The 288,358-nt window shown below is 34.4% G+C and overlaps 19 protein-coding genes and 2 pseudogenes across 21 annotated transcripts; 14 read left to right on the top strand and 7 right to left on the bottom strand.

The window, feature by feature from the left end:
* Nucleotides 1-12,032: 12,032 nt before the first annotated feature.
* On the bottom strand, nucleotides 12,033-13,198 carry LOC110715918. Its single transcript, XM_021894537.1, has 3 exons — nucleotides 13,099-13,198; nucleotides 12,548-13,053; nucleotides 12,033-12,434 (listed from the first exon to the last, which is right to left on the bottom strand). Exons 1-3 carry the CDS (start codon nucleotides 13,196-13,198, stop codon nucleotides 12,033-12,035), a joined length of 1,008 nt encoding a protein of 335 aa, XP_021750229.1.
* A 12,969-nt stretch (nucleotides 13,199-26,167) lies between these two features.
* On the top strand, nucleotides 26,168-28,651 carry LOC110715805 (putative GDP-L-fucose synthase 2). Its single transcript, XM_021894420.1, has 3 exons — nucleotides 26,168-26,417; nucleotides 27,256-27,366; nucleotides 27,467-28,651. Exons 2-3 carry the CDS (start codon nucleotides 27,348-27,350, stop codon nucleotides 28,414-28,416), a joined length of 969 nt encoding a protein of 322 aa, XP_021750112.1. The 5' UTR covers nucleotides 26,168-26,417; nucleotides 27,256-27,347; the 3' UTR covers nucleotides 28,417-28,651.
* A 30,520-nt stretch (nucleotides 28,652-59,171) lies between these two features.
* Nucleotides 59,172-62,824, top strand: LOC110715812 (probable peroxygenase 4). The gene is made up of 7 exons (XM_021894426.1): nucleotides 59,172-59,393; nucleotides 59,523-59,615; nucleotides 59,729-59,814; nucleotides 61,391-61,485; nucleotides 61,870-61,995; nucleotides 62,111-62,260; nucleotides 62,404-62,824. The coding sequence occupies exons 1-7, from the start codon at nucleotides 59,354-59,356 to the stop codon at nucleotides 62,423-62,425; spliced, it is 612 nt and encodes a 203-aa protein (XP_021750118.1). The 5' UTR covers nucleotides 59,172-59,353; the 3' UTR covers nucleotides 62,426-62,824.
* A 2,339-nt stretch (nucleotides 62,825-65,163) lies between these two features.
* Nucleotides 65,164-69,420, top strand: LOC110715917 (annotated as a pseudogene).
* Nucleotides 69,421-78,409: 8,989 nt separating this feature from the next.
* LOC110715961 (probable peroxygenase 5) lies at nucleotides 78,410-83,026 on the top strand. The gene is made up of 7 exons (XM_021894578.1): nucleotides 78,410-79,050; nucleotides 79,167-79,259; nucleotides 79,367-79,452; nucleotides 80,842-80,936; nucleotides 81,304-81,429; nucleotides 81,800-81,955; nucleotides 82,767-83,026. The coding sequence occupies exons 1-7, from the start codon at nucleotides 79,014-79,016 to the stop codon at nucleotides 82,786-82,788; spliced, it is 615 nt and encodes a 204-aa protein (XP_021750270.1). The 5' UTR covers nucleotides 78,410-79,013; the 3' UTR covers nucleotides 82,789-83,026.
* Nucleotides 83,027-84,191: 1,165 nt separating this feature from the next.
* On the top strand, nucleotides 84,192-84,977 carry LOC110715916. The gene has a single exon (XM_021894536.1). The coding sequence runs from the start codon at nucleotides 84,192-84,194 to the stop codon at nucleotides 84,975-84,977; it is 786 nt and encodes a 261-aa protein (XP_021750228.1).
* A 7,044-nt stretch (nucleotides 84,978-92,021) lies between these two features.
* On the top strand, nucleotides 92,022-92,489 carry LOC110715915 (uncharacterized mitochondrial protein AtMg00810-like). The gene has a single exon (XM_021894534.1). It carries the CDS (start codon nucleotides 92,022-92,024, stop codon nucleotides 92,487-92,489), a length of 468 nt encoding a protein of 155 aa, XP_021750226.1.
* Nucleotides 92,490-95,464: 2,975 nt separating this feature from the next.
* Nucleotides 95,465-100,356, top strand: LOC110715953 (probable peroxygenase 5). The gene is made up of 6 exons (XM_021894567.1): nucleotides 95,465-95,704; nucleotides 96,091-96,183; nucleotides 96,369-96,451; nucleotides 96,983-97,077; nucleotides 97,620-97,745; nucleotides 99,957-100,356. Exons 1-6 carry the CDS (start codon nucleotides 95,668-95,670, stop codon nucleotides 100,096-100,098), a joined length of 576 nt encoding a protein of 191 aa, XP_021750259.1. The 5' UTR covers nucleotides 95,465-95,667; the 3' UTR covers nucleotides 100,099-100,356.
* Nucleotides 100,357-109,396: 9,040 nt separating this feature from the next.
* Nucleotides 109,397-112,078, top strand: LOC110715792 (gamma-glutamyl peptidase 5-like). Its single transcript, XM_021894404.1, has 3 exons — nucleotides 109,397-110,167; nucleotides 111,279-111,620; nucleotides 111,776-112,078. Exons 1-3 carry the CDS (start codon nucleotides 109,832-109,834, stop codon nucleotides 111,905-111,907), a joined length of 810 nt encoding a protein of 269 aa, XP_021750096.1. The 5' UTR covers nucleotides 109,397-109,831; the 3' UTR covers nucleotides 111,908-112,078.
* A 3,712-nt stretch (nucleotides 112,079-115,790) lies between these two features.
* On the bottom strand, nucleotides 115,791-128,402 carry LOC110715831 (histone-lysine N-methyltransferase ASHR3-like). Its single transcript, XM_021894446.1, has 11 exons — nucleotides 127,438-128,402; nucleotides 125,987-126,133; nucleotides 125,239-125,397; nucleotides 122,619-122,645; nucleotides 122,086-122,203; nucleotides 121,632-121,725; nucleotides 120,148-120,241; nucleotides 119,873-119,951; nucleotides 117,732-117,903; nucleotides 116,687-116,767; nucleotides 115,791-116,451 (listed from the first exon to the last, which is right to left on the bottom strand). Exons 1-11 carry the CDS (start codon nucleotides 127,828-127,830, stop codon nucleotides 116,265-116,267), a joined length of 1,551 nt encoding a protein of 516 aa, XP_021750138.1. The 5' UTR covers nucleotides 127,831-128,402; the 3' UTR covers nucleotides 115,791-116,264.
* A 22,780-nt stretch (nucleotides 128,403-151,182) lies between these two features.
* LOC110715802 (AP2-like ethylene-responsive transcription factor At1g79700) lies at nucleotides 151,183-157,937 on the bottom strand. The gene is made up of 8 exons (XM_021894417.1): nucleotides 157,517-157,937; nucleotides 157,245-157,327; nucleotides 157,070-157,078; nucleotides 153,792-153,880; nucleotides 153,631-153,704; nucleotides 153,443-153,493; nucleotides 153,024-153,100; nucleotides 151,183-152,393 (listed from the first exon to the last, which is right to left on the bottom strand). Exons 1-8 carry the CDS (start codon nucleotides 157,696-157,698, stop codon nucleotides 151,873-151,875), a joined length of 1,086 nt encoding a protein of 361 aa, XP_021750109.1. The 5' UTR covers nucleotides 157,699-157,937; the 3' UTR covers nucleotides 151,183-151,872.
* A 10,163-nt stretch (nucleotides 157,938-168,100) lies between these two features.
* Nucleotides 168,101-173,180, top strand: LOC110715859 (heptahelical transmembrane protein 2-like). The gene is made up of 4 exons (XM_021894480.1): nucleotides 168,101-168,858; nucleotides 169,008-169,100; nucleotides 170,897-170,972; nucleotides 172,119-173,180. The coding sequence occupies exons 1-4, from the start codon at nucleotides 168,608-168,610 to the stop codon at nucleotides 172,788-172,790; spliced, it is 1,092 nt and encodes a 363-aa protein (XP_021750172.1). The 5' UTR covers nucleotides 168,101-168,607; the 3' UTR covers nucleotides 172,791-173,180.
* A 12,771-nt stretch (nucleotides 173,181-185,951) lies between these two features.
* Nucleotides 185,952-190,501, top strand: LOC110715755 (heptahelical transmembrane protein 2-like). Its single transcript, XM_021894363.1, has 4 exons — nucleotides 185,952-186,492; nucleotides 186,589-186,681; nucleotides 188,496-188,571; nucleotides 189,473-190,501. Exons 1-4 carry the CDS (start codon nucleotides 186,266-186,268, stop codon nucleotides 190,142-190,144), a joined length of 1,068 nt encoding a protein of 355 aa, XP_021750055.1. The 5' UTR covers nucleotides 185,952-186,265; the 3' UTR covers nucleotides 190,145-190,501.
* A 58-nt stretch (nucleotides 190,502-190,559) lies between these two features.
* On the bottom strand, nucleotides 190,560-214,987 carry LOC110715754 (protein TSS-like). The gene is made up of 23 exons (XM_021894362.1): nucleotides 214,528-214,987; nucleotides 214,009-214,070; nucleotides 213,759-213,851; nucleotides 203,035-203,107; nucleotides 202,705-202,944; nucleotides 200,390-200,454; nucleotides 200,137-200,268; nucleotides 200,011-200,052; nucleotides 199,426-199,935; nucleotides 199,162-199,319; nucleotides 198,538-199,057; nucleotides 198,317-198,379; nucleotides 198,126-198,227; nucleotides 196,963-197,283; nucleotides 196,581-196,673; nucleotides 196,400-196,501; nucleotides 196,210-196,314; nucleotides 195,538-195,671; nucleotides 194,374-194,557; nucleotides 194,129-194,260; nucleotides 193,940-194,052; nucleotides 193,317-193,398; nucleotides 190,560-193,234 (listed from the first exon to the last, which is right to left on the bottom strand). The coding sequence occupies exons 1-23, from the start codon at nucleotides 214,595-214,597 to the stop codon at nucleotides 191,087-191,089; spliced, it is 5,544 nt and encodes a 1,847-aa protein (XP_021750054.1). The 5' UTR covers nucleotides 214,598-214,987; the 3' UTR covers nucleotides 190,560-191,086.
* A 2,372-nt stretch (nucleotides 214,988-217,359) lies between these two features.
* Nucleotides 217,360-221,609, top strand: LOC110715733 (nuclear pore complex protein NUP43-like). Its single transcript, XM_021894339.1, has 5 exons — nucleotides 217,360-218,111; nucleotides 219,565-219,634; nucleotides 220,526-220,760; nucleotides 221,243-221,316; nucleotides 221,419-221,609. Exons 1-5 carry the CDS (start codon nucleotides 217,459-217,461, stop codon nucleotides 221,470-221,472), a joined length of 1,086 nt encoding a protein of 361 aa, XP_021750031.1. The 5' UTR covers nucleotides 217,360-217,458; the 3' UTR covers nucleotides 221,473-221,609.
* A 1,568-nt stretch (nucleotides 221,610-223,177) lies between these two features.
* LOC110715734 (50S ribosomal protein L35, chloroplastic-like) lies at nucleotides 223,178-225,715 on the top strand. The gene is made up of 3 exons (XM_021894340.1): nucleotides 223,178-223,563; nucleotides 223,771-223,887; nucleotides 225,368-225,715. The coding sequence occupies exons 1-3, from the start codon at nucleotides 223,285-223,287 to the stop codon at nucleotides 225,440-225,442; spliced, it is 471 nt and encodes a 156-aa protein (XP_021750032.1). The 5' UTR covers nucleotides 223,178-223,284; the 3' UTR covers nucleotides 225,443-225,715.
* A 3,101-nt stretch (nucleotides 225,716-228,816) lies between these two features.
* Nucleotides 228,817-236,010, top strand: LOC110715725. Its single transcript, XM_021894331.1, has 6 exons — nucleotides 228,817-229,206; nucleotides 231,807-232,082; nucleotides 232,170-232,343; nucleotides 232,471-232,577; nucleotides 234,036-234,367; nucleotides 235,117-236,010. The coding sequence occupies exons 1-6, from the start codon at nucleotides 229,033-229,035 to the stop codon at nucleotides 235,683-235,685; spliced, it is 1,632 nt and encodes a 543-aa protein (XP_021750023.1). The 5' UTR covers nucleotides 228,817-229,032; the 3' UTR covers nucleotides 235,686-236,010.
* Nucleotides 236,011-236,316: 306 nt separating this feature from the next.
* On the bottom strand, nucleotides 236,317-238,940 carry LOC110715960. Of its 3 annotated transcripts, none has more exons than XM_021894575.1 (4): nucleotides 238,848-238,940; nucleotides 237,775-238,214; nucleotides 237,060-237,485; nucleotides 236,317-236,736 (listed from the first exon to the last, which is right to left on the bottom strand). In XM_021894575.1, the coding sequence occupies exons 2-4, from the start codon at nucleotides 238,088-238,090 to the stop codon at nucleotides 236,501-236,503; spliced, it is 978 nt and encodes a 325-aa protein (XP_021750267.1). In that variant the 5' UTR covers nucleotides 238,091-238,214; nucleotides 238,848-238,940; the 3' UTR covers nucleotides 236,317-236,500. The 3 variants fall into 3 exon arrangements, with proteins under 3 accessions (XP_021750267.1, XP_021750269.1, XP_021750268.1); XM_021894577.1 differs by having other exon boundaries at nucleotides 237,060-237,482; XM_021894576.1 differs by having other exon boundaries at nucleotides 237,775-238,198; nucleotides 238,848-238,935.
* Nucleotides 238,941-248,177: 9,237 nt separating this feature from the next.
* On the bottom strand, nucleotides 248,178-258,414 carry LOC110715821 (autophagy-related protein 11-like). The gene is made up of 5 exons (XM_021894435.1): nucleotides 256,401-258,414; nucleotides 250,704-252,297; nucleotides 250,164-250,384; nucleotides 249,802-250,015; nucleotides 248,178-248,846 (listed from the first exon to the last, which is right to left on the bottom strand). The coding sequence occupies exons 1-5, from the start codon at nucleotides 257,342-257,344 to the stop codon at nucleotides 248,445-248,447; spliced, it is 3,375 nt and encodes a 1,124-aa protein (XP_021750127.1). The 5' UTR covers nucleotides 257,345-258,414; the 3' UTR covers nucleotides 248,178-248,444.
* A 14,202-nt stretch (nucleotides 258,415-272,616) lies between these two features.
* On the top strand, nucleotides 272,617-280,821 carry LOC110715706 (annotated as a pseudogene).
* A 238-nt stretch (nucleotides 280,822-281,059) lies between these two features.
* LOC110715705 (subtilisin-like protease SBT1.9) lies at nucleotides 281,060-283,831 on the bottom strand. Its single transcript, XM_021894301.1, has one exon. The coding sequence runs from the start codon at nucleotides 283,785-283,787 to the stop codon at nucleotides 281,451-281,453; it is 2,337 nt and encodes a 778-aa protein (XP_021749993.1). The 5' UTR covers nucleotides 283,788-283,831; the 3' UTR covers nucleotides 281,060-281,450.
* Nucleotides 283,832-288,358: the final 4,527 nt, after the last annotated feature.

The raw sequence follows: 288,358 nt of genomic DNA, 5'->3' as shown, positions 1-288,358 counted from the left end.
ACCCTAGGTTATAAAATTTACAAAATCTGAAAATTATGACATTTATAAAATCTGAAATTATAAAGTTTAATCATAAAAATACAACTTGATACTAATTAAATTAATTTCAAACAATAAAATCAAAACCCATAAATCAATAATTATAATCACAAAAATTAATAAAACTAAGGAGAAAGAAAATAAGACTAACATTTTTGTGTGGGGAATTTTTGGGGATTCATGGGGTATTTATAGGAGAGAATTGTAGGGTAAATAGGAAGATTGAGCCTCATAAAAATAATGGGTCGATTAAGTAAACAAATGGGTTAGGCTTGTGTGACTGGACATAAATTGTAGAATAAAGGTGCATAAAATAATTTGTTCAAATAATTTTCGACCCAGATTAATAATTTAAAACTTTTGAAAATAAATTATGAAAAATAACAAATAAATATTATAAATAAAATAAATTTTCATTTATAAAATATTTAAAAATACGGGGGATTACAACTGTAGTAGTACGAGTGAATCCAAGTATGGAACTTGGGTTGGGTAGGATAGGATTCTACTATGTAGCAAGTTTAATTTGGAACTTGTGAGTAAAGGTCTGTTTTATAATAGGTTTGTTACTTGGTGTTTGCTAGTGAATTGGTTTGGTTTGGAAATCCCTTAGAAGGATCGAGGTTTTACTTCCAGTTGGGACCTGGAAGGTTTCCTCGTAAAATCCTGTGTGCATTGCAAAGTTCCGTTATATTCTGTTTTATATTTTGCAAAAGTAGTCACTAGGAACTCACCTACAATTCACTCCCCCCCCCCCTCTTGTAGTGTTCGTTTCAACTAACATGTTGGATTAAAGAGAGTAAAAAACCATGATTTTTTGAAATTGACCAGTTTATTCCACAAGGAGGTTGTGGCCTACAACATTTGCCCACAAGTGAGTCGTGGGGTAGACCTTTGATATCTATTTTATAAGAAAAATCAGCTTACTCTACAAATAGGTTGTGGCCAACAACGATTGCCCACAAGTGGATTGTGGAGCAGACTTTTTCATGTCTACATACATTCACCCTTTGGCATTCTTCCTTCATCTCTTATTAGATTCTCTTGTAGCCTCCCATTAATTGGATGTTTATGGTGATTTAATCACCCTTTGATGTCAAGATGCATCCTATTGAAACTCCATCCTTGCTTGTAAATTTAGTTTGGTTATCTTCTTCTTGGATGTACATCATACACAAAACTAAATAAACACATGTGTTCTTTAGGCATAAGTTTACTCTGACTCCACCTCTTACTCTAAAGTGTCTTAGAGTGAGAGTGGTGTGTAACCTTAAGAAACATACTCGCGATACAATGTGCACCCCGGTTGCGCCGGAATTCATTTTCAAAGTCAATGACAAAGTCACGCCACACCATCTTCTTTTTAATCAAACAACTAGTGAGTAGTCCGGGCGTTGCCCTGAGATACTAACTCTGTAATTGTGCAAGTGCTAATTTTAATTTTAAGAGCATTAAATAGTTTGTATGTAGTACGTATATTCAATACATTTATAGTATAATATTATTTAGTGAAACATTAAAGCATAGTCAACAATTCGCCTAGATGGTTAAACAATAAAATTTCTTCAAAGAGGTCAATAGTTCGAACCTAGTGAGGGGGTCTACGTGGCATAGAGACGTTTTTAAGAACGTCTTTTAATATATTAGTATATATAGATTACATTATTCATTCTATTATTTGTAGCCTTTGAAATACTTATTTTTACAACATACTGTATTGTTTTGTTATATCTTTTAGATGATTGTGGATATAGAGTGATTGAAACTTATAGATTTTAATATTATTACTCTGTATTACACAAATTAAAAGAATCAATAAATTGAATTGACCACAAATATCAATTCCACAATGTTTTTCTCTAAATTATTTGAATGTTTAAAAAGTCATATTTTTTGTAAATCGCAGATTACCATTATAGTCCTAAAAAACTATACCGTTTGTACTCTTATTCTACTATACCATCGTTTTTTTCACTCCCTATTAAGAGTCCAATGTACGTAATATATTTCATTTTTTTTCTTGTCATATCTCTTCGTAAAGTGTCGAACAAAATCAGCCAGTTGAACAATACTGCAAATAACACACACACACACAAATTTTTAAAAAAAAAATCATATAAATAATTGAAAACTAAGAGGAATGACATCTAATCATGGAATGTAAGCTATATTTCAACAAATGATCAACTTGTGTAAAAAGACATATTAACACTACACACACCGTTGATTGATAAGATAGAAAATTAAACGATAACAAACCTTACTAGTAGTATATAAAAATTATTAGGGAAGGCAGATTACAATTTTCATAGTACAACCTATATAATAGTTATAAATCTACATATAAGCATTTTTTTTTTAAAGGAGATAAGTATAGCATATAGATTTAAATAAATACTATACAAACTAATGATGTATAAAAACAAATGTTCTTACAAAAAAGATGTTAAGAAAGTCATGCCATTTCAGAATTACCCTTCTTTACTCGAACAATACTATAGAAAATTATGCACTACTATTTTACTAAGAGCGGATGAGCGATTATTGTAACAAATTTTTGGTATTTCTGACCACACAACCAAAATAGCAAAGTGTTTTATTTTATAATGATAGGGTAAGTGTCAAAGTACTAATATGAAAGTTTTGATTTGATTATAATATTAAAAAAAAAAAGTGTAATTCAGCCATTAATTTCATAATAAAGGCATTAAATATTTAACAGTTATAATATGAGGCAATTCAACAGTTTTTTGTAATAACTATTTTAATGATTCCAATACTTCAATTGAGTCCAAATAATTAGAATACTAATTAAAAAAAACATTTTGCATTGCTTCATTTTATAACTGCTAAGTAAATGTTTTAATGTTGAATACATAAATCACTATAATTGACAATTATGGTAGCATTAATAATGCCGGTTACAAACTTTATGGGAGTTTTTTTTTTTTTTTTGGGTTCGAATGGCATGGAGATGACATGGAGAAATATAACAAAAAAAAATGACACATGGCGGATTGACACTCCTTACCTTTGAGTTTTAATAATAACTAGCCTTCTGGCCCGTGCAATGTATGGGTTATTCCTATAAAATTGTATTGAGAGGTAAGTGAGGAAATATCAGTAAGTCATTATAGGGTATAATATGTAATCGGAAACATGATTAAAGAAATTAAAATTTTGGAACTTTAATCGAAAAAGAGGCTTAAATAGAAGGTGAAAGTGCTAAAATTAAAGAGAGAATAGGAAAAGGTTGAATTAAAGGGGAGAGAAGAAGACGAAGGGATGGAGTGTGTATGAAAAATAAAATATAAGTTTAATGAAAAAATTAAAAAAAAAATGGTGTAATAAAAAATTAATAGTGTAAGATGACATGTGGCACTATGGTTGGAGAAATGTAATAGAATGGATGTGTCTTTCTTAATTTCTTGATTATAGTTTTTAAATACTAACTAAGTATAGATATTGATTAATTAAGGACATTAGTATGGTAAAAGTTGTGTTGCTTTTATTAATTACATGCATTTTGTCAAATTTAAATCGAATAATAGAGGTTGATTATATATGCACGGAACTCCGTTCTTATTAGTTGATGATCCCTTAGCCTTGGCTATACTTTCAAAATGACCTATAATTAAGATCATTAATATAATTTTTAATTTTATCAATTGGTTTAATTTTTGGTGTTTAGAGAGCTATAAAGGCGAGTGATGAGAATCGATCCCAAAATCAAGTAGAACCTGGAGGAAAGGTTTAACCACTTAAGCCATCTCTCACCCTCTATGACTATGAGTAAATACAATTGTGCATGGAAGCTAAAATGATCCGAAATTGTTTTATATGGTTATAAAAGAAGTCCTACACTAATTAACAATCCTCCTTGGCAACGGTGGAAGAGTGCTCTCCATATGCGAGACCACATCTTTGGCACGCCCATAATGTATAAATATAGCACTTGTTGACATGATTGCATCTATTGAAGCACGCTCATAACTAAACACACAAAATTAGGTAGATGATGTCTAAGCAAATTAGGTGAATTCCAACCTCGGGTCAAATTAAATTGGATTTAGGGTTCAAATGAGATCATAACTTATAACTATGTATCCCTTAATTAGAATCCACTTAAATTATTTGAACTCATGGATAGTACCATCTGTATGTAGAAAATTTTAATGTGTTAGAACTACTTAATTCAGCTGTACGTACCATGTTGGACTTTGTTAGTTTTATTCATGTGAACTTATTGAAATATATCGTGAGTTCATTTAACCACATGAATATGAAAAATTCCTATTATGTGTTCTTTTCATCTGTTTATCATCATGCTCTTTAATCTCCCATCCTTTATAGGAATGAATTTAGGCTCCATAATGCTTCCATATATATAGGGCCACAAGCCTTATCATAAATTGGTTTATAGAAATAAAACGCATTATAAACTTTTAATTTAGAATCATCTCGTACCCTTATCATAAATTGGTTTAAAAAGGAACCTCTTTTCAATTTTATTTTTTTTTTTAATTTCTTGTTTCATTTGGTTCAGTCTTTGGGCTAATCTGAATTTCCAAATTCGGATTCAATTTTGGATGGTTAGGTTTCATTCTCTTTCCAATTGTTGTTGTGGGTGATAAACTCACGGTCCTTCCTACTCAGTACAGTCCCAATCACTACTGCATCAACGTCCAATTGATACTCCTTTCAACTTGTAAATTGTCTACTCTCCTACATAGTGTAGCACATCTGCCATGCCCACTTATATATTGGTGAAATTACAAAAATCGATTTTGACACTCATAGCATTGTGTAACAAATAATAAGATTTAAGTAAGAAGAAATTAGGAGATCAAGGTTGATACTATATTATAGTCTATCATATCATGCATGTAACTCGAAAATAGTGGGCAAAAAGTAATGTCCATTCTCCACCATAACCAAGAAATTTCCTAATCTCTACTTATATAGTAGTATTTGTGCATATAATGATTCATATCATGTCTCTCTAAACCTATTCACATGACTACTGCGCAGAATTGTAAAATTATACTGTGCTCTCCATTATTGAATCTACAAATATCGAGATACATACTCCTAAATTATTTTTTTATTACAAAATCTTTTCACCACTCATGCATATCAAATCTCATGCATGCAAACTGTAAGATTGTGAAACTCCGTGATCACTATTTTATTGATCAATATTTGTAGTACTCCATCGTTAAGTATCAACCTCTATCTATGGTGATGAGAGTGATACAGCTCATGTGGTTAAAGCTTTCCTCCCGGTTATAGAAGATCCTAAAATCGATTTTCACCCCTACCTTGTGGCTCTCTCAACACCCAAAAAAAAAATGATTTTACACAAAACTACTTCGGTAAACAACGAGAAAGGGGGATAATTAAAAACATTCCCACAATTTTCAAAAGTTCTTCCTGTATATTTCTTTGGGCACGATTTAAGGGCATGTTCTCATTGACTGAACTGAGCTGAACTGAACTGAATTGAACTGAAATGAATATTTTATAAGAGAAGGAAATTAGGAGTTGAACTGAACTGAACTGAGCTGAGCTGAACTGAACTAAACTGAGTTGAATTTCAACGTATGAGAACAGACCCTAAGTGTACATTTTTATATGTTAATATCTATAACTATACAATTGTATGCTAGTAATTAAAGATAAATGCTTGATACTTTTTAATTCGAATCTATATCAAAAGACCTAATATGATCAATTTTTTTCTTTTATATTGAAAAGAAGTTACAAGAATCTCTTTACTTGTGAATAGTCCAAGATTTCAAATGAGAACGGAGGGAGAGTATAACAATTTTGATAGAATTCACACTATAATCTTCCTGTCTTTATGATTCACTAAATTAGTTCACTAAATAAATTTTCTATCTAGATAATGCAATTGCCCTAATTTGCATCTCGTACATGGTGTGCATTAGATTGATGCATGATATTGTTGTTATGAAATACAAGTAGTTTGTGTCAAAAAAGAAATACAAGTAGTTGGTGTTGTACATTGTTTGTGCACAACAATAGTCAATGAAACAATATAAAATGAGAAAGTAATGAAGAAGATAACCGAAATACACAAAAATTTCATTATGTGGTTCAATTAATAAAACCTAGTCAACAAATACAAGAATAGAGAGTTTTTTATAACTCTAATGGAGAAAGGAAGATAAAAAAAAAATAATGAGCATATGAATGACTTATTTAACCTAAGCTACATTTCAATTATTCCTTTATAATTTATACTCTGTACCCGTCATACGTAAAAAAACTTGAGAAACCCTTTAATTGCTCCACAAGTAACACATTAATAGCCACCTTGACTAATTTTTATCTTGACCATTAGTCAAACAAAACTTCGAACGATAGAGAAAAGTACACGTGGCAAAAATCAAGGAAGCAAGCACCCGAACTCACCGGTCACCACTCACCAATGGGTGCTTGGCCAGTTGGCCTCCTTGCGCGGGCGCTCCATGCTCAAAAGCTTTATTCATTTATTTTGTATGAATACACTCTTTCGTTAGTTAATCGCTAAAAGTTTTTTATTATCATCTATTACCACTTACTAAAGTCTAAAACATTACGGTACATTTTTACAATTGGTCGAAAATAATACAAGTGACGAACCTTGGACACCTACTTGTGTCATCAGCCATGAGGCCAAAGAGCAAGAAAGGCTACAAAATAATGAATACTAGTAGTTGTAGTTTCTACTTTAAATAATTATACTCGAAATACTTTTTCCCATTTTAGTGCATCAATCATTTGATTATGTTAAAGAAAAGAGGAACAAAGTAAATCTTTAGGCATTCCTTTTTACCAGTTATAACATCATTTCCGGCACGCCGTTGATTAGATTATAATGTGGCTTTAAAGCATTACTATACTGATTCTCTTCGCAACCAACACCTTCTCCGTGGTCTTTTCTTGCCACACAAATATTCACACTTTTGTCGTTTCTCGTCCTCGTTACTCCTCCTTCTGTTTTCTTTTATTGTTCCTACTTTGACCTTTTTTTTTTGTCTCGTAGAAGATTTCACATTAGGTGCAAGAAAAAAGAATTTTTTTTGTTTATTTTATTTTGTTTTCGGTTTTCAGTGTTTTGAAAACCAAAACAACTGAAAACCAAAAACAAGAAATAAAAAAAAATATGTTTTGTCTAATTTTTGATTCATTATATGATATATATCATATGATTTTGAAAAACAAAAAATCAAAAAACAGAAAATTACAGCGATGTCAAACGAACCTTTAGTTTTTTCCTTGTATTATTAGTGGATACAAATAATCTTTAGGCTCACAAATTAAATGGGGTAAATTTGGACAAATAAAGAATATCCACTTATAATACTTCTAATTCACGTCAGGTCTAATCGGGTTTAACTTAGATTAATCGGGTTTAACTTAGATTTATGATTGTTTCAAAAAAAAAAACTTAGATTTATGATATGTGAAGTTGAGTCAATTACATCATTTTAGCTCAAATCAAATATAATTATGGCTTGTTTGGGAACACAAATTTCATTTGAAAATCTGGAATTGGCCCAAATAACATGTTTGGCAAAACAAGAATTTTAATTTTGGATTTGGGCCAAATTCCAACTCATCTAAAAATAAGACAAAAATCAGAATTTCCAAATGACACCTCAAACCAAGTCATTTCAAATTATAATCTAACCTTCCACACTTCTTTCTCTTCGACAACCTCATCATCCATGGTTTCTCTCTCCTAACTTTTGGTTGTATTTTTCTCTCTCCTCTTCTATTTCTGACTACCCTTCAGACGCCTCCACCACCGTCACCACCGTCGACTCCCCCAAAACACATCATTATTTGAACAATTGTGATACAAATCTTGTTGTTTACAAGATTATTTTGCTCGATTGAAGCAAGATTCAGGTTTCATAAAGCTGTAGTTTCATCTAAATTAAGCTACGTTTTCATTAATTTGGAAGGTAAATTCATGATTTTCATTCTAATAATCAAATTTGGGGAAAAAATTAGGGTTTACAATCTTAAGTAAAAGCTTTGATTATGGATTCGCACAAAACAATCAAACTGGAATTTCATACGGAGTAATAATAAAAGTAGAACGTTGTTATTAAAATTAAATAGCATAATTTTTTATTTATTTATTTTTTTTTTTGAAGAAATTGACGATATTTTGAAATCCAAAAATTGAAATTCTACTATTTCCCAAACAAAATATTTTGGAATTGAATTATAAGAATTCAAATTCTAAAATTGAAATCTTTCATTTGAAATGAATTGTGTATATCCAAACACAACCTTAGGTTAATTCGATCAGATTTATGATATGTGAAGTTGAGTGAATGACGAGCTAGATTAAAAATATTGGAGTGTCACATCATGTGGTTAACGAATACAGTTTGTATTATTTCACCATGATTTACTCCATAGGAATATACACTTATATTATCGTACATGTTGGGCTTAGATCGGATCAAATCAAATTGTATATTTAAATACGTCATTGTATAACAAACTTTCAATCTTCAAAGAGTTGTACTACTTAACCTCTGAATTGTACCATTATGTTGAGATATACTTATAAACTTACTTCGTAGTTAATCAGTAAGGTTTATCATGTTTATGTCAAGGTAATAAGGTGATTAAGGTCTAGTTTAAGATGACTTTGGTTTGGGTCATCAATAACTTGGCCATATTTGCATTGGTTTGGCACACTTAAATGTAGCCAATTTCAAATTCACTATGGCTTTTTTTAATTTGGCCTCTCACATTGTCAATTTAAATCATTATATTCTTGAGAAAATCAAATAAAATGGAAAGTAATTTAACTCTCGCTATTTATATGTATTAATTTTGACAGGTCTAATTTTCACATTTAATTCGTCTTGTTATATTATTACGGAGTATCATTTTTTTTCTTTTCTTTTCTTTTGGAATATAGAGGAGATAATTCAAAAAACTTGAAAAAGAAGCCTAGTTGGAAACAAAGGCTAAAACTTGATAAGTGATATTACTCTTTCATCACCAACATAATTGGTCCCCCTATATGAGCCTAGAGGGAATGCCTTGCCTAGTATTTACGTAACACACTTCACACATAAGAGTATGTTTATGCATTGGTCCCAAATCAAAGTTATAAATTTCATTTTTTTTGGAGTTGTATAATGAGGCTTAATTTGATGAAGGATAACGATCGAATGAACTTTTCTATCTTAACGGTAATTTTGTCCAAAAATAATGATAGATAAATTAGTAAAGATTTCAAACAAACATAGTATTTTGGGACGCGCAGTAAAGAATACATGCATTATATTATGAGACGGAAGAAGTATATATGTATGATTTAAAGAATCAAATTGAAGTTTTTTTCTCATTGTTTTAGACTTTTTTATACCTAAAACCTAAACCCTATTATGATTATGCATGAGATTTTTAGCAAGAGATGCAAATTTAGGAAAAAAAAATAAAGAAAGAAAAAAATATTTTTTAAAAAAACAAACAAACAAAAAAACCTATTAAGAAGATGAATAATAGTGGTCCACATACATGCACAAGAAGATTGCTGGCTTATTTTTGTTTGAAAATCATTAGGCATGGAACTGATACAAGTGTGAAGCGTGAATGTGATTGTTTTCTAGTCTTTTGCTCTTGTCTATTAACTCTATTTGAGATGTTTGTCTATGTAGTAGGTATTGAATTGGTAGGATTAGGATAAGAAATCATTAGGAAACTAGCTAGTTGTTAGATTTTAATTAAAAATTGTATCCCTCAATAAATAGGAAAAAAAAAATTAAAAATTACGTCCATTTTTCTTGTTATTACATTAAAGGTGATATATATTCACCTAATTTACACTTATTAATTTACTTATATATTCGAATGTAATTAAACTTATTTAAATTTATTGGATACGGCTTAAAACTTTATACAAATATGAACTTATGTAGCTAGTATATGTGCAAATTTTTAATTTGACTATTTTAACCCTTATCGTAACTACTTATTTGAGCTTATAGAGTTATAGCTATAATTAAATGGAAATAAAGGTTAATTCAATGTTCCTGATCTTACAAGATTCATGGTCCTGGGATGGAGATTGGTATGATATGGCGCGAGTGCAGTAAGTAGTGCATTAGTGTTGGGTAAATATAAATTGGATCAAAGTCATCAAACAATATGACAGTAAGCATAAGAACAACTAAGAGCACTCAGAGCACCATTATTGGTGAACAAAAAAAAAATGGTTCATGGGTCACTATCACCATTTCTCTCTCATCCACATCAACCCAACAAACCATTTACAATATTCACTCTTAACAATAAACACTAAACAATGGTTCATCATCAATACTCCCTACCCCACCTTATTTTATTTTTGTAAATATAATCTTTTTGTTTCATAATTATAATTTATTAACCGATGTCAATGTAATTAATTGACGTATTTAATATTTTAATCGTGATTACTAATTAAGAAATTATCGCGTTTTTTTATCAGCTTTTTAAAAAATTAATTCTTGTGATTAATATTTTTTAAACAACAACGCAGCTAATTTTAATTAACATAAAAAAAAAGGAGGTACAAATCGTGATTACAGTTCTACAACTATAATCTAGTACATTTTATTTAAAAAAAAAACACAACTACACATCGTTTTGTAAGATGTCACATCGTGATTACACATCGTTTTGTAATAATAATAATAATAACAATAATAATAATAGAAATAATAATAATAACGATAATAATAATAATAACAACGATGATAATAATAATAATAATAACAACGATAATAATAATAATAATAACGATAATAATAATAATAATAACGATAATAATAAAAATAATAATAATAATAATAACGATAATAATAAAAACAATAATAATAATAATATTAATAATAATATTAATGATAATAATTAAAAATAATAATAACAATAATAATATTAATATTGGTATAAATAATAATAATAATAATATTGGTAATTATAGAGGGGATTTTTGAAGAGAAAAATATAGTAGAAAAAAATGAATTTTGAAAGTTGAAAAAAATATATCAATATGGGTGTCTATTTATAGAGGGGAAAAAAATAGAGTCGTTGGTAATTTTTTTTTTTTTTTTTGATTTGTATTTTGTAAAATATATCCGTTGCAAAATTACAACGGATATATTTAAAACAGTGCACACGTGTCAAGCAGCGGCTGGGCCAAGTGGCGCGCTCCCAGCCGCTGAATTCTATTTTTTTTTCTGAGCTTCAACAGCAAAACGACGTCGTTTTGCACCATGAAACAGCAAAACGACGTCGTTTTGCTATAATACCAGTCCAAAATATTGGTGGGGCCCACAGCGAATTAATTCATGGAAATGCTTGCTCCTGCAATCGAACCCATGACCACTCAACATGAACCATTAAAGGTTTGCCATTAAGCCACCACTTTATTTGTTTATTCATTGTGAACAATTAAATAGTTCACCCTTAAAGATGCCCTCACACTAGTGAGCAAAAAAAAAATGTTCATCCTCTCTCTAGCCACTTTCTCTCTCTACAAACCCATGAGCATTTTTGGTGAGCAAATTCTATCCCACTAGTGAGCAAAAAAAAAATTGTTCATCATTCTCTCTTCTACTTTTTCACATACCCCACCAACATTTCACTCTCTTACACATCACCATACTATTATATAATATATTTTGTTTAATGAAGTTTTAGTGCTACTAATTACAACTATACTATTTTTTTAATTTTTTTTCCTTCAAAAAAAAAATTAATAATATTGAAAATTAACGATTACATTTAATACGATTACATTTAATACATACTACAAGATAATTAACGATTAGTACAAACCAAGACTACATTCAATCTTTAACGTACCATTACATTAGACTAGATTAAATTGTTATCATACGATAATTGAATTTTTAATCATTAGTAGAACCATATTTTTGCCAAATGTGTTCCACTAAATCTGCTTTTAATTAAACATGAGTGTCTCTATCGCGTAGAGACATTCTTCTCTGGACATACGTTTCGAAATCAACGTTAAGAGGTCGGCCAACATTGAATTCAAAAGGCTCGTTGTTGTTAACTGTAGCACTTGTAGTTGGTCTTGTAATTTGCGGACGATCTTGTTCATAGTACCTTCTTAAAACTTCGGCCCGAGTGTAGTTGTGTCGTTCATCTTCGACAATCATATTGTGCACAATGATACAAGCTTTCATTATGTCACACAAAATGTCTTCATCATACGCAAGGGAAGGTTGTCGTAGAATGGCAAACCTAGCCTGTAAAACCCCAAAAGCTCGTTCAACGTCCTTCCGAGCCGCACCTTGTTTATCAGCAAATAATTTATCCTTCTGAAGTTGAGGAAGTGTTATTACCTTGAATAAAAGTAGCCCATTTTGGGTAAATGTCGTCTGCTAAGTAATACCCCAAGTTGTATTTGGTTATTCACGGAAAACTGAATTTGGGTAAATGCCTCCCGTTCTCTAACCTCGGTGCACGCCTTTATCTGTTCACTAATGCTCAAAATTGCACTATCGGAAGCAACTGCTTTGCCCTTACGCTTAGCCTTTGTTTTTTTGACACCGTCAGGTCGTGGTAGGCCTCCTGACATAAATCCGTCACTCGCATCCCTAGACCTTTTCCCACTTCCACTACTATCTTCCTCATCATCAGCACCACAACCTTTTCTTTCCTCCTTTGATAGACCCCATTTTAATTTTATCCTCCACTTCAGGTCTTCATTAACCAGATCCACTCCATGCAAAAATGCAAAATTATGTTGTGGATTAGAGGAGAGATAAAACAACTTGGAAGCATTTTTAATTCGATCAGCTTCGTTGTAACCACTTCCACTTTCAGGAAGTTTGCCAGCCTCCTCATAGCAACTAGTCCACTGTAGCAAATCAGCTGCCATTCTTCTCCAATGTGTCTCCAAACTCTTCATAGGTCTTGGCGGGAGTATATGCGGCTTCTCCGCTTGAACTTTACAGTAGGCTGCATGAACTTTTCACCAAAGATCGGATGCCTTTTGGTTCGTACCACGAAGCGCATCATCACTTATTTTTAGGTATAACCCAATTAGAGCTTCATCCTCAGCAACCGACCAAATGCGACTCGCTTTAGCGAGTGGTTGTGTCATTTTAGATGAACTACTACAAGAGGGGGGGGTGAATGGTAGTAGGTTCCAATCGCGGAACTTATGCGGAAATTAAAAACAAAACGTAAAGGAACTTAAAGCACACAACAAGTTTTACGAGGAAACCATCCAGTGCCTAACTGGAAGTAAAACCTCGGCCCTATTGGGACTTATAAACAAATTCCACTATAATAGGCAACTCTCCTAGTATAACCTATTACACAGACCTTTGCTTTGCAAGTTCCGCCACGGACACTTGACTCTATGATAGGACACTTCCTACCAGACCTAAGACACTTCTCAGGACCCTTTTTCTCCCTTTACCCAGGAAACTTCCTAGGTGACCCAAGACACTTCTCAGGTTCCTTTCACTCACTGTGCACTCACAGCTACCACTCGAATTTTACCAGATTTCAAACTCATACACAAGCGTGAATTTAAGAGAATTCACAATCTCACCCCAAAATACAAAACACTCAAAACCCTTTTCCCATTACAAGATCTCATCGAATATCCCTAAATACATATCTATGAATAAAGAGATAAAACTAATATGTTGAACACTCAAGATCTGTCTGGAACTCACTAGACGTATTGTAACCAAAAACCTGATAGGAACTTTGACCAGGAGGACTGACTTAGCTTCGTGGTGAAGGATAAAACCATTAAGCACGACCACTACACTTCGTCAGCCTCAACTTTGAATGAATGCATATGAGCATATTTATAGTACACTCGAATTATTCATTTCATCTTGAAAAAGATAGATTTTCTGAAAAGATAAGTTTAAAAGATATTTTCTAAAAATCAGTTTTCCGAAAATATATCTTTTTGTTAAGAATAAAAACTGTCAATAATAATAAGATAAACTTAGCATAAAATCAGATTTTATTCAAAACTTATCTTTTTGTTTAAAATACTTTTTAAACAATCTTATCTTTTTCCAAAAGGGATTTATTAGAAGATAAATATCTTTATTCAGTAAAACCAAATCCCTAAAAGATATGCACGTATAAGGTAAATATATATATCATTAAAACCGACTTTTAACGACGTTCATACTTAAGTTCCTATTAGGTTCCTGAACTCTGACAGTCTCTGAGTTCCTGACAAGTCAGTTACTCTAATTTCATTGACTGTTTGGAATTCACCTTGGTTCTATATAGACTTGTTCCAGACCGACTTTTATGTCCAACATACTTACATGAATCCTAGAGCAATATACTTCTATTTCTCTGTCTTCATGTTGCTTCTCTGAAACTCTTGTTCTGGAATCCTGTAGTCTTGATATATTCTGGATCTTAGGGTTTTCCCCAGCATTACACCGAAACCAGGTCGTTACAACCCGTTTTGAAGTTCTTGTTAAGAAACTTCTGGAAGTTCCATTCCTGGAACTCTTCTTCTAAATTTACTTGTATCCTCATGGATCCTCTAAAGTTCCTCTGTTTCAATTCCTACTTCAGCCCTCAACGCTTACTGAACCTGCAAACATCACAACACTAGAAAATCCTTATTAAATGGAAGTTTGCTCAATTCTTAACATCATCATCAAAACCTCATAAGGATCAACAAGTTGTCCCTTTTTGATGATGACGAACTGAGCAAACTTCTGAGAATAACAAAGTAAAACAGAAGGTTAGTTTTTTATTTATAAAAACAATAAAGAAAACTAAACTAAATTAAAAGACTCCTACACATACATAACCTATATATGTATAGGATACTTACCTTATGAAGCTAACATATGTAAACACATGTTTACATAGTTACCTTCATGGTCCCTTAGCCATCATCATGCTTATCAACCATAACACTTATCGTTGTTCTTGTTCCTCTATTGCTTATCCTATATTGCTCAAGTTCCTTACATATATACCTGTCATTACTCAGGTTCCTTGTATCCTGTTCCAAGCATAATTTGCTTTTTCTATGCACAACTTAACATACACGTTAGATAGATAATCATCATTAGTTTATAATCATCAAAACCTAATTGCTCAACAATTTCCCCCTTTTTGATGATGACAAACTATTGATGCTCATCACATATTAAAGGATAATCGTTGTACATTTATTCCCCCTTAGTTTTTCAAGGAAATAACATTTAAACAAGTTAAGAACATACACAAGAACTTAATAGTTAGGAACTTAGCAATACACATCATTTATCAATATATAAATACTTTCAACAATCATGATGTAATAACTTTAGACTTAATTACTGCATACCATAAGCATCATACATATTCTTCCCCCTTTTGTCATTATCAAAAAGGGTATTGTTCCACACGTTTGTTTTTCGTAAATTATATGCACTTAAAGTCATATGTCACACCTACCACCATATAATAAGTAAGTATATACTAGTTAAACACTTGTTGTTCCTAAAAGCCTCAAGGTACTCACTTTTCAAACACGGATACCATTTCCACACTAACTTCCAACTCACAATCCAAAGGCCCAACTTCAAAACCCTTAATTGAACTTGACAAATAAGAAGTTAAAATTCAAGTAAAGATCAGAGCTAAAAAGTTAGAAATGGATTGCATGAATAGACCAATTAAAGCGCAAGCTTAAAGGATATATAAAGAAGCATATGGAACAAAATAAGTAGAGGGAACGTGAAGTGGAATTTGTGCTCTTCGTTTAGACCTTTTGAGATGAGAACCGCCACATTGTACTTCATCTCAAACTCTTGAATCTCCTATTGAACACAACACATATTCATCTTTCCAATTGATAACCAAGTTCCCTTACCTTAACCACCAACTTCTTTGAGGAACATTCTCCATGCTGGAACTTAAATAGATTTCAGTTTCATCATAATCAAGTTCCTTCATCGTTTATTATTGTTTCTTCACTAGCTCACCAAGTATACGAGTACACGACATCAACATAGTCAACATTCTTCATATATAGATATCTAGGAAATTAAATATTTGACCACCCTTTTTCCTTTTCTTTCTCTTTTTTTTTTTTTCAAAGGGTGTCATTACACAAATTTTGCATGATTTCCTAGTATAACACATTTTAAATTAATGAAGAGAATATTTACTCATACACTTGAGTTCCACAACCAGATCTGAACCATTTTGAATTCTTGGTTCCTACCTTATTCCCCCTGAGTCCCTTACCATTCTTCTTCCTTTTCAAGTACTTACTTCTTTCTTTTTCTTCAACTTCCCCCTCAACATGTAATCACCCTTTTTCACGTTTCATTGAACCATAAAAAGATGGTGAACAAACTTAGAGCACATGGGAATTAAGAATAAAAAGTAAAAGTGTGTGAATGGAAAGAGGAAATTGAATTGGGTTAATAAGAATCTTCGATTTTCTAAATATGGGACAATTAAAGTATATGCAACACGGACACACAACTTAGAGTTGTAGAATAATGTTGCGATCGAAGATATATGGCGTAGATGCTTGAAAGTTGGCTAAAAGATAGGTTAGTTCCCTCTGAAATTTAAACAAGTGAGTTACAAACGGTCTGGGAACTTACCTGTCTTGTTCCATCAAAGTTTCTTCCATTGTTCCTTTGACAACTTAGGAACTTCGTGTTTGACAGCACCCATAGTTCTATTATGAGACCTCTAATACTCTTAGGCAAGTGAGTATGTCTTTTACAACACAAGAACTAAGTGTGACACATAAAAAATAAGCGCATATTCTTTACTTTAAGTATAACATAGGAACCCCAGCTTGACATAACTTATGGGAAAAAAATACTTTATACTCGTGTTATGTTTCATCAAGTCTTGTTCCATTAAGCAATAAACAAGAATATGACAAATCAAGACAAGACCATAAGAGAATCAATTCACAAATTCACATATTGCATTCATACCAAAAAAATATCAATTCAATTCATCTAATGCCGACATGTGAAAAGGAACTTATATCTTATGTAGTCTCTTACCAGTAAAAATATAACTTTAAAGCATTGGTTGAGTATGATGGCTTACCTTGGAGTTCTTGAAGTGGTTGTTATGTTCCTTGATGATCTCGAATCTAATATGAACTTCCACTTCTAACTCAAGTTCCATTGTCAGTGGTTAATCTTACAAATATATTTTCTTATCATAAATTAGCAAAAACCAATTCACAATGGCTCGTTAGTAGTACCAGAGATATATCAATGTAAACAAGTACTAATAATAACTCAGTTAATCTTGAAAACAAAAATTGATACTTTTAAAACTCAATTTTCAAGAAGGAACTTGGATAGGATTCTATCCTAGAGTATGTTCCACATAGACGTCTACAAAAATCAAGACATACATGACATCCATGTGGTACAACTCTAATCCCATATAAACAGCAAGAACAAATATTATTCAATTTGCTTCAAGTCTAGCTACACACGCAACAAGTTCCTTAAAGACAATACATACCTTTGTATTGGTTGTTTCTTTTAAGAACCAACCTGGCCTTGTTCCATTCACGTGCCTTACTCAACAAGCTTTTGCCAGAACACCTTTTTTAATCTCCGACCCTTTTTAGGTGTTCTAGAATAGGTTCAGGATGTGACATGCATCTTCTTCTTTTTAAGCTTATTAAGTTCCTGCTGCACATCTAACCTGATAACAACCAATTACATGTTTACATCAACCTTAAAAACAGACTTATCTTTTATACAACTATGAGTTATAAAGTCCATCCTTTTCGATTGATATCTCGGGCTCTTCTCAGATCCTTGGTTGTTGAGGTTTTCCCTTTGGTTATATATATGCATGAAAAACACTTTAGTTCCATAGTTTGTTGAGATATTGCTGGTCGGAACAAATATTATCTTAGCTCTGGAACTTTGTTGGAACTTGCTTTCTTGTATTGAGTTCATTGACCTTTGTTGCATGAGTTTGAACTTAACATCTCAAAGTTCCTCAACATATGTAGCTAGCCCTTGCTGTTATCCTTAGTGACATATTTCTTTATTAGGAACTCCGTTAGTTCTTCAAGAACACATGAGTTCATCTTTTATAACCTGTTTGATGGGAACAAACCTGTCAGTCTCAAAATATGTTCATTTATTGCACATTAACCATGATAGTGTAGACTCTTTATGTTTTACTAGTCTAGGCGTTTATGGATAAATCGCCTTGGAACTTATATCATCAAACATCCCTAAGTGGAACATAGGGTGTCTTGTTCATCAAAGATCTATTGCTTCAGTGTTGATGATGTAGCAAGAGACATTGAAAACTATTCCAAAGAACCTGCAAAGACCATTAGCATATAACTTTGTTTTCTCCGTGTCTTTCATGATTCAAAGTTGGAAACTTGTTGTCAATCCTGTGTTCCTGCAACAAACATCAACAATTACTGGAACTAGGTTCCATTTTTAGATCTATACCTTCATAAATGATGAACGCTTAGCCACATACCCTGTGATAGAAAAGACTTTCAACAAACAGTTCATCATCTCTTCTGTTAAGAAAATTAACCAAGTATTCATTTGCTTTCATTACTTATAAACAAGACATATCTTTCAATTAGTCTCTACATATCACATGGTAAACATATTCATATCACTAAGATCCAATGGATTAGTGTTGCTTACCATATACCTGATGTTGAAAGAGAATGTAACATGTGTTTGATTCTCATGCTTCTCGATCTTAACCTGTTTGGAACTTACATATACATATACCTATTATCGAGTTCCTACTAGGTTTATCAAGCATGAAAAGGTTTACATGTTCACAGTTTGAAGCATAGAAGTATCTCATCTTCAATAAAACCTAGAAATGTCAGGTTGTTGTTAGGAATCACCTTGAGATCCACAAATGATGTGTTCCCTTTTTGATTCCCTTCATATGTGACATTTCCACTCTTTATTGATGATGTCTTATTGAAGCCATGAAACAACTAGAGTTACAAGCAATTGAAAACCAGAATGTGCATTAAAAACTCGACAAGAAAGATATTCACAATGGGATAGGAACTTGACTTACTAACTTCCTGTTCTGTAGAAATTTTACCTTTCGTGTTAGTATTATAAGTCAAAGTTCTTCCATTGTAGGTTTATAGAAAGAGATACCTTGATTTGGCTATCATCATCTCTTTTGGAACCTCGCTGTCGAGATAATGCGAGTTCCCTCCTATTATAAACCTTCGACTCTTCCATGTTCCTTTTGACATAAAGTTGGAACATGTCCTTCTGGTCCTTTAGACCATTGTATCTTGGGTAGAGGAACGTGTTGATTAAATCTCAAATTCTTCAACACCTTGTCAAAGTCCCTCATATTATCATTCAAAAGATATAACATGAAAGTTCACAACCCAAGAGATTCCTTTGTGCCTTTAAAATGTCAGTAGGTTAGTCAAAAGAGGTAGATAAAACCTAAAGCATAAAAGTGTTAAAACATAAAGTTCCTGTAAGAATACTCCCTTTTAGATGTCGTTCCATCAACGAAATGATGAATTTCTAACACGAAGTCAAATATAATCATCTTAGCTCATCATCCTTCATAAGAGTCTGCTACAGGAATTAATGCTTTGTTCCAAGGAACTTTGAATAATAAGAACTTAACTGGAACTTGAACAAGAATCTTTACAGGAACGTATACGCTAACTCCTATAGCACCTTGATATAGAAGCTTTGTTATTCCTGTATCCCTAATTCGTTTTATCATTCCAAGTTTACCAAGTTCCAACCAATTTAAGCACTGAGCTCCTAATGGAACAAACTTTTGCGCACCAATTTGTCTCAATGGACAAACCTACAAAACAATCATTAATAACTTGCACAAAGCTAGAAGAGAAGTTAGTTTGTCATGATATACATTATAAACATCCAAACAACTTCTCTTTTCATCCATTCACAAATAACCTTCATAATATTAGGGAATTGAATTTCAATAGGACTTTGTGAAGGATTAATACATACTAAAAGCACATGACCAATATTTACAGAGAGATGTATAGGCGACTTACACACTTATCCACTGTCGCTTCACCTACTACAAACCTCTTATAAAGGCTTTCTAGTGAGAGGAATTTGCACATAATTGCTTATATACAAACAACCAAAGATCATCATTATTAATAAGTTGTCTCCACTCACTTAGCCTGCAAAATCGGTCATCTTTTGGCTTTGGTTACCCAATTTATATTAGGTACCTTCATGTTAGTAATAGACATCAATAATCCATAATTAAAACAACTACGGTTAAACCAACTATCTTTACTAACAATAAACACCATGTGTCTACATAATAAATATTCAGAAAAACACATACACATGATAAGGTCATTCTTTGGAAAATATTCAAAATATACGTTCATTACCTTGCCCAAAGAATTAAGTTTCCATACAGGGATAATCCAGGTTCCAAGAGACCAAATATGCATAATTCTACATAATACGTTCCTTGAACTATTTCCAGTCAACCGATTCTTTAAAAATAAATCAATTTGTAAATCTGACAAATACTTTTCACTCTATAAATCAAATTTGAGGTTACACAAAATTGATTTGCAAACTTTCAAAACAAAATCCAAAATTTAACTAGAAATACTACAAGGAACTTGTACACATAATGTCATGCATATAATCAAGACTTCAAAGACGAGACACTTACCTCAAAGATGTTCATCTTTGAATCACATCTGCTTCACAAGCAGACTTTGGTCTTCACGTGGTATTTGGAACGTTCTAGGGTTGAGTTCCATTCACTGCATTCCTTGTAGATATCCATCCTAGCCTGGAACTTGCTCCTCGGGGTTACCCGGTTTATCAAGAGCACCTGCTCTGATACCAATTGTCATTTTAGATGAACTACTACAAGAGGGGGGGGTGGGTGAATGGTAGTAGGTTCCAATCGCGGAACTTATGCGGAAATTAAAAACAAAACGTAAAGGAACTTAAAGCACACAACAAGTTTTACGAGGAAACCATCCAGTGCCTAACTGGAAGTAAAACCTCGGCCCTATTGGGACTTATAAACAAATTCCACTATAATAGGCAACTCTCCTAGTATAACCTATTACACAGACCTTTGCTTTGCAAGTTCCGCCACGGACACTTGACTCTATGATAGGACACTTCCTACCAGACCTAAGACACTTCTCAGGACCCTTTTTCTCCCTTTACCCAGGAAACTTCCTAGGTGACCCAAGACACTTCTCAGGTTCCTTTCACTCACTGTGCACTCACAGCTACCACTCGAATTTTACCAGATTTCAAACTCATACACAAGCGTGAATTTAAGAGAATTCACAATCTCACCCCAAAATACAAAACACTCAAAACCCTTTTCCCATTACAAGATCTCATCGAATATCCCTAAATACATATCTATGAATAAAGAGATAAAACTAATATGTTGAACACTCAAGATCTGTCTGGAACTCACTAGACGTATTGTAACCAAAAACCTGATAGGAACTTTGACCAGGAGGACTGACTTAGCTTCGTGGTGAAGGATAAAACCATTAAGCACGACCACTACACTTCGTCAGCCTCAACTTTGAATGAATGCATATGAGCATATTTATAGTACACTCGAATTATTCATTTCATCTTGAAAAAGATAGATTTTCTGAAAAGATAAGTTTAAAAGATATTTTCTAAAAATCAGTTTTCCGAAAATATATCTTTTTGTTAAGAATAAAAACTGTCAATAATAATAAGATAAACTTAGCATAAAATCAGATTTTATTCAAAACTTATCTTTTTGTTTAAAATACTTTTTAAACAATCTTATCTTTTTCCAAAAGGGATTTATTAGAAGATAAATATCTTTATTCAGTAAAACCAAATCCCTAAAAGATATGCACGTATAAGGTAAATATATATATCATTAAAACCGACTTTTAACGACGTTCATACTTAAGTTCCTATTAGGTTCCTGAACTCTGACAGTCTCTGAGTTCCTGACAAGTCAGTTACTCTAATTTCATTGACTGTTTGGAATTCACCTTGGTTCTATATAGACTTGTTCCAGACCGACTTTTATGTCCAACATACTTACATGAATCCTAGAGCAATATACTTCTATTTCTCTGTCTTCATGTTGCTTCTCTGAAACTCTTGTTCTGGAATCCTGTAGTCTTGATATATTCTGGATCTTAGGGTTTTCCCCAGCATTACACCGAAACCAGGTCGTTACAACCCGTTTTGAAGTTCTTGTTAAGAAACTTCTGGAAGTTCCATTTCTGGAACTCTTCTTCTAAATTTACTTGTATCCTCATGGATCCTCTAAAGTTCCTCTGTTTCAATTCCTACTTCAGCCCTCAACGCTTACTGAACCTGCAAACATCACAACACTAGAAAATCCTTATTAAATGGAAGTTTGCTCAATTCTTAACATCATCATCAAAACCTCATAAGGATCAACAAGTTGTCCCTTTTTTATGATGACGAACTGAGCAAACTTCTGAGAATAACAAAGTAAAACAGAAGGTTAGTTTTTTATTTATAAAAACAATAAAGAAAACTAAACTAAATTAAAAGACTCCTACACATACATAACCTATATATGTATAGGATACTTACCTTATGAAGCTAACATATGTAAACACATGTTTACATAGTTACCTTCATGGTCCCTTAGCCATCATCATGCTTATCAACCATAACACTTATCGTTGTTCTTGTTCCTCTATTGCTTATCCTATATTGCTCAAGTTCCTTACATATATACCTGTCATTACTCAGGTTCCTTGTATCCTGTTCCAAGCATAATTTGCTTTTTCTATGCACAACTTAACATACACGTTAGATAGATAATCATCATTAGTTTATAATCATCAAAACCTAATTGCTCAACAGGTTGATTGATCGGATTCCTTGGAGGTGGTGGAGGGTATTGTGGTGTCTCCGGAACAACTTCTTCTTGGCTCACATCGTACTCAGAGTTGCTCCCTTCAGTAACGGGAGGAGTTTGTTGCTCAGTATAAGTGTTTTCATTAAGAATGTGTGGAGGTATTTGTTGATGAACAGAATTTTGCGAAGACGGGTTTCCTAATCTTTGTAGGATTAATTGAAAATTGGGACTATTGATGAAATCATCACCTAAATCAGAAAATTGTTGAGCAAGTTGATAATAATTAGGATTGTTGGGATCCATTAGATTGTATAAATTTTTTTTTGAGGCAATTAGATTGTATAATAATATTTTTTTTGTTTTTGACAAGGATTGTATAATAAATTAAATAACAACAATAATAAATAATTAAAAAACACCGATATTATAATTACAATATCGTTAATAACGTTTTAAAAAATATTAGAGTACTTAAAAAGTAATTAAAAATAATTAAAAAAAATAACCTTTTTGAACTTTATATTAAAAAATATAAAAATAATATTACTAGAATTGGGAGTAAAAATAATATATAGTGTTTTTGTGATTTTTGAAAGTGTACCAAAATATGTCAAAATGGATCTCTATTTATAGAGGAAAAAAATTATAGCCGTTTATGAATTTTTTTATTTTTTTTAATTTAAAAATTGGCCAAAATAGCCGTTTAAGTTAAGTACCGTTTTAAAACGGTCAAATTTTCTCATTGGGTAAGGATGCTAACAGGGACACGTGTCAGCCTCTTGATGGCTCGACTGACGCGCCCTGTCAGTAAGTGGGAATTAGCTTGTTTTTGCTTCCCAGACTTTACAAAGATACGTTTTGGGTATGGTCCCTTTTGTGGGCTTCCCAAAACGAGGCGTATTGCGTGTGTTTAAAGCAAAATAATTTCGCCAGTTTGGAGAGTTGATGGGCCCCACATATTTACTGTTCATCCTCAAATTTGCTCATAGGATGAGCAAAATCAATTATGCTCATGAGCATTTTTCCATTTGCTCATTGATGGGGAAGCTATTTTTACAATTTTGCTCACCATTTTTGCTCATGAGCAAAATTCTCCTCACTGATGGGAGTGCTCTAAGGCACGGCGACTAGTTCTCTTAAGAACAAATTTACAACCTCCGTTAATTATTATGTGCAACAAAGGAATATTTTATGTCTCACAAATAATACCCCTTTATTACACATAATAATTAACGGAGGTAGTACTTCTCCTTAAGTATTGTGTTTTATGGGAAAATTTGCAAATTGCAGCCATTTAAAGTTCGTATTTTGCAAATTGCAGCCATTTAAATTTTTTTTTGCAAATTGCAGCCCAAAATTTCGTATAAATTGTAAATTGCACCCCGATTCAATTTTTTCATCGGTTTACATGTTGAAAAATCTTCGGTTAAGGTTTTAGGGGTCATTTTAGCCCTTAGGGGCCCGAATTGAGCTTGGAATCAGCAAAAATAACGTAAGTGTCTCATATTTACAGTTTCCCACAAATCGATACATTTTTGTTACGCAAAACGAAATACTTACGTTATTTTTTTGCTAATTCCGAACTCAATTCGGGCCCCTAAGAGCTACAATGACCCCTTAAACCTTAGCTGAAGATTTTTCAACATGTAAACCGCTGAAAAAATTAAATCGGGCTACAATTTACAATTTATACGAACTTTTGGGCTGCAATTTGCAAAAAAAAAATTAAATGGCTGCAATTTGCAAAATACGAACTTTAAATGGCTGCAATTTGCAAAAATCACTTAGCAGGATAGTTTACTGTTTTTATAAGATCAAATTAAGGATTGAACATATTTACTTGTGCCTTGGGGCTTGGGCTGAGGTCCCTTTTTTTAAAAAAAAAACTTTTCGGATGTTTTGGGCGAAAGGAATTGGGCCTTGAGGTACAACAATGTGATGCATGCTTTGCTTAGGAACTTGGAGACTTTTTTATGAAACTGCATGAGTAGTTCACTATCTCACTAGTCATATAGTTCTTCGACTTGCAGACTTGAGCTGATCAAAATGGCTTGATTAGGCTCTTTGTAAGCTAGTCGAGAATATGTTTTATACTCTTATCACATGAGAGGCTATTGGGCTTGAAGTGTAGATGTAGCATGGGATCTCCGCATACCATGCGCAAAATATTCTACTTGAAAGTAGGGGGTGGATGAGATTTGAAACCTTGACTTTTTTGTCACGCTGGTTCTGATACCATATTAAAGGTTCATCTCAACCAAAAGCTTAAACTGATGGTTGAGGACTTAAGGCGTAGGAATATGTTTTATACTACTGACCCCTAAAGAAGCATTGGAGTAACCGAGTAACTCTATTGTGGTATTGTACATTCATGCTTGTAGCATACATATGGTGTGGAATCGTTATTCGAGGGCTGGCTAGTTGTTTAGTCCATGACCTCCATGTTATTAGACTAGAATGTGTAGAATGCTATGTGATACAACAAAATAAGTACCTAATTGTCCAACTAGGTTGTATAAGAACACAGTTTGATATGCTTCAATTAATGAATTTTGTTTTCTGATGATTACGGTGAAATTGTATAACATTTGTCACTTCCACCGGTGACACTGCATTGCAGACTTTGCAGTATGCTTGCCAGGATGCAATTAGAGGAATTGTTCAAGACTATGAAGAAGCGCTCAAAGCAATATAGTAGCACAAAGACAGCCACCGAGAAAGTTGTTGAGGCTTGAAGAGGATGCATCCATTGCAGAGGTAGAAGATGGTGATAAATTATTGCATGTTATGTTACTCGAACTCTTCATTTTGTTTAAATATAAATCTTATGGTCTGATTTGATATGACATCTTGATTACACTAACCTTATCCGTATTTGTGAGCTAACATATGAGATATATATATACACACCAAAAAAAAAAAATCATTTGGGATCAAAGTTAAGTTGGTATGACAACTTGATTTCACTAATTTTATCCTTATTTGTGTACATAAAATTGAGAGAAGAAGAAGAAAAAAAAAAAAACAATTACTCCGTATCATTTTGTTACATTTGCTTAATGTGCATGTTTTTCATATACTTGTACTTAACAATTGACAAAGTAAGTAAGTAACCCAACGCAATCTGAATCATATAGTGTTAACCTGAAAACGACGATGACCTAATTAACATCCAATTGGCCCTGACCGGCTAAGAGCATAGGAGGGACCGAGGGAGTACAAGTTAGTAGTTACTTTTGCACGATAGGTCGCCGTTTAAAGCCCTTGTTCATAAATAAACAATTAAAATATCAATCACAGTTCATCAAGCTCCGAAAAAGAATATCCAATTTCATTCTATACAAAATTAAATTGTGATAATTCCCATTTATAGGAATTTCACAGAAGCATCACCACCCAATCAGGCAATCAGCAAGAACTCAGAAGCCGCACCCGCTATCACCGACACATAGGTAAAGAATTGTACTCTGAAAACCCTTCTTTCTCTCTCTTCTTGTTGCTAAATTTTGCTTGAATCTGTAGAAACCCAGATTTAAAATCTTGATTATAATGTAATTTTATGTAATTCCCACAAAATTTGGAAGTGAAAGTAAAATCTGGGTCTTTGAGACATAATGTCGAACAGGTAATGTGCACATTGTATTAGATGTTTTAGATCAATGGGGTCTGATCTATTCTCCAAAAGGGTAGGTTTTTGTCATCATGATTTCTCTATTCTTTTCTATGATCTGCTAGTAATATGAATTATTGTTTTTTGGGTGGATTGATGAAATTAGATTACTTAAATGGTTGAGTAGTCTGAATGCAGATCAAATGTGATGAAATGTAGTGATTTGAAATATAATTGTTTGGGTAGATTGATGAAACTATCAAATGGGATGAATAGAAGTCAATATTGAATGCAAAATTGCTGTCAAATGGGATGAATAGAAGTGAATATTGAATGCAAACATGTTGTTTATTAGTATTGTAATTATTAAGAAGTGGGAAATGAACACTGTGAAATCTTCTTCCATGGTTGCAATTTGCAAACAAAGGTTTTGACTTGGGACCAAAATCTTCATTTTGGGTTGAGATTACAAGATTTTATCATGTAGGTTCTTCGATATCATAGGCGATTTTCATTAGTGTTTGTGCAATTGTTAGTAAAAAGATTTCTTATGACATAACATTATTATTTTTCCCTGTGTTTTAACATCAACTATAGATTACAGTAACATTGATTTGTGCCGCCTGAAAATTGAAATGTCTGGATCTTCCACTGATAAACTGATTGTTGGGTGTCTGCAGATTTGGAAGTTGCCCTTTTATGCATTAAACATTATCTAAATCAGAGTTGAAGCTCTATCTGTGGTTGCTTCGATTCTGCCTCTTCCGTAATCATGGTTGACACCAATGCTGGTAATTTCACGCTTCATCCTTTCCTCCTTGATCTCTCATATTTTCTGTATGATTTGAATGATTTGATCTATATCGTCTTATTATCTTGATTTTGTTTCAGGTTCCTTCTTCTCTGAAAAATCGGCGAAGATTTTTGTAGCAGGTCATCGAGGGTTAGTGGGATCTGCCATAGTTCGCAAGCTGCAATCATTTGGATTCTCCAACCTTGTTCTCCAGACACATTCTGAACTTGACCTTACTGTCCAATCTGCTGTTGATACTTTTTTCGCTTCTGAGAAGCCTAAATATGTTATACTTGCTGCTGCTAAAGTTGGGGGAATCCATGCTAATAACACTTACCCTGCCGATTTCATTGCCATTAACCTTCAGATTCAAACCAATGTCATCCACTCATCTTTCACCCATGGTGTCGAAAAACTCCTCTTTCTTGGCTCCTCCTGCATTTACCCTAAGTTTGCTCCTCAACCAATCACGGAATCTGCACTTTTAACTGGTCCTTTGGAACCCACCAATGAGTGGTATGCCATTGCTAAAATTGCAGGAATCAAGATGTGCCAAGCTTATCGAATTCAACATAATTGGGATGCAGTTTCTGGTATGCCCACTAATTTATATGGCCCTAACGACAATTTCCATCCTGAGAATTCCCATGTTTTGCCTGCGTTGATTCGGAGGTTTCATGAGGCGAAGGTGAGGGGTGATAAGGAGGTGGTTGTGTGGGGAAGTGGGTCTCCTTTGAGGGAGTTCTTGCATGTCGATGATCTTGCTGATGCTGTAGTGTTTATGATGGACAAGTATAGTGGGTTGAGCCACTTGAATGTCGGGAGTGGCAAGGAGGTGAGTATTAAGGAGTTGGCTGAGCTTGTGAAGGAGGTGGTTGGATTTGAAGGGGAGCTTGTTTGGGATAAGACTAAGCCTGATGGAACCCCAAGGAAGCTTATGGACAGCTCAAAGTTGATGGAATTGGGTTGGGAACCCAAAATTTCTCTTAAAGATGGTCTTGTAGATACTTACAAATGGTATCTGGAGAATTACGCTGCCAAGCATTAATGCTTGCATTACTCAGGTGAAGACTGTTCCCCAGCTTGGCAGATATTAGTTGCTTGTTTTGATACTGTTAATTTGTATCCATTACATGATAAAGCTATTTGTAGTACCTTTTTTGTTTAAAATTGTACCATTTCATATCATAAGTATTCTGAAAACCTTAATCTTATAAATGAATTATGTGACCATCCTTTTTTGAGCTAATTGCCATATTGATCAAACTGTTTCATTGAAAAAGGATTCTTTTCTGTTTATGCTTATGTCTTTTCTTTCTCCATTGAATAGATTTTGGCTTGAAGTTTTTTAGTTGATTTTGACTTGTAGTTCACTAAATTTGATGCAAGGTAACCTACTTGTGCAAACTTTTTCTTGTTTGTTGATGTAGAACTATAAATGTTAATGTTGAAATCATTACAAACATGGGGATGCAGATTTATGATTATGATGTTGTGCATTGTAAGGTGCCATAGTAATCGGTTATTTCATCTCATATTAATTAAAGAGTACCTGTTTAAAGGTCTCATGGGTTGGTTATTTGTTAGCTTCATAGTCTTGTTAGATGTTGTGTCAATCCTACTAAGTAATTTAGCTATTTTGGTGCATAGTAGAATTCTCAGGCACGTAGAAGAATATGAGCAAATGGCTAAGTAGTGAAGGCATGGGATGGCACATATATGTAGTAGACTAGTAGTATTAGTGTTGTGTACAAATGAGAACTCATAACCTCTTTTATAGGCTAGTTGTTCCTAATCTTCCTATACAAAGACCTTCTACCTAGAGCCTTTCTAGGCAAAATGATAGACAATCTTGCGAGAATTTTTTTTCAAATTATTACTGTTATTAAAAGGTTACACAAAAGTATCTTCACTAACCCCCAATAACGTCTGTTATGGAATTAAGTTCCTCTAGAGGTTTCCACAAAAACATCTTGAGGAACTACAGAAATGATAATAACACCTGTATCTGATTACCTATTTGGATTCACTATGCCCCAAATTCCGGATAGAAAATGCCACAAAAGCCTAAATTTCAAAACTATGCAAGTATTTGTTCCTAATTTCCTATGTTTCTGCAGTCCATGATAATCAAATGAGTGTTGTTACAGACTTATGGGTGAAATGGCTGCTTAGAGGCAGCTTGGGGTTGCCCGCATGAGCTGAGATTGACATTGATGTCTTTTGTTATAATCTAAAGATTTAGCCTTGAGGTGGTGGCTGCTACCTCATAATTTGATGACAAGATAGTTGCTTCCTAAATTGGTGCATTGTTTCAGGAGTTTATACACTGCAAGTACAGGTAGAGACAGGGACAAGGATTTCTGTGATTAGTTCTTTGATTGATAAACAAGAATTTTTTGGGTAAGGTTGTCTGGATACAATAATGCAGGTACTCTAATGTGAAAATTATTGCTGGTGTCAAGTGACTAGTCTATGAATTTCTGCAGGATAATGGGGATGAGGAATCAATTGTCTACATTTCTGCGTCCTTTCAAGTTATTCTGTTTAATTTTGTGAAGTATATATTTACAAGATTGCAAACGATTGGTAGAATGTCCAAGTTCTCGGTCTTCCCACTTCTTGTTAAGCTAGTTCAGTGTTTCCTAAAAAATGCAGTTTACAGGTGTAACTGGTTTAAGGTGTTGGGGTTGAATTTAAGTTTCATTGTGTACTTCCATGTTTCTACCTGACTGTTTTGTTGAAAAGAAGGCAATGGGAGTGTATCTTTAGACCGAAGAAGGCTCGGCAAAGGCCTTGCCCGATTGCGCCTGCTGTTGGTTTAATTGTTAACTTGCTTTATTTTTGGTTATGTGCTACAGAACAGTACTTACCAGAGTTACCACTTCGTATTTCGTATTACGCGAGTATTTTGGTGATATAGACTGGGCAAAGGATGCCTCCATTTCATAGTGTAGATTCATTTCCTCCCAGAAATAGGCCTGCTTATGCTAACATAATTCAAAAGAATTGAACTGGATCATCCTCCAGGATATCCAAGTGTGATCCTTAAGAGTCTAAGAGATCTGTTTCAATTCTCGACTAATTATTGAATGTACTTCGAGAACGATTAAACTAAACTAAGTCGGACACCCCTTGGAGCTGATCGAATTGGCCCAGGCTGGCTCCATTTAAGGTGGGTGTGGGCTGAGAATGCTTGGTAGTCAGGGAATCTAGCTCAAGAGTCTAGTTTGGCCATAGATTCGTTTGGCTTGGCATGAATAATGCGGATTCAGGCAGAAATTTTAAGGCTGATGCCTGGACCCATAATGAGCCTGGACCATTAAAACAGAAGCTTTAGATTGGGAAATATGGGAAAATTTGAGGCATTATGGCTATATTTAGTTCATCAAGTCATCATGAAGTTTAGAATATCATTTCTAATGTCTATATTGCTTTGGATTCTGCTAATTTTTTACATGAAACATGTTGGAAAATTTTTTACACCCCTTTTTTATTTTTATTTTTATTTTTGAAGTTTTGTAGTTTGACAACCACAAAACTGTTTGATTGACTCTTTGGAAGGTATAACAAGATGCAAGTGAAGTAGACAATTAGTTGGGTTATAAAAGATGCATGTGGAGGAATTTTGAACTTGTTGTATCAAAAAATTACTAAAAGAAAATATAGTAGAGTTAATAGTACGTTTAAAATTTAAATATTATACTGCGTATGTAGTATGTTAGGGTAAAGAAAAATGTAGTAAATTGTTAAAATAAAAGTGTAACACTAAAAAAAATACTACCTAGTACCTACGGATTAACATTATTTTTTTTTTTATTTTTTTTTTTTTTGACAATAGCAACTGATTAACAATTGTAACAATTAAAAGAAATAGGCATTCTTATATGTATACAATTCCACATAAAGTTTTTTTACATAAGGATATTTTTTGGCTCATTCTCATTTTAAGATTTTGAAATTAGCAAAAGGTTAACCAGAGCATATGTAGAACTTTCAATTGAAAAATAGTGGAAATAATTTACTGATAGATGTTTTTTTACTTGTATTAGCAAATTGTACAAGCTCAGTTAACTTTCTAATGAGTTGCCAATCACTCTAATTTCGATTTTTAATATGAAGAATAGAATAATGGGTTATTCGTGATAAATAATGGATTATTCTTATATATTAAGTCTGATTCCAAGCAAATTCAAGTGATTTTTAGGGAATACTGCCATTGAATAGTCTCAATACTTATTTTGTCAAAACTTATCTGGCTTTATTTTGTCTAGAAAAGAGACATATTTGTTGAACCATAAAACCCCTTTATAAATCAAATTAAAGGCCTATTTAATTCAGCTTATATTCAATTCAGTTTAGCTGCATCAGTTCATTTTAGCTCTTAATTTCCTTCTCTCATAAAGTATTCATTTCAGCCCTATTCAGTTCAGTTCAATTCAATAAATATTAACAAGCCCTAAGCCAATATCAGATCTATTGTCAATTAATTTATTACGTAAAAAATAATTTTTAAGCCATGTTAGGTTACGACTTACAAGAAGGTTTAATAACTTGTTTATTTGTTAAAAGCATTATACTCCTTAATAAAAACAACTTATGATACCTACATTAACCTTAAAGTATGATAAAGGTGGTCTAACCCTAGCAATTAGGAGTAATATACTAGTCATAGCATATAATTTTATACCCTATATAAATTAGGATTTAGGAGTGATCTCTAACTTAAAAAATAAATTAATCATGAGATTATGATAAACTAAAGGGGAGTACTACTGTACTAGACTACTATAGTGTCCATTGTCCAACATCAAAACAAATATCGAGCCAAGTGAGACACTTGAAAGGACCCCACTAAAAATAAAAATTGAACAGTAGCACTATCACTAAAGATTTTTAAGTAAGTGCCAAAATACTTGTAATTATTTTGACATCAAAGGAAGAAGGAAAGAAAGATAGGTTTCACGTGCACAGAAAAAACCGAAATATAGGAGCAACCCAATGTCCAACAGTTCCTGCTTTGTGCTTTGATTTGATAGGACACTTCTATGGCTGCTCCCTCCACATTTTTTCTTGTCCTTCTTTTTGTTCTTATTTTCATGCCTAATTCTGTACAGACGTAAACGGAATTTGATCTCATGTCTTTCGGTAAAAATCAGTTAGAGTACGAATTAAGGGTCATGATTTACTAAACTGAACTGATTAAAGCTGAACTGAAATAGTTGGAGCTGAACTGAGCTGAAATTAAGCTAAAGAGAATAGGTCATAATCTTGTTTTTGTGTCTTGCTAATTGTATTATTACTCTATAAGTAATACTATACTCCGTATATACTTAAAATTGCTCTACATTGGGTTCCGACTTACGGAGTACTGTATGAGGGAGTAGAGTATATACGGAGTATAGTAAAATTTGGAACCCAATGTAGAGTAATTTTTAAAATTAAATAGAAATTGCATGTGGTCTAATTGGAAAAGACTCTCCTCTCTGATATTATATTTTTTTTAACCATTTACTGACTAGTGACGAGTCATTGCCATCAATGTACGGAGTACTATTGCTACCAAATTTCAAAGACATTATGAGAAACCAATCAATGCAACATACATAAAAGCCAAAGGTTATAAATTATTTTTAAAAATAATTAGGAAAAATATCTAACAATGTGCATAATAATAATAATAATACGATCGGGTTCGCTATAACTAGAGAGGTGGGGCTCAAATTGTATCTCGGCTCCCTACTAATTTTTTGTAAATTGATTGGATTTATAGGTTTTAATGATAATCATAATAATAATAATAATGGCAATTAAAAGAAAAAATGTATAACCGAATATTACTTAAACAATGTGCATATGTAAGATGTAACAATATAAATGTAACTAGTTCCAATGAACAAGAAAAGATACAAGAATGGTAAAAAAGACTAAAAGCCAAATAGAAAAATGACAATGGTTTTTTAGACTATGCTGCTCCACTGCTCAGAACATTGGACTCTGAATCCAACATTTTGAATCAACCATTTTTCAAACATACCTTTTTAAACCATACTTAATTAATTTTAATTAATAATTCAATTTTTAATAATGAGATATTAAGAGTGTATGACCGATACATAAAACGTTAATGTTAATAACACTGATCGCCGTATGATTGTCATAGATTTCTCTACAAGAGATATGGTGTAATCCCTTTGGTTGTGAATAACTAAAGTACTAAACCGTATTGTAATTAAGAAAATGGGTAATACTAATTTGCTAAATGAAGCTCAAATTAAGTGCAAAAAATGTTATGAAATCGGATCAAGAAAAAGGTACAGAAGTAGATAAAGGAAAATAGAAAAACACAGCAAATAATTATATCCAAATGATTAAAATAATTAAAAACAAGGGAAAAAAATAAAATTGAAAAAAAAAGGTGGGAAATTTTACTAACAAATCATAGATTGAGCCGTCCCGCCAATATCACAACAAACACCAACCAGTAAATCAGCTATCCGCCATTAACATGGTGATGAGAGAGAAACAGGGACAAAAGAAGCTTAAGCTTATAGCGGTTACAACAAATGGGTTTTTCATAAACATGATTTTTACACAAAACCCATTTTACAAAATTCTTAAAGATTGCTTCTTTTTTCTTCATTGTAATCATCTTCATTCTTCAAAATGAACAAAATCCAAGCTTTTCCTTCTTCAAATTGTATATATATCTGCCCTTTTTTATTAGCCAAATCTTGTTTTTCTCTCTCCACCATTTACTATCAACAACCCCAAAAACAATTAGAAATTACCATTATTGGGTTTTTTGGAATTGGTAAAATGGTAAAGTTTAGATCTTGAGAATTTGATTCAAGATTTAAAGTGCAAATTTGATGCATTTTGTAGTGAAAATGGGGGTGTGAAACAAGGGAGAAGAGGCAGAGGAAGGGAGAAAATTGGGTGTAAAAAAGAAGTTAAGTTTTTATAAAATGAATGAAAGAGTAAAAAAAGTTGTACAAGAAAAGTCATTTATTTCTTGCTTTGTTGGAGAGGAAGGGCTTTCATGGGATTATCTTGTTCTCATGTCTTTTGTCTTGGAAAACTAAAAACTAGTCTCAAAAAAGAGAAGTGAATATTTAATGCCCTCTCCAATGTGAGGGGAGTTAATTGTTATTGTTGAATTGGATTATTTTAATGGATTTTGCTAATGAACGTCCTCGGGGTGTTGAATAAGTATTTAAAATTTTATCTAAAGTGGTATTAATTTGAAAAAGCATGATAAAATCACGCGTCGATTGGTGTAATTAATGTTAATTTTAATTTAATTTTTCAACTTTTACCTAGCTTATTCAACGCCCCCGGAGCATTCGTTAGCATTTTCCTATTTTAATTTACTATCACATCATATCATATACTAAGAAAATTAGATTAGGGTAAATGAGTTTTGACCAGGAGATTATAAAACCTTACAGTAAAAGTTTTCTTAATCATATTAATCAATAATATGTGTGGTGTAGCTAGAGAAATGTACATTTTACCGCATAAGGTTTAACTCAATTGGTAAATTTCTTGTATGGGATGGTGCCGATGTCGATATGATTGGACAGAACTAGGCCAAGTCATCACATTTTTACCAATTCTGTTATCGGTCTTCTGTCCATAGCTATCTATTGCCTTGGTCATATGGAGAACTACTTTCGACCACGTGGACACCCATCGCTCACTTGACATACTTGCCACCTAAACCAATACGTGGCACCGACTTGGTTATCTTTCTATAAATACCAAGCATAATTCGTTTTTAAGATACTCTCTCTCTCTCTCTCTCTCTCTCTCTCTCTCTATATATATATATATATATATATATATATCTTTAGCATCGGACCAGTTATCCCCAAATAGTCCTCCGAATTAACTAATCTACGTTGATTGTGCAGCTATCCAATTGGATGATGAACATTTACCGACCCCAGACATCAGTCACCAAAGCTCACACAAAACAATTTTTATTTCACTTACTAGAAATCTGATGTTTAAACATTGTCTTTTTAATGATATTGGATAGTTTTTTTTTTTTTTTTTTTTTTTAAATCTCAAGTGAGTGAATTGAAACATTCATTGTGGACTAATATGGATGGCCACATGGATTAGGTGATAGGATTTTCTTACCTATTTAATGAATAGGTAAATACAAATCTATCACTACTCAGGAGTTAGGACATGTACTAATTTTAGCCTATAATAAGCCTTTTGGGTGTAATTCAATCTCACCATTAATAACCAAGCAAATATAGTGTTGGATGGAAAACTCACCTTGTAACTTTGATGCCACATGTTTGAGTCTAATAATTACATTTGCTTGGGGGGGTGAGGGGAGTAGGGGGGATTTCCTTACCCCCCACCCCCTTCCCTATCATGGTAAACGGGTGATGGACTGACTAAATTTGTGAGAGGTGCTGATCAGTAGGGTATTTCACCTTAAAAAACTCATCATTAATACATTTGGTAGGACATACATTTATTTCATCATCTACCTTTATTAAAAGCCATTTTTTATTTCACTAGATGGTTACAATTGATGTTTTGATTAATTGATTGTATTTGTTGTTTGCATAATTATTTAGGGTATGTTCTCATTGACTGAACTGAACTGAGATGAAATGAAATGAAATGAAATGAATATTTTATAAGAAAAGGAAATTAGGAGCTGAACTGAACTGAACTGAGCTGAAATGAACTGAACTCAACTGAATTTCAACGTATGAGAACATGCCCTTAGTACGAGTAAAGTTAACTGTAACTTTAAAATTGTCAATTGGCTAAAACAAATTCGCAATTAATCCCGTCAAAGCTAATGAGTGCTTCTAGGACATTGGATAAGAGAACTAAAAGTGTAAATATTGTTAGAACAATGTAAATAAACATTTATTACACTAATTTACGCTTAATTTTGATATGAATTTCAAACTTTGAGTACTATTTCAAGTTATCTAATAATTCAAGGACGCTCATTAGCAGAGTCTATATAAAATAGCTTAATTTTTCACCCTTGTACTACGTTACTATTAGCCTAGTAATTTACTATGTACTGGTATGAATTAGTGGTTTTAGCTCAGTTAGTTTGTGAAAAATTGTTTTATTTTACTAAACGAAATACAAAGTACAGTAGTTATTTATGTAGTCAATGTTCTACGAGTAATTATTTTCGTATCCAAATTCTCTTTACTACGGGTATGTTCTCTTCAGCTTAATTACAATTCAGTTTCTAATTTCCTTCTCTCGTAAAATATTCATTTCAGTTCAATTCAGCTCGCTTCAGTAAATCAGAACATACCCTAAATTACCACATTTATATACTACGGGGTGCATACTTTGTACTGTATGTTTTATAATATTAGATGTGTTTGTTAATATTCAAAATTGAGGGGGTTTTTTTTTTTTCTAAATTACCATGTTCTCACATTCTCACCCTTATATCAACATGAGGATAATAAGGACAGTGTGCTAACTGTAATAGTAGATGAATATATAATGCACAATTAATTTTAACAACAACAACAACAAAAAAAAACGGAGTACATAGCTAGTAAAGTACAGTACTAAAAAGTCTAGTGCGCGTATAATTAATGTTTGATGGAAGGTAGTTCAATACTTTCTACGTGACAAAATTCTATACTTCCCCACCAGGCATCCGCTAGATTTGCGCAAGCAATCTATGTCCTCTTTCTTTTAAGATTTTACCATTTTGCCCCTATATTTCCTTCTAATCTCATTTATACTCACTTCTTCTTTACTCCCTCCGTGTTTTTTTAAGTGTTACACTTCCCATTTCCGGACGTCTTTTTCTAAGTGTTACACTTCCTTTTTTGACAAAAAGTTACATTAAAATGTTATATCTCTATCTTCTCATGGTCCCCACTCAAACCTACTACTCCCTCTATTTCAATTTGTTAGTCCCATATACTATTTTGGACGTTTCAAAAAAATCTACCCATATTGAATGTATTCTACTTTTAACTTAGTTTTTATTTCCTATTTTATACATATTAAATTATGATTGGTTAAATTAATGATTGTGCATTGATGACATGAGTCTAAGGAAAGAAATTATTCCCTTGAATTATGCAATTATACTTGACATTTTCCTAAAAAAAAAAAATTAAATAAGGAAAAACTATTTATGAATTGTTTTTTACTTTAATGTTAGATTCCAAATATTCTTCTTTACTTATTTTATGTGATAGATTCCATATGGGACTATCATATTGAAACGGAGGGAGTAATACTTTTTTTATTATATATTTCCTATCACATTCATTACTTTTCAATAAACTATTAACTCTACTATTTTTCTTTTACAATTTTTTAATACTCCAATTACCCCACTTACCTTGTATTTTATTTAAGTCACTTAAATTACCTAAAACTATGTGTCGATCAAAGTGTAACACTTATAAAAACACGAAGGGAGTAACAAAAAGTATTTCCTCCATTTGTTATTAATAGTCTCTTATGGCCAATTTTTAAGCCCAAAATGATAGTCTCATTTGTTTTTTTTCAAGCACCATTAATATGAGTATTAATTTTTTTTACCAAAATTCACTATGATTTGCAACAATATTTGTGCAAATTTAACTTTTTCATATAAATTTTTATTTTTGAGCATGTACTTTTATTACATGTTCTTTCCACTTTTTTACATAACAAATATAAATTACCTTTTTAATATGTTTAGGGCATGTTCTCATTGACTGAACTGAACTGAATTGAGCTGAACTGAACTGAAATGAATATTTTATAAGAGAAGGAAATTAGGAGCTCAACTGAACTGAATTGAACAAAGCTAAATTGAACTGAACTCAACTGAACTGAATTTCAAAGTAAGAGAATAGTACTCATTTTTTATATTTATTAAATTCTCGTAAAATTGTTCTTAAAATACTACTCCGGATTAGGGCATGTTCCGATTGACTGAACTCGGTTGAACTGAACTGAACTGAGCTGAACTGAACTGAACTGAACTGAACTGAACTGAGCTGAACTGAACTGAACTGAACTTATTAACTAGTGATTTTTAACTACGGATTAGTGATCTTTGATTATTTATTGATTATTTATTACTATACATATGTGTATATACAAATGTACATATTATTATTATTATTATTATTATTATTAATTATTGATGATTATTATTATTATTTATTGATTATTATTATTAGTATTATTATTTCAATTATTATTGTTATTATTATTATTATTATTGTTAATATTATTATTATTATTATTATTGTTGTTGTTGTTGTTGTCGTCGTCGTCGTCGTTGTAATAAGAGATTAAAAGAATGAAATTTGGCTTTATATCATTAGACGTAAATTAAGAGTTGAACTGAGCTGAACTGAACTGAGCTGAGCTGAGCTGAATTGAACTAAACTAAATTTCAACGGAAAAGAACAGACCCTTACTCTATAAGGGGAGGGACTTAGGGACAGAGTAATAAATACAGGTTTCGTTTTCCTTTCTAAATGCTGACGTGTTAATTAAATAAATGTAGAGATCTGAGTTTTCCCCTGACCCAAAAAAAGGGAGAAAAAGGAAGTTAAGTTTTCATCAAAAACGAGGTGTTTTCATCGAGAAGATAACCCATGTAGTTACACCTCCTATTCATTTGCAAAGTTATACGGAGTAGATTTATTACTCGTACATAACACAAATGGGTGCTTATTGGCCTAACATTCGTTGGTGGATTCAAGGTTTTAGTGTCTCCATTTCTTTCTCTTTCTTCACACTTCTTAATTAATCTATATTTCTACGCCATTATAACCAAGAATAATGGGATTGCACATCTTATAACATTAAAAGTTTGGTAATGATGGCTTAGGTACTATTCCTTTGAGCTTCTAAGCAGTGCTGAACAAGAGTTAGCAGAACAGAACAAAGCAGAGTATAGTACAACAGATATTATTATTATTATTGAAAAATAATAAAAAAAAAAACCTACAAAGTCAATCGATTTACAAAAAAACTAGTGGGGAGTTGAGATACAATCTGGGCCCCCACCCCTCTAGCTATTGCAAACCGGATCGGGTTGAGAATGTGAGCTGTTGCACGAACACCAATATCTTGAAAACAGGCGAACGTCTGAACTAGCTCCAGTAACGCAACAATATCCATCTCTAATTCCCCCACTGAAGAAAAAGAGAAAGGAAGAAAACTATAGTCAATAGCCCTGCAACGCGCCCCATACTTATCCCGCTTCTGTTGTGCCGCAACCGACACAACACGACCAGAAACGATGCCTGACAACCCAGATTGAGTCAAAGGAGAAGACCTTATTATCAAAGCCATTATCACAAAAATAAAGCAACACATCTGCTGATCGAAGAGCCCCTTAGTTGTTTTTATTTATTTATTTATTTATTTTTTATTATTATTATTATTATTATTATTATTATTATTATTATCTTGCATTTGTTTTGTTTACCTTATTTTCACTAGTTACGTACATGTTTAACAAATAAATTTATATATGATAAATAAGAGTTAATAAGTTCAAATAATCATCAATAACTACACTAAAAACAAAAACCAGGAATGTCAGATGTCATCTTCTGGTTAAAAATTTTCCCGCCCATTTTACTTTCTATTTTTACACAGGTTCTTTAATGAAATTATTTTATAAATCCAAAATATCTTTCTTCCAATTAAAATTCTTAACAATAATAATATTCCTTATAAATCCAACTACATATACATAGTATTTTAGATTATTTTTTTTAAAAAAATGAACGTATATTACGTAAATATTACAAGTATTAAACTATACTGATCTATATTATCATAGTTTTCGATAATATTGCAAAGTAATAATTTTTTTTTCCTTCCAATTTTGTTACTTTTTGCAATAATGTTTCATTCAATTAAAAATAAAATTATTTTGTTAACACACATACATATATATTTCTACTCTTAAAAGTCATATCAATAATAATACAACATGCGCGGGTACCATGCTTAAAATTTTAATTTTAAAATAAAACCTAAAGACCCTAGAAAAAAAAATCAGGTCTAAGTGTCACTAATCTTGACATTGGCAACCTAAGTATAAAATTAGAGTTATATTTATTTTTGTTTTAGTATTATAAGTATATTTTTTATAAAATTCACTACAATAACTCTTTGTAAAATTTAATAACTTAGGGCCTGTTCACTTCATCTTAATTTCAGTTCAGTTCAGCTCCTAATTTTCTTTTCTCATAAAATATTCATTTCAGGTCCAATCAGTTTATCAGTTTAGTAAATATGAACAGATATACCCTTAAACTAGTATTTTATAAGGGCTAATAAGTTCGGTTAATACTCTCTTCGCTCCTAAATGATTTTTCCAATTGTGAAAAAAATACGGATTTAAGAAAGGGAAAGAAAAAGTATTTAAAGCATATGTAAAAACTAAATTGATGTTGTTAGGTTTTGATGATAGATAACAAATGATGATTATCTAACTAATATGTGTATTGAGATGAGCATGAACAAGCCATGAAGCATAAAGAATGTTGATTGCAAATTAGATCATTATTGAAGATTACAAAGTATGAATCGTGCTTGAGTTCCTCAGGGGAACACAAGAAGAAGAGTTCCTCAGGGAAACATAAGAAGAAGAGTTCCTCAGGGGAACACAAGAAGAAGAGTTCCTCAGGGGAACACAAGAAGAAGAGTTCCTCAAAGGGAACATAAAGAGAAGAAGAGTTCCTCAGGGGGAACACAAAAAGAAGAGTTCCTCAGGGGGAACACAAAAAGAAGAGTTCCTCAGGGGGAACACAAAAAGAAGAGTCTAAATGTTCAAACGTTCTTTTAGACTTTATATGCAGCTCCTAAGAAGCACTAGAAGTTGGTTCTTCGACGAAGGGAACAAGCAGTAGTTCCTCAATGGAACAAACAAAGAGAAGTTCCTTTGAAGGAACTAGAAGCTTTGGAGTAGAACCTTCATCAGAAAAACATGAAAACGACAGAAAAATAGGAGTATATTTTTCTAAGAATCATGTAAGTATGTTGGACAAGAGAAATTGTTTGGAACAAGCCTAATTAACTAAATTGGAGCTTTAGTCTAGAAGGAACTGAGTCTGACAGCTTGGAAGGAACTAGGTGACCAGTCAGTGCCTTATGGGTCAGTTAAAGAAAAATAAGTAACGTTCTTTTAATGAATGAGTTTATATTTAGTTATTTTTCTTTAAAAAGATAAAGTTTTTAAATGTGATAAAATTAGTCTTCGAAATTTTTTTTTACTGTTTTTGGAAAATAAATCTTTGATATTATTTTACAAAAAGATTTTATTTTGTTTTTGGAAAATAAATATCTTAAATATTATTTTACAAAAATATCTTTTTCATCAAATAAGATTTTAACTGCTTACTTTATCTTCTCTCCAAGAAATCAGTTTTCCTGATTTTACTCCACGTTCAACGTAGTGCATAAGACTTTGACTACCACGTTATCACGTTTCTCTACTGCCCAAGTAATTGGCAGTTACCTAAAAATAAGGGAACCGATTGTTAGTGGAGGATTTAGTGGGAGTAGTGGTTAAGTCTTATGCATGCTATAAAAGGAGAGTTAAGTTTTAGTTTCAATTTGTCTGACTTTAGTGAGTCATTCCAAATTAGCGTATATCTCAAGTGGAAGAGCAGCAGAAAAGAATTATATTTTCTCTCCACGTTTTTGAGTCAGTTCCTCTAGGTTCCAAGTTCCTTACATATATCAAATTTTCCAACATATTAGTTTTATACATTATATCTTTTATAAGTATGTATTTGAGATTTGTTCAAGGGTTTGAATGAACTCTTGTAATGGGGAATTAATAAGGGTTTGAGTGAACTCTTGTATTGGGGTGAGAACTTGAGTGAGTTCTTTGTATTGAGAGAAAGAGAAAGCTTTGAGTGAAGCTTGAGAGAAAGAGAAAGAAATAGGCTTTGAGTGAAGTCTTAAGTTAGAGAGAGAGTTAAAGTGATCAACTGATTGAGGGATTAGTTGATTGGGGAACTCAGGTTCATTGAGGAACTCGATAGAGGCTTAAGTTCCTTATAGGTTGTAACAGAGTCGTCGGCCTATTTTAGTGGAATGTTTTGAGTCAAAATCCCTTAGGGTCGAGGTTTTTCACTTCCTATTTGGCCTAGGAAGTTTTCCTTGTAAAATCTCTCTTGCACTATTTCTCTACTTTCGTTTAGTTTCTTTTATTTCCGCAAAAAGTGACTAGAAACCTCCATATTACAATTCACCCCCCCTTCTTGTAGTATATCATCTAAATAACAATTGACAATAAAGTAAATAGATAAATACATAGGAAATGTAAATTGACAATAAAGTTAAGAGAAGAAATATTTCTTATTTTTTCTCTTATTTTTTCCAAGGACCAATGAATTTAAAATATAAAGGGGAGTAATCCATGTGGTTTATTGACAACCAATAGAATTGGAGAATAAAATTACCCATAAAGGGCATAAACGTTAAAAATGGGAAGATCACTTGGTGACGAAGGTCGTGGTATATTTATAATTGGTTTAAAATACGTACTTCTGTTCCACAAATATTACATTATGATGACTTTTTACGATTACCTCGCGTAACTTTTTTTATCGTTAACCTGTTCAGCTTTCAATAAATTACTGTAACCTAATTTTTAATTTAATTTTCTATTTAGTAAACTGTAAAAAAATCTTATTATCCTTGGTAAATTAGAATTTTTTAATATTAAATTAATTATAACATTAATGATAATATTTAATTATAGGTTTTTGTTAAAAAAAACATTGATTTTAGAAATATTTTTTTAAAATCACTAATTCCCCTCACCGGCCAGCCACCTCCCCCTCGCCCCCACCTATGCTAACGCCAAACCCTTTCCCTTGTTGGTGTTAGGCCACCCCTACCGCGCTTCTCCTTCCACCTGAACCACCACCCCCTTCCTCGAAACCAGCTCCCTCAGTCCTAAAACCCCCCTCCCCGAAAAATCCCTTAAGTTCTCAATCTCTACTCTCCAAACAAAATCAACTCATGGGCAGCTCATAATTATTTGCTCAAAGTATTATGGCTCAAAATCTCCCCAATTTGTCCCTCTAATACTGTAACACCCCCAAATTACTCTCTAATATTTACAATAATAATCCAACTTTAGGGAGTAACATGGGAGTATTACCGCCACGTGATTACGTAAGGCTTAATAGTGTTTTGCAGTGGAAAATAGTACTTAGATTTCATTAATAATAATAGTAATAATAATAGTTTGATACACTTTCAAAGTAGCTACACCACTAATACTATGTATACTAAATTAAACTAGGTGATCATCGCCCATCATTCCCAATGCAACATATAGTTCAAGTTGTCCGATCGCCATCACCTATCTTGATCTTTGCAAAACAAACACGGGGTTCCTAGTTACGAACCGGAAATACCTCGGTGCAACGCAAGGAACGAGATGGCGGTAAGGTGGTGGCCAAATGGTGGTAATAGGGTGGCGGCGAGGAGGTGCTCGTGAGGAGCTCAAGACTACAAAATGAAAGCTTAAGAAGGAGGTGAAAATAGAGGAGAAAGGAGAAGGAAAGTAAGAAGAGAAGTAGAAGGTGTGATGGAATAACTCATGTTTTATGGCTATATATAGACCCAAATCAGGCACTATTCCAACCGATTTCATAAATGCTACCAACCCAATTAATGCGGCCAACCTAATAAATGCTGCTGGCCTAATAAATGCAGCTGACCCAATAAATGCTGTTGACCCAATAAATGCAGCCGGCCTAATAAATGTTGTGGATATGAGTAGTAAGGGTTGACCTTGATTACGGGAGGAGGAATAGTTTGGTACTTGGTAGTTTGACTCGGAAGTAAAATACTGAAGGCTGAAATTTCGACAACTTTGAGTTGACTCGCGTAATAAAATTATATTTTTGTAAAATCATATATGGACTTAAATAAATATTTTTTTGTATAATAAAAAATTTCGGAAAAATCCATAATTAATAATTAGTAAATGGCTTAAAAATACGGGGTATTACAAAAACACTAATTTCTTCCGCGTGATTTCGCTTCAATGATTTCACAATTTTCCGATGATGATTTGCTGATTAATTTTTGCATTTTCCTTTGAATTGTTACGTTGTAGTTAGGGTTTCGAGATAATGAAGGTTGAAAATCATGGGTTTCTTTAATTTTTGAAGATTTAGGGTTTGATTTCGCTCGAGGTTGATTTCGCTTGATTTAGGGTTTGAAAGCAGCGTTTCAGGGTGTGGGAAGGAAAGGGGGTCGATTCGGGTTTAGAGTGCCACAAGGGCGGTTAATGAGAATGAATTCCAGGGTCTATCTCTTGGAACTAGGGGTGTCCATAATTCGGATAAAAACCGAAATCCAATCCAATTCAAACCGAATTATGAATTCGGATCGGATCCAAACTTTAAATCGGATTGAGATTTTTTGGAAATTCGGATTTTCGGATTGGATCGGATTTACCCTAATTGGATCCAATCCAAACCGAAAACCGAATTGTAAAATTAAGCTTGTATAAATATGGATTTCTTTATTTTTTGAAGTTTAGCTCAAATACTTACTACTACAAAAAATAAATTAGGGAGACTTTGTATTAATTAATTAATGACTTGACGTTGAACTATTTATTTTACTCATTTTTTTAAAGACTTTTATTTGTATTAAAGCTTTATTTTTATAATTGTATTAGGAGCTAAAAAATAATGTATTATAATTCGGATTTTCGGATCGTATCCAATTAACCGAATTTTAATTCGGATTGGATCGGATTGGATCAAGAGAGAAATTCGGATCGGATCGGATTGAAAAATTGAAAACCGAATTATATTTCGGATTGGATCGGATTTGGACTAAATCCAAACCGAAAACCGAACGGACACCCCTATGTGGAACTAGGATTACCACTTGAGTTATCCTTTACTCTCAATATATAAATGTTTATTAAGGTGAGAAACCTAGTTTTCCTCATAAAATATGGATATTATTCATCCTTTTCTTATGGCTTGTGACACACATTATTGTCTCTCGATATTTAATAAAAGCGGTCAATTCTCACTAGATATACAAATTAATACATGCTCTTAAAAAGAGGTTGAGATATTTTAATGAGTATGTATGTGAATCATGTTTTTTGTAAATAAAAAGGTAATAGTACAACTCTTACACACAAAAAAAATTAAAAAAAAAAATAAAAATAAAATGTCGTAAGTATTAATGCACACAATAAATTTTATACATCTATACTTAATATTTAAAAAAAAAACTCAAACTTGAAAAGACAGAGGTCACAATTGTATTACACTTCCCAATCTTCTTCTCATTTCAATCTATTTCACGTGTCACATGTTTTCTTACATTATACTTCTATTTACTTGACTATTTCATTACACTATCTTATCTTCCACCTCCCCCTTAAATCCAACCTTCTCATTTGCCTTTACGACCCCTTCATTATCAGTAGCCTTTTTTGAATTTAACTCTCAATGTTTAAATTTCTTTAATCATGTTTTCGATTACACATTACACTAGGCCATAATGATTGATTGGTATTTTCACCCTCACCTAATTCTTTTTAGCAAAAAATACCTCCATCAAATTCGCATGCATATTCAAATTCAAAAATACAAAAAAAAAAAAGCTCGTTCGTCGTACAGGCCAAAACTTATTTATTTAGAAAGGGGGGTGTTAGGTGTTGTTATTTTGGACTTATCAGTCCATTTAAATCAATTATACAAGTGTGGGAGAATACAAGGGAAAGAAATTCGAAAGCTCACAAAGCAAAGTCTACAATGAGGTTCCATCTTAAAATCAATAAGCAATAGGAGGAGTAGCCCGATAATGTTATAAACTAAAAATCCTTTTTTTTTTTCCCAATGTGAGACAAACACTATTACACTTAAGGGTGTTCCTCGGTCCACCTAGATCGGACCGATGATCTAAAATTTTAATTTCAAGAACCAAACTGAAGCTAGGTTCAGATTTGGATTGGACTGATTTAATTTTTTTTTTAAGAAAATTTTCAAAATTTAAAATAATTTGATGAAAAACTTGAAAAAAAGTAATGGAAATCAATTATTTAACGTCTTTTTTTGTAAGGTTAGTACAATAGAACTCATACGATTAAAGTTTTCTAAACTTATTAATAATACTCCCTCTGTGTATTTTTTTAATGCAATAGTTTGACTTTTGCACCATTCACATACCATGTTTCACTCATTTTTTTTGCTATTATAAAATAAATAAATGTTGTTATAAAATATATCATTAGATTAGTCACAATGTCTACTTTCATAATATAATTTTGTTACGGAGTATAACTTTTACTAATAAACAATTAAATATATTAATTGTCCAAGTTATGTCTTGTTATATGTGCCGGTCAAACTGATGCAATTAAAAAAAAAACAGAGGAAGTAGTAATAATCATTACTAAAGGTTTTGTGTATAATTTTAAGCAAATAACCGGTTTGATGCAAAAAGTTGGTCTGGTCCAAGACCAATTTTTAAAGGGCCGAGTTTAGGACCAAATCGAAAAATAAATTTAATTTCTCGACCTGAAGATTAGACCAGTTGATTCGATATGATCCGGTTGAGGGTCGGTTCAATCCGATCCGATCTATTTACTAGTCTAGACCAGTTTTTGCACCTAGCAAAATTAAATCAATTTATCTTTCACGTTAATTCAATTCAATATAACTCAATTTAATTCTTTTCAATTCGACCTAATTCAGTTTAAAAATAACATAAATCAATTTAAGGGTGAGTTTATTGGCGAGTCTTGAGTGGAGTCTTAACTCAAGACTCACATACAAGACTATATAATTTTTGCAATAAAGTGGTGTAAGATTATGGGGAGTCTTGAGATGAGTTTTGGATTCTAAAACTCATCTTAAGACTCTACAAATTTACAAAAGGCAATCTGATTTTTTTTTGTTGGCCAATAAAGAGCTGTCAACTCATCAGCTCAAAAAAGTTTTTGATTTTTATAAAATAAATAGATATATAAATAGTGAATCTGGAGTGAGTCTTGGAATAATGTGTTAAAAATGGAGGAAGTTTGGTATGAGTCTTATAATTAAAAAATAATTTAACCTTAGTAAAAAGCTGACATGATAGAGTCTAAATTAAGAGTGTCCGTGTGGGGATAAACTTACCTTAATTCACCCTAATACAGTAAGAGTAATGTTTTATTTTATTTTTCGGCTAATAACTTTAACACCAGTCGTGTAGTCATAGAAGTCCATGTAATAAATGATTGCTCAATAACTAATGGTGTCCCAAATACAGTGGAAGAAAAAAAGTCTAATGACATTGGAGCACAACTTTTTTTTTTTTTTTTTTTTACAGTATTTTATTTTTTTTAAAGAAAAGAGAGAAAGAAAGAAAAGTGGTCATGTTTTAAATAGGAGGGAAAAAACAGCAAGCGACAGAGCTTTCTGACAAAATATGTCAGAGAAAAACTGAACAAGAGAGAGAATTCACTTTTTATTTTTCCTCTGGAAGAAAGAGAAATCGAAGAGGGGTAAAATTGTAAAAGAGCAGAGTAAAATCCTGAAATTAGAAAAGGATAGCTCAAAGTGGAAGGCATGCATCCTCTTTTGCTCTGCCCTTTTCTTAGTCTAACGCTTCTTCCTTCACCCTCTCATAGTCTCATTCCACAAATCATATCTAAATTAAGCAAATAATAATAATAATAATAAAATGGAGTACTTTGTATTTTGAATAATCGATAATGAGAAAGAAAATACAATATAATGAGGCGTCAATTTAGGTCGTAAGTTGGGTTTGAGTCGGTTTCAGTTCGGTCATTTAGGTCCTTTTCTTTTCAGCTTAATTTCACTTCAGCTCCAATCATTTCCATTCATTTTCTGATTTCCTTCTCTCATAAACAATTCAATTCAGCTCAATTCAATTCACTTTTGTTTTGTTCAACTCCAATCAGTTCAGTTCGGTTCAGTTCGGTTGAAATAAATATTTTATGAGAGAGGGAAATTAGGAATTGAATTGAACTAACTAAACTGATTAGAGCTGAACTAAACTAAACCCCTGATTGAAGCTGAACTGATTTGAGCTAAACTGAACTGCAATTAAGTAAATGTGAACATACCCTTAGTTTAGTTTTTTTTCCCCCTCTCAATATTTTTAGGTATACCATTTTAATTGGATATGTATGCGACATGAAACTTTGACCTAGCTATACTATCTTAAGTATCTTTAATTATTAGCACCTCTATAGATCAAAGTGTAGTAGATGGATAGTGAAAAAAGTCTAATTAGAACACTTAGAAGAATATAGGGAGGGTAATTATTGTTCCATACAAATTGAATTTAGATCAGGTCACTTTGGATTAGATTGGGTTGTTTCGGTTCGCTTTATCCTATACTACCTAATTTGGCCATTTGTAGAGTTGACTAGAACAATTAGACATTTTAAAAAGTGATGATAGCTAGTAAAATATCACATGGATTATTTTGGTAGATAATTTTTATAAAATATACTTCCTCCGTTTTTATTTTATTGCACCATTAGGACTTTTACACTATTCACTTAATCTTATTTGACCATCATTTGTGATTTATACATTAGCAATTGTATAGTCATGTGGGATCTATTTAGATTCGTATCAAACTCTACTTTTCAAATATCAAATTTTTATAATTTTTACAAAAGTATAATTGAAGATATTGATAGTTAAAGTAATGCATTGACAATCGTGAAATCCCTTATGGTGCAATAAAAAAAGAAGAGAGGAAGTATATAATTTACTTTGTACAACATTTGTATATCTACCATTTGTACAAGTATGATGTATATGGAATACAGAAACAATTTAGTGTGTAGTCTTAAGTTAAATAGTCCCCTTGTAGGGTATATTCACTTCAGCTTAATTTCAGTTCAGTTCAGTTCAGTTCAGTTATGTTCAGTTTAGTTTAGTTTCAATCAGTTCAGTTCAGCTCCTAATTTCCTTCTCTCATAAAATATTCATTTCAGCTCTATTTAGTTCAGTCTAGTTCAGTTCAGCTCCAATCAGTTCATTTCAGCTCAACTCATTTCAATAAGGGTTTGTTCTCTTCAGCTTACTTTTAGTTTAGTTTAGTTCAGTTCAGTTTCAATAAACTCAATTCAGTCAATCAGAACAGACCTTAAATGTGAACAGGCTATAGACCCGTAGTCTCGAGTATTTTGGGGGTTAGCCTCCATTTTGGACCGTTGAAAAAAATATTTAAAAAATCCAATTTAATGAATTACGCATAAAAATAAAAATCCAAGAGGTATTAAACTCAAATAATTAAGCTTAAATAATACGGAGTACTTTATTTGTTAATTTATTTTATACATATAGATGACCTATTTGATGTTTTTCATTGTTCACACAAGTTAGGCCCTATTCACATTTACTAAATTGAATTGAGTTGAAATGAATATTTTATGAGAGAAGAAAATTAAGAGCTGAACTGAACTGAACTGATTGGAGTTGAGCTGAACTAAACTGAACTGAATTGAAATTAGGCTGAAGTGAAGATGCCCTTACTTTGACTATATCATCTTTATTTGTTGTTTATACATAAGTTAAATATAATACATGATTGATATCTTGTTAATTAGATTCATCTCAATACATGTACTTGAATAATAAAGGTTATTAAGATATTAATAGCTATGTGTATGACATTGCATGTTTTCTACTAATTGGTTGTTGTTGGTGTAGTGGTGATTGGGGCTACATTTGGTAGAAAGGACCGCGTGTTCAATGACTTCAATCTCCAACAACAACAATTGAAAGGGGACTGAAACCTATCCACCAAGAACTGATTCTTGAATCTGAATTAGCCTAAAAGATGAACCGCGCGTGGAACACCAAAAAAAGTGACCATAAAAATAAAAATAATAGTGATGCATAAATGCGTAATATTTTGTACTTATGTGCGATACAATATAATTATTTGTAACATCAATGAAAATTTTACAGTAGTCGTTTGAAATATGACTATCATAAATTCATAATGTTTTAATAATTATACAATTTATAATTGGCATATTTTTTTCAAGTAATTAATTATATTACTTTAGTAATGGTATTAAATAGTATTATCAACATTTTTTTTAATTTATCGAATTTTTAGTTTCATTTATGTAATTTTTATTCTTATTTTATAGTTTCTCAAAATATATTTATTTTATGTTGGACTAAAATTTTTTAAATTTATATTTACATTGTAAATATTATAAGATTGATTGTGGCCTTTTTATAATGTGAAAAAATAATTCGATCATATTATATATCACTAAAAAAATATCGTTGTCATTTTTCAAATGACCGTTAACGGTAGAAGTCCTTGTGATACTAATTATGTGGTGACAATCTTTCATTGAGCCTCCAATTCTTTTAATTAATTAGTTAATGCACTAATCAACTTAATTAATTTATAAGTTATCACCATTTCCATTATGAGCAAACTACTCGTACATGATAACATAAGAAAAGGAAAGGATAGCATGCATGCTCTTCTAGTCTTCTTACAGGATTACACAGTACTGCACGATGAGAAACATCGTTTTCTTGAGATTTTTTCAGATTTTATCTACAATTATTCCCCCTTATTTTTCTTTTTTGATATTCTCTAATTTCATACATACATTACTTAATATGTTCACTATTACATTGAAATTTTAGATCTAATACACTTTGATTTATGATTGATTTATATTGTTATTTTATGCATCGTTTGATTTTCTTTAATACCTGGTACGATGGTATCAATTATATCCCTCAATACACAAAACAAAAATTAAGACATTATTAAATCCCTCAATCAAATTTACTCCGTAATTTTTTATAAGTATCTGTATTAATTAGGAAAAAAAAACATGGAGTAAATGTTAAAAGTTTTTTTTAAAATGTTTTTTTATGTTTTTTTTTCTTTAAAATTAAAGGCTTATGAAGGTTCTCATTAAATGCATGCATGAGTTTAATTAAAGTAATTATATACAGAGTACTCAATGTTCTTGAACTAAAAGTGTGTTTTGTTATAGCTTATTTCGATTGATTAGATATATGTATTTCAACAAAATAAATTTCAAATAATTTAAAGCACAAATAAATTTCAATAAGTTCAAAACATACATAAGTTTTTGTTTTTTGATAAAACAAAACACACACATACGTTGATCATATCAGTCAATTAAATCACAAGTTCATGCATAAAAGGTAAGTTTAGATGTTACATTAAAAAAGTAAAAGGAATAAACCATAAACACAAATAATAAGTAAATATTGTCGTAAATAGATGTTTTTGTTCCTCGTATTTTTTTTTATTTTTTATTTTACAAAGTGAATTTTGAGGATCGGATATCAATCAGTTTATTTGTTATGATTGTTATTAGGGTAAATCATTTTTCAATTCATTTATGTATTGCATTTTGGGACGAAATATTACTTAGTATTTATCAAACCCCAAAAAATTATTCTATAGTAATTTAAGATTGAATATTTAAATTAAGTTTACTTTATTTGCCAAGTCTAATGTTTGAGATCAAGGACTCGAGGTGGAAGTAATTACGGAGTAGTTAAAAAGGGTGTACGTTAACATCAAAAGGCCAAAATGAGTAAGAACTTTTCATAGGATAGAAGAGACTTGAGAGAGAGGTGCAATAAAAATGCTATTTGTACCACTTTGGAAGTTTATGACATGATGACATGCATTATACATGCTATACAAAGAGGAAGAAGACAAGGAAGATAATGTACATTTGATAGCAAAGATTGTGTCTTAATTGTTAAAAGTTGCAAAGGAAGATGCTGGGGTTGTTTGGCAATCGGCGGTTGGCGGTTGACTTATTTGTTTGGCTTGTTTGACTAGCTGGAAGTATTAGCTGTATGGGTTGGCTTTTTAAGTTATTGTGTTAAGCTGGCTGTTTTCAAAAGTGTTTGGTAAAATTATTAATGATTGTTAGCTGTTTATTAGTGATAAAGTGGGCCAACAAGCCAAAAGCCAATAAAAAAGCTACTCTTATTAGCTTTTGACTTTTGGCGGAAAAACTAGCTTAAAAGCCAACAAAAAAGCCAACTACCAAACATATTTTTTGGCTGTTTGACCAAACTTAAAAGCCAAAAGCCAAAAGCTTGGCAAAAAACCAATTGCCAAACAACCCCCTTATGTTCAAAAGAAACCTTTTATTTTTATTTTTATTTTTATAGTAGTAGTATTTTTATAGTAGTAGTATAAATAATAACCAAATAATATAAAAGTAACAAAAAAAAAAAAAGGCTAAAGTGAATGTTCACTTTTTTTCATCTCTCTTTTTCTGCTTTTTAATTTTCAATTTCTATTATCCTTTTTATGTTTTTTTTTAAAAAATAAAATAAAATAAATATTAGTCATTAGTTTGGTCATATGATAATATGATATGCTTGAAAAACTTTATTTTAATTTCAGAATTTTACAGTTTGTCGATATAATAGAGCAAAGGTTATAACTTTTCCTGATGAATGGCAAAAGAAGCCGTTATTTTTTCACTTTACTCAACTTTTTTTGTTCTTAAATTTTCTTATCTCCAGAAAAAGCAAAGTGTATATATCCCATTTTTGCAAATGAATTGGGGAATCCATAGGGGGCAATGCATACATGTTTTTACTTTTGTACCCTAACATAACAATTAAAATTGGCAGCTCAGCTCAATCACCTTTCTCTCAGCATAGCGATCCTAGGTAGAGGTACAAGATACACGAGTTTTAGCTACTTGTATAAAACGATTGTAGACTTCGTTACTTAAAAATTTTGTACAACACAATCGATATTATATGATATTGATGTATAAGTGATTTTGTAGTTTTAAAAAAAAAGATGTATGAGCAATTTTTTGATAGTGTATTAATTGATACAAAATCTAATCATAATACGATAATCTTAGTATTCGTTTGGTTACAACTACATAATTTGAACATATAAGTAAAAGATACAATATATAAAAGAGTAGGGAGATTTGTAATAAGGACGTGTATAAATATATTGTGGGTAACATGTAACAATTTTTATAACATAAAAAACTATTAAGTGTAAAATGTACAATATTTCTATGAGTTCCCCCCCCCCCTCTCTTATCTTAAGCCAACTATGTTATTTATACAAAGGGGTAAAAAAGCAGGTAACCATACATAAACACGTACTTAATATATACGAGTATTTAAGAGTGATGTCAATTTAAGTATGCAAGAAAAATCATGTTGATCAATGTCTCCTTATATATATGTAACGTATATGAAGATCACATATATGATATCTATTCGGAAGAAAACCGTGTAATAGTTTAGTTCACCAACCAAAAAATGACTCAAGTTGGGTTTTTTTTTATTTTTTTATTTTTTATTAATTAATTAATTAATTTATTTATTTATTTTCGTGTTTAGAGAGTCAAAAGAGCGGGAGTAAAAATCGATTCTAAAATCTTCTGAAACTTGGAGAAAAGCTCTGACCACTTCAGCTATCTCTAACTTTCATCCTTTTTTTTTTTTGGCTTGTGAAATTTTTTTTTTGTTCTAACTTGCTTCTCATTTTTTCTTAAAAAAACAAAAACTGTACTCCGTATTACTCAAGGCCCAATGCACAAAATGTTGAAATGAAGTGATATTGAGTTTAAAATAAAGCTAATCCATGGGCCACAGTCCATTTCATGAATGCGGATACAAGACCTAATCTAAGAATTCAATATTTGTCCGCTAAAAACCATTTGACTTGATTGTTGATACACAAAGGTTTTATTTTATGATTAAGACATGACGTCCAACTGTCTAAATCTAACTGATTATATGCGTGATTGAACATTTGAAGAAACATGAAAATGATATGTTTACCTCTTAACAAACTCTCATATTATCTTTAGTACCATACTACGAGTAGTATACACTAGCTTGATTGTAAAGCAACATCCTATCATATAAATTTTAACGTGCAAGTATTGAACACTAGGACAACAAGATTTTGAGTTGTTTGGGCAATACTAGTTGTTTTAGTAACCGTAAGCTGTGGAGATTAACTGCCAATTACGTTGTAGAATTATTAAAGGTGGTTGTCAAATTGAATGAACGATCATAAGTGTTTGGTACAAAATACATACTATTATGCTAAAACAGTACTCGTAATGTAAATTTAAAAAACACTAAAAGTTGTTGTAGAACACTTAAGATCACATTTATTGGAGGTAGTGACAAACAATGTATTGAATACCTCAATCAATAAGCCAATAATTTGGTAGTTAAGATAATACATCAAGAGACAATTTGGCAATAAAACCAACTTCGGCTACAATTAGGTCAAAAAATCGAACAGAGGTTTCTCAGTTGACAAAATCAAATGCAAATATATAATGAAAAAGAGTATGATAATGATCATGTATAATTTGTTAAATAGCTAGTCGCAATCATCACATTAAAGTGATAATAAATTTCTTTCTCCTTTCAAATTTTTTCAATGTGTATAGGTCTTTGACGTGTTTGTGATTGAAGCTTCTTTGTAAATGAAGTGAGTAAAGTGTTCTCCAAAAAAAAAAAAAAAAAAAAAAAAAAAGTGAGTAAAGGAGGGAAGATGAATATAAAAGGAAAAGTATGAAAATAGAAATAACTAATATTAAGTCCAAAATGTAAAAGGGTCTAAGGGTAATAACAATTCTCCATATTAAGTATGGTAGCTCATTAAGCTAGATTGACATTGTAACTTGTATGTTTTGTTGGCTCTAAAATACTAGTTAAATGATCAATTTAATAAAAAAATTAAAGTAGACGATTGAGGCTAAAATTAATATATTATATACTCTATCAAACAAACACAATCCAAATTTTATTTGAAGTCCAGTTATCATCCAAGTAATTTTTTTTATAAATAATAATAACAATAATAATAATAATAATAATAATAATAATAATAATAATAATAATAATAATAATAATAATAATAATAAATCATTGTTGTTACCAAATTGTCATGACTCTTGAGCAACTTTTATCATCTAAAAATTGTCGCTTATTTACAATTTTTTCTACCAACTTTATCAATTATCCCTCTTAGCTTTTTAGTCTTTCATCATTGGGCTTAATCTCCCCCCCCCCCAAAAAAAATAAAAAAAAAATAAAAATAAATCATTGGGTTTAAATTATTGGTGGTAGTGATACAATGCAAAAGGGCTTATTTTCTCATTGTCTTGGGAGTATAGAACTGAATTTTGCTATACTAACATAATTGTTTTAGTCGTTTAGTTATCATCTCCCAAACAATAATTAGGAGGGAAAAGGAACCAATCCATTCAAAATCGAACCCTAAATCCAGATTAATCTAAAAGATGAACCAAAAGATGAAGTTATTTGTATTTTGTTTTATTCAGTTTTTAGTTTTTACACCGTGTTTTTTTTTACCCAAATTATGCGCACATCTCGGTTAATCATAATGACAATTTTTAATGTCCTATTATTACACTGAGCGTTTATTTTGACATGAGGGGCTACATTTGAGGAAATTAGTTGATTAAAAAAACATCTTAATACAAAAATAATTGAGAAAAGATCTCTCATAGCCAAATTATAACAGAAGTTTAAATTTAAGAGCAAAATTGATGAGATTTTTTCTCTTCATGTTCATTTCTAACAAGAGATCTTAAAATTAAGAAAGAAAAAACTAATTTAACGCAAATAAACTTTATTTCTTCCAGCTTTCGTAGCTATCTTAGCTTGAAGTTCTAATTTAATATCCGAGTCTAGTAACCGGGAGAAACCTTAATTAAGGGTTTCCGCAAGAGATTTGTGATTGTGTTGGTCACGTTGCATTTGCGTGCTTCAAACGTCAAAATAAAAGGAAAATCAATATGTCACGGCGTAGTAAAATTGAGTTTTATGGTACGTGTTTTCTATCTTTTTACCATTCTTTGATTTGGGGTAGTTATGAGAGTAAGGGATTCTTTAACTTGTTAGAGCTTTTCTTCCGATTTGGGGCGAGATCATATCAATTCTCACCCCACTCTTGTGGCTATTTAAACACACACAAAAAAAAATAAAAAATAATTATTGATGTTGATAATAACTATTTCTTATGAATGTTACGACTTACCAAATTATTGGTCTTACTCGTGAAAATGTTGATGCACAAACAATAGCACAACGTGTTATTTCAAAAACAATTATCGATCAAATAGCTTGTATTAGAGATTTTAGCTAGTTAAACTTCCTTAGATCGAAGCTTATTTTTGTGATTTTAATTTATAACATGCAATGGGAATGGGATTTCTAACTAGAATTTGGAGAGCCAATAATATTGTGGAGCAAATGCCAATTTACATAAATGTGTGGTTGACAGGCTTAATTATTATTGTTTTAATCATTTTCATGGCTAATCCTCAAGGGTAATCCTAAATTTAACAATTCAATTAGATATGCAACATGTTTATGATGCTTAATATGATATACTTCGTATTAAAGGATCTGAATTTGAATCATGTCGGTTTAATTGGTTAATAACTTAAAATGTACAACTCCTTATCCAAGGTAATTTATACTACGTACAATTTAGTCAATATATATAGACTTAATTAAGCAATAACTTCCTTTCATAAACCCTAGATATAATTTATATAGGCCAATTCGTTGTCGTCGTAATTAAAACATACTTATAAGTGCTTTGTAAACTAACACATAACAACCTGTTGAAGATAACCACAGTAAATAACTCTTTTATTATATGATTATACTTGTTATATTATAACTCTTGATCAATATATACAAGCCTTTAAATAGGCATATTGATAACTTCAAGTTAAGCTAATGAGTAGTTAATAGCCTAGAGATAATTACAAAGGTAGCTAAAAGTTATCTACAGCTAACAAACTAATAACAAAGTGATATAATTATGAGATATAACAACATTTAATTTGACTAAGCTAGCTAAATTGCATGATAACTACTATTTACTTTAATAATTATCATCACCATAATGTAACTAATCTCTCCACTCGTTATACACAGTGTTTACTTGTACAGTTATACCCCATCTTTATCTTTTGCGCTATTATTGTCTATACGTGCATTCATATGTACAGACGTAAATATCTTTAATATTTGAGAACTACACATTTGAGGCGAATAAGATTCCATAATTATGATTTTCCTTTTATTGATATTTAAGAAATTAGTATGAAATACCATTTGTAATGGAAGGTATAAAAATTCTAAATGATAAAATGTAGTATAAGAGAGTATGTTTTTCCAAGCTCTATTGAGCATCATGCTAGTAATTATATTATTTCGACACTAGATCCATGTAATATTATTAGGGTTAAGCTAGACTTAAGAGTGGTGAATGAGGTAGAGGCAATTTGTCAGAGGCAGGGTTACGTTGTTTTAACTAATTGCGCTATATGGTAGACTGGTAGGCATTAGGCAATGAAAACAAATATTTACTGAAAGAGTCATGTCTTGCTAGTTGCAAAGGTTGTGGTATGAAAATTGAAGTAACATTCATGTATAGACACACACAATCCAAATTTGAAGTCAACAAAATTATTGACTTTAAAGGAAAAGGTGAGAACTTATCAAGTTGCTAGTTCAGCTAAAAAAAAAACCCTAGCACATTCATGTATACTACAATTAAATTCTTAACCATTTTCTTGTAAGTGTTTTCTTGAATATTTCTACCTTTTCATTTAACTTATAATCATCAAACTACTTAAAAATTCCTTGTTAAGTTGTTATTATATGCATTTGATATTTATTTTTTGTTTTATATATATATATATATTATCTTGTGTATTACAACTACTCTTTATATACATTTATTTTCATACTTATAACATAGTTGATGATTGGCTTAAATCATTAATAACCATCATTCTTACCTCATCATGTTTTTATACCGAGTAATGTCGGTTGAGAGGGTGATAGATGTGGCATAATGGTTAAGCTAGGCTAATTGAGTGATGACGTGGCATAATGAGAAGTTGAGTAGGATGTGGCATACTAAAAAGGGTCTACGTTTTCTCAAAAAAAAAAAAAAAAAAGGGTAAACATGACACATATACATTTTTAAGAATACGTTTTAATACATTAGTATAGAAAGATTCTTTGGCACCATAAAGAAATCAGGATCAGATACCTTAAGAGCACCTTTTAATAGATTAATATAATACGTAGAAAGATTGTATGTACCTATATTAGTATATAGGTCTGTATGATACAACCAATTATGTTTCTTTGTTTACATGCAAATACCCCATCACCCATGGTGGATATGATTTTTATCCCCGTCCCCTTACCACCCGTCAAATCGAGACCCATCCTTGCCCCACTAACATCCCATTCTTAATGATACAACCAATTCTATTTCTTTGTTCACATGCAAATCCCGTGTGCAAGGAGTACCTCGAAAAACTAAATATCCTCATATGATCATATCATTTTGTATTATTATTTCCTCTAACACAAAAGTAACCGAATGAACAATTAAGTGACGTCCCATCTCAAATATACAATATCTCATCCCATAACAAAACAAAACAATAAATGCCTTATTCATGAAGAAAGAAGAAACCTCCCATTTCTAAATTCTAACAGGATCAACGACAAAAGCAACAATTGAAGGATTACTTTAGATTGAAAGCGTGGCAATCAAACTTCGCTTACAGCTCACAAAAGCAGTTATATAAACGTTACATAATGTAAAAGCAACGTGTAATTTCATACATAAAGCAAGTTTAAAAGGCATGACAGATTATTTGTTACATACTTATATAGTTATTATATATATATATAAATAACATACCGTATTTCCTTCACTTTCATATATTCTTAACTTTACTAATTTATTGTTTATTTAACCACCTTTCTAAACATTCCTTCAATATTATCTTTTTTTTGCAACTTTCAAACGACATAAATCACCGTAAAACGTAGAAGAAAATAAACCACTAAATTTGCATCTAATTCCTTTGTTAAATCATGGATGCTTCAAGTGGAATTACTACTAATCAAACTGAAGGTAAGTTATTTTTCGATTATAATTCAAACAGGAAGAAGTTTTAGAAACAGAGGGAGTACTGTTGCTAATCATGCTTGTATATTTGCGGGTTTTTCATGGATTAGTAAAGTTTGTTATGTGATTATGCAGTTGAAGGAGCAGGAGATAATGTGCTTGCTAAACATGTAGCCTTCTTTGATAGGAATCATGATGGTGTTATTTATCCATGGGAAACTTTCCAAGGTTTGTCAAATTTACTTATTTTTTTGATGAATTTGAGTTGGGTTTTTGTTTGATTTAATGGGTTTTTGGTTAATTTTGTTAAAATTTAATGGGATTTATTGTTATTGTTGTAGGATTTCGTGCCATTGGAAGTGGGTTTCTGTTATCCACAGTAGCAGCCTTCTTCATCAACATGGGCCTAAGTGGCAAAACCCGCCCTGTATGTCACTATTGCATGATTTGCATCCCTTAATTGAAACTCGGTTTTTTTTTTATTTTTTATTTTTTTTTAATGAGGTTTGCTTTTTTTTTTTTTTTTTTTTTTTTGAGAAACTAATGAGGTTCACTTCAATACATTCGCTTTCAAAATAATTAACACAATGTATGTCGTTGTTTTCTGTTTTTGCTTTACAAATGCCATCGTTTTCTTGCTCTTTATGTTTTCTCTAGTTTTCTTTTACTTTCACTTTCAATTTCACTTTCTCGATTTTATTTGTTTGTACATTTTATAGAAGACATCCATTATATAACGAAATTTGTGTGTATAATTTGCATATTTTACAAAAAGGACACAAACTTGTTAATTTTTGGAATATGGATTTTTTTTTTCCTTCCAATTTTGTGGTGTGTGTGTATGCTAATAAATAGTCTTTTGTTTTCCAATATTCACCACATATTGGTTATGAAATATCTAAAATTCTAAAGACATTATTGGTTTTTTTTTTTGTTTAAATAATAATAAAAAAAAAAAAAGAAAAGTTAAAAATCAAATAAAAGAAGACAATATAAAGTGGGTTGATGGGCCAGGGTGGGACGAACAATCAATACCAATTCAAGAAAAATGGACCGAATCGTGCAAGGCCTAGTGTTTTGCTATTCTTTAAAAAGTTTTATGTAGTGTGTATTCTTTTGTAAATCAATATGGTGCACAAATAATTGGGGAAATAGAAAAGAGAAAGTAATGAAAGCATTTCATAAAAGTAAAGAACAAATTAGCTTAGATAAGATGAGATAAGTTCAGATAAGATAAGATAAGTTCAGATAAGATAAGATAAGTTCAGATTAATTGTGATAAGGGTTAATCAGGGCTGCTCAAGTTTAATTTATAACTATAATAAGTTCTAGTTAATAAGGGCTAATAAGTTCAACAAAGTTAAGAGAAGATCAGATAATTTCAAATAAGACATCAAATTAATTATTTTTCAATTAATTTAAATTCATCAATCACTTGTTTTCTTTTACTTACAAGACAACAACAAGACAAGCATTTTTAGTTGGTGAGTAAGGAAGGTAATTGCATGACCTTATCAAATTAATTCTAACACATTTTTTAGGGTTGTATATAGGCTTTAAATACTTTTTTTTTTTTTTATTAAAAAGTGACTAAAACGGTACTTGTATTATTTACAAATCAATGGTTATTGGCATTTGATTTACATGAGGTCCATGAGTATTATATATGGGTATGTATGCAACAAACTAAAACCCGCTTTACGACTTGCATAATGTATATCCAAGCAATTTTGCAAAAATAAGTATTTATCGCGTATTATTGAGAGAAGGGTCCCTAAGTACCATTTATACACTTGTAAAATGAAAATAAAATAAAATAAGTATTAATCTATTAAGCTAGGAGAGTTTCCATCTATGAATTGGAACACTTGCAAAATGAGACTAAAAATTATATGAAACATATTAGCATGCAATGGTTGTATTTTTCACATGTTAAATACTACAAATTTCAAGAAATTAAAATTTGACATCTGATTTTATTTGTATTTTTGGCGTGAATATAGGGGAAATTTCCTAATTTGCTCTTCCCAATAGAGATAAAGAATATCACCAAAGCCAAACATGGGAGTGATACCGATGTCTACGACACACAAGGAAGGTATGTTGTTAACTTTAACTTAACTTCTACGTTTGTCTTTCATGAACCTTAGCTTATTCACCATCCAATGAAGACTAAACTACATTTGTTATCTTTGAGTTGCGACGAAACCTTATCATAAAATTTGTTTCTAATCAACATATATATTGATTTAATGTTGTAATTGATCTTGACCTTTACATAACCCGTTGAGTGACATTCAAATTTACAGTAAGTAGTATTACGTTTATTACTTTCATTAAAGGGGCGCATGGTAGAATATTGTAAAGGCAAACGTGTAACATTGAAATGATCAAACAAAAGGAACATTTAAATGTGTCATACCTTTCTTATGCTAGTAGCTATGTTTTGTACTTATGATCATTTAATTTTTTGTAATGGAAGGTTTGTAGAATCGAAGTTTGAAGATATCTTTAAGCAGCATGCTCATACATGTGCGAATGCTCTTACTTCTGATGAACTTAATGAAATGCTCAAGGCAAACAGAGAACCTAAAGATTATGGAGGATGGTTAGCAACACTCACTTTCGTAAATTTAATTTCATATTAATGTGCACATGTATCAACATATGTTAAATGGTTCAAACTAGATATATAATTGTCGAATTCTTTCTTTTTTTCACAGGATTGCTGCCTATTCTGAATGGAAGATTCTATATTATCTGTGCAAGGACAAGAATGGTTATTTGCCAAAACAAACCATTCGAGGAGTGTACGATGGAAGCTTATTCGAGCAGATGGAGAAGGATGCACAATCTAAGAAACACAAACAAGGGTAAACTTTCAAGAAGCTAGTTGGAATTATTGAAGCATATATATATATATATACGTATTATGTGATTCAAATATATCAATTGTAAAGTATTTTAAACTAGTAAATAATTCTGATTATTTTCCTTCCTTTCTTCTCTTCTCAAGTGTTCATGGAGGAGATAAATAAGTTAATTGCAGTTGATCTTCACTGTCAGCATCAAATCGTTGTTGTGGCTATGTATCTAATAGTTGGGTTTGAATTTATACATTGTTGTTCATTGTAGTGATTGTGTGATATTGATTGTAATTTTATGTACATTGTTATTACAGTTTACAAGGTTGTATTATGTCACATATTTGTGTTTGTGTGTGTCGGGGGTGAATATTACTACCAAGCTAGCCTTGGTCTCGTGATAGGAATGCGAGCTTGTGAATTTTAAGGTCACGAGTTTGATTTCTAGTTGACTTTGGGAAAGAAACGGTATTTTCTTTCCTATGTCATGATTGTCATCTACTCTTTAAGCTAGATGTACTATTGGTTTTGATTTGTAGCACCTTACAATTGGGCCTAGGGCCAAATTTGATTGATTTTTGGGGGTTTAATTTAGGTAAATTTTCATAATATTATCATACCAGTTATCATTAAGTTTTAAATAAGTATTTCCTATGATTAATTAATTACTTGTTTGTTATGCGTTTTCACTCTACACCACAACGTCTCAAATTAGTGTTTCTGGACAGTTTCATATTGACGATCAAACTATGTTAGCATTAAAGATGCACGTCAACAAGACCTACGTCCACGGGGTAAGGGATAATATATTCTTATTAGATTAATAGATTTCAGGGAGGATAAACAAGAGAGATAACAAAAGGAGATACAACACTTTCCATCTCACACAAAATCTCTCAATGGAGTACCATAACGACTTGAATTGGCTGGGCTAATCAATCAATATTTAGCATTTCTAGTTGTCCACCCAACGGTTCCTTATGTAACATAAGGAAAGCCTAAAAAAATCCTAAATTATTCCCTAAGTATACTCAAATAGCCGTCAAAGAAAAGATATAATTTTAGAAATTATCCCATAATGATAAATTATCCTAAAAGAATCAAATTACCAAGCTATAGCTCGGAAGCTAGCTCAAGCATGCCACAAGTCCTCATAGGGCCGAGCTATAGCTTGCTTGTCGCAATTTTCCAACTTCGTCAGGTTTTGTACGTAAAACAACCATAACTTTCTCGTTTCTTATTGGAATTGGGCATATTACCTATCGTAGGAAAGATCTTGAAACAAGCTATCACCTCCAACTTAAATCACCTCAAGATCACTTTGTATTGAGAGATACGAGCGTTTGAAGTTAACCCTTTGCCATTGCACTAGATTTCAAGTCAACAATTAACAAGTATAATGTTTTGTTTCTCTTTAAGTTCTCTTTTTGATAACTAGCGTTTCAGTACTCAGTAGGTCACCCACTAGAGACAGAATTCTTGAATATCATACCCAAAAGTATAGCTTAAGATAGTTTTAATTGAACCATGGACCAGCCAATGCATTTTAATTTGTCATTGATCTTATTGAGATTTATTTATAATTATAATTATTTTGTAATGAGGTGCTTTGTATTAGGAATAATCTACTTATATCTGCATTAAAGCATGTTAATTAATCTAAAATAAACTAATTTGGTTGATAATGCCATGCCATTATGCCAACTTGAACGTTGAATAATAGTGAGTGTTGTGACATTAGTATGCACGTTGTTACTTTTTATCTGTTTAGTTCAAAAGCTGTTGTTGTGAGTTGTATCAAAGGTTTAAGAATCTCCAAAATTATTCCAACGACCCACTTATATAAAGCAATTGAACTCGTGTTTACCTGCTCGAATCATACTTTATTTTCATGTTGAGTAACCTTTCTCAATTTGGATAATTGGATCCTTATTACACGTAGTAATACTATAACAAATCTATATCTATACTTAGGGTCTGTTCACATTTACTTAATTTCAGTTCAGTTCAGTTCAGCTCTAATCAGTTCAGTTCAGTTCAGTTCAGTTCAGCTCCAATCAGTTCAGTTCAGTTCAGTTCAGCTCTTAATTTTTCTCTCTCATAAAATATTCATTTCAGCTCAGTTCAGTTCAGTTAAGCTTCAATCAGTTCAGTTCAGTGCAGCTCAGTTCAGTAAATGTGAACAAACCCTTAGTATTTTAAAAACACAAACCACAAATTTTTCACATGACACATGTCATCACAAGTCGCTCATTACCCCATATGCCACATGTAACCTTCCTTAATATTTGTGTTTAAGTCTTTATGCATTATATAACTTACAAATTCAAGTTAGAAAATGAAATGTTTTATTTCCACCATAATTAGTACACATTACATAAACATTATTACATATGAATTATAATAAAAACGTCTTCTCCTAGACTAAAAATGTAACTTAAACTAATATATCGTTTCATATTCCACAATATAGTCAATATTCATGTGTATAAGGACATACGGTATACCTAACCAAATTCCTTTGTCTTGTTTCACAGTTCTACTCTAACTTTTTTTTTTTTTTTTTTCTTTTAAGTTTTAGTAATGAAACAACTACGGAGTACTTTGTATATTATATATCAAAAGTTTCAACTTTTAAAAAGCATACCTCTATGTGAAAATAATTAACCTGGCCAAAAGGCTAGTTAAATGTGAGAAATTTTCTACTGATATGATGAGTTTTATTAGGTTACTTTCTATATACAAAGTACGATTACCAAGTATTTAATCAAGAACCAACCAATTAACATTGCCATACGTATTGCCTTTTCTCATTAGCAAACTCTCCTTCAATTCTCTTCCAACGTTTCCGGCCTCCATTACCAAAGTATTAGAGCAAGCATCTAATTACTTGGATAACATGGATGTTACAAATGGATTTATTAATCAAAATAAAAGGTATGTATGTGTTCGTTTCAAATAAATATTACTACTAATCATACTTAACTAATGCCTTTTTCTTACGATATTTTTTATAATTATTGAATTTCGTTAAATTGATAATGAAGTTGAAGGAACAGGAGAAAATGTGCTTGCTAAACATGTAGCATTATATTCTTTGATAGGAATCATGATGGTGTGATTTATCCATGGGAAACTTTCCAAGGTTAAATTTTGACTAACTTTGCTTAATTTTGGTCAATTTGAGTTGGATTTTTGGTTACCTTAAATAAGGTTTTGGTATAACTAGTTTTAAAATGAATGAAATTTGTTGTAGGATTTCGTGCCATTGGAAGTGGTCTTCTGTTATCCACCATTGCAGCCTTCTTCATCAACATGGGCCTTAGTAGAAAAACTCGCTCGGTATGTCTGTCGCATACTTGCATTGCATCCCATAACTACGATTTTACGTGGTATTATTTCTATTTCGCAAAATTTATTTAAGCTCGTGTCCATCACTTAGGGGTGTATCCGATTATGATTGTTATGTAAGTAGAATGGATAATCTTTTTTCGAATATAATGTGAATATTAGCATGTTTTATACTTGAGTTAACTATTAATGAAAAATTGTGAATTAAAGGCGGCATATCATATCATATCATATCACTAATAAATAAAGCCGGTCTTACAGCCAGGTTACAAGACAACAATACTGGACATTTAAGTTTTTCGTCAAATAGGATCTAAATAATTGAATTTTAGATAGATTTTTTAAGATTAAAATGTTGTATAGAGCTTGATTATCGATACACTACTAAGATTTCATGTATACATAATTAATCATAACTTTTAATAAAATTTTAATAACTCGGTTCTATATCCATCATAAAATTCGCTTTAAAAAGCTCTTTAAAATAAGATCCATTTATAATATGCTTCCTCCGTTTCTATTTAGTTGACGCGTTTGATTTAGGCACATATATTAAGGAGAGGAGAGAGAGAGTGAGATAGAATGAAAAAGCAAGTGTGGTAGCTTGTAAATGCAAGGTAAAAAATTTACCCCAAAGGAAAACGTGTCAACTAAAAAAAACTTCCTAAAAAGGAATACGTGTCAACTAAAAAGAAACGGAAGTTGTATATAGTTAAGGTTTTGTGTGAATCTGTTTCACGTCAATTCGGTTTATAATCATACTCCCATCCCATCCCCTTACCACTATCACTACCAAGCCCTTGCCGGCGACCTTCTCCCTCCCAACCCCCGATGCCGATGACCCTCCCCTACCTTTTTTGGCTTTTCAAACTTATCGTCACTCTGACTTCTAAAACAGAACATTTGAAGTTGCCCCAGAAAAAGCTTTGATTATCTCAAACCCCCATTACTCTCTAAATACAACAAGATTTCAAAAACCCTAATTCTCCGTGTTCTTCATTCATCAATTTATCATAATTTTATCAAAATGACAACCTCCTACAATCATAAAGGGGAATCAAACGATTATGAAGAAACCCAATTCACAGACCCACCAACTTTCTCTCTCTTGTTCTTCCGAATCTTACACGGTGTGTTTTGTCATCGTAAAAATCGTTGGTGTGCAGTACACTGGACGAATTAGAGGTCGAGAAATGGAGGGTCTGTTCTTTGGCAAAACTATATATAACCTAATATTTGATATGTATAACCTAATTTCTGACAATTATAATATAATTTCTGATATTTATAATCTAATATCTGACCATTATAATCAAATTTTTGACAATTAAAACCTAATACCGGACACTTATAATATAATATCTGACAAGTATAGTGCGAATTCGGCAAAATGTAGCTGTAAAGGTAGTTGTTAGCTATGATGGTGGTTGTTACCTGTATGTGTAGCTGTTAGCTGTCAACTAGCTGTTAGCTATGAAATAAATAATTAAGTACGAGTGTTTGGTAAACTAGCTGTTAGCTGTAAAGTTCTAAAAAAATAGAAGAAAATTTCAACAGCTACTTAACTTTTCACAAAAGCTACTTCAACCACTAAATTCTACCCCCACCACTACATTCTCAAACACTCATAATTTTTTTTAAGTAGTGGTTTGAATAAGTCAAACCACTAAAAGCTACTCAAAAGCTAGTGTCGAACACGCCCATAATCTAATATCTTACCATTATTATCTAATTTCTGACACTTATAATCTAATATCTAACTATTATTATCTAATTTCTGACAATTAAATTTTTTTCCCTCATTTTTATTTTTTCCCCTGTTTGTATGACCAGCCTCACGCGAGTATGTTCTACACAATACTTTGTGTATATACGTATAAAGTAATGGAGAAGTAGTAAAAATAAGTTTTAGGGCCTGTTCTCATTGACTGAACTCAACTGAACTGAACTAAACTGAACTGAGCTGAGCTGAGCTGAACTGAACTGAACTGAATATTTTATAAGAGAAGGAGATTATGAGCTGAACTGAACTGAACTGAAGTGAAATGAATATTTTATAAGAGAAGGAAATTAGGAGCCGAACTGAACTGAATTTCAACGTATGAGAACAGTTAATCGATAAAAATACTTTTAGTTTAATTTATAAGTATGATATCGTACGTCTAAATATCCTGCATTTATCTAAAGAGATTATTTGACCTTATTTAACATTCAAGCCAAAAGATTTATCCTAAAATTCAATAAACAACCTCAATATCGCTCTGGACACAAAACTAATATAAATATATAGACGGAATTTAATTTCAAGTCTATATCATAACTTTAGCTAACTAAGCTAAGTAACTAATCATCGACTTTTTGACATAAACAACCATTCGCTTTAATAAAGTTGCCCGAACATGAATTCATGATAGTTAGACACAATCTTGGGTAGGCTGATGGGCCCAGTGGAATAGAATAGTCCAATAAAATAATTGAATATTTGGGCCAGTACAATCTCGGGTAAGCTAATGGGTTAGTGTTTAACCACTTCACAAAAAAAAAAAAAAAACCATCTAATTTAATGCATAATTTATTTTGTTAAATGTAGCGTATATACTTTGGATAATGACGTGACATTGTGACATGACGCATATACTTTGAAGAGTGCCACATAACACCCTTTCTTTGAAGGGAACGAGTTTTAATACAATGTACGTATACAGTACTCCGAATATATTAAAGCTCCTTTAATATAGTGCATGTTTCAAATATATATCTTGACATTTTATTTTCTATGTATTGTTGGAAATGATAAATTTTGGGACTAAGACTTTGTTGTTGTGGTTAATACAGGGCAATTTTTCTTCTTTGCTCTTCCGTATAGAGATAGAGAACATAGCCAAAGCCAAACATGGGAGTGCTTCCGGTGTCTATGACTCACAAGGAAGGTACATAGTAAACTCGACTCCTACAATTGTCTTTCATGACCTTATTGCCTTTATTGTGACTTATGCATGATACTAAGGGTCTGTTCTGATTGACTGAACTGAGCAGAATTGAACTGAACTGAGGGCCTGTTCTATTCAGCTTATTTTCAGTTCAGTTCTTAATTTCCTTCTCTCATAAAATATTTAGTTTAATTTAGTCAATCAGAACAGACCCTAAAATGTGTCATCCCTTTTTTATATAACAAATAGGAAGTACAAATACATTTTGTGTTTGGGCTTATGATCCTTTTATTTATTTAACTAAAGGTTTGTAGAATCGAAGTTTGAAGATATCTTTAAGAAGCATGCTTGCACAAATTCGAATGCTCTCACTTCCGAAGAACTTAGTAAAATGCTCAAGGCAAATAGAGAACCAAAGGACTTTGGAGGATGTTTAGCAACAACTTCTTTTATTTCATATATATGTACATATCGACTTATGTTTTATCGTTCAAACTAGATAATTAATTATTGTTGTGTTCTATCAATTTTTATTATAAGGATTGGAGCCTATTAGAATGGAAGATTATACACTATCTTTGCAAGGACGAGAATGGCTTCTTACAAAAAGATACGCTTCGAGGAGCATTCGATGGAAGCTTGTTTGAGAAGATGGAGATGGAGGCTAAGAGACGTCAAGGTCATAAACAAGGGTAATATTTCAAAGAAGCTACTTGGGAATATATCTACATCGTGTGTGATCCAAATGTATGAAATGTAATGCATTTTCAATTAGTTAATATGGGCCGACCAACTAACCGGCCGGGAGGATTATATCACCAAATCTAATCTCACTTTTTCGAGCTTGTGATTTTGAGGTTACATGTTTGATATTGACCATGTTTGGTAATTGGCTTTTTAATGACTTTTTGGTTAGTTTTTGACTTTTTAAGGTGGTTAAACAGCCAAAAAATGTGTTTCGTAATTGGCTTTTTAGTCAGCGAAAAAGCTGGCTTTTAAGCCAAAATGAAAAAGTTGCTTTGAGTAGCTTTTTTGTTGGCTTTTGACTTGTTGGCCCAACAAATTATCTAATAAACAACCAACCAACAATTAATTTACCAAACACTTTTATAAACAACCAGCTTAAACAACCAATTTCAAAAGCCATTATAAACAGCCAAACATTCCAACTGGTCAAATAAGCCAAGTGAACCAGCCAACAACCAACCACCAACAACCATTTGCCAAACAAGGCCATTGTGTTGTGCTTTGTGAAAAGGAGCGATATATTTTTTTTCCTAGGTCCGCTTTTAAGCTAGACTAGACTATCAATTTTGATTTGTCTAGGTGTCCTTGCATTTGGGCCTAGGCCATTTGCATGAAATAATTATGTTGGTGTCTAATTTAGGTACATTTTCAAAATAAAAATATTTCAAAATCATTAAAATCTAAACAACTTCTTTGTATTTGTGTTTCTCATTTTCCGTTTTCATGCAATCCAAACAACTACAGTAATATATTATTATAAAAAAAATAGGCAGTAATGTATTATTATAACTAAATTAGGCAATATTCTTTAGTATATCTTTATGACAGGGGATTCTTGAAACTTATTGATGCAAGCTCATCTTAAGAAATTATTAATCTCATTGATTGAATTGATCCTAATAAGTTTTGTTCACTATTAGATTTTTGTCGTCAGGTGCTGTTTATTAGGAATACTCTTCATAAATCATGCAAATAATTCAGGAATAATTTAATTTTTCTTTGATATTGCCATCTGCAACGGTGACTAATTTAACGACTTTAGTTTGTCATCGTCATTGTTTATTACCAAAAGTTCAAAACCTCAACATTATATTAGTCCAATCTATTCATTATTACTCCCTCGATTTCTTTATGTATGTACACAATTAAACTAGGAAATCAAAGTTAAATGGAAGTATTAAACTAGGAAATCAAAGTTAAATGGAAGTATTAAACTAGGATATCAAAGTTTAATGGAAGAATTAAACCAATACAACTATACGAGTATATATTCATGTTGATATGCTTAAATAAATGGGTCAAAATACCTAAAACAATAACTTCATACTTTGTTTGTGTTGAATAATTTTGAGAATTGGAGACAAATTTCAAGTAAATAATTAAATTACTTAGGCTATGGTGTTGTAATTTAATTAGTAAAGATTATTAAAGCAATTATATTGAAAGAATATCAAGAGCTCACGAAAAAGAGTAAGTAAATCTGCAGCCCCTGTTGTTCGCCCGGCCAGCCGCCCGATCGTGGTGGTGCTCGCCCGATCGGGCGCGAGGGTGAACTGGAAAACGTCTTCTTCGCCGCCCGATCGGGCGCGAGAAGGGAACAAAAACTGACGAAAATAATTTCTGCAATTTGGGGCAGCCGCCCGATCGGGCGCGAGAAGACACTTGAAGTTGACGATGAATTCCGCCCGATCGGGCAGCAGCGGGCCCGATTGGGCGCGTGTCTGAGAGGAGGTTGAGACTAACGGTTTCGTCAGTTTTGCAACAATTTTAGTCAGTTATTTTTGTGACTCTTGGCTGATGTTTTGCTTTAATATATATATATATATATATATATATATATATATATATATATATATATATATATATATATATATATATATATATATATATATATATATATATGTTTTGAAACATATGTTGAGAGATAGGATTGAGAAAAATAATCAGTTTTTATTTTTCTTGTAAACCTTTTGCAATTTTCATTTATCATCATCATAATTACACAAGCTTTATACATTGAATTGTAATCATCCTACTTGTGATTGCAATTGTTTCTTCGTTGTATCTCCTAAGTAAATTTCCGTGAAACCCGGTTGTAGTATAGGGTCGGAATTATACTTTTGGGAAAGTGATTCCGTTCACGCCTCGAAGTTTTTCTGTTCTAAATGTTTGCTATTTTTGTGACCCTTGTTCATACACAAATTCCCCAACAATCCAAAAGTATAATTGACAAAGATGGCAAATGTTAAGGAATTGATGGCCAACATTCAAAAGTTGGACAAATTCGAGGGTGTTGATTTTCGAAGGTGGAAGAGGAAGATGCATTTCTTCTTGACTACAGTTGGGGTGGCTTATGTTCTTGCTACTCCGAAACCCGAGGAGAAGGAGGAGGAAACAATTGATGAAGCAAGGAAACGCAACAAGTGGGAGAATGACAATTATATTTGTTGTGGCCATATTCTCAACGGTATGTCTGATGAACTCTTTGATATCTACAGTTTAATGATTCTGCTAAGTATCTATGGGATGATTTAGAGGCTAAATATATGGCTGAAGATGCTTCTAGCAAGAAGTTTCTTGTTAGTAAATTTAATAATTATAAAATTATTGATAGTAGGCCTATTATGGAGCAATTTCATGAGATACAAAGAATATTAGGAAGTCTTAGACTGCATAACATAGTTCTTGATGAGACCTTTGTAGTGTCATCTATAATATAAAAATTACCTTTTTCTTGGAAAGACTTTAAAAGTGGTTTAAAGCATAGGAAGGATGATGTTAACCTTGAGAGTTTGGCTTCTCACATTCGGATTGAGGGAGAAATCCGGGTGTAAGAGGGAAATAAGGGGAAATCCTAGTTCTACTACGGTAAATGTAGTGGAGGATGTCAAACAAAATGTAAGAAAAAGGGGTAATGACTCAAACAAAAATAAAGGCAAGAAGCCTAAGTTAAGCGGTGATGGTTCAAAGTCACGTGCTTGTTGGGTTTGTGGAAAACCCGGTCACTTCAAGAAAGATTGCACAATCAAGAAGAAAAGGATGAGCAACAAGAAGGCTCAAGATGGGAATGGCAATGCTAGCCAATCCCAAGACAAACAAGGTAAATCTTGTGCACAAATTTCATCTAATTCATTTATGAATTATATGTGTATGATTTCTGAAATCAATTGTGTACAGGCTGATTGTTCGTGGTATATCGATTCGAGAGCATCGAGGCACGTGTGCAAGGATAGATCATTGTTCAAGACCTTCTTGGAGGTTGATGATGGAGAAATTCTCTATATGGGCAATGACTCTACAGCTAAGGTGCTTGGCAAAGGACAAGTGGAGCTAGTCTTTAGTTCTGGAAAATCTCTTATTTTAAGAGATGTGTTGTATTCTCCCGAACTTAGGAGGAATCTTGTATCCGGTACGAAATTGTATTGATTAGGTTTTAAGATGGTGTTTGAGTCAGATAAATTTATTTTGTCTAAAGGAGGTCAATTTGTAGGACTTGGTTATATGTGTAATGGTATGTTTAAATTAAGTATTTCAAATACTTTGAATGATGTTGTGTATGTTGTTAATGATAATTCTTCTCTATGGCATTTGCGACTTGGTCATGTTAATTATAAAAAGTTGTATTTTATGTCAAAGCATGATATGATACCTGTGTTTGATCCAAGAATAGAGAAGTGTAGAACATGCATGTTAACCAAAATCACAAGAAAACCATTTCCTCAAGTTGTTGAGAAAAATAATTCATTGCTTGAATTAGTGCATAGTGACTTGTGTGATTTTCATAACACACCTTCTTTAGGGAATAAGAAATATTTGGTAACTTTTATTGATGATTATTCAAGGTTTTGTTACATTTATTTATTATTCTCTAAAGATGAAGCCCTTGATAAATTTAAAATTTACAAAAGTGAAGTAGAGTTGCAAACCAATGAAAAGATTAAAAAGCTAAGAACTGATAAAGGAGGTGAATACTATGATCCAAGTTATTTCCAATCTTTAGGTTTAGTACATGAAACTACCGCGGCATATACACCACAACAAAATGGTGTAGCGGAAAGGAAGAATAGGACACTAGAAGAAATGGTAAATTCTATGTTGTCATATTCAGGTTTAAGTGATGGATTTTGGGGTGAAGTTGTTTTAACGGCTTGTTACGTGTTAAATCGTGTTCCCATGAAAGGGAAAGATGTAACCCCATATGAGCTATGGTATAAAAGGAAACCAAACTTGAGTCATCTCAAAGTTTGGGGTTGTAGGGCAATTGTAAAAGTGTCGGAGCCTAAACGTAAAAAATAAGGTGAAAGAGGAGTTGAATGCATTTTTATAGGATATGCGGATCATAGCAAATCCTATAGGTTCTATGTAATAGAACAAAATGACTTTTGGTCGGTTCACACCACCATTGAGTCATGGGATGCATTGTTTGATGAAAATCGATTTTCTTCAATTCCTAGGCCAAAGGACATAACTCCAAGTGCCAATGCTCAAAGTATTGATCAAATTGTCATTGATCAAGAGGTGGATGACCAAACTCATTTAGAGGAGGCATCTACATCATCATCACAACCTAGGAGAAGTAAGAGGGCAAGGAAAGAAAAATCTTTTGGCCCGGACTTTCATGTGTACTTAGTTGAAGGATCAAGGGAATCTGTTTCAACACAATTTCCATACATTTTTAATGTGGAAGATGATCCTTTGACCTATGATGAGGCTATGAGGTCTCGTGATGCTCCATTTTGGAAGGAAGCTATAAATGATGAGATGGAATCCATCATGGGAAACAATACTTGGGTTTTAGCTCCTTTACCACCAAAATGTAAACCAATTGGGTGCAAATGGATCTTCAAAAGGAAATTGAGGATTGATGGAACGGTTGAAAAGTTCAAAGCCCGGTTAGTGGCACAAGGTTTTACACAAAAACCTGGTATCGATTATTTCGATACATATGCACCTGTTGCTAGAATCTCAACTATAAGATTGTTGATAGCACTTACGGCTATCCACAATCTTGTGATCCATCAAATGGATGTCAAGACAGCATTCTTGAATGGAGATCTAGAGGAATACGTTTACATGCGACAACCGGAAGGGTTTGTTGTGGAAGGTCAGGAAGAAAAGGTTTGCAAGTTGATTAAGTCTTTGTATGGGCTAAAGCAAGCACCTAAGCAATGGCATCGAAAATTTGATGAGGTTGTGTTGTCTAATGGTTTTAAGTTGAACAATTCAGACAAGTGTATTTATAACAAATTTGATGACAATGGTCAAGGTGTCATAATTTGTCTATATGTAGATGACATGTTGATCTTTGGAACTGATTTGTCACAAGTTGAAAAGACAAAGTCATTCCTTAGTTCAAAGTTTTCAATGAAAGACATGGGGGAAGCGGATGTCATCTTGGGCATAAGGATAAAGAGAGAAAAAGGAAAGTTGATCTTGTCACAATCTCATTACATTGAGAAAGTGCTCAAGAAATTCAATGTGAGTGAATACACTACATCTCTTTATTCAACACCTATGGATCCTAGCATAAAGTTGATACCTAATGAAGGTTATGCGATTTCACAACTTGAATATGCTAAAGTAATAGGTTGTTTGATGTATGCCATGACAAGTACTAGACCTGATATTGCTTATGCAGTTGGTCAACTGAGCAGGTTCACTAGCAAGCCTAGTATGCTACATTGGCAAGAGGTTCGACGCTTGTTGAAGTACTTGAAGAAAACCAAGGAATTTGGTTTGTCTTATAGTGGATATCCTTCGGTTGTAGAAGGGTATTCGGATGCAAGTTGGATCTCTAACAAAGATCATTCCTCCACAAGTGGATGGGTTTTTCGATATGGGGGAGGTGCCATTTCATGGGCTTCAAAGAAACAAACTTGCATCGCGGACTCCACAATGACATCGGAGTTCATTGCTTTGCATTCGGCTGGTAAAGAAGCCGAATGGTTGAAGGATCTCATGTTTGAGATACCTTTATTGCCAAAACCGATATCACCAATAGTGATACATTGTGATAACAATGCTACCTTGGCAAGGGCTTATAGTCAAGTTTATAATGGTAAGTCAAGGCACATTGGAGTACGACATAGTTACATCCAAGGACTTATCAAGGATAGTGTGATCACTATTGATTATGTTCGAACGGATCTAAATCTCGCCGACTGTTTTACAAAGGCATTGGCTAGAGATGTTAACAGTAGGATGGCAATCGGTTTAGGATTGGAACCCTAAATAATCACAATTAGGAGAATCTCAACTTAACGCCCAATAAGACGTTGGGTCTTAAGTTCAATGAGATTAATTCTCTTAATTGTTGATTGGGAACTTGTTTATTCATCCAAGGTAAAGTTCCGGTTTTTCTGTGATGGAAAGTGGTTGTTTTTAAACTTAATAGAATTCCTGATAAAAGTGCTTTGGTCACAGGAGCATGTTGGAACTCTACCTATATAAGTACGAGGTTTAGCCGCTTCAAAAGCTATTAGGGGTGTAGCTTTGATGTACTTATGAATAGATATGGACACATGGCTTATTGTGTCAAGCTAATATGTATTTAAGTAATTAATCTTGTGTGTGTAATATCTTCAAGTTTCCAAATGTGTTGTTTTTGGTTCAAACGTTTTACGATACCAAATCGATACGGATTCTTGAATTGTATATTGCACTAAGTGGGAGTTCAAGTCTATGTACGCTTTCATTTATGCATGAGATTGTTTTGTGATGATGATGTTAATTTGCAACAAGTCTAGTTTAATTCTCAAAATGGGGGAGGATTGTTGATGAGTCTATTTTATATATATTTTTATTCCCCGTCCCACGGTCATATTTGTGCTTATTTTAGCTCTGTGGAGCTATTTATACGTTTTCTAGTGTTTTTGTAGATTTGGTATTATTTTGCAGGAATTTGCAGATTTATGATAATTCCTAAGCTTATTAAGCCACTATGAAGACATTAGAGTCGTATCGTATTTTATAACCGTATATTTGAAGCTTAAAGTCGAGCTAACTAATTTGATTCGAGGATTTAAGGCTTGGTTCGTCAGAGTTCTAATTTTATTACAAGTCCAATACCGGATATCAAGACAAAGGATATTGGGTCAATTCGTATGAAGCCCAATTTATAACCCAAGAAGCATACTTGTTGCTGCCAACTCAGGCGAAATTGACGGGCCCGATCGGATTGACTAAGGGCCCCATCGGGCGAGTGTTTGTTGCATTAAGTCGGTTTGGCGGTTTGCTATATAAACCGAAGTTCGAAACAACCAGGGGTAGTTTTTTAGATTTTTTTTCTTTGTTTTCTTTTACGGAGATTTTAGGATAGTTTTAGGAGAAAAACTTGTAATTGTTTTCTTGAGTATTAGTTGACTTTAGGATTAGTTCACACAGCTTTCTTTTCTTTTTCTTTCTTATTTTTAAGCTTTGATTATTAGCTCTGAAGTTTTGTGCTGGGAATTAAGATTATTACGTTCTTATTAGTTATTACGTTCCTTCAAGTTGCTCATTGAATGTTTTTATTTAAGCTTAATTATTATTGCTTTTGTTTCATTCATACTAGTTTTATTATTATTGTTTTGAGTATGTTTGTTTTAATTGCCTTTATTAGTTTAGTTTCTATCATGTGTGAGTAGTTTTATTCTAGGGTTTATGGGGATCCATAAATAATATGAAGGGGTAATTTATTGTTGTTAATTGTTAATGCTAGATTAATTTCCTATTGATTGATTTAATGCTCTGTGACTATTAGACCTTATCTTTTATGCATGAGTTTGACAATATTGATTCGAGATTCGACAGATGAGAATTGATGTTTAGGTCTAGTTTCAATAGGCAGGTTAATTTATAAATGGTTAGGTCGAGATTCGAAAGATGAGATTTAATACCGGTAAATTAATTGTGTGATTATAATACGTAGCGAAAGCCCTTTATAATCTGATTAGTATATGCATTGATGAATGATTATTATATTCTACCCTGGAATATTATTATTGGTGAACCTATGCCCTGGATCCTTTTTTATATTATTTTCTCCTTATTCTTGATCTCCGTAATTTAGTTTATCATTCAAATATAAATATTGGTTACCTCATAATCTAGATTATAATAGTTAATTAGGAATAGAAAGATTTATTTCTCTGTGGATTCGACCCTACTTCCCTATCTACATTAGTTAGAGGATTTAGGAATTACTTTTGATTTGGGGATACGACTTTACCCTGTCAATTGTTGAATAATTTTGAGAATTGGAGACAAATTTCAAGTAAATAATTAAATTACTTAGGCTATGGGTTCTAATTTAATTAGTAAAGATTATTAAAGCAATTATATTGAAAGAATATCAAGAGCTCACGAAAAAGAGTAAGTAAATCTGCAGCCCTGTTGTTCGCCCGGCCAGCCGCCTGATCGTGGTGGTGCTCGCCCGATCGGGCGCGAGGGTGAACTGGAAAACGTCTTCTTCGCCGCCCAATCGGGCGCGAGAAGGGAACAAAAACTGACGGAAATAATTTCTGCAATTTGGGGCAGCCGCCCGATCGGGCGCGAGAAGACACTTGAAGTTGACGATGAATTTCGCCCGATCGGGCAGCAGCGGGCCCGATCGGGCGCGTGTCTGAGAGGAGGTTGAGACTGACGGTTTCGTCAGTTTTGCAACAATTTTAGTCAGTTATTTTTGTGACTCTTGGCTGATGTTTTGCTTTAATATATATATATATATATATATATATATATATATATATATATATATATGTTTTGAAACATATGTTGAGAGATAGGATTGAGAAAAATAATCAGTTTTTATTTTTCTTGTAAACCTTTTGCAATTTTCATTTATCATCATCATAATTACACAAGCTTTATACATTGAATTGTAATCATCCTACTTGTGATTGCAATTGTTTCTTCGTTGTATCTCCTAAGTAAATTTCCGTGAAACCCGGTTGTAGTATAGGGTCGGAATTATACTTTTGGGAAAGTGATTTCGTTCACGCCTCGAAGTTTTTCCGTTCTAATTGTTTGCTATTTTTGTGACCCTTGTTCATACACAAATTCCCCAACAGTTTGGAGTTCTACTAAACTAGCACCTTTTTCAAGTCAATCAACCCAACTACACAAATCAAAGTTTGAGTAGAAAGGATATGTAAGAAAACTGGCCCTTCTAACTCTCAAGCATATGTGGATGGTGGGTCTCGAATTAGTGACTTTAACCTTGTTTGGTAAGAACTTTTTAGAAAGATATTAGCTTATTGAGGTCTATTAGAGATTTAAACATTCTAAAAAAGTTCAAGTGTTTGATAAACAACTTATTAAAAGATCATTTTAAACTCAAATAATTTTTTTTAAAAAAAAACAAAAGTCATAGTAATTGCTTTTGAATATTTAGCTTTATTAATAACAGTTAACAATTAAAGTCTATCCGTCAAACCCTTTTATACAACCAGCTAATACAACTAATTATATGAATTAGCTACAAACTAATTACCAAACAGGGTCCATGTGAGCTCTTGAATTCCAATGATATAAAGTAGTACATTCCCACGTACCACTAAAGTATTATACAAGTCTCCCCCCCCCCCCAAAAAAAAAAAAAAAAAAAAAAAAAAACCATCACTAATAAATAAATATGGGAGTACCATAAATACTGTTTTCTCTCATTCACATTCTCTTTATTTGTATCCTATAGTTTCCTCCATTCCTAAAGTGAAAAATAACTCATTGAATTAGCGTCAAATAACTTGTATAACATGGAAGCTTCAAATGGAATTACCAATCATAATGAAGGTATGTATGTATAAAGTAGTTCATTTACAATAATTTTCACTAATAATTATACTCAATTAATGCATTTTTATTTGGGTTTTTTGAATAATTAAATTTGTTATTATGTGATTATGTAGTTGAAGGAACAGGAGAAAATGTGCTTATGAAACATGCTGCTTTCTTTGATAGAAATCATGATGGTTTTGTTTATCCTTGGGAAACCTTCAATGGTTAGATTATAAACCAAGTATCTCCTTAAACTTTTTGATTAATTTTTGTTATTACATTTTAAGGAATTTTGGTTTAATGATGATATGGGGTATACATACTGTTGTAGGAATGCGTGCCATTGGATGCGGGTTGTTTATATCCACCGCTGCCGCCATCGTCGTAAACATGAGCCTCAGCCAGAAAACTCGCCCGGTATCTCTCTCATAACTCTAGTCAACTATGGAGTATAGATCTTACACCGCAATACCACGTGTTATCGCTTATTAATCACATTTTCGTAATTTTGTGACTTTTCAAATTAGTTATAGTGTATTATATGTATTATGTAGTATTTCTAATTTCCTTTACTTGTAGAGTCTATTTCTATTACTACTTCTTTTTTTTTTTTTTTTTTTTTTTTTTTTTTTTTTTTTTTTTTTTAAAAAAAAAAACCAAAATCTATTATTATTTCATACAAGGTGGTTTCGATGTATAATTAATCAAATTTTACCCATCTTGTTATCAATAGGGGTATATGATGAATTTTTATAACAACTCATTGGTATATGACGAATTTGAAAAATTTAATGAGTATTTATTTTAATAAATAAACAAAATACTCAGGGTACATGGTGAAAAAACCGTTTAATGTTATCCGTTACACATTATTTGCAACGATTTGACATCAAGTAGAGAGGGAAAATGTCTAATCATTGTAAATAATATGTAACGTATGTAGTATTTCAAAAAAATTAAAAAAAAAAATTTTATTTTGAAAATCTATAAGACTCACTTTAATACAAAGTATTCAGTGTATATATTTGCTCAACTTTGATGAGAATGGTCCTATTATGTTTAGCCTTGGTTTCTTTACCGATATATATGCGGCCACCACTAGCTAATATTTTCATTTGTGTAATATTCCAACAATATGAAATTACACATTTTAAAGCATATTTCATATGTTAAATATTTATAACAGTATAAGTGCAAAAATAATAAAAAGTTAATATTGTAAAAATATTTTATAAGACGAATCTAATAAGATCATACATGATTATATTTACTTAATGTATAAATCAAATTAAACAAGAGTGTTGAATAGTGCAATAGTCCATTGTTGCAATATTATTGAAACGGAGGAAGTCAAGTATAATATTAGATCAATCAATATTGATTAATCGATGTGTAATTAACACATGCAAATAATTTAGTGATTTGTTTGAGTAGAAATGTCGGTACACCATACATGAAAGCGCCAAAGCGTGTTGTGACTTGTGAGTTGTATCATGCATGATTTGTTTCAAAGTATTTTGTAGCATACCAATCATCCTTTAATTTAGAGTCTGTTTACATTTAGTTAATTTCAATTTAGTTTAATTTAGCTCCAATCAGTTTAGTTTAGTTCAATTCAGTTCAGTTCAATTCAGCTCAGTTCAGTAAATGTGAATATACCCTTAATGTTCAAATATATATTTCAATTCTATCCTCTATTCGTTATGTAATTATAAGTACATTTCATCAAAAATATACAATGATAAGTATAATTTCGAAAATTAATTTAGACGGTTTAATCTCTATGTAATTGTTGGCTTGTATCAGGGGAAATTTCCTTCTTTGCTTTTTCCTATAGAGGTAAAGAATATAGCCAAAGCCAAACATGGGAGTGATACTGGTGTATATGATACACAAGGAAGGTATGCCTAAAAAAATCAACTTTTCTTGGCTGTTTTGTTGCATCATTATTTTTTAAGTTAGATAGTTGACAATAATATTACGTAGTAATTGAGATGGTAACGAGGAGACTGCCTACTTGCCTAGAGGTGACTCCATATTAAAATCAATTGTTGATAATTTTTCAATCAGGAAAAACTCCCCCTCGCTCTACTCCTCTAGGTTATAACGTGATATTTTTTTTTCGTCTTTCTTCAATATGGGGCAACTTATATGTAGACAATAATACGGAGTATTGAGTTTTGACATGTATTAAGACCAAAATAGAAAATAGCTCCATTTCTCACAATAAATAAGTTTGTGTTGATCTTTTTTGTGTTTTATTCAAAGGTTTGTAGAATCGAAGTTTGAAGATATATTTAAAACGCATGCAAGGGAAAATTCAAGTGCTCTCACTTCTAAAGAACTTAGTGAAATGCTGAAGGCAAACAGAGAATCAAAGAACATTGGAGGATGGTTAGCAACATTTCTTAAACTTCTCTGCTCTTAAATTTTGTATAGAATTGAAATCATATTATGTTCGTTCTTTATTGTTCTATTCATTTTTTATTTTCATGGGCTCGTTATATTATATTCTTCTTTATTGTTATATATTATATAAATTTTCTCTTTTGAACTAGTATCTTGGAGTCTTGATGTGGCCAATTAATAATTATATTCCACGTGTGATTGTGAATGGTCTACTAGTACGTCCTTCCTCTTTTCCTTGGTCTTAGATAAATGGGTAGAACAAAATAAAAAAATTTGTACGAATACACCTGATATATTTTATCATTTTATGGTTCGGATTAGAATAAAAGTAATTCCGTGTTTTAAATTTTTGAAGGTTTGGGGCCTTTGTAGAATGGAAGATTTTGTTTTCGCTATGCAAGGACAAGGATGGGTTGATGCAAAAAGATAAAGTTAGAGGAGTATATGATGGAAGCATATTTGAGAAGTTGGAGATGGATAGACAATCATCTTCTAAGAAACATAAACAAGGGTAAAACTTCAAGAAATCATTTGTGTGATTCAATATACAAGTATATATTAAAAAAAAAATGTAAAGAGCTTTCAATAATTAGTTTATGAGGAGGCCCAGGTTAATAACTGTGCGAAACTTGAGATGTTTATAACAGGGCATTTTCGTACAATCAACTTCAAAAGTAAGGGTTAAAAAGTCTAATGCAAAATTGATACTTAACTGTTGTTATGTTTGCCGTTACCTTGCTTTGCTTAATCATGATTACTTGCTGTCACACCTACCCAAACACATCACGTGTCTTCTTCTTCTTCTTCAACTTTCCATTGAATTTCTCTCTCCTCCCTCACAATAAGTACCCACCATTGCACCATGAAACACGAGCAAGTAAAGCACAACCAGCACCTCCTTTGAAAAGGGAAGGAAGGCCAGAAGCAAGTAGTCCGTCATTAAAATTCCAAGCTAAAGGTGCATATCCACAACTAACATACACCAACCTTAACCCATCTTTTCCGGCGGCCATTTAACGAAAACCCTAAGAATACAGGAGAAATTAAGGGTATGGTTAACCCTAAAGGATAGGCGTTTTTCGTTTTCTTGTGCTTTCCCTCCTCCATTGAAGTTGCTAGATTGAGAAATTGAAATTCTATGATCAACGACTAATACTAAATTTAGTGTACTTTATTATTGTTTAATGGCTACGCAAAGATTCCAATGCAATTTTATTACAAAAATGCCATGTTATAAACTTGGTTTGTTTCGCACAGTTATAAACTTGTATTTCCTCTTAGTTTATTCTGATTTTTTTTTTTCTTTTTCTTCTCTTCTCTAGTGTTCACGGAGGAGATAAATAAGTTAGCAATGCAGTTTGATCTTCAAGTGGTGGACACCAATTCATAGTTGTTATGTATCTAATAGTTGGTTTTGAATTTATACAATGCTCCTTTTAATAATTATGTGACGCTTGTAATTTTATGTACTCGTACATTATTACAAGGATTTATGATGTCACGTCTTCATTATATTTGTATGGGCAAGGGACGGACATATAAGACCAAGTTATTCTTAAATCGATCTTATTATACAGTATTTAGCATGATAGAAATTTCAGCTTCTGACTTTTAAGCAGCCCAACTATCCATGGCCCATAATCCCCAGCCCATGATTTAAATTATAACATATATACTATCTCTTGTTCAATTTACTCACAACAAAGGAATATTTTATGTCTCACAAATAATATCCCTTTGTTGCGAGTAAATTGGAGACCGGAGGTAGTATATGCATTCTAAATTATCATAAATACACACTGCATGCATGGCATTAAGAAAACTTCCTAGGGTCTCATAGTTAGATACTAACAAATACGGAGTATATAACAATGATAATTTTGTAAATAATGACATCTTGAGAGTATTACTGAGAGGTAATATAGTACTATTGGACATTTTCAGTAGAACTACATATGATTTTAGTAATACAAATGACACTATGAGTAGTACAAATAGACCTTTTAGTAGTACAAAAGGTTGTTATTTAATTTTGCTTGTGTCTAACGATGACGTATAAGGACTTTCTCTTCTCATTACGCCCTCTATTTCTTTTACCTTCTTACTACATCCATGGTTATTGACTTGAGCTTGGAGGCTCTGTCTAAGGGACCCTCTCAGCCTCTCATCAAGGCTTGGAGATCACTTTGCAGGTTACCTGACGACTTGACGAGGGGGCGACCTAACATCATCATGACATAGAAACAATAACTGATTTCGACCATCAAAAAAAGAAAAAATATATATAAAAGGGAACTTCATGACCATTTTTTTTTTAACATTCTCATGTTCTTTTTAATTTAAAAGAAGTTAAAAATGTATGTAAAGCCGTAAAGGAAGTAAAGAATCCACATATTAAGAATTGTTAGATAATATGCTTATATTATCTCGTAAATATTCTGTAAAATATATCTTGTGTATTTTAGGTTATTCTCATGATTAGGTTGTAAACCCTATATATATTGATTTAATGAGAAAGCCTCCTCCAAGGAGAATTACACTATTCTACATGGTATCAGATTCCTCTTAGGGTTTTTCTTTCTTTCCTTTCTCTAAACCCTTATTCGATCTCTTGGACCTCCATAGCCGTGCCTCTTCACCTACCCGTACATTCTGCCCCTCATGGTCGGTGACGATCTTACCCCTCCTCCACCTCCCAAAAACACCCCCTCCACCCGGCGTTCGTCGTCAACAACATCAAAGCACTCATGCCCGTGACCCTTGATCACGCGGACGCTCAATATGCTACGTGGGTTGAGATTTTCCAAATCCATGCTTGTGCCTACAATGATACTGATCATATTGATGCAAATGTTAAGCGTCCAACGGATGTTGATGATGCAACGTGGAAGAGATTGGATGCAATTGTTAAACAATGGATATATAGCACTATTTCCAAAGACCTTGTTAACACTATCATGAAATCGGGTGCTACGGCTCAAGAATTATGGACCCAACTCGAAGAATCGTTTCATGATAATAAGCATACTAGGGCAGTGTATTTGGAGGAACAACTTTCCACCACAAAACTTGAACAATTTGCTAACATGTCGGATTATTGTCAGCAAATCAAAGTTCTTGCGGATCAACTTGCTAACGTTGATTGTCCGGTCTCCGATCGAAAGATGGTTATGCAACTTATTTCGGGTCTCACCAAAGGCGAATACGACACCGTGGAAGCCATCATCTCCCAAACTGAACCCACATCAAGCTTCAACAAAGCACGCTCCATGTTTCTCCTCGAAGAAACTCGGCAAAAGAAACAAGAAGAATCGGGCCAACAAGCTTTGGTGGCCCAATCCAGTCAAGCCCAGTCCAATACTATCGGGTCACAACCTAGTTCCCAGCAACCGGCGGCCGATCAGCGTGGTGGTGGTACAAGCCGTGGAAGGGGGCGTGGTCGTGGAACCAATAACAAGCCTAAAGGCCGTGGAAAGGGTCGGGGGAATAATAACAATACCCAACAACAACAACAATCTGGCCCACAGTGGTAGGCCCAACAACAACAAGCACCCCAATGGGGTGGGCAATTTGTTTGGCAGCAGCTTCCAAACGGGCAGTGGGCTTCACCACCCTGCCCGTTTCCTACCAGTCCGGCCTAGCAGCAGCAATACCGCGGGTCCAGTCCCTCTATATTGGGCCTGCGGCCTCCTCAGCAACAAGCTTATTATGCTCAGCCCAGTTATGGTCAACTAATGACTCCCACGAAATTGGGCCAAGCCTACAGCTCCATGAGTCTTTAGCCCGCTGAGAATGGATGGTACATGGATACGGGGGCCTCTTCTCACATGACTCGTGATTCGGGTAAACTTTCTAATTTGTTTAATTTTAGCATTCCTCAATTTATTTTAGTTGGTGATGGCAAACGCATTCCGGTTAATGGTTATGGCAATTCCACTACCCCTACACCTAATCCACCTTTCAATCTCAAGAATGTCCTTTTTGTCCCTAACATAATTAAAAATTTAATTTCTGTTAGAAAATTCACTTATGGCAATTCTGTGTCTGTTGAGTTTGACCCTCTTGGTTTTTCTTTGAAGGACCTTCTTTCGGGGACAATTCTAGCGAGGTGCAATAGTGTGGGGGACCTATATCCTTTCTCATCAGTTTCCGCATCAAATGACAATAGGCATCTATCTCTAGCTGCAATCTCTCCTTCAACCTGGCATCATAGACTTGGACACCCCGACGATCCTGTTTTTGATTTTCTTAGGAAAAACAATTTTATTCGTTGTAATAAGAGAAATAGTTCTCAATTTTGCTATTCTTGTCTTTTAGGAAAACATGTACGGCTTCCTTTTAAGCCCTCTACTTCTATTATTTTTTCCCCTTTTGATATTATTCATATGGATTTATGGACATCTCCTATTTCTAGCAAATTGGGTCAAAAATTTTATTCAGTCTTACTTGATGATTTCTCTCATTTTCTTTGGGTGTTTCCTATTAAATATAAGTCCCAAGTCTATGATATATTAATTAATTTCCGAGCATATATTCGAACTCAATTCGAAAGGGACATTAAAACTTTTCAAAGTGACAATGGTCATGAAATTGATAATTCACCTTTTCGAAAATTTTGTGTGAATAATGACATAGTTTTTCGATTCTCTTGCTCAAATACCTCTTCTCAAAATGGCAAAGCCGAAAGAATCATTCCCACAATTAATAATATGTCTCATACTCTTCTTTTTCATGCCTCTCTCCCACCGTCTTTTTGGGTTTATTCCGTGTCTATGGTTGTCTACATACTTAATATTCTCCCTTCCACAACCATACAAAATAAAACCCCCACTGTAGACACCTAAAAATGTCTCCCCAAAACCAAACTCGATGATAAATAACCTTTCACCGCCTCTATTGGTCGGGTTTAGTATTTAATCCCGAGAGTGCTTAAAAAATCGTATTTTATTAAATTCATACCTTTGAAAGGTCCATGGATTAGTCTTGATGTTTGGTAAAAGCATAGTTTTAATTAATTTTAAGCCCAAACCTTTTTATTCTATTATTTATTTTTGGCCCAAATATTTTATTTCATTATTTTCTTATTTTAGCCTGAATAATAAAAGTCAGGAAAAAGCCCGAAATTATCAATCGGCACTTAAAAAGCCGAAAGAAATTAGGGTTAAAAATGAATTTAGACGGAAAAATGGACTGGAACTGACCGTGTCACGGGAACCATTCCCGTCTGACGGTGGGACTTCCCGTGACACGGGAGGTCTGTCGTGACACGGGAAGTTCCGTGTCCTTTCCGCGTAAACCCTTAACGCGTTTTCCGTTCCGTTTTTTGAAAATTTCCCGCGTCACTCCAAAACTGTACCGTGTCACGGGAATGTGTACCGTCTGACGGTACTGTCTAACCGTGTCACGGTACAGTCTGACCGTGTCACGGGATACTTTTTTAGGGTTTTTATCATTTTAGGGTTCCGTGTGCTCCCTCAGCACATTTCCCTATAAATACCCCCTCATTTCTGATGTACGGGGCAACCAGAATTTTATTATTCTTATTTTCTCTCCTCTATGCTATTAGTCTAAACACTAGCCTACCCTTTTCACTTCAAAATTCCTTCTTCAAGCACTCAAAGGAGTCCATATTTTACTCGAGGTTCTGTCCTTAAGCCAAGGCGTGAAAGGTAGAATCGTTTGAGGGTTTGGCCCCAAAATCAACTTTAGCTTTATTTAATTTAATTTAATTATTGTTTTATTATTTCCTTGAAGTTACTAACTCGTTTATTATTTTGTAGTTGCAAGCAAACAGATTCAAAGTAAGGATCATGCTCTTTTATTGTTATTATTATTTTTCTAACAATTTTATGTTGTTGGGATTGTGATTAAATTGGTATTAATGTTGATTCTATTATTGTTTTTATTATGATCACCATATTGCATGTTTAAAGGGAATATGTAATTGAAAATCACGACTAATAAGATAATTTGGACGACCGGTTTAGGATCCTTTTTAATCTTATTATAAATTGAAGTGATCACCAAATTTTAGAATTATGTGTGCATTAATCTTAAACCAATTTAGCTAAATAATAGTTTGGAGCAAATTGAATTATTGTTTGTATGCCTTTGAGATCACAGGAATGCTTTTCAATATAAGAATCGAGTAGAGGCCAATACGGGCGAATGTGACTCCATGACTCACTTCGTACCATCATCCCCGATCCTCCTTTCGTGGTTCCGAACCATATGGAGTTAGTAATCTCATGGATTATGAATCGGGTGTAACCTTCACGGGTCAATCGTTGTTGCCTTCGTTGTCCCTTATTCTTGGTTGCCTTTTATGATCCGTGAACGGTTTACAAGTTCCTTAAAAACTTGTTGGCGGCTCCCTACTTTATTTGTCCCTAATTGTAATGTCAATTCCCATTTCCTATGAGTGCCAAGCATATTCACAACATGCTTTTTAACGTAGGCGCACTTCGAGCGACGCCTACACCCACCGAGGTTCTTTATCGTAGGTGCCCCACTTATGATCATCTTCGCACTTTTGGTTGTCTTTGCTACCCTAATCTTAGTGCTACGGCTCTTAATAAGCTCGCCCCTCGGTCCACCCCATGTGTCTTCTTGGGGTTCCCTTCCAATCATCGTGGTTATTTGTGCTATGATTTATCTTCCAATAAAATAATCATTTTCCGTCATGTGACATTTGTTGAAGATCATTTCCCTTTCTCTAACATTCAACAATTTAAACCAAGTGATTATGAGTTTTTGGATTATAGTGACAATTCCAATTTGTTGCTAAAACATTACTGCCAAATGCCACAAACCACAAACTCCACTCAAACACAAGGCCCAAGTCCATATCTCACTAATCCCACAAACCCCATAATACCAAACGCTGCCGTGGACTTACTGTAATACCCCATATTTTTATACGTATTTTATTTAATGTATATACACTTTATACGTATTTTATTTAATATATATATTTTATAAGGGTATTTAAATAACTCTAGCATTTTAATTATGATGTTTTAATTATTTATCCCATGTAAATTTGGAATATTTTACAAAAGGAAAAGTCGTTTAATTAATTAATTAATAGAAGTTGGGGTTTTATTTTAGGAAATTATGATTTTTAACAAGTTTTAGTAGGGAATGGATTAGGAAAAACTAAAGGAGGAAAGTTAGGGTAAAAAGGGGAGATAGAGAAGGGGGGTATAAATATCCCTCTTATGGGGCAAATCAACTTTGCCCAGAGTGGAGAAGACCCAAGGTAAACTTCTCTCTCTTCTCCTTATTTTTCTTTCTTTTTCTTTTCCCCTTCCCCTTATTTTTTTTTTCGGCTGCCCCTTTTCCCCCACCACTGCCAGCCGCCGGCAGCTGGTAGCCGCCACTGCCAGCAGCGCATGTCGTCGGCAGCAGGTGGCCACCGCCGCTGCCAGCAGCCGGTGGCTGCCGTTTTTCTCCCCCCTCTTTTTACCTCTTTTTCGAGTATAATAATAATAATAATAAAAAAAAAACTTAGCTTTCTTATTTTAATTTAATCTATGCTTAGATCTAATTATAAATTATGTGTTTGGAGGTTTAATTTTGATGTTTGGTTATTGTAATTGTGGGAATTAATTTTCAGATTTGGTTTTTAATTAAAAAGCCCCAATTTTTGAAACCCTAGGTTCTTGTTTCATGATTAATTGAAAGATTATGATGTATAATAGGGTAGGCCTTTGTTTTAAGTGTTTTAAAACCAAATTACAGCAAGTTTTAAGTATAATAAAGTGCTGGAATTTTATGTAGAACACTTGATATTGGGTTTCTTGAAGAAATTTTAATTACCCATTAATTGGGACTTAATTTATGGTGTTTTAAATATAATTTCAGCTTATTCTAATTAATTTATGAAGGGTTTTAAAATAGTATATATTGCTGGAAATTTGTTTAGAGTGGATATTAATACTCTATTATGGATTTAATGTGTAGGAGACTTTGAAGTAAGCGATTTCTACTAGTTGTGGCAGTTTTAATAACGTACTCAAGGTACGTACGCGTACTTAGCATAATTTGGTGATGTAGAATCATGCTAGGTTTGTTTGTAATTGATTATAAGTAGAATCATGCTAAGGTTTATGTATGGAATTGTGAGTTTATGGTGTTTGTGATTGAATGGTAAAGCATGAATTATTTGTGATGGTTTATGGATTGGAAAATTGTATTTTTGGTATGTTGTGTTTGAACCACATTTTTATTTATGGCATGTTAGAAGGCATGATTAATTAAACTACATGTTTAATTAGGTTTGGATTATTGAAAAGGAATTTTATTATGGTTCAAATAATTTTTATTGATGCTTTAAGCATGAGGAAGGAGCTATATAAGTGTCTAGGTACACAAGGAATAAATTGTATGTTGGTGCCTTTGTGCACTTAAGGTGTTTTTAACACCGAGGGATTGGATTTTTGGCGCATTATGTGTTTAAGATGTCTTCGACACTGAGGTAGAATTAAAAAAGGTTCAACATTAAATAGTATGTGGTCACTAATTATTCAAGAATTAAATTGGTATGTTTGTTTGATTGAATAATTATTGTTGATTGATTTATTATGCTTTGAGAGTCATCACCAAGTCTAATAATATGTAAATAACGTAAAGTGAAAGAGATTACACACCAAAACTCTTGGAACGTATATACCTTGAGTATGAACAATGGGGGGGGTTATGGGGTTTTATATTTAACCATAACTTCCAATGGAGTACAGGACGCTGTATATTCCTTTTTATTATTTATTATGCGCAGGAATTCCGCCACCTTGTGTGGTTTTTCGCTGGCACGGTTAGCTCCCGTGCCAGTTAACCTCAAATTTATTTGGGGGAGGTTAATAGGTGGAAACCCGTTCGATGCGTAATCAATGCAAAATGAATTAATTAGGGTCTAGTCATTGTATTGTGTTGATTGGTATTTGTGGACAGGTGCAATGAGGTAGGTGTGTGTTGATAGGTGAAAGCATGTTTAGTGTGGCTATTTTACGCTTATGTACTCAACTTTGCTGATTGTGTGTGTTTGTGGTTTGGCCATGTCTTTACCTTGGCCCTATGATGACCCATTTTTAATGGAGAGTAGTGGAAGCAAGTAGAGATAAACTTTTCAGGTATTGAAGCATGATCATGATGGGGCATGAGTGAAGAGTGAATCCTATTAGTTTTCATTAGATTACAATGTGTCTTATGCTTTATTTATTTATGATATATTATGTGTGGACTAACATAAAGGTTTGATTTGGGAACGGTTTTTGAATAAGGGCCTTTGATGGTCCCAAGTTGTAATTTGAATTTATTTGACTTGTTCGTTTGGTTTTAAACTTTATTCTTGTTTGGTTGACTTTGGGTTGACTTGTTTAATCGGTTTTAAATTTTTAGTCTTCCGCTGTGTATCTTTGATAATTGCCTTAGCCGTTTTCACGGTGGCGGTAATGTCTTAGTTATTCCTAAATCGCATTTTTAAAAGAGTAGAATGAGTATTTAAAGAAAGGAATTTCTAGGGTGTTACACTTAAGTCCACTCCGCAAGTGGGTTGCGGCTCACCATCTCCAACCGCAGGCCCCTTGCGGAGCCCACTGTCCAGCCCCCATTTTTTCTCTCCTAGCCCACCTAACTCCCCTGTTTCACCATCAATCCATTTCGGCTCTCTTCCCTCCCCAACCCGGTCCAACAAACTCCACAAACTCAGCCCAATTCTCAACCTTCACACTCCATGGCCACTCGTGCTAAGTGTGGAATATTCAAGCCTAATCCAAAATATCAAGCTCATGTGACAATTCCCGACATTTCACCTTTGCCTAAAAATCCGAAAATTGCCATGCTTGATCATAATTGGAATGCCGCCATGAAACAGGAATTTAATGCTCTTACTAAACAGAACACTTGGGATCTTGTTCCAAGACCGGAAGGGGTGAATATTATTCGATGTATGTGGTTATTTAAGCACAAATACAGGGAAAATGGTGATTTGGAGAGACATAAAGCAAGACTTGTTGTGAATGGCAAGTCTCAACAGGTTGGTGTGGATTGTGATGAGACATTTAGTCCCGTGGTGAAACCGGCGACTATTCGTACTGTTTTGAGTATTGCTTTGGGTAGGGACTGGCCTATTCACCAATTGGATGTTAAAAATGCGTTTCTTCATGGTGACTTGAAAGAGACTGTATATATGCATCAACCCCCGGGATTTATAAATATTAAAGCTCCCACACATGTTTGCCGGCTTAACAGATCTCTCTATGGTCTTAAACAAGCCCCTCGGGCTTGGTATCAAAGATTTGCTAACTATCTTTTGCAGATTGGTTTTGTTTGCAGCAAAAGTGATAATTCCCTCTTTATTTTGCGATATGGTGCTAATGTTGCATATCTCTTGCTATATGTTGATGACATTGTTCTTACAGCTTCCTCCGAACAACTCAAGTGTGATATTATTGCTCTACTCAAGTCCGAATTCTCCATGACTGATCTGGGGAGTTGAGGTATTTTTTGGGGGTCTCTGTAACCAGAACAAAGGACTCCAGAGTAAGTATGCAGAGGATATTATTCACAGGAAAAAAATGGACAATTGCAAGCCGGTTGTCACTCCAATCGACACTAAGTCGAAACTTAGTGCTCATGATGGTGAGCCAATGAAGGATCCATCTCTTTACAGGAGCCTTGCAGGTGCTTTACAGTACCTTACTTTTACCAGACCTGATATTGCTTATGCTGTCCAGCAGATTTGTCTGTTTATGCATGCTCCCAGGGAACCTCATTTTAACGCTCTTAAGCGTATTATCAGATATATTAAAGGCACTTATGATCATGGCCTACATTTATATCGTTCTGCACCTACGAGACTTATTTCATACACAGATGCCGATTGGGCAGGCTGCCTGGACACTCGACGATCCACTTCAGGGTATTGTGTTTATTTATGTGATAATCCGGTCTCTTGGTCCGCAAAACGACAAGCTACATTGTCCAAATCAAGTGCCGAAGCAGAATATAGAGGTGTCGCTAATGTTGTTTCTAAATTATGTTGACTCCGGAATCTACTTCTTGAGTTACATTGCCCTATTCGACGGGCATCCTTGGTTTATTGTGATAATATCTCCGCCATTTACTTATCTTCTAATCTGGTACAACACCAACTTACCAAACACATTGAGATGGACATTCATTTTGTACGCGATAAAGTCGCTCTTGGTGAGATCAAGGTCTTACACGTTCCGTCTTCATCTCAATATGCAGATATTTTCACAAAGGGGTTACCTCGCCAACTATTTCTAGATTTCAGAGACAGTCTCAGCATTCGACCTCCTCCCGCTTCGACTGCGGGGGTGTGTTAGATAATATGCTTACATTAACTCGTAAATATTCTGTAAAATATATCTTGTGTATTTTAGGTTATTCTCATGATTAGGTTGTAAACCCTATATATATTGATTTAATGAGAAAGCCTCCTCCAAGGAGAATTACACTATTCTACAAGAATGACGTTTGTAACAAGAACATGATGTATTGATGTTCATGAACTCATGGTGCATGTGAGTCTATGATTCGAATCGAAATTGTATTACTCGTATATTATTGGATGTCTTAGTATCGCGCATCAAAGATTAATAAAGACGAATGCTATACCGTTTTAATAGCGTGTGTAAACATTTCATAAAGATGAATTTCATACTAAGGGCTTGTTCTGATACAATTATTTTCAGTTCATTTCAGTTCAGCTCTAATAAGTTCAGTTTAATTCAACTCAGTTCAGTCAATCATAACAGGCCCTAAATATATGTGTTAGTTTAATTTTTTATTGCATCGATCTTAAACTTTGATGTAGTTTACTCATTTGTATATACATGGAGCTATCCGTAATTTTTAGTTTGATTACACATGATATAAGGGATCATTTGAGGTGCTATTTTATAGTTTTGTAAAAAATCTAAATTGATAAACAATTTCGCTGAAAAATAGCTTAATAAGACTTTTCTATTCACATAATTGGATCTAAATTTTTCTGATCTAATTTGTTATGAAGTGATGTTCAAATTTTGACAAGCTCTTAATTTATTATATGAGATGTCATTATATTTGTTTAATATGCACTTTTTAGAAATATAAATTAATAATAATTTTTTAAATAACAAAAATAATGATATTTAACAATAATTAATAATTTTTTTTAAAAAAAAAAATAGGATTTGATCCACGTATCTAATTTTTTCTTAAATAAGTTGATATTAACTTGAATAAGTCGAGCTAAAGAATGTTAACACATGGTTATGATGGTGCTAAAGAATGTAAACATGATCGAAGACATTGTCATATCAAATTGTTAATGCCATTACATTGTCCTTGAACTTATTGTCCAAGGTATCCTTTATTTTAATTTTGTAAAATAGAAGCTCTATAAAAATATGAAATAATACAGAATTTTAATCAATACTCGTATTGCTTAAAGATGCCAACTGGAACGTTGACTAGCGACATTACTACGTGTTACGTGCATTGTCATTGCTCACTTATTCAGCATCTAAAATTGTTGTTGTGAGTTGTTTCCAAAAATATACTTTTTTTAATTGTAACGTATCCATCAAATAGTCACAGCAAATCTTGATTATGCTTCTTAAAATCAATTAATTATCAAATAGTTTTCCTGAAAGCGTAGTTTACTTCTACGATTAGCTCTTCGCAATTCCAATTTAGAATATATATTTTGTAGCCTGCTAACTTGGGAACAAAAATCTTTCCCAAAAAGGCGGTAGCTAGCTAGGTCATTTCTCCGATTGACTGTCCAATATGCATAATAGGTGTATCTGTTGAATTTCATTGTATCCCGCTTGTAAATGTCCCGTATTGAAAAAAAAAGAAGAGATGATTCCACTTTATAACGTAGAAGAGTTTTTCCTAATATTGCCAATTGATTTTAATATAGAATCTTCTTAGCCTCGTTTGTGGATTGAACTTTTCTCATTCTCGTCTGAGTTGCCCATTTCGTATTATCTCAAAATTTTAACATGGTACCAGAGCTTGTGGATCTCTTCTAAATTAAGTTGGTCATTGAATCAACCAAACTCTCCTTCTCCATATTCGGATTGCCTAATATTGTCGTAATCTTAAGATCCTAATGAGGAAATAATGAGATGGAAAAAATCTTAACATGTTAGAATGATTTTTTTTTTCCCATGTTTGATGCGACGTATAAGCAACTTTCTTATGTTAGCTAGGTAAGCGGATAATATTGTCGTCTCTAGATAATTCCTAATTGCATTATTGCACAAATCCATTTGACTTTTCTTTCCTTTTGGAGAAAAATTAAGTATTACTCGTATGAAGTATTGAAGACATGTAAATATGTTATCTAAATATTTCTATAATTTTGTAACTTTCTTGTACGAAGTATAATAGATAGTTGGATGCTAAAATTGCAAATGATAAGTCTTCCATATTTATAAACACGCTCTATATAGAAAATATATAAATAAAAGTTGCTATATATAATCGAACGTATCTTTTGGCAGCTGAAAATATGAAAAGTTACATCAATTATCCCTTGTGTGAGTATGTCATAGAGAGGCAAGAGAGGGCGCCACCAAAGGTAAACAATTTGAACAAAATTCAATTTCAAGTCTTGAGACCAACATAACTAATAGAATATACGTAGTATATACAAATCTATCTTGAACTTTAATTTAACCACCAACTTAAACCTTTTGGGTTTTCTATAATAATAACCAATTAAAATAGATAACATCCTCCATATATTAAGTTCTTTACGTGCACATAAAAATCTATGTTGAAATCTTCATTTGACAAGCAATTTGAAAGTTAAACTACTTTTTTTTTAATTCGAAATAATCTTACTAAATTGGACTTTTAGTTTATTATCAACATAGAGAAGTCGCAAGAACAAATATATATATATATATATATATATATATATATATATATATATATATATATATATATATATATATATATATATATATATATATTATTTAACAGTTTAGAGTATATGATTTTAAAATTAATGCACAAATTATTGCATCGATAGAAAGCTGGTTATTTAAGAAGCAACACCCCATCACAAATTCTCAACGCCATAAAAGTATTATTATTTCTTTCTCTCATTCACAAATTTTTCTTTCCCAAATTTTCCTCCATTTCAAACTGATTGAAGAAAGAACTCATTGAGTTTGATCACCATTTTACTTGTATAACATGGATGCTTCAAGTAGTATTACTAATCAAAATGAAGGTATGTACAATTAACTTTCAATAGAGATGCTACTTGTGTTATATATGCTCGTTCCAAATTATTCGTCCATTTTCTTAATTTAGGGTGTCCCAATTTGTTAAAAAGTAAAATAAAATAAAAGTGTCTCAATTTACTCGTTTCAATTTTTAATGTGAAAGTAAAATTTATTTCTTTACATATTTTCATGAGTTGGGTCCCACGATCATATACGGAATACTCAAGTTTTTCTCTATATATTTAAACTTGCATAAAATTATGTGTAAATGGTCATGGACGAGTAAATTGAGATGATAAATACTATTACAGTATTGTCTATATTTAATTAACGTATTATTATTGTGTTTTTATGAATGACTCCATATTAAATTTGCTATGTGGTCATGTAGTTGAAGGAACAGGAGAAAACGTGCTTGCTAAACATGCTGCTTTCTTCGATAGGAATCATGATGGTGTTATTTATCCATGGGAGACCTTCAAAGGTTATATCATAATTCATAAACCATATATTTCTCCTAAACTTTAATTAATTTTTCATATTTATATTTTAAGGGTTTTTGGTTCAATTGTAAACCAAATAATTCCTCTAAATATATTATTTGATTTTTTTTTTTTTTTTTAATCTCAAGAATTTTTGGTAAACTTATTGAGTGTGTACATGTTGTAGGATTGCGTGCCATTGGATGTGGGCTATTTATATCCATCGCCACAACCTTTGTCACCTTGACCATCAGTCCCAAAACTCGCCCGGTACCTCTTTGAATCTTTAAAATTTTTGTATAATTAGTCATATATCAATATTTACCATGATGTTATGATATAGGCTCTGTTTGTTTTGATGGAAAATATTTTTTTATAAAAATTAATTATTTAAAAAATAATTTTTATGGAATAGTGATTGTGCATGAAATGGGTTAACTTTGTTTGATTGATTATAAGATAACTTTTGGAATAAAAATATGGAAGTAAAAATGAAGGGAAGGATAGAGGAGAGAAAATAGATAAGTAAATAATGAGTAAAAAGAAATGTGACATACTTTTTTTACCAATGAAAAATGGTTTTTCTTTTTTAAAACTTCGTACATACATAGTAACTTTTACCAATAAGAAAATTGTTTTTTACCATTTAACAAAACAAACAAAGAAAATTCAAATGTTTGTTTGTTTTTTTTTTTTTTTTTTTTTTTTTTTTTTTTTTTTTTTTTGTTTTTATGAATCAGTATATTATTGAACAATGATTTTTGACAATTTATTTTCTATTTATTTTTGGCATGGGTACAGGGGAAATTCCCTTCTTTGCTTTTTCCAATTGAAATAAAGAACATAGCCAAGGGCAAACATGGGAGTGATACTGGTACTTATGACACACAAGGAAGGTATGTTTCATACTCTTATTGCATCATTTTTTTAATTTTAATTCGAAAATCGGAACCATCTATTACCCTTAAAAAAATCATCCCTTGTGGAGTAGTGCTAGTGTATTTGTGTATGCCAAGATACAACTTATTAATGAAACTTGTTTATAGTCAAAATTAGTTATTCTATAGATCTCGCCAATGTCTTGGGTTATTGCATAAATAACAACAGTCAGCTCATGCGTGAAAGACATTCATGTTTGAATTCCTTTATTATCAATAAACTTAAGTGAATATTTCTAAAATTGTCACTAAATGAGGGAGTGTCACTGTCACATGGCTGATGAACATACTACGACAAAAACTCAAAATATTTTAGAACTTATTGCCTTCCTATGGGGTGCATACACTGTAAAGTTTTGAAAAACAAGCATGTAACGCTTATTGAAACACTAGCTAGAAAATACATGTCCATCATCTATACCACAATATACAATATACTTTCTCCATCATCGTTTATTAAAACTATTGTGTGTGTTGACCATTTGCATAATAATTCATAGGTTTGTAGAATCGAAGTTTGAAGACATCTTTAGGAAGCATGCTCGCTCAAATACAAATGCTCTCACCTCTAAAGAACTTAGTGATATGCTCAAGGCAAACAGAGAACCTAAGGACTTAACAGGAAGGTTAGCATTGCTTCTTAACCACTGGCGGATCTACATTGGAACCCGGGGGGCACGTGCTATCCCCGGGAAAGAGAGGGAAAAAAAACTATATGAAAAAACCTTCCTCCTAAATACTTGATAACTAGTAAACAATGCATATATTACATGAATATTGAATTTGCTTCAGCGATACAAATCAGGTAATTAAAGTTTCCTTTGAGGTGCCCTAGAGTCAGCGGTTCGATTCTCTCCCCATGCACTTTGTTTTTTTTTTTTTCCTTTTTTTTCTTTAATTACAAAGTAAGTAATTAAAGCTTCCATATTTTCGCTCTCAATATTTTGCTCATTTTTTTCTCATTTTTATTTTTATTTTGACAACAAACACTTTCTTTTTGGTTTATTATAAATCTATATTTTTTAATTTTTTTTGAAAAAAAATCACTAACAATGCTTTTTTTTTTCCACCCCAAATAATTTTCCTCTTTCTTGACATTTAAATAGATAAGATAAAATTGATTTACAGGCTCCAGCAAATTTTGATTCTTTTCCAAATTACTTTTTACTTCCTTGACATTCATTTTAAAATACATTACATAAAAATAACTTCCATTAAGTTTTGTTCAACAATAATAATAGTATGAAATATATATAAATATATATAGATTATTTGTCCGTGAAGAAAATTAGTAATATCTGATAAATTGACTAATTTTATTTTATTGTAATATGAAATATATATTTTGATAGCTATTATGTTGTACATGCATAATTTTATCCGCAATAATAACTCATAGCAAAATGTATAGATAGTTGAATTTTAACTTGATGTGTTATCACCATCTTAATTATGCAAAATCACAATTATGCAAAAACTTTAAATTGATGTGTTATTACCATCATAATTAAATTTAGTTTGAGTTTCATGTTCATAGGTATATATTGGTTAATTCGTCCCTTTAATTTTTCTACTATGCGGGTTTAGTGCTACCCCTATTCCGAAATCCTGGATCCGCCACTGTTCTTAACTCTTCTAGTCTTCTTGTATGTTCTATCGAATTTTGATTTTTTTTTTCTTCTTATTATGTTACTATGCCACTTTCTTATTTCATTTCAAAGATAATTAATTTTTCTCTTTCACGCGACCTCTATGTTATCTTAGTTTTACTCTATCCTTAAAAAAAATAACAAAATACACGTTTTTTCCCGAATTTTTATACTTGTTGTAATTGAATAGAACAAAATAAATGTATGGAAGCACCCGATATACTTCGTATGTTTTATGTTTCATGTTTAGATTATAACTAGTTTAAGTCCTGTGCAATGGACGGTTTTTACTTAACCTAATTTTTAATTACAATATTAATTTAACAAAAACTTGAAATAGATACTTGAATTTCTTTAATAATAATAATAATAATAATAATAATAATAATAATAATAAAGAAAAAACAAAACTTGAGTTTAATATTATATCGATGTCAAAAGTTATTGATCATTAAACATTTTTTTTAAAAAACACAAATTTAATAATTATAGGATTTTACATAAGAATTAAATTATATGTTAATTATAACCTGTAGAATGTACTTTTTTTAGAGGAACACGTGTAATGTACATACCTCAACGTCCCAATTTTGTTGGCATATTTTGACCGGCACAATGTTTTATAGCTTACTTTGACCGATATAATGTTTTATACAAATTTAATTGACTATTTTTTTTTTGATAGTAATCAAGGTTTTTTATTTTTATTTTTTATTTTTATTTATTGAATTGTAGTGTTATTATCATAAATAAATCAACAAATATATACTTCGTAATAAAAGTTAAAGAGTCAATCCAGGTTGGAGCAACAAAAAAAAATAAAAAAATAAAAAATCCAAAGAAAAAAATATGATACAAAATGATATGGAGTAGTACATTATTATTGTAATATATTATATGTTTGTTTATTTTAGTAAAAAAATACCTATTATAAAATAATGAAAATTAGGTTAAAATATTATTAATTTATTATCATTGAATGCATATAGAATATACTTTGTATATAATATAGTTGCCAAATTGAAGGATAAATATTCTAATATATATAAATTAATATTCACGAAGATTTGTAAAAAGAAAGGAAAGTTAAAAATGGCGGGAAAAATTTTAATCAGAACATGACAAGTGTCATGTTAGATTCACCTTTAGTATTATGTTATTGATTGATCTTGCCTTTTATTTTTACAGGATTGGTGCCTTTGTAGAATGGAAAGTATTGTTTTCTCTATGCAAGGACAAGGATGGGTTGTTACAAAAAGATGTAGTAAGAGGAGTATATGATGGAAGCTTATTTGAGAAGTTGGAAATGGAGAGAAAATCTTCTAAATAAGATTCACAAACAAAGCTAGCTAGCTTAGTTGGACTATGTCATATACATAGTGTGATTAAACATATACTATGAATCATTTTTTAACTTATGTAAATCACTAAATCATCATTATTTTTACTTCTCTTTTCCAAGTAATTATGGAGGGGGTCAATTTGTTTGTTATTGTTGATCTTCATCATTGGGTTGCACCAATTTGATATTGTTTTGTATTTAACATGTGGGTTTGAATTTACTAGTTATACATTGTTGTTCATTCTAGCTTAGCGTGTAATTACTGTGTGATGTTTACTTTTAATTTGAACATATATTACATTATTACGTATGTATTGTAAGATCGAATGTTTGTGTGCATGGGGTTAAATTACTTCGTCAATGTAATGAAGGCTACTCGGTTAGTGGTACAACGGTTACTCGGTCAATGTTATAAGGGTTACTCGATTAGTATTGTAAGGGCTACTTGTCTGTATTAGATTGGTTACTTTGTTCTTTTGTAGGTGGCACATATGTGGTCAGCCGCACATAAAAATGAGCTAATTAAACAATATAATTACCAGTTCACCACGTAATGGGGGATGATTTCTTGACGTACAATGTAATTAAGGAAGACTTCAACGTGGTAGTGTTACTGTTCTGGATGTAATCCGACAACTCGTATCCAAGATCCGTGAAAATCCTATCGTCCAGCAAAGCACCTACACAAGAAATAAGGATTAGCTAACCCTGGGGTAAAGATGAGGATAACAACTCTGATGACAAAGTCCGAAAGTGTTTAAGAAGAAGAGAAGGTATTAATAGAGAGAGAGAGTAATAAATACCCTTTTAATAGAGGAACCATGTGACTGCATGCCATGCAAATCAAGGACGAAGCCACAGGGGGGGCCTAGTGGAGGCCCGGCCCACCGCGGCCTAACTTTGTGGGTTAGAATTTAACTCTTGGCCCCTACAAGATTTTGGATATAGACTAAACATTTCACAATTAAATAGTGGTATAGCGTTTGGCATAACGGTGCTTTGCCTTCATGTTTTAACTTTCAAACCCTGTGACACTAAGTTCGATCCTCATTATCATTAACTTTTCAATTTATTTTTTTAAAAACCTTGCTGAGATGCTGCTTGGTGGCAGGCTGTTAGGAATGGCAACGGATCGGATTCGGGTCGGATGGGGCTCCACCCGCATCCACCCGAATTAATCATCCGCTCCACCCGATCCACCCGTCACCCGCAAAACCCATCACCCGCATCCGATCCATCTGTCATCCGCGGATGAAACGGGTGGATCGGATGCTTAACGGGTGATAATTATAATCCTACTCAAACTATAAAATCTAATACGTTAGAATAAAAAAAACAAAAACTTTTAGCCAATTTTAAACTTAAAAGTAAACCATTAATTAAATTTTTATTCCAAACTATAGCAATAAAAATAATCATGAACTTACTTTTTTTTTTTAACAGAATCATGAACTTATTTCGGTACTACATAATTAGGAATTGAGGGAGGTTTTATATTTTTAAAAATAAAATTAAAGAATTTTTAGATTTTTTTTTAGAAATATATAGTACATACATAGTGTAGTATATACTAGTATATAAGAAAATTGGGAATTTTTTTTATATATATACGGATGGACTGCGGATCGGGTGATAAACGGATGACGGATCGGGTGACGGATGAAACGGAGCCCCACCCGAATCCGACCCGATCCGTAACCCGCTTCATCCGTCACCCGCCCTTCATCCATTTAATGCAGATTTTCGTCCATTTATTTATTTCGGGTGGATCGGATTTGCGGATATCCATTTAGAATTGTCATCCCTACAGGTTGTAAGCCTGTAAACTAGATTCTTTCTTATTTGACAAAGTAAAAAAAAGAGGCCCAAGTAAACTAGCAGATTAATTAATATATATTTTATAATTATACAACAATTCTAATCATTTTTTGACTGTTAAGGACTATTTGCTTACATTACATTAAATTTTACATTTACTAAACTTTGAGTGTGATCCTAAACTACTACTACATCTTGCCTTGAAAAAAAAATAATAAAAACAAACTATTAGTAAACAAATGTATAATTATCATCCCAATAAGTGCAAGAAAAAAAATAATACTCCGTAATATCTATTATAGACTATAATCAAGTTAACATACTAACCGGCCCCCATAACTTTATAATTCTGGCTTCGCCCCTAATGCAAATTACATATATACTAGGTGTTGGTCGCCTGACGCCACGTGTTGTTCTCAGGACGATCGTTGCCTATGTCGATATGGGGCAATACCGACATGGTCTTTATGACTCAAAATAGGAATCTGTATGTTCTATAAAAGCGGTTGATATCGGCATACGTTTACCCATTATCGGTATCTCCCCATACAATTACGTTTCAACCTCATACAAATATGATTAACCTAAGCTCGGGAAGGTGTTTGAGAATACTCACTTTGATACTTAAGCTAATACTTCGTATTTGAAAGGGAACAAAGATACTCTGTATAATCATTTTTGAGGAATGTGCATAAATAAACAAATTGAAAGTACCTTGGGATTTCCCCTTCGAAAGTTATAAGTACTTGCTTATTTTGCTGGCTGGAGTTGGACCTAATGGGCTTCTTTTGGAGTTTTGGGGAGCATGTTAAAAGTTTAGGTTGGGCCTAAATTCACTTAGATTGGCCTAACAATTTGTTAATTTGTGTTGGACTGTTGGACATATAAGAACTTAGATCCTTACATACCTAAATAGCAAAGTTTGTTTTTTTCTTTTTTGACGAGAAATAGCAAAGTTATTTAGACAACCAAATACTCATTCCATTTCACTTTAGTTGCAACAGTTTTTATTTTCGGCCGTTTCATATTAGTTACAACACTACTACATTTGAACACTACTATATGTTAATAAACATAGCATATAGAGTTGTCAATTCGGGTAAACGGGTCGGGTTTGGGTCAGGTAAGAGTGGGTCGGGTCAATTCGGGACGGGTAAATTAGATTAATTTAATAACCTATGCGAGTCGTGTTTGGCTTAGGTCATGCTTGAGTCGGGTCACGTCGGATCATACTTCTTATCGGTTTCAGGTCGGGTTACATTCGGGTCGAGTGAACAATAGGTCGGGTTTAATTCGGGTTAAAACGGGTTAGGGTAACTCTTGGGTTCAAGCCAGGTTCGGTTCAAGTCAATAATTTGCGGGTTAGAATCAGGTCGGGTCATTTTCGAATTTGTGTCGGGTTCGGTTCAAGTCAATAACTTACGGATTATAATCAGGTTGGGTCATTTTCAAGTCGGGTCATTCTCGACAAGTCGGGTTCGGTTCAAGTCAATAATTTGCAGGTTATAATCAGGTTAGGTCATTTCCAAGTCAAATCATTCTCAGATTCAAGTCGGTTATGTTTAAGTAAATAATTTGCAGGTTACAATCAAGTTAGGTCATTTCCAAGTCAGGTCATATTCGGGTTCAACTAACTATAAATAGATAATTATCATTTTTATCAAGCTAATTATTTCCTTTGACTATAATATATATGGCAATATACTAGGGAACTATAGTCTATAATTTAGGAAGATAATTATCTCCTTTTACCATATAACAAATATATACTATATTTAACTCTTAATTTGAGGATGATGCTCCTTTCTTTTGTTGGCCTGGGCCGACTTGGTATCCCAAGACAAAATGTTTTCATCAACAATAATAAAGTGGTCTAAATTGCATTTGAGGTGATTTGCAATCGGGTCAAGAACAATTTTGGTTGAATTTAGGTCGGGTCAATAACAAGTCGTTTTAATTTCGAGTCGAGTTAGTAACAGATCGGGTTGAATTTTTGGGTTGGGTAAGTAATAGGTATAGTAAAATTCGGGTCGGGTCAATAACAAGTCGGGTTGAATTTGGATCAGGTCAATAACAAGTTGGGTTGATTTCGAGTCGGGTTTGTAACAGGTTGGGTTAAATTCAGGTCCGGTTAGGAACAGATTGGGTTGAATTCAGGTCAGGTTAGTAACAAGTCGGGTTGAAATCGGGTTTTGACGGTTTAAAAAGGGTTTGAGTCAATTTCGGCTCAAATCGGGTTCGGTGCAAGTTAATTAAATTGGCCGTTGTAAACCGATAAATCGGTGCAAGTTATAAACCGGTAAATTGGCAGTTTAAAAGAAAATTGAATGGTTCCAAACACCCAATTGGACTCCCGGAGGATATTACGGATCATGGTAACATTTCAGCACTTTTTATTTCCGGGCGAAGAAAAAGTCAAAAATAAAGGCTAATATCCACGTTTTTTGAGAAATTTTGGAGGTTTCGGAGCACAGGGTTGAAAACTCTTAAAATTATATGAGATACATCTCGGGGTCATATAATGCCGTTTGGAACTATATATGATCATTATTTGTTGTCATAAATGTTCGTGGTAGGCTTGAATTAATGAAATCGGTGCAAGTTGTAAACCGGTAAATTGGTCGTTTAAAGGAAAATTGGAGGGTTCCACCCATTCAATTGAACTCCCGGAAAATATTAGGGATCATGGTAAACATTTCGGCAATTTTTATTTCCAGGCGAAAAAAAAAATCTCAAAATTGAAGGCTAATATCCAAGCTTTTTGAGAAATTTTGGAGGTTTCGGGGCCCGGTATAGAAAACACAATCGGACTCTCGGAGGGTATTAGGGACCATGGTAATTATTTCGGAAATTTTTATTTAAGGGCGAAAAAAAGTCAAAAAATTCAAAAAAATTAAGGCTAATATCCACACTTTTTGAGAAATTTTGGAATCTTCGGGGCCCGATGTCTAAAAGTCTTGAAATTCTAGGGAATACATCTCAGGGTCATATAATGTCGTTTGGAACCATATATGATCATTATTTGTTGTCATAAATGTTCGTTGTAGGATTAAGTTAATGAAATCGGTGCAAGTAGTAAACTGGTAAATTGGCCGTTTAGAGGCAAATTGGTGGTTCCACCCACCCAATTGGTCTACTGGAGGGTATTAGGGACCATGGTAAACATTTCAGAAATTTTTATTTACGGGCGAAAAAAAGTCAAAAAATTCCAAAATTGAAGACTGATATCCATGCATTTTGTAAAATTTTGAAGGTCTCGGGACTCGGTGTCGAAAAGTCTTGAAATTCCAACGCATATATATTTGTGTCATATAATGTCGTTTGTAACCATATATGATCATTATATGTTTTCATAAATGTTCGTGGTAGGCTTGAATTAATGAAATCGGTATAAGTTGTAAATCGGTAAATTGGTCGTTTAAAGGCAAATTGGATGGTTCCACCTACCCAATTGAACTCTGGGAGGGTATTTTGGACTATGGTAAACATTTCGATAATTTTTTATTTACGGGTGAAAAAAATCAAAAAAAATAAAAAATAAAAAATAAAAGGCGAATTATCCACGCTTTTAGAGAAATTTGGTGTCTTCGAGGCCCGCTGTCTAAAATTCTTGAAATTCTAGGATCTCGGGGTCATATAATGTCGTTTTGAACCATGTATGATTATAATTTGTTTTCAAAAATGTTCGTGGTTGGCTTGAGTTAATGAAATTGGTGCAAGTTGTAAACTGGTAAATTGGTTGTTTAAAGGAAAATTGGGTGGCTCTACCCACTCAATTGGACTCCCGGAGAGTATTAGAGACTATGGTAAACATTTCTGCAATTTTTATTTCCGTCTAAAAAAAGTCAAAAAATTCTAAAATTGAAGTCTAATATCTATGTTTTTTTAGAAATTTTGAAAGTTTCGGGGCCCAGTGTCGAAAAGAAATGAGATTTTAGGGGATACATCTGGGGGTCATATAATTTCGTTTGGAACCATAAATGATCATTATATGTTGTCATAAATGTTCGTGGTAGGGTTGAGTTAATGAAACCGATGCAAATTGCAAACCGGTACATTTGCCGTTTAATGGCAAATTGGATGGTTCCACCCGCCCAATTGGACTCGTGAAAGGTATTAAGGACCATGGTAAACATTTCGGGAATTTTTATTTCCGGGCGAAAAAAGTCAAAAAGTTTCAAAATTGACGGCTAATATCCATGCTTTTTGAGAAATTTTAAAGATTTCGGGGCCTGGTGTCGAAAAGGCTTGAGATTTAAGGGGATACTTCTCAAAGTCATATAATGTCGTTTGGAACCATATATGATCATTATATGTTGTCATAAATGTTCGTGGTAGGCTTGAATTAATTAATGAAATTTATGCAAGTTTTAAATCGGTAAATTGGCGGGTTAAAGGCAAAATAGATGGTTCCACCCAACCAATTGGACTCTCATAGGGTATTAGGGACCATAGTAAATATTTTGGAAATTTTTATTTCCTGGCAAAAAAAAGTCAAAAAATTCCAAAATTGAAGGCTAATATCCACACTATTTGAGAAATTTTGGAGGTTACAGGGCCCGTTGTCGAAAAGTTTTGAAATTATAGAGGATATATCTCGGGGTCATATAATTCCTTTTGAAACCATATGTGATCATTCTTTGTTGTTATAAATGTTCGTTGCAGGTTTGAGTTAATGAAATCGGTGCAAGTTGAAAACTGGTAAATTGGTCGTTTAAAGGCAAATTGGATGGTTCCACTCACCCAATTGGAATCCCAGAGGGTATTAGGGATGACATTTTGGCAATTTTTATTTCCGATTAAAAAAAAGTCAAAAAATTCAAAAATTAAAGGCTATATCCACGCTTTTTGAGAATTTTTTGAGTCTTCGGGGCCCAGTGTCGAAAATTCTTGAAATTCTAGCTAGGGAATACATTTCGGAATCATATAATGTCGTTTGGAATACTAGTGGAAAAATTGCTATCTGTAACGGGCAAAAAAAACCTATCCGTAACGGGCGACGACCGTTACGTATGCAGCCGTTACGAAAAGACAATTTATTTGTAGCTGGCTCTTGCAATATATGATCATTATATGTTCTTATAAATGTTCGTGGTAAGCTTGTGTTAATGAAATAGGTGCAAGTTGTAAACCGATAAATTGGTCGTTTAAAGACAAATTGGTTGGTTCTACCCAGCCAATTGGATTCTCAGAGGGTATTAGGAACCATGGTAAACATTTCGGCAATTTTTATTTCCAGGTGAAAAAAAGTCAAAAAATTCCAAAATTGAAGGCTAATATCCACTCTTTTTTAGAAATTTTCGAGGTTTCGGGTAGAGCTGTTAATTCGGGTAAATGGGTCTGGTTTGGGTCGGTAAGAGTTGGTCGGGTCAACTCAGGTCGGGTCAATTCGGATTAATTCAATAACTATGCGGGTCAAGTTTGGGTTGGGTCAAGCTTGAGTCGGGTCACGTCGAGTCATATACTTCTTATCGGGTTTGGGTCGGGTTTAGGACGGGTTCATAACAGGTCGGGTTATGTTCAGGTCGAGTGAACAATAGGTCAAGTTTCATTCGGGTTTTCATGGGCTAAAACGGGTTAGGGTAATTCTCGGGTTCGAGTCGGGTTAGGTTCAAGTCAATAATTTGCGGGTTAGAATCAGGTCGGGTCATTCTCGGGTTTAAGTCGGGTTCGGTTCAAGTCAGTAATTTGCGAGTTATAATCAGGTCGGTTCATTTTCAAGTCGGATCATTCTCGGGTTCAAGTCGGGTTCAGTTCAAGTCAATAATTTGTGGGTTATAATCAGGTTGAGTCATTTCCAAGTCGGGTCATTCTCAGAGTCTAGTCGGGTTATGTTCAAGTCAAAAAATTACAGGTTACAATCAGGTCGGGTCATTTCCAAGTCAGGTCATATTCGGGTTCAACTAACTATAAATAGATAATTATCATTTTTGACAAGCTAATTATTTCCTTTGACTATAATATATATGGCAATATACTAGGGAAATATAGTTTATAATTTAGGAAGATAATTATATCCTTTGACCATACAACAAATATATACTATATTTAACTCTTAAATTTGAGGATGATGCCGCTCCTTTCTTTTGCTGGCTTGGACCGACTTGGTCTCCCTAGACAAAATGTTTTGATCAACAATAATTAGGTGGTCTAAATTACATTTAAGGTAATTTGAAATCGCGTTAGGAACAATTTGGGTTGAATTTAGGTCGGGTTAATAACAAGTCAGGTTGAATTTTTGGGTTGGGTAAGTAATAGGTATGGTAAAATTCGAGTCGGGTCAATAACAAGTCGGGTTGAATTTGGGTCAGGTCAATAACAAGTCAGGTTGATTTTGGGTCGGGTTTGTAACAAGTTTGGTTAAATTCGGGTCGGGTTAGGAACGGATCGGGTTGAATTTAGGTCAGCTTAGCAACAAGTCGGGTTAAATTCGGGTTTTAACGGGTTAAAACGGGTTTGGGTCAATTTCGGTTCAAGTCCATAATTTACGGGTTACATTTTGGTCAGGTCATCTCCAGGTTAGTTCATGTTCGGGTTCGGGTCTCACATACTCGGGTCAAGTCGGGTCTAGGGTTGGTTTCAGATCGAGTTTGGGTCACATTTTTTTCGGGTTCAGATGGGTCGGTTAATAATCGGGCTTGAATCGGTATTTCGGGTCGGGTCAACTTTTGACAGTTCTAATAGTATGTGATATCGTACATGTTTAACCAAAGTATTACAATACTCTAGTGCAGAGTTTTTTTTTTTTGAAAGAACAATACTATAGTAATTAGAGAGTTTCCAGTCAAAAAAAATTAGAGTTAGATTTCATAAGAAGTGTGGGGAAATTACCTAATCAAATTTAACCTTGGGTATTGATATTATATAGTGATATAGAGTATCTTATTAACGATATACATCAACTATTTTTTTTTTGACAAGGATATATATCAACTAGAATATAATATACAATATAATTTTTTTTCTCTAATAGCGTATGTAGAAACAAATTAAAGTATGGCAATTTTTTTTTTTTTTTTTTTTTGGCAAGATAATTTCATGTTGTAATCTAGACATGATAGCATACTTGATTAATAAAAATCAATGGAAAATATTATTTGAAAGAGGAGAAAAGGTTGACATTGCCTTATTCTTGGCTTGTAGTAATAAGTGACAGTGAAAGCATCGTTGTAGCAACTACTAGTAGCTAGCAAGGTGAAAAACTAAATTCACCGTTGACTTTTTGGAAATTAATTAGTGATTTTTCACCATTTTCACTATCTACTGGAAACCTATACTAAGATCCCTATAATTTTCCATCTATTACTTTAGGAAGAAATTTGTCAATATCACTTTTTTCCTTTTATTTTATACAAAATGTATTATTTAGAACCATAAATATATAGATATTAATTATATATTAAAAATAATAATAAATAAAGAATAATATTTCCATATTCAATATATGTTTTTGGATGAATATGTCCATGATCTTTATAAAAATACAAAACATAAAGTATTTTTTTTAGGATTTTCTAACGCATATAAATTGCAAGAGTATATAATATACATTAAATTAGCTAAAATTTTAATTTATTTAAGGAATATGGCACATTAAATTAGTTGGTAAAAATTTTATTAAGTGGGGTCATCATAGCGTAATAAAGTGAGAAAAAAAAAAAATAAACAAAAAACTAATGCTATATAAAGGTAACTTCAACCTTCAAATTTCTTCGTACCACAAATTTGAATACATACACTTCACTAAAACTACACTCTCTTTCTTCAATCTAGTTTCTCTCTAAATTATAAACAAAAAAAAACCCTAGGTTTCAATCATATTATATTAGCTCCTAAGTTAAGCATAATTAGTTAGCTAATACAATCATCCTCTTGAATTAGTAGTATATATAATTCATAGAAAATGGAAAATGGTGATCAAAACAATATGATGAATACAAAAAGATATGCTCTTCTACTAGCAGCACATGACTCAGAGTACGTGAAGAAAGTGTATGGAGGATACTTCAATGTTTTTGTGGTGGCTTTCGGGGAAGAAGGAGAGACATGGGATTTGTATAGGGTTGTGGAGGGTGAATTTCCAAATATGAATGAGCTTGAGATGTATGATGGGTTTGTAGTTAGTGGAAGTCCTTTTGATGCTTATGGAAATGAGTATTGGATCCTTGAACTTTGCATTCTTTTGCAAACTCTTGATTCCATGCAAAAGAAAATTCTCGGTATTTGCTTTGGTCATCAGGTAACCAAATAAACATACTCTCTCTGTTTCAAAATCATAGTACGAGTACTAGCTAATTATATATTTCAACTAAATCATTATATGGCTTTCTCAAGAACATATATAGGCATATAGCACCATGCATACGTATGTTGTTTAAGATGATAGAATACACAATTTTAATTTTTGATATGAACATAAATCTTTAACAAATTTATGAAAAATATATTAGGAGTATATAGCATGTTTATTTTCAATTACAAACCAATATATTGTGATTATAGTGAAAAAAAAAGTAGGAAAAAAAAAACCGAGCATATTAATTTGGAGAATCATGCGATTGTAATTATGGTTAAGCATTTTCATATATGTTATTATTATGCGACAAGGGAACATAAAATTACCTTATATGCAAGAAATAATGTAAGATATCATATTATATGATTCATATATATATATATATTTAATTTACTTAATTACCTTATACAACGAGGAGGCCTATTGTTTAACTAGGTTTTGTTCTCGTAATAAGTAGTGCACCAATATGGTAGGAATTTTATTTATTTTATTTTATTTTTATGGGGTTTGATGGAAATATATAATCTTAAATCTTTATCAATACATAAAGTGGAATATATCTATTAAAGAATAATTTTGGACTATTTTTTTCCCTCAACAACATGGCCTTTTTTTCCATAAAATACTTTACTAGAATATTTTTCGAATATTACAAAAACATTTTTGACTTACCGGATAATACAATTGACATGTCATGATAGCGATAATACAAAGACTTGTATGAACTTATAAAAGAGAACTCTCTGAACCAGTCCTAGTTAGCTAGTAGTAGAGCACAATTAACTAAGTCCGTTTTGTTTTCAAAAAAAAAACTAAGTCCGTTTTCATTTAGTAAATAGATAAATACATATTTATCCTTTTCTATATAAGTTTTTTTCAACTTTGTCATAGCTATAAGATATTGAAAGTTATACGACAATGTATCTTAAGAGTTAAGAATAAAATAAACTAGTTTAAAGTTAGCGCACTCTATATAGTTAAAAGTTACTCGCATAAAGTATCTTATTATTAATAGCTATTATTTTAATTTGACTTAGATACGTTTTTTTTATAGGTGTTATGCAGGGCATTGGGAGGAAAAGTGGCAAGATCTCCTACAGGATGGGATATAGGATTAAGAGAAATAAAAATAAATAACAAGGAATTTTTTACCTCTCAACTTAATTTAGAGGTTTCAAATCATGAAATTCCACAAACCCTAACAATAATTAAATGCCATCAAGATGAAGTGTGGGAGTTGCCAATTGATGCTGAAGTTGTTGCATTTTCTGATAAGACAAAGGTGGAAATGTTTACCATTGGCAACCACATTTTGGGCACTCAAGGTCATCCGGAATATACCAAAGACATTCTTTACAACCTTCTTGATCGTCTACTTAACAATGGCTCTATAGAGGTATTAACTCCGATGTTAAAATTTATTTCTCCATATCACATAATGTTTAGTTTTCATAATTTAAAATTTAATACCATGCGAATTGTTTTGACACGAGCTTGTTACCATGCATACCTTTTTAATTTCTAATTTGTTTCAATTTGTCCGATACATAGGAAGACTTTGTTGAAGCTACACGGTCGAAAATAGAAAACATTGAGCCTGATAGAAAACACTTGGAGAAGATTTGCAAAAACTTTCTCAAGGGAAGACATAATCCTTCATATGGACTTGTTGAATTTTTCTAATCTAATGTAACAATTAGTGTTCAAGTATTGTACAGTCGAAACTAGCTAAACATACACCAAGCTACGTTGTTAACTTGTTTACAAGTTAACCGATTCTGCTAGTATTATGTTACTAATATGTCTTGACCATGTTTACAATTATGAGTCTATGACATATTAATCTCACTTTAATTTAAAGCTTAAATTGTTAGACTTGGGCTCAACCTATTCTTCTATTTATGTCTTCCAAAACTTATCTAGGATTGATTTATGCATGGTTTGGAATTGAATAGCATCTTAAGGCTATAAATACTTAGTATATGTTGGAATTGAGTACCCAACAAGTTCTAACTCCAAAATTTGAGATCCAGAACCAGAACCTATTGCGACAGGGCCTTAATTTTGTTTTGTTCCAATTCTAAGGTCCTGTTCTCTTCACCTTAAAAAAAATAATATTAAGTAAAAATAATTTCAGTTCAATAAAATTAATTTCAGTTCAGTAAAAATAATTTCAGTCCTATTAAAAAAAAGTTCAGTTCAGTAAAATTCAGTTTTCTTAAAGAAGAATTATAATAGAAAATTAGTAAAAATAATTTCAGTTTAGTAAAATTAATTTTAATTCAGTAAAATTAATTTCAGTTCAGTAAAATTAATTTCAGTTCAGTAAAAATAATTTCAGTTCAGCAAAATTAAGGTGAAAAGAACGGGGCCTAAGTATTCTAAATTATAGCTCACCTCTAATAGATAATGTCTCGCGTGTAAAGTGTCACACATGATTCCAGCTATAACAAGATATGTTTCAATTGAGAATATTGTATCTTTGAGATATGGAATCAACCCTCCGCTATTGTGGAATTTTATCCCCATGTCGGAATGTTGTACATATCAATTACAATTAAGAATCTCCAATTTTTAAGCAAAATCTAAGCTCAATATGCATTAGCACAATAAATGGTGTTGAATACATCTGGTTTTTTTTTCCCTCCTTAATCAATGGAGAATGAATCTTATTCTTAAGTTGATAACGATAGTTATATCATATATCATGTTTAAGATCACCAATTATCGTATTATCGGAAGTTGACTTTTTTTTTTTTGTTTTTATTTATTTATTTTGGTATTTTAAGGATTGAGTTCTTACTATTTATAGGGAAAATTGCATCTTATTTTATGATAGAAGGAAAGTAAATTCAATGCAGTAATTTTTTTTAACTTTTGCACGGTATGAAACTAATTTTAATATGTTATTTTTACTTAATAATTGATAACAAGTGGTAATAAGTAATACGTTGTTGGAATATTTTATTTTTTAAACAGGTGATGTCTACTTATTAGTAAATCAATATTGTAATTAAAAACTGAATAAAGTATATGAAACGAAGAGAGTATGCAGTTGGATAAATAGGAATTTTTTGAATAGAGATTTTCAAGTTGAATTATTTATATAACTTCGTATATTTTTTATTATAATTATTCAACGAACGCACGAGTTCTAACCTAGTTACATAACATAAATGAATTAAATCATACAAAACTTAATTTATAATGAGGACACCATCCTGTCCCATACCTTTTTCAACAAAAAGGGAAAGATTAGCAAGCCTTCTGTCAATTTAGAATCTAACAGGTTGCCTAGAAGCGAAGTTGAGAGTGGTGTTACAAACTTAACCACCATGGATGCTGCTAGTGAGATGATGATAGCTAGAGAGCCTTAAGGGGGTGTTGATGCCACTAGCCCCTCTAACTTTCAGGTTTCTAGACAGGATAAGGACAAGGGATTGGGGAGAACCCATATCTTCTTTAACAGATCAAGAGTTAATCAGTCCGATTCACTCCTGATGGGCATATGGAAGCTCACAAGGCAAAGGACTCCAAAGTTCATGTAACCTTGGTTATGCCCACTAAGATGGTGGGTCTGGAGAAGAGGAATCGAGTCAGGAAAAGTCAAAAGGAAAAGGCCATACAATTTATGGATGTCGCTGTGGTCAACGATGTTGTTGGGCTTCCCAAGTCAAGCATCATTGCCGTTGAGAAGTTAGACTATCATTTATCTACTTGCCTAACTTCAAGGAGCAATGAGGATTCAAGCATCGAGGAGAGGGGAGTGAGGAACCTGAGAGAATTTTAACTAGCACTGACATCGTTGAAGTGGAATCCGTAGATTCTAATGAAGAAGACCCCCATGAGTTTTGAACCAGGCTAGGTACGGTGCAGTCCTTTCCACCACTTTTTACTTTCAAGTTCTCTGCCTCGTCAAGGAAGCATGGAAGGCCAATTAGGTCAATGGTGAAGAACAAGCCAGGTAAAAAGTATTACAGGGTTTGTTTTTGCAAGATCGATAAAGAAACGCAAGGGATCAAGTGCGGAACATCTTAAATTATGACTAGTACTAGTGATGAATCCCCTCAACCCCCTTATTTGTATTTTCAAGCAATCCACAGTATTTGTACCCCAATCCCCTTTTTAGCACTTGTATTAGTATAGTTAACAAAGTCAAGTTGTCTCATTGTACTATCGAGTCAGTTGGGAGCTAGACTCCTTTTTGGACCGTTTAAAAAAAAAATAAGTATAGTTCCACTAATAAAGAAGGACCCCACATAACACATTGACAAATTGAGATAGAGACAAAATAAATAAGACACGTGCTTTAAAACATTTTTTTTTCAAATAAAAATAAAATAAAATTGGTTGTTATAAAATTTGCTTATTCCCTTTTTTATGGGGAAATTCCTCAATAGTTAAATATCAATGGATTGCCCTTTTTAATTTTAAACTAGTGTGTGTCCCTGGTGATGCCCCAAATTGCCAGTTTGTACTTCTTTGATTTGATAATTATATTCAACTGTGTTGTATAGCCAATGTGTGATCCGGACATTGCCTCGGATGTTACATTTTTTTTACCTCATATGTATTTATTTTCTAATTAATCTTGTGAAGAATAAATAAATTAAATAACCTCTAATCTGAAAAGAATGTATAATATTAATTATGTGAAATTTAAATCACTAATAAAAGTTGGTTGACATGGTAAATGTATAACCTTTATTTGTTGGAGGTTGCGGGTTCAAATCTAGATCAAACCATTAATTTATTTATTTTGATAAATGAAGTTGTAAGCTTATATGTCGCTTGTTCTTTTGTGGTACCATTCTTTCAAAAGAGATTAGGTTACGAGATTATCCCCCTACTTCCTAGAAAAGTAAGAAGAGCAATTGATGAGATTCAAACTTGTGAGTTCCACATCAACTCTACCAAGCTTGCTTGGTTAGTGGTTACTTACAAATTACTTATTGTTTACATTAACTTGAAAGTCAATTTAGGCTTTTCACTCATTTTACAAATCAACAAAATGCTACTAAATTTAATCTTAAAATAACTAAGAGACTAATACAACAACTCCATAAGATAATCATATCCGTTGATACAATTTGTTATAATTAACTGTCAATCAAGCCTTAGGCTCTCTTTCAAAAGAAAAAAAAATCAAGCCTTGGCGCCTGTTCTCATATACTGAATTGAACTGAACTAAACTTAACTGAACTGAAATTAAATGAATATTTTATAAGATAAGGAAATTATGAGCTGAAATGAACTGAACTAGAGCTAAACTGAACTGAACTGAAAATAAACATATGAGAACAGGCCCTTAGGCTCTCTTCTTTTAAGCATATAAGTACAAAGTAACAAAATAAGATGTTTCAAATATAATATCCCCCATTTTAATTCACGGCTTAGAAGATTAGTTTTATTGATGTTAACACAAATATAATCAATTAAGGAATAATCTGGAAAGGAACAGACATAAAGCATCTTTCTTATATATTTTCGCATGATCATTTGCTCAGATTAATAATCAAATGCAAATATTAGATATGAAATAATCATATAGATTAGATACACTGCATAGACAATTCATATTTATTTTCCAGCTCATGTTTCGAGCACACAATTGTTACCAAAATTTACCTACTGTCTTTAAACAATGCTTGATGTAATCACAAAGAATCATATTACACGATTGTGAGTCTAGTCGAAGCTCAAAGCTACAGTTTTCGATTCATGTATAAGCTTACAACACACAATCGAAAATAATCCGGTGCCTACATGAGCAATCATTGAATGATGTAAAGCTTTACAAATGTAATTGCTGGAAAACAGAAAGAATACACAGATTCTTAACCTCTGCTGTCGTTTGCTTGTGTATGATGTTTTGCTTGTATTTCTCGCTGAATATAGCTGTCATGATTTAATAATAACATAAAGATGTATGTTATAGGCTTCAGATTGTTTAATTTGCCTTCTGTTTCTTTTTTTCTATTCACGGGTGTCTGATGGTAAGAACATAATGTACAGCAGTTTCATTCAGAATGTCTCGCTGCTACCACTTGCGCTTTCTGGCTGATTTTGATGTCCTCTTCCGCTTTAAACCCCAGGAAAGGCTTGCTACATGCATCCTTCTTTTAGTATCAAGGATATCTAAGTTAATCTTTTTTTTGGCACCTAAATATCCTTGACAGTTACCAGCACCACAGCAGCACTTAACCTCAGGCCCAAATTGCACAAACCTACAAAACCGGAAACCAAAGCCAGGACAGCATGAGGGAAGTCAATAGATCCAAAAAATCGTGTTGCTATTCATACACGCTAACAGCACATAGGCAGAACAACAAAGAGAAACAGATGAGAGTACAAGACGTCAAGATTGACATGCCAGGTTACTAGTGTCAAGTAAAAATCAGAGCAAGATTTAAGACAAAGCAAAACAGATAAATAGAGTAGGAAAGGAGAAGATATATGTACCGGTAATCATAGGTAAGTGGTTCTCCAATTTTTATGGGTCGAGCAGCAAAGGCACCCACACGTATATCCCCTTCTACTTGCCTTCAATAACAAAAATAATAGGATTATGACATTCATTCTCTTTCCAGTGCAATGTAAAGAGAAGAAATTCCACAGGCAGGTTTTGCAGAGGATGACATTATCCGTAAATGAGTATATCCTGTTTATTTTCTTCGAATGATTGAGATCAGTTTTACAAAAATTTTGTGCAAGATTGCCTATATTCAAAAAGCCATTTTTTTCCAGCTCCAAACTACAAGGAGCAAACCCCAATTCAGTTTCTCTAAATTTTAATCTCGTGTAGAATCATGGACTTCAAATACCTTCAACTATAGTAATAGCCTAGCCCCTCATATTATAGGGGTAAAACCAACCATCACATTATTCACCCCTAAAATTTAAAAATTCATAATCTTATTAAATAATGCCTAACATCAAGAAATTGTCAATGCCCCGATATGCTATTTGACCTACAGAAGTTGGCGAACCCCTAAGAGGCCAATTCAGAAAACCATGCAGGAAAAATCTTACTAAGATGGCAATTACAAGAAACAGATAATAGGTAAAGCTAAGGTCTTGCACTGTAGACAGCTAGAATCAGTTCAACAGTGAATCAACCGCATACAAAACTAAGAATCTGGTATATTTCATTTTGTAGAAAATCTATTGAATAAAGGTTGACTAAAAAATCACCAAGCTAATCTGGCACTCTGATACTCCTATACAAAGAGAATACCATACAGTTTCTTTTCAACCATTACTCAACGTTCATAGTAGAAACAAAAAATTAACAATTATAATCTTAAATGCTTTCATCAAAATGCCAAACCATACAAGTTTTTAAATGCAAAGGGACCAGAGGTAGGGCTAAGTAAATTACACAATAGCACTGCTCTTTCACTTCATCAGAACACTGCAGGTGTCTATAGTCAAATCATTGCACAGCACCAAGAATTCATATCACTTCACAATCATTAGTCACAATAGGAAGGTCAAAGTAACTCACCATTTCTCTAACTTGCAGTTTGGGTCACAACTATGATTCAGGAAACGAGATGCATTTCCCTTGAATGTTGCATCGATTGTGAAGTCTTTACGGATTTCACACATGTAAAAATTTTTCACCTCTTTGTTTTTCATATCCCATAGCCTTTGCGTACATAACAGATCATCAATAACTGGTTAAGAAACAGATGTAAAAAGGGGTTAAGGTTAACAACAAATTTTGTACCAAGGTTTACAGAAGACAGATATTTTCAACACTTGTAGCTCAAAATACAACTAGGTATAACACGTGTTCCTTTGCAGCAAGCAACCTCTCAAGTATGAAAGTCTAACTTGTTCTCTTCAATAAATATAAGGTGTTCTCGTCTGTTTTTATCAAGAACGGATCTGACTTTAATACTAATACAATTACACTTTGGCCTTGTTTTTACGCTAATATAAGGGGGGGGGTGAATAATTATTAAGTAGATTTATCTCAATAATATGTACTTTAAGAGTATAAGCAGTTACATATCTAGTAGTAAGTAAATGAAAATGTAAGTTGGAGAATTTTTTTAATGGTAAACTCCATTACTGCAAAATTCCAGATTATGGAAATTTCTCGACCTTATTTGCATCAAAAAATTTGTTAGATTAAATTTGTTACATTTTATATTGTGACCTCTATTTCTGCAAATTTTAAGATGGTGGGTGTTATAGAAATCATATCTTCATTCCCTTCCTCCATGATCAACCACCACTACTACCCTCCTCCATGCTTGCCACCCAGCACACCTTCCCTAGAAAATCCTTTTTCTCCACCCTCTTTAAATCTACATTTCTCTCCCCCATCACATCCACCTCCAATACAATCTTTCTTTACCTCCACCCTCAAAACCTTTGGAATTTGTTCCTCTTAACCACCACCAACTTCATCTTCTTCCTTCAACTCTCATCCTCCACCATGTTGGTCTCTAAATAAAACCAGCATCATCCATAGCAGGAATTAGAGATGGTATATGGTGGTGCTAACAGTAGTTGCAAGGTATGTGGAATGTAGGGTTGGCTGGTTGGGCAGTGGAATGTGGGCCAGTAAATATGAAGGAGAAGGGAAACAGTTATTTAACAGGTTTTATAAGGCCACAAAAATATATTAATCAAAAGTTTAGGGCAACCTTATAAAGAGGAAAAAATCTAAAAACCAAGAGGTCCACCATCTAGAATTTCCAAATATATCTAGTCAAGTATAGTTTGATTAAAATAAGAATAATATACAAGTTTAAAATAAACCAAAGATAACAAGTTCTCAAGCATAAAATATAGTACAAGCTTGACAATATGAATTTACACACCCAAATGCATCAAAAGAGTTAAAAAAATATATATAAATAAAAAAAAAAAAAAAAATCCAACTATCGAACAGAAATTTTTTCTCTTATAAGCATGTCAAGACAGTAAAAACAAAATGCCATAGATTTTACACACTTAATGTTCAACCAAGAATCACAGTCCTTGCTCCTTAGTTACTTATTTCAACAAAATCGAGACAATGCTAGTATTAGTAAAGAGCTAGTTCCTCAATTGACAAAGATACAGAATGGATGCTTGATTCTTAAAGATAAAACTGAATTGCTTGTAGGTGACGATACAGCTTAATTACAAAACAATGATCTTGCAAATAGATCACTAGATTATGAGTTATGACTAGTACTAATTTGATACTCCCTCCGTCCCTTATCTACATGCCTACTTTCCTTTTTTGGTGTTTCAAAATTACATGCCAATTTCTATTTAAAGATTGTACTTTTTGAAAACATTGCCTCTTTTTTATGAGTTGTCATCATTTTTTTTTTTGGTACTTTTGACATCATTTTCTAACACTTTCTCTCTCCATCTCTTCAATAATTACCAACTACCTTTTCTTTCTCTCTATCTCTATCTAACCCCACATGCATATTTGCACTTCCCAATCATGGGTTTTAAGGAATCTCTAAGTTCCTTAATTCCCGTAAAAAATGGGAAGTAGGCATGTAGATAAGGAACGGAGGGAGTAGCATGATTCAAGAAGATTGCATATGAAAAACAAATATATCTTACTTTCATCGCCAATTAACACAAATTTGAAGCAGAATGCAACAAAATAAATCAAAATATGCTTATTACCTTCCCCAACATATTCAATGATAAAATCTCCCTTGTTTATAGCTTCAGCAGCCTCTACTCCCCATCCACAAAGTTCAGTCTGAAGAAAAGGAAAGAATAGATGTAATTTGTGAGATCAAACAATTTGACTAGGATAAAGTGCATATTTTAAAGACAAGATGACAAAGTAAAGCAGTTTTTTTTTTTTTTTTTGGTCTTAGCTTACAACAAACAAATCTGCTCATTACTTAAAGTAGCAAGCTTGCTTGTCCAATAATAACATCATAAAATCTTACCCTAACAATTTTGATCTTCTTCTCCTTGCGAAATGGTTTGTTTGTGCATGCATCTGAGCAGTGACAAGATCTTGAACAACTAATGCTTTGAACTCTACAAGATCAGATTGAATATGGGAATTATAGTATTAAAAGATGATGACGTATTATGGACAAGGACATGGGCACGTGCATAATTGGTTATACATCGAATGACAAACCACCAGAGATGATGGTCGAAGGCATAATAAGAAATAGCTGTAAATAATTTGCATTGAAAGACGCAGACTGACACTATGAAAGAAAAAAAAAATTGAAACCTCCCTACAGATAGATGAACCACTGTGATTGGCTTAACAGATCATCAAGAGATTCATGACATATATGAAGACGCAGACTGACACTATGAAAGAAAAAAAAAATTGAAACCTCCCTACAGATAGATGAACCACTGTGATTGGCTTAACAGATCATCAAGAGATTCATGACATATATGACTCCAGACAGGAAAAGCTAAGCATTAGATCCTTGAACTATATTTTATCAGATTTGGGTTTTGCAGATTATTAGTAGTCACTATAACGTAAGGATTAAAAATAAAGTTTAAAAAACTAAAAGGAAAAAAAGAAAAGGCCTATATATTTCAAATTCAATGAATGAAGAATGAATAGTTAAATAGGACAACCAATTTATTAGGGGGAAACAACAGTAATTATACTACATATGATACTAAATTACTCAACAGTAATTATACTACATATGATACTAAATTACTCAACAGTAATTATACTACATATGATACTAAATTACTAACAGTGATTGGCTTAACAGATCATCAAGAGATTCATGACATATATGACTCCAGACAGGAAAAGCTAAGCATTAGATCCTTGAACCATATTTTATCAGATTTGGGTTTTGCAGATTATTAGTAATCACAATAAAGTAAGGATTAAAAATAAAGTTTAAAAAACTAAAAGGAAAAAAAGAAAAAGCCTATATATTTCAAATTCAATGAATGAAGAATGAATAGTTAAATAGGACAACCAATTTATTAGGGGAAAACAACAATAATTATACTACATACTTCCTCCGTTCTTTTTTACTTGACCCGCTTTGACTTTTTATACTATTCATCACTCCTCCTTTGACCGTCTTTTGTGAATAATTTGTAAGAAAAAACATGTTCATGTTGAATATTTTTGAATTCATCTCAAGAAGTACTATCATAATATACAACTTTTATAATTTTTACTTATGGAGAATTAAAGTCATTAATCGTTGAAGTTTTGCATTGGAAAGCGTGAAAAAAGAAACAGGTCAAGTAAAAAAGAACAGAGGAAGTATGATACTAAATTACTCAACAGTAATTATACTACATATGATACTAAATTACTAACAGTTTTATTACCTCAAGCCACAAAAGTAGACATATAGCAAGTATAACCAGATGCTATTAAAAAAAAAATTAATAAGAATGCATGACAAACAGACTTGCATCTGACCTGCAAACACAGTCATCAGAGCATGCTGAACGGCAACTTGTGCAACCGATATCCATAGTAGCATCTTCCCGCTTTTTCTTGACAAGATACACATCTAGATTTAGTTAAGCCAATGACCATAAGAATGAAGAGAAGATAGTTCACTTGTTCATTCTATTTTGAGAGCATAAGTATCAGAAACCCGAGGGATGTTATTTCCTTCCCTACCAAATTTTGATGACAGTGAGTCTATTAAATATTGACTTTCAGCTGCCAAATTTAGAGCATTTCGTGTTTTTTTTCCTGCCCTTTCCCTTGCTCTGCAAAGAGTTCCATATAGACGAATTGAATTTTTATTTTTTTCCTAGGTTATTTTCTACAACAGACATGATCACATGAATTAATTATTTTAAGTCTAGTTGGCAATGGTAAAGAACAACAAAAGATATCTGACAGAAGAAATAAAAAAGGATACTGCGCCTAATATGCACATAAGGAGGTGGCTCCAATTTGTCAATTGGACTATCCTTCAGCGTAGACTCTATATTGAACTCTTCCTCAACGTATGGCAAAGGCAAGCGAGAGAATACGTCCTGAAATTAGAAGCAAGCATAAGTTTATTAATCTGATGACATATGTCAGGAAGTTCCACAGTTCCACCAATTTAACTTTTGTAAAACAGAAACATTCATTGCAGATGAATCCTCGACAGATCTTAACCTCTAATTATATTATTAATATGGATGTCTACCAGTTGTATTCAAAAATCGTCTACATTGATTAACCTTTATGCCTCTCAATAAAAGGTGAACATAGATATTTTTATTACACCTTTCAAGTAAAACAAAATATTCCTACAACATGCAATACAACATTATTTTTTATTCCATTTATCTTTACCGCATAAATCACACAACTAGATTTTAATAAACAATTTTACAAATCATGTCTTGCATGAATCTATTCACGTATAAAAGTGACAATAGCTAGAAGAAGATCAAATCTGACCTCAAAATTATTAGTTGCTGCTCCATGCTGCTCAACCAATAAGAGACATCAGTCCTGTCAGCCAGCTTAATCAATGAATAATAAGATAGAAGCAGCAAAGATGAAAGTTGATAGATTCCTTATATACAAAGATGTTTTAAGATAAACAAGTTACAGGCACAGCAAACCATCATCAAATAACATCAGCCTAAGTACAGCAACAGAAACAAAATATGGATACAATTCAAACTGAAACACAGGAGAGGACATTTTCCAAAACATGGGGAAAAAGAATTTTCAATAAAACAGCTATTTAAGAAAAGTTACTAAAAAGTTAATTCAAACAATTACAGTACTATACTCCAAATTTTTGGTTTAGCAAATCTTTGACTGCTAACATATAGATAGGGGAGATGAAAAGATAATTAGGATCCAGACGTTTAAAGAAGAAAACATCTACAAATAAAGGTAAAGTGTGGTATAGTGTTTGTGTAATAAGGACACATCATATATGCGTAATATAGATATCTTTTATAGTTAGTACCAAAACTCTACTATAAACAAACCTATATCCTTCAAAAGACCCAAGTCATTTCCCCCCACATAGCAGATGAAACCATAATACCAAAACTCCAACGTCTCTTACATAGGTTCACCAACACACCCCTTACTAATTGAGCGATTTCTCTATCCTCTCAGTCTCCTCCCTGTATGGTTAATACAGATCCAAAAATATCGGAATTAAACAAAAATCCAACATAAAGGGGGTCTTGGTTCAGACTTTTAGGTATCAACCATATTTATCACTGAATAAACCCCCACTGGGCCCACTCTCCAACCAGTCACCAATCTTCTTCACTATTATCTTTAGCTTCTATTTGGTACTTCATGCACTTATTTCTACAAGATAATTCCCATCAAAATGCTAGATTAAATAAAATACATCTGATATTTTAAAACTATAAATGTAGACCAGCTAGATCCTAGTGGATTTCGGATCCAATAATTAGGAATTCAGACAAGAACTAATGGCAATAGGTCATAAGTTCCAGAAACAAGATAGGAGCAATTAGATCCGCTTGGTCTAAGCCTAGCAGCTTCAACTTTAAACTCATTTAAGTATTGAAAGTTTGTGCTCATACCTAGTCTCAATGTCTCGTACATTTCTTCATCACCTTTTTGATACTCTCTCTTTAAGAATCAAATCATCCGAGTCATTTCCAATTTTAGTTATTGTAGATTCCAGAAGTCCATAATCTTGGGATCATCTGCCTTCAAAATTCCCTATTAGGCATCTTGCTTCTTTACTCTTTAAACAACTTTCCGTTGGTATATTCCGACCTTCAACTTTTCCTTCACAAACTTAAGGTTCTGCATGAATCCTAAATAAGTCCAAACCCTACCAAATAATCACTCTAAAAATCTTGAAACCTATTACTTCCTCCATTTTTTTATAAAGAAGTAGTCCCATGTGATGAGGAGAGAAATAGAGAAAAATCATATCTATAAGTAGTGATGTTACACTTATTATGCAACTTCCAAGAAAGAAAAACGTTGCACTTTTTTTTTTGGGGGGGGGGGGGGGAAGTAATTAAAATTGTGTTGCAATGTTCGCATAGTTTAGGAATCTAGAACTAAGGAACACAAGAAGATTCTAAAAGGATTAGCAAGTAATTCAACATATTTCTAGTCCTAGCCTTCAACTGTAAAGGTTCAAGCTCTACTGATCAAGTGTTAGAGCCCAAAAATCTATCCAGCCTCATGGCCACATTATATGCCCTGCCAGACCATTTGCAACAAATCACAACCATATAGTAGCAACAAAGCCTCCTGCTAGCAATGATACGTACTTTCTTGGTTTCTCACCCCCCCACCCCCAAGATCCACTTTTGGAAGCACAAACCTTACATATATCTCCACCCTGCTTAGGAAAACCTTTAATCGAAATAAGGGTTATAAAGGCCATTACAGAAGTAATCAAGTAAACTACCACCAATTCCCCTCTAGAATCAGAAGGTAAACAAACAACAAAAAGGGTCCATAAAGGTCTTTAACCCTAGTAACATAAAAGCTACGTAGTATCAAAATATCTCCAAAGCATCACAAAAAATAAGACAAACCTAATCTCTGTATTTAAAGTTACCCCAATAGACCTAGTTTGAAAATATCTCCTTCACAAGAAGTTAATTTTTTGTTCAACTTTCCAACAGTGACCTAGAATTGAATTAGATAAGATGCCTTAATGTCTGCTAATAATTTTGTGTCAATGATTGTTTATTAGTAACAAATTGATGATCTTCTTACCACAGGGTTCAGCACTTCAGCAAGAACAACCTATCCATAACTAGAATAATAAGATTGTACATGTACATGGTACATCACTACATCTAACTCCCCTACTTAGTTCCAGAAAGAGAATTAGGAGTTTAGTATTATATAGTAAAATTTCAATATAGGCTTTAATATAACAAGAAAACGGAGTTATTGTGTCAATAAATGCTTCCTGTTATCATACAACTAAATCAAATTACACCATATAATAGATAGATTAGATCTCAGTTCATAAATAATATACGAAGATAAAAAAATGTTTCACTGGTAGGAATGAAACTATGCCAATGAAGAAAAAGAGGAGATTGACCTCCTGCCGCCAATCTTTTGGGTGCCTCCAGCAAACAGTCCATCCCGGACGCTCACTCAGATGAATCACTTTATCTGGCCAAGCTGCACATTTATCATGTGAAGCCACTTCACACCTCACACAGCGCCAAATAAATTTCTGTTTACATATAAAGCATACCTGGAGAACAAATGTAATCAATGTAGAAAGTAATTAATGGAATATGTAAACAATTATTTAAAGATATTACATAACACCACACAAAATATTCAAATGAAAATAACAAATAATTGCAGGTTAAGATATTACAAAAACACACAGATTATCGATTCCAAATAAATGAGTCAAATGAAGTACTACTTGAAGAGGAAGAAACAATCCTTAACTATCACATGCAACTCAGTGAGATCCAGGATTGACATGCTCAGTCATTTTAATAGTGTGAGGTTATCACGTTACGAAATCAACTTATGCCTTCTCCGTGTGCAAGTTGTCCTATCCAGTATGTTATTTGAAAATACAGCCAATATACCACAGATATACATGTATGGTTAATATACAAGTCCCAAACCTTTGATATTAATTAAAATAAATATATATAGTAGGAATTATCTTTCTATCCAATTTTCTTTCAATTGATATTCAGCCAGATTATGGTAAACAATAATGATTTGTGTGAAATAAAGACAGATATTCGACAACTAGAAGAAACAGGATTTGTTGGACTAAATATGACACAACAATTAGGAACATCAATTTAAAACTTTACATGTTGAGGGCACTTGAACTTTCTTGTGACCGAATATCGAAAGTTATCCTTTGCACACTTCAAATGGTAAGTTCCCTTACACCCTCGGACAGCGCAAGAGACCTCATCCCCAGGGTAGATGTAACTTGAACAAGCACGACACTCAACCTGAAAAAAGTCACTAGTAATAGTTAACTTACCATATGAGCAACACCATGTCTGCTAGAGCAAAAAATACAAATGTACAATTATCACAAGTTCACTCATAATCATATATCATATCAACATACATGAAGAATGTTATTGAGTTCTCTCAAGAACAAATTTGAATTAATAATACAAGTCATGACCAATCTATCAAACAATAATATTTTCTAAATAGTTTAGCATGTAAAGGGCTTAGTTTTATAATAGATACAAAAAGTGCTTTCAAGTTTGTCGTGACAACAGTAAAAAACTAATAACATATCTGTTTCCAGATTATGATATTCTATTACTATCCGGTTCAGTTAATGGTACATGGGGTTTGTGTACATTTAATGCAGAGCGCCAAAGCCTTTTAAGAAACTCTGCCATGAGTTTCTATATTATAACAATCGGGTGAGCTATCAATAACTTTGTCAATATGAAACTAAGAAGCGATGCTCGAACAAGATCTCACTAAATGGCTCAAGCATTTCACAACAAACATCAGAACATTATCGCTTCCAACTTTAACCCCCAATCCCACAAAAAAACATAAATCCTAATAAATAGATGACGTGTAAGTCTCAGAGACTAGCTTTCTAGTTCTACTAACAATAAAACAATGATTGCTCTTAACCTTAACGCCTATGACACGTGGATACAGAACAAGAATGTCAAATTGTGCTTAGATGTTACACTGAAAACAGAATAAACATGCATACTGCGATAATTATATTTTAAAGCTTGTGTGCTAGGACACACATTTCCACTATCGATACACACTGACATAAGTTGAAATTATCAATCTCAGACAAGCACCCAATAATTGACAACTCCTAATTATCAATTACTCACTATTCACCATGCTCAAAATTGACGATTTTTAACTACATTATTCCGGAATTTTATCCTTGTTAATCGGAAATGATTCTCTCATCACCAACAAATATACAAAAGAAAAAGATCTTCAGCAAGTAAATTACTCATTTCCAATAAACAAAGCATCATGATAACTAATTCACCTCAACCGATCAATCAGGCCAAATCAATTACATCAATTACACCATAAACAAACCAAAAAAACAATAACAAATCATTTTTAAAACAAACCACAAAACAATAACAATTCAAGTACAACAAACCCTTAATCAACAATTAGAACCAATTCACCTCAACCGATCATCAATTACATCAATCAATTACACCATTAACAACCACAAAACAACAATAAATCAATTTTAAAACAATTCAAAAAAATCATCAAAAATTCAAATAAACAGCATTACCAATCTATTCGAACCCTCGAGAAACGAAAGAAAGCAGCGATTCTCCGGAAACCCTAAACCCAACCTCCTCGCTTTCCAATCACCAACATAATCATCCAAACACTTGTCACCATTTCCACCAATAACCCTCTTCTTATCACAATCAATAGCACCAGAACCCATCCTAGTAACCCTAATTTTCAACAACCCTCTTCTACTCCCAGAAATTTCAGCAAAATCACCATTAATCGGAAGCTGGGGGCGCAAATCGAAGTCATCCATATAATCTAGGGTTTTAATAGGGCAAGGAAAAAGAGAATCAGAAGAATCGGATAAAGAAGATTTGATTGGATTAGGGCAGTAATTTAGGGTTAGGGTTTCGGAATTAAGGAAAGGAGCACCAAAATCCGGCATGGTATCGTAGAAGATTAGAGGAGAGAGAAAAACAGTATAAGACTGAGGTTGGCTGTGTTCTTTAAGTTTTGGGGTGGTGGAATTTGGGCGGGAAGAATGAAAATTATTTTGTGCCAAATTTCTTGGGATACTTTGATTTTTAACGCGGTTTTTTTCCTTGTTCAAGATGTTTAGAAGCAAGCACCACTATGTGTCTGTGTGCTTCGACTTCGGGTCGATGGGTCTTTGTAATGTTCTCTCTCCGTTTTGGAATGATTGTTATGTAATCGGTTTATTTCATATTATTTATTTGTATTTTTATATAATTGTTCTGACTCCTGACCTATATGGTATTTGTGATGTAAATTATGTTGTTGTATTACTTTCAACTCTTAAACTTCATATTTCAAGTGATGTGGGGCTTTTCACTATTTAATATGAATCTCGTTGTAAAGTGAAAAAAAAAAAATTGGTATCTAATACAATAACTTGAATATGTAGAGAGTTGTTTACGAAGTTATTTCTTAGGTCATTTCATATTTGGAATACTATTTGTAAACGATTTATCCACCATATACCCATAAATAATTTGTTTATTCATCATATGCCCATGAAAATTCTCAAATTTACCATATATCCCTAACTTTAACAAAATGTCACCAAATACCTAAGAGCTTGTTTGGCATCATTTTTTGTTTTCAGTTTTCTTTTTTTTGAAAACTAAAGACCAAAAACAGGAAACAAGAAAAAAGGTGTTACCACTTTTCTTTTGTCGGTTTTCAAAATTATCATGATTTTAATAAGTCTAAATAATTTTTGATTTATTATGTGACATATATAATATACTTTTAAAAAACAAAAAACCAAAAAACAGAAAACCACAGCGATGTCAAACGAACCCTAAATGACTAAATGCGGTTAACTCTATTAGCCATTAAGGCTAGTTATGCCATGTGGCAGCCTTTGATTGGTTCTTTTATATATTTTATAAAAAAAATAAAAAAAAAAACCCAACCACCCACCCTCCCCGCCCATCACCGCCGCCAGCCCCATGCTCCACCCAGCCTCTGATTGTTTCATAACTATTATAAATACGGATTATTAGGCAATTTTTGGTGTAGAGAGAGGTAGATAGAATAAATAAAGATAGCCTATGTGATAAAAGAGAAATAAAGAGAATTTATATTGTATATGTCGTATGACTTTTAACTAATGAAATATTTTTGTTGTTCAAAAAAAAAGAGAGAGGGAAATAGAGAGAATTTATTAACTAAAAAAGAAAGTCATGCATATACATTGAAACTTCTATTTTTAAAAAAGTGACACATCTAATTAAAAATGGAGGAATTGAAGTAGCTATTTTAATTAAAACAACCATGGTTAGTTTTATAATAATTAAATAACTTTTTAAAAAAAAAAAAAAAAAAAACCCTCCCCCACCAACTCAGCCACCTCTCCTCTCCCACTCAACTGTCGGCGCCTAGGCTTCCTTTCCCGCTGGCCAACCCTACCTCGACACCCCTACCCCACCTTGATTTCCCCACCCTCACCCCCACTCCTCTTTTTCCCGCCTCAATACCAACTCTAACCTTAACTGAATCCTCTTCATCATGAAAGAGGCAAAGAGAAATACGGAGGTTGAAGGATTCAGAGTGAGGGAAGATAGAGGAGTTGGAGTTGATGATAGAGAAAAAGTAGTGTTGAGCGAAGGAGTAATGGAGAATGGAGGAGTAGCTGCCATTAAAGCAATAGTGGATGAAGTTTGCGGACATCATGGTGGCGGTGGGAGGGGAGAGGAGAGTGAAGGATTAGAGTAGGAGGAGCAGTGACAGGAGGGAAATTAAAGAGTAGAGAATGAAAGCTAAAGGTGGTAATATGAAAGGGAGGGTCGTGGGGGTTATGGTGTCGGGGTAAGGTGTGGGGGGAGAATGGAGGAGAAACCCAATAACTCCTGACCATATCTAATGGTGAGACTCAAGTTTGAGTATTGAAATACAATATGAGTTGTTTTTTTACCTCTAATGGTGATATCATACCTGATTAGGGGATTTTGCTCCCACCAATCGGAATGCGCCACGTGGGCCAATCAGGTCCTACCAAGTGTCCCCCAGTTGGACCTCTCAGGGTTTGCCACGTGGCACACGCTTATTCGCCCACCCTGGACTTATTATGTCATGACGCGTGGCATACTCCATGCCTAATGGAGAAGTCGGTCACCTAGGCCCAACTTCCGAGGGAAGCCCAATCAGCCCAAGGTTAACCTAAACCTAGATTGGCACGTTTCCCAAGGTTATAAATACCTCCCTTAATCCTCATTAAGGGAGATTACGCAGATTACACACATTAAACACTCTCACCTAGAGAGACCCAATCACTTTAATTTCCGCATTAATTACTCCTTAATCAAGTACTAACTTGACCGTCGGAGGCGGATCTCCAATCATCCGAAGCATCCGTTTGTTTTGCAGGTACAGGCGTCCGGTTCCAGTCTCGGAATTGTAACTCTCCCGCAGGACATTAGAAAACCCCGAAACATTTTGGCGCCGTCTGTGGGGAGAGTACTTCTGAGATGGCACCCACGTTTGTACCGGCTCCTGAAGAGAGACGTCCCCTGGACGATCCTCTAGTTCAGTCGGACCACGATACTGAGAATGAATTTGAAGTTGAAGCCCACACAGCTTCAGACGGGACCCTAAGGGCCCGACGTACCCGTCATACCGAAAGGAGGGAACGGGAACATCTTCAAACTGGAAGCGAGCCAGCAGGCGCACCGCCTGTTCGGCAGCAGCCGACTGATGGGTCTGCTCCCATCACAAGGAACGAACTCATGACCTTCATGAGGGACTTCAAGGGAGAAATTCAAGAGTTGATCAACAAGAAGCCGCCTGCTCTGGACAAGGAGCAGTCGGCTAAGAAACCCTCCACTTCACGGAAGAGGAAGCCAGTTCAAGGGCGAGAGGCGACCCCTCATCCTAAATCTAGGAAGTGGGAGCCACCTGCCCTTGATTTCACAAAATACCGTTTTCCTACTCCAGGAAATAGGAAACATGTTCGTCATATTCAGGCGGACGGGTCGAGGAAAACATACACAGACGCTCGGCTACTGCTAGAGCAGAAGAAGAGTGACCGATTGTCAGAGTCGGCCTCTACTTCAAACTTCCAAGACAGTCTGCGAAATACCTCGATGAGGCATACTCAGTCGTATCATGAGGGTCAGTCAGGCGGCACCTCCCGTCAGTCCGGCTTTAATAGCGACCAGGCGGTACCAAACTTACCGTTTGTACCGCAACAACAGTATTTTTTACATCCACCTCCGTTTGGTGGACATGCAGCAAAAAAATGTCCAACCTATGGACTGGCAGCTACGGTTGCTTAGACTTGGTGAACAGTCGTCGGCCTTCTCCAAGGAAATTACTGAAGCCGCTCAGCCGGCCAAAGTGAAAAATGTATTAGTAGGCGCCTATGACGGCACTACTAACCCAGAAGACCATCTGATGGCATTCACCAACCTGATGTACCTTCAAGGGTTGGATGATCCCACTTGGTGCAAGTGTTTCCCAGCGACTCTCAAAGGAATCGCACAACAATGGTTCGGCAACCTGCCGACTGGTTGTGTAAATAACTTCAAGACGCTTGCTTACTTATTCACCTCCAACTTCGCCATGAACATCCCTGCGAAGAAGACGACCCTTGATTTAGGAACAATTCAGCAGGGCGAGAAGGAGGGGCTTCGTTCTTACATCAGACGATTTAACCTGATGAGAATACAGATTCAAGGGTTACCGGATGAAGTAGCCTATACTGACTTTTTCAGAGGTCTCAAAGACGGGTCGACCTTCAAATTTGATTTGGTCCGAAAGAGGGTGGCGACTCTTCAAGAGGCCTTGATTGAAGCGGAAGCCTATATACAGGCGACTGATCTTTGTAGTACGGTAAAACAGTCAGACGGGAAAAGGTCCGACAAAAGAGAAGGACGACAGAAGCAGTCGTCAAACAAAGACGAGAAGAGAAAAGAGGTCTGGGCAACTGATTCCTCTAAACAGCCGTCCCAGAAGAAGAAAAAAGAATTCAAACCATACTCCCCAATGTATGTGTTTAACAAGGATAGCCAGTTTATCCTAAAGGAAATCAAGGGACGGATCTCAATTGAGAAGCCGGTCCCCATGAAGGGTTCTGCAAACAATCGGAACCAAGAAAAATTCTGTGATTATCATGAAGATGTTGGTCATCACACCAATGAATGCATCAGTCTCATGCGGTATCTGGACCGCCTGGCTGAGCAAGGTGACCTTGACACTTATGTCAAGAAATCTACGGGGAACACTTCCTTGAAAAAGCAGTCGACCAAAAAGAATCAACAGGCCGACAGCTCCGATACAGATGATGCAGTCGTCTACACCATTGCAGGCGGCTTCTCAGGAGGCGGCCCCACTATTAGGGGCAACAAAGACAATATCAGACGGTTAGATGTAAATTCCGTTCACCAAGAACGGCCCTCCAAATATTCATTTCCTGAGATTGTCATCATTGAAGAAGATCTAGGAGGGGTAAGAGGGCCGCATGACGACCCTATCGTTATTGAATGTAAAGTGGCCAACCAGAGAGTTCACCGAATCCTCATAGATACCGGAAGCTCCTCAGATCTCATCAGTAGCAAATGTCTGTCGAAACTAAAATATCAGAGTGATTGCATACATCCGGCATCCCACCCTTTTGTAGGGTTTGGAGGAGGAGGAGTCCACCTAGTGGGACGAGTGGATTTACCCATCCGCCTGGGCGAAAAAGGGGAAGGACGACACATGGTAGTCCGGTTCCTGGTAGTAGAAGAACTCTCGGCCTACAACATGATTCTGGGACGACCAACCCTGAATAATTCCAAGGCTGTTATAATCCCATCTCTTATGTTGCTCAAGTTTGAGAGGGATAATGGAACAGTCGGGTCCCTAAGGGGAGATCAGAGGATGGCCCGAGAGTGCTATCTCTCGGATGTCAAGCCCACTGTTATGGCGACTGGGTCGAGCGGTGGAAAAATAGACCTTGACAATGTCAAGGAGAGTGCGCCTGTTCAAGAAGCAGGCGGCAAGAAAAGAAAGGCATCCCAGACAGGGGCCGCAAGAAAAGACAGAAAATAGCAATCATTGGCAGAGGAGCGGTCGGATGAATTCCGCCCTCAGCCAGCTGGTGAGCATACGGACCTGATCTTAGATGACTCGCGTCCTGACAGAACAATCAAGGTTGGGACGACTGCTCTAAGGGACCTGGGTGACGACTTGCACAAACTATTGAAAGAATACAAGGACATCTTTGCATTCGAAGTCCATGAAATGCCAGGCATTAGTCCTGATCTGGCGGTACATAAACTGGTCGTGGATCCGAAAAAGAAGCCGGTACGGCAGAAGAAGCGGAACCATGGCGAAGAAAGAAGTCAGGCGGCAGCCGCCGAAGTTAAAAAATTACTTGATGCAGGGTTCATTCGGCAATGTTACTTCCCAGACTAGGTTGCAAATGTGGTGCTTGTTAAAAAGCCGAATGGCACCTGGCGAATGTGTGTAGACTACACAGACTTAAACAAGGCGTGCCCCAAAGAGAGTTACCCTCTGCCTAAAATTGATAACCTGGTCGACTCAACAGCCGGCCATGCTTTGATGAGCTTTATGGACGCCTACTCTGGTTTCCATCAAATTCCTTTATGGAAGAAAGATCAGGAGAAGACGGCCTTCGTCACTGATCAGGGGTTATACTGTTACACGGTCATGCCGTTTGGTCTTAAGAATGCCCCGGCCACTTTCCAGCGAATGATAAACACTGTGTTCTTTGATCAGATTGGGAGAAATGTCGAGGCATATATTGATGATATGATTGTCAAGTCTAAACTTCAGAAAGATCATCTGTCGGACCTCCGAGAAACATTCGCCACACTCAGGCGGCACCATGTCATGCTCAATCCCAGGAAATGTTTCTTTGGAGTTGAGTCTGGGAAATTTCTCGGATTCCTTATCAATTAGAGAGGAATAAAGGCGAACCCTGAGAAGGTGCAGGCGGTCATCGACATGCAGTCGCCTCGTACCATCCGAGAGGTTCAGAAGTTAACAAGTTGTCTGGCGGCCTTGGGAAGATTTCTAAGCCGATCAGGCGACAAATGCCTATACTTTTTCCAGGCAATTAAGAAAAAGGCAAGGTTTGAATGGGGGTCGGATGCTGAGGCGGCCTTCCAGAAATTGAAAGTTCACTTGCATTCCTTGCCGAGGCTGGTCAGCCCTTTGCCCAAAGAAGTACTCTACATGTACCTAGCCGTCTCTGATCATGCGTTAAGCGCTGTTCTCCTTGCTGAAAGAGACGGTTGTCAGCTCCCGGTCTACTTTGTCAGTCACGTACTGAAAAATGCCGAGTTGAGGTATCCCTTTGTGGAGAAATTTGGTCTTGCACTCTTCATGGCTGTTAAAAAATTGAAGCCCTACTTTTTGGCACATGCAGTCGTCGTGTATACATACCAACCTATCAAGCGGCCACTGACCATCATGGAGTCGTCAGGCCGAATGATCAAATGGGCGATAGAAATACAGAGCCTCGAAGTTACCTTCGAGCCTAGAAAAGCAGTGAAGGGGCAAGCCTTTGCTGACTTTATTGTTGAGATGACTCGTCCTCTTGACTCTCAAGTTCCAGACCAAGTCTGGAAGGTATATGTGGATGGAAGCTCTACTTCAAATGGTTGTGGAGCAGGCGTCATATGTCAGTCGCCAGAGGGCGACAGGTACGAGTATGCTCTACGCTTCAGTTTTCAGGCCTCAAACAATGAGGCAGAATATGAAGCTTTACTAGCCGGAATCCGCATGTGCAAGGCGGCAGGGGCAAGAAAAATAGACGCGTGTTCCGATTCACAATTTATAGTGAGTCAGTACAATGGCGAATACGAAGCAACCCATCCGGCCATGATCAAGTATTTACAGGCGGTCCGACAAGCAGTCGGCTCCCTTGAGGATTTCCATCTGACCCAAGTGCCGAGATCAGAAAACAACCAGGCGGATGCACTTTCAAAATTAGCATCATCCGCCTCCTGTGATACTCCTCGAACTGTTTTTTGGGAAGTAATAGAGAGGAGAAGTATTGAGGAAGACCCTATTGGAATCTTAGACAGAAGCTCAACCTGGATGGATCCAATCAGGGCATATCTGACAAATGGTACCCTGCCGGATGATCATCAACAGGCGGCAGCACTGAAAAAACGAGCAACCAGTTTTGAAATAATAAAGGGAGAACTTCACAAAAGGGGGTACCTTCAACCCTTCTTAAAGTGTGTTACTCCAGAAAAGGGGCGAGAGATACTAGATGATCTTCACTTTGGTTACTGTGCTTCCCATATAGGCGGTAGGACGCTTGCTCAACGGGCAAGGCGGCAGGGCTACTTTTGGCCTACTTTAGAAGCAGATGCGATGGAGATGGTGAAAAAATGTGACAAGTGCCAAAGGTTTGGCAAACTAATTCACCGTCCGGCTACTGACCTCACTACCATTCATAGCCCACTACCGTGTGCTAAGTGGGGCATGGATATTTTGGGTCCATATACGCCTGCTACAGGAGGAAGGAGGTACATACTTGTTGCCGTCGACTACTTCACTAAATGGGTAGAGGCGGAGGCTGTAAAGGGAATCAAGACGAAGGATGTAATTTCATTCATTTGGAAAAATGTCATCACTCGGTTCGGGGTTCCCATGTCTATGGTTTTTGATAATGGTCCCCAATTTGAGACGCCTGTTCTCAAAAGCTGGTTGGGTGACCAAGGAATTGCACACTACTTTGCATCTGTCGGTCGTCCACAAGCAAACGGCCAGGTAGAAGCCTTTAATAAAATCATCTCAGACGGTCTCAAGAAAAAGATTGAACGAGCAGGCGGCCTATGGGCGGATGAATTACACATGTTCTTTGGGCCATTAGGACGACTGAAAAAGGGGCGACTGGAGAAACTCCATTCCTCCTAACTTATGGTGCGGAAGCTGTTCTTCCAATATAACACTACGAGCCGACTCTTCGAGTAATGCTATATGACGAAGAGGCAAACTGGGAAGCCATGCGCCTGGCATTAGACTCACTTCCTGAAAGGAGGGGCAATGCTGTCTTGCGCCATGAAATTTACCGCCTGAGAATGACTAGATCATACAACAAAAAAGTACACAGGCGTCCACTCAAAGTGCGGGACTTTGTACTTAGAAAAATGGAAGCAGTTGGAAGGGCTAATGAGTCTGGCAAACTAACTCCCAACTAGGAAGGACCCTACCAAATTTGTGAAGAGGTCAGGGACGGTACCTACCGTCTGGAAACACCAGACGGCCAACCGTTGCCTCGAACTTGGAATGTAGATAATCTTAAGAAATATTTCTTTTGAATGATATAAATAGTCAAGGGCTACCTAATAAAAGTTTGCATACTTAATATTCAATTTTGTACTAAGAGGGGCACGCCTACTAACAAACAGTCGGCTACTCTCCATACTCAGTTTTCATTTTTACTTTAAGAGGGGCATGCCTACTGACAAACAGTCGGCTACTCTCCATGTTTAATTTTTATTCTTACTTAAGAGGGGCAGGCCGCCTATACATTTACAGTCGCCTACTCTCCATTGAGTATTTCACTTTATCATCAGAGGGGCATGTCGTCTGTACCTTTACAGTCAGCTACTCTCCATTGAGTATTTTACTCTATCTTCAGAGGGGCATGCCGTCTGTACCTTTACAGTCGGCTACTCTCCATTGAGTATTTTACTCTATCTTCAAAGGGGCATGCCGCCTGTACCTTTACAGTCGGCTACTCTCTATTGAATATTTTACTCTATCACCATAGGGGCATGCCGTTTGGACATACAGTCGATTCCAAGACAGACGACCACCCTCCTATACTTGGCTAATGATGGTGGCCTGGCCAACCCTGTGCCTAAATAGGCAGCTGCCCTCCTCTTACTTAGCATCTGCGTCCACCAAAGGACTAACCAAGGCCACAGGCCGAATGATCAGACCAGGCGCCAAGCCAACTGATCCAATCTTCAAAACTAATACGACATGTCCCAACATCATAGCAGGCGTCCGGCGGCATCCCTCTGGATGAAATTCGTCGCAGAGAGCAGCTCCCTTTTGGGTGGAACATTGCTTTATAAACTAATTACACGGCACCTATACGACTGTCCCCAAGGGCAACCACGTAGCCGTTTTTGAGACAAGGATAACTCTATCACTAACCAAACCAGTGGTAGCAGTTGACATCTGAGTCAGATGACCGCCTGTATTACTTGGGATAAATGCAGGGGGTACCTCTTGAGTTAATAGCCAACAAACATTGGCGAATCAAAAGGTTCAGCCGGCCTCCGCCGCCTGGTACCTTTACTACTCAAGCAGGAGTGACGGCGACTGAGTAACACCAGAGTTAACTCATAGTCACTCCCTCAAACTTGGTATGGAGCCTAAAAGGTATGAGTCGTCCGCCTGTTTTTAGCAAACAGGGGCTCTCAACCACTACTCCTGCTAGGTTAACAACCTATGAGTTAAAAGCCAACAAACATTGGCGAATAAAGGGGAACAACCGGTACCCACCGCTTGATACCTCTACTACTCAGTTACTTGGCGACTAGGTAACAATCATGTTTACTTGGTCACTCCTTAAAAATTTAGTATGAAACTAAAAAGGTGTTCATACAGCACCTGTTCACACTAGATTAAATATGGCGGGGAACAGTCGGCCTAGACGGCCTAAAGTCTCTAGCCTAAAAACATGACAAGTAGGAAACCACTTTCCTACTTGGTTAATTTTACAAATGACAGGACCGCCTGCCTAAAGGGGATCCAGTCTTTAAAATGGTTCGAATACCGATTGGATAAATGGCCGACTGATCGTCTAGCCTGGAAACAGACAACCAGTCGTCCAGGGGCATAGGCGGCGTGACTAACTATCCGTACCTGTCTGCAACTATCGGCCATGTAAAACAGTCGGTATAGTGTAAAATTGGATATCAGAATATTCAATACTTAAACAAATTTGAAGCAAAATAAAAATATTCATTAAAAGGAAGCCGGTCATTAAAGACCGACAAAATATTCAGAGCCCCGGCCCCCTGGCCGGGTAAATACAAAAAAACGGCACGCAGGCCGGGGAAAGAAGACATAAAGCTTATGAAGGGGGCAGATCTTCAATATTAGCAGCTGCCGCCTGGTCAGCACTCTTTTTACTGGACTCGGCTTCAGCTGCATCCTTCTTCGATGCATTACCCCCAAGCGGCACAAGCGCCACTACCGGCTGCTCCTCCTCCTCCAACGCCTCTTCCTCAGCATCCGCCAGGATCTCTTGATTATATCTATCAGAACACTGGCGGTACGTTTTTTCCCAGGAGGCAAAGTCGGCATTGGGGAAGAGGCGGCCCCAAGTCATGCGCTGGATTTGAGCAGAGTCTTCCATCATCTCCCGGACCAGCTCTTTCTTTTCTTGCTCGGCCTTTTCCGAGAGCTCCTGAGTAAGACTCTTCTCCTGGGTCACCAGGCGTTCCTTTACGCTCGCCAAGGATTTCTCCAAGGTTTCGTATGAGGACATCTTTTGGCGAAGAGGTCTCAGCTCGGTCTTGAGGTTGTTGATGGTCGCCTCCAGCTCGCTATTCCTCTTTTGGGCCGCCTCTAACTGAGCCCGGATAGCGGCAGTAGCCTGCGCCTGATAATAAAGAATATCAATTGTCAGAACTTCATTTTGGGCAATTTGAAACATTGCCTTATCACAGTCAGAGGCGGCCATAACTTTTGCAGCCTTTACCTCTTTGTTCTTCCGGTCAAGCGGCTTGCGAAGGTCGTTCACTCGGAGCAGGGCCTAAGTAAAAAGGGGAACAAGCGTCAGTTTCCAAACAAAAAAGAAAACAGGCGTCCTGGAATTCAAATACTCAAAAATATGCTAAGTATACCTCAGCAAGGACCCCTGCAATCCCGTCTAGGTCAAGGGTGCCGACACCCCTGACCGCCTCCCTTTCAGCTGGAGGTACGGCCTTGATCATAGACTTGGCCACTTTGACCAAGTCAGGCTCCTGAGGGCCGGCTGCATCAAGCATAAACAAACGGATTAGACCTAGTAAAGGAGGGAGCAAGTCTAAAATTTACAAGGACAATTTCATACTTCTAGGTGGCCCAGCTGGAGTTTTAGAAGAAGTGGCCGGCTGTTTCTCAGCCGCCGCATGTTTCCTGGCAGAACCAGGAGAGCTCACAACAGTCGTCCTCCGGGCCTTGGGGTCCGGCTGTTGGGAAGAAGAAGCTCTTGGAGCGCCCGTCTAAAAAAGAAAAGAGTAAGTATATGCATAAACACAACTCCAAAAAGAGGGTGAAAGGTTCGAAGCCCACCAAGGGTGCCCCCTTGTTGGGGGAGTCGGTTGAAGACTGTTGCATGATGGAGGCCCGCAACATGGCCGCCGCAGTCTTGGAGGCGGTAATTTTGCTCATGGCGTCCGCTGCAAAAACAAATAGCAAAGTTAATAAAAGTCATAACAAGAAATGCACGGAACAATAGAGTATTCGACAGGCCGGCTACCTCTTGAGCACCGACTGCTGAGGCCACAGGCGGCCAAAAAGTACTCGTCGTAGAGTCATCTGAAGCTCGGGACGCAGTGCAGGGGTACTTGCTCTCGTACCCCTGAAGTAGAGTTCACCTTCGACTCTACTTTGAAGAGTCCTTTATCTAGGATTTCTTTCTTAGCCTTGGGGGGAACAGGCGGCATGCTGCGGCCGCCTGCAAGAAGGGGCGGATTCCTGTTCCACTTGTTGAAGCGCTTGTTCAGCTCTGTGTCTGAACTCTCAATGATAAGGAAGGTGCTCCGCCAGTCCTTCCATTTGTTTGCTTTACCTCTCGTCATGAGGTAGCCCCTGTGGCTCGTCAATTGATACCAGCCGGTACCGCCTGCCTTAGGGGTCCGGCTGAGGTAGTTCATGTGGGCGAAAGCCTCGAAGTTCGGCTCCACCCCGTGCAGTTCGCACCCGGCCACATAGCCGAGTACGTTGACCCAGGAGTTCGGGGCTAACTGCCATAACCCCAACTCATACCCATCCAAGATCCGCTGAACAGCCGGATGTAGTGGGAAGCGCAGCCCAGCCTTAATGGTCGCCTCGTAGCAGCCAAAGCAGGCGCCATCATAACTGGTACCAGCCGGCCAGACGACTGTGTCTTCTGGATCCTGCACGAACACTAAAAAGGGCAGGCGACACTCCTAGTCCTAGATTCAGCCGTCCCCGGTGACCGGCTGATCACTAACCTAGGTCGTGTCGTGTGCTTCCGTGGTGCCATTTCAAAAAAGAATAAAGTAAAGAGAAAATTAAGAGTAAGAGAACCGACGGTTACCTGAACGAGTGACGATTGATGAAGTTCTGAAAATCCTTTGCAGTCGGCTTGTCAGAGCAGGCGGTAGGCAGAAAGGGTCCAAAATGTCATAGCAAGTTCAGGGGTCCGAATGTTCTCTCACAAAGTTTTCAAGTGTGAAAATGACCGAAGTCAACACTCCTTTATATAGGCGAAGTGAGAAGGGTCACTTCCAGAATTCAAATTTTGGCGGGAGAATCTCTCGGCCTCTCGCCGAGTGACACCCATAGCAGGTCGTCGCCTGTTACAGGGCGACACCTGTCACAGGTAACACGTGACCAGTCACGTGCCACCTGTGAGGGGCAAATGATTAGGGGATTTTGCTCCCACCAATCGGAATGCGCCACGTGGGCCAATTAGGTCCTGCCAAGTGTCCCCCAGTTGGACCTCTCAGGGTTTGCCACGTGGCACACTCTTATTCGTCCACCCTGGACTTATTATGTCATGACGCGTGGCATACTCCATGCCTAATGGAGAAGCCGGTCACCTAGGCCCAACTTCCGAGGGAAGCCCAATCAGCCCAAGGTTAACCTAAACCTAGATTGGCACGTTTCCCGAGGTTATAAATACCTCCCTTAATCCTCATTAAGGGAGATTACGCAGATTACACACATTAAACACTCTCACCTAGAGAGACCCAATCACTTTAATTTCCGCATTAATTACTCCTTAATCAAGTACTAACTTGACCGTCGATCTCCAATCATCCGGAGCATCCGTTTGTTTTGCAGGTACAGGCGTCCGGTTCCAGTCTCGGAATTGTAACTCTCCCGCAGGACATCAGAAAACCCCGAAACAATACCCATTTCTCAATTTAGCAACTCATGTGAAGTATAATTTCCTAACGGTGAGACTCTCTAAAAATATACAAATGTCGCTTTCAATTTATGGTCCACCAAATCCATTTTTTTTTTAATATCAAATATTGTAAGATTAAAAAAAAAGGTAAAACTTAAATAAAAATTACAAAATATATTAAAATATTAACAAGGGCCTCACGGTTTTTGACAAATGAGACTCAAAGAGTCAAAGTTAAGTTCTAAATTTAGCAACTATCTTTTGGAGTTGCTAAGTTTATATATCAACTTATTGATATAAATTGCAAAAAATACTTAACACTAACGATGTCACCTCCATAAAATGAGAAGGATGAGAAAGAATCCTAGCCATCCATACAAAGCAATCTAACGGTTGGTATCAATAAAAAAACAGCTATTTCACCAAAAGCCACTGAGGACTTTAAAAATTCACCAAATGTCATCAGACTTTTCAAAATTCACCAAATACCACCAAGGTTTTTAAAAATTCACCGAGTGCCATTAATGACCAACGGTCGTTAACTCCGTTAGTCATTAGGGGTTAATCATGACACATGTCATGATATAATTGGACCATTTATCTTAATTCTTAAAAACTAGTCTTATGGCCCGTGCAATGCACAGGTTATTCATATAAAATTGTATTGAGAGATAAGTGAGGAAATATCAATCAGTCATTATAGGGTATAATATGTAATCGGAAACATGATTAAGGGTTTGTTTGGTTCAATATTAGTAAAGGAAAGGAAGGGAAGGGAAAAGAAATGAAAGGAAGGTATTTTTCTTTTCCAATGTTTGGTTAATGAAAAGAAATGAAGGGAAGAGAAAGAAAATTTATAAAGGATAACTTTTATTTTTCTCTTTCCAGTCGAATTCCTCCAATTTTGGGAGGAAAGGAAAGCGAATAGTTTGTGAAGGAACTTTCCTCCCACTTCCCTTCCTTTCCTTTGAATTCTTATGTTATTAATTCAGCCAAACATGGGAACATGATTAAAACCCTTTCCTTTCTTTTCTTTTCCATCCAAATCCTTTCAACCAAAAAGGGCCTAAAGAAATTAAAATTTTGGAACTTTAATCGAAAAATAGGCTTACGTAGAAGGTGGAGGGGCTAAAATTAAAGAGAGAATAGGAAAAAGTTTAATTAAAGGGGAGAGATGAAGATGAAGAGATGAAGTATAAGTTTAATGAAAGAATTAAAAAAATGGTGTAATAAAAAATTAATAGTGTAAGATGACATATGACACTATGGTTAGAGAAGTGTAATAGAATGGATGAGGACATGTGTCTTTATTAGTTTCTTGGTTATAGTTTTTTTAGTTGGTCTTGTATGGACCCGGTCTACAATAAATTATTGTAAACCCAAGATTTGACACTTTCAAATAATATAATCACATTCTGGATGATATAATCACATTTTTAGATGATATAATTATCTTTTTGCGAGTCATATTTTGAATTATATAATCTCATAGTAAATCATTTAATGAGATTATATAATTATGTTTAGGATGATAAAATTTAAAAATCATCTTTTGAATGATGTAATTTACTATTTGATACTTTTTATAATGAAAAATTCACTTTTTGATGATACATTTACATAACAGTTTTAGGATGATATAATCAATTTTGTAGTAATATAATCACATTCGTATGGTATACTAGAAGGTTGGGTCTACAATAAGTTATTGTAAACCGGATCTATTCTAGTCTTTATATAGTTTTTAAATACTAAGTATAGATATAGATTAAAATAAAGAAAAACAAAAAATTAATAATAAAAAAAAAAAAACCCAAATTTAGCAACCACTTTACTTCATCTCTCACGAGTCTTTCATTAAAGCTCTGCTGCATATTACTCTATTATAAAGCTTCAAGGTTGACCTCACTCCATTAATTCATACACTTCCATTAAATTAATTAAGCTCACTTTCGTCCCAAAATTTTCACTATCCTGCACTTTCAACCAACACTTATTTGTCTGTTCTCTCTCTTACTTCCACAAGCTTTTTCTCTCTAAGAATTATGGGGTCTCTGTTTTTTTTTTTTTTTTTATCAGTTAATTGAAGCATAATCTGTTGAAATTAATTGGAGACAACATAGAATTTGAGTGAATTAAGTAGCTTTAGACAATTTTTGTTGAGGTTATGCTTATTTTTAGATCTAATTTGTAGGTGCATTTCAAATAATTTATTAAGCTTTCATATTCAACCAAACAAAATACATGCACATTCTGTATAAACGTAATGCACATTTGATTTTAAAATTATGCATATTCAAAGTTAAAAATTAAAATTGCAAAATCAGCCATGAAAGTAGGCACATAGCCGGAATAATATGAAATATCATTGCTAAAGTATTACGTATATCATAGGTTTTAAATTTGCACTGGATTAAAAATGATATCGTACTTAAAAAACAAATATTATGCACATGAAATTTGAATCTTTTTTCTTTTGCACATTTTTTTAAGAAAATATGCACACTTACATTAAATTATATGCACAAAAAATCCTTCTCATCCTTCTCATTGAATCACAACCCAATATATATACTACCTCCGGTTCATTTTAGTTGCAACAAAGGACCATTTTACGCAAATCTAAGCAAAACTTTTAAGGGGCTTTAAGCATGTGAAGATAAAGTAATTAAGGGAGTAAAATAAGAGGGAAACCATGTGGGGTCTTTTTCTAATAAAGTAAAAGTAGTGGGAGAAAATGGTGAGGTGGACTTTTTCCACCCAAATTTCCCTAACTTTGCACATGGGTGGGAATTTTCTCCCTTTTTTCAGCCAAATTGAGGAGGGAGTCCCCTTTTTTTTTTTTTATTACCCACGAAATTCCCTCCCAAAATTTCAAGGCAAATTCAAAAAATTTGCCAAATACCCCAAACCTGAACTTGTTAACATTCAAATCATATCCCCTTATAAAAAAAGGACTTTCCAAACCACATTTCAGTTTGTTTTTTATTCAAAAGAGACAGCAGGGGGGTTGGGGGGGGTTAAGGGTGAGTAGTTAATTGTTTACAAAACACCATCCTACAAATTACATAAGCCTAAAATTAGTTCATAATTAGCCCAAATTCACAGTGTTAAAAAGACAAAAGCAGCATCCATGTTCCATTCTTCTAGACTCCGTTGAAGACCATCCAAAAAAATCCAGCCACCGCTTCATCACCTACCGTCAGCCTGAAAAAAAAAGTATAGGGACTCATGGCAGAGTTCTTGGAAGAACTCTTTTTTAATGAAAATCAACTGTACAATGAGGAGCAAACAATGGAAGCATGGCATCATTTCACAGATGAAGAAACTCAAGATGAAAATAGCAACTCAGAAGAAGAAGCTGGTTATGATGGAGATGATGATGGTGAACTACATGGTCCACTACATATGTATGGCAAACAAAGCAGAGAAATGACTGTAGAAGAAAAGCGCCAACTAGTTGATGAGATCATGCTCAATATAGAGGGGGACTCATTGCCAAGAGGATTTTTATCTAGTTTGGCAAGAAAGCATCATGTGCATAGATCAACAACAACAAGATGGTTTAAGGTAATTAAGCAACACATGTTAGAAGCAATGCTGTAGATGTAAGGACCAAAAAAATAGGCACTGTGGGCAGAAAATAAAAGGAGAACACTGATGAATTCTTAACATCAGTGCCTTTGTACCAAAGACAAACTGAAAGAGGATATGCTGCAGCACTTCATGTGTCTAAGTCAGCTATTCACTGATTAAGGAAAAGGGGTAGATTGAGAACACACACAAGCACAAACAAACTAGCACTCACTGACCAGCATAAAATAGCAAGATTGAAATGGGTTCTAAGTCACACAACCCCAATTCCAGCAGAAGGGGACCCTTTATTTGAAGACATGTAACAATGGATACACATTGATGAAAAATGGTTTTTTATAAACCCAGAAACAAGGACATTCTACCTCCTCCCAGCTGAAGATAATCCATACAGAGCCCAACAGTCCAAAAGGTTCAATATAAAGGCTATGTTTATGGGCATGATTGGGAAACCATTGTATGATGCAAACAAACAATTATTACATGATGGGAAGTATGGTCTTTTCCCTTTTGTGAAGTATGAGGAAGCAAAGAAAAAGAGTAAAAACAGAGACAAGGGAACCATTGAGGCTAAGGCAGTCTAGAGTATTAACAAGGAAGCAAAAAGAGACATGCTACTTAATCATGTATTGCCAACAATACATGAACAATGCCCACCCCAACTTCCCAAAAACATAACTATTCAATGGGATAATGCTAGGCCTCACCAAATACCACAAGATGCAGAATTTCAAGAAGCATGTCAAGCATATGGATTCAACATACAATTTATTTTTCAACCAGCACAATCACCAGACATGAATGTTCTAGACTTAGGACTTTTAAATGTCATTCAATCACTGCAGTATCAGTCATTTCCTCAAAATTTAGATGATCTCATCAAAGAAGTTGAAATAGCATTCAAAGGGTTTGATCTAGAGTTGAACAAATACAGTTGGATTACACTTCAGTCATGCATGGTTGAGGTCTTAAGAAGAAAAGGAGGAAACAACTACACAATACCACACATGAAAAAAAGAAGTCTAGAAAGGCAAGGTGTTATACCAGAATTGCTTCAAGTAGACAAGAAATTAATTGCAGAGGTTGTTTCCTATCTTGATTCAATCACAATTCCAAGTACAAATGCAAGTGAATTTCAAATGGAAGTAGATGCAGATTGAAGACTATAAGGAAGCACAATCAAACCATCTGAGCCAAAGACTGCCACATCTAACCAGTACAATCTGAACATGTTTTTAGTAGTTTTTTTTGGTATTGGTTAGGTGTATTTTGGTACATACTTAATGTAAACATTCTTAGGCAGTCTTGTATGCTACTTTACTTTGGTTTGAGACAAATCACAACCTTTTGTTATTAATGGAAACTCAATCTATTTTAGTCACTAATAATCCATCAGATAGGGTTACATTTCTCTTTCAAGGCATCAATGAGTTATGGTACCTCAATAGATACCTCAATCAGAGGTAACTAGAGCATCCATGACACTCAAATAGCTATCAGATGAGTCCCTTCATCATTTGGATGAGATTCAATTTGATGCAATCTATTGGGGGAGGGGACTCAATGCATCATACAGAGGGGACTCAAGGAACAAAATCATCCTACCAGTCAACCAACACACAATCACAACTCCACAACTCCACCAACAACCCATTTCATAATCCAACCACAGTTACTAAAGCACACAACCAACATCTCAAATCCAAGAAAAACAGAGGACTCATCAATTTATATCCAAATCAACAATTCATATCCAAACAACCAACAACTCATACCCCAACAACATATCCAAACATATCAGGAGAGTCAAGAATTCTTTTATAAAACAACAATTCAAACCCAAACAACCAACAACTCATACACCAACAACATATGCAATAATAAAAGGAAACACATCAAATCAAACCCAACCAACCAACAATATCAGACTAGGCATAACAACCAACATGGGACTCATGAATAGCATAATCAAGCATAAATTGGAACTGAAGAAGAAGATTAGGGTTTTAGAAATTACGCTGCCCAATTGGGAAGGGACTACTGGGGGTAGTAGATCTGGAGGTAAGCCTCCAGTACATCATCTGGCTCCTGCCCCCTTGGAGGTAAGCCCCTCAAGCGCTTACTACCAGCGCCAGACCCAGAAGCACTCCCACCCATCATGGGATGGTAAGAGGGTGGCTAGAGAACTTCTCCGGCAGTTAGCTCCTGGAACAAAGAAGACCCCATTTCAGATTTGGCGTCTGGTGGTGGTGAAGCAGTTGGAACAGCCACCAAAGCAGCAGATCCACCTTCTTTGGTGGACACAACCTTTAGATCTAGGCTGTGAGGTGGCGGAACTGGCCTTTTGGACCCAGAAACCTTAATGGGCTTCTCATCCTCGTCGCTTGAAATGTATTCAGCAAGCTTCTCACCATGAATCTTCCTCCTTGCAATTACAGAAGCACGACGGAGCGGCTTCATCACCCTAGAACCACGAAGAGGTATGTACGTGGTTCGCTCTGGTTTTTTTGGAGATCGAGTGGATCCAGAAGAAAGGGACTCATGACTTTCAAGATCAATTATTTTTGGTTGAGAAGAAGACATTTGAAGAGTGAAATGGGGTGAATCGGTGTGGGAATACAGAAGAGGAAGAGAGAGAAAGGTGAAAGATGTAGGGTTTTGGAGGAGAAAGAGGAGGCGAAGAGGAGAGAGAAATAAGAAAGGACGAGAGAGAGAAATTTAAACGGTTAGGGTTTAAGAGGGGGGGTTTGATTTCTGGAATTTTTTTCCAGAATTTCATTCTCCCAACCATTTTCCAGTATTGAATGCAGATTCAATGAAGGTGGTTGGGAGATGAAGGAATTTAAAGGGGAAGGAGGTAAATTTGGTGGGAGTAGTTAGATTAATTAATAAAATCATCAAACTAAGTAAAACAAATTAGGAGTGTTAATAAAATAGCTTAGTAAAAAAGTAAGGGCAAATATGTAATTTTACACCCAAAAACTTACCAAAAAAGGAAAAAAAATTGTTGCAAGTAAAATGAACCACCCCAAAAAGGAAATTGTTGCAACTAAAATGAACCGGAGGTAGTATATATATATATTAGATTTGTGAACCAACAAATTACATAAAATTATTTATTAATTAACAAATTACATAAACCAAATGATTTATTCAACAAAAATATTATCATTTTTCCCTGGGCTGCCAAAATATCAGAAACGACAATCTAATATATATAGATGTTTACTATGTGAATGGGAGGCTTCAAAAACATGGTGACTGATGACTTGGAAGCACGTTTGACAGGTTTGATCACATTCCGACCACCGATTACATGTTTTCAAAATCGGGATTGGTTTTTCGTGCGTGAGGCCAAGATTTTCTTCAATGTCGTAACTGGTGAATGGGTTGATGCTGCCACAATTTTGCCTACTGAATCAAAGTGAGATGAGGTGCAGGAGGAGTATCTAGATGATTCAACTTTAATTCATGTCTGATGTTGCTCTTCTTATGATTAAACTTTCACTGCAAGTATTTCTAGAAAGCAATGTTTGTCAAAAAGATGAAATCAACATGTAGACAATCAGGAGTTGCAACTTTGATAGTCAAGAATAAAGATCCAAGTCTAATATACAGAGCAAATAAGTGAAATATGTAAAAGTTGGATCATTTTACTTTGTAATTTCTGCGTATCTTACAAATTTTCTGTTTATCTGACAAAATTAGTTTTTATAAAACTTATAATTTGAAGACAAACATTTGTATTTCTCTACCTTACCTTCATATGTCTGACACGGAATATCTGAAATTCTAAAGCCAAAGCAAATCACTTTGTCACACACTCACTCTAACTACAATAAAACCATAAATAGATACCAAAAAATGACAGTTTTGCAAAAAAAAAAAAAAAAAAAAAAAAAAAACGGTCACAACGTATTATACTGATTCAAGAGGCCGCGAGGCCTGCCATATAAACCAAGAACATTATACACTAGTACACTACTAATACTATTATAGTTTAGTGAATCATTTCTCTATCAAGCCCGGTCATTTGCATAAAAACCAACTGCACAAGGCTAGAAAACACAAAGGGCCCATATTAAATTGGAGCTCAGTCCCTTTCAAAAAATTCTCATCAATTGTCTACTCAAAATATTCATCATGCCTTTTCTCTATCATAATGGGATATAGGATATATTCACTGTGAATTGTCATATTAGGCTATAGGATATATCTCTAACGGTACTTGGGCTACTGGCTATAGTAGTGCCAGACCAAGTGGGTATTGGGATACTGGCTCATGTAGGATATAAGCCCGGTAAAAACTACGATGATGATCATCATCAATCATCACAAATTGTGATGGTAAGGATTAGGGCTCTTAAAAAAAAAATCCAATCAGCTGATCTAATTTGTGATTTAGGGTCAAATGAGAAGATACTTAAATGAGAAGGAATCTCAACCATTCATATGAGTAATCTAACGGTTGATATTAGAAACAAAAAAAAAACACTCTACTTTACTCTTCTCCATCTCTCTCACCATCTCTTTACTGATCAAATATCAAGCTTACTTCCCACTTATTAACGCTACTCATCCATCTGATAAGACCGACGATCGTACCGAAATTTTTACAATTCGTCTTTTCTCTCTCTTCCTCCCTCCAATTTCATGAGTATTTATCTCCTTGCCTTCAATTCTTTCATCCAGTAGAAGCAATCTGATCATCTGCACTATTTTAGATCATAGATTTTCATTTTTAGCTCCCCGCAACACCGTTGAATGTTGTTCCACAATTATTTAATGGAAATAGAGGATGAGGGAAAATGGGAAGCATGGTGTTTCTAGGTGAATGAATAATAAAACTAAGCAATTAAATTAAATCCAAAAGATAACCTGGAATTAGCATTGTCGTGCCCTCTCTACCCAAATCAGGTGAATGAATAAGAGAAGCAAACAATATGCATATGTAGAAGTAAAATCATGCACATTTTGTTTAAAATTTATGCACATCAAATTTAAGTCGAAAAATATATGCACATTCAATTAAAAAAATATGCGCATTTAATATAAAAATTTTGCACATAAAATCCTTCTCATATATATATATATATATATATATATATATATATATATATATGGCGTACGAAAGAGAATAACTTTTTAAAATATTAATTAATTAATTTAGTAACATATTTCATACAGAGAGAGTGCCACTTTCGCTCACTGAACACTATATAGATGTTTACCCATTAACACTTTCGAAAATCTTATTTTTTACTTACAATAAATTAAATGTAAAATATATAAATATAATTATATTTTATATTAAAAAAATATTAAAATAAATTATGAAAGATTTGAAAAGAAGAAACTTAAAACTAAAAAAAAAAGTCAAATAAAAGAAGATACAAAGTCGAACACGAATGAGAGAGAAACCTTAGGGTTCGTTGTGGGAAAGGAAAAGTGAGAAACCCATCGATATTCTATTACATTTTTATTACTTTAATTTTTAAATTTTCTCAAAAAAAACGAATAAACATTTCCCCTGAAATGTCCCCAAATTTTGCTGGTTGTTCCGTTCCAACTAATAGTGTTCTCATGATTTCCTATTTGTCCCCGATCCCGTGCAATCTCTAATAATACATGGCACACTAATTACGGCAGTCACATCACTTCTCAGGTGTCTCCGTGGAAATTAATTAGGTGGAAAATCGAAACACAAATTTGCATCTTTATTGTTTTTTTTGTTAATATTTAATTTACTTGTCAAATAAATGATTTAAGATACGTATTAGTTCTTTAGCTAGAATAATTGAACTTCTTTAGTTAGACTAATTGAACATGTATTTTTCTTTTTATCTGCATGATTATAGTAATTTGTTGGACTAATTAAATGGTAAGATATATAAAAAAATCCGACTTTATGTCATGCTAAATTTTTTTCACTTCATCCTCACTCTGCCTCCATCGGAAGATAACTAATTAAATGGTAAGATATATAGCTTCGAAAATGACTATGTAACAAGGTAACAAATAACGAAGGCAACAAAGAGAGTAGAATTGTTATCAAACAACTTTTATGGTTTTAGTGGAACTATAGAATTATTTCCAAATGAGCCTCCATTGCATGCATTCTTATATGCCTCTTGGCCTAATTCTAGAAACTTCTTTGGCTTAGAGAGTTGCACTTTACAAGGCCATCCTATGCATGTATAACGCTTTTAAAGTTCTCCACATTATTCCTACCAAGTTTTAACAAGAGAGCACTAAAGGTCTCTAGAATATTACAACACAAGAAACACCTAATGAACCTATTGCCTTAAACAATGAACAATAAACAACTCATCTGCTAATTAAAAAGAAATAAATAAGACGGGCTGATAATATAAGAGAGCATTGCTTTTGTATGCCCCCGGTTTACAATAATTTTATTGTATATCAAACATTTTTACGAAAAATGACCCTTTTTCTTTATAAAAGTGACCCTTTTCATTACAAAAGTGATTCATATTTTCACAAAAGTAACCCCCTTTTTTTTTTTTACAAAAGTGACCATTTTTTTCACAAAAATGACCCTTTTTTCACAAAAGTAAACCTTTTTTTTTCTTCACAAAAACAGAGTATCAAAATAATAAAAATAAACACAAAATGCAAAAGTTAACCCAAAACAGAGTATTCGCCGCCGTCATGTTTGCCACCATCAAAGTAGATGAGGTGAAATGATAGATACCCACAATAAGGTATATATGCAATTGGGGTCGAGGTATTCGGAGTTGTTGTAATCCCGGACTTCAAACTCGACAAATCGGGGGATGGGGGGAGGTCAGCGGCGCTAGAATCGGGGGATTGGGGTGGTCAGCGAGGTCGAAATCGGAGGAGGACGCCAAATTCTTGGGAGAAGCTAAGGGAGTGGCGACGGTGGTGGGTGTTTTTCTCGATGATGAAGTTGCCCAGCCAGCCCGATTTACACTAATTTAGTGTAAACCGGATGTTATTAAGAGTTTGTGTATAAGAGATAATTGACAATCAATTTAATAATAATAATAAAAAGAATTACTCAGCTCATTTCCTCATTAAAAAAATTGTCCCCTTTCAATTTGCCTTATATGGGGAAAAATGCAATCAATAATAACCAACCTTTTTCAAAAAAAAAAAAAAAACACACATATAGTATTGTTCAATATGTACCAAACATAATAAATAATGTGACTACCTATGCTATTTAGAAATTGAATAGTGTATAGTATAAATGTTGAAATCTTAAAACCCCATCCATGTATCAATCACCTTCAATCGTAACATTGTGTGCTAGAAATGCATTCACATCTCAATTTGTTCGGCCTCCATAATATCAAAATCACATAAAAGCGAGCTAAGATCACTGAAGAAATCTTTTTCATTGTTTCCTACATCATCGATAGAACCACCACCTTGATGACCATCCACACACGAATATAGATTATCATTTGTCACACTATATAGCAACAAGTCATCATATTCGTTATTGAAACCTAGCAACATAGACGAACAATCAATTGTTGGTTGTTGGTGACTGCTCCATAATAGTTCGTCGATGCTAATAGCATCATCTACTTGATCATGGGTAATTTGCTCAATTGATGATGTGCATTCTAATAACAAGCTTTGATTGCTACTACAAGTAGAACCACTACTATCCTCCACTAGCTTGGAATTGCTTGGTTTAACTTCATTATTATTATTAGGGCTTATTGGTTTGTCCAAATTAATGTAACGGCTAAGGTCAAAGTTTGTGACAGCATTGAGTCCCCTATATTGAATTGCTGCAATATCATAGGCTGTTGCTGCCTCTTCTTGTGTAGCTGTTTTATGACAACAAAAATGAATAGTTATAAGTACAACAAATTAAATTAAATTAAATAAATAGGTGTGTAATTTAGTTGAGAGTTGGAAAGATTTGATGTTATTATAAATAAATAAATTTGATAAAGTATCATCATATATTATGTAACCGTTGAAGTTGTTGAACTTCTCTAACTAAGTGACAATGACATTATTGGCAAGATTTGCTATATTATTCATTATTATTGAATCTAAGTAGGATGGAATAGATCTTCCATGATCCGGTTATTGGACGGTCTTATACATTATAATTAGAGTATACAATATATAATTTCTTTAACCAACTAAGATACTTAGATACTTGATTAATGATTATTGATTATAAACTACAAATTAGTCGATTAGATAGAATAGCCCATACGTATTAATTATGGAGGGAAAAAAAAAATTTAATACAACGGGGTTTCACTTATATTCATTAAATGTACGTGGAAACTATTTGACAGAAAGTGATTGAGCTATAAATGAGAAAACATGGCCTAACTTCTTTTTTAGGCTATAAAAATAGTATGGAGAAAAAAAGAAAAAAAGTATATAAAATTAATTGTGAAATAGCAAAAAGATGAACATAATGTACAAGAGGAAGGTACCATATGTCCCGAGATAAAGATATTTATTGCCTAGCACCCTGCCAATCCGAGCTTCCCATCTTCCATTGTGGTGATGTCTGAACAAACACCCCCAAAAAGTTAATATCCAATGTAATTAGCCTCTTTTCGTCGGTAGAGTTGATCATAAATTAGGTTAGGCGAAGCTATAGATTATTAGTCCGTTTTGACTAGTTAGGTGTTTAACCTATTAGAGAATAAGGTTCAAATTAAGTTGAAAACTCGGTAGAAATGTAGAATTATTTTGGCCTAGCTAGACACACCCTTAGAAATAGGCCGGACATTCTGATCAAGTCGAGCTATGATCAGAATAGACTCTAAAAGCTAATTGCCAAACATGTCATTAGTTAAGGACTCAACTACTCAAGGTACGTAATAGAAAGCGAGCTTGTGTTAATTACCTTGCAACTCCTCTATATTTTGACACCCCTCTTGAAAAACCGTTACTTTTCCTGAAATGTAAACAAACATTTCCAATTATATTATAACCGTTTATAAAACGTTCCTCCATAGTCCATACCATATTACGGAGTAGTACAAATAAAAATTCAAAACAAATAAACATAAAAAAAATAACATTATTTCATACCTTCTTAGTGATCCTAAATATTCTTCTCTTGACAAACCATCCATCTCCTTCATTTCATTCTCATAAGTTGATAGCTACATTTAAATATAAAAAGTAAGTGAATAATCAAATCTATGATTATAGGTATTTTTTAAAATAAAAGAGTAGAATTTATGTCTTACTGAAAAATTTAAAATGGTATCTTTGCCCCAATATTTTAGTGCTGCCAAGTCGTAAGCTCGCGCAGCTGTTGATTCATCATCATAAGCACCTAATCAACCAAATTGACCAGTAGTGTTAATAAGAATATAATATATAATTAAAATCGAGTAGATAATATATATAGGCGCTCTGATTATTGATCATAATAATTTAAGACGAAGGATGTATTAATAGTAATCTAAAAAAGACACTTTTTTATTTTCCAAAAAGATGAGAATTTAATATTTATTTTAAGATGTAATTTTTTTTTTGGAGGCGGATGCACCATGCTTGGTGCATTCGGTGTTCTTTAAAAAAAGGCGGAATGAACATTTAGCTATTCAGTAAAGAACATATAGTTGTTTTGTAAAGAACATATAGCTATTTTTATAAATTAAAGAACATCCAGTTTTATATGTTTTTTTGTAAATCTAAAGAACATTTGTAATATTAGTAAAGAACATGATAATATTAAAGAACATTATTCATATAGTAAATGTACATTTGGTATAAATGATCATGTATGTATATGAAAATGTACATTTTACTGTATTATAATGTACATTGTATTATATTCTAATGAACATATATGTTATAATATTGGTTACATGTTTTATGAACATTGTATTATTTGCATCATATAAGTATATGAAAAAAGAACATTTTACTGTATTTTAATGTACATTGTATTATTTGGATCTACAACTTTTTCTAAATTTGTCTATTTGCTTGCTTTCTTCTTCCAAAATATATTAATCCGTTGATCTTCTTCAAGAATTTCATTTTATTTCTCATTGAAACAACAAAATTATATCAAAATCGCAATTAATTTTCAATCAAATCAAATATTACAATTTTCAATCAAATTTATAAAAAACAAACACTCAAACTCAAAATAAACAAGTATGAATGTCAAATAAACAAGTATAAATGTCGAATTTGGTCTTACCTTTCGTTTTTATTTGTCATCTTGAACAATTTTGGGCTCAAAATTTTGAATTTCTTGAAATTTTGTTTGAGGTTTGAGGAATTTAAATGGGTTTGAAGTTTTGTTTGGAGAGAAAGTGAACTTTTGGTAAAAAAAATTTGAAATGATTTGTAATTAATGTATAGTAAAAAAAAAAAATTATAGTACTATTTATCTATTTCATTATACAAAATTTCTTTTTAAAAAAAATACATATATACAAAAGTGTTGCATAAAAACTGATGTACATTATAAATGAACACTATGTTCTTTTATGTATATGTCCATGTACATTATAAATAACTACTATGTTCTTTTATATGACCATGTTCATTAGTATATATCTGAATGTTCATTCCGCCTTTTTGTATTTTGGAGTGGATGCACCATGTGGATCGTGCATCCGCCTCCACGAACCAAATATTAATTTTAAGTCGGTTAATTATAGGTTTACGAACACAAATAGGACACCACGGACTTTGTAAGTGATATGTTGAGTAGTGTAGAGTGTAGACTAACATGTAAGGTTTCTCCCAAAAAGTGGATAGGAATGGTTAGGGAAAGAGAACATCATAAGTCATATAACCGGAATGTAAGGATATAATCCTTTCCTTACGCACATCTTCTATGTATCAATTCTAAAAATATCCCATTAAGCTTTTTATTATTATTATTATTTTTTTTTATTTTTTGAGTCGAGTAAGGGTTCAATACATTTTTTTTTTTTTTTTTTTTCTGAGAATAATGGGTGGAGCTACATGTAGAGTAAGGAGTGCAATGAACCCATTTGATTAAGAGTGACATTTACTAGTAGTTACGTGTGTACACACATTAATTTCTAATCAAAACACTTGGATGTTATCACTTCTCATTTAATTTGTCACATTGTTATCACATTTAGTGATTTTTTTGTTTTATGGGTACTTTCATAGTTTACTTCTAGCTAGTTTGATATATGTCAATGTATGTATAGTTGTGTTTACTTTGCTTTAGATTTAATTTGTAAATTTTTAAATGCCAAGATAAGTTTTAGTAAATTAGTACCTATTAGAGCAAATGATTAAAATAAGTGAAACTTAAAGAGTCTAATCATAATGAAGAGTATTATTCAACACTAACAATTCTAATTGACTTTAATTTTCTCCCCAAAGTTAAATTAAACCTAATATTGATGATATAACTCTAAAGACTATTTTCTTGATGATTGAAGAGATTAAAGCATAGTACATGGATGTAGATCAGATGAAACGTAATCTCATGTATTGAGTATCAAATAATAATATTATGATTATTACGTACATGTAAAAAATAGATATTTAATGTCAAACTAATTTTGTTGGACCACTTTTGTGATGTTAAAATTTTTAAACAATTTCATTGTTAATGTTGACCAAGCTCACTTTCTAAGCATATGAATTGCAACAGTCCAAATTCACAATTAATCTTTTTTGAGATGTGGGTTAACTTCGATCAAGTTTTCTTTGGATTAATTTTTATCAATATTATAATAGAAAATAGGGCCATCCATCTTTTTGCTTCATTATGATCAAGTTATCAACTTACACATTAAAAGTTAAACTAGTGTGATCATGTCGTAGCTTGTTTAAGCTACATTGGTCTAGTACAAGGATTGACAACAAGATTAGTAGTTGAAGTAGAACATTATGTTTTTGTATTATTGGGAGCCCACTCATATCCCCACAAATTGTGAAATTTGGAAACTATATAAGAAGTGGTCCACATTTTTTAAACCCAAAAGCAACCCCTTTTTTCACCTTCAGTTCGTATTATGTGTAACTTTAGAATTTTTTATGTCTCACAAATATTACACCAAACTTGCATATAATACGAACCGGAGGTAGTAAAAATAAATAAAATAGGTTTAGGCAACCTAATAAAGAAGAATAATTTTAATCGCTTACAGTTTCATACTAAAACCAACCGTATGAGTATCCTTAAATAATGGGTAAATAAATTTACAATTCAAATACCATACAATTAAAGATGAATGACATTTGAATATGAATGGTTAAACTTTAAGGATTAGATTCATATCTATCAATACTTTACATGCCCATATGTTCCTTGTACACCTCACAAAGATAATTAAGACACTTTTTTTTCCTTCATATTTCGCATAATTTATACGCGTTATAATTTTTTGCTACAATTAGCATATTTATTTCTAGATAATTGTTCATAATGGAAAAAATGTCACTTTCCAAAATTGACCTTAGACATTCTATCAAAAAGAAATTAAAAATAAATTTACAATAAAATATAAAGACATACCAAGATATACTGCGGATTCAAAAGTGTTCCAACCCGAATTTGAAGCATTCCAACAATTACAGAAAAGAAGGCAAAACAAATTGATAAGTATCACAAAAAAAAACAGATCAAAAACAGCTAATATTAATTAATAAAACTTCAAAATAAAATAAAGTAAATAAAAATGAAAATAAACCTTGTCTTCCTTTCTTCTTCTGTGTATCATTCCAGCAATCTTTATCCCATAAATGTGCTTCATATCTTCCTGTCCACCTATGCCTAACAAAATAATACCATGATCAATTAGCTACGTGCATGCACCATCAAAAGTCTGGCTCGCTTCAACAAAAAAGCGCGCCAGGCCACTTCCCTTTGGGGGGCGCACAAGTAATTTGAGACAGAGGGAGTATAATTAACATAGCATAGAAGTATAGTACATATATATAATACAATCATAATAAAGATTACCTTGTAACACCGCGATAATTAGAGCTACGTTGAAAAGGGGATTCTCTAGGCAAACTTTTCCTTGTTCGCTTAGTTTTCGTGCTCGAAATTTTAACAAAATCATTCGTAGTAGTATTAGTAGTTGTTGTTTTAGTATTATCTTTAGAATTGCTCTTTTGATTTCTCTTTGCTGCTTTTGCCATGTATTTTCTGTTAAGGAAAAGAGGGGAAAAAAAATCTTCAAAAATGGCAAATTATGAGGGCAGGTAGAAGTTGTTGTAGTGATGAAGGTTTTATTTTGGTTTTAAAAGAGGGTTTAATTAAAAGGGTAATGAAGAAATAGAATAAGAGAGAAGAATTTTGGCATAAGATTTAAGAGTATAGAATTTAGAGTATATATATATGTTTGTTGTATAACTACCATGGAGATTTTGGGGCCTACGATTCCCATGCATTAGGTGTAAATACTAAATAGTGAAGTCCAAGTACGGGTGAGTTATTTAAGGAGTAGCATATGATTTAGTTTGACTTGTATGCTTCTTTGTCTTTTAGAGATTTCGATTTTTTTTAAAAGTATAATTTAGCGAAAAAGAACTCTTTACGAAGTATATGTATTTAAAAATATTAAAGATATTGATTCTTAAAGAGTGAGACAGAGAGTCATAAAGGATCGATAATGATGTAAGGCAGATTTGATCCCAATATTAGGTATCACCCCTCAATAATAAGCAATAGTTTAACCAACTAACCTAAACGGTATCTAAAATGCAATCTCTAGTATGAAAAGGGATATTGAGAGAAATGAAAACTCTCAACTTCCCACCAAACTTGATACATCATTGAAAACCATGCACGTAATTTAAGAGACAAATATATACAGATAATTCATGTGAAAATATGAGAACCGGGAGAAAAACCACCAATTTGTAGTAAGATGTTCGATGATGGGTGTACAAAGCTCCCTAAGTTCTTTCTTAAGGCTTTTCTCGGTTAATATCGGAAATTAGTCTGCCTTAAAGGACTTCGGTGCAACTTGCTTGTAGCTCTAAATACGTGCCTTTAGCCTCCAAAACTAATATTATGCCCTGCGCTCTATACGTAGTTATATACCATTTCCACACCATATCTAGATAGGAAGGCCCTAAATTCGATCTAAATTGATAAACTTATTAGTGCTTGTTTAATTTACACGGAAATTAATAAATTACTATTAAATTTTTTTTATTTAATTTCATATATGATCGAATAATATCGACTTGCTAGTTAGCATTAAAAATTAGAATTTTCAATCCTCACAAATCATAATTGACTATAGAATGGCATGATAATCTATCCAGTAATTTTCTATTTTACATGAATTTAATATTTCTCTGATCTATTAATGAATATATTGTACACCCATAATCCATAGTTGGATAAAGTATATATATAGTTTAAACAAGCAAATAAAATAAAGTGGTATGAATTGAATCAATAATCAACTCACAAAGGTACAAAGCTCATCCTCATATATAAACTTTTTCTTTTACCCATTCCTAGCCGACATAGGTTTTAATCATCGGCATAAAGAAAATAAACATTAATATTCATATTCATATTCATATTGTTTTTTACTTTGATACCATCATTGATCATTGTCACATTATGTAACTCTACTCACTCTAGTTGAATAAAACTATCATGAAAAAAAGGTGTCATTAATTTATATGAAGATAAGATTAACCAAGCCCCCAAATAAAAACAAGTGACTTTGATGTACCACTATGAAAAGTACTAATCTTTGGCTTTAGCTTAGCCACACCAATTCTAATTAAACCGGCCTATACATATACTTTGAATGTACACCCTCATCTAAAGTTATTCACCACATTTTTCACATCCTTGTTTAAGATACGGAACACACGGTTCTTCAACACTGTATTCTATTATCTAAACATACATCACTTTCTTATTACAAGTATGTGAGAAATTAAATAAGATTATCATTTTCAAATGGTTCAATATTTACTCGTATAGCTTAAAATATATAATTGAATAAGATATCTACCACACAAAATTCGACAAATTATCTTTTTATCATCACGCAGTACTATCCACTACTAAGTGAAAAAAAGACTCGACATAGTAAGATCATCATGAGCCTAGGCACTCTTGAGTGACAATTGACAAGTCAATTTCCATTATAATCATGTCAAACACTAGAATTGAGCACAAGAAAATCATGATTTAATTCAATTAGATAGCCTCTTTTTTGTTGTGCAGGAATTACATGATTTAATTTGTATTGCTACCAATATAAACTTTCTATATTTACCCTAAAAAATAAATGTTACATCTAAGTAGTTGGACCAATAAAACCATGTTTTCATGGTTTATATTCATAAATTCCTTTAGTTGGTTGAATTGTTTACCATAATGCCGCAAATAAAGGTGTCAAAAGAGTAGGACCATTGATTTTATGTAGACCAATAGATTTTGTTAACATAGCTTAGCTTGCTTATTGAATTTGAATTTGGTAAGCAAATTGCTGGCTAATTATTATATTAGACACGTAATTTAGCTTATTTTGGAATAAACAGATCACCTAAAAAACATAGCTTGTGACATTAGTGAAGAAATTAAATTAAAGTATCTAAGAGAATATATTTTGTATTATGAAAATTATAATCTACTTATAACTAAAGTAATATAGTAGCTTATTTATATATAATTTGTTAAAATATTGATTGACCAAATCACTTTCTAGAGCTTTCTATGATGCTTTATTGAATGTCTTCATGCAGGTTGGTATGTTGTTTGTGTCTTTTCCCATACTTTGTCTCATTTGATTTTGTGGTTTGCACGAAGAGAAGAATAAGTGTACAAATTGATTATATGTGCATTTAGAAGTTGATTAAGCTCAATTATATGTACTCGAAATAAGAACTTTGGTGCATGATGTTTGATCAAGCTAAAATTGTATGGAAATTGTAAAAACCAAGTTCATTTTATTAGACAAACATGTTTGGAGGTTTGAAAGTTCAAAGTGAAAACACACTTTGTCCTAATACCACATGTTCACATGTGAGTGTCCCACATTAATAAATGATAATATGATTTTAAACTTGTCTAGGAGACCCATCATTCTCCTGTGATTTTGGGAGATAAAACCTTATTTGATCTTGTGAAGGGTGCAGCCTAGAACTATATTTAATAACATAATAAGCATATTTATGAAGCACATACAAAAGAATGGACACCCTTACTTAGCTTGTGTAAAAAATTAACGCAGAGCATTAGGGAACGGGTGAATAAAACTAAGTACTCTGTATATTTTCAACTTGTCTTTCACTCTTGTGTAGGAAACAAAGTATCAGCTTTAGGCCCCGTTTGATTTGATGAAAAATATTTTCCCTTACAAACCTAGGGAAGCCACATTTTCCTTTCTTCTCCTTAATTACCTCTTTTTTTTTTACTTCCCTCTCATCCATCCTCATCACGTTCCCATTCTTATTTTGATTTTTCTAAAACTTTTCTTGTATGCAACCAAACAAAGTATAACTAATTTGCAATTGTGCTTTTCCTTGAAATATATTTTCCATGAAAACTAATTTTTCATTGAAAATATTTTACATCAAACCAAATGAAGCATTTGCTTCGACTAGAGGGCTCAAATCTCTGAAGAAGTATTACATTGCAAAAACGTCCTATTAAACTAATTATTCCATATATATTAGGAATATCAAGTAAGGGTTGCTCCTTTACCCATTTACTCAAAAAATTAAAAAAAAAATAATAAAATAAATAAAGGTTGCTCCTTCACTAGATTAGTCATTGGTGAGATGGAACTCCAAGTTGGGCTACAAGACCTCGACTGTAGGACAACTAAATTGGGCCGAATACAAGTGTGAAGTTGTCACGGGCCGTGTTAAGAGAAAAGTAAGATAACACATTTAAGCACAAATTTGTTGTTGCATAGACTTTATATTCACCAACTTTAACCTATAACCATTGGGATGTATAAGTAAGAATCTTGGGTAGCACATATGACAATCATGTTTACAAAAAAATTAAAATATAAATAAAAATTACGCTTATAACATAAATAGAAGATAAATTGTGTAATTTGTTATATACATCCAGGTGCACCGTGCACCCAACTAACTCAAGGTTAGTTTTTACTCTTCATTTGATGATTAAATGAAAAACAATCATTAACATGAGAACAAAATACTTATAGATGTACTGTGCATTCGAGTATCTATAACAATCTCTCATAAGGGGTTGATGTATGAATTGACTACAACAACAGCAACTTAATAGTTAATAGTCCTGGATTCAACTTTTTTATTTTTTCGTTTGGTACTTCTTTTTATGTCTCTTAAGGGGTTGATGTAGCCTTCATCATTATTTGCTATAGTCCAAGCCAACTTTTTCCCTCATATCTCCTCAATATGTTATAACTGTTGTGCTTCCCTTTCTTCTTTAGTTATAGTTGTCTCGTTGCTACATCCCCTCATGGAGTTTAGGCATGAGAAAGGAAAGGATATATAGAGAAGTTTAAAAAAATGACACATGATGTTGGGCTTGAAAGAGATTGTTGACGAATTTGCATTGAGGTGCTTGTGAATTTGAATTAATTAGTCCAGGTTACATTTTTGAGAATATTTGGATTAAAAGAGAGAATTTTAAATTATTTATATTAGAAATTTAGAAGTTTGAAAATAAAGGTATTTTCCCCTATAATACTGATTAATTTAATCAATCATTAATGATTTAAGTATTTCTTAAATGTAAAAGTCATCCCGATTTCACAGTAAGGGCCTGTTCTCTTCCGTTGAAATTCAGTCCAGTTCAGTTCAGTTTAGTTCAGTTCAGTTTAGTTCAGCTCAGTTCAGTTCAGCTCAGCTCGGTTCAGTTCAGTTCAGCTCTTAATTTACGTGTAATGATATTGCTAATGATATAAAGCCAAATTTCATTCTTTTAAGCTCTTATTACAGCGACAACAACAACAACAACAACAACAACAACAACAACAATAATAATAATAATCAATAAGTAATAAATAATAATAATAATAATAATAATAATAATAATAATAATCAATAAATAATAATAATAATAAATAATAATAATAACAACAACAACAACAATAATAATTGAAATAATAATACTAATAATAATAATCAATAAATAATAATAATAATCATCAATAAATAATAATAATAATAATAATAATAATAACAATAATCAATAAATAATAATAATAATAATAATAATAATAATAATCAATAATTAATAATAATAATAATATTATTATTATTAATAATATGTACATTTGTATATACACATATGTATAGTAATAAATAATCAATAAATAATCAAAGATCACTAATTCGTAGTTAAAAATCACTAATTAATAAGTTCAGTTCAGTTCAACTGAATTCAGTCAATCGGAACAGGCCCTAAATATAAAAGTCATACAAATTTCAAAATAATCTATTGCACATCCACCTTAAATACAATTTTGCCAACATTCATGCAAAACTAAAAAGATTTATCAAGGGGAGAATTGAACCTACTACATGATTGAGTTATCTAGATAAAAAACATTATCTTTATATGTCTGCTCCATATAAGTTTATATACTAGTAAGTTATAACAACCAAAAGGTTGTGTAATTTACTAAATTTGGCTCAGCAAATTCATATTGGGTGGTGGATGTTGTAACTTGTAAGCATATATAGTTTTCAAAAAATCATACACAAATCCATAAACAAAGTTTCTGTTGGCCCATTGCTGATTGCTCTGTACACTAACGTAATTGAACTCCGACTCAACATGCCCACGTTGTGTAGCCCATAAAGCAATTCAAGTCTCTCAAAATTTTGTTTGAGATTTTGGGCAAAGTCTTTAAACCGTGGAGAAACTACGTCCATTGTTTTCAAGTTAAGAAAAACTAAAAAGTATTGGCGTTGCAGAAAGCCAAAAAGTTCACCTTTTTGAATCACGTTAAAATAGTTTTTTTTTTTTTGTTGTTTAGAAAGCCACAAATACGGGGATAAGAATCAATTTTAGGATTTTTTGAAATTGGGAGGAAAACTCTTACCACTTGAGCTATCTCTCACTATCAAAGTTTATAATTTCTGAATACATATTGAAAATTAACTTACAAGATTTCATGTGACTATAATTTGAACAAATGAAACTCTTTTAATTTGTTTGGAGAATATTTTTGTTTTCTTAAAAAAATTGGAGGAGAAAAATCCTACTTAGCCAAAACCTCGACTCTTTCACATCATCAACTCAACCTGGTTTGTGGGTTAGGCTCTTTATAAGTGGGGGGAGGCTATATGAATTCTCACCCCAAAGTTTTATGAGGATTGATGCAAATTTTCCTAATAGACCAAAATTTAGTTTGCATAAATTTATTTTAGGTTACCTTGAAAAGCCTTATTATAATAATGGAGACATGTGAACTCCGAAGAAAACTCTTCCATATTCTTTACATGGAGGAAGTAAAAATGGAGGGTTGTGAGACAACTGCAAATGTCTCATAACCATTAAAACCATTAAAATAACTAGGAAGAGTGAAAAAAGTGATGTGGGCGCCACTAAAACTTTTCAGAAATGATTTCATGTGCAAAAACGACAAAAAAAAATTGAGACCACAACTACTGACTGAGGATTTTTATAAGTGCCACTAAAACCGCATTGAGTACCACTGAGCTGTAATGGTATTATTTGACAGTCTAATTAGACATTTGAACCTTTTTTTAAATACCACTAAAATTATATTTTGTACCACTGAATCTAAAATGACAAAATTTAAATCCCACATAAAATGACCAATCTACCCCTGTGAGACACTTCTAAATCTCTCTCAACCCTCCGTTTATATAACCTCCTTTACACGCATGTGAGACTTAAGTTTATATTCCAACAACAAACAAATTCATTCTAGTATGATATATACTACAATACTTCATACATTTAGTTGGCTAGGAGTCGGGATTTAGAAATCCCTTTTAAATCATCAAATGAAATAAGGTTAATGGAATTTTATACTTCGTATCATGATATCAATGACTAGCTAGGATTTGGGCTCCGGCGATGCCTCAGATCGAATTATTACATAAAACTAATAATTAATATACATTGTAATTTATGATTCAATTTTCTTGTAATTAAATTTGTTGTTTATATTGTCATTTACAACATATTAATAATTTGTATTCAAAAGATTGCATGAAAAATCACATAACTTGAGGTAAGATACTTAGTTTTAGAATTAGAAGTTGGGTGTTTAAATCTTGTAGTGAACCTTTTTTTTTTTTAAAGTGAAATGAAAAACATATGGACGTAATGAGTAGATGAGTGAGTGATATGGCGTAGTGAAGGAGGGGTACGTGACACGTGGACGTTTTTAAGAACGTCTTTTAATATATTAGTATAGATGTTATTATTATAAATATATTACTTTATTAAAAAGATCATCAAAACAATACTCGTATTTGCTAAATGATCTAAGCAATAGATAATAAATATTAAAGAAATAATGTTTAAAAAGAGTAAAGCTAAAAAACACATCATATATGAAATTATTGCATATCAAATTACTTTGTTCATGATAAGTCATGAATCATGATAATAAGGTTCCCTCTTGACCAATTTAAAACCAAAAACTCATGCTTTTTGCCAATGAAAAAGGAAAAACTTTCTTGCAAGTGAACAAGCAAGATTACATTTGGAGTAATAGTGTAACACAAATTTCTTACTTTAGAATTTACTTTAAAGCCTTTTCTTCATTTTTTTGGGTCAAATAATCCCTTTAAACACACCCAACGAAATCTCCCCCCCCCCCCCCCCCCCCCCCCCCAAAAAAAAAATCCCTTTATTGTTTCGCGCACAATCAACGACCTCACTAAATTAGCTAGAATCTAGTACCTTATTACACAAATCGACGATATATAGTAACACTTCCCATGTTCATTTTTATTCTCTTTGTTGGTTTTTTGCGACTTTATTAACGTAAAGGAATTTTGTTTTGAAAGGGAAACAACGTTAGGAAATTGAACCATTTAAACGAATATATAAACAAATGAAAGTAAACATTTAAACGAATATATCTAATTTTCATAAGATAATATTTTATGTTTACAGAAAATCTTGCATGGACCTGGTCCACAATAATGTGGACCAAGGTTTATACACACATAACTATCATTATATTTAATATAGTGACCCCTAATTTTATCACAGTAACCTTATTTTTAACATAATAACCTTTTTGTAAAACTTGCATGACCTTTAATGTTATTATGAATTTAAAGTACAACATTATGTTGAATAGTGAACTAATGTTAACATAGTGATCTTTATTATTCATATTGACCATTATATTAAAATTTTCATTAAAAAAATTAACCTCTTATAAATTTATAATATCACTCTAACTTTTATTTCAATATAATAACTTTTATTTTAATATAGTGACTTTTTTTTAATTATTAATAAAAAAATCATATAGTCTCTAATGTTAGTGGTCCACAATAAATTAGTGTGAACAAGGTTCATTATTTGAGAATTTATTAATATTCAAAATATAAAAGAATAAACATAAATATCCCTTTAAAAAAAACATAAACCTGTAGAATTTGTTTGATTCGTTTATTTTAATGCAATATTGTACTCTAATTAAAATTTCAAGACAAACGTTTAAATAAATAAGCAAAAGTTACCCTAATATGAATAAAAGTTACCCTGACATAATTAAAAGTTACGAAATATATTTATGATTTATTGATAAAAGTTACCCAAAAAATTGTAAAAGTGACCCCCAATATACAGTAACTTATTGTACACCAAATGTATACAAAAGTTACCCTATTCTACTCCCTCTATTTTTAAATACTTGCTCCACTTTCCTATCCCGTCCGTTTTTAAATACTTGCTCCATTTTTTGAAAAGCTTTTATACTCCGTAATATTTAATTCATTTCTCACACTCGGTGGACCAACATAATACTCTCTCTCCTCTTATTCTTCCATTACTTTTTATTTTCTTAACTACCCCACTACCTCCATATTTTATTACTTTCTCCAAAAACTCCGCGCATGGAGAAATGAATCAGAGCAAATATTTAAAAACGGAGTGAGTATATTACTAGAAAAAAATATAAAAAGATATATTTGAAAATTACAAATCCAGAAAAATCTTAATAGAAACTCTCAATAATATATATTCCAAATGAAATAATATTTAAAAATGAAGGAAATAATAATAATAATAATAATAATAAATTAAAGTAATAACACTCCCCTTGCTTTAGATTAATCACAACCATTTATAACTATTAATATATTTGTAATTCCATTAATATACATTAAGGATTTGTTCATATTTACTTAACTAGGTTAGGTCCCGTGCCATGCACGGTTATTTTTAATAATTGTTTCATATAACACTACATCTAGTTATAAAATAAAAATTTATTTAAATATTATGCTTAATTTATGAAAGAGCTTGTTAGTTAGTATATTTTCTTTAAAACTACTTTTGCCTACGCATACCTTTACGTGCACCCGGATGTATTTAAAAGGTGATAATTAGCCACTGTCCACTGGAAAGACATGATTTTAAAAATATGCATTTGTTAATATGCATATATATTTGTATATATATTTGGTTTCACTAACAAATTGCATTGGTATCATTTATTAACCAAATGAATTTATTAAAACGTAGGACATTAAAAATTATGTTAAGAATTTTTTTTCTTTTATTTTTTTTTCCTTTTTGCTTAAATTTAAAGTTGTTAAATTTTTCTTTTGGAAAGATAAACCAAATATTTTATTTTAAGTAATTTTTTAATACTTGATATTCGAATTACTTTCTCGAAGCTTTTAATATATAATTAAAATAAAAATAAAAATAGAATCTTTCTTGTAATATTTGACACAAATTCTATAAAAAAAACTCTATTTTTTTTTTATTTTTTACTTATGTTTATATAGTTGGTGACATATTATTATGGAAATATACATAAAATCTTTTATTTGTGTATAAATTTGTGTTTTTTTTTATTTATTTTTATGTATGTATTGTATAAGATTTGTTTCTAAAATATTTTTTTAATAAAATGAAAAAAAACTAAGGACACACCAGAAAATGACACGTGTCATTGCTTGTGTGTCTTTTTGTATATATTATTGATTTCAGTTCAGTTCAGTTCAGCTCTAATCAGTTCAGTTCATTTCAGTTTAGCTCCTAATTTCCCTCTCTCATAAAATATTCATTTCAGTTTTTTTCAGTTCAGTTCAGCTTCAATCAGTTCACTTCAGTAAATGTGAACATGCCTTAAAACTTGCGAAGTAGCTAATGTAGGTACTAGTATACAATTATACAAATAGAGTAAAAAATTATTGTACAGTAAGACCCTGTTCATTCACCTTTAAAAAAACAATATTAACTAAAAATAATTTCAATTCAGTAAAAATAATTTTAGTTTAATAAAATTCAGTTATCTTAAAGAAGAATTATAATAGAAAACCAGTATAAATAATTTCAATTCAGCAAAAATAATTTCAGTTTATTAAAATTAATTTAAGTTCTGTAAAAATAATTTAAGTTCAGCAAATATAATTTTGTTTCAGTAAAAATAAAGTGAAGTAATCAACGGGGCCTAATTGTTATGAAATATTTGTGGATACCAATAATTTGAAACACGTAATAAGTACTTCGTAATAAATATAAAAACAATAAAAAAAACAATAATATGCTACACTCAATTGTACGAAGAATAAAATGTGTCGACTTTTAAATCATGCTAATTACCACAATAAAAAAAAGCCACGTGTAAAACCAAAATAGACTAACTATCACCAAAAATTAACCAACCATAAACCTTGTTGACGTTTAAATCATTCATAAACTTTCTCTGTTTTTCTATTTAAATATCAAATAAATCTGCCACCATTTTTCTCATTCCCCCAAAAACAGAGACAACAGCTGAGTCTAGTTATTTCAGGAGATAAAGACTTCGCCGGAGATTCAACATTCCGGTGACACCTCGCCGGGAAACGTGAATAACTCCGGCGAAAACTCCGATCAGATTCGAAACATCGAGATTAAATGAGTCGCAGAGCAGTCAACGGAGGGGAGAAAATCGAACGAGGTAAAACGACCACGACAACAACAACGACGACAATGAGGATGAGGATAAGGGAGAAAAGGGTGGAGAAGAGATTGGTGAAGTACGAGGAATTGCCAGAGTATTTGAAAGATAATGAATATATATTGGATTATTATCGTTGTGAATGGCCTTTGAAAGATACATTTCTTAGTGTTTTTTGTTGGCATAATGAAACGCTCAATATTTGGACGTTAGTATTTTATTTAATTAATTTCATCATTTTTCTTTTTAGTTTGTTTTCATTTTATTCAATGATTTTCTTGTGATGATAGTTTGATGGTTAGTCCCTTAATAGTTGTGTTTTGATTGTTTGGTTTTGTTTGTTATGATATGAAACAGGCATTTGGGAGGGTTTTTGATATTTGCGGCGATGGCGTTGGCAAGCTTGATGGAGGGTGCCAAGGGTGGCGGACCTGTTTCTAGTTTTTTCAGGTATTTTTTTTTCTCTATAACAAAATTCGTCTTTGTTGAAGGGAATATTAGTTTGGTAGTATAAAATATAAATAATGTTATTATAATAGCTCTGAGAGTGATGGATATTAAGTTTTAAAAAAATTGTATAAACCATAGATCATTGTTGACAATGTTGTTGTATACTTGTATGTAAGAGGTGGGGTTGGGTGGGGGTGGGGTGGGGGAGGGGGTTGGGTGGTAATAAAATACTAGTAAAAGTAGTCCGGTAAAAACAATATTAAGTGAGTGTTACTGTACGAGTGATAAAAGATAAAATAGTTTTGTAATGTAAGTATAAGGTTAAATATAGCTCTAAAAGTGATGGATGATAACATATAGAATTGTACGTGTAAGAAAAGGTAATGTAGCCATGGATAAGAAACAGTAATAGTTACGTAAAGATAAGATTAAATATAGGTACCTCTAAGAGTGATGGATAAGAAGATAAACAATTACGTAAAAATAGTGTCAATTATAGTTGTAATGGTGATAAAAAAAAGGAAATAAAAATAGTTAGGTAACAATAGGGAAACAAATTTAGCTAAAAATATCAAATTTGATGTTTTTGGTACTACTAAAACACCAATTTACGGTGACATGAACAAGAAGCAACTAATTTAAAGTGTTTGTTTTTTTCCTCAATATGTGATGCAATGCACTTGTCTAACACTTGATCCTTCTTTAACTGGCCTGGATTGGTAGTTATATTGTCGTTGTATAATTAAATCATATATAGTTGTAAACTAAAGTTATATAATTGTATAAAATTATAAGGCTAAAAATCTTATCACACTTTAATTACGAAGTATATGAAATTTACTGTTTTTTTTTTCCTTAATGAACTAAGCCAACAAAAGGTATGGAATACTACGTATATTGTTGAAAGAGTAAGAACAGAAAACAAGATAAACACATTTCCAAGGAATTTCAGTGCTATTATAATGTACTTAAAATGATTATTATAAACTTTCATGCACTGTCAAATTGACTCTTGACAATTCATGGAAAATAGTGGCATTTCCTTAATACAAGTACATTAATTAATAATTAGATACCGTTCAAAAAAAAAATAAATAAATTAATAATTAGATACACTTGTGACCTGTCAGCTAAACTAACGGTCGATTTGTAATTACAAAAACTAAAATACTATTTGTCTCCGGCAATTAGCATGGTCAACCTGAAATGGTGGTGCTCCCACCGCCGCGTACATGACATGAGGTATATGTGCCGTGCCACGGCCCACAAGGGTGAAGGGTGTGTGAAATGCACAACTTCCATATACGGAGTATATAAACAATGTACAAGAATCTTTCTTCATTGAAATTATTTAAGGCGTGTTCGACAGCAGCTTTGATTTTAGGCAGTTTTTTTTCTAAAAAGAATAATACAATTAAAATATATCATGATCAAAACAAGGAAAAAAAAAAGAAAGAAAAGATATCATTGTTTCATTATCATCATGAATCAATCATAATATATTTCATGCAAGGTAAGTGGTATAGGATAAAGAATCTAGTCTCTTGAAATAAGGCATTGGTCTAATTTATAAACCTCTGGTCTAATATGTCTTTATCTAACTAAAACGTTGACCATAATTTTACACATGTGTATAAGAGTATAAGACGATACATAATTAAGTATGGGAGTAAATTTTTGTTAGATTTATCTCAATAGGTATAATATAAATATTACATAGTTAATTTTCAATTTTTTGTATGCAATTAATTAGAAAAAATGTAGGGTGGAATCTAAGTATTTGTTTTTGGGCTCAGGACTACTATTATCGCGACACCATTAATGACCATGTTAACGATGGATGGGAACAATAGCTCAAATAATGCGAGTCCGGTGAGTAATGCTTCTCTTGTTTACATATTTGTATCAATGGTTCATTTTAAGTTTAGGGTCGGGGTGGTTCATGATAAGGTCTTGTAGATCTAGTTTAACTAAATTATGGAATAAAACCGAGTCATTAGGGTCAATTGACATCATTTCAACTCAATATTGCCATCAAGCCTATAAAAAAACAGAAACACCAAATGACACTCCTTAATTAGATTTTGGCACGTACAGACGTACTCCTGCGAGTAAAACACAAAAATTTATACTTTTATAAAGGGCGTGTCAAAATCAATCCATGAAGTGACAAAATTTTAATTTCCAATTTTCCGAGATAAGCCTCCTAGATCCTTCTATTTTATCACAACCAGTCATCCACCATGTGACCGGGTGGAGATAATGACCCACGAATGATACAAATAGTGAAAAAAATGGGGGCCTTGATTTTGACGACTTCTTTTGTATTTGTCCCTCATGTGTGTTACTGAAGCTTTTGTTGTTTAAATAATTTAGACAGCCTGTTTTCTAAACTATAATTGTGTGTTCGTTTGTGTCCTTTCTAATTATATATATATACAACCTGAATTTAAATTTATTTCGTGGGATAGTAGTATGGTACTACTACATTATTATAATTATAGACTTATAGTTATGCATATCAAGTTATCAACTAATAAACAAAATTCTATAACTGTACAAGTATCTTTAATTTATCAACGGTTGTACTTGGAAAGAGAAGTTTATACTATTGTATATTATTGTCATTTTCACTAGAAAAATTATGTGTCAACATGAACGAGAAAAAATTAAGTCTAGTGTTGTTGAAGTCTTCCAAGATTGTGACTTGTGGTTGTGAAACTTGAATTGACATTTGATTGGATGACGATCAGTATTGTTATTTGTTTATTCAAAAGATGGATACAGGTCGATTTAGACATTGTAATTCATACAAGAAACGTGGTGTCATAATTTTTATTTATAAAAATGTCGTTTTAAGGTTATGCACGTTGGCCGAGCATTGTGTTCTGGCTTAATCATAGGCTCCAGCACAATGTGTAGTCTGAAATATGACCTTGCCTTGTTACTTTGGCTTGAAACATTCATGTACTATTTGGTTAATTCATGAATTGAAATCGCCTTATTTCTCTCTTGCAGGGTGAAAATTATAGGCACTTCTCAGAGTCCTCACTGTTGGACACTGGCACAGGAGGAGCAGAACTCGTACCGATGTGGCCTTGGTTTCTTTTCCTAGCAGGTGCAATGTGTTGCTTGGTTTTCAGCTCAGTCTCTCATCTCCTAGCCTGCCATTCTAACCACTTGAGCCGCTTCTTCTGGCGCCTAGACTACGCAGGAATCTCAATCATGATAGTTTGTTCTTACTATGCTCCAGTGTACTACTCTTTCTATTGCCATCCTTTGTCTAGCCTTCTCTATCTCACTTCCATCACCATTCTCGGTGTTCTTGCAATCATCACCCTTCTCACTCCCGCTCTTTCCTCTCCTGATTTTCGTGTTTTTAGAGTCTCCCTTTTCCTTGGCATGGGATTCACAGGGTTCATCCCTGCTGTTCATGCAGCTGCACTCTTTTGGGATCATCCACATGTGTTAGTAGCCCTCGGGTATGAGATTCTTATGGGTATTTTATATGCAATCGGAGTTTGGTTCTATGTCAATCGCGTTCCTGAACGTTGGAAACCAGGATTCTTTGATCTTGCCGGCCACAGTCATCAGATCTTTCATGTATTCGTTGTCGGTGGGGCTCTCACTCACAGTGCAGCCATTATGGTTATTCTGCACTGGAGACAGGGCATGCCTACCTGTTTTTAGTTTCAGACAGCTGATAACATACAACAGTAGCAGAGAATTCAGTTGTTTGGATCGGAATCATAAACCTGCAGCAGAAGGAAATGTATCAATTGTTACTCAAGTTTGTATATTTAAGGCAGAGAATTGAAAGAAATGTCAAAAGAAGCTAGCATCATTCTCACCTGGTATATAAGCTTATTCTTCTCAGAAACCATATCATGTTGTGTAATTGGTTGATTGACGTTGTCTTGAAGAGATGATGATAGATGCATCTGTTTCAAGAAACATCACTTGCATCACTTAGTTGTAGGTTGCAACTAATGGGCTTCGTATTTTTTGGTGTATGCATAATGTAATATATTGAGCTCAATTTGAGCATATATTTGTGAATGCAAAAAGCGCTTTGTACAATTGGAAGCACAACATTGCATATTTGCATATATTAACACTGTTAAGAATATTTTAAAAAAGGTCTTTAAGCCACACCTTGAGGTCTGACTCCTAAGGCTCGAAAAGGTATAATTGGATGCAAAATTGACTAAATTCTCTACTTGTACATTAAACAATCTCTATCAACAAAATATTATATTAAGTGCACTACATTGAATAATTTGTACAAAGTACTTCATAATAATTACTAGCATAATATTGGAGCAATCTCTCTATCAGGTGTAAACCAAAAGGCGGAAAAATACCTGTATGAAATCTACTTTGCACAACAATATTAGATCTGAATCAGAAGTATACTACTACATCAAAATATGTTTTACTTGTCAGACTGCTGCTGCATATCAGTATATCATAGGGTTGTAGAATGAGGTGGTAGAATTTTCTATAAAATAAAACTCTCTCCATTCAACTAGCAACCTCAACAATTTCTGTTGGAGTTTTTACAATTCTAGTAATGCAAATCGGATATTTACCAAGTGAGTGTGCAAGGAGTTGATGATGGAGTGGTGTGTCAAGCAAGTTAGTGAGTTGCGCGAGACCGAGCTAGCAGTGGAGCTAGCGAGAGAGCTATAGATGGCATGGCAAGTAGACTACGCAAGGTCGAGCTAGCGTTAGAGCTGTAGCTCACATGGCATATGAGCTACTGCAAGTCCGAGCTATAGCTCGGATGGTAGCTTGTATGGTTGCTCTGCTTATGGCAGGTGCGAGCTATAGCTTGCGTGCTAGCTCGCTGCGCTTGTTGCTTGCGGTAGGTGCGAGCTATAGCTCGCGCACTAGCTCACTAGGATTGTTGATTGCGGCAGGGCCGAGCGATAGCTCGCTCATATGAGAGCGAGAGCTCGGCCGCTCGTGGGCTTATCGTGGAGGCCTTGTTTGCTTCATTCATATCCTTTCCTTGTACAATATATATATATATATATATATATATATATATATATATATATATATATATACACTCTCCTAAGCCCTCAAAGAGGGATATATAGTTTTGTTATCTCTGGAAATCTAAACACAAAAACAAAAACCTACCCTTGAGATCTGAACAGTTCTTGAGTAATTCCACGCTTCGGGTTCGGGTACACGAATTACGAAGGAGAGTTGCGTTAAACTTGGGGTGCGTGCGCCATCAGGAAACTTGTACCGGTGGTGGCGTATTTCGCTTCTAAGGCAGTGGATTATGTTCCACGGCGCGACTGTGAGTTTGAGATCTTCAATCAAGTATTTTCCCTTTCATCTTCTCTATTTTTGTTATTGGAATCGACAGGTATTTTACCAACAATTTAGAAGCGAAATAGTATTAATTTATATACTGTTGATTCCTTGAATTTGGAGTTTGTACAATTTTGGGATTATGCGTTTGACGAACTTCAAGAACCCTAATTTATGGATATTAAAATATTAAAGCGGAATTTAATAGGGAATTGACGAATTGAAGTCGTTCTTTTTTCCATAATTCGAAGTTCGTATAATTCAAGTTTGGGGATAATTACTATGATATTGATTGTCAGAGCATTAGTGAGATTACCGCTCATCGAATACGAATTGAAGTGTATATGCATTGGGCTTTATGAATAATCTTGAAGATTATTAAATTGGTCGAAGGCGGTGGTATTTTAATCTGCTTTGGTTTTGTCCACTTTACTTTAGTGGATTTTGTTTAAGTTTGGTCTTCATATTTCAAGAAGAGATAATAATCTCATGAGTTCATCAAATTGAAAAGTATTTTGCTACTACTTCGACGTCACCTTATAGAGTCTTCAATATTCCTTTGCGGCAATGGTATTGCGAGATACGCAGCTGACTTGATGAAGTCTCGTAAAGGTGTTGAGTGCTCTACATTAATGGAGAAGCAATGCATGGCTAATCATGCTTGGAGATAAGTCCTTCTCAATTTATTTAAGTTATTTCTAACTCTACTCTATATAATATGTTTATTATATGTTCCCAAGTATGCATAATTTATGATTATGAAGTATTGCTTTGCAATGTGGGGGTATTTTGAGTTAGATGTTTGTGACTAACTAGTAAGTTAGTTCTACTCATGATACTGAGTAGTTTTGAGAAGTAAGGTTTCCATGAGTGGTTGTCTAATTTTTATTTGTGGCTATTTGCTAGTGTGTGAGTTGTAACTTGCAAGTATTTTTTTTCTGCTATTTGTTGTATGATTTGTTTAATCATGTAATGTGGGCATTGCTATTTGTCCTAGTAGATTAGGTTCGATACGTGTTCTATCTTATGATAGTGTTTTTAAATTGTTATTTTTCCTAATCATGGACAATGTTTTGTTGAGCACAGAGTATGTGATAAGCTTGTAAGTGTCTCTTTTTTAGATTAAAAAGGGATTTAGAATTATTGGTTCTTTTAATTCTTGTGATCTTAATTAGCTGTGTTCACGAACTTGAAATGTATTGAATTCGCTAGAGGCTTAGCAATTATTTTTCCTTGTTGATGGTCTAGATGAGACCCGGTTGATTTCCGTGCTTATTAGCAGAATAAAAAGGCTTGACTAAGTAAAGCTAGAATGGCCGTGCAAGTTTGAAGTGTAAGTGTCCCACCTGAGGTAAGGATGGGAATTAACATTCTATATGTCTTTACTATCTATTAATATTCTGTGAATGTTAGTATTGTGGGGGTTGATATGTTTCAGTTGATTATTTGTGTAGTAAGTAGTTCACCCAAGAATTTGGTGGATACTCCCTATTTGTTACCCGAGTCATGGTTTTTTTTCATGTGGTATATGTGATGTGGGGTTTTTCCAATAATGAAGAATTGACTTCTATATATGTTTCACATAAAGCATGAAGGCTTGTGGGACTGTGGGTGATATGTATGCTGAATATTTGCTACGTTTATCATGTACGAGCTTGATATGTTAAACCCTTGAAATGTCTCAAGTATATGTTTTCCTATGACATGACATGTTAGTTTTTCTCATTCATAGGATTTGTTCTTGCTTCCTAAGCTTTATTCTTCCAGTAAAGTTGATGAGTTCATCATCTAAGGTGTATTGGATTAAAGCTTAAACTAGTATTATATCATCTTGGTTTTTACTTTCTTGTTCGAAAGTTGTATGTAGATGTTTGTTGTGTGGTATATATTCATGTAGTGGTGAATGAAAAATCCTAAACCATATGGATAAACCTGATTGACTAGTTGTGGAAAGAAGCATGTTAACGCGAGTTGTGCACTCTCTTTGAGTCTGATATGTTTGAGAATAGTATATCTTTCCTTGCTATTAAAAATCCATCCGTTGTAAGTATCTTTCAAGGTGAGTTGAAAGGTGGTTGATTGGAAATGGGCTAAAGGTAAGATACTATGTTGTTAGGATTTATTCTGTAAGTTTAGTGCTGACCAACTTTTATGACTCACCTGGTTTGTTCTAAGCTTGTCTGGTTTGCAGTAAGGTTGCTTAAGCTTCCTATCATAATTGATTGTAAATCAAGGGTGTGTATTTTAAAACGCATGCACAGGTGAAACCTTAGAAGATGAGGTATTTTTTGCTCATGATGTTATATCCTTTGTGATATGTATGGTGAGTGGGGGTTAGATTTGAGTACTCTAACTTGTTATGTTAAGTTTTTCTTGGCATGTTGAGCGCGGGGAAATTATGTCGTTGACTAACCTCCTCACGGCCAAACAAAATTTATTATAATCCTAAACTAACCCCTAAACAAGTCTAGTGGTAAGTTCGGAGTCGAACCACAAGGAACGGTAATGTTGGATTGTTCTCGATCTAATGCTTAAGCTACGCCGAAGTCGGTTTATGGATAGTGGACACCACAACTACACTAACACACATATAAAGATCAAGATATTACAAAGTCTACTAGGGGCAAAGATCCACTTTGAACAATTAACAAGTTAATGGGAATCGATTTGATAATCAATCATGCAAAGAAAGAATTAAAATGGGAATTAATTACCATCAAGAGCAATATCTCAAATTTCTAGCCTAGATCCCTCATTGACTAGCTGCATAGAAGAAATTTACCCAAAATGCAATCTAATATATAAATTCTAATTCACAATCCCTTGTCAAACTAGAACTAACATGCAATTAAGTTTGCTATCTTGGGAGATCAATCCAATCTAAAACAAACAACATGCCATCATCAATTCAATCAATTTAATCACACAATTATCATCAAATTTATCTCAAATAACTCAATTAACCATAACAAAGCTTCACTCAACACCTAGTAGAAGGAAATCTACTCAAACATGATTAACAAAGAAATTAATAAAGCATAAAGAGAGAAGAGAGTAAGAAATGCTCATTGATATAAAATGGAGATCTTCAAATCATCAAATTCCTCCTTTGATTATCCAAAATCCATGAAAACCATTGTTTCTCTAACTTTCTCTCTCCAAAATTTGAGAGTTTCTCTCTCTAAAAACCTAAAACTACTGAAAATATGAAATCTCCCCTCTAAAATGAGCAAAAAATCTATTTATAGCCCTTACTAAATTGCCTAGGAAGCTCCGCAAAAAGTCGAGCAGCGCGTAGAGGAGCGGGCGTGCACCCCTCAGGAGCGGGCGCTCCAAACTTTCTGCCAAACCTTCTGCCAAACTTCAAAATTGCACACCCTGTGAGGAGCGGGCGTGCGGCCTTGAGGAGCGAGCGCTCCTGGCTGCGGACTGGGCAGACTACTCAGCTTCAAATGAGCATATCTCCCACGTTTTACATCGGAATTGAGCATATGACCTGTCGTTGGAAAGCTCTCAAGATAAGCTTTCATCTCCGATTGGAATCGCCCCAAAATGTTTTGTAGATCAAAAGATATAGGCGTTTGAAGTATGATCTTTGCAAATCAAGTGCACATTTCTTCATTACTTGTTCTTTTATGCTTTATATTTCTTCAATCTTGAGCAATGAACTTATCCAAGTGTTCCTAAACATAAGAGTAAACCAATAAAGTTTAATCTAATGTCATAAGCCACCAAAATATGCAAGAAAAGCCAAAATTGAGCAATAACGACATTTCACACATAAACATGACAAATGTAGTAAAACGTTATTAAAACCAAGTAAAAAGATAGAAAAACTATGAAAAACTAACTAGAAAACTCCTAAAAATAGCGACATAAATGACACTTATCACATGTGAGTTGAACTTCTTGATGCATGTGTGATGTTACTATGGTTCGCATTGATAGAGTTCATTTGCTAGAATGATCACAAGTTGTTAACTTCACATGCATATTGTTAATTGAGATAAAGATGTATATGTGTCTCTAAGCCAAGATACAAGTACAAGATAATGTGATAAGCAGAATGGTTCTTGGCAGTATGCCGATGAACTAATAAAGGTACGCATCAATCTTATTATCGTGATGTAGAGAAAGTGGTTTGGTAAATTATATTTATCATGTCTAAGCCAGAGTTATTTTTTCATGATTTGGCTTTGATGTTTGATTCAAATGTGCTAATGTTTTGCAATCTAAATGATGAACCAACTATTCTTGACGTGTAGTGGTTTTGTAGTGAACTATATTGTTCATTTTGTTTGTCAAGAGAGAATTACTCATTTATTTTCTGAGTTTCAGATAGTACAGGGATGAAGGTTAAAGTGAGAAAGTTTCTCAAGTACCTATCCAGTAAATTCTAAGAGACAATGATTGAATGAACAACGATGATTAGTTGAACCTCTTCAGTGTATAGGTTTTACATGATGAAGGGTGGTGCTTTGTTTCGAGTGAGCTGCAAAACAAATTGTTGTACACTATCCATTATGAAGCAAAGGTTCATTAGATTGGATGACGTGTGTCAAGGAGATGATTGTTGCAAAAATTAATCTCTGGAAGTTTGTCCATTGTGGGGGTAAGTTGATCCTCATGTTCTCTACATTATTTTTCGCAAGTGTCTATGTATGTTGTCAGGAACTACAGATGTAGTGACAAAATTAGACAAATCTTGTGGAGGTGATACTCATGTTAGAGTACGTGAAAGCAAAGAAGAATAAAGCAGGTCCTTATACTAGGATGAAGCACATGTAAGTGCTTGATTGTCTAAGAGAATATATTTAAGATCTCGTGGGGTATTTTAAATTATTCTAGTGACGAAGTTTAAAAAATTGAGTCTACGTCCTGAAGTGATCTAGCTTAATAACCCTCTAATTTATATGGTTATGAGATACTTTGGTAGACTTGTTGCTTGATGTTGCAGGTTGAGCTTTAAGTGCTCTTAATATGTCCATAACCCAGATTGGGTGGTCAATTGAGACAGCTTACATGGACACACCGAAGTATTTTAATTTATTGAACTTTTGTTCGGAATGGGTCTGGAGCCTTGTTTTGGTTTACTCATTGCTGGATTTACACCATATATGTTTATTGAATCTATAACTCTTTTTATGGTCTGTTGACCAGGTAGTTAGATTCAGTAAGGTTGAGTGTGGCTCTTGATGCCATTTGTCCAGTTATTCTTTGAGCAGGGATTGATAATGGTTCTTAAGTGGATTTAAGACCGTTAGCCCAGTGGCTCTTAGAGTGGGATTGGTAATGACACCGAAGGCCAGGTGGAAGGTTGAGCATTGCTTGCTCTTAATACTACTAGCCCAGTTGCTTGAGAGGTGGGAACGATAGTGATTCTTAAATAAATTAGAATCACTAGCCCTGATACTTCTCGAGTAGGGAACAGTAGTGGTACCGAATGACTGAGGTTGGGAGTGTCCCTTAATGCATCTAACCTAAGAGCTCATTGAGCAGTGGATTGATAGATGCACCGTCGAGTTGATAGGGTTGAACTTTTCGTTCTTAATGTTCTTATTCCATTGCACAGAAAATCTTGGGTTTGCAAGGTGCTTGAATGTGTTTTAAGCCTGCAAGGAAAGACTCTAGATGTGCTGGGAATGTGTATTTTATACACAGACAGAACACCTACGTGAGTACGAGGGGTGGCCTCCTTCAAGGGAAAATTGTGGTGTAGTTTTCCTGAAGTACTCATGAGAGCCCAAGGTGTTGGCTAAGAGTGGCGGAGTTGCTCAAGTTCAAAAGGTGAAGTATGTGATACATGTTCCTTCCTCGCTCCTGGGAGTTCAAACCTTTGGATACTCACCAGAAGAGTGTTGAATACCTGTGTCACTAAGGCGTTAGTTCAAACCTTATGGATACTAGTGCTTAAGTACCTAACCTTTCATTTTACTGTTCAGATTTCATGATCTCATGTCCGTTTTGCATTAGTGGGGGATTGTTGGAGTTTTTACAATTCTAGTAATGCAAATCGGATATTTACCAAGTGAGTGTGCAAGGAGTTGATGATGGAGTGGTGTGTCAAGCAAGTTAGTGAGTTGCGCGAGACCGAGCTAGCAATGGAGCTAGCGAGAGAGCTATAGATGGCATGGCAAGTAGACTACGCAAGGTTAAGCTAGCGTTAGAGCTGTAGCTCACATGGCATATGAGCTACTGCAAGTCCGAGCTATAGCTCGGATGGTAGCTTGTATGGTTGCTCTGCTTATGGCAGGTGCGAGCTATAGCTCGCGTGCTAGCTCGCTGCGCTTGTTGCTTGTGGTAGGTGCGAGCTATAGCTTGCGTGCTAGCTCACTAGGATTGTTGATTGCGGCAGGGCCGAGCGATAGCTCGCTCATATGAGAGCGAGAGCTCGGCCGCTCGTGGGCTTATCGTGGAGGCCTTATTTGCTTCATTCATATCCTTTCCTTGTAAATATATATATATATACTCTCCTAAGCCCTCAAAGAGGGATATATAGTTTTGTTATCTCTGGAAATCTAAACACAAAAACAAAAACCTACCCTTGAGATCTGAACAGTTCTTGAGTAATTCCACGCTTTGGGTTCGGGTACACGAATTACGAAGGAGAGTTGCGTTAAACTTGGGGGGCGTGCGCCATCAGGAAACTTGTACCGGTGGTGGCGTATTTCGCTTCTAAGGCAGTGGATTATGTTCCACGGCGCGACTGTGAGTTTGAGATCTTCAATCAAGTATTTCCCCTTTCATCTTCTCTATTTTTGTTATTGGAATCGACAGGTATTTTACCAAAAATTTCAACTTCATTGTCACTGTAATCTCCCCAAGACCCCAACATTTAGTCGATTTTTATTCAACTATAGTATGGTCTTTACTTGCATTGGCGGTCACATCAACATCATCAGTAGAGCTACTTCTGCAATATTAATTCTGTAATCACAGTTTAACCATTCAAATCTTCAGGTTTTAGTGTTTTACATACCCTTCTTGCTTATTCGAGGCAGACCAGGCAGTTGATTCTAAGGAAGGGTTGTGGAGTATCTGATTTCTCTTCAGTGACAACTAACCTGACCATTGTTCAGCAGCAGTTTCTATAGAAGAGTCTCTAATTTTCTTCAGTCACAATCAGATAATATAATACAATGAAAATATGTTTCAAACCAAAAGTTATACGGAGTATTACTTATATATCCAAGCATAATAAACTAAATACTGCAAATAAAATCACAAATATACAAATACATATTTATTAATAACTCTCGTCTCCATTTGTTTGCCCCATAACATTTTTATGATTCAAAATTTTAAGAAATTGTCCATAAATTGTCACTTATCTATAGGAAATAATAATTTTGTTGGATTCGTTTTAATTAAAGATGGTTGTGGATCGTGCTAGCTGCCTATGTGTACATTATGCCAAGCTCACGTGCTTTGGGGTTATATATACTTAATCTAAGAACCATGTGATGTGTCAAGCATGGTAGGAATTTTCAAAAGGCCGACCCATGTATGATTCAAGCCCACATGCCGAGTTGGGCTATGCTTGCGTGCTCAAGCCAAATCTTATTGATCTTAGTGTATTATGTCGTGCCAAATAGTGCCTTATTATTCTTTCCCCAACTAAAGGTGGTTTAGGCTCGACACACAGTAATGCATCATGCCATGCTTCTTTCGTGCTGGATCATGTTGTGTCTCAAACCAACTTGACCCAATGCCATCTTTAATTTCAATATATACTTTTAAATTATCAAATTTTGTATTCTTTACATATACCAATTGTAGACACCTAAAAATGTCTCCCCAAAACCAAACCCGATGATGAACAACCTTTCACCGCCATTATTGGTCGGGTTGAGTATTTAGTCTTTGGAGTGCTTAAATCCATGTTCTATCCAATACATTTCATAAACCAACCCATTTCCTAGCTCAGTTCCCTAAACCATAACTTGTTTTCCTCTTTTCGTGTCCACATCGCAAAACTGAGAGAAACTGATTTTTTTATCTTATAATTTAGATCCAATTATTATTTGTCTGGATAGGAATTGAAATAAGCTTTCCAACCATATATCATAATCCCAATTCCGATTTAAACGAAGAAGATATGAGCCAAACACTAAACTCGGCCCAAAATTGACACCCTTCTACTAAAACGGACATATCTTAAAATCTACAAATTATTTTGACCTGATTCTAATTGTATTGGAAAGTAAACTTAATAATATTTTCAATGATATATTATATGTCTTATTTTGAGTTACGAATCAAAAGTTATGATGATTTTAAAAACGGGTAAAAAACTGAAATTACCGCACACAATATAAAATCACCGTGTCACGGCGCCTGATGACGTGGCACAGTGCCTGGTGCCGTGACACAGTAATTTACATCAAAGATTTTTCGCGTGAAAATCCACCGTGGCACGGTACGTGCTGCCAATCTCCATTCTTGCCCATCTGGCTTCTCCAAAATCTAAACAACTAAAATCCAAGAACAAATGGCATCCCTTGGAACATCCTATTCTCTTTTACTTTTTGGAACATGTGGCTGAGAAGAAATTCTTAGTCTTTCAACAAAATCAACAAACAAGCCTCACGAATTTTTCACCAGGCACCAGTGCATATGGGCTGCTTCCGAGTGCTACTACTCCAAAAGTTGCACCACAGAAAGTCCAAAGCCCCTCCAAAGTGTCTATCCCCCTCCTCCTTTCCTTTTCCTCGAGATAAACCGTGACGCTTCTTTCATTTATTCTACTAAGGAAGCTGCAATAGCTACTGTTTGCAGGAACCACGCTGGTTTGTGGATTTAGGGAATAACTTGGAAAAGTTACTTACCTTCAAGCCATGAAGTGGAACTGAAAGCAATCCAGCTTAGCATGAGCCGGGTTAAGCAGAAATGGTGGAGAAGTTTCATCCTTACCTTTGATTCTAAGAGGGTTGTAGAGGAGATAAAGCCAGAGAATATTTTAGCTAATGTTCGTAAATTGTTAAACGAATGCAGGGACCTGCTAAGGGAGCTCTACCTTCTGGAATCGCGCTTTGAAGATCGCAGATTCAATGAAGTAGCTGACTTAGTTGCGAAAGATGCTTGGAAGCCATGAACTTCACATGTATTTTTCCCCAACCACCCTCAGCTTGTAGCGTATCTTTTAACAGAGAAAAATTAAATTATCTATTTATGTAAACTTAAACTCTGATTTTGCTGGTGATGTCCCAACCAATACTCTTCTTTTTGTAACTAACGCTTAAGTTGCTTCTTTCGGGTAACAAAAAACAAAAAAAACAAAAAAAAAAAAACCGCGGTGGTCTAAAAATAGAGTTAAGACAATAACAGACTAAGGCCTTGTTTGATTCACCTTAATTTTTCTGAACTGAAATTATTTTTACTGAACTGAACTTATTTTTACTGAACTGAACTTAATTTTACTGAACTGAAATTATTTTTACTGAACTTACATTATTTTTACTGAACTGAAATTATTTTTACTGATTTTCTATTATATTCTCTTTAAGAAAACTGAATTTTACTGAACTGAACTTATTTTTACTGAACTGAAATTATTTTTACTGAACTGAAATTAATTTTACTGAACTGAACTTATTTTTACTAAACTGAAATTATTTTTACTTAATATTATTTTTTTAAGGTGAATCGAACAGGGGCTAACTCACCTTTTAGGTACTCAACTTTTTTTCACCCTTTGGGTACTCTAACAAATTTTCACACCAACTAACTCACCTTTAACCATACATAATTAAAAACTAATTAAATTAAAATTAAAAAAAATAATCTAAAGCAGCCAAAAAAAGCCATGAATAGATCCTTGCAAAATAGAATGCAGATCCAGTTTCTTTAAGGCTAAATTTATCATCCACGATTTGCCCAAAATTAAAAAAAAAAACATTCTGAAGAGCTACTGCTTCATCCACTGTCATCCATCTACAGCTTCCTAGTTGAAGAATCGCAAAATCAGAAACTCAGCCCAGATGGATGATTTTCAACAGAGATTATATATATATAAAAAAAAAAAGAAAGAAAGAAAAGAGAAGAAGAAGAAGAGGCCAAAGCAATAGCTTACAAATCAATCGGGTGTATAAAAACTTTCTCCAATTGATGATTTTCAATAGAGATCAATCTTTATAACAGACTTACAGTAGCTTGAATTTTGGGCGTTTCAAAATTAGGGATGGCAATGGGTCGGATCTGGACCGAGTGTGGATGGACCCAGATCCAGATCTGTTTATGTATATAGGATCCAGATCCGACCCGGATCCGTCGGGTCTAAAAAATGAAGACCCGGAACCGGATCCGGATCCGGAACGGGTCCAATATATTTTGCCTAATTTTTTGCAATAAATGTAATGTTTGGGTCAAAAAATTTATTTCAAACTTACGTTGTTGGTTATTAAGTTCAACCCCAAATTAACCAACTTATACACTCATATTTTGAATTAAAAAAAATACGATGTTACATATGAGCTATTGAAAAAACAACGATGATGTATATAATATGAGCATCCAAAATTCATCTCTTGAAGGGTTAGTCTTTATCATTACTAACATTATCAACATTTTTAATAAAGAAACAAACAATTTTAGTTTTTTTTAATAGGAAAAATAATTAAAAAAAAACGGGTCCACGGATCTGGATTCCGGGTCTAGGGCCCAGACTCAGATCCAGATCTGTTTTTGTCAGCAGGACCCGGATCCGTCGGGTCCAAAATTTAAAGACCCAGATCCGTGAAAAACGGATCTGGATCCACGGATCCGGGTCGGGTCCAGATCCATTGCCATCCCTATTCAAAATCAATAAAATCCTAATTTTTTACTCTAATTTCACCAATCAAACACTTACAAGCGAACAAAACCCATTAATTAAAATTCACTACTTTGCCACTCAAAAATCAAAAGCATAATCTTTACCTAGCATTAAAACCACTCTAATTGACACGCATAAACCCAAACTATATGCAACCATTAATCCAAATCCACAAATTTACCTCTCGAAAACCAGCTTACCGAATCCATGATTCAAAAATGACCAAATATCCCAAACACATCAAAACCCATTATGAAAAATTCTGAAATCAACAACATTTACCCACAATCCAACATCGCTCACATATAGCAGCAACATACAACATCACAAGCGCAAATAATTTGACAAAACAACAACAAATCACCATTTCAATTTCGTTATTAACCCACAAAACCAAAAACCCTAAATCGCAACAAATCGATAATCAATCGCCAAAAAAATCGATTTTTTTAACAAATTAACAACTACAAGGCTCAAGGCTGCGTAATCAAACATACCTCAAAAAATGGTTGCGATTCTTGTCATTTTCCCCAAATTTGGCCAAAATCGAGCTTGTGTTCTTCACCAACCTCCGCGACAAATTTTTTCAGAAAAGGCAAGAATAAAGGAATATGAAAAGGGGAAAGGGAGAAAGCAACCCATGGTTTTTTTTGGGTGCCCCCCATGACTTAATCCAAGGTACTCGATTTTTAACTAAGGGTACCCAATTATTTGGGTGATTTAATTTTTTTTCACCGAAAAATGGGTCAAGTATCCAAAGGATGAAAAAAAAAAATTGAATATCTAAAAGGTGAAAAAATCAAGAATTGAGGGCCCAATTATTGTCTTTTAACTACTAAAAATAGAGTATACCAAAATATCTCCTCCCAAATTTCCCACCCTCCCAAAATATCAGCTTAGCTAACTCGCGAAAAACAGAAACAGCAAAGTCAGTTAAGATTTAAGAACAGAAATTACGCCGGAGATTTCAATTTCCCGATGATTCATCGCCGGAAACCCTAAAAATCCGATCAGATTCACAGAAATGAGCCGTAAATCAGTCAACCAACGAGGAAAAATCGATCGAGTTACGACAACGACGACGACGATGAGAGTGAAAAAGGCGGGGAAGAGATTATTGAAGTACGATGAATTGCCGGATTATATGAAAGATAACGATTTCATCTTAGATTATTATCGTTGTGAATGGCCATTGAAAGATACATTTCTCAGCGTTTTTTGTTGGCATAATGAAACGCTCAACATTTGGACGTCAGTAATTTTGTTAATTTCGTCATTTTTGTTTTCAATTCAATTGTTCATTGTTAATTTTTGATTGTTTTATTTGTGTATTATGATGTGAAATAGGCATTTGGGAGGGTTTTTGATATTCGCGGCGATGGCGGTGGCGACATTGATGGAGAGCTCAAAGGGTGATGGAGCTTTTTCCAATTTTTTTAGGTATTTTTTTATTTTTATTTTATTTTCTTTATTGGAAGTTGAATAAAGTGTTCATTTTTATAATTTAAGTTGTTCTATGTTCTTTGAGGTGAAAGAAGCTTGAGAAGTTTATAATAAGTGCTTAAATGGTTAGTTAGTTGCTTGAAATTTTTACTTTTTTGAGTGCTGTAGTTTGATCGGCACATATGTCATATGTTAATGCGGAACTTTGACTAATGATATCTTTACGGGTCTTTTAGATAGATAGAATTATATGTTTTTGTCAAAACTAAAACTAGTGTTTTATTGGCCTATGATTGCACTAAGGTTTCTTACTATTTTGAAGCAAGGATATGGGGGAAACAAGTACAAATTAACACCTAGTGATTAGAGGAAACTTTGAAATAGGTTTGTTGTAAATCTTTATTGCCTAAGGGTGTCTAATTTGATGCTGGCCTTTTAATCAAACATTAATAATGTAATCTTCATGTACTTGGAAATTATAATTTTGAGATAGGTGTATAAGATTGTATTCATATTCAACAAAAGAAAAACACAGGGTTTTTAGTCTTTGACTTGTCTTCCTTAATGCAAAAATAACAATAAGATGTATATCAAAACGAAACTAATCTCTCACGACTCACTGCTACATTTTTCTTCTGTCCTTTCCTTCCTTCACTCCTTACTCTCTTTTGATCAAATAATCTAGTTTTGCGCTATTTAGGATATTTTCGACTTGCATGTTTCCATTATTAAGCTGGCGGTGAGTTGATTATGTGTGGTTCTATCGTTCAGCAGTGGTGAATCTATATTTACTTTGCCTCCTTTCACATCCTCTCCCTTTCTTTGACCCTCTACTTCTTTCTTAAATGCTGACAAAACAAGCTAGCCTATATGCCAAATTCCACCAAGCAACTTATGGTACTATTCCTAGACACATTCTATCTTCAAAAGGCTGTATCAATTGACAAATCAACCAAAATCAAACCCTTAAAGATAAAATTATAGCAGACATCATTCATTGTAATTTGGGGGAAATCTTGAGTAGCTATATATCAACAATTTTTTTACCATGAGAACTCGTCACCTCATCTCAATCCAAGTTGTTTATAAGGAGATTAAAAATGGTGCAAGGATAGTTTTTGAGTGGTAACTGGTAAGTCTACAGTTAGGAATTGAAGGAAAAGTTATAAGCCTTTTTACAACTTATAACAACAAATTATGAAACAAGATCATGATACATATTAATTGACCAGATAGAGGACAAGAGAAAGAATGATGTACTTATCAGGTATGTACAGATGTATCCGCATAATACATTTAGAGATAAACTCTTAGAACTCTAACTATGGGATGGGAAATACGTACTGCTGATTTAGTTGCCATTTTTTGGAGAAGAATGCCTACTAATTGATTATCATGATTTATCTATCATATGATTGTTGTAGGATAAAAAAAATTTGTTCCCTTTGGCTTAATTAACGTATTTGTCTTATTTTTATTAATGTTTAGTCTAAAAAATTATGATTAAATGTTGACCATATATTTACATTTTTGTACAAGAAAATACATTATCAAGTGAAATTCTATTATATGTCACAATGTGTATGATTCAGATAACTAATTTTCATATTATTTTACCAATACAATTTGGGATACTTAGTATTAATTAAATAAAAATAAAAGCATTTGGACTAATTCTTTCTGGTGTAGTTTGATACATTCTGATTATAGCTAAAATATGTAATAAGTTTTTGAAGTGAGATGAAGAGAACAAAATCAGCATGTCCAGTTTAAAAAAATGTACGATAGAATCTAAATCTTTGTCGGCCCAGGACTACTTTCATTGCAACACCATTGATGACAATGTTGACAATGAATTGGAGCAATGGCCCGAGAAATATGACTCAGGTGAGTTTCACTTATTTCTGCTTCCATTTTTGTATATTGTATATATATATATATCAATGTGTCATTTTCATTTTTGAGTGAACTCGGTTCAAAGTAAGGTCTTGTACAATATGAATTAAATTGAATCATTAAGGTCAAGTTAATTTGTTTCAACTCAATATTTTCATGCTTATAAAGAAAAGAGACATTGAGTAGATAGATTAACGTTCGTTTCAACTCAAAGTTTTTCTGAGGAACTGATTTTGACACTCTTTAGTTTGATTCTGACATTCTTTCTTTGGAGTAGAGCATTAAAAACTGTGCTCTCACAATGGGAGTGCCCAAATAGTTTCCCTTTTATTCCTAGACTAGATAATTCCCTTAGACTCGTCAAAGAAATAATGAAGATCACTATTGCTATTGATACTTACTTATAATTGATAGATACACATCGATCTAGAAATTGTCTTCATTTATATAAAAAAAGAAGCTCCATGTTATGTAATGCGACAAAAGGCTGAACCAAGTGTCATTTCAAGGTCAATGGTCATGTCTTTTGCACATTGGCCGAGCATTGTGTTTTGGTTTTATCATTAGCACTTACACTATATGGAGCCTAGAAACAGTGTAACTTTGGATTGAAATAGAGTTATTGATTCCCCTAGGTGCAGGGAGCCAGGGAAGCCTTAAGCATTAAGTCAATATACCTCTGAGGCTCTGAGTGAATATATTGATTCTACTGTAATGTAAATACTTGAACAGAGCAATCTTCCAAACTCTTCAAGAGAATACATCAGCCAAAGAAAACAGGCCAAAAGCAAAACTAGTTCTAGTACAAGTTTAAAAATTCATAGTGGCATTTGTATTTGGTTAAGTCTTGAACTGAACTCATGGTAATGCTTATTTCTCCTGACTTCTGCAGGGTGGACATCATAGGAACTTCTCTGAGTCCTCACTGTTGGACACCAGCGCAGAAGGCACTGAACTCATACCAATGTGGCCTTGGTTTGTCTTTCTAGCAGGGGCTATGTGTTGCTTGGTTTTCAGCTCTGTCTCTCATCTCCTTGCCTGCCATTCAAAGCGCCTGACCCGCTTCTTCTGGAGTCTTGACTATGCCGGCATCTCAGTCATGATAGTCTGCTCTTTCTACGCCCCAGTTTACTACTGCTTCTATTGCCAGCCTTTGTTTAGCCTTTTATATCTCACTTCCATCACCATTCTTGGTATTCTTGCTATCATTACTCTCTTCACTCCCTCTCTCGCCCAACCTCGTTTCCGTGCTTTTAGGGCCTGCCTCTTTCTTGGAATGGGTTTCTCTGGGGTGATTCCTTCGGTTCATGCAGCTGTACTTCATTGGGATCATCCACAGCTGTTAGTAGCCCTTGGGTATGAGGTTCTTATGGGTATCTTATATGCCACCGGAGCTTGGTTTTATGTCAGTAGGGTTCCTGAACGATGGAAACCAGGTTTCTTTGATATTGCAGGACACAGTCACCAGATCTTTCATGTGTTTGTTGTCGGAGCAGCTCTCACTCATACCGCAGCCATTATGATACTTCTGCACTGGCGACAGGGCATGTCTACTTGTTTTTAGTTTGCAAACAACAGATAACAGCAGCAAAAATTCAGCTGTTTGGATTGTAATCAGGAACTTGTAGCAGACACACATTCTTTAAAGGATGGTGATAGAAGTACTAAATCAATTGTCACTCAAGTTTGTAAAGTAAAGGCGGAAAAGGAAATGTTGGTAGAAGCTCCATTACTAACTGGTATATACAGCTAAACAAGCTTATTGCTTCTCAGAAACCTTATTATATTGTGTAAATCTTTAATTGATTCTTGAAGAGGAGGATAATGATAAATACTTTTGTTTCAAGAAACATCAATTAGCTATAGGTAAATTTCGTGCTTCAATTTTTAGTGTATGAATAATGTAACACTCTGAGCTGAATGCAAGTATCATAGATATATATATATATACGAAGTATTTGATTGCAGAAAACGTTCTGTTCAATAAAAAGTACAGCATTGCATATTAACACTGTTAAAAAGTCTTTTACAAAAGGGCCTTCAGCCACACCCTAAGGCTGAAAAGGAAAAAATAAATGCAAAATTGCCAAAAAAAAAAAAAAAAGAAAAAAAGAAAGAAAGAAAAGAAAAAAACTCTTTCCCAGCTCTATCTTATTCTCTACTTGTACATTAAACAATTTCTATCAACAAAATATTACACAAATTGCACTACATTGGATTATTTGTATTGTCTAGCATAAAAATGGAGCAGTACATTGTGCCATGGTATGGTTGAACCTCCATTGCAAGCATGCTCGTGAACTTGAAACACTTGGTATACACTACTTCCAAGTATAAACCAAAAGCACCTGTATTATGTATGCTTTGCATAACCAAGTCAGATCTGAACCAAAAGCATACTGCTTTTCAAAATATGCTTCTATTGCTCACTTGTTAGACTGCTGCTGCACATCACGGGGTGGCAAAATGTGTTTGCAGAATTCTCTCTATCAACAAAACTATCTTGTTAACTAATTACCTCAACAATTTCAACGTCATTATCACTGTAATCTCCCCAACATTTACTCGATTTTTTCTCAACTATGGTATGCTCATTTCCTGCTTCGGCAGCCACATCAACATCATCAGATGGAGCTGCTTTTGCAACAGGAAACTCTTTAGTCCCAGTTTTACCATTTACAGCTTCAGGTTTTTCTTCCCCTACTAGCTTATTCGAGGCAGCTGTTTCTAATAAAGGGTTCCCAGAATTTTCTTCAGTCACAACCTGATCATCGTTTTCAGCAGCAGTTTCAAACGAAGTTTTCTCTAATATTTCTTCAGTCACAACCCGATCATTGATTTCAGTAGCAGTTTCTGACGAAGAGGTCTCCAACTTTTCTTTAGTGGCAAGACTTGCAATCTGGTTGCTTTCAGCATCAGTTACTGATGAAGATTTTTCCGATTTTCCTTCAGTCACAACCTGATCAGTGTTTTCAACAGCAGTTTCAACCGGTGCAGCATCAGTGGACTCTGAAGAACCATTAGGAGATCCAGGGAACCCATTTTGAGCCTCTGGAATGCCATTTAAGGAGGGAAGGTAAGTATTAGGCGATGCAGCAACACCATTTGGAGGCATAGTAGCATAACCACTTGGAGACACTGGCATCCCATTTGACGGACCCATATAACCATTTGGGCTTACAGGGTATCCATTTGGAAGCCATGACGGAATAGGAACAAACTCCGCCGCATGTGGGTTCATTATTAAAGGAGGATTGAAGTGGTTTACATCGCCAATATGTTCTCCATTGTGAATTCCAGGTTTTAGGCGGTTCCCCCTGTTCCCAGACCTGTTATAATTCCCAGATAACCGTGGGCCATAAGGTACTCTGGCAGTAGCTGATTGATGGGGTGATCTACGGACAGGATTAACAGCCATAATAGGTGTTATATTTACTGGTGGGGGTAGTATACCACCATGATCTTTGAAACCTTGAACTGGCACAGACCCAAAAACTGGTACAGTCGATGGAGTATAAGGAGGGGCTGATGCAGAAAGTTTCTTGGTTGATTCCTTCCCACTTTCTTCTCCTTCCTGCTTCTCCCCTTCTGTTGGAGAAGGAATTCCATCGCTTTCTACTGTTAATTCAGCGCTGACTCCACTTGAAAGAGGCTGAGGGTCAGATGAACCTGCTGCCTCTGTTTCTGAGACTTGTGTTTTTTCTGTGTCTCTGTTTTCCAAAATTTCATCTTTCAGATCTGAGGTCAATACAGTACTCAAATTTCCATCTTCAGCACTTGTTTGGACCTGAGTCTCTGCATCCTTGATCGTACCGGTCTTAACTTCACTTGGCAGTACCTTTTCTAGGCCATCTCCAGATTTTCTTTCTTCATTACTGGTAGTTTCTTCCACTTTCTCATCCTTAGGCCTCTGAGCTGTCTCTTCATCAGTAACCTCAACTGATGCTTTTTCTTCAGATTGAGTTGATTCTGGACCAGTGATATCCTCCTTGGTTGATTGTTCTGCAACTGCCTTAACTATTGTTCCAGGTGGGGCAAGAGCAACTTCTTTATACGAGAAAAGTTTTCCACCAGTGTGAATATTAATTGAACTTGCAAGAGGAGGTGACTTGGGAACTTGCTCAACCAAAGCTGGACTAGCTGGTGCAGGCTTGGTATTTACCACTTTCTCAGTTGCAGCAACGGAGGTAGCCGTGTTATTTTGCTTTGGACTAAAGCTTGTACTCTTGGTAAATTTTTTGGGGACTGATGGACTTATAACAGAAGACTCATTTGATGGAGTTTTCGTGGATGTAAAATTTGCACCCTTCCCTCGAAATCGAGAGTGTTGTTGGTTCACAAAATTTGTATTGAGTTTTGCTAAGCTTGGCCTCCGTGAAGTAGAAGGCTTGCGGCTTGTAGTTGACCGGCTTTTAGGAACAGCTTCTTGCCATCCTTCATCTGAAGTGTCATCTTGTGACTGATCATCATTCAAGATGGTGACGGTTTGTACACTCAGATTGTCCTCTTTTTCATGTTCAGGCTCAGGAAGATTAGGTTCGGATTTATTTTCCTTGTCATTGCTGCTCTCAGCTTGATATATGGGTGATATGTTTTCATCTTTGGGTGACTCATCTTCAACTGTTTCCCAGGTTTGCCCAGTTTTGCTCTTTACCTGTAAGTTTATTGTGCACTCTATCAGTATCTAGCGTTAATACATAATCAATTTTGGTAGGAACAAATAGTACAATCATCACCTTTGCACGAGCTTGTTTCCTTTGGGCTTCTCTCGCTCTTAATTCTGCTTCTGGGGTTATATAGTCCAGAAGATCTGATACACTGTTTTGAAATTCATAAACCCAAATATAATACTTTAGATTAAAGATAAGCCTCAAAATAATCTGTCAATACAAATAGTCCATTTCTGGAAGTCATACTCAAACTTTCTATGGCCCGTGAGAATACCGTATACTCCCTTCCAATGTTAATAGGCCAGATTTAATTCAAAGATATTTTTAAAATACTGAGTTGAAATTCCATATATATTCTTCTCGATTAAAGTTTTTATGTATTCACCAGACCACAAGTAGTATGAGCAGGTCCGCAGGTTAAAAGTTTAACTTGCTAAAATTAGAAAGAGCCTTACTATTTGGGACGTACCAAAATATAGACCTAGCCTATTATTAAGGGATATATTCATGGAGGGAGTATCAGATTTAGTAATAAAGGGCGATAGCATTAAACTGAAAACAAATTGCTAATCATTCTTCATCAATTTAAATTTGGTAGGAGACGAACGATGAAAGACTTATGCACTTATTATGCTATTAGATTTGAGATAAGATATTGGAAAGTTAGGAATCGTTGAAATTTTGAATACCTCAGGTGGCCTTTGCTAGAAATGGAGGCATCAGGCTTTGGGGTGCCATTACGAGCAGCTTCCTGCTGCTCTAGCGCCTTGGATTCAAAATATTCAAGCCATGCAGCAGCATCCTACAAAATATCTATGGATTGAGTCTACGCTCTGAGGGCTGTAATGACAAATCTTAAAGATTTCAAATATATTTACCTGAGTTCGTAGGTCTTCTGATCCAAGTTTTGCCTGCAGAATTTGTAGTGTGGTCTGCTCGTGCTGGACACTTAAGGAGTAAGCCTCCATCAAAGAAAGAGCAATAGCAATGGCATGATAACTCGCTGCAGTCTGCATGACAGAGATGGAAACAAGGTTTAAAATATGTTTGAGTACAAGATGAGTTGAGTCTGTTGACTGAAGAATAATAATTGAAACAAGAAGAGGGAGATGAGAAAGAAGACCTGGATATGATCAGCTCCAAGCAGTCTCTGGTTACATTTTAGAGCCTCATGAAGATATCTCAATGCAACATGAACATTCCCCAAACCTTCTTCCATCATTGCCACATTAATATATGTGGCAGCAGTGTTTGGATGTGAAGGACCACAGGTTAGATGCAATAGATATAGTGCACGATTGACATATCTGGATCAGCAAAATATGATGAACAGTTAGGTGTATTCAGCAACTAACCACCATAATTTGAAGCACTACATCCAACAAGGGCTACTGTGTGTTGCAGGTATGCATCAGGTCAGCAGAGGTGGTGTGCAGAGTGTGTAGAAGCTACTGCTGCCAGCTTTGGTGTAAGGATTGTGAAAAAGGACTGGGTTCAAGAATTATTTAGAGAGCCATGCAGTGAATGTAGTGCAAGTAATTCACAATGGTTGTAAGGGTCACTCCTTTAGCCTTTTTTACAATTATGTTAGTAAAGATAGGCTACACTTTGATTTGTTAGTTCTCATGTGAAAAGGGTGTGGAATGCTAAATACGGTAGCCCACCTAGTGGAAAAATGGGACGTTAGTATTAACTTGGTACAAGTGAATCTCCCCAAAGTGACGTATTTGGTGGAGCTTAACAATATTTCCATTAGGAGGGAAAAAAATTATCACAGTTGTGTTCAGCATTCTTTTTGCTAAAAATTTCAGAGTAATAACTAATCTCCTTTTCTCATCTATATCTATATCTATACTTCTTATATACTTGGATTTAAAAACACAAACCATCATCCCCATTATGCCACATGTAAATATTATTTTAATTTTTCATCAATGCCACATGTCACTTCATTTAACCTTTTTTTTTTAATTCCCATTATCATATTAAAAAACACACACACACACACACACACACACTAGCTTAATTCAATACATGTATGAATGTTGTTTGGTTCACTTTCCTTCAACTTATTATCTTTTATAATTACCTTTAATTTTCACCCCTTCTCCTTTATAAACTATTCATTTTCCAATAAAAATATATTATAAAATAAAAACTTATATTGCATACCTATAAACAACCCGTGCATTGAAATTAATCTAGAGTTTGAACATCGCAGAAACTGCAGCCAATGTAAAAGTTCTCTAGCAACAACAATAATAACAGGAAAAAATTGAATACTCACTTTAGGGCTAGTTCTGTATGCTGAAGACGGTAGTAGAACACAGCTAAATCTCCATAACTTTTCATTGTGTCAGGATGATCAAGTCCTAGCTCTCTTTCATTGATGTCCAATGCTTTTTGCTGATAAATTGTAGCCTACATAATCATGTAGATCAATTAAATCCAATTATTAATAGTGAGAAAATGGAAGATGTTTGTACTTTTTTCAGTCATGTTTTTCATGAGGATGCTGCTACTAGGAATACTATTTACAAGAAATGTTCCAGTCCCTATTCATAGCATTTAGCAGATGCTTCAGTGTTTCAAGCTGAAGTATTCTCTGATACATTCAAGTTCTCTACTTTTTATGGCTTATATTTAAAGGATTTGTTCAGGAGCTTTTCATAGCAGTTAGCAGATGCTTCGGTATTACATGCGGAAGTATTCTTTGATACATTAAAATTCTCTAAATCAAACAGCTGCAGAATAGTTTAATGCTAGTGCTACAAGCTTAATTTAAGCAGGAACAACAAACTTCGATATGTAAAGAATCTATTCTTGGTAACATTTAGTACAAATTTCCCCAAAAGTTCAATGAGGGTCAACACTCAATTCCTGACTCAAGTTGTTATATTACTTATATACATATATATAAAGTTCCTTAAATCTAGACTTAAGTTAACAAGTCACATACCTGATTGAAATCTCCGGTGTGGTAGAGCACAACCGCTAAAAGACTATATGCTCCAGCAGTCATGCGATGATAAGGACCACAAACTGAAACAAGCTTGGAGAGTGCCTTCACGTAAAAACGGGAATTAGAACTATTAGGTTTAGTAAAAGCTTTTCTTAACTTAATTTGCATGAAAAGAAAATATTGAAACCTTAGTCCCATAGTTGACAGCATCTTCCAATTTGCCTTTGTCCAAGGAAGTTTTTGATGACTCTAGCAGTGTACGCCCATCAGCAGAAGAACAAGCGACATGCTGCAGAATCAAACTTATAAGTTAATACAACAAAAGGATATCTTAAAAAATTAAGTAATTTCTGTGACCTTCATTGTACCTTATATACAGGAATCATGCTTATGATGTCTGACTTCCTAAATGGGCAGTCGGTGTCCACTTCATAATCTCTTGGAACAAGCTCAAGCCCAACCTGCAAAAAATGACTCCAAAAGTTCAGAGAAATAGAGCACGAGAGCATCAGGGAAAGTTTTATGATATGGTTTAGTGGTAAAATTCTTCTAACTACTCTCTTTTGAAAAATTATCACCTTTCACAAAAATGATTTGTGATTGGATTTCTGAAAATGCCTTAATTAAATTTAGATACGGGAAAACATGTCCGAAATCACAGCGATCTTAGAGAGTAAGACGTTGGAAGTTTGGGACAAAGTGACAACAAATTCAGGACGGAGGGTATATGACATGGTTAACAAAATGAACCTTGTGGCTAAGCCCACGTAGGATGGCAAACTTTCTAAGATCTTGGCAGGTTTCCTGTTTCCACTGCCAACCAAACCTCTTCAAAAGAAATGTTTCCACCCATTTCTGTTTCAGGTTATCATCATTGACAGTTTCTTCATCAGCACTCTCAGAACATGGTGATCCAAGCAATACATTTAAGCATGCTGCTACTGCACTTGACAATTCAGCAGCATCATTAACTGCAGCAACAACAGCTTGCAATACATGTTTATAGGCTCGAACAATCATTTCATGCACACACAGAGACTGTACATGTGGGAGTTTGTCTGCGAGTTCAACCTGGAAAAGGAGGCAAAAACAATAAAGATATGGCCTCGAAAATCATGCTAATAATTAAGCATAAAACTTCAGAGTGAATATAATGAAGATAACCAAAAAAGAAAACTCTTTCAATTGTCCAGAATTAAAGAGGATGCAATATGCAGACAATGAAAACCATGGACTGAATTGTGGACCGTTGACAGTAGTTGATCTTGCATCTCATTTATAATAAGCTTAATCAGTCACTAGAAATGATTGGAAAAGGATCTAAATAAGGTGAAAAAAATGTGCAAATGCAAAATAGAACAAAATCATTTATAATCTTTGCCCTTGCTTAATTTATCATCAGTGGAAGTTCCATCCAGAAATTAAATTATACACAAGGCTCTAATTTATACAGGCAGAATAATAGCCTCACCACTCCCTGACTGTTCTTCTGTACACTCCAGGTAACATCTTACAGATCAGTCAGCAAACAAAATTTCTAAAAGTCTCATATCTAAACATATTGTAAGTAAACTAGTACGAGTTATCAATAGGTTGTACAATATAAAAAAAACATCCAAGAAAATTATGTTCTGACTTCCGATATAGGCACAAAAATGTAACCAAATCATGTTTAGTTCATTTAATTGTATATTTGGGAAGGCTTAAGTGAAGGTAACATCCAAGAGAATTCTAAAGCTGTAGCATTATTTTAAGTATCTAACAGTCAAATACAAGAGCAGCCCTGGATCAAGTAACTCATCCAGGAGACCAGGACAACGATTAGTCCTCCATGCGGAAAATGGAAACAATGCTAAACATAGAGCTCCTACCAGAAAGGACTAGAAATAACTAGAAAAACATGGAGGAATTACCACTTGTCCTAGAGAGCACATCTTCAAGCCCCTTGTATGCATAAAATCAGTTAGTGTCCTTCCATCAACCGGAGATAATTCCAGAGAGGCAAAATCTGCCACCTAAACAGATGGAAGTCAAAATACACATATTAAGCAGTTGAACTTAGAGCAAGTGAAATTAGAAAAACAATAAAGAGAGAAAAACCAACCAGTTTCGGAAGGGCTGTATCAGCATAGTATTTATGTGCCATTTCAATAAGTTCATCAGGTGCCTGACAGTGTAAATGGTATAACATCAGTATGGATCATCACCACACTAGTGTTTTAGGTTATCAACTGAGTCAAATGAACCATGAGAACCTCCCATGCACTTAAAGCAACACAAGAAAGAAGCAAAACTGAATTTTATAATGATTCATATGGAGATGACCTTCAAATGAAGACCAGTCTCTGATTCTTTCAAACGTAAATATGCTGCCTCTGAAATTAATTTTTTCCACAGGCTTTCTCTCTCCGCAGCAAGTTTCTCCAGCTCCTTCTGATCAGACCCATCTGATTTCTTGCTCATGTCTAGTCCATTTTCTGCAGTAACTTCTTTACTGTGCTCATTTTTGTTGTGCTTTTCATCAATTCTCTTTTTAATTTCCTTCTGTAGTACCCCTTGCTTTCCAAGACCCTTTACAGCTGGCTCAACCTTAGCCTCCTCAGTCTTCTTGGACTCGGCTTTTCCAGACGCCTGATTTTGCAAATGCTGCACCCAACAAGCACCAAGCTCCCACCTTATTGGCTTCACAGTTTTAGTACTTTCTGCCTCTAACTTTGATATACTATCAGCCATCACTTTTCTGACCAAAGACCTACCAGAACGCAGTTCTTCTTGGTCGGTACTTTGTGATCGCTGAGGAGAAGTAGATGATGGTGATAGTGGCTTATGCAACAGCATTCTCAAACTGGTAAAAGAGCCAAGCAGAGAATGAATTATTAATCATTATGCCACAGCAGCTGAGATGCTTGAAGAAACATAGCCACTACACAAAATTTTAAATGCACTAACCTATTTACATTCAAAGCATTGGCACCACCTTCAGGTTGGTCCTCAATCTCAATGTCTTGGGGAATAGGTTTTCCCTCCCAATTCACCTCAGAAGAAACTTTCACAACAGCTGTGTAGCCACAATGTCTAACAACCACAACAGCTAGTGTAGGAGTGTCCTGGCATAATAAACACATATTTTGATCACTTAAGCATTTTTATAAGGAAAATAATAGAACTCTTAAATCGGATTATCATAGCTTCAGATGATTGGAAAATACTTACATGAACAGTAGCACTCTCATCAGCAGTAATTCCTTTGATTAAATTTCTACGGGCGAGCTCTTCTTGGGGCAATCCAAGAACTTGGCTACCATCATTCTTGCAGTCTAACTTTGTACTAGCATCAGGTACATCTTTTGAAATCGTAATTAGCAAATCTCCAATTTGTTCCTCATGTACATCAACAGGAATGGTGGGATTGCTTTGGATGATATTCTTAATAGCAGCAACAGCTTTAAAGACTGAAACGTCGACAAATAAACTGTGGAGGAGAAATGCTTTCCTGTCTCGTATTTGCCTTTCCTCTGCTGTTTTGCAAGGCATTGCTGCCAAGATTGCAAACTCTTTTGCCCATTTTCTGTGGCCATGCTTCCCATCTCTTCCTTGGCCACCTCCATTCCCTCCCCAGTTTTCATCTTCCACAGGAAGAGGTGGGAAAATAGAAGGGTTATCAGCAACCACTGGAGGGACAACCCATGTATTTGCGCGAAAACCATAAGGTAGGTTCCCAAACTGAGAGGAAATATACAAATTATACATTTATCTCCTGTTAAAGTCTAATTTGGCATGGTACTGAAGTCTAATTACCTTGTTATGTTCCGTAAAAGCTTTCATAAGAGCCTTGTATGCCTGCATAAAAGGGAGTAATTAAGTTAAGAAAGTTGACAGTGCAACTAAACAATACCCTGTCAGCAGGTGGTAACATCACATTACCACATCAAATACACGACTTATTTGCTGCAATAGGCCAACCATTGAGTGACAGCTAAGATGTCGTCGCCCTGAAGGATAGAATCCTTGTCGAGAAGCCACAATTGTCATAGGTTTTCCACTACAAACGCGGACCTTAAGATATACATCACACATAAACTCAGCTAAATTAGGCTATAAAGAAACTCTTAATGAAAAAACAAGAAACCTGCAGGTGTTTCAATCAAATAGTAAAGACTAATTAGAAAATGCTTACATCAATTTGAAAAAAATCGTCTTCTGATTTGTCCTCAAGGAACGGGCGATTAGATCTCCTAATATCTACATGAGATATAATATTAGATCTCCTAATATAGGTCTTCAAGATGTGAGTGGAAAATGTAGCTAACAAAAAAATATTCAAACAATGTTGATGGAAAAAATTGTTGTTTGACATTAATTTGGAGGTGCACAAATGATAAATTCCTAAGAATGTTATTGCTAGTTCATCCTGCTATTTTTTTTTTTTTTTTTCTTCCAAAATTAGTTCAGTCTTAGGAAAGCAATGATCAAACATGCACCTTAACACCCAATAGAAAAAGACAAAAAGATTGGTTTGTGAGTACATTCATGGGCACTAGGCACTCCCATGGCCAATTTTGATGCAATCATAATGTTTGTGCCTTGAGGTTCTCTTCAGAAGCTTACAGGAGCCTCAACATGGACTTTAAAGAGTGCAATTATATATAGTATTATATACTAAATGAGAAGCATCCTAAGCTATCCCACACATGAACCTTTAATTTGATCTCAAATAATACTTCTCCAAAAGCAAATTGGCTGCAAATCTCCCAAAATACAGAATAACCCCAACTATTTGAAGTAGAGGGAAAATAAAAACCTACAATATCTTATTGAGATTATTAGGGCTTATCATAAGGTATTATTAGACCTTATCATCTTATGTGAACTTATTAGCCCATATCTTATCTTATTAATATTAACCCTTATTAATATAGAAAAATACTCCATTTGTTCCAAATTAAGAGTAGTTTTTAGACTTTACTTTTCCATTTGCCCCAAATTAATTTGACAATTGTATTTTGGAAAAGACCCCACTATTGCTTTAATCAATTACTTTTCCATTAATCAAAAGTTAGGGACCCAACTCTTTCAAAATAAATAAAAAATGATTGTACTTGGAGAAAGGTACAACTAGTTGTACATAAATTCCCAACTTACTACTACCGAGACACATAACAAGTGTGTTCTTTTTCATCACTTTCGATTATTACATTTTTTTTTTATACTTCGTATAATACATGAGCATTGAATAGTTATTTTTATATTAGCATTGTACTTTAGGGCCTGTTCACTTCAGTTCAGCTCCAATCAGTTTAGTTCAATTCATTTCAATTCAATTCAGCTTCTAAGTTTCTTCACTCATAAAATATTCATTTCAGCTATATTCAGTTCAGTTCAGCTTCAATTAGTTTAATTCAGTTCAGCTCTAATCAGTTTAGTAAATGTGAACGGGCTCTTAGAGCAAGCTACAACTGTTTTCGATTAGTATTTTTTTTGTTTTTTATATTCAATCATAGAGGCTCACTAATTCAAATATTATTTAATTCAGGAAAGTATTTAATAATTTCAATTTTTTATTAATTTTCTCCAAACAAAAAACATAAAAGCATCTCCAATTGTTGTAGCTAAAGATGGCGCCAGGCTGTGCCTCGTGCTGAGCCCAGTGCTTTGGGGTGGGTTAGGCCCATCCCTTGGCCTGATCCATGGGCCTAACCCACGAGTTATGTGTCGGGCCAAAATTTTCAAAAGATTGGCAGGTGCCCGAGCCATGCCTATGCAAAACTTTATTTATTTTAGCTTACTTTTTGTGTCATGCCTTGTCATGTTTCTCCCAAATAAAGGTGGTCCTGGCCGGCCTACGGCTCGGCAAGCATAGTAATGTGCCATGCTGGGACTACACCATTCCTGTGCCATGCTTTTTTCATGCTGGGCCTTGGGCCGACCCAGCCTAGCCAATGCCCTCTTTAGTTGTAGACTTGTAGCTAGAGACATTCTTGTACTATCGAAAATCCCCTTCCTACCAGCTTGATCATTAGTGCTAAAAATGAAATTTTTTTTTTAATTTTTTTTTTTAATTTTTTTTTAATTTTTATTTTTTTGTAAACAAACAAATAAATAAATAAAAGAATAGTTTAGCTTGGCTTGACTAAGCTAAGGTCAGTTAACATTTACTAAACTGAACTGAAGCTGAGCTGAATTGAATAGAGTTTTAATGAATATTTTACGAGAGAAGGCAATTAGGAGCTGAAGTGAACTGACCCTAATTTGCTCGGAAAAAAAACTTGTCAAAATAAATGGTTGATACATTAATAAATGTTTTTTTTTTTTGAAAACTTAATAAATGTAAATTTAAATAACTAATAACGATATTAAATTACAAGCTAGTAATTACTAACCATTGGGACACAAAGTAGCTAAATTGCTAAACTTACTATTGGAATTTGGAATTAGTCTAAGTTGTAACGAAATAATTAAGCATTAAACAAAAACAGAGTAAAGAGAACTAACATTGAATAGGAGGAGTGAAATTAGAGAAAGAGAAGAAATCGTAAAACTGCCCCAACCGCGGCGGCGGAGACATGTTCACCTCTCCGGCCGCCGCCACGTCATCTTTCTTCTCATTTTCCTCGCTTTTTGGGCCGGCTTCCTTCTCTTTCCGGCCCAATTTCGGCCCAAATGCTGTGGTGCATGCCACGATATCCAGTAGCCGCCTGACATGTACAACAGCGTCGTTTTCCGTATAATCCTCTGTAAATAAATTTAAAAAGAAAAAGATTATTAGGTGTTAGATTAAAGAATGAAATGGTGAAATTACTAGATGATTAGATTAGAGATTACCTTCGGTGATGGTGAGATGACAAGGTTTCAGAGAAACGATTTCCACCGTATCTTTCAGCTTGGGTCCCCTCACCTGTTTTATAAAGGGTATAATTGGAATTTTAAATTTTTGTGCATTTTCTTTGTAATAATAATTGTCGCATTGTTCATCATTGTTGCGACCTCTCATAATTAGAAGAATTAAGGGGTGAGCAAAATTTCCCTCAAAAAAAAAAAAAAAAAAAAAGGGGTGAGCAAAATATGCAAGTATCTGATTGGATTCGAAATCGATTACGAATCGACGGATTCGGAACTGGAATTGGAACTAGTGGTTTCAACTCCGGGTAATTAATGAAGGAATCGGTTGCAATCGGTTTTGTTTCGGGGTTTTCTGATGTCCTGCGGGAGAGTTACAATTCCGAGACTGGAACCGGACGCCTGTACCTGCAAAACAAACGGATGCTCCGGATGATTGGAGATCCGCCTCCGACGGTCAAGTTAGTACTTGTTTGAGGAGTAATAAATGCGGAAAGTAAAGGTGGGAGATCTGGTTCCTCTAGGGGAGGAGTGATCAATGTGTTTTGGTTTTCTCTAGGTGAGAGTCATTAATTGCTCAATTCCCTTTAATGAGGATTAATTAAGTATTTATAGTCTTGAGAAGCGTGCCAATCCTAGGTTTAGGTTAACCAGGGCAAATTGGGCTTCTCTCGGACTTTGGGCCTTGGTGGCCATTTTTGCCTATTTGGCATATGGGAGGCCACGTGGCGTGGCCTGATTAGTCCATGTTGGACCTCTTAGGGTGACAAGTGGCGGACGCTGATTGGCCCACGTGGTGGACACGTGGCAGGTCCGGATTGGTCCATTTGTCATGGGTAATTTTACCCTAAACATTTGCCCCTCGGAAGGAGTTATTTCTCTTTCCAGGAGGGATTGCTCCTTTCGAAAGTTAGACCCTCGAAGCTTTGCTAGGTCGGCATCTTGTCTAGTTCTAATGGGAGATGGACTTGATTAACTTAGAAAATTTTGATACCTTGGGCGGTATGACATTTTCAAAGTTAATCAATCATAATAATGATTGCCGCCGAACTAGACAGATGCCGATTCTTTGCCCTACTATGCAGATAGCCCCTGATTAGGTGGACTGTCAACTATTGCACAAGGGGTAAGCGTTTTAGCATTATTCGGCCGTTGGCCTCTTTTGATTCAATATACTAAGTTCGGTGCTTAGTTTATTTCGTTGGGGGATGGCTGGTCGTCTGCTTTGGTGGCTGCATAGAAGCAGGCGTCAGACAGGACGTCCAACCAAAGTAGCTACGTCTGTTGGGTTACAGACGACAGCTTTAAGTATAGCCAACCTAGTAAGAATAGTGGTCGAGTACCTCTGTTTACCAAAAAACAGGCGGACTCCTCATACCTTTTAGGTTCCGTACTAAGGAGGGCGACTGGTTAACCTTGCGGTTAGTCAATCACTGCCTATTTTGTTTGAGTGGTAGGGAAACCAGGCGGCGGGGGCCGGATAGTCCCCTTGATTCGCCAAGTTTTTCTTGGCTATTAACTCAAAGGTTGTTAACCTAGCAGGAGTAGTGGTTGAGAGCCCCTGTTTGCTAAAAACAGGCGGGCGACTCATACTTTTTAGGCTCCATACTAAGTTTGAGGGAGTGACTATAAGTTAACATAGGAGTTACTTAGTCTCCGTCACACTCTAGCTTGAGTAGTAGAGGTACCAGGCGGTGGAGGCCGGCTGATCCCCTTGATTCGCCAATGTTTGTTGGCTATTAACCCAAGGAGTGGTTACCTAGTAGGAATAGGGGTTTGAGTGCCCCTGTTTGCCAAAAAACAGGCGGTCTACTCAAACCTTTTAGGTTCCATACCAAGTTTGAGGGAGTGACTATGAGTTAACGTTGGTGTTACTCAGTCGCCGTCACTCTTGCTTGAGAAGTAGAGGTATCAGGCGGCGAAGGCCGGCTAGACCCCTTGATTCGCCAATGTTTGTTGGCTATTAACTCAAGAGGTACCCCCTGCATTTATCCCAAGTAATACAGGCGGTCATCTGACTCAGATGTCAACTGCTACCACTGGTTTGGTTAGTGATAGAGTTATCCTTGTCTCAAAAACGGCTACGTGGTTGCCCTTGGGGACAGTCGTATAGGTGTCGTGTAATTAGTTTATAGAGCAATGTTCCACCCAGAAGGGAGCTGCTCTCTGCGACGAATTTCATCCGGAGGGATGCCGCCGGACGCCTGCTATGATGTTGGGACAGGTCGTATTAGTTTAAAAATTGGATCAGTTGGCTTGGCGCCTGGGCTGATCATCGGGCTTGTGGCCTTGGTTAGTTCTTGGCGAACGTAGGTGCTAAGTAAGAAGAGGGCAGCCGCTTGTTTAGGCACATGGTCGGCCTAGCCCTAATCTTTTTTAGCTAAGTATAAGGGGGGTGGCTGTGTGCTTTGGAACCAGTCGGCCCTCTTCTATGGAGAGCAGCCAACTGTATGTCCAGACGGCATGCCCCTATGGTGATAGAGTAAAATATTCAATGAAGAGTAGCCGACTGTAAAGGTACAGGCGGCATGCCCCTCTGAAGATAGAGTAAAATACTCAATGGAGAGTAGCCGACTGTAAAGGTACAGAAGGCATGCCCCTCTGAAGATAGAGTAAAATACTCAATGGAGAGTAGCCGACTGTAAAGGTACAGACGGCATGCCCCTATGATGATAAAGTGAAATACTCAATGGAGAGTAGGCGACTGTAAATGTATAGGCGGCCTGCCCCTCTGAATCAGTATCAAGTATTGAAATCATTTCAAGTGTTAGAGTAGATAGATCACTTAGCTCCCTTCCATGGAGGATTATGACTCTACTTTCTTCGAATGGGGACAGGTGGTCATGCTAAACTTGTTAATGTGGTTTGCGACCTCGCTGCTCGGCCTACACATTTGCCGCCGGTCTTTAGCCCCTTAGTGAAATTAATGAGGGTCGACTGCTTTCATAGCTACGAGACTTCGTCGTATAGGGGGCCGACTACTATTCATGCCGCCTCTCTTGCTTGATAGATTGTCACACAAATAAGTGGAGGACGGTCTTCAGTAAGGTGCCGCCTAAACAGAAGGGAGACGGTTTTCAATAGGGTGCCGCCTAAACAGCCGGTTTTACTAACCTTAGGCAAATTTTTTTTTTTTTTTTTATTTTTTTTTTACTTGCAATCATAATAATGATAATGTGCTTATGGTGACAACTCACACATAAGATGAGACTTCTTGAACAATCATGCGGCAGGTTTTATACGATATGCAAGGCGTCAAGCCCCACACATGCTTGCAATGAACAAGCAATCGACTACTCTTTGGGTTTTGAGGTCAGCTGCTTGAGCTACGACGCTTTGCATGCCGCCTGCTCAAGCTTCACATCCGTCCAAGCATGGTGCCAGCCTCCTTTGGTGGTTGATCAAAGAGAGTTGGCTCTCTCATAGCACCAAGATACGAGGGGGTGTTTTCAATAATCATTTGGCATGCCGCCTGTTGTATGATGTCGATTGCCGAGCCACTTGTATATAGCTTGCATATTCACAGGTGGCTTATTATGCCGCTTGTGTTTCTAATTCATCTTCAGTTTTTCACTCAGCAAGGAGTCTATCAAACATACGGCTTTCGCCCCTTGCTTGTGCTACTGCCGGATGCTTTAATCATAGGTGTCCATGCTCTACCTTGTACTTTGTCAATGATTTCAAAGGCCGGCTGGTTCTGCCGTGATGTGCCGGTTGGAGTTTGAGCTGCCGCCTGCTAGCCTATTTGTGAGGACCAATGAAGGTGCCATCGAAGTGCCGGCTACCTAAGCTGAAGCGTCCACGAGAAGTTGCTAGATTTTATTGCGCATCCGTTCACTAAAATAAGAGCAATAAAGGTTCTGACTTAGCAAGAAATTGCCGGTTGTTTTCATGATGATTTGCTTGATGATCTCGGCCATCCATGCTTATTATGGCTTGTCTAACAAAATACGAAGGTTGCTCTGTTTTTCTCATATCCAACCAATAAGGGCTGCCCACTTTAGTTAACCACTGACTTTTAAGTGAGCATGTGCCACTTGCTTTGTAACATTGCTAGCTCCATTGCCGGTTAGTGGCTTTCTTGCTTTCCTTGCTTAGCCAAGTTCGAAGGTTAACCACCTTACCGCCTGTTTACATGTGAACAAAGGTGTCGTTTAATAATGGCTTTGTTCATTGCATCACAATACAATAAGCCATAATGTAAATGCCGGCTAAAGCTAGGTGACTAGCGCATGATGTCGGTTGCATGCTATTTACGTGCTTGGCATTATTTAGACAAAAATGATCATAAGACTCGGCCCCTATTTAAAAAGTATGAAGACCCACTTTTGCTCATGCCCTTTCAACCAAGTGTCGGTTGTTTAAGGTGAGTCTAGCTGGGACTGGGCTTGAGTCTTGAAGAGCACTTGTGGCCGCCTGTTTTCATTAACAAGGGTGGCCTACTATTTGATTTTATTGAGCGTCTGAGCACTGAATGCCGGCTGAAATAAGAGCAATGAGGATTCCCTAACTTAGCAAGTTGAGTTATATACTCTTTGGCTCATAAATTTGGCTTGGATGATCACTTCATGCGGCTCTTCAATCACATGGATACACACTTGGTTGGACGAATGGATAACTTAGCATCTACTTGGCATGTACTCGTACCTAGCATCAACGTCAAATCTCAGCATGATATTTGAACTTAGCACGATAATTGTGTTTCATGTGCCGCATGTTTTACTATGGCTAGCTTCTTTGGTTGCAAGTGCCCCCTGCTAGCTTGAGCTACGACACCTAGATGCCGCCTGCTCTCGAATGCTTCGACCATCTGAACTCAGCCAAGCCGGATGTGTTTTAGAGCCGCCTCCTTGCTGTGTTGCTAGGACTAGACCGGCTGTCTATAGACATACAAGGGACTTGCTGTTGCGTGCATACACATGGTGGCTGTTTCTTTACAAACAATAGCAATGTGTCGTTTGATTCTTGATGTTTACCCATGATACTATGAAATTTCAAAAGGCACTCATTTTGAGCTTACATGGTGCTTTGGTAAGGATGCCGAGCTGCTCTTCTCAATGGAGCTAACTTTCAAAATTTTATTCGGCCACATGATGCCGTATGATCAGCTTGCCGCTTGTTTTAATTATGTTTTGATCGTGTTGGGCATTATTTAGACCAAAGTGATTCAAGACTCGGCCCTCATTACAAAACATGAAGACCCATATCACCTCACGCATTGCTTGATGCGTTCGCTGTGGATGCCGCCTGCTTTCATGAAAGACAAGTGGTTTGTTGGATTTACTTGATGGCTAAACAGCCGGTTTCAATGCTTCCCATACATAAATACAGCTGCCTAGCTGCCTATTTTTTACATACACACGAACTCATTCGTCTCGGCCTTTTGAGTTGCTTGTTCTTGAAGTGATCAATCCGGCTGTTTGGTGGCTCGGATTGAGCTGGCTGTTTAGGTGTCGCCTACATTAGCATGGCTAGCTGATTTGTCATGCTTCGTGGCTAGGACTAGGCCGGCTGTCATCTGGCCGCCTGCTTCCTTGGGCGAGACGCCAATGCCCAGCTTTCACAATAAGAGACTAGCACATGAACAAGTTAAAGCATTCACTCTCATGGCCAATTATATTACTACGAGCCAAGCGCTACTCCTCTCGGCAGGCCGAGAGATTTTTATATGTGCGAGTATTTTGGCTATTTGCTTTTGGAAGAACAAGCTGGAACCAAACTCATTTGTATCAAGTATACTTGGCATTATATTTTGAGCAAAAACCTTGCGACTGTACCTTGATAAAACATCATATAGAGCCGGCTGTTTATGTGAGAATGAGGGCTGCTCTTATGGTTGCCGCCTAAAAGCTCAAAGGCTCGACGTTGGCATGCCACTACTGCACTCACAGTCGGGCCTTTATCGAAGGAAAAACAGCAGGCTTCCTAGACATGTAGAACAACCGACCGAGGAAGCTGTTCGTGACAAGCATCATGGGAGCCGGCTATGTATATAGCGATGTGGGCTGGTAGTTATGACACTACTTATGCCACTTGATAATATCAAATGCTAAGATTAACTTTGTAGTAGGTTGCCACCTAAGGCTCTTAGGTGGAGAAGCTTGACCGCCTGACTCTTTGCATTCGGCCGTATGACGCCTGCAGTAGTTGGCCGCCTGGCCGGATGCTCGGAGGTTGGTATATTGCCGGTTGTACCCAGTAGTTTCATGCGAGGCGCATGTAACTTCAACTGGGAGTTTTTTGATCTGGCCGACTGTTCCTTTGGTGGAGCAGTCGCCTTTTTATTGAGAAGCTCTTGGATCTTTCTCTTGAAAGTACTCATGAGAGTCATGAGTTTTGTCCTAGTAATAGGAGCAGATCCTTCGGCCGCCTGCTGAGTCAGATGTTCCCGTTCCCTCCTTTCGGTAGGACGGGTGCGCCGGGCCCTTAGGGTGTCGTCTGAAGCTGTGTGAGCTTCAACTTTAAATTCTTCCTCAGTATCATGGTCCGACTGAACTTGAGGGTCGTCTAGGGGACGCCTCTCTTCAGGAGTCGGTACAGACGTGGATGCCATCTCAGAAGTACTCTCCCCACAGACAACGCCAAAATGTTTCGGGGTTTTCTGATGTCCTGCGGGAGAGTTACAATTCCGAGACTGGAACCGGACGCCTGTACCTGCAAAACAAACGGATGCTCCGGATGATTGGAGATCCGCCTCCGACGGTCAAGTTAGTACTTGTTTGAGGAGTAATAAATGCGGAAAGTAAAGGTGGGAGATCTGGTTCCTCTAGGGGAGGAGTGATCAATGTGTTTTGGTTTTCTCTAGGTGAGAGTCATTAATTGCTCAATTCCCTTTAATGAGGATTAATTAAGTATTTATAGTCTTGAGAAGCGTGCCAATCCTAGGTTTAGGTTAACCAGGGCAAATTGGGCTTCTCTCGGACTTTGGGCCTTGGTGGCCATTTTTGCCTATTTGGCATATGGGAGGCCACGTGGCGTGGCCTGATTAGTCCATGTTGGACCTCTTAGGGTGACAAGTGGCGGACGCTGATTGGCCCACGTGGTGGACACGTGGCAGGTCCGGATTGGTCCATTTGTCATGGGTAATTTTACCCTAAACAGGTTTCAATTCTAAATTTTTTTAAGACCCGGAACCGATTGTGTACCCGGTTACCCACTTATCCTATTTTTGTTAAACTAAATATATTTTAGGAAATTTTAGATTTTAACACCTAACAATAACCCGAAATTGGTTTTTAACACCACAAAAAAAAAAAAAAAAAAAAAAAAAAGAAACATAACATTTTTAAGAAATTGATTTTACCACCACTTAACAGATTTCCTCCAAGAATCCGTTAAGTGGGGTCCACACTGCCACATGTCGCTTGTTGCGTTGTTTGGTTAAAAAAATAATAAACACTTTAAAACCCTACAGTCATACCGCCACCCAACAGTCGCCACCACCACATCCACACCCCACTCGCGTTGCTTCAACCGGGCGGCACCAAACCCACCCTCCTCCCAGCCCCGACCACCGGAGCCCATCTTCCTCCCATGTCGCAACCGTAGCCGAAACCCTACATTCTAAAACATCCACAAAAATGGCCGAAATCGTGGTCGTTTTTTGGGGAAAGGGGGTTGCGATTTGGGGCTGGTCGACGTTTAACGCGGCTATGGTGGTTACGATGGGGCTAAGGATGAAGTGTGTCGGTGATGAGGTGCGGGTGGTGGTTGTTGGGTGGCCGTTGGCTCTGGTGGGTGAGGTCAAAGATCAAGGAGGTGGTGGTGGCGTAAGGATGGCTGGGTAGTGTTGGATTTTTTTGACCAAACAACAACCGACACGTGGCATGCAGGCCTCACTTAACAGATTCATGGACGGAATCTATTAAGTGGTGGTAAAATCAAATTTTCGAAAATTTTATGGTGTTAAAATTAAAAAAAAAAAATTAGGGGTGTTAAAAACTATTTTTGAGTTATTGTCAGGTGTTAAATCTAAAATTTCTTATATTTTAAAAAGCAAAAATATGTTGAATGTATCTAGTTAGTAAAATAAAAATATATATTATTAATACTTAACATAAATAAAATAGTGTCATGCATATATAACTATTTCTTTCAAAAAAATATAAGTCATAAACGCTAAAAATAAAAATGGATTCAAATAAGTACTGCATTATAATTTGTACTAGTTTAGCACTCGTGCGATGCACGAATTAGAATAAAAAAATTCAATACAATATAAAATAATAAATTACAAAATGTGGGTTTTTGGAAAGAGAAATATCACTAATAAACTTTTGGTTAATTGATGTTCACATTTTAATTTATTTATTATAAATTATTTTCCTAATGTTGAATTTGGAAGGAGTAAAATATGATATGAATGATGTCATAAGCAATTTTGGAGGGAAAATTTTTCATGAGAAACTAACATGTGTACAGTGGTGATGTAAGCAGTTTTTATTTTACTTATATTTATAGATTAAATTTTATCAATTAAGTACATCAATAGGTACCTGGTAGTTCCAATCTCAATTCCTAAATTTCAGGACCCGGTTAAAGTGGTTCCAATTCCAAATTTTAGGACTCGATCCCAACTAATTTCGGGTTTAGTTTCTAAAATTTTGACCGGATATTCGATTTACTAACCCTATAATTAATTTAAATAAAAATTAAATTAGTCAGTTCTAAATTTAATATGTAGTACTCCATTGCTAATTAATGGTTTAATACTAGTAGTAGCGAGTGTGCCACATTGCTAATGCTAAGGCCATACTAGGCCATCAAGATGCCTAAAGCATGTCGTGGACAAGTTATACCAACCTCTTCATATTGAATCACAAGATGTCGACACAAGCAACCGCAATAGAGTAAGGTGGGTGGGCGGGTGGGCGAATGGCCTTGGTCTTGTGACTTTGTGAGTATGTGACAAGTTTTATTAGCGTGTGTGACATACGACCTCCGTTAAATTGTAATTTACTACAGTTTTTAGTTGACTTCAAAATAATGATACATGTAATAGTCAAGTAGAAATTTTATAAAAGTGGAACATTATGGAGTCATTTGATACAAAAACATAGGATGATAGGATGTGTAAAAGTTAGAAAGATTTTTACAATAAACTCCTCTAAGTAAGGGTGTGTTATCTTTATACAAATAAATTCGACATGATTATCCCTAATTTTCATGTTGTATTACTGATGTACACCTTACTAGACCTGGTTATTCGTTACTAGCTTTGAATATAATTTATTAACATAAACATATAATACACCTTATTTAAGTACGTAGAACCACTTGAGGATTTTTACTTTCTATAATCAACCTAACTACATTTACTATTATGATATTTGATAAATTGGCTTTTTGGCTTCATAATTCAACCAAACAACTATAATGCATGGAGTATAATCTTATATGTAGTAGAAAAGGAGATTTTCAAATAGGCTTGGTTAATCCAATTTTGTTTGAAAAACTTATACATTGTATTATCTTATCTGTACTTATATTACTTTTTTTATTTTTGAGATTATACATTTTAGTTAATAGTAAAGGTACTCAAGTCATACATTATAATATTATGAAAAAAATAGGTGATTAAAAAAGTTATGAATATATGTTGCATATTATTTAGCTAATTATTTAATTAAATTATGTTGGACTTTTTTAGGTAATAATGAAATGTATTATTTTTTTTTTCTCTAATCCAAGCTTGATCAATTTTGTAGTTCAATTAACAATTGAATATATAATAAATTTATATTTATTTTTTTTGTAAAAAAATAATAATCTCAAACTATAGGCAATTACCCGATCATCACTCAAGCCAATAACTATGTAAAATCACAAAAATAGAGTATATAGTATGCACAATACACTAATGAAAGTTTCGTTAAAATAATTAAATGGAAAGGTGACAAATAAAAGTTCAGTCATATATTTTAAATGTTGTCTTTATTTTGAAATAAATGGAGTTAAATAGTTAGCTATTGGAGATCTAACAGCATAACTGCACTCTTTTTCGTTTCCACACAGTTGCATCCATTTTCATTCTAATTGCCCTTATGATAGACAAATTTTTTAAATGATTGTTCAAGGTGGAGTTATTAATTAGTCATTTAGTGATCTACGTATTAACAACCAACCCACATTTGACCTACTTTGGTCTATGACGTATATCATATTCCTATATCATATTTATGCATTCATTAATTAATATTTTGTCACACCAAAAGGTATAGTAACGTGTTTAAAAAAACATCATATAATTAGACTTAATTAGAAGATACTGTTCCTTTTATAGTAGCTAGGAGGTTAAATGGCCTTATTTAATGGCCGAGTTATTATGTGATAAACTATTAGATCATACACATAAATCGTACAAAATAGTAATTAATTTTTGCGAAAAATTGTATAAAATTAAGATATCGTCTCTATCGTGTATAATAAAGCTAATCATGTTCAAAATCAATAAAAAAAACCAACTTTAATTTATAAAGAGTGTATATTTTGTTGTGTACAAAGCCTTATTAAACGAGTATATATATTGTATAACATGCTTAACCATGCCCCAAATTACATGTAGAGCGAGTGATTTCTATGTAATTTGAGATGACTAAACCGTCCGTTAATCAATAACGGCCGACAATAGAAGAACAAAAGAAGAAAAAAAAAATAGAAACAAGAAGCATGGTCCAATAAGGAGAATGTAAGTAGAAAAAAAAACGAACCTCGTGAGATAGAGAATAATTGGTTAAATGACATGTCTCAACATGCACTGCTAACAGCTTTCGCACATCCAAAATCTTATCAGTAGATATCCCCTACATCCAAAAGTGCCCACACAAAACTTAGCGAAAATCTCATCCTCTAAACTATTTATTTTTCAAATTTCTTTTAGCAAATCTTTCTAATAATTTCAATATATGTTGCGTATATAACGAGTTTATTGTATTGCAATAAAATAGAGCGAATATGTACCTTGAGAGTAACTCGACTATCATTTGGAGTGTCAACTTTTACTTCAATCACCGTTGGTAAAACTGTATATTTTTTTTTTACAATCAAAAAAATTTAAATTAGTTACGTTCAAACTCATACAATAGTAATAACACAAATGAAAATAAGTAATTTCTAGATACTATGACTATATACATGTAATGCTAAATGGAACAAAATCTTAATTATTTACGGAGTATATTTCAATCATAACAAAATAGACTTATTTTTAACGTTCAAACAGCATACAAAAGAATATTTTTTACGTGACGCAACCAATTACCGTTCAACTAAATATGACTTTTAATATATTATTATTTTAATTCGAAACTCTACAACCTTCGATTTTTCCTAAGTTTGTGCAGTGAGAGAGTTTATAAAATATTGATGACGTGATATAACTGTTGATTTATAAAAACTCCATTTGAATATAGAAATAAAAAAAAAAATTCAAAAATAAGCTAACTAAAACTTATAAAGTTATAAAGAATTCATCAATACCTTTTTCTTCCTTCTTCTTCTTTTCACCTTTAGCCTTATTTTGCTTAGCCTTACTAGCCTTTGGAGCCATATCTTACAACCTCTCTTATCTCTCCAAACTCTCTCAATTCAACCAATACTCAAGTTCATAAAACAAAAACACAAGACTTATATTATTTATTTGGAAGCTTATCAACAAAAACCATGCATTGAAGCATATATAGCTAGCTCGATTGTTGGAGGCGAATTTTCGAGGATAACAAATGTACTTATGAACAACAATATAGTGAAAAAGATATCATAGAAAGAGTAAGATATATAAGCAAGACATGAAGCAATAAAGGAGAGAGAAGGCTAAAGATAGAAGCTAAGATAGGAAGATAAGGTAAGAGTATGTATGTAACGAGAGAGCTAGCACTTTGAAGTTTAAGATTGGTGTTGTTTTAATTGGAAGAACAAACAAAACTAAAATAAAATGGTGGGAGGATGTAGAGAAGGCCAAATTATTAAGGACCATACAATATAATTTTATATTTTCTAGTTACTTTTATACTTAGAAAAAAAAATAGGTGACACAAAGTTGAGACAACATTCACATTCTATCTTTTTGACGGCTATCATTTTCATGTATGTTGTAGTTGGATGGGTCACAGTTTTTTGTGTGAAGAAAGTTTTGTCCAATTTTGGGGGTGGTACTTTGGTCTTGGGATGATTATTGGGTCATTGGGAGCAGCGGCTTATCAAAAAGGATTATCTGGATAGTTTCTAGCCTGTGGCCTCTTAAGTGTGGATGCCATGTGGCGACGAAATTTTAATTAGTGGTCGTGAGAGGATTATTAATTATAGAGTAATATCGCTTCTTTAATTTTTAATGATAGATAATGTTGCTATTTAAGTATATGTCTTTGTTAAACAACCAAATCAACCAAAAACTTATACTGATGGTTGAATTTCAGGATCGATTTAATCACATGGATGGTCACGCCTACTTATTTGAGTCTTTTGAGTGTGAAGTGTGAATGCAGTATGGGCCCCCTCATACTCGGCGCAAGATATTCTACGTGGGATGGATGAAATTTGAACTGATGACCTTTGTGTCATACTGACACTTGATAGTTGATACCATGTTAAAGGACGAACTCAATTAAAAAGTTTAAGTTGATAGTCAAAGCCTAGGATGAGATTTATATACTCTATCATTCTTTGATGTGTTGTAAAAACTCTAATTGTGTATAACTCTACTTTACGGAAAATCTCTACTCATGAGTCTTGCCATAGTATTTGTTTGAGCCTATTTTTTTAGGCTTAACTAGTTAATAGGCCTTGGGCAATGCCTCGAAATACTACATTAATTCCATGATTAAAATCGTTAATTATATTTACTTTTGACTAAATAACGTATAACATGGTATAGCTTAGTGGCTGACAATATGGTTTTGAAACTTGAGGTCTTGAGTTCAAACCTTATTCAATCCATAATTTTAAACACGTGAAACGCCTTTTAAGATTCATCTCTAACTTTGAGGTTTTAATACTTTCAAGCCTAATTATGCAATCTATATTATTCCTCAAGGTCAATAAACTCTTTCTTAATTTGTCCACTTGTTGCACATTGTTGGAGATTGAATCATGTAAATTTGTGTATGTTCTTTATTTTTGCTCTCCATTATTGTTTGTTGCATGAGAGTAAAATAATATAAACTAGATGAAGCCCGTGTGTATATCAAAGATTCTTCAAGAGCCAATACAACACTACAACATTCACCTTTAATTGCTCATTTACCTAAGTTTACTCCATTTTTACTTCTTCCAAAGAGGTGTGTTATCGATACTAGAATGCTATACATAAAAAGCATTTTAAAGAAAGTGCACGTGCCATGTGGCACTCTCCTCTAATTGTTTCTAGGGTTGTTCACTAATTTAAGAACGGATTGAACCAACTTGGGCCGGAACGAATACATGAAATTTGAATTTCAAGAAATGGAGATGAGACCCGGACCGAAATGGAAAAATCTATCCAAAACCAGAATTGAACCAGTTTAGACCAATTTAGAATAATTTTTTAATCTGTTCAAAAAATCCAAATAATTTTATCGAAAACTTAAAAACGAAAAAATAGAAGTTTTCCCAACTTATTAAGGATCATCTTAATCATTTATAAAGAAATTATGCATAGTTTAAAGCAAAAGGTTGATCTGATAAAAAATCGGGTTTTTAAAGGGTTTTGAACTGGACTCGGACCTCGAGGATGCAAGGGGCGATATTTTATGACACCGCACCAAAAGGCCTTTCTCATTTTTGAGGAAGCTCGTGAACATACTTTTTAGTTTTCACTTACACTTATCTGACTTTGATACATTCAAGAAGGTCAAAGAGTTTTAGGTAGGTCGAAGGATCAAACAATGAGGATGGATTGATGGAAGACTTTAGCCCAAGCTAAGCAAAAGTGACCATGACTTATGGTAATAAGTTGAAAACAAATTACAAGCACAAAGATAGTTTTACCCATCAAAGTTGAGTTTATAACTAATGTAGAGGCTTTTATAGACAATCAAAAGTTCAAAACCACAATCATTAAAGGTAGATATTTGTTTGAAGAATCATATTTGAATTATCTTAAATGAGGACGTCCATTATACATTCGGGTGTATCTAAAATTAAAACAATTCATTTCACAAAATTTTTTGCAATTTTAGGTTAATACGTAGTATATATTATCTAATCGTAAAATTCATTCCTATTACTCTGTAATTCAATTCGAAAATTTTGTTCTTGCACTCTAAAATCATACATAGTAATCCGGATTCAAAATATGAACAAACTCAAGATAGTCAAGAGTAAAATCCTATGTAGAGTTGTAGGCATTGTAGGCAATTATACACTTAGATAAACAGAGTAAAAACCATTACTCCCAAAATTTCTAACACTTCTAAAACCTCAAAAACCCTAACAATGGCGGTTCTCCAATCTCAAACCCAGCAACACCAAAACCTTCAAATTCATCGTCTACCTCAATCCAAATTCATCGACGCAGTACGATGGTTACCCCCATTTTCCGCCTTCGACAAATTCGTCGTTCTCTCTTTGTTCGACCCCAATTCTTCATCTTCAACAATTGAACTCCACTCTCTCGATTTCCCCAATTCCGAAAACCCTAAACCCATTCTCTCTCCTCTCTCTTCTTCTTCCCCTTCGCTCTCTAGAACTTCCTCTCTCAAAACCTCTCGATCCCTAATTGCATTTTCCACATTCTCAGGTTCCCTCGATTTTCTCTCTCCAAATTACTCCTCTTCTGGGGAGGTAACCCTTGATTCGTCGCTTTCTTTGCAGGATGATGAGTTTCATGTTGGACCCATTTCGTGTATTGATGTTTTGGAGAGAGAATGTGTGAGTGTTGGGGAAGATGGGAGGGTGAATTTGGTGAGTTTTGGGGGTGGGAAGGCGAGTTATCGTCGGGTTTTCGATAGCGATGGGCTGGTTTCGTATACCGCGGTGAAATGGGCGTCTCCCATGGAGTTTGCTACTGGTGGGTTGGGGTGTAGTCTTCAATGGTGGGATCAAAGGAGGAAGCCTGGTGAACCTGCATTGCAGTTTAAGGGTAAATGGTAAGAGAAACCATTGTTATTCTATTCTAATTTTTGGATTATACTTTGAAGTTTTAATTTTTTGCTTGATTGTTGGTTGTAGTTTAGTGTTGATCATTGTTGGCAGTTGGTATTTTGGTTGTTTGAAGTGCTCTCGCTGTCCATGTAGTTACATCATTAATATTAGTTTTGTCGTCTTCAGAAATCCTATGACTATTGTTTGGAATGGTGATACTTTTTTCGGACATCCTGTGATAGTATATGTTACTATTGCTTAAACGCAGGAGGAAGTATTATGGATTGTTTTCTTTGGAGTTTGGATCCCTTTTATGTACTACGTAATTTATAATCTAGCTAGGAACTTGGATGTGGTTTAGTGATCAGATTTTAGTGTAAAAGGGTTGTACTAGTATTTGCAATGGAGCAATGATCAAGAATAAGACTCGAAGTATTTATTGGATTTTGAATTTTTGATGATAAATTTGGACTCAATTGTCTTTTGTGCTGTCAGTTGTGAGGCATGTACAGTTTCACTGATCTAAATAGGAAGAGAATTTGCAATGTAGTTGATATTAGAATGTTCAGGTGAATGGCAAGTTACTCAATATTGATGGATAAGGGTTATTAGCTTTTTGATGGAAAAGGGGTGTGATCAATTTCATGTATGGGACTTGTCCTTGAATTATGGAAAATTTCTAAGGCGCTGTTATTAAAAACATGAAGGATTCCTGGTTTATCTAGTTTAAAGAATTTTCCTAATCTGAATCAGGCGAGAATTTTTTATGGACTTCATATTTCTGAGACTACAAGCTGAAGGTGATTGAATTATTATATACTCCGTAGTGAGTAAGCCTGGAGATTCTCATGTATACATGATTGTACTTTTGATTATGTTAGGTGATCTTTAAGGAAGTGTAGATGTTGAAGTGCCTTCATTTGTATGGTTGTTTGGCAGCAAAGCTTAGTTGGGTGTGTAAAAAAAAGTAAGCTTGTTATTCTCAAGGACTCTGTGACTGGTAATTTTCATATTCTGATGAAGTATGAACTATGGAAGTTACACAGAATGTATGTGATGATTATGGTCATATGGTGTGGATTGTATATGCACATGGCTCTTGAAGTGGGCATGCTAGTAGAAATACTGTAAATGTCAAATTTTTTTAAAATAAAAATGCTTCCTCTGTTTTTTATTTACTTGCAATACATCTCTGGCACACACTTTAAGGAAGATATTAGACTAAGTAAACGGACAAGCTAATTGAAATAATTTGACCACTTATAAGACGAAGGTTTTAAGTTGTTTTTGTTTAAATTTTATAGCTTAATGTGTCTGTTAACCTTTTCAAACCGCTTTCTCAAATAGCGTGTTAAGAAGGTGTGTTACAAAGTATTAAAAAAAAAGGAAGTATATATTATCCTTATGAGCTAAGTTTTCGCGAATGTTTGAATGAATTTCTGAGGCATAATATTGTAGGTCTCAGAATACTGCTTCTGGAGTCGTGCATTCCATCGATATTCATCCGTCAAGGAAGCATACCTGTATGGTAAGATGAACTCTTCTTCTGTTGCTGGTGTAGCAAAGTTTTCTTGTTGTCTTCACCTGTGGATACAATAGCCTACTATATCATGTCATACAATGATGTACTATTTAGCTGGCACCTTTATTTATGACTTGGAATCTTGGATTGGTGTGGTTTCTTTTTCTGGTCCGAGGGGAGGTGTGCCAAAATTTATGCTACTTTGTCTGTCTTCTGTACTGTCTTAGATTTTCTTTGAATCTGGTTCTGTTAGACCTTGATCTGAAAGGCATTGTTAGACCTTGATCTAAAAGGCATTCATTATCTAGTAACAAAGTAATTTTGAAGCTTTGATTTCTTACAAATGCTGAAAGTTATTGCATGCTTGTAGTATTTTGAATTTTGTTATGATGGAACTTTGTAATTTGGTTGTAGTACATGTCCTTCAATTGGAGATGGCTATTGGCCTATTGTTGAATATTCTGGCTGACAGCTTCTAAGGCTCGCTATGATGACTTGTGACTAGGGGTCTAGGGGAGGCATTGATGGGAAGGAGAGAAAATGGGAACTGTAAGTGTTAATTTTTTTGGTAAGAAAATAAATTAAAAATAATAAATAAAAAAAAGTCATGTTAATATAAGATAAACAAGGAAAACAGCATAAGGCCATAATCTGCTATATATCTGAGCTTTAAGATTAGACCTCCATTGACACTATGCACTGAATTCATGGTGTATAAAAATATGTGCCAAATTGCTAAGATTATGGGAAAAAAAGTTCTTACTCTTTCTTTTGCTTGACCGTATTAATCTGAATAGAATAACTTAGAGATTTTTATTTGTTCATATGCGTATAGTTAATTCAAGCATACCTTTATTGTCCTGCCTTTATTGGTTTCTTATCACGTAATGTTTGAAGGCAGGAGGCTCCTCTGGTACTGTTTTTGCTTGGGATTTGAGGTGGCCACAACAGCCAATTATTCTCTCTGGAGTTGGGATTGGCGAGAGACCGTCCCAGTCAATTTCAGAAAGTGAAGTGTGGGAGGTACAGTTTGACTGTCACTTGCAGTCGTCGAATACTGCCAGTGTGTCCTCATCGATGTTGCCTGTAATGATGTGCTCTGAAGAGGGAGTACTTGCTGTCCTTGAGCCAGGTATATAATTAATTTCCTGAGATTTGGTCATTGATGTGGTATTCTGGCCTATTACTTCATTCCTTCCAGTCTCAAAATCCAGATTTCATCTTTAATCAGCTTTTTGCAAGTTTTTCTCCTAAAAATTTTGTAAATAGAATTGAGGTTTTGAGGGATATATGATAATAAAACTGCTTTTGCCCCTAAATAACAGGCCAAATTTCCATTTTTTATTTATTTATTTATTTTTATAGTTTAATAAAACAAGCCAATTTATAAATTCATCAATTAAGAATTCTAAAGAAGGATTACTTTAGTATGGTGTTGTTAAAATGTCATGGTGAAGGTTAAATGGATAACTATGGTATAAATTCAAACCATTATATGAAGTTTCCAATTAAACGCGATCTTTTATTTAGGGATGTAATTCAGCTTAATTTCAAGTTGATAATTCTCTTGAAACTTAAACCAAGGTCTGATTTTCTGCTCCACATGTTTAATAGGTGCAGAACCGATTGAACTGTTGGAAGAACCCTGTGCCATCAACAGCTTTGACATTGACAAACAAAATTATTCCGTAAGTGGGAGCATTATATGCTCTTGAAATCGGTAACCCATCGAACATATATTGAACAACTAAAGTTTACATTACCGTAACCCTATTTTTATTGTCTTGCAGGATATCATATGCAGTTTGGAATGGGAATCTGTTGCTATACTTTCAAGGTCATAATGTATTGTAGGGTTTTTAGAGCACTTGATCACAGTTGAATTTTGCTACAATTATTTTGTAACTTCAAGTACCAACATGCGCCTTAATATGTGACTAAGTGAGGTTATATTCTATTGATCCGTGTTTGATCTGCTCAATTTATCTGTATAGTTCTTGACAAGCTCTATTCAATCAACACTATTGTAGTGTCTGTTATCTTGATTCTTCTGCAAAACTCAGCTATTGTGAAATTCGGGAGGCATGTATGACTGATCTCTTTCCCAAGCTCTTTAGAGTTTTATGTTATTGTAGTTTGAGAAGATATCTTGACCTTAGAATAAATCTTATGTCTCATATCCAAATAGCATAAAGAAATGGCAATGAAACCAACAATGCATTTTCAAATAATCTAAAAATACTACGTTGAAAATTTGTAAATCAAAGTTTATAAATTGGCACTAGACAATCATCTCTAACAAGAAGAAATTTAGGCACACAGTTGAAGTGAAAATAATGTGCAAATCAAAGTTTATAAAATGGCATTAGACAATCATCTTCAAGGAGAAGAAAATTTAGGTACACAAATGAAATAACATTATGTATACATGTAATTGTAAGGGCTAATTATAATAAGTACATTATTGAAAACTTTCTACTTGTATATCACTATCTATATACTTGTATTTTCTTTTAAAGTCAATAATTGGTAAGTATTCCTTCCGTCCCTTAAAGATTGTCTTATATTCTTTAAAATGTTCCTTTGGTTGTCATTTAACTTGTATGGTTTGTTTCACTACTTGCTCTCTCTAAAGCTTTACTCATGTGCATAATTTTACCAAACCACGTGCATAACTTTGTCCAAATCTCAATAAAATAAAAGTTGAGATATGAGACAATCTTTAAGAGATGAAAGGAGTAGTCACTTTATTATCATCATACATAATTACATGTAATTTAGTTTCAACTATCAACATGTAGTATGTTCCCATACCCTATCATTAGGTCTTGCATAATTACATAATTACTCATGTGCATAATTTTACCAAACCACGTGCATAACCTTGTCCAAATCTTAATAAAGTAAAAGTTGAGATATGGGACAATCTTTAAGAGATGAAAAGAGTAGTCACTTTATTATCATAATACATAATTACATGTAATTTAGTTTCAACTATCAACATGTAGTATGTTCTCATACCCTATCATTAGGTCTTGCATTCACAAATAAACTTGGATCTTGAATTCACTAACAAACTTTTTACACTATTTTTTCATTTTTGATGAATTATGTCCAAAAAAAAATATATGTTGTATAGATGCTAAGTTGTGTAATTTTAAATTCTTATAACTAACAACAATGATGTACTTATTTTTTTGAGTAAGATCATTCTCTTATGGATTTATCTTTGCAAAGTTCAGTTTAATTTACTTTAGCTTCGTTCAATTCAATTTTATTCAGTTAAGTTTAATTCAACTACAGTTTATCTAGTTGTTTTGTTTAATTCAACACAACTCAACTCCGTATTATTTTTAATTCAATTATGTCATTTAATTTAGCACAACTCAATCATGAAGTTTTGTTTGTTTTTTTTTTTGGAAACTTTTTGAAAACATGAAGTACTCCATTCAATGGCCTAATTTGAAATTTTTGTCTTTCGATTTTAATTTTCTACTGTATGACATGGACATACAAATAACACGTAAGCATCATCATATCATCACATATCATCGATCTATCCTGTAACCACAAACACAACCTCCATTACTCTCTTCAACCTCAAACTCTCTCACTTTCTCTCTCCTCTCCAAACTACTGCGACTGGCACAACGATAATGGCAATGGCTTCCGCAACAACAACAACAATTCTCTCACTCAGAACCCCATATTTCTCTTCTTCCTCGAGTCGAAGCTCTGCTGCTCAAGGCATTTCTCTTACGCATTTCAACAAACACTTTAAGAGCACTCTCAATCTCTCTTCTTCCCACAACATTTCATCTTCTAAGCTTCAACCCATTATCCTCCAGAATAAGAGAACCTCCACCGTTGATTCTTCTGTGTCTACTTCTTTCACTGTTTTTGCTGCTAAAGGGTACAAGATGAAGACCCACAAGGTCAATTCTTTCTCTCTTTTGATTATTTTTTCTGGGTTTGGTTTATTGGGTGATTTGGGGTGGTGGGGTTCTTTTTAATTCCCTAGTTTTGTGTTTTATTTGGTGAATTTTGTATTTTTTTTCTGGAATTTGGGAATTTGGGTGGTTGATTTCTTGTTCAATTTATTAAATTTGTGTTTGTTTTTGGTGAATTTTGAATGATTGTAGGCCTCAGCTAAGAGATTTAGGGTGACTGGAAAAGGAAAGATTGTGAGGAGGAGAGCTGGGAAACAGCATCTTCTTGCTAAGAAGAACACTAAGAGGAAGAACCGTCTCTCCAAATTGGTATTCATCTCTCCCTTATTATTTTGTTAAGATATATTTAAGCAATTTTGTATTATGGGTATCTGAAATTTAAGTAATTTAGATGAAAGTGGTTCTCTGGTACTCATATGGTCTGAAGTTGTATAATGTTATGGAACTTGAATTATGGCTTATATGAACATAATATGGCCTCTATCCTGACTTCCTGAGAGCGTGTCCATTTTACACTCGGGTGTGCTTAGTGCTGTAGGTAATCGCAAGTTTATTAAATTATGCTAAGTTGGATGTGTAGTGAATTTTGCATCATTGTTGTGCAAAAGCTTTATGCAACTAGGGTGCGTCGAAGCAGTCAGTTTAGCATAAGAGCAAGAAATGATGGCCGTGTTTCATTATATGTGACCCTTTTGTAGTTTTGTATGCTTTCTGCTTAGAAGCTGAGTAAAGAGAGATAGGAGTACTAATTTATAATGTCATTCTGTGTATAATTGATGCTCAGTTTTCGAGTCTTACATGGGATAACAGAGAGCTAATTATCTTAACGGCCTTTTCAAGTTGATGTACCTTTTTTTTTATATATATATATACTACGGATATTTTCTTTGGAGGGAAAATTTAGCTTGAAGGTTAACTGTGTGCATAAGTTAAAGCTTGATAAAGAGTTAAGGTCTTCCTAGGAGGTGGGGAAATGGTAATTTTACATTGCACTAAGACCAGGGAGTCTTACAAAGAAAATCATGTCTTTATAACCATGGAGCTTGGTATAGAATGACTGAAGAAAGGTAACGTATGAATTTCTTGTGATGCCTTATAATGGACATTTATATGCTTCATGTAAGGTCTATGATCGCAAGATTATATATTATTCATTATCATTACAATTACTTGTACATCGAAGTAGGCTCAAACCATGTAGGTTGAATGAAAGAATGAGATGATATCAACTTGGGTAGGGTCGTAGGGATAAAAATTATCAACTGATTTCCATACCTGAGAAATGATCACTTTGGCTCTTTGAAAATGTCTTACTTAGATGTTTGCCCTCTACATTAATCATCATTATTCATTGTTTCCAAGGTTGTATCTCTTGACAAAATTTACTGTAGCTGTTGTGAACTTGGGATGTCTTTCCATCTACAATTTCCATGCTGTGTTGTTGAAACTAGTAAAAACAATTTCAACCTTTATTCATATAATTTGGATTTTTCATATTAAAAGATACAGTCTCTTGCAAAATCATTGAGAGTTGTTATAAGATACCCCTAGAAAAAAAGTAAAATTCACGCTAATTATTGTGAGTCTGTCATGTGCAACATATATTCATGCCTTCATGGAATGTTGATTTTGGTTTTCTCTTGCCGAGTTGCTGAAACTAGTAACTTTTCCTAACACTTACCCTTTTATTGCTTTATACTTCGTTCTCCATAGTATAAAATTTCAGTTACTTGTTGATTTTGCTCTTTGTGCTTAAATCTGACTCTCTTCTCGCTGAATTAATGCTCAGGTTCAAGTTGATCGGAGTGATTATGACAATGTGATTGGCGCTTTGCCATACCTGAAGGTAAACCGAAAAGTATAGTGGAAGCAACATTTCCATCCCCTGATGAAAGACCAGCAATTTTTCTTTCCCTTTTTTGTAATATTCCAATCTGTTTAGCAGCAAGCTTTTGTTCTAGCTAGTCAATCACATTCAAGCTATTTCTTTTATATTTCCTGTTCTCCTTCGGCATATTCTTGTAACTAAGTTATTGTTCCAGGAGCAAGTTTTTGTGGCTAGTTCATGAAAAAAGTTGTTCATGCCTATATCAAAATGAATATAAGAACATCAATAGATCCCCAATATTAGAGAATACACTCTTTGTTTTCTCACCCCCAAAGTACCTAAATTGCCATTGAGCCATTCTTAATGATGAGTAATAGACCTTGGTCCTCCCTACATGATCCTTCTTTGAGTAATATGTTTATTTTAAAATTAACTATTCAAATAGGTAATAAGAACGAATATTGATGATTTTTTTTATTACTTTTGTCTCTAAATAATTGCCTTGTATCATTATGGTGTAGAGATAGACCAAATAGTCGTAATTGACAAATGATTTAAATAAGACTCGATCCACAAAATCTTACCAACTGATCTAGTTGTGAAATTTACAACCACATACCAATACTGTGCTTTCCAAAACAGTCTCGGAATTCATAATCCATATATCATGCATGTACATATATAGTCATGTCATTGTTAATATTTTAGCCCACTAGACTTCCATCTTTTAGATGTAATTAATCCTTCAAATCATCAATGTAACATATAAACTTTTTGGCTTGACTTGTACACATGCCGACAATGATCTAGATGGGGGTAGCAAACATGCAAAAAATACTCCTTACCATGGTATTTGAAAAAAGGCGGCTTATCATTTCACACGCAAAACGTTTTTCTTAAAAACATCTCATGAATAACACGGAATACGTAGTAATATTTTGTCACATGATATTTACATTTGACATGACATGACATACAATTGGTGTCCTCCACATCAATACACAAATAAGGAAAATAACTAAAACTAGGATCCACCAATAACTTCATTTGATTAACCCAAGTTCAAATTTAGCTCAACCCCAAATTAATTGAAGCACACCTTAGCTCTTTCGTTTACTTGTTCCAATCTATTTGCAATAACTCGTCATTTTTTCTAAATGCTTAATTTGAATGTCCTATGCTTAAAATGTAGTCAAATCCGGCAAATATGCCAACTAATACAAAAATGCTTGTTCTTTTAACCATTTTTTGATGGGTTTATATTAAGCCAATATTTCAACTCTTTTCAATCTCCCTTGTTAAAAGGGCCAGGAATATAGAGCTTACTCTAATGATCATTTCTCTCCGATTTAATGGGGATGAGCAAGATATTGTTTCTTCTTGCTCGCAAAGTATTTTAACCCTAGGGAATTTGGATGTAGTACAAGTTTATGAATTTTTTTTTAAAAAAAAGAAAAAGAAAAAAAAAGTCGCGATCTTTCCTTGGAAAAAAAAAAGAGCAATTTCCCACAATAATGCTAGAATAAAAATAAATTCCCTTTATGCGTCGATTTGAAAACTAATTCTCTAAATACCGTCCATGTAGGATCGATGTTGGGTGTGTTTTTATTCACCTTAAAACCGCTAATGACAATAGCGGTTATAGCTTAAAAACCGCTACTGTCATTAGCGGTTTCAGAAAAGAGACCGCCTGTTTCAATAAACAGGTCTCTTTTCTTCCTTTAACTTTTTAAAAAAAAGTAAAGAGGAAAAGAGACCTGTCAATAAAAAGATCTCTTTTCTGAAACCATGTCTTAGCCAATAACAGGAAAGAGAACGCCCACATTATTACTGTTAAGTTCAAAGAGACCTAATTTCATTAATAACGGATCTCTTTTCTTTTTTTAAAAAAAAGAAAACCAAAACCGCTAACATTGCTAGCGGTTTTATACAAACCAATATGGACAGTATTTTGGGAATTTATTTTTAAATGGGTGTATATTGGGAATTTGTTTTTGTTTTAACATTATTGAGGGAAATCGATCAAAAAAAAAAAAAACCTTACAACTATTAATGCATGGTTCAAAATGATGATAGAATAAAAATTAACATTTTAAGTGATTGTAATACTAAACACAGATAATAATATACTTGGTTCGGTAATAATAACGAAAGAAATAATGTTGATTTCAATGATACTTTCATAGAAATAATAAAATTTCATAGTGTCCGTGTTTTTTTAAAGTACATTTGATGCACGATGACACGATACCTATACTAGTTAACAAAAAAAGAAATGAGGCAGATGACTTAGTGACATAATCTTTACCTCAAAAGTTGGAGTATTTGGTTTATATTCACCAACATTAAAAATATTCATAAAAGCATACAAAATATAGAGATTTTATTTAGCTATATTTCGTTACTTCTCATGATTACCATATCTAGCTTCCATAACCCGTCAGGAGACAAAAAATTACTAACTAAAGACCACTTTACTTTTCCAACCTCACAAATCATATGGAAAGAAGTTTTAGTAGTATCTACACGAGGAGCATTAACCTAAAACATTCAAAAAGATGAATTTCAAGCTACAAAAAATATAGCGATAAAAGAGCATAATGAAGTCTTAGTATTGTCGTGGCAACCCACGACATCTCTCCATGTCCAACCCCTCTATTCCATTGAAACATCCCAAAACTGCGATGTTTTCCAAGTACTTTGGGATAGGCCAGTCTATTCCCTTCACGCTCATTGCATTTGTTGGGATCAAATTTACGATCTTTGATCAGAAACTACAATTAATAATTTTTTATCATAAACAATCATTGATAATCTATCTATAATAAAAAAAAAGTTACACAATCACGTGAGTTATTAAATTCTTTTTACTGTATATTTATTAATATTAAATTATTACAGATATAAATTTTACATATACAGAAATGAAGATAATTCAAAATTTAAAAATTATGATTGATTGTCAAAAAAAAAATCCATTAAATAAGTCTAACATAAACAATCTTTAAGTTGCTAAAAGAATAACATAAATAAATCATTACAAAATCAATAAATCCAAGTAAATTGTACTTCCATTGTTTCCCATTTATCCAACCATTTGACAACTAAAACAAAAATAACTGATCTGTCACCTCATTTTTCTTCTCACATTCCAATAATATTTAGGGTCCCACAATTATCCAAATTACAACTATCCTAAAATCCCCAAAACACCCTTCCCTTCCCAAAACCATACCCTAAAATCTTTAATCCCAATAAAGGGTATATTAGTAATTTCACCACCATATCCAACTTCACACGTGCCTAACATCACCGTTCAAACACCCACTGAAATTCCCAAAATACCCCTGCCACTACCCACCTGACTTTCCGTGATGGATAACGCCACCCCATATATAAATAACTAAAAAAAAATGAAAAATGAATAATCTAGGGTTTACAGATTCTCTCACCTAATTTTAATTTTTCCCCCAAATTTTCGACGATTTTGTTTTGTTTTCTCTAAGATTCCTTACGATTCGTGGAACTCGCCGGAGATTTCGAATTTCTTGGATTTTGATTTCTTCAATTTGAATTTGATTTTGCTTTGATTTTGAATTTTTTGTAGATTTTTTTTTTTCATTTCAATGGTGCATTTCGAGAGTTCCGAGGATCGTCAACGGATTTCGCCGCCGTATGCGGCGGCGAGTGTCGGAGAAAATTCTCAGGTGGTGAAAGTGGAGATCGAGGATTTTTTGGAGGAAGAAAATGGACCCTTCAATAAGAAGCAGAAGAAGCCTCAATCTTCGTGTTCTGATCAGGTTGAAATTTTGGTTTTATAATTCATTTTGAGATCGGATAGATTTTTTTGAATTGGGAAGTATTAATTAAGGTTAAATTGAATGAATTTGGTCAGTGTTGTAATTGATTTTAATATGTTTGTGTTTTTTGTTATATTGGGTATGATTTGTATGAATAATTAATTCATAGATTTGGGTGTTTTTATTGTGATTGATGATGTGCTATTGGTGATTTGGCGAAATGATTGAGCTAATCCGATAGAATTTGTCGATTTTTCTTGATTCCGGTCTGAGTGGAGGAGGCGGGAAGATTAGATTAGAGGGTATTTCACATTGTCATATATTTGATATGATTAGTCAGGTATAAAATCATACAAGTATTGTTAATGGGGAAGGTTGTGATTAGCTAATCATGAAATGGTATGCTTTGATGATGAGTCACTTGATAAGCCAAGTGATATAATGATTGAGTTAATCTGGTAGAATTAGTTGATTTTTCGTGTTTCGAGTGTGACAGGGAGGAGTTGTGAAGATTTGAAAAGACGATAATCCACATTGTCATGTTTTTTGTTATTATTATTAGTCAGGAGGAAAACCACACTGTCTATGTGGAAAATCATGGTTAGCTTGTTATGAAATGTTTTACTCTGATGAGTCACTGGATTAGCCAAGTGATACGATGACCGTTTCCTTCTACTGATTAAGACATTGATTGCTACCATTTATGGATGTTTAGGAGGAGACTTAATTTGGGATTATTGAGTAGTTGAATTGGGATGGAACAAGGATGCCTTTATCATCTTGCTAATGCATTTAATTTGGCTTTAACGAATTCTCTACTCAGACACAGATGTCCCCAGTTTTACCATGACTGTTTGTTTAGTTGGTGTAAGATGATTATAGTCATTGCTAGTTTAGTACTGTGTCTTAGACATGTTGGCTGGCTTTTTCTTGACTTGGATGACCTGATCCGGTCAAATCCGTTCATTTACAATTCCTTTGCTCTCATGCCCCAATCCAGACTTTCCAAGTGAACTTTATCTGAAAAGGATGTCCCTGCTCAAGGTTAATGTACTTCTGTCCAATTTTCCTCTGAAGCTTGGACCCTCTCTCTCTCTCTCTCCCCAAATATTATCTGGGATGTAGGGAATATCTCATTAGAAATTGAACAAAGTCAGTATCTTTAAGTGACTAATGATGGTATTTAAGTGGAAGTGGTGATTGTTGGCATTTTTTTCTTCTGATTTTTTGTAATTGATTGGAATGTGAAATGGAAGATCAGGTGGGAATGTAATATGCTGCATTTTCATGCTTATAATTGAGAATCAAACATAATTTAATTTGAAGAATTGATAGGAAAGTACAAGAGTTGCATGTCGCTGACTCTTTTCCTCTTCTTGTTCAAGCTAACATGTATCGGAATGAAAACTTTAAGATAAATTATAATTATGATGAGAAGCTGTAAACTTGAGGAGGGAAGCTGTAAACTTGAGGAGGGAAGTAAAAGATAATTCAAGCTTGTGAGTTGTAACACCAAAGATTTCATCATAAATCCAAGAATTGTCTCTTGCTTGATGCTTTTAACAATTAAATATGGCCTTCAAAAATCATAAATTTGAAGGATTTACTTTGGAGGATAGTTGTGAAATTTTTTAGAGAGAGAGAGAGAGAGAGAGAGGCTTATTGATTGCATGGGGATGTGATATTTGGATTTTTAACTCTACCTTTTCTGTAAAGGAAAAAAAAATAAATTATACTCGTTAGATCCTGTCATTTATGTTTCAAAATTAGGGTTTTGCCAGTAAATTTAATGAAAATATCATGCCACTTTAAAGGGCTAATTCCCAGACCATGAACAATGTGGAGAAGATATTGCCTGGAGCCATGAACAATGTAGAGAAGATATTTCCTTGAGCCATGAACAATGTAGAGAAGATATTGCCTTATGCCATGAACAATATAAGGTAAGGAGGAGAGGGAAATAGAAATGCATATTGTTGACTCTTTATGAGAGAAAAGGAGGTTTTTTCTTTTTTTTTTTTTTTTTTTTTTTTTTGAGATGGAACAGAAAAAGAGGATATGAAAGGTCTTTATATTTATTTATAAGAATCTTTAAGGATAAAATATGGAAGATCTTTATAAGTTAATAATCTTAACTTTTGCTACATTATTAATTTATAATTGAACGATTTGTTTTCCTTTTAAAACAACTAATCTATTCTCATCCTATTCTTAGTGTGCATAGGTTTGAGAAAACATTAATAGAATGATAGGTGGTCACACATTTTATATGAATGTCTTCTTATTCTTGAATATATCAAATGTAGGCCTGTAGAAGAGGGGGGGGGGATTTGGATTCATACTACCAGTCTACCAGATGACCTTTCACCTTAAACTGCAATATAGATATGCCTTTGGGATCTACTTTGGTCTTGGTGAGACATTGTTTCACTACTCATTGTAGTACTTTTAACTCCGTAATTCATTTGAACTCTTTACCATTGAGCAGGAGGTTGAGTGTACCATGTACGTAATAATTGAGTAATGGAGTGCTTCCGAGGATTGCTCATTAATTCTTGCTAAGTGGTCTGTTTAATATTCCTGTTCTTTATCTCTTGCAGTTCTCTTCTGGAAATGATACATTTCCTGCCCCATCTTCACAATACAATCCACTAGAGGAACCTAGTCCATTGGGTTTGCGGCTGAGAAAAAGCCCTTCACTTCTTGAGTTGATCCAGATGAGGCTCTCTCAAGGTAAATATTCTACTTTGGGATCTGCACCCAGTGATGATTCGAAGTCTCGAGAGAAAAATAACACCAAAGGCAGTGCCCTTCCTTCGGACAAGCTTAAGGCTTCAAATTTTCCAGCTTGCTTTCTGAAGATAGGCAATTGGGAGGTAATGAATTTTCCTTTTTTTTCTTCTCAGTAACTATGTATTTTTGTTTTACATGTGATAGTTGCTAAAATTTTTATATTATGGCAGTATATTTCTCGATATGAAGGAGATCTTGTTGCAAAATGTTATTTTGCTAAGCATAAGCTTGTCTGGGAAATTCTTGAGGGAGGCCTTAAGAGCAAAATTGAAGTTCAGTGGTCTGATATAATGGGTTTGAAAGCAGACTTTCCGGACGAAGCACCTGCTACCTTGATTGTTGTGGTATGCTATTTTGTTTAGTGCAATATCAAAAACTTTTTATCTCCATGTGTATTATGTAATCTATCTATCTGCGATTTCATAATTTTGCCTCTAGTTTCTGACGAAGGCTTCTGCTGTTCTTACTCAGTTGGCACGTCAACCTCTTTTCTTTAGAGAGACAAATCCTCAGCCAAGAAAACATACGCTATGGCAGGCTACTTCAGATTTTACTGATGGACAGGCTAGCTTGCATAGGTTAGCCATTGTGTTACTTTAATTGAAGCATTGTTGGTCACTTGGTCTTATTCTTTGATAAAACGATTTTTGAGTGATTGAAATTGTTTCATGAGTTAACTAACAAGTATATACTTTGTCTGTTTCTTTTTATTTGCTGGCATAGAGTAATCACATACTCTAATTTGACTAGATTTGGTGATTTATGCTGAAGAAAATAATATTACAGTCATGTGTGATTTTGTTAGATTCGCACCATTCGCCTCAATTTATACTTTGATATAGTAAAATATTTTAAGTAATTGAAGTAATGCATCGACAAGCTTGAAATGATTAGTGTTGCAAGTAAAAAGAAACAAAGGAACTAATAGTTATCTAGACCTAGAATTGCTTGAATGTTTTGCTGATCCATTACTTCCAACAGAATCTCTTGCTTCAGAGTAATGTTTGTTTCGTGATCTTTCCTTGCTGTATAAATATTCATGATGTGCTGCTTCCATTAACTTGTCAGTTTTGGGCCTTGTGGTTGGCATTTTTAAAATGAAACTTACACTAAATGGGGATAGACCTGTTGTAATTGAAGAAATAAAACTGTAGTAGGAAATTAGAATGGGAGGTAAAAGAAAAAACCATAGTTTGCATGCTGTTGATAAAATGTTCTGTTGTGTTCACGTAGTCACGTGTTCCGTATTTGCTAAAACTAACAAAAACAACAATAGAATAAATTTCCGAAGGTGTTAATAGGTCTGGTCATTATGCTGTATTATGCAGAAAGATACTGAAAAATTCACTGATCATTGTATTAGTCAGGGATCTTAGAAACTGATTGACCACATTAATGAGACTTCTGACCTGATTATTAGTTTGGGAAAAGCTGAATATTATCTGCAAGCTTTGCTCTGACCAGCAGATTTTGGGCTTCTTTGTAATCATAAATTGGTATTAAGACTATTAACATTGTAAGATATCTTTACATCTTTGTTGGAATAAACACTACGGACCTGTACTGCTCTTAGTTTCCACTCATTTCTCAAAGCTTGATGTATTTATGTGCAAGGAAATGATGCTTCTGCAATTAGACATTATCTTCCGTAGCTGTCAAAAGTCACAGTTATTCTAGTGTATAGCTTCCAGTTTTGTTCCTGATTTGCTTGATGATAGTATTGCTTTAGCTTTTAGTATAACAAACTGATGAATTGACTATCTATTATACTTCCTCCCTTAAATATTTATGGCAACAAAGGAATATTTTATATCTCACAAAAAATACCCCTTTGTTGCAATTAATATTTAATGGAGGAAGTATTATAATATTCATTTTTCTATATATACTTTGAAATTGAATAAGGTTTCGACAAACACTGCTTTTTCTTAAAATTGTGTAACTTTTTAGGTTTATTTATTTTATTTATTAACTTCATAAGTATTTCAACTAGGAAAGATATAATTTTTTTTTTTTTGGCAACTGTTATGTTTCAGGAAGCATTTCCTTAAGGTGCCCTTTGGTCTATTAAACAAGCATTTCGAGAAATTGATTCAGTGTGATGTGCGTCTTAATTTCCTGAGCCGGCAACCAGAATTAAGTCTAGATTCTCCGTATTTTGATTCTCAGCCTCCTGTTTTTGACGACTCGAATGAATCTAAAAGCCATAGTTTGGATCAGATTGAAACCAGCAGAGGACCTAGCATCTCAATCTTCGAAGATGTTGGAACACCTTTATCCCAGTCATCATCTCTCTCAGTCAAACAAGATGATGCTCTTCATGGAGCATCTGAGACTCTGTCACGTGAGGCTACTTCCCCAAGCTCAGGTATCCTTTATTGTTGCAATGTCTGCTGAGATTTAGAACACCCTTGATGATGATGATGTGTTTGTCTGAGTTTGGAGATGGTGTCAGAAAATTTTACATGGATTTCTCAACAATTTTCCTGCTAGAATTTCCTTTTCACCCCTTTCTTTGTACATTTTTTTGTCGAATTATTGTGGGACCTGCCATTTTATTTTACCGGATGAGGATTTATTTTTCCAGGGTTTGGAGGGGGGGGGGGGGCGTAGATAGACCTGGCAAACTGACCCATACCGATATGAACTGATCTATGATTTAATGTCTAATATGATTGATTTAACGTAATGAAGACTATTGGCAATAGAATTAAATATGATTTGGCCTGAATTGACTTGAAACATATGCAAACATGATTTGGTATGATCCATATTGAACCAGATCTGAACAACCTGTTTGCCACTTCTTGGTGTGTAAATTAACCAATTTGTGGTTATGATTCCTTTTTTAAATAGTCCATACCATTTAAATCCTCTGTTTTAATCTGTGGAAGTGCAGCTCTATTTGTGTGTCTCATAGTCTCAGCATACTCTTACTGGCTTCCCGATTGCCTGTGGCATTGTGCTGATCCATGGAAATTTTTAGATATTGCAAATTTGCAATTGTCTCTGTTTGTGTCTTCTATGCTTTCTGATTCTAACTGTCATCATTAGTCTTGGAAATTTTTTTCCCCCTATTGTTATTAGTTTTCATTCTGATCACATATTCCATTTCAGTGATGGATGTGTGCGTAATGGAAGTTAGTTCGAGTAGCCAATCAAGCAAACCAGAGGGATCAAAAAGCGTTGAACAGCTAATAATGCAAGGAATTCGTCCATCTATGTCAATGACTGACCTTGTGAATCATATTGGAAATTGCATTACGGAACAGCGGAGTTCTGAGGATCCTAAGTTCACAGAAGAAGGATCTAAATCCCATAATAAAATGATCGAGGAAATTGCCCAGCACCTGCTCGGTGACGTTCAAAATACACCATGTTCCGATGAAAAATTTCTTATGTCAAGGGTCGACTCTTGGTACTCTCTCATTCAGAAAGATGGCACCCCTATTCAGAATTCTGTTACTGAAGAGGGAATGGATGGAAAAGCCAATGACCATGAACCTGAGTTACTGGATCAGAATACAACTGCTGCTGAAGGCTCTGTCAGAGATGGCAGCCAGCAGACACTAAGTATTCCAAGAATTGATTCTTTTGGGGATTTGCTCCACCATCTTCCGCGGATTGCTTCACTACCAAAGTTCTTGTTTGACATATCTGAAGATGGGGATAATCAAGGGAGATAGACAAATGAGAAGTGTATCTTATACTATCATTGCTTATGGGTATTGCAGATTTCTTACGGGGTTTGACAAATGAAGTGATTTCCTGTTATTTGGAATCTGAATTCCAGATTGCACCCCAGATTTATTGGGATTCAGAGATTTGGGTTGATGATGAATCCTAGTATATAACTGTATAAAATGAACCACAGATGGGATAGGCTATAGTTTCTTTCTTAAGTTTCTTGTCTGCAAATGTTAATGTAGTTCATCTTAGTACTTTATTTCTTGGAATCTCAATTGTGATTCTTGGTTTAATGAGCATTAAAAGTTCTGGAATATTATGCTAGCTTTCTCTCTTGATTGTGTAGTTTTCGTCCCTTATTTCGTACGTCAATACACAGTTTTTATTTATTTACTTTTTTTTTTAAGTTGAGAAAAAGAAACATTGAGAAGCCCTCTTTACAGGGGAACACACATGATTTGTGTTCGTACAGAACATTTGCCAAACGCGGCTAGCATTATGCAAACCCATGGGAATTTCATCTTCTTCGCCAAAAATTTTAACGTATTAAATCTTACAAATTAAAAGTTGATAACTGCAACAATCACATAAACTATAGAATAATGCTGAACAAGGTTGAACAAAGAGCACATATTATTTCATACTTCGTATATCTTATTTATTGTAACATTCAAAAGTCATCAACAATACCCAATATGAAAAATATTGCTGTTTCTGGTTAAGTTTTGATGAGCCTGGGACTACACTGCCTCTTCTAAAAAAGACTATGAACAAATTTTACCAAGATTGACAAAAATGGTGCAAATGATCCATACTAAGACATGAAACTTTCGCAAAAAACACAAGGCGGATCTCCCTGCTGCCCTTCAAGTTCACCGAGATTCAGGCAAACATAATGGAAGGAATGCCCACAAGACAGGATTGCTACGACAGGTATCGTAGCAAACTCACCCTCGCCGTAGTAGTCACCCTCACTGTCTGGTGCAACCCCCAGGTCCTCCTCACACAGAGAGCAACAAACTCCAATTTGGATATCAGGTTTGTTATAACCTGTACATGCAGGAAAAAAAAATATATCATCAAAATACGAATTACATGCCAAAACCAAGAAGCTTTGGGGATATGATGCAGGTTAGGAGTAAGATTTGAGGTTTAATCTAGGTCCAAATTTTCCAGGCCTACAATTCAGGTAGCTTTATTGCTTTTGTTTGACTTAAAGCCAGACTTGGTTTTTTCAAACCTACTAGTTCAACTACAATACCACACAAGGCACACATTATTCTCGGAAGCATAAGGTTAAGAACAACAAAACTTAGGATATTTCACAATCCCTATATATTAATTCTGACAATGCAAGAAGGGAGTAGACATACCATCCCATTGTATATGATACCGGTAGCTCTCTGATTCCAACCGGTAACTCTCTGGTTCCAAATGTAATTTGCTGGTAGAAGCTTGATGTTCAGTCTTCTTTTTCTGAACCTGTTTCCCTTTAGAAGATTTTTCTTTAGGTGAAGGTTCCTTTCCTTCAACCTGTTTTTGAATTGCAGACTTCTTCGACTTGCTAGTGGAAGGACTTGAATCAGTCAATTTTGAAGACTGTCTTGTGGTAACACCAGGAGGCTGTGATTGCTGCCTTTTTGCTGAAAGCTTCTTCTTATCAGTGGAATCCAGTCGAGCCTTTTCCCTCCAAACCTGCTGAGAAGATGTGATCTTATCTTCTGTTTTCTTAGCAGGCGTGTTAGGCTGTTTTCCAATCCTAGGAGTATGAGTCACCTGGGCTGTTTCCTGTCCACCTGCTGATACACAATCTAAATGCATCAGTGAGAAGTATCACAAATATTTAAAGAAAAATAACCAAACACTAACATTGTTAAAGGGTAGATTCTGTGAGCTAAAATTACTGATACTGTCGCATTAGACTGGAGAAATAAAGTGTAAAACATTAATCAATTGATTAAAGAAGCAAAATTGCCACCTTATACTACAGATTTTCCAACACATTATATCTAGTTATATTGTAGACTTTGGCAACCTAAATATCCACATTAAAGGGAAATCTTAAAGCACAAAATGTTAGATTACTACCTCCTGCTTCCTTCTGTGCTAAACTAGCTGCAGTGTGTTTAAGGTCTCTCGCTTTCCAGACAGTAGAGGAAACTGTTTTTGTTCCAGATTTCCTGGGTGCATTCTCAGTAACACCACCAATAGCAGCTTTTTTGGCAGCCCCTGAAGCCTCCTCAGACTTCTTTTTTTTATTTGAACTGCATGACACAGGAGTGGGACAACTTTTTACTGCTGTATTTTCAGAGAATCTTCCTGAGCGTGTTTGTCTAGGAGTACCAAGAACACGAGCAGCAGACTGTCTTTCTTTTCCAGCTTCTTTCTCTCCCTTGTTGGACATGGTATCCTGAATTCCTACGAATGCAGGGCCTTCGACTCAGAAGGGGGCAAAAATATCACCCAAAGCAGCAGTTTCCTCAATGCTCACTCATTTGTAAATTTTGACAAACTGCAACAATAAGAATCTGCAATAACATTAATACTTGTACCATACATCCAATCCAATATTACCAAAAATTCTACTCCGTGCCAGCGTGTGCTGCGCGCACACGCAGGCGTGTAACACTATGCTAGATGCTCTCAGATGCATTTAATAATTACCCTTTACACGTTCTTGTCAATCAATCATTGATTGATGATTATAATCATCTTTCCATGAATCACAAAGTAATTTACAGAACATTATTCTGTCAGAAATTGTATATTTTGTGACATTATTGATAATTTCTTTATTACTTTACACCCTGACAATTAAAATATTGCAAGAAACTCTTATTTCTAATAATTAGACATAATGATAAAACTATTAAATTCCACTCGATATTATAACCCAATCTTTAATTAACCTAATAATTTAGAAGGAAAAAAAAAAAAAAAAAAACCCAGAAAAATTCAGTAAATATTTCTATAACCCAGATAACATAATAATTCAAATAGCCTAAATTCAATTCAAAAACAATAAAAGCAGAAGGAATTTATTGATAACCAGATAATTAAATCGTTACAAAAAAAGCTAGAAAATTGATGATTTAAACCAAGAAAACAGTAAGCAAGAAATCAAATTCAAAGAAATCGAAAAACAAAATAAAGATTAATACCTGATTAAGGAGTAAGAAAGCGATTGATTGAAGGGAAAAAGAAAGTAAAAGCGGGTTAAGGGAGTCAGCGGAGGCGTTGAAATTGAAAAGGGCGAAATTGGAGATGGAGGGAACCTTTTTAAAGGTATCGGTTAAGTCAGTTAGGCTTTTTTTTTTTTTTTTTTTTTTTTTTTTTTTTTTTTGGGCTATTCAGTGTTCAAACTAGAGCTGTCAAAAGTTGACCCAACTCGAAATACTGATTCAAATCTGATTATTAACCGATCCATCTGAACTCAAATAAATGGTGACCCAAACCCGACATGACCCGACCTGAAACCAACCCTAGACCCGAGTTGACTTGAGTATGTGAGACCTAAACCCGAACATGAACTGACTTAGAGATGACTCGACCTGAATGTAACCCGTAAATTATTGACCTGAACCTAACACGAAATAAACCGAAATTGATCCAAACCCGTTTTAACCCGTCAAAATCCGAATTTAACCCGACTTGTTACTAACATGACCTGAATTCAACCCGATCCGTTCCTAACCCGACCCGAATTTAGCCCAACTTATTACAAACCCGACCCGAAATCAACTCGACTTGTTATTGACCTGACCCAAATTCAACCCGACTTGTTATTGACCCGACATGAATTTTACCAAACCTATTACAAACCCGACCCAAAAATTTAACCAGATCTGTTACCTAAGTCGACTCAAAATCAACACGACTTATTATTGACCTGACCTAAATTCGACCCAAACTGTTCCCGACCCGATTTCAAATCACCTTAAATGCAATTTAGACCACCTTATTATTGTTGATCAAAACATTTTGTGTGGGAAGACCAAGTCGGTCCTGGCCGGCAAAAGAAAAGAGTATCATCCTCAAATTTAAGAGTTAAATATACTCCGTAGTATATATTTGTTGAATAGTCAAAGGAAATAATTATCTTCCTAAATTATAAACTATAGTTCCCTAGTACATTGCCATATATATTATAGTCAAAGGAAATAATTAGCTTGATAAAAATGATAATAATCTATTTATACTTAGTTGAACCCGAATATGATCTAACTTGGAAATGACCCGACCTTGTTGTAATTTGTAAATTATTGACTTGAACATAACCCGACTTGACTCCGAGAATGACTCAAATTGGAATGACCCAACCTGATTATAACCCGCAAATTATTGACTTGAACTGAACTCGACTTGAACCCGAGAATGACCGACTTGAAAATGACCCGACCTGTTTATAACCCGCAAATTATTGACTTGAACCGAATCCGACTCAAACCCGAGAATGACCCGTCTTAATTCTAACCTGCAAGTTATTGACTTGAATGGAACCCGACTCAACCCGAGAATTACCCTAACCCGTTTTAACCCGAATTAAACCCGACTCTAATGTAACCTGACCTGTTATTAACCCGACCCAAACCCGATAAGATGTATGACCCGACGTGACCCGACTCAAGCATGACCCAACCCAAACCTGACCCGCATAGGTTATGGAATTAATCCGAATTAAACCAACCCGAGTTGACCCGACCCACTCTTACCGACCCAAACCCGACCCATTTACCCAAATCGACAGCTCTACCCGAAACCTCCTAAGTTTCTCAAAAAGCGTGGATATAGCCTTCAATTTTGGAATTTTTTTTACTTTTTTTCAACGGGAAATAAAAATTGCCGAAATATTTACCAAGATCCTTAATACCATCCGGGAGAACAATTGGCTAGGTGGAACCATTCAATTTGCATTTAAACGACCAATTTACCAGTTTACAACTTGCACCGATTTCATTAACTCAAGCTTACCACGAACATTTATGACAACATATAATGATCACATATGGATCCAAACGACATTATATGACCCCGAGATGTATCCCCTAAAATCTCAATGCTTTTCGACACCAGGCCCCGAAACATTCAAAATTTCTCAAAAAGCGTAGATATTAGCCTTCAATTTTGGATTTTTTTGATTTTTTTCCGCCGGATTTAAAAATTGACGAAATATTTACCATGGTCCCAAATACCCTCCATGAGTCCAATTGGGTGGGTGGAACCATCAAATTTGTCTTTAAACAACCATTTTACCGATTTACAACTTACACCAACTACATTAATTCAAGCCTACCACGAACATTTATGACAACATATAATGATAATATATGCTTCCGAACGGCATTATATGACCCCGAGATGTATCTCCTAAAATCTCAAGCCTTTTCGACACCTGACCCCTAAACCTCCGAAATTTCTCAAAAGCGTGGATATTAGCCTTCAATTTTGGAATTTTTAAACTTTTTTTCGTCCGGAAATAAAAATTGTCAAAATGTTTACAATGGTATCTAATACCCTCCGAGAGTCCAATTGGGCAGGTGGAATAATTCAACTTGCATTGAAACGGCCAATTTACCGGTTTACAACTTGCACCGATTTCATTTACTCAAGCCTACCATGAACATTTATGACAACATGTAATGATCATTTATGGTTCCAAACGGCATTATATGACCCCAAAAAGTATCTCCTTTAATCTCATTTCTTTTCGACATCGGGCCCCGAAACCTTGAAATTTCTAAAAAAGCATGGATACTAGGCTTCAATTTTTAAATTTTTGACTTTTTTCGCCCATAAATAAAAATTGTCGAAATGTTCACCATGGTCCATAATACATTCCCGGAGTCCAAATTGGTAGATGGAACCATCCAATTTTCCTTTAAACGACCAATTTACAGATTTACAACTTGCACCGATTTCATTAATTCAAGTCTACCACAAACATTTATGACATCATATAATGATCATATATGGTTCCAAACGACATTATATGATCCCGGGATGTATCACCTAAAATCTTAAGGATTTTCGACAACGGGCTCCGAAACCTTCAAAATTTCTCAAAAAACGTGGATATTAGCCTTCAATTTTGGAATTTTTTGACTTTTTTGACTCGGAAATAAAAATTGTCAAAATGTTTACTATTGGTCCCTAATATCCTCCAGGAGTCGAATTGGCTGGGTGGAACCATCCAATTTGCCTTTAAACGGCTAATTTACTGGTTTATAACTTGCATCAATTTCATTAACTCAAGCCTACCACGAACATTTCTGAAAATATATAATAATCATATATAGTTCCAAACGACATTATATGACCCTGAGATGTATCCCCTAAAATCTCAAGGATTTTCGATACCGGGCCTCGAAATCTCCAAAATTTCTCAAAAAGCGTGGATATTAGCCTTAATTTTTGGAAATTTTGACTTTTTTTGCCTATAAATAAAAATTGCCGAAATGTTTACCATGGTCCCTGATACAATCCGGGAATCCAATTAGGTGGTTGGAACCATCCAATTTGCCTTTAAATGGCAAATTTACCGGTTTACATCTTACACCGATTTCATTAAGTTAAGCCTATCACAAACATTTATGACAACATATAATGTTTATTTATGGTTTAAAACATTATTATATGACCCCAAGATGTGTCCCTAAAATCTCAAAGTTTTTCGACACCAAGCCCTGAAAATCCGAAACTAAAAAAAATTCTTAAAACGTGTGGATATTAGCCTTTAATTTTGTAATTTTTAACTTTTTTTCGTCCGAAAATAAAAATTAATGAAATATTTACCATAGTCCCTTATACCCTCCGGTAGTCCAATTAAGTGAGTAGAACCATCCAATTTGCATTTAAACGGCCAATTTATCGGTTAACAACTTGCACTTATTTCATTAATTCAAGCCTACCACGAACATTTATGACAACATATAATGGTCATTTAAGGTTTCCAACGTGATTATATGACCCCTAGATGTATTTAATAAAATCTCATTTCTTTTTATACCTAGCCCCGAAACCTTCGAAATTTCTCAAAAAACGTGGATATTAGCCTTCAATTTAAGAATTTTTTGACTTTTTTCGTCCGGAAATAAAAATTGCCGAAATGTTTACCAGGGTCCCTAATATCCTCCGGGAGTCCAATTGGGTGGGTGGAACCATCCAATTTGCCTTTAAACGACTAATTTATCGATTTACAACTTGCACCAATTTCATTAATTCAAGCATACTACGAACATTTATGACAACAAATAATGATCATATATGGTTCCAAACGACATTATATGACCCCGAGATGTATCCCACAGAATTTCAAGACTTCTCAACATCGGGCCCCGATATCTCCAAAATTTCTCAAAAAACGTGGATATTAGCTTTCAAGTTTGGAATTTTTTGACTTTTTTTCGCCTGGAAATAAAAATTGCCGAAATGTTTACTAGGTCCCTAATACCCTCCGGGAGTCCAATTAGTTATGTGGAACCATTCAATTTTCTTTTAAACTAACAATTTACCGGTTTACAACTTGCATCGATTTACCGGTTGACAATGGCCAATTTAATTAACTTGCACCGAACCCGACTTGAACTGAAATTGACCCAAATCTGTTTTAACCCGTCAATACCCGAATTTAATCTGACTTGTTACTTACCCGACCTGAATTCAACCCGTCCCGTTCCTAACCCGTCACAAATTTAACCCAACCTATTACAAACCCGACCGAAATCAACCCGACTTGTTATTGACCCGACCCGAATTTTACCATACCTATTACTTACCCAACCCAAAAATTCAACCCGATCTGTTACTAACCCGACTCGAAATTAACACGACTTGTTATTGACCCGACCTAAATTCAACCCAAATTGTTCCTAATCCGATTTCAAATCACCTTAAATGCAATTTAGACCACATTATTATTGTTGATCAAAGCATTTTGTCTTGGGAGACCAAGTCGGTCCAGGCCAGCAAAAGAAAGGAGCATCATCCTCAAATTTAAGAGTTAAATATAGTATATATATTTGTTATATGGTCAAAGGAGATAATTATCTTCCTAAATTATAGACTATAGTTCCCTAGTATATTGTCATATATATTATAGTCAAAGGAAATAATTAGCTTGATGAAAATGATAATTATCTATTTATAGTTAGTTGAACCCGAATATGACCTGACTTGGAAATGACCCGACTTGATTGTAACTTGCAAATTATAAACTTGACATAACCCGACTTGAATCCAAGAATGACCCGACTTAGAAATGACCCAATTTGATTATAACCCGCAAATTATTGACTTGAACCGAACCCGACTTGAACCCGAGAATGACCCGACCTGATTATAATCCGCAAATATTGACTTGAACCGAACCCGACTCAAACCCGAGAATGACCCGACCTGATTCTAACCCGCGAATTATTGACTTGAATCGAACCTGACTCAAACCTGAGAATGACCCGACCTGATTCTAACCCGCAAATTAATAACTTGAATCGAACCCGAGAATTTCCCTAACCTGTTTTAACCCGTGAAAACCCGAATTGAACCCGACCTATTGTTCACCCGACCCGAATGTAACCCGACCTGTTATTAACCCGACCTAAACCCGACCCAAACCCGATAAGAAGTATGACCCGACTCAAGCATGACCGAACCCAAACCTGACCCGCATAGGTTATGGAATTAATCTGAATTGACCCGACCCGAGTTGACCCGACCCACTCTTAATCGACCCAAACCCGGACCGTTTACCCGAATTGACAGCTCTAGTTCAAACGTAGGTTTACCTTTTTCCTGTAAATAAAAAAAAAAAAAAAAAAATTACATAGTTTTTACTTCTTTATTTCAATCATGTGGGGGCTGGTACATGATAATCTGTTCTATACACCCGGGTGTACAGTATATCTGGGTTGTTTACTCATTAATTTTTGCTCATTTTATAAATGAGCAAAACCATAATGAGTTGTATATTAAAAATTCTACTGGTACATAAGTGTAAAATACATCCTGGTTGTCGAATGCTTGCACGTGAAGTTATATTTAAAGGTGTCAAAAACCGACATGATTTGAAAGATTTAGTCAAAATTAAATAAGGCCTAATATGGTTTGACCCGAGAAATCTCATATCCAAACCTAACATGAAATCGACCCTAAATCAACCTGAAATTGTTTTAGTCCAATAATCTATAATACTATATTGCCATATTGGACCTCTTACAATCCAATAATTAAGATTGTTAAGGAAATTGTTTCAAACCCGAAGTAGAAGTATATCAATTTTTAAGTACACTAACGTATATAATGCATTTTTATACGAATATGAGAAGGAAAAAACTTGATCTAAATAAATGCACAAACACCCTTTCCACTCTTGAAAGAAAGGGGACAACGTTTTGCTTCAATGCTTAAGGAAAATATCACTATTTTTTAATTTGTTTAAGACAATGTTTGGGTTGATAGTGTTGTTAAGATAGTTTTTCCTAAGAATATAAGAGTTTTAGAAAAGTTAGAAGATGAAGCTTTCAAAATAGATATGGTATTTGGAAGGAAATAGCTCATCTTTTTCACTTTAATTTCATTACAGTAATCAATTTGGAAGTTTTTGGCATCTTTGGAAAAACTAATTGTTAATTGTCAAAGTAGTTAGTGTATAAAAATTTTCATGGCTACCTTGACACTTGCAAACATTTGGAAGAATTAACTGCTTTTTACCAAACCCAAAACATAAAATCTTACTCTAGAAGTAATATCAAACTACTAAAAAAGTAAGCAAGTTTAAAGTTCTTTGAAGTATTATTGTTATTATGGCTAGTACAAACGTGTTCAACTCATGATAAAGAAAAAAAATAAAGAGTTGCAAAATCTTTAGCTAAACTTGCTTTTGCAAGAAAAAGGTGAGACCAATAATAAATCACTTTGAGCATAATTGTTTCAAAAAAAAAAAAAAAAAAAAAGGAAAAATTACTTCTAATACACCAATCTTTGCCCGGTTCTCCTAAAATACACCAACCTTTTGATTATTCTAAAATAAACCAACCTTTATACCCCTTCTTCCCAAAATGAACCTAGCAGGTCACCCATCCGGTACAACCAGTTACATATGCTACGTGGCATTTCATAATTGGTTTTTTTGCTTTTTTTTTTATACATATTTTAATTTACCAGCCATCACCTTCTCTCTCTCTCTCAGTCTCTCTTCCCCCATTACCACTTGACCACCATAGTCACCACTCAATAGACCCACCAGCCACCACCATCCTTCTTTCTCTCTCCTTCCCCTTCCCCTTCCCCTTCCCCTTCCATGGCCTTCCTCCATTACCAGGCCACTTCACCTCCCCTTTAACTTACCCACCAACAACAACACCTCTAGCCACCACCACCAACACCTTCAGCCACCACGAACCTCCAACCACCACCAAACACACCTCCAGCCACCACGTCTATCTAGCCACCATGAATCTCTAGCCACCACCTCCATAACAACTAACTAACTAAGCACAAACCTCACAACCCATGTCGTTTATAACCACCCCTTCCACCACCTAGGCATGCGTAAGCCACCCCATCCTCACCACCACAAACCTAAAAACCCCACATAACCACCGCCCTTTGCTTCAATCTTGTTGTTGTTGCTGTCCATATCTCCTTTCTACCCTCAATTTTAAAAAAAAAAAAAAAAAAAAATGGATCTAATGATGATTTCGAAGTGGTCGGTTTTTTTTTTTTTTTAAAAAAAAAAAAAAAAAAAAAATCTGAAATGGGGGATGCTTTCATGTGGGGGAGGGCTTGTGTAGGGAGGGCGGGCAAGGGGGCAGGCTCAGTTGGGTTAGGGGCGGTCTGGTGAAGGTGGTGGTGGGACGAGTGTTGACTTCAAAAGAAATAAGGGGAAGATAAAATGGAGGTGGAGCTTGGGGTGGTGGTAATGGCTGAAGATGATGGCAAACGGTGGGAGGAAGGAGAGAAAAAGGGATGACCGCTTGTTTAGGTAACAGTCATTTGGGTTCATTTTGGGAAGAAGGGGTATAAAGGTTGGTTTATTCTAGAATAATCAAAAGGTTGGTGTATTTTGGGAGAACCTGACAAAGGTTAGTGCATTAGAAGTAATTTTTGCAAAAAAAAAAAAAAAAGTATGAAAGCTTGGCTATCACCATAGTTTTATGCAAGTTCGTCCTAGTTTTATGCAAATAACACCCCAAACCCACAACCTTTAGTTTATGATCTGAAATATGAAGTTACACAGACGACGATGATATTTATAGTAATTCCGTTGCATATCACCAAAAAAACACTTATACGAACTTATCTAAACTTTTTTTTTATTATTTTTTGGATGGAACAAACAATTTTTTTTTCGGCTATTTCACCAAATGCCACTGAGAACTTTAAAAATTCACCAAATGCCATCGGACTTTTCAGAATTCACCAAATGCCACTCAGTTTTTAAATAATTCACCGAGTGCCATTAATGACTAACGGTGGCTTAATCATTACACATGGCAATCGATTATTGGTTTAAAAAATATAAATAAAAAAAAAAACTCTAAACCCTAACCCAACCCAACCCCACCACCGTAACCACCTGCCCAAGCCAACCAACGGCCCAAAGCCAACCGCCGGAACTCCTTGACCTCTTGCCGGAACCCTCTAACCTTCCGTCGGAACCCGCCGGAACCCCTGACGTCTCGCTGGAACCCCTTGACCCCATCAAAACCGTTGACTCCTCTTAATCCCCCGAAAAACCACCCCAACCACCGCAACCATCTCGCGCAATGCCCAAAACTCTGCCTACTCGACTCCAGCACCCACACATTGACCCACAAAACTCCGTTTACCCGACGACCTTGCGCTGATGCCCAACCCAACCCCCGCAATGCAACCAACTCACGTACCAACACGACGCATCACATAGCCACCACAACTGACCATGGAAACCCAGAAATCCATAATAGAACCCGACTGTGGAAACCCTTCACCCTCAAACGACCGAAATCAACCATGAAATCTACAATGGTCGATTTTTATGGCCGATTTCATCTTTCAAGGGTGGAGGATAGGAGGAGTGGTTTTGCGCGGTGGTTGGAAAACGCTGGGTGTTTAAATCAAAGCTCATGTTGGTGGTATTTGGGGTCGAGCAGGTTGTGTCAGGTGGAGTGCTTAAGAGCCGATTGACCATTTTTTTGTGGTTAAGGGGGTGGCCGGCTGTTTTCCGGCAAGAAAAGGGGAGGGGGCTAAGGTTTTGCGGTGGTGGGAAGGTGACTAGGAAAATTTTGGGTTTTTTTTTGTTTTTTTATTTAATTTTTTTATTTTCTTTTAATTTTTATGACTTAAAATAAATAGACTAATCATATCATGACATGTGTCATGATTAGACCCTAATGACTAACGGAATTAACGGCCGTTAGTCATTAATGGCAAATTTTTAAAGTTCTTAGTGACATTTGGTGAAATAGCCGTTTTTTTTTCAAGAAGAAAAGAGTAGAATCTTGAACCTGATAGAAATAAAGATCACTGAAAAAAACTAATACTTTGTACTTAGTACGTTCAGTGCACAGTTCTATGCTAAGTAACATTATTTACAAAGGTAAAAGTCTAGACCAAAGTCAGGTTACCATTCAACTGTACAGGAAACCTCTGATAAAGACGAGGGATATAAATGTTAAGTTTCATAATATGATACATAATTTACAGTTTCTATTTTTTTTTTTTCTTTTTTATTTTATTATCCCTACTTCCATCATGTCTGTTAGGATTATTGCCAGAGATCAGGAAGGCACTGGCGAATGAATGGTTGTATCCGGTAGCATAGCAACTGTTACGATGAAGTATTCACATCCCACAGGGAGATGAGTAGCTAAGGTGTCAGATGATGATGATGATGATGATGATGATTTCAAGCAGTCAGCTTGATCTCCTCCGCTGTTTTGTTCGTGCCTTGGCACACCTGAATGTGGCTTCACAACACGTCGCTCTATATGGACAATCTGTCCGATAATATAGGCAGGTCGATTAGGAAGATGATCAGTGAACAAGGCAACAGATTCTGGAGATAGAAAATAATTGGGGCAGTTCCGGCTTATTGCCTCGTAATGCCCTGATGAATTGAGGATGAAGGCAGCAATCTCATGAACCTCAAAACGGCAAAAAGAGATTTTTTCCTTATTTGCCTGTTGAAAGGGGGAAAAAAATTAAGACATACTCTAATGGAAAAATCAACAGTTAAAACTTACTGCCACAAGATTCAAGAATAGTGTATCTGATTCTCCGATAACCATAATTGTTTTTTAGGGAACTCCAGATAACCATGATAAATTTGCCCATCTTTAGAAAAAGAAAAATGAAAAAAATAAACCCTAGAATAAGCTAGACATGTAACATGGAGAAGCTGAGTGCCAGACACTCAACCTGGCCTACCTGTGTAACTACTAATAAAGCAAAAAGGATAGTGTCTGCAATGAAACTATGAAAGTAATCAGATGGTATGTCTGATTCCTCTATGTTTCAGAATTATATATCCTGTCAGCAGTCAACTTTTCAGAGCACACGAAGGAAAGCACTTGATGGTGCAACATTCAAAATTGCAACTTGTCACAAAAACCCAAAAGACACAATAGCAATAGGCAGGTCAAATTTTGTAATAGTAAAATGGTTTTACTCTATAGTTTATAAAGTTAGCATCACAGTTAACTTTATAAACTTATACCCAGTAACTGCTTTGAAGTTATATCTCACATGCATTGCAAGGAAAGGAGACAATAATATTTTCTTCCATTTTTTTCTTCTTTTAGGAATAACCATCAATCTCTTCTAAATTGACTTCAACTTGAAAGTCAGCATACTCAGCAATGTTCAGTTAAAAGTATTTGATTGCAATGCAATGGATCAAATCTCTAATTTAGTAATCCTCACTTCTAAGTTCTAATTGTGGAACATTAGGTTGAGCCCATGCCAACTCGGTGAAGGAAATAAAGAATAGCCTCTCTTCAACTACATAGGTCATCCATTTTTGTGCATCCACATTCTAACCAATCTAACTTGATGTAAGGAATCTAGAGAGGGGCAATGGGTAAATGGTATATGGTATGGCTGTATGGTATGATAAAATCATGATCTGGAAAATACCTGTTTCTCATGTTGATGCTTTGTGTATAGTGTCTTGACCATTTCTTTCCTCTCTTCCAAATCTTTTGAGAGCTGTTTGTTTGCAGCTTCAGCCTTTGAATACCTATCGAGCAGCTCAGCACGCTGCCTCGATAAAATACCAACTTTATCAGCGAGGACTCTTATACATGCACGGAACTCAACATTACCATCATCTTCACCATCACTTGCAGAACTGTGTGATATTACAATTATAAACTAGTCAGCAAAGGATAAATTCAGTAGGCAGTTAGGAAATAAGTACTTAGCAGAACATGTATAAAAAAATTATAATGCAAATAATCATATATAAACAGAAAAAAACTCTCTCAATTGGTTCTCACCTGGCAAGAGATTGAGCTAAAGAACGCAGTGAATCGGCAAAGCCAGCAACTCCTCCAGAAGCATTGACACAAGACTTGAGTCTTTCAAAAAGGCCACGCATTTTCACAGCAGATGCACGCAGGGTGTTGTATTCTGAAGCTCTCCGGTCAGCAGCGCAAAGATGAGTTTGAGCTTCTTGCCTAGCTTCATGCAGGCAGTTCTCTAGGTGAGCACAATTCATCTGTGGACATCCAAGTTAAAGAGGAAAAAGTTTAAACAATAAGATTAAGAATAGGGCCTTCGATGCATGTTGGAAATTTATGTCGTGTTATTTGTAGAAAACGTAACCTGGATTTTCACCCCAAAAAAAAAAAAAAAAAAAAAAAAAAAAAGTAATCTGGACTAAGCCACAAACGATCTTACAGAAAATTCTTAGCGAACGAGAAATAATGTTTTGTTTGTAATTGAATTAACAAGCAAAGTAGAAAAAAAAAAAAAAAAGTAAATATACAAGCATATTTGAATAGATCAGGCAAATGTAAATATTGTAATAGCTATACCTGTGATTCATCTAGAAGCTTCCTGCTATTCTCCAACTCTACGCCAAGCTTGGATACATCCTCCAAAACAGATTTAAGCCTGCTTTCAGTTTCTGTCAGTTGATTTGCCTTGTCCTCAAGTGCACTTTGCAGTTCCAGCACAAGATCATTATTGACCTTAGCAGCACTCAGACTAAGGTCAGCAGGAGCCTCAGATGGTAAAACACCCAAGGAACTACTAGTGGCAAGCAGCTGCTCATCTCGCTGTGGATCCATCATAGACGAATCTAAATGAGGATTCTGGATTCCAGAAGAGTCAGTCATATTCTCGTCTACTTCCTGGGCTTTGCTAGTCATCCTAGGTAAAAGTCCATCTTTTGCATCAGCTGGGTTAGATGTACAAGATATCTCATCCATGAGATCACCAGATCTATTAGCAAGTTGTCTCTCCCCATGATCCGAAATTCCTGACCTGCAATCATCTGATTTTGATGAGTAAGTCGCGTCATTATTGCCCAAACATTTCCGAGCCTGCATATACTGTTCGGACAATTGCTGAGCCAACTCTTCGATCCTTTTTTCATATGATTGACACTGCTGGTGTTTGGCCTTCAACATTGATTCAAGATGTTTTATGTATTCGTCTTTCTGCTGCAATGCTTCAGCTGTTTTCTCAGCAGTATTTTTCAGCAAATTATCTATTTTACTATCATCTAGTGAGTCATATTCCACTTCAGAGCTGAAAGAACAAATTTGTGCAATTGCTGAAGCAAGGTCAGCTCTCAGTTTAGCATTTTCAACTTCCATTTTACTGGTTCCAGCAACATCTACCAAGTCACACACATCAATGTCTTCATAATTTTCATGAGAAATTATAGCCTGTCTTTCAACATCTCCTGAATAAGAACTGCTGTTGGACATAGAAAGCGAGGTCCTAGAAGATCCTGATTTTTCACTCTTGAATGGTAGTCCAACCAAAGACTCGGGTGCATAACAGTCAATATCCCTGATGTCAATATCAAGCAAGCTAGTGTCAAAGGGAACAATATTCACATCACATTGGCTAGGAGTATCAAACAATCCAATGGCAGCTAATACATCCCTTGGTATAAATGAGCTTTGTGCCTTCAAAAATTCCTCTCGTCTCCTCACCTCATCCTCCCTCTTTGTAGCAAGTTTTTCAGCCAATTGTCCTGCCATGCCCATGTAAAGCTTCATTGAAGCCTTTCTCCTCACTACTTCTGCTAGACATGATCTATAAGCAGGGCCAATACCGCGAACTATCTTTAAGCCCTCAAAAACAGCATCCTGACGTTTTATTGCCTCTGAGAAAGCATTAAATTGCAAACGAACATCTTTTATGGTATGTTGAATATACGCAATCTTTTGCATGTAACTGTGAACAAAACTGTTCATTTCATTCTTTTTAGTTGTGCAGTAATCAAGTAGATCCGATATTGAACTGTCACAAGCCGTCATCTTTGGAAGATGATTTTTATCATGGACATCATACATAGGACCCAAGGCAGAAACTGCATCATGAGGCCGGAGAGAAGAGGACATCTGGCTTGATAGACAATCATCCACCAATTTCTTGACTGTGCTAACATCCTTGCTGCAAAGTGGAAAAAAAACATCATTTGGACTCAGAAATCCTATAGCATAGCAAAGGGCTACAAAAAAACATATTAGGCTTAAGACATGCAAGAGACTAACAAAACGTACATCAGTCAAATTCAAGAAAGATGGTATACAGCCTATTCAAAATCAATGCACACAATAAATAAATAAAACGATTCGAAATCCAAGAAGCATACAAACAAAAACCTCATGTAACAATAGGCAACATGGCAAATCTAAACAAAACACATACATGACCAAGCCTAATCATCAGCCTACCACAAGAAACTCCTAAAGTTCTAACAGCAGCACATTCTAAAAAGGGTCACATGCAAACAAACTTGACACAGCAATAATAGAGAGGGACTTTCTGTAAGACCCTGGAATGAACTAAAAGCAATTGGGCTGCCCTTTTGTGAAATAAAAAATATTAAACATTTTGATGTGACTTAGCTCATCTATGGACGGGGATAACAAAAAAAAAAAAAAAAGGTGCACTAGTGACTGCCTGTTATCTTGAAAAATGAATTCTAGGGACTACCAAAGTAGTATTCTAAGACTAATGAAAGCAGCAACACCCAAGTAAAAAAGAACGTGAGTTTTACAGCTGGTTCTATATGAATAAACAAATCCCTTAAGGCAATATTCTGAACGCTGCATCACAAACACGGTAACACCCAACAAGTGTTATTCCTTCATCCCACAAACCTCCTCCCAAGTTCCAATGCACCAAGATTTTCTAGAACCTTCCTAGCTTAGCCCTTACACAAAAGAAGAAAAGGAAAAAAAAAAACCTCTTAATCCTCAGCAACTTTCAGCCGACATATCAAGCATCATAAGAAAAATTTTACATAAGTATTGGAGATGGAAAAGGTGTGGAATACTAAATTCAGAAGCTGCAAAAATAAAATAAAAAAAAATAAAAAAATAAAAAACAAGAGAGATTACTAGATTGTTGTTGTCAGGATTTCAGAAGATGCATGTGGCGCAATACATACTACGTATGTTGATATGAGATTAACAAGAGAAAGGAATAAGTCCACAATGAAGAGGTCCCCAACAAGGATGGAATGACAATTTTCAAATTGAGGATAAGAAGGAGAGCAGATAGCAATGGTTTGGCCATGTGTCCGACACTGGCTTCACATAGCACCAGTTCATAGATTTGAAAATTGCAATATAAACAATATTAAAAAGTTGTAGGGGGCAAAAGAAGACCATAACAAGAGTAGTAAAAAGGACATGAAACAAATAGGTCTTCAGAATGATACTCCATTTCATAGGGGGTAAGGGAAGAAGAAGAATACATATGTAGAAACTCAAAAGGATGTAAACCCATCTTAGTACTTATAGCCAACCCCATCCATTAACTAAGAAGGTTCTAATATCGTTGTAGTTATTTACATGCAATAAAAATTGTGAATTCACCTTATGACAATCATAAGGGATCTACAAGGAGAAAGAAAAGATATAATAAAAACTCCGATGTCTAGCACTCACAGTAGTGGCATACCCGCAGATAGCAAAACACGTAATCATTCGCACCACACATGACTAAACCCTTATTTTTAGATTTCATCCAAGATCTGCCAATAAATCTTATCACAATAACACCAAAACCAAATGACTTTGCTTACCCAAAACATGAAATGATCAACATCACATAAGACTAGATAATCTTTAGTTAGACACTTCATTAAGAAACCACTCACAAACCTTATTAAGTTATCTCAAGAACTAGATTTTAAAATAACAAATGAACACATCTCTTGATGTTTCTGCTGCACTTACTATTTTTCAAGGGAAAAGTCAAAGTTGTCTCGTAAAGTAGGTAAACAAATTACCACAAGATTCCAAACTCCAACAAAATCCTCCTTTCTTGCTACAAGGATGACAACAGTATAACACCTTAAGGGGGCGTTTGGTTCACGGATTATAGGTATGAGGTATGGGTTTAGAATGACCAAAACCCATACCACATGTTTGGTTGTCAAAAATATGAATTTTAAACCCATACCTCAAACCCATGAGGTATGGGGTTTAGAAACCTTAGGGGGGAGGTGGGTTTGGCTCATTCCATTCCATTAGGTTCAAATACATGAAATTAAGGGGATGATATTCCATTCCAGAATTGAACCAAACACATGGTATTAAGTATCAAGTTCCAACCCGATACCACCTTAACCCTATTCCTGATTCTAAACCTATACCACTCTGCGAACCAAACGCCCCCTAAGAGTATGAACATCAAGGGGTATTATCCTCCTCTTAGCACTCTCTCTCCTCAAAAAGTGCATCCTACTTATTTAGAAACAATCTAGAGGATCCTCTAGCAAATAGAGTCAGGAAAATTCCTCCTCCTAGCAAAGGACTGCACTTCTGCTCCATCACATACACATGCAGACATAGTCCCAAAGTAAATACTGATTTGTTTATTGTGCCCCTTTGAAACAACACCTTTATATTTTTCATCCTAAAGTGCCATTTTATTTGATATCAGTTCCCTTGTATTAAAAAAGAAATCCCTCCTTTATCCCCAAGTTAATATAACTTCACCTAACTGGGAACAACCTATTCACCTCACAGCTCAAAGTAAGCAGTTACATATAGATGCACTATGGTAACCAAACATGGTTGGATTGATTCCACTTGCAATTTGGTGACAAACTTTTTGGGGGGCTTGTGTAAAAAAAAAATTAGAACCTTCACCTTACACCATCCCACAACTCCAAAATGCAATCATTATAAATGTTAAAGACTGAACTCATAGATTCAACTCAAAAAGGAGGGCCTAATGACTTTAAATGGACACAGATATTAAATAATGATAATCCTTATTTGGTATTATCCTTCTTAGCTAGAGTTAGTAAGAAAATACTATGTAACATATATATACAATCCCATAAAGAGAAGAATAAAATTCCTCTAATTAGAGCTGGATAGAAGCAAAGTTTAGCATTAAGGATTCCACCCTATACAAGGTCCACAAATAAGATCAAGAAACAACACTTCACAATGCCTAAGCATCTCAAAGGAAAAAAACAAAGATAACAATAAATACATATATATATATATATATATATATATATATATATATATATATATATATATATATATATATATATATATATATATATATATATTATCATCCACATGGTTCAGCAGCCAAAAGAGAAGCTATTGGGCATACCACCCCCACTATGCCAAAACAAAGTCAGAAGGACCCACAACTTGGTAATATCTGAGACTGTGGAAAAGATTCTGAATCAAGAACTTCCAACCGATGGCAAGAACTAAAATGACTCCTAATAAGAAAATGATTTGCCTCCTATATTCACCATTCCTCTAACTAACCTCACCTCACAAGAATTTATAATGCCAATGAGGAGCCTAATTCCATCTTGTTCCATGCTCATCTTAGTTTCCCAAAAAAAATAGCCATGAATAATGAGCATAGCGAATTTCGCAAAGCTCTCTCAAACTCTACTACCTCTCGTGTATCATACAAAAAAATAGAGCACGCTTGCATGCCCTTTTGGTTAGAAGGAAGGTGTTAGATAAAATAAGTTCCCATAACTAGAAAAAGGCTAAGACTAAAATTCTATCCATGATTATAACAACAAAGCCTTAGTCCCAAAATGATTTGAGGTCAACTAAAATGAATCGTCATAAGGAATTGAACAATATAAAGAAAAGGACATAATAAAATCATGATTTAAAAACAAAAAATCTGCAACTAAGTTAGATCTGCCCGTCTCAAGCAGATAAATCAATGAGCTTGTAGAAGTTTAAGTAAAATGAGTTCTTTGAAAACTACTCTTCTTAGTGATTAGATGACAATGCTGCAGCCTTTCTATTCACACTGCATCAATGAATTCAAACTACATACTTGTACAAACAATCTTCAGGCTCATAGTCAATCATTTAAAATATAAAATCAACAAGTAATCAACAAAATTAACAACAAAAACCAATAGATTAGCAGAGAAAAGAGTAATCAGAAATGTAGTAATGTAGCATGGCAAATATATAAATCATAGGGTATAAAAATATAAATGATATCATCATCCTATGAAAACCACTTGACCAAGAACTAACCTCAAAGATTGCATAATACTCCGCTGTTCATTGATGTGGCAACATTGTTCCTTGATCATCAACTCTAGATCCCTGATTGGCAACGAAGCTTTGCTTGAAAATAGTTCTTCAACATCATGTTTCAATTTTCCAAACACGTGCTTGAATTGTGAAACCTTGTTCTCAAACTGCTTGTGAGAACTGTTACAGTTATCCACCCATTTCCTCAAGTTTTCTTCTTTTACAAGGTCCAAGAGACACTTGCGAGAGGAAGTTTGTAGAGCTGGGATAAGTTTGCAAGATCTTAACTTTTCGATTTCCCTAGTAAAATTCAATAACAGATCAGAATGTGTACGATGCTGCTGGGAGTAACACTTCAGAAAATCCATGTAGTTTTGATTAAGAATCCTAAAAAAGTAATCCAAGTTACGCCTTGCAATCTCTATTGCCCTTTCTTGCACCTTCTGCTCTCTCAGAAGCCTCTCACAGATTTCAAATTTCTCAATCGTCATAGAGTATATGGCATGCCCACAATGGTAATGGTATCGAAACTGCCGCTCATAGGAAGGCAACGCTTTGAGTGCAGGATCGACAGCATTATCCAAAGGGTGAGCATCATGGTTTGAAGATGGTGGAGTTGGCTCAGGAATGACATGGATTTCTATTTGTTCTGGCGGAGGACGAGCCGCATTGGCTTGCAATCTCGCTTTGTTGAAACAGAACACCTCCTGCTCATCAGATGGAAGTTTATATGCTCCAAGCACCTCATTAGACTCCAACTTCATATCCCCACACAGAAGAAGCTGATCACCAAATTGAATCCCTGCCACTGATTCAATAAACTTTTGAACTGCCTCAACAACAGTGGAATCATCACATTCGAGCTCATATGAATGGCCATTTTCGGCAATGTGGATCAATAGCTTCCCCTTAGCTACATATCCACCGGTGACATTCGAGCTCATCTTACCCTCACAACGACGAAAACCCTCTATAAGACTATTCAGCCCCTAATTACCAAGCTAATTTGCACCAACCTCTATATAGAAACCTCCCAAATGTTCACAATAACTTATCAGATAACCCGATGGAGCGAAGCGCAAACCAATCAAACAACTAAGCGCAACTCCAAAATCACTATAGTTCTTGTACTAAAACCTACCTAACCCTAAAATTGGGCAGACAAAACACAAATCTATGAGCAGAAACCTTGCTACAACTACAAGCAATTCAAACTCCGTATCTCAAGCAAAGCAACAATCAGCAAACAAAAATCAGCAGAGTTTCAGCGCAACAGAGAAGAATATCACCAATTTAGTTCTGAATTCTCAATACCCACCAGATAAAATCAAGAAAACAAACACACCCATCAACAATTTCATAAATAAAACCCTAAATCATCAAACACCCACCAACGAATTTGTCAAAAAAATCCCCAAAATCTTAAACACCCATGAACAAATTCAACAATTAGATGTCAATTTCACAGTCAAATAAACAATTAATGAACTCAGATCGTCAATTCCCTACCAAATTAAGCAGAGAAAATATCTAAAAACAGAATTATGGGAATTAAGAGAAGAAAATGAACAAACAAGAAAAAGGAACTTGCCCCAAAAGATAAAAGTTATGGAGGAGAGAGAAAGAGATGGACAACAAGGGTTTCACGTAACCTGGGAATTAGGGTTAAATAATTGACGAAATCACAAAGATTTTGAAGGGTAATTTGATTAGGTCTTCTGTAATTCTACGTGTGATAGGAATAGGAGTAACAAGATAATAATTTGATTAAAAAAAAGGTTTAAAATTATAAAAATTCCACTCTTTCTGGAAATACCGAAGCTTCGGCCATAAGTAAGAAACAAGAAACAAACAACAACAACTGGGTATGTAGGAGAAGAACTTCTCACTTCTCTCTCTCTCTCCTCTCTCTCAAAATTGATGAGAGAATACAAACAAAGTATCAGCTTTATCCATTTCAATCATTTCTGTATTGTTAGTAACACTGATCGATGCATGATTAATTATAAGTTTCGAATAAATTGTTACTAGTGAAATTTATATAATGTTTTGGATTTAAGAGAATATGTTGTTAGTATCATCGGTCAATTAGCCATTGTAATAGCCTAATAGGGGTTAGATGGACAAATCACCTCGTTCTCAAAAATATTTTGTACCGTTTTTTAGATGTAGCAACAATTATCTTCAAAGTATTAAGAAAGTTTTACAAATTTTGTATCTTAGGGTAATCCGACATCTCTTATTTTAGGGTCTGGGGTCTGTTCATATTTACTGAACTGAACTGAACTGAACTAAACTGATTGGAGCTGAACTAAACTGAACTGAACTGAACTGATTGGAGTTGAACTAAACTGAACTGAACTGAACTGAACTGATTGGAGCTGAACTGAACTGAACTGAAAAATTAAAATGCATAAAAATATATGAAAATGTTTATGAAAATAAATGATAATATATATAGTGGATTGTGAAAAATATAAAAGTGTTTTAAAAATAACTCTGTATTTTAAATAATTAAATTTTTGTGTATTATATTTAAAATATATATATATAAATAAAAAGTATTCTTCAATATTTTACTATAGTCAATCGTTGCTTGTTGTACTCTACACAATTTTGTTCGTTTACATGAACTAGGGATTCCATTCACGCACCAAGTTGAAGTCATGGGACCAACAGAAGATCATACTATGTACGATGATAACAGAAAAGCAGCTATTGATATTGTACGAAACCAAATAACCGATCAGATATGGGATTCAATTCAGAGGAATGCCGAGGTAATGGAGCAACTTAATGAAGAAGAAGAAGACGAAGAACTAACCGATTATGAAAGCTAGTAACTGTTGTATAGTACTCTCATTTTGTCAATGAGTTCAACTATAAATAAAATAAAATAAAATAAAAAACATGTGACCATTTTGAATGATGAATATAATTTAAAATAATAATAATAATAATTATTATTATTATTATTATTATTATTATTATTTTATTATTATTATTATTGTTATTATTATTATTGTTATTATTATTATTATTATTATTATTATTATTATTATTATTATCAAAAAACAAAACCTACAGAGTCACACTACTAGAAATAGGCTAAATTCCGACGGAAAAATTCCGTTGGAAACACCCTGAAATCCGTCGGAAATAGGGTTTCCGACGGAATTCCGTCGTAAGAGGTTGTCGGAAAATATGTTGTAGGAAAAATGAACTTTTTCGACGAAAATTCCGTCGGAAACACTATTCCGACGGAATTATCCGCCGGAAAAATATTTTCAGGTACTGCAACAATCCGTCGTAAAATTCCGACGGATTCAATTCCGTCGAAAATTTCCGACGGAATTTCCGTCGGAAATTGCTTTTATGAAATTTAAAAAAATACGCCGCGCCACCACGGGCACGGCGTATCACCACCTCCAACCACCAAAAAACCCAACATCCACAACCACCAGAACCACCCCACCACCCACAACCACCAGATCTACCACTGACAACCACTAGCTACCAACCCCCCACCACCAGCCCCTAACCCGATCCACCACTCACACCCACAACCCACCCATAACCCGTTTCACCAGCCCCCCTAACCCGATCCACCACCCACAGCCACTAGAACCCTAACCCGATCCACCACCAACACCCACAAGGCCACAACCACACCCATTAGAACCCTAACCCGATCCACCACCCACACAAACACCCACCAGAACCCTTACCCACCTAACCGACCCCCTAATCGAACCCACCCAAAACCACCCACCTAAAACCACCACTACCGGCACTGAAACAAGCCAACCACAACCCAAAAATTAAAAAAAAAAAAAGAATCCCGACCCAACCCCCAAAATTCAAACACCAAAATTCAAAAAAATCTGATAAAACAACAAAAAAAAAAAAAATTACACATACCTTAATTCGACATAATAAAACTTTAAAATTGGGTTTAGAAGGCCAAATTCGACCACAAAAACTCTAGATCTAGAGTTTTCATGGTCGAATTTGGCCTAAAAACCTTTGTTTTCTTCATGAGGAGAGAGAAAGGGCGAAATTGGAGGAATTTGTTGTTGATTTTCGTAGTCGATGTTGGTGTTATTGTTGATGTCGGTGCTGGTGGGTGGTACTGGTGGTGGGAGATAAAGAGGGGAAAGAAGCTAAGAGGATAAAGAAGGGGGAAGGAGAACGAAGAGGAGAAGGAGAACGGGGATGGAGATGGAGAACGAAGAGGAAAGAGAAGAAGAAAGAGATTCAGAGAAGAAGAGGAGAGAGCAGAGATTCAGAGAAGAAGAGGAGAAAGCAGAGAAGGAGAGATTCAGAGAAGAGGAGAGAGGAGAGAGAAGGGGAAAGAGGAAGGGAGAAGGTCAGAAGGGGCGGAAGAGAAGATTAGGATTTAGGGTTTTCTTAAGCTTTTTTTTTAAAAAAAAAAATAAATTATATTTCGTTGGCAATTTCCGACGGACTAATTATCCGTCGGAAAATGTAATTTCCGACGGAAAAATCCGTCATAAAAGTGAAAATTTCCGACGGATTTTTATTCCGTCAGAAATTTCCGACAGATTTACGATGGAATTATCGACTTCGTCGGAAATATCCGACGGAATAAAAATCCGTCGGAAATTTTCACTTTTACGACGGAATAAAGTGTCCGTCGTAACTAGTCCGTCGCTATTTCCCTGTTTTCTTGTAGTGTCAATCAATTTACAAGAAATTGGTAGGGAGCCGAGATACAATCTGGGCCCCCACCCCTCTAGCTATAGCGAACCCGATCCTGCTGAAGATGTGAGCAGCTGCACGAACACCAATATCCTGAGTCTTAGCGAACGCCTGAACCCGCTTCAGCAATGCAATAGCATCCTTCTCTAATTCCCCCAACGAAGAAAAGGAGAAAGGAAGAAAACCATAGCCAATAGCCCTGCAAAATATTATTATTATTATTATTATTATTATTATTATTATTATTATTATTATTGTCGTTGTTGTAGTATGCTAAAACATCTAAAACAAAAAAAATTAACAACTGAGCTGAACTGAACTGAACTGATTAGAGTTGAACTGAACTGAACTAAAATAAGTAAATATAAATAGACCCTTAAAGTGAATATATCAATATACAATTCATGTGAGTTTGTGGGGGTGATTTACATACTATTGTACTCCTTTAATACAATCTAATTTTCACGTCTCTCTCCTTCCCCTCATGTTGCAAAATATTGTATCTAGAAGAAAGGAATTATGATTTTATTGGAATAGCAACCAACACTAAAATGATACCAATGTCTAATGCATTGGAATTTGTTAAATATATACGAGGAAGCCTCATTTAATCAATTTGATAAACAAAATGGCAAAATGGTAAATAAAACAACATAAATACCCAGTCATCATGGCATTTTCGTAAATATATCAACGTGGGACCTATATTTAATAAAAATTTGTTGATTTATTTATAATTTTGCCATTTGGTAAACAAATTTTGTTTATCATATTGATAAACTTGTATTTTCTCTATATATACATCCGAATGTGTCGTTGATATGTCCATTTTATATAGTGTTTTATCCCCGTCCCTTGGTCGTTATTAGTAGTGTTTTTGGCTCTTTCGGGCCACTTTTATTACTAATTTGTGTGTTCTAGTGTTTTCGTAGTTTTAGTTGTATTTTACAGGAAATTGCACTCTTGGAGCATTTTCCCGGGCTTTATTGGATCGACTACGGAAGCTAGAAGGACACGACCACTTTTGGATCCCAAGACCGGTGAGAGCCGGTGATTAAGGGCTCGGTAATCGGGATACCGAGGTATATGGACCGAGTGATCAAGACCCTAAGTGGATATCCGGATTGGGCCGAAGAAATAAGCCCAATCGAAGCTCCGAGCCTCGAGGTGAAGCAAGGGCCCAATCGGGCAGCTTAGCTCGATCGGGCAAGGCGCGCAAGAGTGTGCTGGTGCGTGGCCAAAGGCGTGCCCGATCGGGTGAGCTGTTAGCCCGATCGGGCGCGACTGTGGAGAAGAGCAGTGCAAGAAAAAGGCGCGCCCGATCGGGCGCGTGTTTCTAGAAGAACTCTTTTATCGAGCAATTAGTTTCTAATTAGGAAGTTGTTTTAGTTTTGTTTAAGTACGTTTTAGGACGATTAATTTCACTTACCTTCTTTCTTAGATTTTCTCTCTCTACTTAGTATTCTCTTCTCTCCTTTTTACTCTTTCTTTACTCTCTTAATGATTCTCTTATTATTCTCTCTCTAAACTTTTGTTCTTAATTCTACTCTTAATTCCAGATTACTTTTTGGTAACAATTTCTTCCCCTTTAACTTCAGTTATTTTATTTGCTTCCTTGATTATGCTTTTATTTATTTATTTGATTAGTTTAGATTTAATTATGTGTGAGTAGTTTTATTTCTAGGGTTTATGGGGATCCTTAAATAATATGAAGGGGTAATTTATTGTTATTAATTATCAATACTAGATTAATTTCCTATTGATTGATTTAATGCTCTGTGACTAGATTAGGCCTATCTTTTATGCATGAGTTTGACAATATTGATTCAAGATTCGAGAGATGAGAATTAATGTTTAGGTCTAGTTTCAATAGGCAGATTAATTTATAAATGGTTAAGTCGAGATTCGAGAGATGAGATTTAATACCGGTAGATTAATTCTGTGATTGTAATACGTAGCGAAAGCCCTTTACAATCTGGTTAATTGATGCATTGATGATTGACTATTATTGATTATTGATATTGCATGATAATTTCTTGTTGGATTGTTTTAATGTTTTACAATTGCGGCTTGTAAAAGTATAGCAATATTAAATTGATGAATCGAGCAGATATTAATTTGATATTAAAGGCTATTTTCAATAAGAACTTAGATCTAGTAAATTGCGAGAGCCTCTTAGATCTTTGTTGATTAGTAAATTGCGAGAGCCTGTTAATCATGTTATTTATGCAATGTCAATGATTGATTACTATGTTTTACCCTGGAGTATTATTTATTGGTGAACCTATGCCCTAGATCCTTTCATATATTGTTTTCTTCCTATTCTCAACCTTAGTAGTTTAGTTCCTTACTTAATTATAAATATTGGTTACTTAAATAATTTAGATTATAATAATTAATTAGGAGTAAAAAGACTTGTTTCCCTGTGGAGATCGACCCTACTTCCCTATCTACTTTAGTTAGAGGACTTAGGAATTATTTTTGATTAGGGGATACGAATTTACCCTGTCAAAATTTGGCGCCGTTGCCGGGGAGACAGTTTTATTTTTATTTCTGATTGTTTTTGTAGTCTAGATTATTTCTCTTTTGTCTCAGAGAGCGTGACAAATCTCATATTTGCTTCGAGTTTTTGTTTATGCCCATGTGTTCCAGATCAGGTTACATCCCATTCGATCCTGAGATCGAATGTTCCTTCCATAGACAGAAAAACTTCTACAAGCAAATCCTAGCGGATTCTGGTGATACTAACAATAATCACCGCGATCCTCCAACTGATTCCAGCGATTTAGAGGCATCATCAGACACAGAATCAGAGATGACGGCTCCAAATAAGCTTAATGATTATTCACAACCAAAGCTTACGGATTTTCCACATCTCACCCCTACTCCGGCTCTTGATGGGGTTCAATTTGAAATTAAACCTCAATTTATAACGATGATAGAGAGGAAGCAATTCAGTGGAGCCAAGGGTGAAGACCCGAATCTTCACATTGCCGACTATTGTCAATATTGCAACACCATCAGGCAAGCCGGGGTCACTCAAGACCAAATCAGGGAGATTCTCTTTCCCTTCTCTTTAACTGGAAAAGATAAATTGTGGTTTAATGGCTTAAATAGAACTACACTTGGTATAACTGACTGGGAAACTCTTGTTTTGAATTTCTATAACAAGTATTATCCTGCAGAGAGAACAACAGTACTACGGAGTGCGATTCAGAACTTTGCCCAAGAAGCCGATGAGTCTTTATATGAGGCTTGGGAGAGGTTCAAGGACCTACAAAGAGAATGCCCTCACCATAATTTAGCACAATGGCAATTGATCCAAGCCTTTTATAACGGCATTAGAAATTCTTCTAGAATAATTTTAGACTCTGCAGCTAGTGGGAGATTTATGAATCTTAATGTTGATGATGCGGGTCAGGTTATTGAAGATATGGCGATACACAATTCCCAATATGGGAATCCCAGAGGATTTGCTAACAAGGGGAAACATAGTGTCGACTCTGTATCCTTTTTGCAAGATCAACTGACTTCTATTTGCCAAAAATTAGATAATCTGAGCACTGCTAATGTAGCTAATGTTTCTGCGATTAATAATAATTCTAATGAGGCTTTCTGTGAAAATTGTGGTATTGTAGGTCATTGGGAGCAGGATTGCAGGAGTTCCGTGGAGCAAGTTAATGCCTTCCAAGCTTATAGGCAGAATAACCCATACTCTAACACTTACAATCCTGGGTATCGGAATCATCCATACCTTTCCTACCGGAGCACTAATGTTCAAAATCCACCACCACAAGAACCACAGGCGCCACAGCAATAGCAGCAGAAATATTATCATCCCAATGCTAGCCAGAAGAATCAACCACAACAACCCCCCTCATCTTCCGACCCTTCTCTGGCGGAAATTAGAGCAATGTTGGTCAATATGCAAAAGCACATGGAGAGCAGAGATGCGACAATTGATCAAATTCTAGCGCATAATAAAATTGTAGATAATCAAATTGCGCAACTCTCCGCTACTCTACAAGCTCGCCAACAGGGAGCCCTGCCGGCACAGCCGACTAGGCCTACGGATCAAGCATTTGCAATTACTCTACGGAGTGGTTCAAACTATGAAGGGCCCTCTATGCCCAGAGTTGATGAACTTGTTTTATTAAATAATGCTAATCTTGATTCCATTAAACCAAACAATGTAGTTGATAGCCCTGCAGGGCTAAAGGATAATACTAACATATCTAATTCTACATTGCAGGGTACAACTCCAGCGAAGGTGGCTACTCCAGACAAGAATAAGAATGCTCCAAAGCCAATCATCAAACTTCCTTTCCCCAATCGTCAATTGAAGACAAACTTGGATAAGCAGTTTGGTAAGTTCCTGGAGGTGGTAAAAGATTTGAAGGTAACAATCCCCTTTACTGAATTAATCACACAAATCCCCTCGTATGCAAAATTTATGAAAGAAATATTGACGAGAAAAAGGTCTATTAGTGAGGTAGAGACAGTAGCTTTCACTGCAGAGTGTAGTGCCGTACTTTAAAAAAAGTCTCCACCTAAATTAAAAGATCCGGGTAGTTTTTCTATCCCTTGTCATATTGGCAATCTCTTGATTGATAATGCATTATGTGATTTGGGTGCTAGTGTTAGCGTCATGCCATTATCTGTGTGTTCTAAGTTGAATATGGGTAAGTTAAAAGCTACCAATATAACTCTACAAATGGCCGACCGTTCTTTCAAATACCCCTTAGGTGTTTTAGAGGATGTCCCCGTTAGAGTAGGTAAATTTTATATACCTGTGGATTTTGTTGTTTTTGATATGGCTAAGGATATGCAAACCCCAATTATTTTGGGTAGACCATTTCTTAACACTGCAGGAGCAGTCATAGATGTAAGAAGTGGTAAGTTAACACTATCAGTAGGGGACGATAAAGTGGTTTTTAATCTGAATAATGCCCCTAAATGCTCCATGACTGAGGAGAAATGTTTCAGTGTTAATGTGGTTGTAAATTATTCTAACAAGCCCCAAGCTCTTGGAAAAGATCCCTTGGAGGCGGTATCTTGTGTTGCATCCTTTTCAGGTGAGATAGACAAATGGCAGAAGGAAGTCGATGCAATAGAAAGAGCACTCTACAATGTTGGTCTTGATTTCGAGGGTGAACAAGTGGAACCGATCGAGCAAGTTGTGCGAATCGAGCCTGAGGTAAGTGTTCCGCCAGATCGAGTTGCAAGTGTTGAACGCAATGACAATTTGAAGCAACATTCGATCGAAGAAGGGTTTTTAGTGCGTAGCATTGAAGAACAGTCGTACAATTATAAGTATTTTGTTCTTATTTTTATGATTATTTTTCATTTAATCATCAAATAAAGAGTAAAAGCTAACATTGATTAATTGGGTGTACGAATGACAAGGGCTGTACAGAGTGCGGTTTAGACCACAAACCAAACCGCAATTTTACTGTTTGGTGCGGTTTCCAAAATTATTGAGACCAAACCGCACCGCAAACCGCACTTTAATGCGGTTTGCGATTTTTATACTATATTTTCATTAAAATTATATAAAAGAACTAAAATATATGAGCTAATTTTTTACTATTAGTTAAGTAATGGTTAATAAAAAGAGTTTAATATTTAAATTATCAACAAATAATTATAATTGAAAATAAAAGTTTTGTTTTAAAAAGAATAATTACAATTTTAATAAAATACGGTTAAACTGCAAACTGCACCGCACCGTGCGGTGCGGTTTTTTAAAAGTGCGGTTTGAAAAAAATTACAAACCGCACTTGTGGTTTGGTGCGGTTTATGATCCAAACCGCACCGCGAACACCCCCTATGTACGGTACGCCCGGGACTCTGAGAGTATATAAGAGTCTCTCCTCATGCATAGAAGCTATATCTAACTAGTAGATGATTTAAATTACGATGGTTGTTATAGAAATAAAGGTTCACAACATGTATGAACACTTAGTTTCAATAACACATACATAATGACTTGTTATTATAATTATATGTTTTCAATTAGGAACTCCATCCCTAAGTATCCTATTAGTTGAAACAATGACTCTTTACATAACAATGGTCTACAAACAACAAATTACAAATTTACAATCACAAATATCCTTACTAATTTTTTTAAATATAGGTTAATTTGTTTATTTACCATGTACATACATCAATATATTTCAATATTTCAAACATGAGTTAATGATGAATTTTTCAAGTTGTCCATAAATTAATACAATAGTATCTTTTACGAATATATTTTAATCCTTTTCTACCAAATCTTCATTGTTCTCACAAGAAAATTTATAAAAAAACACCCTCATTACTTTACCTTTAACAATGATGTATGCATACCATAGATCAAAAGACTAGTTCTTCTTTACCTTTCAATATTATAGGTAACTCTTCAAGAGTTTTGTCGTTTACACCATAACTATTTTTATTTTATGCTTATCATTGTTGCAAAGATGGCTAATAGGGAAAGAAAAAATTTTGCAAACCAAAAGGATGACAAAATAAAACTAAAAATCATGCAAATGTAAATATATGTGTAGGTAAATAAGGAAATCAAACTTATGATTTATGAAGAAATCCACATGCACGAAAAAGTCCAATTATTGAAGAGGACCACGTAGAGTAGCATGACAATTATACACATACAAGAACATGTGATTACAGATATTAATTTGTGTTTTAGTGCTAAAATTGTCATTGTCTTTTTATAACTTTCCGCAAATGTTTGTTTGATTTTATACCCCACTTGAGTCCCAATTGATAGCTATTTAGGAATCTCATAATAATGTAGATTCCTAACTAGCCTTACGTTTCAATGTTTCATGCATGTTCTTCTACTTTAAGATTTGTTACATATACATGACATATCAATATATCATGCACTCATGCTAAATACATGGTGTGATATTTGTTTTTTTATATATATATTGAGAAATTACTTAACCATCTTCAAAATTCTATTTTAATGAAAGCAACTTAATTAAGTAGTTAAAGACTTGAGTTATCCCTACCTAGCGGCTTATTGAATGTTGGTGTAGTGGTGATTGGGACTTCGTTTGATAAGTAGAACCTATGTTCGATTAGCCTAAATGGTAAAGCGGGTGGAACACACACAAAAAAAAAAGGGTATTTTTAATCCAATTTTGTTTAACACTCATTTTGTTTAGAACCTATGTTCGATTTATCCCTAATTAATCCAATTTTGTTTAACACTCATTTTGTTTTCTTAAAGCTATCTAAAATTTTTGTTCAAAATCAATATATAAAAAGGTATTTTTAAGGCCTGTTCTATTCACCTTATTTTAACTTATTTCAAGTGTAATAAGTTTAGATAAATTTGGATCAAGAAGATTTTATATCCCTTTGCTTCCTAAGACTGTTTGCCCCCCTAACATTCATACTATTATTCTATCCACTAGGAATTGGGAGGCCCTTCCCTTCCCCATCTTCCTGTGTAACCTGGTTCTTTCCCGTGATTTTCTTATTACGTTGGCTCTCGATATCATGTTGATGAAACTATCCTAACCAAAAGTGTAAGCTGATGATGGTTAAAATCCAAAATCGATTTAAATACTCTATCATAAAGAAATTAAATAAATTTGTGATATTTGACCGAAGTTTATTTCATGCAATTATATATCAAAAGGGGCTTTGTTAAATTCTTACCAATACATATTTTCATCCTATATATAAACCTTATAAAATTTTTAGCAATGCATGATTATTCAAAAGTATAAAACAAAAATAATTAGTTAGAGATATATTGGTCATAAACATACCCCTATGACGTAGAAGAAAAAAAAAATTACATGCAAAAAAAAAAAGTGTTAATCTTATACTCTATATGAAACGTCAATCAACATAATCTTGAGAGAAGACTATTAACTTCTTATTTATCTTTCTTTATAAACCAATGGCTATTAAAAAAAAGTGTTTATAAGTATATGTGTGTCAATTCTTTAATACAATAGAAACATTTCAATTCATTTCACTCAACTTTTATATTTTTATTTTTTTGACAACAGCAAATTAAAATCCTAAATTAATTATAAACTAAAATACACATTAGAACATTAGGGGTGAAGCCACATAACAACTTTCTATTCGGAAGCTATACAATTTCGGTGGGATAAGAAACTCTTCTTTTTTAGCTACTCATCGTGCAAAACAAAGAGTTAGTAAAAAACGAGGAAGTTAATTAACTTCGTAGAGAATCATTTTTCCTTCTAGCTCTGGAATGACAAGAGGAAACCAATAACATCAAATTCTGAGAAGAGGAAATGTTGGGGCTTGCAACAGACTTCAACAAGGAGCAAACTGGAGCAACTGGAAGGGGAACCGACGTACTTTCACACGATGACACTTGATCAACCATACCTATAGTCGAATCTTCTTATGCCAAATTTGGAGTTGTTTCACACCTATCATGCCCTTTCACAGGGGGGTGACTAATCTCCATTGGTGTAAAAACTTCTTGAGCTTTAACACAATCCATCTTCTTTGGAGGATCGAGTACTCAGATGCTAATAAAATCCTTAATGGAAGAGCAATAGTAGTGTAGTGTTCGTCCTTTAGAAATCGCTCCATACATTGTTGGAGTGAGATGCAAATAGGAAACAATATGTTCTCGGTTACAAAATCAATAAACTGACCCTGTAAGATTTGGGTTTTTGGTTTCTGAAGTTGACTTCAGATCAGAATTGTTATCAACAATATTGGGCCTTTGATCTTGATCGATATGGTTAAATGTACCCTTCTTTGAATTCAAAGATTTGCCAGCAATATCCTTTTCCTTTTTGGTGGCATCTTTTACACCAATACGTACACCTACGAACACAATCAACCATCTCCACCACCATACCTTTCCTTTATTTCTTTTCCCTTTTCCCCCTAACTTTCTATGTTCTTCTTCCTTCCTAATTTTAACGTTATCTCTAAACACTTCATCCTCTCTTGTAATTTCAAGTGCCTTATTAACAAAATTCGAAGTCTAACCCAATAAAGAGGTCACCTCCTTGAGTTTTTGTTGAAATTCTTTGTTGGTAGGATCAAACCTAATCACTCAACTTTTAATAGTGCACTGTTTATTGATATTAACATTGCTTATGATACAACAGTAATTCAAGGCCATCAAGAAATGAGTAAACTCTTCAATTATGCTTTAAAACTCAACTTAGATAAATCATATTTCTAACTTGGAATGGGGAATGTTAATTTTGTATTTTTATTCATTAGTCCATTTGTTGTTTGCTAATTTCCATGGCATAGTTTATTTTTTGAAACTCAAGTAATAAAAACATGTTATTCTATACATTCCAATTTACTTGGTTCATGGTCATTTGTACAGATTTTACGCAAGTGAAAAAGTAGAGAGAAAACGTAGGGCTTAACTGAAGTGAAAAAGTATAGAGAAATTACAACTGAATTGAGACACCCACAAAGTAGTACTTGGACTAGTTGTAAGAATTGTTCCATAAGGATGTGATTCTTGTGAATTTTGACTTCAATCCCTAATAGAAGCAACTTGAATGTGATGATTTCCTTATCTTTTTCCCATTCTCAAGGAGTCTTGTCTGATAATTTTTGAGCTGAATTGACGTGTGAGAGGTTCTAGTCTGATGAGGAATTACCCCACTGGTAAATTCAATAATTATATAATATAAAATTATAAACCCATCATTTATGTATAGTTATAATTCTATTAATTGCCCCATCCCCATATATGCATTGTTAGTAATCTCATTTGAACTAGTACATTTGTCATCATTGGGTGGAGTCGCATTCATAATTCCAGGGCCAATTGATCCTATTGAAAATTGAGTAAATTTAAATTTATAATGTACATATTTTCAAATTTTATTTTTATTTTTTTCTTATAAAATTCCTTTTATCCCGAATAAAGTTCATCAATCTTATTTTAAAACTAAATATTATTTTTAAATCCGTCATTGTTCCATTTATGTTAGTAACATTATTCGAATTCGCGGACACTTCCGACACAAGTGAAGTTTGAGCAATGACTACAAGATGAGGTACCAACACCGCACACGAGAGCAATTGTGATAACTCATATGGGCTTCGCTGCCTGCCTTCCCACGCTGCCGCCCAAAACAATTGGAATATTAGTTCCCAAGTATTTGTCATCATATAATGCTTCAACTCAAAGCAACGTATCTAAGTATGAAGTGCAATACAAAATAATGCTGTCAAATTTACAATCTTAATTAATTGTTAAAGATTGAGTACACTACTATGGCGTCTAATTAATGTTGCTTATTAATTTGGAATTTGGATATTACCCTTTATATTACTCTTATGAAGTAATTAAGGGGAAAAGAGAACTCATTTTATATAATTTATTTTATTGTATAATTTTGTAAAGTTGTAAACTTGTAATGTTCAATTTGCTTATAAGTTAGTTATAACTACCGTTTAAGTTACAATGTTTTTTTTTAGAACATAGTTGTATTCATTATAAAAAATTTGTCACCTATGTCGATTTATAAAGTATTTTGACATGAAGTACTGCCCGTAGGATTAGCTTAATCCTCCACTTTTTTTTTTTTTTTTTTTTTTTTTTTTTTTTAATAAAAATTTCCAACATCGCTGGCAGTTTTCTTTTAATAATTTCTATTAAACCCTCAAGCATTTGACAATCTAAATAAAAGAGGACAAAAATCAATAAATGGAATATAAACCCTTCAACATATATATTTGAAGTTTAAACCAAACTCTTATGGAGCGTTTGGTTCACAAAGTGGTATAGGTTTGGAATCAGGAATAAAGTTAATGTGGTATCGGGTTGGAACTTGATACTTAATACCATGTGTTTGGTTCAATTCTAAAATGGAATATCATCCCCTTAATTTCACGTAGTATTTGATACCTAAGGGAATGGAATGAGCCAAACCCACCTACCCCCAAGGTTTCTAAATCACCCCATACCTCACGGGTTTGAGGTATGGGTTTAAAAATCATATTTTTGACAACCAAACATATGGTATGGGTTTTGGTCATTCTAAACCCATACCTCATACCTATAATCCGCGAACCAAACACCCCCTATACGAGTAAGAACCGATCATACTCGAATAATTTATACTCCCTCCGTTTTTAAATACTTGCTCCATTTCTCTTGGATACACATGTCAATGCTAATCTTTGATCACTAATATATTTAATTACCAATAAGTATAAATTCTAACAATTGAAAATTAATAATCTAATCATTGAGATGATTCTAATAAGTACCCACAATATTATATTTTTTCTTATGTATAAATCACAAATAATAGTCAAAATAGGACAAATGAATAGTGCAAAAAATAGAAATGAAGCAACTATTTATTTTTAAATACTTTCAAACCCATGACTCCATGCAAACAAAATTTTTGATTTGTTATGAAGTAATCAACTTTTAAACAACATGATATGCTAATTTACATCATTGCATGAACTCATACATTATTGTAAAGATTGAAAAAGACTCCATTATCTTAATAGTATCACACTCCCACCAACCACAAAATCACTAAACAATTTGCCCATGCCGTCTATGCCTAATATCTAGCCCAAAAATCTCGGATGAAATTAAAACTAAGTACTCATTTTGAACAGAATTAACCAAAAATCAAAGTAAAATGAGATATTTCAGTCAAATTTTCTCTCTTTTTCTTCACTTACTCATTTTCACTCTAAATCCTCAATTGGGTATTAGCGGTTTTCCAAGTTCATCATTGGACCCACTTACTCAACAAAATTTAGACAGAATTCATTATCTTCCTGGCCAGAATTTTGATGTGGGGTTTTCACAGTTTTCTGGGTATGTAACTGTTAATGAAGAATATGGAAGAGCACTGTTTTATTGGTTCATTGAAGCTGTTGAAGATCCTTCTTCAAAACCTCTTCTTTTGTGGCTTAATGGAGGTTCAATCTTGTTTTTAACCCTTCTTTTATTTAATTTTATTCTGTATTTGGTGAATTGGGAGTGGGAAAGGGTAATGATGTAGACGGGATTCGATCACTAGTTTTGAGTATCACTTTGGGTGACTTTTGCTAACTAATCTAGTTGACATTGACTTTGATTTTATTTGTTATTGCTTGAAACATACTGGTTATGATATCGAATTTATTTTTTGATTGAAATAATTGTCATTTAATTTAGTATGGGTGGCTGTCTTTTGGATTGCATTTTAGTCTTGAAATGTGATTATTCAAGTATTTTGAATTAATGGTTGTTTGTTCTGGTTGATATAGATTAAAATTGGTGAATTTTTGGACTGTTTTTTCTATAATTTTTTTTTGTAAATATACTTAGAATTTAGGTGTGTTCATTGATTTATTTGTTTTTCTATATTAGCTGTATTTTGGATTGCATTTTACTTTGTAATGGTGTTTTTTTTAGCAAGTTGATGCTGTATAGATTGGGAATTTGAGTTAATGGTTGTTTCGTGTAGGGCCCGGATGTTCATCCATTGCCTATGGGGAGGCAGAAGAGCTGGGTCCATTTCATATTGAGAAAGATGGGAAAACACTTTATATGAATCCTCACTCCTGGAACAAAGGTATGCAATACTTTAATGGATTTGTCAATGAATTCATTTCTACTCTTATATTTTTATGTAATTGTATGGTTGAACTCTCTTTCTACCATTGACTCAAATGCTCAAGTTTCTTTATTTCCTCTAATATTGGACCATGAAGAAGGAGTTCGAATGGATGAAAGAAAGTAGGAAAGTAAACACTTTGTATATGATATTAAAGTTTTTGATTTGGAATTAGAATTCAATGAAGGAAGAGCTAATTGGAGGGTTACCAAGTATATGCTTCGAAACGTTAAAATCAAAACTATCTGCTGTTGATATGGATAATTTGGGAACTACACGTTTCACAACAGTTTTTTTTTTTTATTCATCCTGATAGAGTATAAAAGCTCTAGTGTCTCATCTTATCCTTCGGGTTTGACATGGTTTGATGTGACATTAAATCCGTTGTATTAGCTTTTCTAGTGGACTTAAGTTTTTTCATCAGAGAGATCACACAAGATATCTCAGTAAAAATAATGATAACAGACAAGTAAGAACTACTCAAAATCCAAATCAACTCATTAAATTCATTTCTCAGTATTCTCACCATAGACTCAGAGAATACATTTTTCAATCTTGACTGAAAATTAAAGCGATGTAATCTATATTTTTGAATTTGGGTGGCAAAGTTTAACACAACACCTTGTATCGTTTGGCTATGTTTTTCTAAGTACTTTTTTATGCAAAATAAGATCTTTAGTTTAAAGGAATAACTGACCTGCATAACACAAATTTCCCCCCATTTTCTTGACACCCCCTCTCTCTCCCTCCCTCTTTCTTTTTAATCATTTTGAGTTATCCAATCTTTTGGGTAATTCTGTATTAAGTTCAAAGTGTTATTTTTCTAATTTCTTTTTAAAACCTAACAAAGACAAGGACATACTTTCCTTGCCTCTAGAAGTTCTTCCAGTTTTGACTTTTGTTTGTATGACAATCACTGTCCAAGTAAGAAGAACTTTTAGAGACAAAGGGTGTATCTTATTAGGACTATGATGGGTTGAGTGAACTTGTGATTCTTCATGTCAAATTCATCATATTAGGTTTCTTCTTGAAATCATTGTAATTCTGAGTGGTCAAAAAAATCAGCAGCAAACAAGTTAGAGAATATGTTACATTTCCAAATATGCTTTTTACATCTTGTCCTATGTCTAGCAATTGGTTCTGCAGGGTAAATGCCATGTATGTCATTCAACACTAATAAAGAGATCAAGATTGATAATGATAGGCCTAATGGGCACCTATTGCATCTGTAAATATATTGATTAAGCTGTAAACAAGTTCAATTTGTTTGTGTTCTGGTTAAGATTGTAATGGCTAGATTTGCTAATGTTAAATGTATGATCATTAGGAACAGGTACGGTCTTGTGCTAATTTGATCTTGAAGGGGGCTCTTTTTAAAACCATTTGCTTTTTATGCAGTTGCCAATATTTTGTTTCTGGATTTTCCTGCTGGAGTTGGCTTTTCATATTCCAACACTACATCTGATTTGCTATCTCATGGAGACAAAAGAACTGGTATCTGCTTTTAACATATATGACGTGGACTTATATATATTTTAAAAATAGAATCATTTATGGCTGTAGACTGTTCTTCTATGGATTTCAGCTCAGGACTCCTTGAAGTTTCTGCTGGAGTGGTTCGAACGGTTCCCACACTATAAGGGGAGATAATTTTACATTTCAGGAGAGAGATATGGAGGTATTCCTTAAATATTTGTTTTGCGTTGGATTAGTTATTTATTTGTTTTTTTTTTTCAAAATATGTTGTGTTTCCTTTCATTCCAAATTTTTATAAATACGTTTGACAAGTTCCTGCGATGCTTAGAAGCCCCCTTTCTCATACAGAGGAGAGATTCTTCTTTAGGTTATCTAGAATCTGGATCCTGGATGTTGTGTTTAGTGCTGTGATTTTTTTTTTTGATGTGTAGCTAGGTAATTTTCAGTGACTCAAAATATTTATAACTAAATGGCTTATATCAATTAAATATTATCTTACAAGCTTATGGGTACATTTGTGGTCAGTCCAATGTCAAAAGCGACTGTTTGCGTAGTGGTGCTTGTTAAACGTATACTTTTATACTGGTAGGAAAGACAGAGGTTCAGATGGTAGTTACGGTGTAGTTTAGATCATCTATTAGACATATTTAGAAAATTGGTGCTTGCAGAGTTCCCTTCACCTTTTATTGCAGAGAATGATGTTGTATGTTTTACAGGACATTATGTGACCCAGCTCAGCCAAGCAATTGTAAGGCACAACTTGGCAAATACCAAGAAAACGATTAATCTTAAGGGTTATATGGTATGTTTTCCTCTCATGCGAGAAACACGAGCTTGTTATGGCTATCTGCAGAATACTTAACTATCTTTTTATTTATATGTGTTTCAGGTTGGAAATGCCCTGACTGATGATTTCTATGACCACCTTGGGGTTTTCCAATTTATGTGGTCATCCGGATTAATCTCTGATGAAACATACAAGCTGCTTAACGTATTCTGCGACTTTGAATCATTTGTACACTCATCAGACAAGTGCAATAAAATACTAGATGTTGCTAACAATGAACTTGGAAACATTGACCCATATAGCATCTATACCCCCTCTTGTACTGCAAACTCTTCGTTACCTAACAAACTACTGAAAAGACTGGTAAGAGCTAAGTGGTATTTTGGCATTTGTTTTAATCCTGCAACATTTTTTGTTTGTAAAATTAGCATGTAAGAATGTTAATTATTTATCTAATTAATGCAAAGCTACATACTTCCTCCGTCCTTGATTAAAAGCTCAATTTATCTCAAAATTTTGCTCCTATTCAAAAGTCCCGTTCTGCTATTCCTAATTCGGGTGGGCCCCCGAATCCACTATTTTTTTTTACTCACTTCTAACGAACAAACCCCTCTAACCCCATTATTTTTTTGCTTACTTCCTCTGGAAACAATAAACTATTCCCACTACCTTTCTTTTGTATTCAATTTTAATCAACAACACCTCACTAACACTCGTCTCTTAAAATTGTGTGCCTATGAGAAATGGGGATTTTATTTAGGGATGGGCGAGTATTATTGATGGGGAGGTTGGCCTTCAGTACTTGGATTAAATGGGGATAATAACTTAACATTGTGCATCCACCTTGTATCCTCTCTGAACTATTTAAGCATTGACCTTCTAAGATTAGAGTTTTTTGTGTCCTTGGACTTGAGCCGACATAATGTCAGCTAAGACCTTGCTTTCTATATTGGCTTTTTAGTTCTGTGAAACTTGCTCTCTCTTACTATACTGACTGTGCTTATTAATTATCATCTTGCTGCTTGGAGATCTGATCTTTTGAGCTAGTTGTGCATGCCTTATTGAGTAACAAAAATTGTTGTTAGCTTCCGTTCCAATATTATATTCAATCATATCACATTGATTATCCATTTATCCTACTTTCTGATTTGGGGAGTTCAAATTGACTGTCTTTTATGTCCACTCTTTGACTGTACAACTAATGGACTACTTTATTAGAAAATATGCCTACTTATTCTTTTTCCACTTTTCTTGCTTTATATGAAATGTTAACTAAGGTTAATACTCTAATATGTAGGGAATAATTTCAAGTTTTATAAATCTAAAAGTTCATCCTTGTTTAATATCTTTGTTGATTATTCATGATTGGGAATGGTATTTGCTAGATCGGTCACACCAATGAAGCATATGATCCATGTAGTGAGAAGCATTCAGTTGTATACTTCAACAATCCAGAAGTTCAGCAAGCACTACACGTTAATCCCAAGTTTGCTCCTAAGAAATGGGAAACATGCAGGTAGTTCTCCAGAAATAGGCAATTGACCATTTTGTCAGATCAAATATTATAAGCATGGTTTAGCAGGAATTTTTTAGTGGCCACCTATGTGCATGATAATCTGGCTAACCTGGCTTTCCGCTTCTAGTACAGGGTATTCTGAGCAGATGATTTTCATTGAGTAAACTGTTGCTCATGAAAAGATATTTGCGACATGACTTGATCACAATTTTTTTGGAAACAGGGGCTGTTTGATTACAAAAATGGGTTTGATTGGAGATAAAAAATAATCTAACATTGCTTCTAGCTCTTGTGCATTTTTTTTTACCTCAAATATAAAGCTCATGTATATTTTTATGCATTAATTTAGTGTGATAATTTTGTGGTATATCCAGTTTGTTCTGGAAACTATATCATATGTATGTTTTATAAATCCTTCAGGTTTGATCTCATTTCCAATATTCGTTTATATGATAACGTGGCAATCTTTAGATAGTATCCTCACACTCTGAACTTTGAAGTTTTTTAGCTAATAATTCTGCCTTGAAGCTGTAACACTGATATCCAGAACAATAATTATATTTTCCAATGATTTTCTCTTGATCATCTTCGTTCGTATTCTCCATCCCATAATAGAGTTACTAGTTGACTTTGACATGATTTAAGCTTGCGAAACCCAGAACAGTAACAAGGTACTTTATTGTTGGGTGGAGGGAGTAGATATCTGCTGACTGCTATTTAATTGTTGTGCTTGTACCCTGCATTCCTTTACATCTATACACTGCACCAAATGGAGTTGAAGTTACCAGTTGCAATTTAATGCCACTCAATATACTTTTTTCCTTCTTTGTGTCTTGCAGTGAAATGATAAATACCAACTGGAAAGATTCATCGAGCTCAGTCCGTGACATATATCACGAGCTTATAAATGCAGGACTTCGAATTTGGATTTTCAGGTTTTAATCAGCAGACTCTATCTTATCCTGTATTTGGCTCTGTATTTTTTCCTTTGTGCATGTGTGTGTGTGTGTGTGTGTGTTTTTTTTTTTTTTTGGGGGGGGGGTTTGGAAGATCACTGAGTTCAGTCCTTGACATATATTATGGATGTGGGAATTTGAATTTGGATTTTCAGGTTTTAATCAGCACACACTATCTTATCCCTTATTTAATCCTGTAATTTTGTGTTTTTTTTTTCCGGGTGGGTTGGGGGGGGGGGGGGGGGGCTCGGAAGATCATGAAACCATTTTTTGATGGGTTTGTTCTAAGTGTCAAAATGGTTAGAATATACTCCCTTTGTCCACATACAAATAATCTTCTTGTATTTCCTTTTAGGATGTCCACAAATAATCTTCCTGTATTTCCTTTTAGGATGTCTTACAAAAAATCTTATTGGTTTAAACTTTAAAATATTTTTTTTTTCATATTTAACCCATGTGAAGTACACACTCTCTGTCCCCATAGCCCACCCTACTAAATTCCTTAATAAGGGTGCCAAAGCCTAACAGGAAGATTTTTCATGGAAAGAGGGAGTATATTAATATATGTAATTTGTATATATGACCTTTTGGTCTATTGTTGAGCATCATTTCCATGTTTTTTTTTCATTATAATTGATTTCCCATTATATTAGAAAATTATTGATATTTTGTTTGTAAAAGTTCAGAAACTGACACGTACTTTGTTGCACATAACACTCGTGACTGGACTTAAGTCTGGAGTTTATTAAGTTGATGTTATAATTAGGATTTGGGTGCACATATATATTGGTGATATGTGCACATGAGCTCCTTCATAATGACAGCCAATTGACTGGCAGGCTCGGTGCATCAGCTTGTTTGTGTAATTGAACCAGTGACCGTCAACACTAAATCTAGTACAAGGGTTTTTGTGGCAATGGTCAAATTAGGACAACACCCCAATTAGTCTTTTTGTTAAAGCATATGTTACTATCAAAGGGCTGGTTGTGGTTTGCAATTATTTTTCTTAGTCGATTTTGTCGTTTGCAATTATATTTTCTGTATTGCTCTATCTGTATTATAAGCATGTTGATTGTAATTGTATTTTTGTTGACATGAAATGAGCTCCAATGAAAAGCAAATAATATAGCTTTTTTATTTTATTTACTCAATGCAGTGGTGATACTGATGCTGTAATTCCTGTCACATCAACAAGATACAGTATAGATGCTCTCAAACTTCCAACCGTTAAGCCTTGGCGTGCCTGGTATGATGACGGACAGGTAATTTATTACACTTACTGTAGAAGCTAAGACTACTTTCCTATATTATCCTCGGTTTTACTGTCAGCTTTGTCTTATTACTCTAACCAAAACTGGTTATGGATTCCTCAAGTCTAATTTATGCTATGATGCATAAGCTATGCTAGAGTTTGCGTTTATGTTTTGTGCATATACTTATTCAAGTACTTATATAATTGTCATTTATTTTCTATTCTTTCCATTGCAGAACTTAAATCGCTCCTAAGATGGTTAGATGGAACTTGTTTATCAAACTCATATTTTACTTTTTGCAACTTGCAGTCTTATAAGTTTAAAATTTTAATCATATGCTGTTCTGATACATAATTAATGGAATAGTTGTTTGAACCTCACTAATATAGGCTTTTGGGAAGGAAATACTGCCTTAATGCCTTTTACTTAGCTCAGTTTCTTAGTGTTTAAATTACCTTTCAGATATTTTGCTTTAAATTCATCATCCTAGCTTGAGTTTTTGACTGATTGTTTACATGGAATTTATGTACTCGAAAAACCTCAATTTAATCATATGCTGTTCTGATACATAATTTGGTTTTTCTGTACTCGAACAGGTTGGGGGATGGACACAAGAATACAAAGGCCTTACATTTGTGGCGATGAGGGGAGCTGGCCATGAAGTCCCTCTACATCAATCTAAGCTTTCCCTTATACTGGCCAAGTCCTTCTTGTCTGGTGAATCGATGCCAGCACTGCATCAAGTCAGTGATTCTTAAACACAGCATTCTGTAGGGATAACTATTAGGGGTTGTTATGATCAGAGAGTTGAAAGGATCTTAACTCTTGATTGTCTTTCCCATTCTCGAAACCCCTATTTATATGCACTCTAGATTTAATATATAACCTCAATGGGGTCAAGAAAATTCCAATATTCATACGGAATAATACTTCACCCGCTTACGACAGTGATACTGAATATGTGTATGTTTTAAAGTGCTGTTTGGGGTACAAACCCCTTGTGTACATGTTAGAGCTTTACTTGGGTTAATCTCTGTTTTACCTTGCTTTGTTTGAAAAGTGATTCTCATTGCAGTGAGAACTTGGGCAAATTGCTGGACTTGATTTCTCTTGCGAGCCGTAATTTTTTTTTTTAAATTCACCTGAAATTCAAAACCAAACTTAGCTTAAAGAAAGATACATTCCTTTTGTGACATTTAGGTCTGGAATATCATAGACTCACACCTGCATTGATGCATACATATCCTTAATGTTCATGTATGCTTTAGATTGCTTGTTTAATATCAAACTCGAGGTTAATACACCTAGAGTTGTAATGCTCGATAAAGGTATTGTCCAATTGCTTGATAACGCTTAGCCTTGAAATGATGCTAATGTGTACATTACCGTGATTAATTAGTATATGCTTCTTCTACATAAAAATCTACATATATGAGTACTTTTGGTTAGCTTCCGATACCTCCCAATGAAGATCCTTGACTGGAAAGAACTGCGAAAGCACTTTAAGGGGACATTATTTTCTGACTGCTTAAATGACTCGAAAAACCTGTTTCAGTAATCTAAGTAATTTAGCTTTGATCATATGACATAGGATTAAAATCTTTGGGAGAAGGAGGATTGAGCAAAGCCAAGGGTGCATGTCTCATAAATTACAATTTTATGGGTATAATATGCCTCTCAATATTTGGCTAAACTACTTGTTTTATTGTGGACATATTGATCAGACAGGGGGCTTAAAGTACACTGTCGGGGATATAACAATGGGACTCCTTACTCTATGCTGTCCATGGTTTTCCATCCAAACCAGCGAACCGTATGTATTTTCTGACTTATCAGCACTCTTGTACTTGATCGTCATAGTATAGCTCTGCTTCTCATACCGTCTCTTAAACACCAATGTTCTCGGGTACACCCTCACTTGAGCTCCCTTAGGTGCGGTTATCAGTGCCTTGTATGTTGTCATACCATATCTTCCTACATTCGTTACAGTCCTATGAAAAGTTGTAGTAGCAGTTTTTGTGTTGTTTTCATAGTAAGCAATGAAGGATGGGTAATTGAGGTCATTTGATGGGGTTGAGCAGTGGTGTTTGTTTGATCTTACTATGCTCATCATTTGGTTTCTTGTAAAATTCATTGAACAAAGGAGGTTTACGTAGTCTTGTGGTGCCAAGTCGTAGACAAGCCCTGGGTCAAGTGCACGGTTAGGATCAATCTGACCTGATCCCATGGCTAATGGGGAAGCAGGTGCAAGGTTGAAACCATTGTCCTTGATAGCACTGCGAGTGTTATCAAGCGGGTCTGCTGTTGTCATAATTGCAGACCTGATAGCAGCAGGGGTCCAATCTGGGTGTGCTGCCTTCAGAAGGGCGGCCACTCCTGAAGCGTGTGGACACGCCATTGATGTTCCTGAGATCAGAGCATAGTCATTTGACAGTACTATGTTATCACCAATCCTAGCAACCTCAATGTTCGGAACATAAGCTGCTAGTATCTGTGTTCCGGGGGCCATGACATCCGGCTTCAGTACACTCTGACAATTCCTAGACGGTCCCCTAGAGGTGTAAGACGCGGCAACTGGTGCAGGCTTCAACCCAACAAACGTCTGCTGGAATTGCATGCTCACCCAAGAACTATTCTTGTGTGATTTCGCGTATGTTATAATGGTTCGGCCCTCCTTGGGACCGACGACAATCCCAGGCCATGAGACTTCCCCTGCCTCATAAATCAGAGGATCTTTGGAGATGAATATTGCACCAGCTACTTTAGAGTTAGAAACTTGGTAAATTTGATTAAATACCATACCAGATTTACCAGTATCTTCACAAATGACTATTTCATTAGTAGCTACTTTTGTCAAGTAATCAGAAGAGTTGCACATTGCTAGTTTTTGCTCGTATCGCAACAAGACCTTTTGAATGACAGCACTAGCCGGGAATAAGGTCCAGCCTACGATTTCCCGGCCATTTCCGAGCAACAAAGTCCCGGAAAATTGTCTGTCAACGTTGCTTGCAGCAACTGTCATGGACCAGGGAATGTCGTTGTGGACAGAACCATACGCCGGGCCTTTATTTCCTGCTGAAGAGGACACTAACACGCCTCGCTCCATCGCAGCAAACGAGCCTATTGCAACAGGATTTTTGTAAAGGGGGAGCTCATGGAATCCTAGTGATATGGATATGACATCAACACCGTCTGCAATGGCTTGGTCCATGGCAGCAAGCATGTCCGAGGTGAGGCAAAGGCCGTCATCCCATACCACCTTATAGATAGCCACTCTAGCGCGAGGAGCCACCCCTCTAGCTGTACCTCTTGCATAGCCGAAGAAGGACACATCATCAACGTAGTTTCCTACGGCTGTTGACGAGGTATGGGTGCCATGACCGTCGTTGTCCCTAGCCGAGTTCACCTTGGGCTTAAGCTTAGGGTTCGAGGCTATAACACCCTTGTTAAAGTATCTAGCCCCTATCAACTTGTTATTACACATGGACGTGTTAAAATTTTGTCCTCCCTCACACGCACCCTCCCACCTGGATGACACTGGGGTCATCCCGGCATCATTAAAGCTCCGACTCTCAGGCCAAACCCCGGTGTCTATGACCCCAACAATAACGTCGTGGCCATAGTTTGAGGCCGGCCAAAGACCGGTACGTGAGTTGAGTGAAAGAAAGTCAATAGTCCTAGTGGTGTCAAGTGTAGCTCTAGCCTCTTCATAAGCTATTACAAAAGCCGGATGTTTTTCAAGCTTTTGAAGCTCATTTTGAGACAAAAATGCACTAAACCCATGTAAGGCATTATCATAACTATAAAGGACACTAGGTGAACTATAAGAAGTGGGTGAGTCATAGCCATGGGGTGTCACGGCCGAGGCGAGGGACTCGACGGTGGAGGTGTACCAATGATGGTGGCTAGTGAAAACATTAGGCATGAGGGACTTATTCATGTGGATGATGTAAGTTGATCTTTGGTGAGTTTCTCCATTAGAAGAGTGGATAAGTTGACTTATTAGTAAGAAAATAATAATGTTTAGAGAAGACATTAGTCTATTGAAAATATACATGAATTTTTATGATATACTATATGATATGGAAAGGATATAATGCAAATATTAAATTTTTGGTTGGTTTATATAGATTGTTGGGAGGAAATAAAGAGTTTATAGTCAAATGGGGTCAATACTTTTTTAATTATAAAGTAATTAATCATATTATTAATGACATAAATGGGACATATTTTTGCAAATATGATGTAAGACGAAATAAAGGTCATATATGGAGTTGTAAGTTTTCCACATAAATGATACATCAAGCCAGCAAGGTGGACACTTTCTTGGAGTAAATTATAGCACTACTTTATAGAAATTAAAAATTCTTAATGATATTGATTTTTCAGGTGATTTCAATGAGATCATTGAGGAAAGTGAATTACTATTTTAATCATTTTTTTTTTGGTGGTACAGTTAATGTTTTTAATAGGAATCGAGCTTTGAGATGTCATACTCGCTTTGATATGTTATTATAAAGTTGCAACAGTTTGACTTTTATACGATTTATATATTCACTTTATCACATTTTATACGATTTATATATTCACTTTATTACATTTATGGTCATAATTGACCATTATCAAATGTGATGATAATTATATTGTTATAAATTTTGTAAATACAAATGAAGTATTACATATAATATCTGAAAATTCCAAGTTTATTATTAAAAAAAAACAAAAAAAGAAAATTCAAGTTTACTTATTACTTTTAAACTTATCTTATTTTCTTAGCTAAGCATTCTAATTTTTGGTAAATTTGACAATAATAGTCACTTTAATATAAGATCCATTATTTGAGACAATTTTTTGCCATTGTAATTTCAAAACATAAGGATAGGATCCTCATGGTGTATATATAAAAATTTATGATGTGTGAATGCCAATCAATTATCTTAATTACCTAGTTAGAATATTCAGAGGTGTTATTCATGATATATTATCGAATCCCGGCCCATCGATCTACATCAGACGTGATATGTCTTTTAATTTTATGACTACACATTGTAATTTATAATATGAAAAATGAAGATGAAGATAAATAATAATCATATAATAATCTGTTAGAGATATAAGATAAAATCAATATAAAAAAATTATATATTATTCAATGAATACATTTTAGGACTTATGATTATGGTGGTATATGTTTTAAAATTTATGACGATAGCAATATTCATAAATCTTAAAGATATACTACCATAATCATAAATCCTATAAATTAAATAATATCTTATCATAAATAGTAACACTAACTATATTATTCTCTTAATAATATCAAAAATGTATCACACATATATTATTTATGAATTTTACTTCGTAAAAGATATGATTATGGTAACATATATTAAGATTTATGATGATTATCATCTTCATGATAAATTTTTTATATTAAGATATTATTTACTAAATATCTTTAGTGAATATATCTTTATTTAATTTAAAGATGATTATAGCAAATGCAAGAATCGTGCCTTATGATAAATAAAATAAATGAAATTGTGCTAATTATGGTAGTATACCATGAATTTAACTTTGTATTACCAACCCACTTAGTTATGGTATGATAATAGTAATAGAGGACCACTAAACAACTTATCAGCTGTTTCTGGAAGTTCACATTTTCACCAAAAATCTAACAATGGCTTAATTAAAAGTATGTTACTTTCACATTGCAATTCTATATAAATATAAAAAAAAAAAATAGACTTTTTTTTTTGAAGTAAAAAAAAAATAATAATAATAATAAAAAATAGACTTATATTGGTCCAAGTTTGAAAATCTTAATCAAATGTGTTTACTAGTCTGCATAGTGTGTATATATAATATATAATAACTAGTTTAGGCCTCGTGCAATGCAAGTGCAATACACGGATTTATAATAATAAGATTTATTAATAATAATATAGTACTTTAAAATGGAGTTAATTGAAATTAAATGACCTATGTAATCTAATATCTACCTTTAAATTCTTATGTCTTATTTGTATGAAAACTTTTTTGTGTATAACTTTGTTTTAATTTTTCTTACAAAACTTATAACTAAGGTCATGTTCAGTTTATCTTATATGAAACTATTTTAAATTAAATATAAAATTTATTTTCTTACAGAAATTAAAATAAAATGAAGCAAGCAGACCGAGTGGTAGTAAAATTCCTATTGGAGACTATATCGATTGTGCCCATTGTTTAAGTAGTACAATACTTTTTCTTCTCCCAAATACTCACAATGATAACAAATGACAATTTGATACTTTGCATACTTTAGATGAGACAATAGGGGTGGTTATGAGCATGTGTAAGGTGAGCAATTGATATGTGTATTTCATTTTTTTTAAAGGATTACAAGGAAAAAAGGATTTTATTAATAAAAGATAGTCAAGCGACACTTACCAAAAATATAAAATTCTAATATAAGTAGATAACACCTTATAACTAATTAATCGTTGATTTGATTAACGAGCACCTTAAAATATATATATAAAAAATCATCTGAAGCAATACAATTTATAAATTAGCACTAACTCGGCTTGAAATCCATAAGTGCATATATATCTATTTGGATGAAAATAATCATATTAAAAGCAATAAAAAATTGTTGTAGGGGTTTATCACCGGTAAGAACACCAGTGGAACCCCCTATAAAGATTTAAGAATAAAAGAGATGAATGAGAAAAGGGAAGGGAAAACTTTTTTTAAAAAAAAAAAAAAAATCTAGCAAACGGCTAGAAAAAAACCCTCAGCTCCCAAGAGGGAAATTAAACCTAACAAAGTCCTATCGTTGATAATGATTTAATCTTTAAACTTTATCATATACTCTAGTAAATTTTTTGTACATAGAAATCCTGTATGAATTGAACTAAGGGCTCACTTTTACGGGATTGCACCGATCCAACCATCGTTAATATTAGTATTTGTAACACCGTTTCTAGACATAGGATATCGAATACAGTCTATTTAGCACACTTAGGTTGAAATAATTATTACAAGTCTAACCTTTTAAATTTGCATTACTTATATGTAGGGTTTTACTCTTTTAATTTGATGGCACTAGTGTAGTGGCCCATGAAGAAGATTTGAGAGAAGGCTTAATATGTCAAGTTTTGAGTGCTCCAAAGTTAATACTCCAATATTGATCAGTATTATCACGGTTTTAAATGCTTGCTGATCTAAATATAATGGAGGTTGTTTTCAATTGAAAATATTAGCAAATGTCATTCTAAATTAACCAATAAAATAAATCTAATATATGCAATAAAGCCAATAACTATTAACACACAATAAAAAGGTTTTTATCACTAAATAAAAAGAATTTTTGACACCCTTTGAGAAGTCCAAATCATGATTATTACCTACATAGATTCTGGCTACACATGAATACTAAAATTATAGTATAATTTATTTATTGTTATTATTACTAGGAGTCAAATATTCTTTGGAGTTCATGAGGAGGTATGTATGTACAAGCAATGTTAATATTAATAATGTACTTTATTTCACATTTGAGTTTATTGTTTATGTTGAGTCTATGGACGTGGTTCGACTTGGAGGAGTGTTTAGAGAAGAGAACGGCCATGGGTTTGATAGCACGATCATTTAGGTTTAGAACCATATATATATATGGTCTATTAAGTCGAAGATATACTTTTATGTGTAATTCTCGTATCAATTCAGTTAGAGGTTAAATAAACCTAAAAGAGAGCTAGTATTCGTGTTTAGGGGCTTAGATGGAGAGATTTTGAGAGCCTATATATCACCATCTCACACATTAATTAAAGTCCTAGTACATATTTCACAGTCTGTATTCATTTCTGGTAAAAAAAGGTTTTCCACATAAAATTCCCGTGTTCTTTGTTGTTTGTTATGTATATTATATTATTTCCGCTTTTTAATATGCACAATGGGTGAGCAACAAATTTTTCTAAGAGTTTAATTTACTGAATGACTCAATAATAAGTTTTCCAATTATCTTATTACATTATATGAAAGTACTATGTTATAAGATTTATATATAGTCACCATACCAATTGTAAATTAATTAAAAACTTCTTTTTAACAATTAAATTTGAAGAAAGATAAGTAGTAATTTGAATCTAAATAATCTCTTCATCTTAAATAATTAATCAAGTTCACTTTTAGCTTGGGTTAAAGGAATTGTCATGAATTGAACTCATTATGATTTGGAAGGTGATTTGATGTGTTTGAGACAAAAAACTCTAAGACATATCTCATCAACATCAATCAGTTGCTGGACTATCTTGGCACTCACTTGCCAGTGTCCACAAATTTTTTTCAATTTGTCTCACACTAATTACCTAATGTATCGTCTTCTACTACATACTATTAAATGATGATAATGATAATAAATTTATAAGTATCTATCTATGTTCATAATGCCAAATCCGTGGATTGAATTTTCTTCCCAAAATTCCACATTTTGAAAGGGATCGACGATGTTAACAAAGTATTAATGAAAAAAAAAATTATATATTTGGATAATTGTATCGAAGAATTTTCTAAGTTATGATCATTAGCATAATACTATTATACGGAGTAACAATACTTCATAATTCATAGTGATATGTA

The sequence above is a fragment of the Chenopodium quinoa genome, unplaced genomic scaffold (assembly GCF_001683475.1).
Source record: "Chenopodium quinoa cultivar QQ74 unplaced genomic scaffold, ASM168347v1, whole genome shotgun sequence".
In the NCBI taxonomy this organism is placed as follows: domain Eukaryota; kingdom Viridiplantae; phylum Streptophyta; class Magnoliopsida; order Caryophyllales; family Amaranthaceae; genus Chenopodium; species Chenopodium quinoa.
Note: the sequence above shows the minus strand (reverse complement) of the source record. Positions and strands in the feature narration are given on the sequence as shown.

What these genes read in the sequence shown, in the direction of transcription:
- LOC110715915 (XM_021894534.1), top strand. Translation starts at nt 92,022, where the DNA reads ATGGACAATTGCAAGCCGGTTGTCACTCCAATCGACACTAAGTCGAAA.
- LOC110715916 (XM_021894536.1), top strand. Translation starts at nt 84,192, where the DNA reads ATGCCCGTGACCCTTGATCACGCGGACGCTCAATATGCTACGTGGGTT.
- LOC110715918 (XM_021894537.1), bottom strand. Translation starts at nt 13,198, where the DNA reads ATGACACAACCACTCGCTAAAGCGAGTCGCATTTGGTCGGTTGCTGAG. An exon ending in AAGTGATGATGCGCTTCGTG is followed by an intron (nt 13,054 to 13,098) that starts GTACGAACCAAA and finishes AAGTTCATGCAG; the next exon opens with CCTACTGTAAAGTTCAAGCG. An exon ending in AGATAAAGGCGTGCACCGAG is followed by an intron (nt 12,435 to 12,547) that starts GTTAGAGAACGG and finishes CTTTTATTCAAG; the next exon opens with GTAATAACACTTCCTCAACT.
- LOC110715859 (XM_021894480.1), top strand. Translation starts at nt 168,608, where the DNA reads ATGAGTCGCAGAGCAGTCAACGGAGGGGAGAAAATCGAACGAGGTAAA. An exon ending in GAAACGCTCAATATTTGGAC is followed by an intron (nt 168,859 to 169,007) that starts GTTAGTATTTTA and finishes GATATGAAACAG; the next exon opens with GCATTTGGGAGGGTTTTTGA. An exon ending in CCTGTTTCTAGTTTTTTCAG is followed by an intron (nt 169,101 to 170,896) that starts GTATTTTTTTTT and finishes TTTTGGGCTCAG; the next exon opens with GACTACTATTATCGCGACAC.
- LOC110715960 (XM_021894575.1), bottom strand. Translation starts at nt 238,090, where the DNA reads ATGTCCAACAAGGGAGAGAAAGAAGCTGGAAAAGAAAGACAGTCTGCT. An exon ending in AGCACAGAAGGAAGCAGGAG is followed by an intron (nt 237,486 to 237,774) that starts GTAGTAATCTAA and finishes ATTGTGTATCAG; the next exon opens with CAGGTGGACAGGAAACAGCC. An exon ending in GTATCATATACAATGGGATG is followed by an intron (nt 236,737 to 237,059) that starts GTATGTCTACTC and finishes CTGCATGTACAG; the next exon opens with GTTATAACAAACCTGATATC.
- LOC110715755 (XM_021894363.1), top strand. Translation starts at nt 186,266, where the DNA reads ATGAGCCGTAAATCAGTCAACCAACGAGGAAAAATCGATCGAGTTACG. An exon ending in GCTTTTTCCAATTTTTTTAG is followed by an intron (nt 186,682 to 188,495) that starts GTATTTTTTTAT and finishes TTGTCGGCCCAG; the next exon opens with GACTACTTTCATTGCAACAC. An exon ending in GCCCGAGAAATATGACTCAG is followed by an intron (nt 188,572 to 189,472) that starts GTGAGTTTCACT and finishes TGACTTCTGCAG; the next exon opens with GGTGGACATCATAGGAACTT.
- LOC110715792 (XM_021894404.1), top strand. Translation starts at nt 109,832, where the DNA reads ATGGAAAATGGTGATCAAAACAATATGATGAATACAAAAAGATATGCT. An exon ending in GTATTTGCTTTGGTCATCAG is followed by an intron (nt 110,168 to 111,278) that starts GTAACCAAATAA and finishes TTTTTTTTATAG; the next exon opens with GTGTTATGCAGGGCATTGGG. An exon ending in TTAACAATGGCTCTATAGAG is followed by an intron (nt 111,621 to 111,775) that starts GTATTAACTCCG and finishes TCCGATACATAG; the next exon opens with GAAGACTTTGTTGAAGCTAC.
- LOC110715961 (XM_021894578.1), top strand. Translation starts at nt 79,014, where the DNA reads ATGGAAGCTTCAAATGGAATTACCAATCATAATGAAG. An exon ending in AATTACCAATCATAATGAAG is followed by an intron (nt 79,051 to 79,166) that starts GTATGTATGTAT and finishes GTGATTATGTAG; the next exon opens with TTGAAGGAACAGGAGAAAAT. An exon ending in TCAGCCAGAAAACTCGCCCG is followed by an intron (nt 79,453 to 80,841) that starts GTATCTCTCTCA and finishes GGCTTGTATCAG; the next exon opens with GGGAAATTTCCTTCTTTGCT.
- LOC110715821 (XM_021894435.1), bottom strand. Translation starts at nt 257,344, where the DNA reads ATGAGCTCGAATGTCACCGGTGGATATGTAGCTAAGGGGAAGCTATTG. An exon ending in TTAGCTCAATCTCTTGCCAG is followed by an intron (nt 250,016 to 250,163) that starts GTGAGAACCAAT and finishes AATATCACACAG; the next exon opens with TTCTGCAAGTGATGGTGAAG. An exon ending in AGCATCAACATGAGAAACAG is followed by an intron (nt 248,847 to 249,801) that starts GTATTTTCCAGA and finishes CCCTTTCAACAG; the next exon opens with GCAAATAAGGAAAAAATCTC.
- LOC110715953 (XM_021894567.1), top strand. Translation starts at nt 95,668, where the DNA reads ATGGATGCTTCAAGTAGTATTACTAATCAAAATGAAG. An exon ending in TCAGTCCCAAAACTCGCCCG is followed by an intron (nt 96,452 to 96,982) that starts GTACCTCTTTGA and finishes GCATGGGTACAG; the next exon opens with GGGAAATTCCCTTCTTTGCT. An exon ending in ACTTATGACACACAAGGAAG is followed by an intron (nt 97,078 to 97,619) that starts GTATGTTTCATA and finishes AATAATTCATAG; the next exon opens with GTTTGTAGAATCGAAGTTTG.
- LOC110715754 (XM_021894362.1), bottom strand. Translation starts at nt 214,597, where the DNA reads ATGGCTCCAAAGGCTAGTAAGGCTAAGCAAAATAAGGCTAAAGGTGAA. An exon ending in TTGGAGCTGATCATATCCAG is followed by an intron (nt 194,261 to 194,373) that starts GTCTTCTTTCTC and finishes TCTGTCATGCAG; the next exon opens with ACTGCAGCGAGTTATCATGC. An exon ending in TCTAGCAAAGGCCACCTGAG is followed by an intron (nt 193,399 to 193,939) that starts GTATTCAAAATT and finishes ATTTCAAAACAG; the next exon opens with TGTATCAGATCTTCTGGACT.
- LOC110715812 (XM_021894426.1), top strand. Translation starts at nt 59,354, where the DNA reads ATGGATGCTTCAAGTGGAATTACTACTAATCAAACTGAAG. An exon ending in TACTACTAATCAAACTGAAG is followed by an intron (nt 59,394 to 59,522) that starts GTAAGTTATTTT and finishes GTGATTATGCAG; the next exon opens with TTGAAGGAGCAGGAGATAAT. An exon ending in GTCTACGACACACAAGGAAG is followed by an intron (nt 61,486 to 61,869) that starts GTATGTTGTTAA and finishes TTGTAATGGAAG; the next exon opens with GTTTGTAGAATCGAAGTTTG.
- LOC110715831 (XM_021894446.1), bottom strand. Translation starts at nt 127,830, where the DNA reads ATGCCGGATTTTGGTGCTCCTTTCCTTAATTCCGAAACCCTAACCCTA. An exon ending in CAGCAACTAATAATTTTGAG is followed by an intron (nt 122,204 to 122,618) that starts GTCAGATTTGAT and finishes TTCTAATTTCAG; the next exon opens with GACGTATTCTCTCGCTTGCC. An exon ending in CATTGAATATGTTGGGGAAG is followed by an intron (nt 117,904 to 119,872) that starts GTAATAAGCATA and finishes TTTCTTAACCAG; the next exon opens with TTATTGATGATCTGTTATGT.
- LOC110715705 (XM_021894301.1), bottom strand. Translation starts at nt 283,787, where the DNA reads ATGTATATTTTCAATAGACTAATGTCTTCTCTAAACATTATTATTTTC.
- LOC110715734 (XM_021894340.1), top strand. Translation starts at nt 223,285, where the DNA reads ATGGCAATGGCTTCCGCAACAACAACAACAATTCTCTCACTCAGAACC. An exon ending in ACAAGATGAAGACCCACAAG is followed by an intron (nt 223,564 to 223,770) that starts GTCAATTCTTTC and finishes GAATGATTGTAG; the next exon opens with GCCTCAGCTAAGAGATTTAG. An exon ending in AGAACCGTCTCTCCAAATTG is followed by an intron (nt 223,888 to 225,367) that starts GTATTCATCTCT and finishes ATTAATGCTCAG; the next exon opens with GTTCAAGTTGATCGGAGTGA.
- LOC110715802 (XM_021894417.1), bottom strand. Translation starts at nt 157,698, where the DNA reads ATGGCAAAAGCAGCAAAGAGAAATCAAAAGAGCAATTCTAAAGATAAT. An exon ending in TATTTAGGATCACTAAGAAG is followed by an intron (nt 153,494 to 153,630) that starts GTATGAAATAAT and finishes TTTACATTTCAG; the next exon opens with GAAAAGTAACGGTTTTTCAA. An exon ending in TCTTTATCTCGGGACATATG is followed by an intron (nt 152,394 to 153,023) that starts GTACCTTCCTCT and finishes GTCATAAAACAG; the next exon opens with CTACACAAGAAGAGGCAGCA.
- LOC110715725 (XM_021894331.1), top strand. Translation starts at nt 229,033, where the DNA reads ATGGTGCATTTCGAGAGTTCCGAGGATCGTCAACGGATTTCGCCGCCG. An exon ending in AATCTTCGTGTTCTGATCAG is followed by an intron (nt 229,207 to 231,806) that starts GTTGAAATTTTG and finishes TATCTCTTGCAG; the next exon opens with TTCTCTTCTGGAAATGATAC. An exon ending in GGCTACTTCCCCAAGCTCAG is followed by an intron (nt 234,368 to 235,116) that starts GTATCCTTTATT and finishes ATTCCATTTCAG; the next exon opens with TGATGGATGTGTGCGTAATG.
- LOC110715733 (XM_021894339.1), top strand. Translation starts at nt 217,459, where the DNA reads ATGGCGGTTCTCCAATCTCAAACCCAGCAACACCAAAACCTTCAAATT. An exon ending in TTGCAGTTTAAGGGTAAATG is followed by an intron (nt 218,112 to 219,564) that starts GTAAGAGAAACC and finishes ATAATATTGTAG; the next exon opens with GTCTCAGAATACTGCTTCTG. An exon ending in CAAGGAAGCATACCTGTATG is followed by an intron (nt 219,635 to 220,525) that starts GTAAGATGAACT and finishes TAATGTTTGAAG; the next exon opens with GCAGGAGGCTCCTCTGGTAC.